The 284,806-nt window shown below is 37.4% G+C and overlaps 1 protein-coding gene across 1 annotated transcript; it reads right to left on the bottom strand.

Moving 5' to 3' along the window:
* Nucleotides 1-53,866: 53,866 nt before the first annotated feature.
* ZCCHC7 (zinc finger CCHC-type containing 7) lies at nt 53,867-275,201 on the bottom strand. Its single transcript, XM_090275923.1, has 9 exons — nt 275,086-275,201; nt 269,321-269,950; nt 95,454-95,497; nt 94,139-94,264; nt 93,045-93,215; nt 82,860-82,895; nt 61,601-61,696; nt 56,849-56,966; nt 53,867-55,172 (listed from the first exon to the last, which is right to left on the bottom strand). Exons 2-9 carry the CDS (start codon nt 269,928-269,930, stop codon nt 54,733-54,735), a joined length of 1,641 nt encoding a protein of 546 aa, XP_090132049.1. The 5' UTR covers nt 269,931-269,950; nt 275,086-275,201; the 3' UTR covers nt 53,867-54,732.
* Nucleotides 275,202-284,806: the final 9,605 nt, after the last annotated feature.

The following is a 284,806-nucleotide window of genomic DNA, read 5'->3' as shown; positions in this document are numbered from 1 at the left end:
CCCAGGCCTGTCGCTCAGCCCTGTTGCCTTTATCTCTGCTGTTCATGTACTTGCTCCCAGGCTTGGGAGCACCCAGAGAGCAAAAGCCCTGCCTAATGGTTTCTCTTCTGCTCATTTTATCTGAATCTATTCTGCCTCCTCCAGACCCAGACAGGAAACAGAGACAGGTATGAAAAGGGACATCTTCAGCTTAGGGCCACACAGCAAATCTCAGGAGAGTCCAGAGCTGGCACCCCATGTCACTTGGATTCCTGGTCCGTGTTCCACCCTGCCATTTCCCTCTCTTAAAGTAACACATTAATAAATGTCTTACCCCCACACGTTATCTCTGCACTGCCAGGCCACCCCAGGGACACTTTTTGAAATACCTCAAACATCGATACAATGAAGTGCTTTTCTGACCCTAGGTCACAGGGACAGCATGGCCCTGTGGCTCTAACCACTGTTAAACAGGGGAGACAACTGAGCCCTGCTCCGCCCACACACCAGAACAGGCCAGGACACTGGGCAGGCTTGTCCACCAGGGGCAGAAGGGGGCATGACACATCAATGGTCCCCTCCCCCAAAGCAAAGCTTCCAGTTGGCACTCAAAAGTGCTGCTGGGTGATGGGTGTGAGTCAGAACGTGGAGCCAGCACGGGGCCCTGGAGGAGGGATCGGGGGAAGTGATTGGGAGAAGGGTCTGATCTGGAGAGCAGTCAGAAGTCTGACCTGGGTTTCACAGGGTAAAACTGATCATGTAATACGTAGCTAAAATTTAGGGAGCTCTTAGCAAGTTCCAGGCACGATCCTAAGAACTATAAAGAATAACTCACTACAATTTAAATGTCTCACTTACTGTTACTGTTCCCACTTCACAGATGAGGAAGTTGAGGACAGGAAAGGTGAAATCATTTGCTTAATTGAAATCACACAGCTATTAAGAGGCAGAGCTTGAATTCAAGCCTAGCACCCTGACTCCAGACCCAAGCTCTTAACCACAGTGCAAGCCTGCGGGAGTGGGGCAGGTGTCTTAGTCCATTCAGGCTCCTATAACAAAATACCATAGACCAGGTGGCTTAAACAACAGACATTTACTTGTCACAGATTTGCTTCCATGTGAGAGCCCTTTTCCTGGCTTGCAGAGGGTCATCTTCTCATTGTGTCCTCAGCTGGTGGAAGGGGCAAGGGAGCTCTCTGAAGCCTCTTTTATTAGAGCATTACTTTCATTCATGAGGGCTCCACCTTCTTGACCCAACCACTTCCAAAAGGCCCCTCACACTAATATCATCACAAACTCAACATCTGAATATTTATGGAGGGAGGAACACAAACATTCAGTCTGTAACAGTAGGTGAAGGGGACAAATGAAGGATGAATTTTAGGCATTGGCTCGGGGGAACTCTTAGAGATGACTGTTACTTTGGTGGATATCCAGGGGGTTGTGCTGGTGTTGCGGGTAGGGGAGAAGGTGGCTGAGTTCAGCTGGGTAGGGGCTGAGTTCCAGGTGTCTGGAGGATGCTCAGGTGGAGGAGCCTAGGAGGGAGGTGGTTTAGGATCTGAAGGTCAGTGAGAGGCGGGTGCTGGAGCTGCTGTGCCAGAGTCATCAGCATGGAAGTGGCAGCCTGGGAGACACCTGAGCCATGACTGAAGGTCAGGGTCACAGCTCCAGCAGGGGCATTGAAATGTAGAACATGCAAAAATTCAACATGACAGTAGGAAAAGAAGGTTTTGTAGGACTTTTCTAATTTCACTTTTACATTTAAATCTTGACTCCATTTGAAACATTTTGTGCATATGGTTTGAGGTGGGGCTGTTCTTAATATTTTTCCAAATGGTTAACTAGTTATTCCTGTACTATTTTTAAAGTGAGTGTTTTCTTTATTTTTCAAATAGATAATAAATGAATGAGATTACCAGAGGTACACAAGGGTACAAGGTGAAAATTGTTTCTCTCCGACCCTGTCTTCCCCCACTCAGGCCTTCTCCCCAGAGGCAGTCACAGTTTTTCAGAGGTATTTAATGCACACGCACTTGCACCTAAATGGTAGCATATACAATTTGCATTACCCAGTTTTCTCACTGAAGTCCACATAGGAGTATGTATCTCTTTGTATCAATTTCACTGTGGGAGTGAACCATAAATAATGAACAGTCTCCTATGAATGAGCACTTGGGTTGTTTCCATTATTTATAATTACCATATAGTGCCACAATGACGTGTCTTTGGCAGATGTCAGTTTGCACACGTGTAAATACATCTGTAAGAGAAATCCCTAGAAGCAGAATTGCTGGGTCAAAAAATATATGGACTATAAATTTTGATAGATACTGATAAAATGCTTCTCAAAGAAATTGTTCAATTTACACTCCTACCAGTAATGTATGAAAGCACTTATTTCTCCAGTAGGTTATTTTTTAAATGGTATGTTTTTGTAATTTTAATTTGCAGTTTTCTTTTGAGGCAAGTTGAGCACTTTTCATTCTTTTAAGGGCCATTTTATTTTTATAAACTATGTTATTATAAACTGGAAACTATGATATCCTTTGCCTATTCAGACGAGCCGAGCCTCTCTGACTTAATAATTTATAGGAACTATTTGTACAATAACAAAATAAACCCTAAATAAATAAATAAATAAATACATAAATAAATAGAAGTTTGAAAGGGTAGATGATCAAAAACAATTTTAATAGGTTTCCTATAGTATTTTAAAATTAGTTTTTCCTTTGATAAAAAATTGCATTTTGTTTTGTAAAAAAGAATTTAAATAAGAAAAAAAAAGAAATAAGCCCTTTGTCTATAGTATAAGTTGTAAATATGGTCTTTCCCATGGTTTGTTGTCTTATGACTTTGATAATTATTTTTAATGCAGAAACTTTTTATTCTTATGACGTCTCAGTTTGCTCACACATATTGATATTTTAGTTATCTGTTACTACATGATGAATGATCCTATAACAGTGGCTTAAAGCAACAATCATTTTATTATCATCTATCTTTTTTTTTAAGGTTTCATTTTTTTTTTAATTTTTAGAGAGAGGGGAAAGGGAGGGAGAAAGAAAGGGAGAGAAACATCAATGTGTGGTTGCCTCTCGCATGCCCCCAACTGGGGGCCTGGCCCATAACCCAGGCATGTGTCCTGACTGGGAATCGAACCTGCGACCCTTTGGTTCACAGGCTGGCACTCAATCCACTGAGCTACACCAGCCAGGTGTATTATCATCATCTCTTACTGTTCTGGAGGTTGGCTGGGTTCAGCTAAAGGTTCTCATTCAGGCTCTTTCATGAGGTGTAGTCGGATGGTGGTTGGGCTGGAGGTGGCTGAAGGCTTCCTCATGCAAAGGTCAATGCTGGCTCTCAGCTGGGCTGTGGCCTGAACACCTTCCTGGGACCTCTGCATGTGACCTGGGCTTCCTCACTGCCTGGGCTATTCCAAGGGACAGAATGGGTAAGCTGTCAGTCTCTTAAGCCCTGAGTCTGGAGATGGGGCTGCATCCCTTCTGCCATATTCTGTTGGTCACACAGTCACAGAGCCAGAGTCCAGGAGGGGCATGGCCACAACTCTTCAGGGGAAGAGTATGGAAGAATTTGGGTCCCATGCTTTAAAATCGCCACACATACAGAGTTTTTTCACATCAGGTTTAACTTAAAAAAAAATCTTCTCATGCTTTCTAGGCCTGGAACTTCTATGGCTTAATTTTATACAGAGATGTTGATCTCTCTGTCTATTTTTTCCCAATAGCCAGCAAGTTGTTCAATGAGTCGGCAGCCGTCTGTCTCGAGAGACGATGGTGTAGCTTCTTAAGAGTCTATCTGCACCGCCGAGAATGGCTGTGCAGTCCGACTCGGGAGTGACACGGTATCTGTCTCCTCCCGTGTTGAATCGACATCTTGCGATGACGCTGGAGTGTCCTCTCCAGTGAAGCTGAAGCTACAGAGCCTGGGCAGGGTGATATGGAGGGTCTGCTGTTGCCCATGCAGCAGACCCCCCTCTCTTCTCAGCTGAAGGGTCCAAGGGAAAGACGGAGTCAATACAGCTTGGCTTCAGGTGCGCCGCAGGAGTTGCCGGTGTTGACTACAACGTCAAACCGCCTTAGGGACTCCGGCTCTGGATTTTCTGTCGGGGTTTACTCCCTTAGCCTTTCCCCTGAAGAGGTATGCCGCAAGGCAGCGGAGGTTTTTTGGAGTCAGAGTTTTCCTTCTCTGATAAGTTGTTCAATACCTTTTATGAAATAATTCATCTTTCCCCCAGTGATTTGAAATTCTGCTATTATCATATACTAAATTTGGGTTTACTTTGGTCTATTTCTGAACTTTATATTCTGTTCTGCTCTGTTGAGCTCTATCTAGTCATATGTAACTAATCATGTAAGAGATAGTAAAGGGCTGTTGTTTTAAGCCACTGAGTTTGGGGTTATTTGTTATGCAGCAATAGTGCACTCATACAGGTGAGGATACATCTCAAGTCCCCTTTAGAAGGTGAAGTTAGGTACTGTGGTTTATGTCACTTCTGAGGCTTTGTGAGAACAAGGTTGGCTCAGAAGCCCTGCCTTGGCCACAAGTGGCCAGGTGACATCAGGCAAAGCGTATCTTCTGTCTGACCCTTGGCTTCCAAATTATAGAATGGGGACAATCTTTTGATGTCATGGTCGGGGAGATGCACTGAGTGCAGGGGTGGGGGGCAATGGGATGAACTTTCAACCTCACTTCTTTGGCCAGAGGAAGAAAATGGGCCTGAGCCATGTCCATGTTGGGCACTGCCCACCTCCCTGCCCCCACTGGCTTTCCCTCCCACTACTGTGGTACTTGTTCCCTGCAGCCCCCTCCCCTGCTCCAGGCCCTGGACCCCTGCTGTCCTTGGTCAGGGGTGTGGCATGTTCAGGGGTCTTGGCGGAGGGCAGCCTGGCTAAGGGGTCTGCTTGGCCCTTGGGCATCTGTTCTGGTCATCTGGCTTCTGCCTGATCCCCACTCCTGACTTCTGACATCAGGAACTTTGAGTGCCTGAGCCAACCCAGTTGCCTTCCTGAGCCCCAACCAGCTGTCCTGGAGACTTGCCCCACTCTCTTCTCCTCTGTCCCCCAGCCCTGGCTAGACTCAAGCCTTGGTCCTCTGGGCTAGGGTCCCACCGCAGCACCTAGGCCTCACCTTGTAACCTAGCACCCTCACCACATCCACTCAGGCATGGAATGACTCAGCCCCGGCATGTGGCCCAGAGTCACCCAAAGATCTAACAGCCAGGAAGCAACTGCAGGATGGGAGACAGGGAGAGTATGGGAAGGGCTGCAAGAGACAACATATAGAAAAGTGCCCACCAGTGCTGGGCACAGTGCAGGTGCTCCTAACTGAACCAGCTTTTATGTGATGCTGATGCTTCTGGTCCACGAACTGTACTTTGTATAGAACTGCACTTTGTATAACAAGGGGCTAGGGAATCTTCCAACTTGGCTAGGCTCTAAGATCCTTCAAGGGATGCTTTGATTATCATTCTTGCGGTTCACTGAAGAAGTGCTCACTTAAAGGTCTGGATGCAATCAGGGCTTAGCGTTTTCTTTTTAAGTATATTTTATTGATTATGCTATTACAGTTGTCCCAATTTCCCCCACTTTGTCCCCCTCTGCCCAGTACGTACCTTCCCTCCAATCATATCCCCCTCCCTTAGTTTGTGTCCATGGGTAAGGTATACAAGTACTTTACTATTCTTAACAACCCCCAGTCTATTTTTTAAGTATATTTTATTGATTATGTTGTTACAGTAGTCCCAATTTTTTCCCCTTTGCTCCCCTCTGCCCAGTACCTCCCTTCCCTCCAGCAATCCCACCCCCCTTACTTCATGTCCACGGGTCATGCATATAAGTTCTTTGGCTTCACCCTTTCCTATATTATTCTTAACATCCCCCTGTCTATTTTGTTCCAACCAATTATGCTTCTTGATCCCTGTACCTTTTCCACCATTCTCCCCCTTCCCTCTCCCCACTGATAATCCTTCATACAGCCCTCACCTGTCTCATGTTTTTCTTGCTTTATTTCCTTAAAGATTTTATTTATTTATTTTTAGAGAAAGGGGAAGGGAGAGAGAGGCTTATTGATCGGTTGTTCTCACATGCCCCCAGCTGGGGACCTGATCTACAACCCAGGCATGTGACCTGACTGGGAATCAAACTGGTGACCCTTGAGATCGAAGGCCAGAGCTCAATCCACTGAGGCGTACCAGTCAGGGCTTTTACATTTTTTGTTTTTGTTTTGTCTGCCCCTGTCTTACCCCCCTTCTCCACAAGAACATAAGCGCCTTGAGACTAGGGACCTTGTGGCTTTGTTTACCACTGATGTGCTACAGTCTTGCTCATGGCAGGTGCTCAGTAAATATTTGAAGAAATGAATGAATGAAGCAAGGGTTGGCCTCCCTTTTTGCTCATCCCCTCTGGGAATATGTCATTTTATCACCACCTAGTGGGCATTTTCCTGTACTGCGGAGCGGGGGAGAAAAATGCTCTACTTGTTTGAGTCTGACCCAGGCCTAAGGTAGAGGAGGCCACTGTGGGTAGAGAGCGGCCCCTTGTGGTGTCCCTGTTATCTGTGTTCTTGTCTAGGGCACAGAGCTCCTTGGAGAAGAGACTTCCTGGAGGAGGTGGCATTTGAGCTGAACAAAGAAGGCAATAAGATAGGAATGGTGGGAATGAGGTGGGGGGAGGCCTTTCTGGCAGAATGAACAGCATAAGCAAAGGTCTGGAGAATGGAAAGCATGGGCATGTGCCAAAAGGGAAGAATAGAAACAGCTGAGACAGGCAGTGGAAGATGAGGCCAGATGACACAGGAGGAGGGGAAGGGGCCCCAAGGAAAGGGAGTGGGTATTAGATCTTAATTGACTGTTTGATCCATGCCAAGCACTTTTCACACAAAGTTCATTTAATTTCTGCAAAGCCCCGTGAGGTAGATTTTAGGGTCCCAATTACAGATGAGGAAACTGATGCAGAGGCAGGTGAAGTGACTTGTCTAAGGTCACACAGCTGATAAGGTTTAGAGGTAGATTTGCTCTAAATCATCTGTTTCTCTCCTCCCTGATGGGAGTGCCTGCCCCAAGTTTGTGCTTGGAGGGTAGGCATGTTGGTGGGTGTATATGGGAAGATAGGGGCTGCTCCCTATAGCTCTGAGGTCCTGGCTCCTCCTCATGGTCTCAGGCCTGACAGCACATTACCAGGCCCTTCCTCTGCTCACCCTAATGGTCCTAGAGTCCCAGCCTGGGTCAGATGCCTGGGCTCCTTTCACCCTTCTGGGCCACAGAGCACACTGGCTATAATGACTTGTAAAGGAACCTCAGACATCTCTTACTCGCCCATTATACAGATGTGGAAACTGAGGCCTAGAAAGGCAAAAGAAGTTTCCTGGTGATTGATGTTCACCAAGCTAGGCTCACTATGGCTTTCATCCTGGCCCTTGCCTGGGCTCCCATCTAGATGCTAGAAGCTAATGTTGCCAAATGAGGGGCCCTAGCCACAGAGAGTAGCAAGGCACCATCTGGGCCCCACTAGCCAGCCTGGGCCTCTGGGAGATGTCTGAGTTGGTTCCCAGTGAGGCATGTCCCCAGGGAGGGGGCGAACGTGTGGAGCCTCAAGTGGAGGGGCAATAGCCTCCCTTCGGAAGGAACGGAGGCCTAGCTGGACTTGCACCACAGGCTTTCTGGAGGCTGGACTCACCAGGGCAGAGGGGGATGTCAGGCCACCTGGTTTCCTCGCTCAGCAGCGGCCCTGTGTAAGGGATAAAGAAGCCAGTGATTCTCAAACCAGTAGGAGATCATTAACAGATGAATCATGGGAAAGGGGCAAGGAAATGACATTCCTCAGTTCCTCACATATATCTCTGGGATCAAAAGGAGGAAAACTGTCATCACCAAACATAGTGAAATGGGAAGATGTAGCAAGATAACTTTGCAAATAAGTTGGAGAGAGACCTAAAACTAGAGTACCTTTAGTTAATCACACCCTGAGTTAGGTAGTTAATTGCGTTAGATTGTGAACCCGAATTAACCAGTAATGGAGAAACAGGGGAGAAGGAGAGGGGAGGGGGAGTTAATCACGTTAGTATAAAACCAGTTTTCTTTGTCTACTTCGCGCACCTGCATGCCCCTGGCTGGCTATGCGCCCAACTCTGCAGACTTGTGAATAAATGCCTTGCTTTGCTGCTGAAGCCCTGTGTCCCTGTGTTTTATTGTGAGTGTTTCTCACAACAGGATCACCCAAACACTTTCGGCCCTTCTACAGCCCTGCATCCAGCCCTGGAAGTCAGCTGCTCCTTTCTCAACTCCTTGGCCTGCTCTTCTAGGGAACGGTGGGCCCAGCCTGGGGGACTCGGGGGTGTGGGGAGCTACCTCTATCCAGACTAAACCCAGCTCTGTGACCTTCACCACCAAATAGAAAAAAACTGAGGCTCAGAGAGGTGGAATGACTTGTCCAAGGTCACCAAGTTTGAGCTGGGCCTCCGACCCAGGTCAGACTGATACCAAAGCACTTGACCACAGTACCCATGACTGCCTGTGACCCAAACCACCAGCCACATCTCCAGCTGCTGGTTCACTCACAGCCTCAGATGTTGGGCAGCTCCTGCTTCTGTCCTAAAGCCTCAGATGCCGGCTGCAAGCCTCAGGCTTTGTGCTATTGTGGCTCCCCCCACAGGCCCCATTTCTCCTCTGACCCCCACCGCTCCCTTTCCCTGCCCATCTTGCCCATGGACCAGCTGCCACACCTGGGCTGCGGCCCCGGCACCCAGCCAGGGTGGACACAAGGTAAACGTGTTCTCTGTGAGTGAACCCCTGCAAAGACAGATACTACCCCAATTTTTCAAATGGGAAAACTGAGATTAAGGGGGACACCAACATGCCTGAGTCACTGGCAGGCTCCAGGCAGAGCAGCAAGGTCTCTTGCTGTCGGGACTCAGGTTCCTTCCACAGGCAAGTGGGCCTAACGAAGCTCCCCCAGCAATGGTGCAGCCCCACGTCCTGAGTTGGGACCGGAAGGCTGCCGCCTCGGGCCCTGGTTCTGCCAGGCGGGCCGGGCAAGTGCCCACGTGCGGGCTGCCCCCGCTGGTGTGCGAACACCCGAATGGGAGGGCCAGGAGAGGTACGGCAGTCAAATTTCCAGGGCTCCCTGTGGTGAGAACACATTATTTCTGCCAGGGATTTTCACAGAGCTGTTTCCTTAGTCCTCCTCAGGGCATCGCTGAAGTTTAGCAATGAGCTGTAACAGCCGGAGTATTTGGTTCTATGAGCAGGGAACAACTGTTCCTTCTTAACCAAGCCAGCTCCTCTTTTCTCAGACACTTCAGGCGGAGCAGGGAGCCAGGACTTGGGACCGGAGCAGCAGGGCTCATGCACCCACCGAGGCCCACGGAGGCTGTGAGGTTGCGGGCAGAGCCAAGATCCAACGGGGCAGCACAATTCCATGTGCAGACTGGACTGTGGCTGCAGCTGCTGGAGTCAGGGAGGGGCTGCCTTCCAAGAAGGCTGGGGGTGGGGAAGGAACGAGGGGTCCTTAGAGGTGAGCGGGGTGAGGGTTACATTTCATCTGGGAACTTCGCTACTTTGCTGCAGAAGGAGAGGTTGTGTGGAGCCTGGCAGGCTTCATTCTGGTGTGTAATGGCGCTGCTGAGGAGGAGGATGAAGACAGGTAATTGCAGAATGAAAGCATGGAAGCTTTGTCCTGATCGGTTCCCCAGAAGCAGGCTCAGATTCTTGTGCGAGTCACTCAGAGGAGGTGCTCCCAGGACAAGCCAGGAAAGAAGTGGAAAGCAGGAGAGAGGAGGGGAGAATAACAAGTGACCCCATTTCTGGCTGAGTCCCACAGAGGGGAGCTTCAGTCTGATTCTGTGGGGCACTCTTGGAAATGACATCTCAGGGTTGTTGAAACCTCAGGCAATGGACTTCCTGCATCCCATTAGATAGGACCATCCAGGGTGGATTCCTGGAGGAGGAGGCATGTCCTTGCTGAGTGATGAGAGATGACTGAGCATGCAGAGCCCAGGGGAGGAGCTCAGGCACACTTCTGGAAGGACACAGTTGGTCTTTCCTACCTGGATGAGGACCAAGGCTCCATCCCTGATTTAGGGCAGGCCACACAGGTGCATGGAGTCAGATGAATGTGTCAGCTCCCTGTAGGCTGCAGGTGAAGTTCACTCAACTATTTCAGCAAAAGTCCCATAAACCACCTCCGGAAATCCCTTTCTCGTGAGCTGTTGTTTGGGGTCAAAACCCTGAACTGTGACGAGGAAGGACAAATAGCTCAGGTGCAAGATAGTACAGTCTTATTCAGCTAAAACCATTCAGAAATGAGTCACTGGGCCCCAAGAGGCTGCACTAACATCAGCTCAGGGCCCTGGGCCAGGCGGCCATCAGACCTGGACGCCAAGGACAGAGCTACAATTGACAAGGCCCAGGTGAATCGGTGTAAGTGGCGACTCCTGTGCCTCTAGTTGACTCTACTTCCTTTCTCCCCTCCCCCTCTCAAGGCCTCACCTGACCCTCTTGGTGTCCAGCCTCCCCTCCTACAATCTAGCCTCCTGCAGTTGACCCTTCTAGTCTCCTGGAATTGCCAGAGGGTCCCTTTTAAAAAGCAAATCTGGTCCTGTCCCTTCCCTCCCTGCCACCTTCCACGGGTCCCCATTGCCTTCCAGAGAAAGCCCCAGCGTTCTCCTGAGTCCTGTTCTAGTGATGAACCCACAGGGACAGAGAGCTCCCTCTCAGGCTTGGCCTCTGTAACTAATTTATGCGAGGCATCCAAATTTGAGCCTAATCTCGTCTAATCCCATTGAATCCCTGCCTCCACCTGAGGGAGAAGCGCCCTGGAGGTGGAGCTTTTCTTACAGTGATTACATTTGGTTTTATTTTTGCAAAAAACAAACAACTAACCCCCCCCCCCCAAAACGAAGCACTTAAGGCCTTGTTTCCCCAATCACCTGCAGAATGAGGAGGCTCCCTGCGGTGCTTGGTGAGGTCACAGGGAACCCTGCAGTCCTGCAGCCCCAGGAGGGCCTGGGGCGGGGAAGGGGGCAGCCTAGTGCATCAATACCTCCTCTGGGCTCTGCCTTTAAGCACACCCAGAATCTGACCTCTTCTCCCCTCCTCTGCCTCCACTCAGTCTAAGCCGCTGTCACCTCTGGAATGACCTCCCGGCTGAGGTTTCCCTGTTTCTGCTTTGGCCTGCTCCATCCTGCCTCTTCTCCAAAAGCTCCTGCCCACAAGATGCCCTCTGACTTCTCTCCCTGCCTTCTCCTGCTTCCCTGGGCCTGGGTCTCTTAAACTCTTGCCAAGTGAGGCTGCAAGGCTCCTGCATTTGTTCTCCTCTGCCTGGAACATTCTTCCCCTCACTTCCTACAGATCTCACTCAAAAATCAGCCCTTCCCAGACTTCCCTGATTGCAGCACCTGTCCCCACCTTCATGCTCTGCTCCTCTCCCCCTGCTTCATTTACCTCCTTAACACTCATACCAACATGATACAGCCTTATTTTTAATTCACTTATTTATTGTGTTTATGGTCTAGTTTCCCTTTAGAATAGAAGCTCTGAGACTTAGAGATTTGTTTTGTTTGTTGACATCTCTAGTATGGAGAGCAATGCCTGGCACATAGCAGATGCTCAAGAAATATTTATCAAATAATGAATGAATGAATGAAACAGATCTGTCCTTTGACAGAGAAGGTGGGCAGAGCTCCCCAAGAGGTTCTGGGGTGTTCTCTCTGGGGGAGTGGAGTCAGCCTAATGTTCTGTCTGCGTGAAATCTGCTGTCCAGGCTCTAAATGGACATTCTGGCAGCAGGCGGTAGCTCTCATCACTCAATGGGGCTGATGTTCCTTGGGTGCAAACACCAGCTCTTCCTGGAAGCCCTCACAGAACCTTTCCCAACCATTAGGAAAAGTTTGTCCTACCCCCTCCTTACCTGCCCCTTTCCCCCTGGGATCTGTCCTGGGTGGCGCTGGGCTCACTGTGGCCCTGAGTCAGGCCCAGAGAGCACCTGGAGAGCCTGCTTCAGCTGCTGTGGCCTCAGTCACACCCTTTTCCTTACTGAAGCCTCACAACCCTCTGAGGTAGTCATTATCATCTCCATTTTACAGATGAGGAAACTGCGGTCTGAGGCCGGAGAAGTGACTTCCCCAGGTCCCATGGCTGGCGTCACCAGGTGAAGTGGAGCCCGGCTCTGCGGCCCCATGGCAGCCCTGCTAGGTTCACAGGTGGTGCTTGGAAGTGTGTGGAGAGTGAACGAAAGGGCACGTTTGAGTTCTGGGGCTCCGCTGTGAGTGAAGAAGACGCTGTTGTCACAGCGTGTGCCAACCGCTGCCAGGGCGATCAGTGTGGCCCGTCCCACGCTCGGCTGACCCTCGGGACTGTGACTTTCCTAGTGCTCTCTGTGTAGAAAGAGAAGACAGTTTGCCTTCCAGGGGACCAAGGGGACCCACCTGTGGGATGTGAAGAAGTCACATGACTATGGCCATCCCTGGTCCTTAGCCTCTCGCTGGGTGAAGACAAGGCCCAGAAGGGTTGAACTATGAGCCAGGAATTAGGAACAGAGCTGGGACCAGGCCCCCTTCCTGCCTCTTTCTTCTCTCCCTGCTTCTTTTTTAATGGCTCTGCCCCTAGGACCTGCGCCTCAGCTTTCTCATCTATAAAGTAGGGCACTTATACCTATCCAAAAGGGTCAGAGAGTAAATGAGAGGGCACAAGGGAAGTGCCTGGCAGAACATAAATTCTGCCTAAATGAAGTATATCATTATTAACTGGTTCCAGAGAGGCATATATATGACATTGCTTCTTCCTTCCCACCTTACAAAGGGATCTCACAGGTTGGAGCCACGAACTTGGTAATTAGAAAAAAAAAAAAAAAAATAGTGCCCAGTGGCGGAGATGGTGTGGCAAAACTAGCACAGCGTGGTAGCATTTTGTGAGCATTTTAAGCCTACCAGGTAAATATTTCATCAAATGTTAAATATTAATAAAGTCTCATTTTGTCTGAATTCTCCCTACTTTTAAAATGTATGTCAAGAAACAAATAATTTCAAAGCTGTCCAGTTAAGTGAGCTGCACACTGGATTTACAATCTTGCCAAATAGGGTGCTTTTAACACTGGGAAGCAAAAATAAATGTCTCCTTCCACCTTTTTTCAGGATTAGTCATGAATTGCCCGTATTCCACAGCAGGACTAGACAGACCTTCCTGGCATGAGAAGCAATATCCCATACACACTTACCTGTCACGGGGGCCAACACTTCGATAGACAGCAATTTGACAGAATACAGTATCAAGAGCTATAGAAACCACTTCTATACTTTGACCAGTTACTTCCTCTGGAATTTGTCCAAGTGAAATAATTTTCAAAATGCAAAGCAAAAATCGGACAATTGCATGAATTACGCCTGAGTCCTTGATGGTTCTTCAGCCAAAAACACAATCACTTTGGCGGGGACAACATGAGTGATGCTTATGTTCACAGGTTTCCAATCAAAAGGAAAACGCAGAACTGCATTGAGACTCTGGCCTCTACTGTCAGGGCAGTTTTCTTTCCTCCTCTGTTTGACCCTCACAACAGCCCTCTGAGGTAGACAAAATAGGGTCGTGATTTAGTTTCTCATGATTCTGGGGGAGAAACTAGACCAGGCAGTGAGAAACCACAAGGACTTGAATCTGGAACCGGGACACCTCCTAGGTCTCCTAATGCAGAGCGCAGTGCTGCCTCTGAGCAGTGAGGAGCCTGTCCCTGATGTGGGGACCCAGCAGCAAGCCCCCAGAGCCAGGAGGCCGGAAGAGAGGCCCTCTCTGCTGCGGTAGCCCCCAGCTGCTGGGTGAGAACAGTGCATGACAAAATCCTGTTCTCACCTCCCCCACCCTGTCTTGTTCAGCAGGGGTGACCCCCTGGACTGGCTCTTCCTCTCTTTCAGCCTGGGGATACCCCCTCGGGAGATCTGGAAGAACCCCCAGCCCAGCCGCACCTTGTTCAGAGCTGGGCTTGTAGGAAGCACCTTCTACACCCTTGACCCATGACATCACATGGGAAAACCCTTACACACTCTGACACCCAATGCAGGTGCTTGTTCTTCCTATTATTTACCAGAAAAGTTGTAATGTAAAAATTCTCCATCATGCAAAAATTGGTAATAATATCACAAATACTTTCGACTCCATTGCCAGCTTAGGAAACAAAACCTTATTGGGGCCCTTGAAGGCTCCTGGGTGTCCCTTCCTGGGCCCACTCCCCACCTCTGTCACAGAGGCCACCCAAGCCAGAAGGGGGTGTGTATCCATAAATGTTAAGTAGTGTTGTTTTGCATGCTTCTAAACTTTCAGTGTCTGGTTTCATATGTGTTGTACTTATTCCACAAATTAACTCAATAAATATTTATTGAGCACCTACTGTGTGTGAGGCACCATTTACGCTCTGGGAATATTGGTGAACAAAACAGACAAGGTCAGTGTTTTTGTGTTGTGTACACTTCTGTGGGGTAAGCCAGATAATAAGCAGAGTTTACGGATTATAGATAAGTCAGGTAATACGTTAGAATGTGAGAGGTGCAAAGGGGAAAAATAAAGTCAGAGAGCTGGAGGTAGAATGTAGCAGTTTTAAGGAGGACCATATCCTTCCATATCTTGCTTCTTTACTCGGCACTTCTCTTTTTTTATGAAAGTACCACCTCATTCCCTTTGTCAGTAAATATCTAAGATTTTTTGGTCATTATAAACAATATTGGCATAGGCATTCGTGCAAATGTGCCTTTACACAGACTCAGGAGAGATTTTCTGGGGCATGTGGAGGCCCCAGTACAGATTTGTGGGGTCCAGGGCATCTTGGACTTCCCTTCACTGCGTGGTACCAGCGGTGCCCCTGGCTGGTTGTACGGGGACACCCCTGCCAGCAGCCTATGAGCCTTCTCATTGGTCTGCCTCCTCTCCCACGCTGGTGCTGCCAGATTTTTAAAAAATAATTGCTAATCTGATGAGTGTAAAATGCTATACCTTTGTTTAAATCTGAACTTCCCAGATGACTGCAAAGGCTGAGCATATTTGCATAAGTTTATCTACCATTTGTGTTTCTTGTTTAATGACTAGAAATTTCATTGACTTTTGTCTATTGATTTCATATCTGCTGCTCTTGCTGACCCATCACTGGTCTGTAGATTTCTTTGGGTTTTCTAAATAAACAATCACATCATCTGCAAATAATAAGCTTACATTTTTCTTTTCAAATGTATGCCATTAATTTATTTTATTATATTACGTAAAAACTTCTGCCATTAAATGTATTTAAGAAAAATAAATTCAAAAATACAATGTTGATTAAAAGTGGGCACCCTAGTTTTTCCTGATTTTAAAGGAAGTGTTCCTATTGTTTACATATCAAGTAATGTTTTGTTTCATTTTTTTATAGATAGCTTTTATTAGGTTCTATTTCCAATCCACTAAGAGGTTTATCATCAATCAGTGTATATGTTATCGAACAGCACTTGGGGACCTGCTGCCCACTGCCACCCTCCAAAGGCAAAGGTTTGGTGATAAAGGAAAGGAGTCTTTATTCAAAAGCGTCACTATTTTGGAATAACGGCCTTCCACGTGCATTAGTCACTTATGCCTATCAATCAAGGCTAGACTCTTTATCTCTTTAGCTACAGCTTTAATCACTTAAGCCTATCGAGAAGGCTAAACTCTGACACCTGGGTTCTCCTAGCATTTCCTCTGTTAGTTTTAATTATCTTATTTCCATGGGGTTAGTTTACAAACTAAAACAACATAAGATACAAAAACTACACGATTTTGGAAGAATGGCAGGCTTCTGCCCCTCTCTAGAGCCTGTCCCTCTACAACACCCAAAGAAGAATAACCCTGCCACCCTCTGCCAGGCCAGCCTGATCCTAGGCTGCGTCCGGAGTTCCTTCCCATCCAAAATACCGTCAGCTGTCCTTCGGGAAATGCAGGCAGCTGCAGCACAATCATCCAGGCATCCTCAAGGAAAAGAGTCTGTGAGCCAGGGCCAGCCTGTGACCCAGTGCCCCTCCGAGAGCCCAAGAGCGCTTCTATTATTTCAAATCTACTTGCCCGAGATTCCTTGTGCTCTGGAGGCACTTAGCTTCCCAGCCAATCCCTTCCTAGGCTGTGGACTCCTCCTATGGCACCTCCCGACTCCTTCCCAGTGATCTGATCAGATCTCTGCAACACATACTTTTTTCAAATACTGTTTCTGCATCTACTTAGGTGATTATATGGTTTTTATTCTTTAATCCATTAATGTCATAAATTACCTTTAGAGATTTTGTAATATTAAGCCAGCTTTGTATTCCTGGGATATACTCCACTTGGTTATGATATCTTTTTTACGCATAGTTGCATTATTTTAATAATATGTTATTTAGGATTCTTACATGTATGTTCTTGAGTGATGTAAGACTGCAATTTTCCACTCTCATGCTTTCATTGTTTAATTTTGGTATGAAGTTACGCTGGCCTCAAGAATGAATTTGGGAGTTATCTTTATTTTTCTATTCCCCAAGAGAATTCATGTAAGATTGGGATTATCTATTCCTTGAAATGTGGGTAGAATTCACCTATAAAACCATCTGGGCCTTGAGTTCCCTTTGTGGGAATATTTTCGATTATTGGTTCAAATTGTTAATAGTTTTAGGACTATGCAGAATATCTACTTTTTTCCAGTTTTGGTAGGAACTTATTTCTACTAAGACTTTGAATCTGTTGGCATAGAGTTTTGGATAGCATTCTCTTACTATTTTTTTTCAATAATCTTTTATTGGCAAATATAGCCACAAGAAAAGATATAATCTCCAGATAGTTGACTGTCTTTATCTGATTATCTTTTAAACCTCTGTTTTAACTATAGTTATGTTACTCTTTTCATATGTGATGTCTTCTTTTTCCTTGCTTAATCTTCCTAGAGATGTGTTTATTTTTATTTATTTTTTCTCCAAAGAATTAACTCTTGGTTTTGTTGGTCTTTTCGATTGCATTTTTGTTTTCTATTTCATTGAATTCCATTTTGTTTATCATCTCCTCTATTGTTTGGGGGTTTATGGTATTAAAAAAAAAAACTTCTTAGATTGGAACACTTAGGTCATTAATTTGTCCTGAGGGTATTTGCCCCCCACCTGAACTGTGCTGAACAAGCCTTTGTGAGTGACCTGCAGGACCGAGGGGGACGGATGAGGGGGCCCAGAACCCAGTGGGGGGATGGGGAGTCTAATCAGAGACCCTCTGCACTAAGCAGGACTCCAGAGGCCTAACCTGGGTGCACTGTTGCCTCCTCTCTAAACTAGAGTAAATGAATTTAAAAAAGCAAACTGTAAGAAGAGAATAATACAGCAGTCATCAGCATTTTGTAAGCTGAAAAGTAGATAGATTTAATAAGCCCAAGAAAGCCAAATCCCAAACTTGAAAAAGAAGCCTGTTTTCTACCAACAGAACCTTGAAGAGACCCCAGAACCAGGCATGTCAAGTATCTCAGAACTGGGGTTAATTGACATGGACAGAGAAAAGATCCTACAGGTTTGTAGAGAAAAAGTAGATTATATTCAAAGGATTGCGACTCAGAACAGCACTGGACTTTCTAAATAGCATCAGTGGAAGCCAGAATACAATGAAATAATATGTTAAAAATTCAGAGAGTTTGTAGTTAAACTGATGATGAAAATTAGCAAACTAAGCCAATGGAAAAAAACAAGTCAATAATTAACTCCAAGGAAAATGAAATGTGCAGGAAAATAAAATAATAGAATCCTATACAGCCCACTTGACAATAGATTTACAGTCAATGTAAGGCAAATAATGTGTATTGATCTAATCAGAATGACAGCTATCTATATCGGGAGGCTGATGACCAGGGTGAAGTACGGGGTGGGGATGTGGAGGGTGGAGTATGTGTTTGTGCTTTGTGCGGGGAAGTGTTTAGGGGGAGGGGTTGGTGAGAAAGTTCATCCTTTCTTTTCATGATGAGATATCATTAGATAATGCCCAAACCTCAAAAATGAAGAAGTAGCAGTATAAGCATGTTATTTAGAGAAAAATACCGTAAATACCAGAGAATTGAAAGCAGTTTTTCTGGAACTGAGAAAGGAGGAGAGGAGGGGCTTCAGGGAATTGCTGATTTTTGCAACAAACCATGTAGAATTTTTCAACTTTTAAAGTTGTGTGCACATGTATGATTTTGGTAAAAATAAAAACTAAAATTTAAAAAACCTCCCTGGCTGCCGTGGCTCAATGGGTTGGGCATCGTCCTGCAAAGTGAAATGTTGCCTGGGATTTGGACCAGGTCCCAGGCTGGGGGCATGCTAGAGGCAACCAGTCAGTGTTTCTCTCCCTCTTCCTCCCTCCCTTCCCTTCTCTCTAAAAATAAATAAACAAAATCTTACAACCACAGTGCTGAATAGTGCACCAATATCATCCCTCCCAGAAGGGTAAAAGTGTCTCATTTCCAGTGCTTGCAAATACCATCATCAATTTTCAGATCTCTACCAGTTTGATGATTTTTTAAAACGGTATCATATTGTGGTTTTAATTTGCATTTCTTTGACTACCAAATAGTTTTACATTGTTAATATATTTAACCATTTTTAGTTCTTCTTTGATTAATTTCCTGTTACAATTCTTTGTCCATTTTTATCTCGGAGTGTTCATCTTTTTTTCTACTGTTGATTTTTGTAAGGCTTCTTAAAATAGCAAGCCTACTAATTCTTCATCTATTATATGTGTTACAAATATTTCCCCCTCAATGGGTCCTTCTGCTTTTAATTTTCTTTTTTGATGTGAGGGATTTTTTATTTTTATGTAGCGAAGTCTGTCTTTTATGCCTTTTGCCTTTGGGATGATGTCTGAAAGCCCTTGCTCATCCACAGGCTTTTATAAACACAGCCTTTGTAGTATTTGTATATAGTATTTTATTGATTTGAAGTGTTTCACACTTACGTCTCTGAAACTGGAATGTGTTTACAAACACTGGTGCTCAGGCAGTAGTCATTGTCTGCCTTCACACGTCAAAATGTGCAGGAAGTGTGGGCACCTTGTGAAAAATCCAGGGGGAATCATGGGGCCCTCATTAAGAAATGCTACATTTTCACCTGTTTCCTTTTCCTCTTGGGCACAAAGCTAGATGGCACTTCCCAGCTCCCCTTGCAGTTAGGGGTGGCCATGTGACTGGGTTCTAGCCATTGGATTGTGGGCCGAAGTGATGTATAGAGCTGCCCTGCTTGACCCATAAAACCTCCCATTTGATCCTTGCTTCTCTTCCGTCAGCTGTCAGAGGATCAAGCAGAGGTTATAGGCACTGGCAAAGCCAGAAGGCGGTGTATATGTCCCTGAAAGGCCACATGGGAAGTGCTTGCTGACCAGGACCCCTCATTGTTCTTTGTGTGTATAGAATAAACCGTTATTGTGTTAAGTCAATGAGCTTTGGGGTTTTGTTACATAGCAGCTAGCATTGCTGATACCTAACTGACACCCTTGTTGTAATTCTGACTCACATGTGAATCCCTCTACACTAGAGCTTAGTGCTTTCTTATCGAGTATGATGTTGGTGCTTGGTTTTATCTTGTGGGGTTTATTGTTTGTTTGTTTGTTTATTTTGTTTTGTTTCTGTAGATCAAGTCTTGGTATTCAAGTTATTCTAAGTGTGTAAATTAATTGGAAAAATTCTAACGTTTTCCTAGTCTCTGGAAAGGTTACATAGCATAGTCATTGACTATCACATGAAGCTTTGACAAGATTCATCCTGAGGACTGCCTGCAACCTTTTGCAAGAGTAGTGCTTGGACAAGCTTTACTTCCTTTCTTTTTAATTAATTTTTAAGTGTTTATATTTTTAGAGCAGTTTAGTTTTACAACAAAATTGAGAAGGTACAGAGATTTCGCATATAGCCCTGGCCAACCCCCGTCCCCAGCACACACGGCCTTCCCCATTATCAACATCCTCACCAGCGTGTTGTGCTTTTAATCAAGGATGAACCTACACCAAGATGTCATTATAATCCAAGTCCATAGTTTACATTAGGGTTCACTTTTGATGTTATGCATTCTATGGGTTTGGACAAATGTATAATGGCATGTATCTTGCTTTATAATATCATACAAAGTATTTTCACAGCTCTAACAATCCTCTGCACTCCACCCACTCATCTCTCCACACTCCCTCTTGCCCAGCCTTTGGCAATCAGTGATCTTTTTACTGACTATAGTTTTGCCTTTTCCAGAATGTCATACTGTTGGAATCATACTGTATGTAGCCTTTTGAGACCGGTTTCTTAGTAATATGCATCTAAGTTTCCTCCATGTCTTTTTATGGCTTGACAGCTCATTTCTTTTTAGTACTGAATAATATCCCATTGTCTTGGATGTACTACAGTTTATTTAGCCATCCACTTACTGAAGGGCCCCTTGGTTACTTTCAAGGTTTGGCAGTTATGAATGAAGCTGCTATAAACATCTGTGTGCACATAGTTTTCAGCTCCTTTGGGTAAGTACCAAGGAATGTAATTGCTACATCCTGTGCTAGGAGTATGTTTAGTTTTCCAAGAAAGCGCCAAACTGGCAAAACCTCCAAACTGGCTGTACAATTTTGCATTCCTGCCAGCAATGCGTGAGAGTTCCTGTTACTCCACATTCTCAGCATGTGTTGTTCTCTGTGTTCTGGATTTTGGCTATTCTAATGAGTGCATAGTGACATCCCATTGTTTTAAGTTACATTTCCCTCATAACATGATGTGGAGCATCTTTTCATATGCTTATTTGCCATCTGTACATCTTCCTTGGTGAGCTATCTGTCTGTTAAAGTCTTTGGCCCATTTCTTAACTGAGTAGCTTGTCTTCCTATTGTTTAGTTTCCAAAGTTCTCTCTATGTTTTGAATAACAATCCTTTATCAGAGTGTCTTTTGAAAATATTTTGTCCCAGTCTGTGTCTTGTCTTCTGACCTGTAATATTATGTTTTGCAGAGCAGAAGTTTTAAATTTTAATGAAGTCCAACCTATCAAATATTTCTTTCATGAATTAGGTCTTTGGTGTAGTAACTGAAAAGGCATCATCATACCTGAGGTCATCTAGGTTTTGTCTTCAAATTAATTTTTTTCCTTAGTGGTAGGATACAAACAATAGAAAAAGAAAGTCACCCACAATTCTACTGCTCAGGGAGGAATATTGAGAGAATTTTGATGCGTATCCTTTCAAATACACACTCACATTCACTTACATAAATTGATGATTCTCTACATATACTAATTTGCAGTCTGCTTTTTATACTTAATATATTATACACATTTTCCATAATAAAATATATATTTATTTTATTTTATTTTTTAAATTTATTTTTAGAGGAGAAGTGAGGGCAAAAGAGAGGGAGAGAAACATCTATGTGTGGTTGCCTCTCGCGCGCCCCAATTGGGGACCTGGCCCACAACCCAGGCATGTGCTCTGACTGCGAATTGAACCAGAGATCCTTTGGTTTGCAGGCTGGCGTTCAATCCACTGAGCCACACCAGCCAGGGCTAAAGTATCTATTCAATTTTTGTATACTTATTTTTCAGATTTCAAAAGGAACGTGTATTATATAGTTCAAATATTACAGACCTATACAACGCAGAAAGTGAAAATTTTCCAATTTCTTCCATGGCCTCTTTATACTTTCTACCTTCTTTTGAGTCAATCTTGTAAATATTTATTTTCATAGAAAGTTACCCATTTTGTAAACTTTCAAATTTATTAGAGTTACAGTATTAAAAAAAAAAAACTCTCTACCACACTGAAGATCTATCACCTTTCTTTGTCTCCATCCAGAGGGAACCATCTGAGGAGTTCTTCACACAGTTCCCTCCACCTTCTCCACCTCCCAACACCTACCTGTTCTTCAAGGTCCTGCGAAAACGCAGTCTTCCCTATTCCTGCTCCTCCGCACTCCCACAGCCCGAGGCCTGTACCTCTCATCACTGTACCTAACGCCACTAGAAGCAGCTTGAGGTGGAAAGAACATGGACAGAGCCGGGCTTGTGTGTTAGCCTTGCCCCTTTCCAGCCGGGGGCCTGGAGCATCAGTGTTCACATCTGCGAAGTGGAATAATGACTATCCTTACACCCCCTGGCTGAGGTGAGGGTTAACTGAGACACTGCCTGAAAGCTCCCTGGCACTTACTGTTCTGTTTGATGTGTGAGGGTGCATCCCCTCAAGGGGCTCGGTAACCACAGAAAACACTGACCTGAAATCCACAGAGGCAGCCCCGAGAGGCCTTGTACGAACCTGTCTGGTGGGCGCAGACCACCCCATGGTTTGGTTTCCCACGATTCCTGGTAAGCCCAGGAACCTCTGGATGAGGGCTGCTTCCTCACACTCTCGTGTGCAGCTGGCTTGGCCTCTGGCCTGAGGAGTGGAGGAAGGACAGAGAGGTGGTAAGTAACAAATGCTTCTGCTAAAAATGTTAAAAATAGGATTACCATATGATCCAGCAATTCCACTTCTGGGTATATACCCAAAAGAATTGAAAGTAGGGAAGCCACCCAAATGTCCCTCAGTGGATGGACAGATAAACAAAATGGGGACTATTGTTCAGCCTTAAAAAGGAAGAAAATTCTATATATGCTTTAACATGGATGAACCTTGAGGACATTATACTAAGTGAAATAAGCCAGTCACAAAAAGACAAGTACTGCATGATTCCACTCATATAAGGTGCTAGGCTAGCGCAGTCAAATTCATAGGGAGAAAGTAGAGTGGGGGTCACCAGGGTTTGGGGGCGAGGGCGACGGAGAGTTAGTGTTTAATGGGCATGGAGTTTCAGTTTTGCAAGAAGAAGAGAGTTCTGGAGAAGGATGGTGGTAGTGATAGCACAATGGTATAAGTACACTTAACGCCACTGAACTGTACGCTTAAAAATGGGTAAGGTGGTAAATGTTATGTGATGTCTTAACCACAATGTAAAAATAATGCTTCTGGGGTGTTGTCGTTGCCCAGGCTGGGGTTTTCCAAGCCACCACTTAGAAAGCTGTGCCCAGTGGGCACCAAAGGCACAGAGCCTCAGATGCCCGGCTCACTCTCCACTGCCTCGCAGGCGGCTTTCCCTGCTGCCTTCTCCACGTGTCCCACGCCGAGAAGGAGGTGGAAGCATGGGATGTCCAAGCTCCCTCCAGGCCTGGCTCTGATGAAGCAAGATGAGAATGAGAGAGAATGGAAACGTGGGCTTTTAAAAAGTAGGAAGAGAATTTAAAATACAATAGAAAATCACGCTTGCCCTCCCAAGATTACAGATATTCTTTAGAAACGGCTTTATTAGACGACATGCTTCCTGCCTTCTGTGGGAGAGAAGGCAGCCAGGTCACCGGCGCTCTTCATAGGGGGCGAGCAGGTGAAATGATTATGAAATATTATCAAATAAATGGTCCCTTTTTTTTTCTCCCTAGGAGATAAGAAAAGGTAATTTGGTCCGTCAGTCGCACACACAGAAGACGTCATGGTCAGCTGCATTAATACTGAATACTTCGCCCAGAGTCACAGAGCTAAAAGAAATGACAGAATCTTTCTCCTGTGAATTCTGGCAGGATTCTCAGCGGACCTTTCCCCACCTGAATTCACAAGAGAGAGTAATAATAAAAGGCAGGGCCCACAGTGGGCCCCAGAGCCTGCAGGGATGTCCTGGGCACGGTGGCCAGAGCCCAGCTGCCCCTGCAGCCCCGCTGATCACTGCCCCTTCCTGTATCTTGATTCAGCCAAACACAATCCTAGCCACCTCCTGTGGGGTGCCTGCACCTCCCTGCCTCTGTCTGTGTTCCTGTCCCACCCTTATCTGCACAGTCAGTGCCCACGGGTCCCAGCCAGGCCCAGGGCATGTTCCCCTCCTCTGCCTGCACCCCAGCCTGCATGCTCGCTTCTGTGTGCAGTTGTTACGGGAATTTTGCATCCATATCTGCGCTCTCCTGACCTCCCAGGCCCGCTAGAGGAGAGACTCACCCGGCTGGCCTCCAAGATCTGCACTCAGTGGTGGAGGCGATGAGTGCATGAGGTCTCTGCAAGTTTTCTCTTTTATAGTCTCAGGACAGGATGTGTATGGTGGGTTTGTTCTTTTCGTTCTTTCTTTTTCTTTTTTGTTTGGTGATGGTGAAAGGGTGCTGTCAGGGCGGGAGTGGACATTGAGATGAACTCTAAATCTATTGTCAAGTTGCTGAAGTTCAAGAGGCTGCCTTGTCTTCAGCTCCACTCGCTCCCGCAGGGAGTCAGGAGAAAACCTCTTTCCTTCTCTGCTTCTGGGGATTCAGTGTCTCTGGAACAATTAAATCTCTTTTGATGCACTTATTTAACAAGTTCCACATTGTTTTTAGACTGTTTTACTCAATTAATTTTATTACCAGTTAATTATGTATTATCATTTAAAGAAAACGAAGGTTTGCCCAGTTACTTAACTTAAATCATTAAATATGTATTTCTTCTTTCTTTTTTTTACATGAATATCTGTTATCTTCTGCCATCAGGGCCCTTGAAAGAGACTCCTGTACAAAAGTGCCTTCTTGGCTCTGTGGGCTGGGCTCTTGGGGGGCTGGGGAGGACCTGGAGTGCAAGGCCCACAGCATGTGGCATAGACCTGGGCCTCGCAGGTGAGTGAGGAAGGCCACTGTCACACTGTCACAGCTTGGCAGCATCTGGGAGCAGGGAAGTCAAACTCATGCGGGTATGTGAACATGAAGCCAGCACCTGGAGTATTATGGCTTAAGAAACAAATTTCCTCTTGCTGCCTCCGGCTGGTTTGGTAAAAGCCTCCCAGAGGATGGGCACCCCGTTTCTGTGGGGCCCAAACTCATCAAGGCGTGAGGCCTTGGGCCAGCTGGCAGGCTTAAGCGACTTCAGTTCCCTGGGCTTATAGTCAGGAGGTTGTGCTGTGTGGCCACCCAAAGCCCTTGCTGCCCTGACACGCTGGGGGCCTGTGTATCACTCAGAAGCTGCCCACACGTCTCCCACCCACATAGTGAGGGCAGACTGAGGCTGGGGCTGCTCGGGGACCCACAACCAGGGGAGGAGTGCCGACTTACCCGGCATTCCTGTGGGTGCAGATGCCCAGTGATCGGCTACACTAAGGGTCAGCAGACGAAGGCGTGGGGGCCAGTTCCTGCCTGCCAGGTGCCTACTTTTGTGTGGTTTGAGAGCTAAGGATGATTTTTACATTTTTAAAAGGCTGAAAAAAATTAAAAGACTAAAATGTTGTGACACATGGAAATTATATGAAATTACAGTGTCTATAAATACAGTTTTTATTGGACAGTGAGGCTCATTAATTTACATTGTCTATGGCTCTTTGGTGCTACCAAGCAGAGTGGAGTAGTTGTGACAGAGACCATGTGGCCGCAAAGAGTAATATATACTATCTGGCCCTTTACAGAATGTCAGCTCCTGATCTACAGTACTTTTCGGTGACAATTACAAGGGGAATTTTCTTTACAATTAACTAGATGGGACATCCCAATTGTATGCCATAGTGAGATTTGATTATAATTCACTTAATAAACACCTAGGCACTTCTTGGTTGGGTCACAGGGAAAAGGAAATTAATCAGACCTAGTCCCTACCCTGAAGGAGTTCCTAGTCTGATGAGGAGATAGGTAGTTGTGTGTTATGTAAGTTACAATATAGAGAGATTAGCTCAATGTTGTATAGTTTTTATAAGGTACTTGGAAACAGAGGCGGGTGTGACTGACTCCTCCTGGAGAGCTCAAGGAGGGCTTCTGAGAGGAGGTGATGATTAAGCAACATATTGCAGTCAGCAGAACAGACTGTGTATTATTTAAATTTAGGGGGGTTACTTCCAGCCAAGATAGAGGCCTAGACAGACACACTGCATCTCCCTCCACAACTAAGAAAGAATACAACTACCTCAAAACTAGAGACAACCAGAAGTTCCAGAAAGACGAGCTGCATGGAAGTCCAACAAACAAAGATATAAAGAAGAAATACTCATCCAGAGAGGTAGGAGGGGCAGAGCTGGGGCAGAAAGGATGTGGTGTGGTGGCAGCAGCAGTGGCAGGCTGGCAGAAAGCACAGACAAACATTTTAAAAAGTCAAGAGGGTGGGGAGCATTCCCAGCACCAGACCAGAATGCACAGCTCATGGTTCCAGTGCCAGGGACAATAAAACCTCATTGCTTCTGACTGTGAAACCAGTGGGGGTTGGGGCGGAGGTAGAAACTGCTGGTCTCAAAGCAGAATCCGCTTGTTTAAATGGCCCTACAGTCCTAGAACATCCGCAGAACCACCAACTCTGGGAACGATGGCCAGAGCAACAGCTAGAGAGGTGCCAGTCCATATGGGAAGTGGGAGAAGTGCCTGGAAAAAGGGTGAGTGCTGAGCAAGCAGCATTGTTCCCTTTCAGACCCCTCTCCCACACACAGTGCCACAACGTGGTGAAATGGGTCACCCTGTACTGACAAATCCCTCAGGCTCCGCCCCTTAAACATAACAGGTGCGACAGCTCTACCTAAAACTCAGAGGCAAACAAACACAGGAGCCTGTCAAGATGAGAAGACAAAGAGGTATAGCCTCAAAGGGGGAATGGATCAAGGTTCTAGTGGGAGAACTAAGCGACGAGGAAATAGCCAACCTAACAAATGAGGAGATAGCCAACCTAACAGGTGAAGAGTTCAAAACACTGGTGATAAAGATGCTCACAGGCTTGACAGATATACTTAAGTATGGCAAATACATAAGGTAAGAAGTGAAGGCTATGCTAAGTGAAATGAAGGAAAATCCACACAAAACCAATGGTGAAGAGAAGAAAACGGGGGTTGAAATCAATGATTTGGAACATAAGGAAGAAAAAACAGTCAAGCAGTACAGGATGAGGAAACAAGATTTGAGAAAAATGAGGAGAGGCTTAAGAACCTCTGGGATAACTTTAAACATGCCAACATAAGAATCATAGGGGTGCCAGAAGAAGAGGAAAAGCAAGAAATTGAAAGCTTATATGAAAAAATGAAAGAAAACTTCCAAAATTTGGTGAAGGAAATAGACATACAAGTTCAAGGAGCACAGAGAGTTCTCAAAGAAACTAGACTCAAAGAGAATCGCACCAAAACACATGATAATTAAAATGCCAAAGGTTCAAGATAAAGAGAGAATCTTAAAAGCAGCAAGACCAAAAGCAGAGTTACCTACAAAGGGGTGCCTATAAGACTATCAGCTGATTTCTCAAAAGAAACTTTGCAGTCAAGAAGGGGCTGACACTTCTGTGGCTCGGTGGATTGAGCGTCGGCCTGCGAGCCAAGTGTCGCTGGTTCGATTCCCAGTCAGGGCACATTACCAGGTTGCATGTCAGGTCCCCAGTTGGGGACATGAGTGAGAGGCAACCACACAGTGATGTTTCTCTTCCTCTCTTTCCCTTTCCCCTCTCTCTAAAAAATAAAATAAATTCTTAAAAAAGAAAAAAAGAAGGGGCTGACAAAGATGAGGAGACAGAGAAGTATGACCCAGAAGCGGGGGCAGATCAAGGTCCCATGGCACAACTAAGCAATGAGGAGATAGCACACCTAATGGATGAGGAGACAGATAACTTAACAGAAGCACAGTTTAAGGCATTGGTGATTAGGATGCTCACAACTCTGACAACAAAGATTAAACAGGATGGGGAAAGAATGAAGACTATCCTGGCTGAAATGAAGGAAAATCCGTATGAAACAAGTGGTGAAGGAAAGGAAACCAGGGTTCAATTCAACAAATTGGAATATAATGAAGAAACAAACAGTCAACCAGTACAGAAGGAGGAGATCAGAATTAGAAAAAATGAGGAGAGGCTTAGAAACCTCTGAGACAGCTATAAACGTGCCAACAACTGAATCATAGGGTTGCCAGAAGGTGAAGAGGGAGAGCAAGAAATTGAAAATTTATGTGAAAAAATAATGAAGGAAAACTTCCCTAATTTTGGAGAGGAAATGGACATACGGGTCCAGGAAGCACAGAGAGTTCCAAACAAACTAGAACCAGGGAGGACCACACCAAGACACATCATAATCAAAATGCCAAAGGTTAAGGATAAAGAGAGAATCTTAAAAGCAGCCAGAGAGAAGAGGAGAATTACTTACAAAGGAGTATCTATGAGACTGTCAGTTGATTTCTCAAAAGAAACTTTGTAGGCAAGAAGGGACTGGCAAGAAATATTCAAAGTGATGAAAAGCAAGGCCCTACAGCCAAGATTGCTCTATCCAGCAAAGATATCATTCATAATGGAAGGGCAGATAAAGTGCTTCCCAGAGAAAGTAAAGCTGAAGGAGTTCATCATCACCAAGCCATTATTATATGAAATGTTAAAGGGACTTATTTAAGGAAAAGTATATCAAAACTATGAGCATTAAAATGAAAACAGTATCACAACTATCAACAACAGAAGCTAGGGAATGGAACAAAGGTAAACTAGCAGACAATTAGAGCTGGAACAGAATCATAGGTATGGGGAGCATGTGGAGGGTTATCAGCTGGGAGGGGAATGGGGGAGAAATGGGGAAATGGTGCAGGGACTAAGAAGCATAATTGGTTGGTACAAAATAAACAGGGGGAAGTTAAGAATAATATAGGAAAAGGTGAAGCCAAATAACTTAATGCACGACCCATGGACATGAACTAAGGGATGTGGGATTGCTGGAGGGAAGTTGGGTACTGGGAAGAGGGGAGCTAAGGGAAAAGAAATTAGGACAACTGTAACTGCATAATCAATAAAATATACTTAAAAAAAGTTTAGGGGACTTTATGTGGTTACAGCTTGCACAACTGTATATGGCAGAGCTGTTGAGTAGGTCTTAAAGGACTCTTGGTTGCAAGTGAGAGTTACCTAACTCACTCAAACCGAGGCAGTTAAGGAATTCATTAGCTCCTGAAAAGAAGATGTCTGAGGGCCACTGGGCATGGGCAGGTGTCAGGGCTCAGGCAGTGTTGTCAGGGCCTTGTCTCTTTCTCCCCATCTCTTGGCTCTACTTGGCTTTCTTCCTTATGTGAGTTAGGCAAGAAGGTGATGGGCAGCCCAGATATGTAACCTTCCCGCAAGGCAAGACTATCCAGAAGGACCTCCCTTTTTCCTAGGGACTATATAACATTCCCAGAAAGGGGTTCCGATTGGCTGTTAGAGTCACATACCCATGGCTAAACCAATCCTGGTGCTGAGGGGTGGGGCACAGTAATCCCTGAGATCATGTCTCTCAGAGGGCCAGAGCTGGAGGGTGGAGCCACGACGATTAACAGCGGCATGGAGCTGGGAAGGAGTGGCTGTCAAAAGGAAACTCACAAACTAAATCATACATTCACCACAAAAAGCCAGAAAGACCTTTTCTGGCAGACTAGGTAGGAAGAGTCTGTAACCAGGACATGGCCAGCTCTGTCCCAAGGGCCTCTGCAATGCATGAGGCCGTCGTGAGCAGTGGTCCTCGAGATGCACCACTGGATAGCCTGCCTATTCTCAGTCAGGGAGAACGGTTGACCTCTGAACCCAGGTGGGGAAGAGAAAGCAGGTACCTGCTCCCTTACCCCAACACATGCCTCTTCTCTAAGCTGTAAGAGCTCAAAGGGTGCTTGGAGTCCACTTATTTGATCCGTGGAGCTCTAGAAAATGGTAACAAGACTAGCTGCTCACTGGGAGAGACTACAGTTTTTGCAAAAGACATATCTGATAAAGGACTGTTATTCCAAAATATACAAAAAGAACATTGAAAACTCAACAATAAGAAAACAAACTACTTAGTTAAAAAATGGCCCAAAACAACAATGAGATACCACTAAACACCAATTTGAATGGCCAAAATCTGGAACGTTGAGAACACCAAATGCTAGCAAGATGTGGAGAAACAGAAACTCATATGTCACTGTGGGACTGCAAAATGATGCAGCCACGTTGGAAGACAGTTTCATGGTTTCCTAGAAAACTAAACATTATCTTACCATAGGATCCAGTAACTGTGCTCCTTGGTATTTACCCAAAGGAGTTGAAAACTTATGTCCACGTGAAAACCTGACAAGATGTCCTTCAGTAGGTGATAAATAAACCGTTGTACAACCAAGACAATGGAATATTACTCAGCACTAAAAAGAAATGAACTATAAAGCCATGAAAAGACATGGAGGAAATTTCAACGCATATTGCTAAGTCAAAGAAGCCAATCTGAAAAGGGCACTTACTGTATGATTTCAAGTATATAGCATTCTGGAAAAGGCAAAACTATGATGACAGTAGACAGATCAGTGGTTGTTGGGGCTGGCAGAGGGCAGGGGTGAATAGGTGGAGCACAGAAGATTTTTAAGACAGTGAAGAGACTCTATGATACTGTAATGATGGAGACATCATCATACATTTGTCTAAATCCATAGAATGTACAACACCAAGAGAAAACCCTAATTTAAGTTACAAACTTTGGGTGATTATGATATGTCAAGGTAGGTTTATCTTTGATTAAAAATGTAGCAGTCTGGTACAGGAGGTGGATAATGAGGGCGGCTATGCATACGTGGGGGGGGTACATGGGAAATTTCTGTACTTCTCTATTTTGTGCAAATCTAAGACTGCTCTAAAAAAAATAAGGTCTTAAAAAATGAGAAGATCTCAGGAGCTAGAATGCATACACCTTTCTTTTCAAAGCTCCTTTGCTCAGCCACAACCCACGAGAGTTAAATTTTGTACTGCATTTAACAGACAATGAACATCGAGCAAGGTCACAAATACATGTTGAGATTACAAGACAAGACACTGAACAGAAACCAGCAATCATTGGCAGCCTTGTGATGGCTGCCTGGCCTGCATACACACATCTAACATCACCCTCACACGTGCCAGCTGGGGCCCCTCTCTCACCCCCTCTGCTCCACACAGGACATCACTTCTTAAAGGTGGGTCACTGCAAGGCAGAAAGAAGGATACAGGTGTGTTCTGTATTACTTACATATTTAAAAACACATGTAAGGATGTCACTGGCATCTTTTTGGCTTTTAGGCCTGAGTGAGATCATTTGAGAAACACTGTTCTATTTCAAAGCTCCCAAGCACTTAGTCCAACTCTCAAGTATTTTTTTAAAAGATTTTACTTATTTTAGTTTTAGAGAGAGGAGAAGGGAGGAGAAAGAGAGGGAGAGAAACATCAATGTGTGATTGCCTCTCATGTGCCCCCAACTGGGGACCTGGCCTACAATGCAGGCATGTGCCCTGACTGGGACTCAAACTGGCAACTCTTTGGTTCACAGGCCGGTGCCCAGTCCACTGAGCCACACCAGCCAGGGCCAACTCTCAAGTTTTATAGATGGAGAAACCGAAGCCCAGGTACAGAAGGAGTCTTGAAAATGATTTCAACAGCCAGGACTTACCTGAGAATCCTTATCAGACACATGTGAATTTGGTCAGATGAGGAACTTAAGGAAGGTCTGGAGATGGTGCTGCTTCTAAGAGCTCAGGAACACTTTGGATCAACCTTCTTGCTTGACCTTGGGTTTTTGATTAAGGGTGGGAGACATTGCTTTTCTTGATTTCAGAAGTAAAGGCTCTATCACGTTGTTATTAGAGGAAAATTTTAAACAAATTAAATGTGGCCTATCATTTAATGGGACATCTATGAAAAGTGGTACACCTATAAAAAACTCTATTGCTATCAAAAATGGCAGCTATGATAACCAGAAGTGTGATGGACTGATGGCAATAGTTGGTGCTGCAATTACTGGGCTTCCAGTATCATGCCCTTTGCCCTGAAGTTTGTGCTCCTTCCCACTCTGACTCTGGGCAGGTTCTTGTGACTTACTTTGATCAACAGAATGTGATGGAGGGAGAGACACGCGGCACAGTCACCCCCATTACCCAGGTGACAGCCAGCCACAAAACATGTGAATGAGGCTGTCTTAGACTACTCAGCTGACCAGCGGTGCGGCTTGGTTGGCTGGAGCATCATCCCATAGACCAAAAGCTCGTGAGCTCATGGGTTTGATTTCTGGTCCGGACACATACGCAGGTTGTGAGTTTGACCCCCCAGTAAGGGTGTGTATGAGAAGGCAACCAATCAATGTTTCTCACATTGATGTCTGTCTGTCTGTCTGTCTCCCTTCCTCTCTATAGAAGCAATGAAAAAAATGTCTTCAGCTGGGGATTAAAAAAGAAGAAGAAGAAAAAAGACTAGCTGAGTTTGCCCATTTGACTCAGACGGGTGAGCAATAATAAATGTTACTTTAAACCATGAATTTTGAGTTGGATTGTTTTTCAGCAACAGCTGATGGATACAGAGGTATTGTTGAGGGGGCTGGGAAGCTTGTGGAAAAAGCAGGAGAAGAACTGCCCGAGCAGCATGATCGCTAGCTTGTGCTATGGAGATAAGATACACAGCAGCAGGCCACACCTCCCTGCACTTACGGACAATACTGGAGAGAAACACACCAGGATCTCAGGGGTGGTGTTAAGGGATGGATTTGGGTAATTTTATTTTTCCTCTATTGCAAATTTCCCGTGATGGTCTTATGCAACTTTTATAAAAATACCTTTCCATAAGACAAAGTGCAGGCTTGTCCCACTCAGGACTCTCACGGTGGAGATGGCAGTGGCCCACCAACTTCTCTGGAGGACTCTGCCCAGGCATGGGAGCCATGGCCAGAACAAGCCCCTACTGAGCCAAAATGCAAAAAGAATCTTTAATCATACTTCGATCTCCCTGACAAATGAGCAGGAAGCCCACCCACATCATCTGTCAAGATTACTCAGCTACATAACAGGGTGGCTGGGGTCAGGGGAGGGTGTCTGGCTGTCTGGAACAGAGGTGAGATCTGCTGACTTGAGGAGGACAGACCAGAGCTCCTTGGGCACCCTGATCCTCAGCACCCAGCCAGCTTGAGGACTCAGGCCATTGTAGGGGGTACTCTCAAAGGGGGCTCCACCCGAGGGTGCCTTTGTATCCCCAGGACTGCTCACATAATATCAGAACCACCACAGAAACAGCACTGGAGCCAAATTCTAATAGCCAGCCTGGCCCGTTAATAGCCTCTTATACATATAAATTGGGTGTGATCCCTTTGGGAACTGTAATTTTATTCATGGAGATTGCGCCATCTAATTTGAATATAGCAAACTGTACTTAAAGAGAGATGGCAGCTCTGCTAGTTTCTCCTTTCCCTCCTCCTGTCCCCTTTGCGGCCCCTGGCCTGGCCAAGGACACATGGCGTGGCACTGGGGCTGACATCAGTTGAAATCAACAAGATGTTAAACCAGCACCTGAATTCTAGTCTCTGTGACTTCAGCACATCACATAACCTCTCTGATCCTCAGTTGTCTTCCGCATCTGTGACAAGAGGGTTAGTTCCGAGGGTTGTAGGAGAGTTGCGTATCAGGGACACATGAGCCCTTCTCAGGGGGCAGTGACAGTTCCTGGCGTGGCCTAGCACCCCTTCCTAATCCTGGGCCATCCAGGGCGGCATTGAGCTCTGAGGAGCGCCGGCTGCTGCGAGAACTGCTCAGGGACAGAAGGGCGTGGTGTTGGGACTGGCAAAGAGCCTGGGTACCCTCTTGGGAACACTGGGGTCTGTGGCTCTCTTGTTCCCCCTCTAAGGTTGTCCTGGTGGGTTTGCCCAAACACTCCACATGGCCATTGCCCCCCATTGCTTCTGCCTGGTGCTGAGTGTGGGGTGGGGGGTGCCCTCTGCCTGCACCCAGCAGGCAGCAAGTTCCCAGCCCTCTTGGCTCTCCCATCCCCCAGCTCATGGGGCTACCCCCACCTCTGGGCCAAGCCCCAGGTGGAGGGGTCAGGGGCAAAGCCCCTTCTCAGGAGCCCCGCCATTCTATACTTTGTTTCCCCCTCATTGCTCTTCCTCCTCCAGCCTGGGGGCACCTTACCAAGTCTCAGAGGTGGGGCGGGGGCTGAGGAGGGGAAAGCTGGCTCTTCTGGACAGCATCCTTCAGATCAACTGCCAATGGCATCAAGCTGATGCTCAGAGGCCTCCAGAGTGCAGGCTTTCTGGGTAGGGGTGGGTGGGTTTCATGTACTCAAAGCTTTGAGTTTTGAATCAGAAAAATTAACGTGTGCGCATGTGTGTTGTTACTGTTATTTTTGTCGTTGTTTTTAGTTTCTTGTATCACCCTACGGAGCACATCCATTTTTGTCTGGTTCCATCTTGATCCTTATTTTCAAAAATGTAAGTAACATGAGGAAGATGGACAGGAAGGTAGTTTTTCCTTTCCCCCAAGGATGGGATTATATGTATTATTATTTTCATTTTCACTTAGCAACATGAACTGTAAACATCTTTCCATGTAAATAAATAGAGAGTAAATAATTCACATCCATTAATATACTGAAAACATTGTCCACCCCTGTATCCCCGCCCCATGCAGACACTGATCTCTTTCCCCAGGGCTGAGTGGTTGTGTAAAAACAGTCAGGCCTGCACACTCAGTTGTGGCTTCCTCACCTTTCTCCCAGATTCCCCCTGGGCCGCCCTCAGTTTCCCCAGGGAAGTGAAGGGAGCAGGAGGCCAGTGGGGGTCCATGGGGTCTGCCACCACCTGCACGGAGCTGGAGCTCCATGGCAGCCACGGCTGGTCCACAGGAGCTTGAGGAAGAGGTTTTTGGGTTCTGTGTTTTGGTTGCTTTTAATAAATATGGTTAGGAGCGTATCCATTTAAAGAAGAGTCTTCAGAGCTTTCTCAGCGCACAGCTATACATGCATCTGCCTTCAGCTTTGTAGTGAAAACAGAACACCAGGAAGAGGGCATTGGTGGGAGATGATTCCAGCAGCTGGATCAGAGGGCAGGGGGTTTCCCCAGAGGCGCCGCAGCAGAGAAGACTGAAGGGAAGGGAAGAAGGCCAGTACGCGCGGGGAATATGACCTCACCACAAAAACATCAGAATTACGGGCCCATGTGACTCTGTGAAGAGATGTACAAGACAATATAGGTGAGTGAAGAAAGGACTTGAAATAAAGTGCACACATTTTGACCATCGCGCACAACACGGGGCATTAGAAGGTGGGGCGAGGGATGGGTCTAGCTGGGTTGTGCGGCCTATACGGCCAAGTGAGCACAGTGATGGCAACTTTAAAGCTAACATCACAGCGTGATTGGGTAGTGGGTGGACGGGAGAGACCATTCAGGAGGACAGGCTTCTCGGGCAGGTTTCCCACGAGGGTTGATGTGGCTGAGGGCCTGCTGGGGAAGAAGTGAGTGTGCTGTTGCCGCTGGTAAGGGAGCACAGGCCCAATGACACCACCTTGGGATTTTGCCCATCTCTGTGATCTTTTAGGAGTCAGTGCTAGTGCTCCAGCTCTTAAAGGCCCCTGGCTGGGAGCTATCTGCTCCTGAACTCATGAGCAGGCTTGAACAAGTTGTTCCTGAATGAGGATCAGAACTCCGTCTGCTGGGGGGGTTGAAGCTCCACCTCAGTGGCACACAGAATACCCAGGAAGTAGGGCTTGGCTGCTGGGCTGGTTCCTCCATAGAAAACCTGGTTTTAGACCAAGGTAACTCTGGGTGACCAGGATAGGCTCACAAACCAGAACATATGGGCTGGAGCCGTCCCGTACAGCTCACCTCACTGCTCCCTGTACGGACGAGCAGCCTGAGGCTCAGAGCGGCGACGGCTTTCCCAGGGACACAGGCCTCCTTCCTGTCTCTGCCCTGCACCTTCTTTGCACCAGCTGCCTTTTCTCGAACCTGGCAGCTGTCAGGAGGCGTTCGCTTCTTAGTTCAAAGCAGAAAAAAGCAGCTGTAGGGCCGGGGCATCAGAGGGCAGACAAGGCCACGGTCCCACCTGGCCCACAGGGTCAGGGGTGCCCCACAGGGGACTCAGCTGGGTCATCTCACCACCTGCACGGAGAGCATGCTAATAGGCCTCATCCTGTCACTGCCTCCCTGCTTCTTGATTAGGATAAACTGTTTGGCCGTTGAACAAGATTATTTTTGCACAGAACAGGATTGTTATCACTTAATTGAAAATAATGATCCAATGCAAATTGAGTTCAACTGTCTAGCGGGAAATAAAGAAGTGAATATTTTGGGTGGTTTCACTGCTGCAAAGACAGGTATTTTAAGTAAATGAAAGTAATGAGAATAGGCTGGTCTCTCAGTGGAAATCAGCGGGGCCTCTTTCGAGTGGGCTCCAGAGCTGGGAAGTCTGGTTCACCCTGTTGTACAAATCAGGGCTTGCCCTAACCCGTCTGTAATGGAGGAGATGTCCTGGCAGAGCCGGGAGCCTGCGGGGGTGCCGAGAGTGGCAGGGACACGTGTCATCCCACTCAGAGGTTCAGCCCCCAAGAGGGTTATCCTGGCAGACGCAGGCCCTAGTCTCTTCCGGAAACAAGGAGAGAGAATGATTGAGGGGAAACTCTACTGTGGGTGGTTACTTCCTGTCCTCCTGCGTTGCTCTCCACCCAAGCACTGCACCTCCCATCTCCTGGGTACCCCAGCCAGCGCCCTGAGCCCTCCAGACTCCCCATCAGTCTCACTCACACACCCGCTGACCACCAGCTCCACCTGCTTTCCTAGATTCTCCTTGGCTTTGTCCACGTCTTCCCAGCCCCACTGTACCAGCTACCCACTGCTGTGGCAATGCCGCCTAACACGCAGCCCGAATCTCAGCCTACAGCAGGCTCCGCTGCTCAGCTGTGCTGGTTCATGGAGTGCGCGTGGGAGGGAAGCTCTGCTCCACATGTCTCATTCTCCAGGATCAGCGGCCGTCCTTCTGGTGATGGCAGACACGTAAGAGGGCAAGAGGAAATCTGTGAGACCTCTTAAGGTCAAGTCTCAGATCTGGTATCCAGTTGCTTCTGCTCCATTCCATTGACCAAAGTCAGACACAAGACCAAGCCCAGAGTCCAGGGCTGGGAGAGTACACCTGTCCTCGATGAGGCTGTAGCCAGAGTGCAGGTACAGTTCTGACCATACCCTGAGTCCCCATCTCTGGTCTCACCCCCCTCCCATCTATTCTTCACAGCATAGTTACTTTGCTCCTTCTACATGCAAACCTGACCGGGCCATGTTTCAGCTTAAAATTCTTGCTTTGCTTGGTGGTCTTATTCCCTTTTCTGAGAATAACTGGAATTCAATGGTAAAAGCTGTCTTTAACAATATCCTAAGGGTCCTATGAAATGTGCCAACAGAATATGTGTCATGGTGGCCCCCCTGGGTTGAGTTGCCCTGGCTGCCCCCCTTCCCGGGGCAACCCTGGCTGTTCGTGCCTGTACATGGCAGTGCATGGAGCTCTGCCACCTGCACACAGAGCGAAACCTCAGGAGCCTGGGAGAGCAGGGCCACGCTGTGGGAGGGGGTGCTTTACACGTCACTGCACAGGAAGGCCAAGCACAGCACTGAGCCCTGGGAGGGACTGATATGCTCCTCCAAAGCCCAACCACAAATCTACCCAGATGTCACCTTGCCCGCAATAGACCACTTATACTTAATGGGGTTGTATAGACAAGTACTAGTCAGAGTGTGACCTGCAGACTACTGCCAGTCTGCACAGGCTTGGTTATATGTTCATGAAGGAATAAGGGGCTGCATCAGAACGTACATCACTATCCACCACTAAGCACACAGTTCAGTTCAGCTGACGTTTTTTCACAGTAAGACTTTCTCGGAAGGAAGCAGTGTGCTGGTTTATTCTGGTGCAAGCTCCTTATCGCCCGTGCACTGGTAACTAACTTTGAGGCTGCTCATATCTCCTCTGCTCCTGTGGACATGGACCTGGGGTGCCCAAGCATCTCTGAGTGGTACCCCAGAGTAAAATTATGAGGGCAGGGAGAAGACAGATGCAAACCCAGGAAACCTCTCTTCTTCAGAAAAATTGGTTAGAAGCTTAAAAACATAATACATACTTGTAAAAAATTAAAATTAAAATAATTAAAAATAAAATAAAAAATAAAAAATTAAAATAATACTTTCTTTGACAGCAAACCCACTTAGAGATAGCAAGAGGAACAGTTTGGTATGTCTCCTTCAGTTATCTTTCAATGAATATACGAAGACATATTGCTTTATAAATAGGCACAAATTCCCAAACATCTATAGGCACGACCATATAAATCATAACTTTATTTTTATTAAAGAATGGATCTTAGAATGCATTAGTTCTGCAACTTCAATGCTCATTGTTCTGAAACAAAGCATAAAAATGTGCAGAGTTCTGGGGGACCACAGAGGATGAGGGACTGGTGCCAGAAGAGGCCTCCCTGACGGTGGCTGTGCATGTGGATTCTTGGCAGCAGTCCTGAGGGGTCTGTGCTGCCTGCTCACCCAGTCAAGGCTTCGCTGAGCTGGCCGCTGACCACATGGGAGAAGGCGATGTCTGGGGTAGGGAATGACAGAGGTAAATGACTAGAGGGGGGAGATGAGGCCAACCCCTCTATGGCTCACCACCCCCCAGTGACTGCCAAGCTGAGGCACATATCCACGTCTTGACTTACGATACATCTTTCTTCCCTGTCTTCTCTCCAGTTTCCTCTGCCCCCGCCAGTGGTCCCACCTTTGTTCTTGAGGCCCTTCAGCGCTGGGAACCAGAGTGTGGCCTCCCTGGGAGAAGAAGACCAGTTTGCATTTCAGAAGTGGTTATTGGGGTCCCAGCTCACTATGAAAACAAATTCTGTACTTAAACATTAAGGAGAGGGTTGCATTATGAAGCCTGTGTTGTTTACGTAGTGAGGAGAAATTAGTTCACAAGAAGGTGAAAGGCGGAGTTTGGGGAGCTCCACTGTCCCCTTCCTATTCAACACACTGGCTAGTGGGCAAACCCAACAGGTTCCTCTTCCACTTTGACAGCTGGTCTCATAAAATGGGAACCCTTTAATCATGGAAATTCACCTAGTCCTAATCCGGATAATTAAAAAAAAAAATCAAAATACCCTACAGATTCAGAAAGAACTGTTGCTGAATACAGGTGCCTTTCTGCATCTTATTCCAGTCACACTTCTGATATGACTGGCTCAGGCCTCTTTCTGGGTGCTATGGGCAAGGCCCCTCTGAATCCTCCTGGTCCAGGCTGCTCTACTGTGAGCCTGAATGGGTGTGCTGACCCTCTGCCAAACTCGGGACGCCCACCAGGCCCCTTACATGCTTGGTTCCCATCACCTAACCCACCCACATTGCTCTTCCCTCTCAACTCTCTCTTCCCTGGGTCTCTGTGTTGCCCTCTGTAAACTGGGGTGAGGGTTGGTGGTGGTGCGGACAACAGAAGTCCATTCCAAAATGAACTCTAAGAAACCTTCCCAATCTGATCTTATAAAAACAAATAAGAAGAAAACAGATTAGCTAAGATCCCCTGAGCCAGCCTGGGTTCAAGGTTGCAACCCAAGATGTTGTTCTGAGATCTTATCACCCCATCCCAGGACATTGTGTCTACCTTCTTTGGTCTCCCAAATTTAAATTACCTGTTGGTACCCCCTTCCCTATACACACACACACACGAACCCATAGAGAGTCTAGCTCTCTAGTCTGTGCCTGGCCTTCCCACCTGTATGCTAAACGACAGTGACCTGGGACCTCAGCCACACTGTCTGGACTCTTGAGCAGCCCAGCTGCTCTCCACTGCACCCCACAGCTGGCATGACTGCCTGAGCCCCTCCGACGTCATTGCCAACACAGGCCACCCTTAAGTCGCTGTGCTTGGATTTTCCTGGAATCAGCACATCAGACAACTCTACCTGCAGCCCAGTGGTCCTCGTCCTGTCCCTCCACCTCTCCCACCACATGCCAGGCCCAGTCTCCAACCAAACATATCCTCCACTGGCCTGGAATGCATCCTCTGAGCCTTTGAGCAAGCATGTCTGAGATGTTCTTTCTTCCCCATTTATTCTGCCTTCACCTTTGATCTTAGGGCAAGAGCCAGCTTTCAGGGGAAGCCATCCCAGATTCCATGCTTCCAACCCAGGTCAGAACCGAGCCTCCTGTCCTAACCCTCCCAGCTCCACAGACCTTGTCCCATTTATCGTGTATGGACCACATTAACTTACAGCTTTTTTACACTGTATTTGAAAATACTTCTTAAAAAACCGACATATGATTTACATAGTCAAATTACAGCTTAATAGATTTTGTCATGTTTATACATCCATATAAGGGTTTGGGATACAGATGGGTAGTCTGAGGCATGAGCTGAAAAGCTAAAAGACTCTTGTTGGTCCACATGCCTTGGGGAGATGGGGCTACCTGTAGGTAACTTAGAAATTGGAGGCCAAAGTAGACACATGCTCAGCATCCTGAGTGGGGTTAGGAGATCTTAGGATAAAGTTCTTGATCAAGATCAAGATCAAGGTCAATGCATTTCGCATAGGTGAGCGACCATGTTGAATGTGCAACTTTAAAAATCTTGATAATTTAATGGCTTCTGCATGTTTAGTTGAATTAATTGCTATCGTTGACTTTTTCATTTTCTCACTGTCAAACATTTCTAATATCTACAATTATAAAGAATATTCAATGGACATCTCTGTAGGTAATTCTTTAAGGATATATCCTGGTTAGATTTTAGGGTAAAGTGCTAGAAGATACTGGGCCAGAGGAATTATCCTTGTAAGACTCTTTATACATAAGGCCAAAGAGCTGAATGGAACTCACATTAGTCTGCTAGGCTGCCATAACGAAATGCCACAGACTGGGTGGCTTAAACAACAGAAAAATTTTTTTGTCATAATTTTGGAGGCTGGAAGCCCCCAGTGAAGGTGCTGGCAGGGTTGGAGTCCTCTGGGGCCCCTCTCCTTGTCTTACAGATGGCCACCCTCTTGCTGCCTCTTCACAGAGTCCGTTCCTCTGTGCCTGTACCCCCTGATGTCTCTTTGTCTGATTCTCCTCTATGAGGGCACCAGTTGGATTGGATTAAGACACATCCTAATAGCCTCATTTTAACCTAATTTCCTCTGTGAAGGCCTGACCTTCAAATACAGTCACATTTGGAGGTACTGAGGGTTAGAACTGAAACATGTGAATTTCCGGGGGATATGGTTCAGCCTATAACAGAACTCTTCCTTAGAGGCTGGAAATGTTCCTTGGTGTCCCTTGATGTCATTGCGGTCCCCTTGGCTCTTTCTAAAGCTGGGTTGTATTTTGGTGTGAAGACCTCAATGGTCTCTCAGCCTCACCTATTTCCCTTTTTTCCCATCTCTTATCCCATTACTGTTGATGGCTGTCAATCAATCAAAATCAGAGATTCTCAACCTTCAATGCTCATTGTAATCACCTGAGAGCTTAAAACACTACCCTGGTGCTTGGGTCCTAACCCAACAGATTCTGATGTCATTGGCCTGGGGGTACAGCCTGGGCAAGAGAAACCTTAAAACTCTTCAGGTAGTTCCAGTGCTTGCCAAAGTGTGAACTTTCAGTCTCTGATCCCTCTTCTTTGCCTTTGCAAAGCAGGAGACAGGGCATAGGGGCTGTTTAATTACCATCTTCCAAAGTTAATTAAAGCCCCATACTCTAAAGCCTGAGTTCAACTCCTCTAAACAAGTTCATTTTAAAGTGTGGCAGTAATTTGGCTCTTTTGTTAAAATTAAAGTCCTTAGAATAAAAATTAAAAGACAAATGGAAAACCACTGGGCATAGAAAATCCACCCTGGCTTTAATAGTCTCTTAAATCAGGGACTGGAGTGTGGATGGGGGAGCTCACTATACATTGTCATCTTTGAAGCTTATGTTTTGTATAAGCTTTTAAAAGAAGGATAAAAGCTAATTTTCATGAGAGCCCTGCTTCTGTGGTGGGGTGATTAGGAAACTGTTGTGTTAAGTTTGGGCTCCTCCAAATTTAGTGCCCCAACTTTCAATGTTCGAAACAAAACTTTAAAAGATTCTACCCATGGGTGTATCTCACAGACACACTGAGCTAAAGAAGTCAGAGATGATCCAATTTACATGAAGTTCAAGCCCAGGTGAAACGAACCTGCAGTGACAGCCATTAGAAAATGGTTGCCTCTGATGTGTGTTTATTTGTTGGAGAGTTAGGTCCTGAATAAATACTTCTCTTGAGGCCTTGATGATGGACAGAGGGACACATGGCTCAAACAGTTCTGGGGAAGATGTCTGCACTTCTTCAAACCACAGCTTTCTAAAGGGGCCCATTGTGGGCAGGACGGAGCCACGGCCCTTGTCCCTGGGCCCCGGTGCAGTCTGGCCTCTGCTTGTTCCCCCCACTCCTTCACCCTCAGCCCTACTCCTGGCACAAAATGTCACCTGTGCATGTGCTGTCCTTCCTGTGAGATAACCTTTCCAATCTTGTCTACCTGGAATTGGGTCATCCTTCATATCACAGCAGGGGAGTCGCTTCTTTGCCTCCAGGGATGGCATCAGCCACGCCCTTCACTTATCGCTATTTGCTTAGGTGTTTGTTTTTGCCATTAGGCTGAGTGTTCTTTTGGGGACAGTACTGTCTTTATTTGTAATACTGGATGCAGTGCTGGGCACTGGGTAGGGACTTAAAAATGGTGTTTGCCATTGAATGGTTAGTTTAGGATGGAAATGGAGAGCTGTAGAGAACAGACTTCATTTACCCATCACACTACTTGAAACAAGATGGAGAAGCAGGCGTTTCTAATGACTCTTTGACAAAGACTATTTGGCGGGTTGAGACCTATAGACGGTATGGGCTGTCCCCAGCTCCAGAGTAGGCAGGCAAATGGCTCTACAAAACAGAGGGACAAAAAACTGACACTGAGGTGGGGCAGTGCTGGAGGAATAGAGGGGAGAGATGGAGAGAAGGCAGAGAGGGTGGGCAGAGGGAACAATAAGACAGTGGGAAGCTCTGTTCTGTGAAAGTAACACCTCCCCTAGCCCTGCAACCCTCACTGAGGTTCCCAAACTCATGAACTTTTTAATAGAAATATATTAGTGTGTGTGAATGTGTGAACATGTATACATGTGTGTGGGTATGTATAAGTGTGCATGTGTGTGCATGTGTGAATGTGTGTGTAATGAGAAAGGGTCTGTGTTTCTCGCCTGGATGGTTTCAGGAGGGAGGCTGAGGCAGCATGAGGAAGTTAGCCTTGGGTCTCTCAGCAATTACAGAAAGCACAGGTGTTGAGGAGTGAAGTCTCAGAGACTCCAAGGGGAAGGTGATTGTAACTGATGAACGATGTCTGCCCTGGGCTCTGACTGGGACGGTGGCAGAATGCATGCGACATGTTTGCCACCCTGTCCTCCCAATGGGGGCCAAGCAGTGTGCTCGCTTTTGGGTTACAAAGATGGACCCAACATGGTCCCTGCCTCTCAGGGGCTCCCAGTCTTCTGTGGGAGACTGAGTGTAAATAAGACAACTGAAGGTAGACATGGGCCACACGAGGAAGACCGCGGAGGTTGAGAGGCACAGCTGAGCAGCGCTGGTGGTGCCTGGAGCAGAAGGGAAGGTTTCCCCTCATGGAATCTCAGACCAGGCTGACGGGGTGGGGGAGCCAAGGAAGAAGGGAGTTTCCAGCAGGAGACACAGGATGAGCAAATTTTCACAGGAGTGACAGTGTGAGGCAAAGTGGGAGGGGTGGGACAAGAGGCAGTGACAAGACATAAGCAAGACAGGCAGTGGGGAGCTGAAGGGGAGGGCCTGGAGCGCTGTTCCTAGGAGAGTCATCCCAGACAGGGTCCCCTCAGCCAGGAAGAAGGTGGCCGCTCCCAGCCGGCAGACACCTGCAGATGGAGCTTGGGCATCACAGCGTGACCCTCCCAGACTGAGGGGGGCTTTCTTTGCTTTCTCTCCTGAGCGCAGACTGTGGGAACCTGAGTGTTCCTGGTGTTGTGTATGTTGTGAACTGCTGCAGGTGTAGGATGAAAGGCCCCAGATAATTTGCATGGATGGAGAACACATTTTCAGTTTCCCCCCGTCACAAATTGCAAATTTCACTTTTATAGTCCTTCTTTCCCCATCAAAACCACACGGGTTTCTCCACAGCACCTCAGAAGTCTGTTGTCACAGAGCCACGACAGCTTTGTCTGCCTTACCAGCCCCTAGAGCTCTGAAAAGCTCAGCACCCCAGCATCAATGGGCCCTGCCCTGTGTCCCCTCCAAACCCTGCCTGTGTGCCATTCCCCACTTGTGGGACAAGTCCCACACTGGGAGGCCACGGTGTGGGTGTCAGTCCTGGCTCTGCCCCTCAGTGTGAGAAATGAGCCTCTCTCTGGGCCTCAGTTTCCCCAAATGTACCACAGAGGCTTCTAGACTTGATAAATTCTGAAAGTCCCCAAGTTATAGATTTTCTCATCTTTGACAGTTTCGTTGTCCTAGGAACTGTCGCTGCCTCAGTTTGCCATTCTCTGCCTCAGTTTCTTTTATAGCAAGTGTTGGGGCTTGTGTTGGTCGCTGAGGTCTTTCAGGTGTTTCCTCCTGTTCCTTGGATCTGCTACTGCTCCCACTTTCTTCCCCACTCCCTCCCTGTCCCGAGGTCTGGGCCCACTTGCTCCCTGGCTCCTGTGCTACCTCTGTGGGGCGGGGTTACTTCTAAGGTGCTCCCATAAAAAGAGCTCCTGGCTGGGAGGGAGGTCTACAGCTTCCCGCAAACAGCTGCCATCTGAGCGGAGGGTACAAGGCTGTTGAGACTCAATATTTAAACACTAAATGAATTCTTCACTCACTCTTAACACGTTGCGTACCGGGGAATTTAAATGCCTTTTAGAAATGACGAGAATTCTTGCCACCCGTACGCAATGTGTTAATGTACTAAAGCTTTCAGAGAAGCTATTTTCTTTTGACAAAGTGTGGCAGAGGGAGAAGGGGGGGCTCCAAAGCCTAGACCTAGCTCTGCATCCGACCATGGTATGACTTCGGCAAGCCTTTACCTCATTCTGACTTCAGTTTCACCATCTGTGAAACGGGGGTGAAATAGGGTGATCCAGAGGGGACTAGACAGTCTGTTAGGCCCTCTGCAGTCCTGACGTCCACCAGAACTCCAAGCGTCCTTCCATGGCCTAGAGCCTCCAGCACTTTGCACGATGGGGCTGTGAGCAGCGCCTGCCTCGCTGACAGAAGGGGAGGCGCGTGAGAGGACGCCTATAGCACAGACCGGCAGGCTTCAGAGGCCAGGTTGGGGCGGGGGTGGATGGTGGCAGGGGAATCCAGACTGACCCCAAAGGTCAAGGTTAAGTAAGGCAATGAAACCAGAAAACTCCCCTGATAGCCAAGTGCAGGAGGGTTGCCATGCAAATCACCAGGAAGAGATGATTAATTGGGTGTAGGTAAAAACAGAAGAGAGGTGGCTGGTGACCCATGACTTGTGGATAGTGCATCCCCTGGGCCCCCCAAGGCCCTGTTGGCGGTAAGTGTGGAGGAAGAGGTGGGGTGTGAAAGGAGGCTGAGGCAGAGCAGAGCTAACAAGCTCCCCTCCCAGAAAGGCTAACGAGGCGAAGCTGGCTGGGGGGTGGCGGGGTGCTGATGGAGACAGGGTGAGAAAGGCAGTTTCCAGTTCAGAGGTTCCATGTTCTGCCCCAACCTCTGATGCCTAACTTGGGGTGGGGGAGGGGTGCAGAGGAAGCAGGGACTTTTCTGAGTAACATTTCTAGTTACCCAGAGCTATCAGAATTCAGGGACCCTCTGCGGGGCTTCCTCCCAGTCCCTGGTCCCACTCTCAGGAGATGCCTGAATCTCTTCTGCAGCTCTGGGTGCTCACCTCCCGGGACCAGGAGCCCACTGCATCCAAGGCCTGGCCCACAGTTGGGATCTCTAGTCAGCAAGGGCTTCTTGCCGCCAAGCCGAAGTCTGCACCCCAGCTGTGTGCGCATTCGGCACAGCACACCCTAGAGGTGTTCAGCTTGGTACTGGTCTGTGTAGGATTTTATGCAGGAAGCAGGAATGAATGATGTAAATTACCAGGGTACAAAAATTACGTGGCAGGACTGGTACCTTGTTCTAGGAATTAAGATTTTGTCAAGTTTCTGCCTCAGTTTCCACTTTCGAGATAAAGACCACTATGATGGTTAATTTTATGTGTCAACTTAGCTAGGCTATGTATGGCACCTGGCTGTTTAGCTAAACGCTAGTCTAGGCGTTGCTGGAGAGGTATTTTGTAGATGTGATTAAATCAGTTGACTTTAAATAAAGGAGATTACCGTCCCTCATATGGAACTCGTCTAATTAGTCGAAGGCCTTAAACACAAAAACTGAGTTTCCTGAAGTTCTTCAAAACTGTAAGATAAAAATCCTGCCCAAGTTTGCAGCCTGCCCTAAGTATTTTGTTTTAACCTCACCAGCCCCACAATTATGAGTGTAAATAAATCTTTGTTGCAGAGCTGACTGTGGCTGGCATCTGTCCTGCCCACCAGAGAGAAAGATAGCTTCTCAAGGGGAGGGTGCCCTTGATGTCAGCACAGGACCAGGGTGTGGGGTGGGGTTGCAAACCAAGGGTTCCTTACGGGTTGGTTCCCATCTGGCTGTTATGGGAACTGTTGGTTCTTACTTTCTTAGGTAACTAACCTCTTTTCCTTACTTGTGACTTAAGAGATTGAACTATTAATGGCTCGGAAGCTAAAAACAGAGATCTGTCTCCTTGAGGCTGCGACAGAACAGCCAGTTCTGAGCACTTGCGGCTAGCTGTATGCTCAAAAAGGCCCTGCAAACGGACATGACCCACGCTGAAACTGGGCTTCCCATTGAAACACTATCAAATGGAGGAATTATGTTCATTATCAGAGGATTGATACTGAACATTTCCTAGAAATGGCCACAGGTGTGACATTTAACCAACGGTCACAGCACACTTATATAAGGTTCTACACTACAGACAAGCCACGTCTGAGTGATCGTTGGTGAGGCATAAAGGAGGGATCTGCAGGAAGACTCTCCTGGGGGAGGGGGTGGACCTGACATGAGCAGCTGGAAAGATGGATGGAGAAAGGGAGTGATTAGAGCAAGAAGGTCTCAGACGATGGGTCACAGAAGGGCCCGAGTTGCTAACCTGGACATGACTGGCAGAGCTGAGCACTGGTCGATAGGGACTGTTCTTGCGCCAGCAGGGACTCTGACCTGGTTAAGCCCAGGGCTACCAGTGACCATTAGGCCACAGAACACCAGTGGAAGGATTGAGAACTCATCCACAATCACCCCACTATTTTTAATTTTATAATGAGGAAACTGGGGCCCAGAGAGGCAGCCAGAGGTTTTCAGAGCTCAAATGGCACATGTCCTTATGACAGCATCTGATTAGCTGTGTTTATAGTGGTCTGTTACGTTTAAGAGGCTAAGTAACTTTTGGCAGACATACTTAGGGACATAAGTGGAAATTTTTAAGACTGTTCACTAGTGTATATAGGACTGAACTCTTTGACTGAAAAGTTATGCAGGTAACAGTGCTGGTCTGGTTTTTCCACAGGAAATCTTTCCTTTGCATGTGTACCCACCTTCTCCCCTCACAGGAGCAGCCACAGGGTATTCCAGAGAGAACCTTTCCTCATGTGAATACAAGATATGAGACTCTTGGTCTCCTACCTGCCCTGGGTCCCCAGCACCATTCTAGTGATCCCCAGAGACTTCCCCATCCCCCTTCCCTTTGGTGGCCCTTCCATACCTCCCACTCCTCTCACCCGGTTCCCCTTTCCTTGGAAGAGCTTCTCCATCCAAAGGGAGGCACTGAGGATACCATTTCCTCATTTTGCTCACCCGTCTGCATCCCTCTGATCCATCCATTTCCTCCTCGAGAGCCATCAATTGAGTTTTCTTCAGTTCTCCATCACCCTCTTCTCTTTCATCACCTGCCTGTCAATGGCAACCTGACTCCAGCCAGTCCTCTGTCCTGCTGACCTTCCATAGCCAGGGGTTTAAAGAGACATACATTTTCTCCTCTTCCCTGTTTAGAAAGAGACATACACTCTCTCCTCTCCTTGGCCACTCAATTTGCTCCTCAGTGCACCGAAGGCTGGCTTCTTGGCCCCCCACTACCCTGACCCTCCTTTGGTAAAGGTCTCCGAGGAGCTGCACACCCCCAGGTCTGACAGAAGCTTTCAGTTCAGATGTCCCTTTGCTGAACATATATTTCACAAAGAAATGAGGTATAAGGATATATACAAGATCGGAAATTATAATTACAATAGTCTTAAGCAAAGTGTAAACCAGAATTGAAAGTCAAAGAAAAATAACAGAGAAAATACTGCACTCCCCAATAAAAGCTCAGGGAATAAAAACAAAGAGCAACTTGGTAGAAGCAATTCTCCCTACAGCTTTTGGGGTATGTAGTGGGTTGCACACTGTTACCCCCAAAGTTATATCCAAGACTTAATCCCTAATACCCGTGAATGTGAACTTACTGGGAGTAAGGTCTTTGCAGATGTAAATGAGGATCTTGGGATGAGTCCAACCTTGGCCCTAAAGCCAAGACACAGACAGAGAGGAAAAGACAGAGGCAGAGATTGGAGTTATGTACCTACAGCCCCAAAGGCCAAGAACTGCCAACAGACACAGAATCTAGGAGAGGCATGAATGAATTCTCCCTTAGAATATCAAGAAGGAAGCAACTCTGTTGCCATTCTGACTTTGGACTTCTGGCCTCCAGAACTGTAAAAACAAATTTCTGTTGTTTTAAGCCAACTAGTTTGTAGTGATTTGTTACCATTGCCACAGGAAACAAGCATGGGGTACATCCTTGCTGTTTCATATCCCCATGCTTTTACCAAGATGGTTCCTTCTCCTTGAAGGGCTGCTCCACTTTTGTTAACTTGGAAAAAAATCTGTTTGAAAGACCCATTGAGATCCTGCCCAGCCCTCTCAGCTCTTCCTGCCGCCCCTCACCTGTATGACAAGGATTTAATTTTTGTGTGTTTCTTCAATTGCTTCCTAACCCCTGAAGCTTTAGGTTTCCCTTAATAAAGCCAACCTCAAGCAAGAAGACTACTGGCATAAAAAGGTCCATGGCAAAGTTTGTTGACTAAATAACTCAGAAGGCAATAGAAATATCAGAGAGGGAAGAATTAATGTTGGCTGGGGTGGTCAAAAAAGTGGAACAGCACAGTCTGGCAGAGGCAACAACGCAGGGATCGAGATAGCTATGAAGGAATAACGGACTGTCTTATTTTGCATACCATCTTTTGTTGGCAGAAGAATTTTCAGTTGTTTCTTATGAGAAGCTTCTCTCCATATCTTTTATCAACAGATTATGTTAACCTTGTCCCTCCTTATGCAGACACAGCCCGTATCAATCTTTTTACCGCAGCACTAACATATAATGCTTCTTTGCCCATTAGAGTGGCAAACAGAAGAAGGAATGAAAATATTCTATATTATTGGAATAGGGAGATGGACACTTGTACACTGTGAGGAATGTAATTTGGCAAAACGTATTAAAACTTTCATGAAATAGATGCATGCTTTTTTGATGCATAAGTTCTATCACAATGAAATAATTGGAAAAGATATATGTAGAGAGGATTTTCTAAATACGATAAAAATTAGAAACAACCAAAAAGTTCAACAACAGGAAGTTGATTAAACAAGTTACGGTATAGCTATATAATAGGATATCATATAGCCATGAAAATAAAAATGTAAATATATATTTGATTGAAAATATTTTCCCTATTAAGTATAAAAGCATGACACAAACAATGTATACATGTATAAAATAACATCTGGGAGGATAGATGGTAAGAATGTTAATCTTCTCTTTGGGTAGAAGAATCAGGCACAACTTTTATATTAAAAAAAAAATTTCCCCCTTAAAATAAATATGTAGTCCTTGTAAAACATAAAAATAAACAGCTTGACAATAGGCACTGTTAATAGCATGATTCTTATATAATAGGCACAACATGGTCCATGAAAGCCAGGCTTTCCATGGAGAGAATGGGAGTTGGTTTCTTTCTGCTTTATTCTAAAAATGTCAAATGTGAGCCAAGGTAGAACCCAGGAAAGGAGCCACTCAGGCTGCTTCTAATCAAAGTGAGGCCAGAGGCAGAAGACTTTCAGTCTTCCCAGTCCTAGCAAGACAGAGATCCTCATTGTTTGGCACATCTGTTTTCCTTCTCTTAATTGTATTTATTCACTTAAAGTCTCACTTGAGCCCTGGCTGGTGTGGCTCAGTGGACTGAGCACTGTCCTGAAAACCGAGAGGCTGCTGGTTCAATTCCCAGTCAGGGCACATGCCTGGGTTGCAGGCCAGTGTGTGACGCAACTGATCCATGTCTCACATATTGATATTTCTCTCCCTCTCTATCTCCCTTCTCCCCTCTCTAAAAATATATAAAATGAATTATGTCTTATTTATTGCCAAATCTCTCCATATTTTAAACTCCCTATTCTTGTATAGAATGTTAGTGTGTGAGTAGACTGACTAACTTGAATACTTGCTGTAAGCAGGCACCAAGGGCCATGAAGAGGAAATGGAGCAGAGGCTCCTCCATGTTTGCTCTTTTCTTACCATCCTCATGCCCAGAAGTAAAGCAGCTCAGCCACCTTTCCTATCCGCATATAAACGACATGTCCCTGAAGGGTAAATTATGCCCCAGAACAAAATGTTTGTCTTAATAAAAAAATGAAATTGCAGAGGAAAAGTAAGAGAATGTGCAGAAACAAACAGAAAAAAGTTTCCTTTCTTTCCTCCTCCAAACATCATCTCTGTGTGGAATATGCTAGAATAGCAATCCCTTTTTGGTCCTCAAATCGAAAGGAATGCCAGTCACACCACATCAATAATAAGCCACGCTTGTCCCAGTTCCTACTGGTGAATAATGTCTATTATCTCAAGGTGTACCACTCTATGAAGCCTGCTGACACTTATTTTTTAAAGTATATTTTATTGATTATGCCGTTTCAGTTGTCCCAATTCCCCTCCTTGCCTCCCTCCACCCAGTATTCCCCCTTCCCTCCAGCGATCCCCCACCTTAGATCATGTCCATGGGTCATGCGAGTAAGTTCTTTGGCTTCTCCCTTTCCTACACTATTCTTAACTTTCCTTGTTTATTTTGTGCCTACCAGTTACACTTCTTAATTCCTGCACCTTTCCCCTCATTCTCCCTCTTCCCACTCCTAGATGATAACCCTCCAATGATCTCCATATCTGATTCTGTTCCTGTCCCTGTTCTGGTTGTTTGCTTAGTTTGTTTTTGTTTTTTAGATCCAGCTCTTGATAGTTGTGAGTTTGTTGTCATTTTAATGTTCATATTTTCAATCTTCTCCTTTTTCTTAAATAAGTTCCTTTAACATTTCATGTAATAATGGCTTGGTGATGATGAATTCCTTCAGCTTTACCTGGTCTGGGAAGTACTCTACCTGCCCTTCCATTCTAAATCATAACTTTATTGGATAGAGTAATCTTGGTTGTAAATCCGTGCTTTTCATCACTTTGAATACTTCTTGCTAATCCCTTCTTGCCTGCAGAGTTTCTTTTGAGATATCAGCTGAGAGTCTTATAGGGATCCCTTTGTAGGTAACTCTCTTCTTTCCTCTTGCTGCTTTTAAGATTCTCTCTTTATCTTTAACTTTTGGCATTTTAATTATGATGTGTCTTGGTGTCGTCCTCTTTGGTGCTTGTTTGGGACTCTGTGCTTCTAGGACTTGTATGTCTATTTCCTTTGCAAAAAGTTTTCTTTATTTTTTCAAATAGGTTTTTGATTTCTTGCTCTTCCTCTTTTCCTTCTGGCACTCCTATGATTCGTATGTTGGCACATTTAAACTTGTCCCAGAGGTCCCCAAGCCTCTCCTTGTCTTCTTGCACTCTTGTTTTGTCTCTCTGTTCCAGGTGAATGTTTCTTTCTTTCTTTTGGTCCAAACTGTTGATTTGAATCCTGGCTTCCTTCCCATCACTGTTGGTTCCCTGTATATTTTTATTTCACTTTGTATAACCTTCACTTCTTTCTTTATTTTGTGGCTGTATTCAATCATTTCTCTGAGATCCTGATCATCAGTGTTTTGAATTCTGCATCTGACAGGCTGGCTATCTCTGTTTCGTGTACTGTAGTTCTTTTTCTGGGGTTTGTTCTATTCTTTCATTTGGGACACATATCTGTGCCTCTTCAATTTGGCAGCCTCCCTGTGTTTGTTTCTGTGTATTGGGTAGAGCTGCTCTGACTCCATGTCTTGGCAGTACAGCCTAATGTAGTAGGTGTCCTGTAGGGTCCAGTAGCACAGCCTCTGCTATCCCCCAAGCTGGGTACTGGAGGTGTGCCCTTCATGTGGGCTGAGTACACCCTCCTCTTGTAGTTGAGCCTTGGTTGCTGTTGGAAGATCAATGGGAAGGATACACCCAGGCCAGTCAGCTGCAAGGACTGACTGTGACCATTGAGCACCAACAACCACCCTCTGTGGAGGATCAGCTGTGCAAGGGCAGGGTGATGGTGCTCTGATGTAGTCTGTAGCTGTCCACTGGGTGTGCTGGCCCTGGGGTTTGCTGGGTGGTGCAGGGCAAGGCCAGCCCCCACCTGTTTTGCCCGGGACACCCTGCCTGAGCTATAAGGCAATCTGAGGTTGCTGCTACTTGTGCTGGGCTTGGAGATTCCCAGGTGAAGCCAAGCTGTGAATCTAAGCTGGCTGCTGCTAGTGCCAGGCCTGGAGCTCACTGAAGCCGGCTGTTGTTTGTTTGAGAGGATTTAGGAAGTTGTGCAGCATGAGCCAAGACCAACCATTCGTATGGAAAGGCAGCTTGAGTGAGCCCATAAATTGGGTGGGGTGGAGTCTCTGGGGATCTTCAAGGCAGGTCAAATAGTGTTAGCCAGGTTGATGGAGTCTCAGATATGGCACCAGTTTGCCAGCTGGGGGGGGGGGGGAGGGTTTAGAAAAGAGACAAAGGCCTCTGCTCGCCTCGATGCCAGACACTTCAGTTTCTCCCTATATACTACTGGTACCTTTCAAGCTGCTGCCTTGGTGCTGGAACTCAGAGGGTGAGTCTGTGTGTGGGTTAAGAGGAACTGCTTGGGGCTCCAGCAGTTTCTCCCACCCACTTGACCCCCACTGGTATTTGCAGCCAGAAGTTGTGGGAAGTTATCTTCCTGGCACTGGAACACTGGGATAGGCGACCTGGTATGGGCTGGGACCCCTCGCTCCTGAGATAACCCTCCCGAATTTTTTATCCTCCACACTTGGGTGAGAGATCAGTCTGTTCGCATCTGCGGCCCTCCTACCATCTGGATGGATGTGGTTTCTTTAATTCCATAGTTGTCAGACTTCCATTCAACTCGATTTTTGATGGCTCTGGTTGATGGTTGTTCTATATTTTAGCTGCAATTTTGATGTGGATGTGCAGAGGTGAGCCATATCTGCCTGTGCTGCCCTCTTCAGTATCCCTCCCGATTTTTAACCACCACACATGAATGTGGGACTGTCTGTTCCACCACCCCCACTTGTCTGAGCGACACCGGCCCTCTGCCCCGTCTCTGCGACTCCACCCCTACTACCTGTCTAAATGAGTGTGGCTTCTTTATATCCTTGGTTGTGGGACTTCCATATAGCTCAATTTTCTGACAGTTCTGGTTATTATCTGTTTTTGAGATCTGGTTGTAATTCTTTCTATGGTTGCACAAGGAGGCCTCCCTCTTCACCTGCTGGCACTTTTAGCAGGTTGTTAAGACTCTGGTCACTTACCTTAGGGTCAAAACAATCCCACCTGATGTTAGGGAGCCATGCATCAGCACATGATGAACACCTACACTTAGCTGAGAGCTGGGCAGCCATAGGGAAGGTATGGGCTAAACACGGTGGAACTACAGTTTACATGAACGCTGACTTGGGAGGAGAGATCCTTTCCCCGAAGAAGACAAGAGAGCTGGTCCTACCAGGTATATGGCAATCTGTGTATTTTACAAAGAGTAAAACACCAATTTAAGAGTCTGATGTTATAAAACTGTCCTAGTTAACTGATTCTACCTCATTTTATTAGGGCGCAGAACTAGTACTTGGGCAACAGAGAGTTTTAACTCCAGTTAATGACAATTTTATAACTTTAGTCGCTTGTCCAACCCAAGTATGACCTTTGTCACCCAAACTCTCATTGTGTTTTTACCCAACAGACACATTTATTTACTCCATTTCAGACATTTTATTTTTCTATTAATAATGCTAACATTATACTTTAAAGTACAAAAGGTTCACAAATACAAAAATTTCTGTGGCAGTTAAAAAACCTCTGAAAACAGAACAATTTTTGAAGTTGGGCAATATTCATTTCTGCATAGCTGATAGCCTACGGTAAAAATGATTTCATTGTGATGATGTAAAACTTTTTGATGACTCTTTTTCACTTGTTTCAGGAACTCTGTCTCGTGACATTCATGCTGGATGGATCCCTTGCTTGTATTTTGCAATAGCCCAATTCCCTGCCTCTTCAGGGCTTCAACGATGACACCTTCATTTTTCAGCCTGTGCTGTTCTGACCAAAAAAAGATTCTCACACCAGCTTCAGAAGCATGAAAAACTTAAACTTATAGCTATTACCTTTCCAATGTTAAAAAAAGAGTAATAATGAAAAGGATTGATGAATTTTTCATATTAGTGTTAATTTTTCTTCCTGTAAGGATTTAACTTACATATACTGCAGATGAATTACATTTGATGAGCTTTTATTTGTTCAAATCATTTTTTAATATTCTCTTGAAAAGATTAATTCTTCTACCTGCAGGATTCTGAGTAAAAATGACCGACTGGAACAAGGGAAGAAGTCCAAGTTTATCTTTCTGTTTTCTTACCTAATAACCTGTTGGATACAAAGAACAGATCTCTAAGGTGTTTGTTCAGCAGTGCTAGGTATGGCTGAGATTACAAAAACAAAAACAAAAACAAAAATCAAAACAAAAACCCCAAGAACCTGACATTTAATTTTAGACAATAAAAATATTGCCGGCATGTTATAGACACGAGGATCAGAGAAACACTGGAAAGCCAAATCAGAAGCTGTGTCACAGTTTAGACTTTTTTTTCCTCTGCTTAATGAGAAATAAATTATCATTGTCATCCTCCTCCTGGCAGCTCCCCTTCTTCCAATGCTTGCCCCGCTTGCCCTCTCTGGGCAGCCTGTCTTTTCTTGACTTGTGGTGATGTGAGCGGTGAAAGGATTTGTGAGGCTTCTGGGTTTTTAAAGGGCCAGGGGAAGAGTGTGCTTTTGGGCCCCTGGGAAAGTCCTCATCCACGTCATGACACCTGTCAGCCCTCCTGTGCTTCTCATGTTCTCTGTTGTTTCTGCTCGGTGTTTCTCTTTGGGTTTCCTTCTTTTCTTGGGGCCACCTGTTGCTTTTCCATGAGGCCTGGCTCTTCCTCGTATCATGGTGGGATCTCTGACTTGCTGCTTTCATATGCGGTCTCTTGAACTGCCTTGGAAAATCCCCATTTTTCTGGAGTTCTGGAAAACATAAAAGTATTTTTGCTTATTCTGCAGCTAGGCAGTCCATGTAGAGCTTTCACAGGTCTGTAAATAACTTAGCAAAGAGGGAAGCCAGACATTTAAATGCATTAATGATACGGCATTCTAAAGAGCCTTTACTAAGGTAAAAATCACTCACTAAAAACTGTGTGGCTGTATTTCTATATTTGATTGCTAACAATGAAAATCATGCAGAAATCCATTGACATTTATTCTGTTCAATACAATTTAATTAAGTTAAACAATGCAGACGAGGACCAGTGAGAGAGGTAATCATTTTAGCTTTGTGAAGAAAAGTCACGTCTGACCAATTCAACGGGCAGCCCTTGATAAGGTAAAGCAAGATGCATAAATGTCCTATTGACAGTCTCATATGACATTTCAGTTACACTCTGAAGATAAAGTTTGACTACAGTACTTAGAGGAGGATGCCAAACTGAACAGGTTAATCCTCCAGAGCAGAGATCACTGCCTTGGAGAGTGAGTGTGTACATGTGCACACACGTGTATCTCAGGGGTTTTAGTGCAGATCTGATGTTATGTTTTATTAGGAACTGTAAGTGTCTGATGGTAGTGACAGATAGGGTATGTGGGAGATGTTGTTTTCAGTGAGAGATGAAAATTAATATGTCAATAAACCTTCGAAGACTAAGAAGAGCCCCCCCCAATGAAATGAAGTGCAAAGCAGTATATTTAGCAGACAAAAACAATTAATTTTGAATACAGAAAAAGTAAGTAATAGACTTATAGACTTCAGCATAGAATAAAAATGTCAATGAATCACAGCAAACCTCAAAGTGGATCTGTGCCATAGCTGTCAATATAGATAGAAAGGAAAACAAGTGGGTTTTCTCTGATCATAAGACTTAGAAACACCCATTATACAAAATTTGGGAAACAGAGAAAAGTATAAAGAAAAATAAAACAGAAGCACCCATAGTCCTTTAAGCAGAGATGACATTTTCATGCATTTTTAAAAAATCTTTTAAAGAGAGTCAGTAAAATAACAAAAAAGGCCAAGAGCGTCACAATGTATAGGTCAATTTGAAAAACATAGAACTGCTTTGTCCCCAAAGCAAGGAAAATAACTTGATAAACCGCCTTGAAGTATAATGCAAGAAAGAACAGAGGTAGAGAAAATGGGCTTATGTTATAGAATAATTTGGTGAGAAAGAACCTTATGTTACAGCAACAGAAAATAAAGTAACCACAGAGGGTGGCTGTGAACCTGGAGCTATGCTTGTAATCATGGCTGATAAGAAATGACTCCCTTGGGGAAGCCCCAGGAATTCACCTAGCAGGGAAAGACTTTCTTCTGAAAAATACTAGAGATACACATAGGGAAAAAAATAATAAAGGAGCTGTTAAAAAACTGCACATATATATGGATAGAAATATTTTCTGGACATTTTCTAAATGATCATTATGTTAGAAAAATGTTTATCGTGAACAGATTACAATACAAGATTTTTGAAGTGGGTACTTGATTTCTGGAGGTCAAGAAAGTTCCAGTTTCTATGGTAATTATTAAAACCATTTTCTGTGTTAACCAAGGACCCCTAAACCAGATAAAGACAGTGCAAAAAAAAAAAAAAAAAAAAAAGAAATTAAGGAACTGTTGCAATGTTGGTCTAGCTAGAAGTCTAATAACATACCTTTTACTTTTCGTTTTATTCTGTGTTCTCTCTCCCGAATTTCATATTTGTCATCATAGTAGTAGATGAATGGAGATGTTGGAAAGGTCTGGTTAAACATCCGCCTTTCTGTACATTCCTGCAAGTTGTATTTGAAATTTGGATGTCACAAGGGTACACTGTTCACATAAACTTTTTGCAAGATTATGGACCACTGTCACTACAGATGAGTGCCATGTCACTGATACTCATTCTTGGCTGTAGGCTGTGTGGTCTCGCTGGGACACTGGGAGGACCACCCAGCCTGACACCCAATCATGCTTACATGCTAATTTTTTCTGGACATGAATTTTCTTCTCTTACTTCTTTACCTATGAAACCCTTATCTTTTTTTCAATCTTCCCTGCCAACACCCCCGTCTGAGTTAACAGCAATGGCTGGGGGCGGGAGGGTTCCTACTACATGCCTCATTCCTATTAAGGGTTTATTTTACTTGGCCTCATGTTGTATTAGATTTGTGCTTGTCTGTCTCTTCAACAGCCTTCCATCAAGAGCTTTTCCCTGCCCGTTTGCACCCTAAATGTGGGTATAGCTTCTTAGCTCTGTACTCTTTCCCCACCACACATGTGGCTTGTAAGCTCATTTTAACTCAACACTCGCTGCTCATGTGGGCAGTTGATTCTCATGGTGGGAGCAGGGTGGTGGTGGGTTGTGTCTACTTTGAAAATGCTCCAAGGTGATCTGGAAACACTCCACAGGAACGCTCTCTTCTTTGTGCTCTCTCCACTCAAGATAAAATCACTCCTCTCATTCAGTACACTAGGACATCTCCCTACTTTCATGACTCCAGCTTTCCCTTGGCTGATAGTTCCCAAATCCACATCCTTGGCCTGAACACACCCCATAGAGTAGGCTTTGTTTATCATGACCTGTGACACATGTCCATTCAGCACGTCTGAAACCAAATATGTTTTTTTTGAAGAAGTTTTCCCTTTGGAACTTTCCCATTTCTGTTTTTTTGCCATCTTGAAGAAAAATTAGAATACCTCTTAAGAAGAAAGTATGTGAAATATTCATATGAAGTTTAGCTAATTTATCATAATTTTGGCATTATATATGTGATTTGTAATTTTAAGACACCTGAGCAAACTGGTACATACACTTCGGAACATAATTTGCAGAGATTAAAAAATTATGAGTCACTTAAAATAAATACTTAAGTATAGGAAATAAAATAATGGAAATCTGTACCTACCATTCAGCTTTATTAAATCATAACAATGACTTTAATTTATTTATTTTCCCCCCTATGAACTGAAGCATTACCATTATAATTGAAATCATCTGTGTAACTCTTTCCCATTTTTCATTTATAACATTCCTTTTCCAGGAGGTGCCACTGTATTAAAGTTGGTGTCTACCATTCTCATGGTTTTACACTCTTACTACTAATGAATACTCCAATAAATAATAATGTAAACTTGAAGTGTTCAGATTGCATAAAAATGATATTCTGTAAATATTTTGCAATGGGTTTAGGTTATATCTATTTCACAGAATAAGCTGAGTAATGTTCACTTGGATTATGTTTTTGAATAAAGTTTTGGTAAAACTTGACTATAAAATGATTGGGTCTGGTATATTTCAATGGGGAAAATTGATTACTAACTCAATTTCTTTAGTGGTACTGATTCATGTAGGATTGTTCTTCGGTCATTTTGATTAATTTATATTTTTCTAGATAATTATCAGATTTCATTTTGAACTTCACAAAGTTTATACAGTATTCTCTTATAATTAAAAATTATACTGTATTTTAAGCTATTTATACTTTAACTCATTTATATCTGTACCTTTCCTTTTTCCTTTGAGTAGCTTTTCCAGAAGTCTCTTTCCTTTTGAAAAGAAAATGTTTTCGAAGAACCAGCTACTGTTGATGTTACTAATTTTGTTTTTTATTTCAATAACTTTGGTTATCTTTATTATTTCCTTCTTTCAACTATATTTAGATTTATTCTCTTATTGACTTACTAGAACTTTTTGGGTTCTGAAAGTTATAAGGCAAACCTACATGGATACATAAATAATTTTTATAAACCACCATCCATGGTGGCTCCTAGTTCCTCAAAGAAAGAATACCCATGAAAGACTGGGTCTAAGATTCTTCTATGGGCTGAATGTTTACATCCCGTCAAAAGTCATATGTTGAAACCCAAACCCTCAATGTAATGATATTAAGAGGTGGAGCCTTTGGGAGGTGATTAGGTCATGAGGGTGAAACGCCGATAAACAGGATTAATGTTCTCTTATAAAAGAGACCCTACAAAGCTCCCTGGATCCTTCCACCATGTGAGGACACAGTAAGAAAGTGCCACCCATGAGGAAGCGGGCCCCCACCAGACAAAGAATCTGCTGGTACAATGATCTTGGGCATCCCAGACTTGAGAACACTAAAATATACACATCTGTTGTTTATAAGTCACTTAGTCTATGGTTAGTTTGTTTAGAGCAGCCTGAATAGACTAAGACAGATTTTAACCATAATATATTAAGAGCACATTACAACTACAGAAGGTACTAGAGATCTTGATATATTCCCAGCACCCCACATCCTTTCACACCCTCCTGGAGCAGTCTCTTTGTACACTGACCACTGTTCCTTAGTGCAATTTGCCTCATATGGAGCTGCTTGAGATTGTCCTGCCTCCCAAACTAGAGAGTGAGTGAAATTAGGGAAGGGTGATGCCATATTCACTTTACAAATATCCTTCACATGAAGAAGCTACTCAATAACATCTGTAGAAGTGAATTTCTGAAATTAAAGAGGGGGGCGGTCCTCAGACACCTTTAACCACTTGTATAGTATAGTTGGATCCTCTATAGTCTAGAATGATTTGACTATAGAGCTATATAGTACTTTAAATATTTTCAAAGCTACATGTAGACTGTACTTTGATTATCCACATTGCTAGTCCCCACAATTAGCACAGACAACCGATAGTGGCTATATAATTTATCTACTTTTCTGGATTAGCCACACCACTGGATAATCTGGAGTTCTTCATCTATGGCAGTGATAAGGCTGCCAAATTTGCTTTATTGTAAGTTAAAAATGATATAATTCTAGATTTCAGAGATAAATTCCAAATGCTTTTAATATATTGCTATTTCTTATCTGCATTAACAGGGGTGACTAATAAGCAGCATGTGTCTGAATGTAATTGTTTTTAACTGAACAAACATAAATGCTAAAATCATAATCCTCTGCTTTAAAGAAGCAAGCAAGCATAAACTGTACATCTATGTGATTCACGTGGCAGTGGACTGCTTATGCGAATATATTCCCTAAACAGTGTTGGCAACATCTGCATTTTGGCAATAAGGAGGAATCCACAGAGCAGTAAAACATCTACAGATGATAATTGTGTAAACAAACAAAAAAATTCCCTAAGTTTTCAGTGTGAGTTCTACAGAATTAAGTACATTGAAAGGTCTTTTCATCTTTTATCATTAAATTATATTATTTGATCACACTGGAAGTATTAATAGTATCCAAATATCACTGCTGAGAGATCTTCCTATACAACATCTTTGCTTTGGAGATAAAGAAGTTGGAGGCCAGAAAGAAAAAGTTCCAGTTGTGTGGTTAAATCAGTAGCAGAGCAAAAATTAGAACCAAGAATCAAAACCTCATTCTAGCTTTCATTTACTACCCATTCACTCCATGGTCTTGCTACCACCATGTAGAAGATAAGCTTGGTCTGTGGATGGACTTTGTCCAGCACTTTTTCTTTGGCTAACTTTTTGTCTCTTCCTATAGCATACAGTTCTAGTCTCAAGGTCTGCACGAGTGAAATGCCAGTCAGAATTCAAGATGTGACTTGCAATACTATCCCCCCATCCTACTGCTCACACCCCTACCCATTTTGAGGAGCTTTCCACCTCCTGTCACCAGATCTGATTTGATATTAGTTTATTTTGGCTCCAAGGCTGTTAGAAACCTACCTGAAGATTGGGGCTGCAGTTCTCTGTACAAATTTTCTACTTCTGCTGCCACTGCCTTTCCTCCTCTGCCTCAGGAGTCCCAGAATATATGGGCTCTGAGTCTAGTCTTAGTGCAGTCTGTCTCTGAGACAAGTTGCTGCTGTTTCATACTTAATGAGACACTGGCTAGGAGACTCAGTCCCACCTTCGGCTTTTACATTTCAGCATCTAGGAGATATAGAGTTTGGCCGCTGCAGTTGGGGTTAGGGAATATGCAGGCCAGACAGGGATTCTGGGCATTTGTGGGTAGGAGGCTAGTCAATGGTGAAGCACCTCTGTCTTTTCACTAGTGACTGTCAGCATTCACTTGTCAATGATGAAGATTTAATTGAACACGGTGCCAGGGAAAACTGGAGAGACTGGAGAACTATGTAGAAACCTAAAACCATAATTTGGCTGCTTTAAAATACTAGTGATCATAAGAATGCATGAGAACAGCTCCCATTCTGTTGACTACTATTATTTCTTGGATTGATTTTACGAGCTCTATTTGTTTCAGCCTAACCTGTTCACATATATTTAAATCAATAAGGAATAAGCTATGATAGATCTGTTACTCTGGCAGGGATGGGAGAAATAAACGAGTTGAAACTATATTAAATCTCACTTCAAGATATTACTTTATAAAAAAGCAAGCATTTAAAATTACATTTGTTTTGAGTGCATCTTCCATCAACCACTTCTTGAATGACAAAATAATTTTTATGTCCACATGCCACTCAGACTTACGTGTCCATAATGGCCTTCCTGACCACAGTTGTAGCAATACACTAAGGCTGATTGTCCAGAAGGGGTCTTCGGCTTTTTGGGTGGTCCAGGTTTAGTCTGCAACATGAATATTTGTAAAGGGTTATTAAATTTTAGGAGAATATTAAAACCTCATTCTTTCTAGAAAAGTTCTTTTTAGGTAAGGGAGTCCTTAAGAAATATTGCCTCCTGGAGCTTAGTATGGAAAACCCATTCAGGTGACATGAGTGTATAACATGATCACAATTCTTTTATTTTTAACATCACTGTGTGCTTTCCTCTCCTTTCCACTCCTCATTCCATTCAGCATTGTACCCATACCGTACCTCAGATAGAAAAGAATAACATTCTAGTAGAACACGGCAGTATAATGATAGATGATGACAGGACAATGTAAGCACAGTGATAGAAGCATTATTAATGGAGTGGCAAGGGAGATCCACCATTAGATGGGGTAAGGCAGTCAGGGAAAGTTTTCCTGGAAGTATAAAATTTAAATTTACTCAGGGAAATAGGTGTAAGTCAAATGGAGAATCCTTGGAAGAGGGGACAGCATGAACAATGGCATGAAATTAAGAAAGGGTATACCACGTGTAAGAAAAATTGATGCTGGAGAAAGCATGGCAGAAAACTGGAAGGCCTTATAAGTCATGTTAAGGAGCTTGAACTTTATCTCGTGTTATGGGTAAGGTTTTAACTATAGGAGCAGAGAGCTGGAATTGTATTTTGGAAAAACCATTTTGGCTTGTAGCTATAAGGAGGATGAATATGAGCAGGAGAAGGTTAGATGGAGGAGAGAGACCAGTGAGGTGGCTGTTAGCAATTCCAGGTGAGGTGATGAGAGCCAAAACTACAACAGTAACAAGAATAAGGAAAAGGGAATAGATTTGGAAATTACATTAGGAAATAATACTGGTATTACTTGAACACTGAAAAGGTAAGAGGGAATGAGTGAAAGGAGAAATTAGAATGTTTTCCAGGTTTCTATCTTGAATGAATTGGTGGTGAACAGTGGTGCGAACAATTGATTCAGAAAAGATAGGAAATGAAGAAGGAGCCAATATAGAGGGAAAGATGATGAAATCTGTCTTGGATGTTGAGTATCTAGGTGGAGATGTCCATCAGGCAGTTGTCTATGTAAGGTTAAAGCTTAGGGAACATGTCTGAACTGAAGATTAGATCTGAAAGTAATCTATTCAACAGTGGAGGCTGGAATGAATAGAGTGAACAGGATCGCCGCAGCCAGTATGAACAGCAGTGAGCTAAAGCTGGAATCCTGGGCATAACAATATTTGAGGAGGAGAGAAGGAAAAGTTCAAGGATGCAGAACCACTGGAAAATAAAGTCACAGAACTCAGAGAGCAGATTCAAAAAGAATGAACTGGTCTACAAAGTCAAATATAGCAGAGGCCTAGTGGGATTAGAACTGAGAAACATCTGTTAGATCTGACAATTGTACATGGATAACCTTATTGTTATATTTCTGGAATCAAACGGAAGGTATAAAGTAGAAGGCAACAGGTTGAATAGTAAAGAGATGCAAACAAAAGTGGTAAAACTATGAAGAAGAGCAAAAAATGATCACCCACAAGGCCAGGAAGATGGGTATTTCTAGGAGGGGAGAGAATGGTGTGTAGAGGGTTTCCAGGTAACTGTGATTTTCTATTTCTTGAAGATAGTGGTGTTATATAATTTGAGTGTTCATTACATAACTAATTTATTAACTTGTACATGTTTTATGCACTTTGCAGCATGTATATTACATTTCACAATAAAAATTTTTTAAAAATGAAATAAAAGTGGATGAAAAGGACAGTAAGTACATACGATTTTGAGAAACATGAATAAGACGACGCAGAATAAGACAAGGCAGTAACTGGGGTGGGGGTTGTTGGGGAAGTTAGTTATTAGAATGGGAGAGACATGAACCCTTGTGAAAGCTAGCAGAGATGAAGAAGTTGAAAACAGAAGAAACATGAAATGGTTTGAGCAAAACTTCTACGGCAGCAGCAGCTTTAAACAGAAGGAGAGAAATCTAATCTCCCTACTCCCCTTCCTGTTTTTCTTTTTCTCTTTTAAGCATATTTTATTGATTATACTTTTACAGTTGTCCTATTTTTTTCTCCCTTTGTTCCCTTCCACCCAGTATCCCCCTTCCCTCCAGCAGTCCCACCCTCCTTAGTTCATGTCCATGGGTTGTGCATATAAGTTCTTTGGCTTCACCCTTTCCTATACTATTCTTAACTTCCCCGTGTCTATTTTGTACCAACCAGTTATGCTTCTTAGTCCCTACACCATTTCCCCATTTCTCCCCCTTCCCCCTGCCAGCTGATAACCCTCCAAATGATCCCTATACCTATGATTCTGTTCTTATTCTGGTTTGCATAGTTGGATTTTGTTTTTATTTTTTAGATTTAGTTGTTGATAGTTGTGAGTTTGTTGTCATGTTAGTGTTCATAGTTTTGATCTTCTTTTTCTTAAGTAAGTCCCTTTGACATTTCATATAATAATGGCTTGGTGATAATGAACTCCTTTAGCTTCACCTTGTCTGGGAAGCACTTCATCTGCCCTTCCATTCTAAATGATAGCTTTGCTGGATAGAGTGATCTTGGTTGCAGGTTGCCTTTCATCACATTGAATACTGCTTGCCAGTCCCTTCCTGCCTGCAAAGTGTCCTCCGAGAAATCAGCTGATAGTCCTATAGACATCCCCCTGGAGGCAACTCTCCACCTCTCTCTTGCTGCCCCCAAGACTCTGTCTTTATATTTCCCCTTTGGCACCTCAATCATGATGAGTCCTGGTGTGGTCCTCTCTGGGTCCAGCTTGCCTGGGACCCTTCGTGCTTCCCGGACCTGTATGTCCATCTCCTTCACAAAATTTGGGAAGTTTTCCTCATTTTTTTTCAATTCTTACTTCCTCATTCTGCACTGGTTGACTGTTTTTTTCTTCCTTATGTTCCAAATCATTGTTTTGAACCCCAGTTTCCTTCCCTTCACCATTGGTTCCATGTGGATTTTCCTTTGTTTCATTTAGTATAGCCTTCACTTCTTCTCTTATGCGTTTGCCATACTCAATCATGTCTGTAAAGTCTGTGAGCATCTTTATCACCAGTGTTTTGAATTCTGCATCTGTCAGGTTGGCTATCTCCTTCACTCTTAGTTCTCCCACTGGAGTCTTGATCTGCTCCCTCTTTGGGGCAATACTTCTCTGTCTCCTCAACTTCACAGGTTCCTGTGTTGGCCTCTGTGTCTTAGGTAGAGCTGTTGCATCTATTACATTGTAAGGGGCCGAGATTTAGGTATTCACAGTACAGGGTGACTCGTTCCACCATGTTGTGGCTCTGTATGTGGAGAAGGGGTCTGAGAGGCAACCATGCCACTTGCTCAGCACTTGCCTCTTTTCCAGGCACTTCTGCTTCCTGTATGGGACAAGCACCCTTCTAGCTGTTTCCCTGGTTGTGGTTCCTAGAGTGGGTGGTTTTTCGGGTGTTCTGGGACCATGGGGGCCCTCTAAACAAATGGAATCTACTGAGAGATCGGCAGTTTCTTCCGCCCCAACCCCTACTGATTTTCAGAGTAGGAAGCAATGGGGCTTTATTTTCCCCACCAATGGAACCATGAGCTGCACAGTCTGGTTTGGGGCTGTGATTGCTCCCCAGGTGTCCCTCCTGACTTTTATAATGTGTGACTGGGCTTTCTACTGGCCAGCTGGCCACAGCCAGTGCCACCGCCACCAAACTGCATACACACTGCGTCCTCTCTGCCCTGGCTCTGTCCCTCTTACTCGTCTGGATGAGTATTTCTTCTTTATATCTTTGTTTGTTGGACTTCCACATAGTCCAATTTTCTGGTAGTTCTGGTTGTATTTTTTAGTTTTGAGGTAGTTGTATTTCTTCTTGTGGTTGTGGAGGGTGGCGAAGCGTTGTCTACCCATACCTCCATCTTGGCCGGAAGTCTCTCTTTCTTTTTTGAGATTGAAAGGATGAGAATAAACTTGGCTAAATTTATTTCTCATGTTCTTTATTGGGGTCCTATAACAAAGAGTGCTGGTCTGCCGACTATTGTTCAGTGTGGCAGGTTTTATTTTCTTGACATAGGAAAATACAGGATATAAAAATCTTCAAACAACTTTACTTTTAGCGCCTATTTCCTAAAATGGAATACTGGAGGATGACAAAAGCCTGAAAGGTCTTTCCTACTGGGAATGACTACAAATGCTATATACCACAGAAATGTAAACCTCAGCTATTATCAATCAGGATATAATAAAAAACATAACCAACGAACATCTTATATTCTCCAATAAAAAATGTGGTTCATAAATTAAGAGTAGCTAAAACAGTTTTAACAACTATGAACATAATCATGTACCATTTATTATTGTAGTTTATAAATTAGTTCAGGTAGTAGAGCACCAGGAAGACAGGAAATTATTAAGCAGAAATAACAAGGTAAGTATGTTACTTGACTGTGACACAAAATGGCAACTGTGAGCATATGTTGTTTAAGAGAAAGAAATAAAATCAAAAGAGATGGTGTCATAAATGTGAAGGTAGAACAGATAATGTTTCAAGGAAGAAGATGTCAAAAGCTACTGATGGGTCAAGTAAGATGAAGACAAGTGAAATCCACTGGACTTAGCAATTTGGAAGTTGCTTGTAAGTGGAAACTTGTGAGCAGTTTCATTTGAGGGGTGGGGGCACAAGTCAGATTGTAACGAGTTCATTACAAGTAGAAAGATACTGAAGAAGAGAACATAGGTGACTTTTTCAAGAAACTAGACTGTGCATGGGAGAAGGGAATGAGACAAGCAGAGCAGTATGTAAGCCCAAGGATGCCTCCACCAGTGCTGGGCACAGGACATGAGCACATGCATCCATGCTTTCATTAATTAATTAAAAAACAAAACAAAACTGAGTGCCTAATACATGCCAGTTAGTGTTCTAAGATTAGGTAACTGAGATGTGAGCGAAACAAAAACCATTGCTCACATTTCCATGGTGGAAGACAGATAAATAAAACCAACAAAACACACACACACACACACACACACCCCTATCATAGTAATAAATGGTATGCAAGCAATTAAAATAGATTTATGTGAATGAGAGTCATTGGTGGTGACTTAGATGAGTTTTAGGGAAACTCAATGGGATGGCATTCTAGGCACAAGGCATGGAGAAATTTATTTTATTGCCAAAGTCTGAGGAAATTACAGGCAGTCTTACTGCTGTTCCATCTGCCGATATCACTCTTTCCCCAGATAAACATGGAGAATTCCCTCATCTCTTGGCTCAAATGCCATCTTCTTAGTAAGGCCTTCCTGACAACCCTATTTAAAGTATCTAGCTCTCTCCCAATGGTGCTTCCTGTCCTGCTTCACTGCCCTTTTCCCTTAAACTCCATGGCACTTACCACAGCTGATATACTATATACTGTATCTGTTTTGTCTATACCCCCATCATAGGGATTTGTTTGTTTTTTAGTTCACTGCTGTACCCCAGATCCTAGAACAGGGTCAGGTATGTAGTAGTTCAGGGTCAGGCATATAATAGTTCAGTAAATGCTAATAAGTGAATAATGAGGTTATGCATATGTAAAGTGCATGGCCCATAGTGAGCATCCAATACATTTTAGTCACTGAAGACAATCTATAAAATTATGCTTTTATGTATTAAAATGCTTGAATAAATTAACGCAAGTTCCTAAGTGTCTCCCCTACTTCACATCGAAAGTGTGGTACCTACTCTGGCAGAATCAGGAAGAAGTTAGTAATACAGAGAACAGGAATTCAGCCTTACAATACTAGGGATAAAGAGATCCTTTTTAATCAAGATTTTGAAAGCATGTTTCATGTTGACACTTCTCTTATTTGGAAAGTAATCTCATTCAAAAAGCCTCAAATTTAGCCCCTCTGTTCATTTATGCCCATGGATGAAGTGCAGATATTTGGATGTTCATTCATCTGAATAATGTCACTAGTTAAAAACTTCCATTATTACTAATAAAAATAGCAACTGTACTTTTATTGTGCTATAAAATTCTAAACTGTTTCACAATAATTAATTAGTAAATGACATGACAAACGCTATCTATATACTCTCATTTTAATAAACTATCATGTCTTAGGACTTAATAGGAATGAAATCAGCTTAGATCTTAGCTAATTAGAGAACATTTCTATATTAGAATACAGTACTGAAAACTCAGTAACGATTTCCAGTGGACAAGTTTTCATACTATAATCTAACAAAAATCTTACAGCTATTTAAAGTGTTACAAATATAAAATTGTGACTCAATACTTCTGCTTTGGAGCATGTCTTTATTTTTTAATTAACAGTAAAGGTCCAATTTAAAGCAGAATGTGTCAGCTGATTAGTTCTAAGTTCAGGGTTCTGTCATACATGTCTGTACTGCAAACAAAGTTAAATGCAGGGAACAAATGCAGTTCTTTAGAACTTTTTTTAAGTTAAAATATTTAAAGATTTTGACCTAATGGATAACAAATGAACTATTTATGAAAGCAGCTCTTTTTCTTTCTTTTCTTTTTGTTACAAACATTTAAATAATCTATACTTGTAGGGTGATATCTTGGAGATTACTTTACTATCAATATATAGAAGTAATAACTTGGTAGATAGCATTACCTATGAAAGGTCCATCCCATCTGCTATTCTTGCTGAAAGCTTTTCATGCACCAGTAAACTCAGTAAATATCAGAAGATAAAGCATAAGCCTACCACGCCATGGATTTACTCCTAATGTCTCCTCAAAGTGCAGCCCGATGCAACGATTACAAATGATTTTCTTCTAATGTCATTTTACATAACCCTTTTTTCTGCATGAGTAGTTAGTGCAGAATGAATGAATGAATGCCATTAAAACAGTTAATCATTATCTGGGACACTGGCCTTACTCCCTTCACTACTAGGAATCTCCATGACAAAGGCCAAGAGATCAAACCGCCAGAGCTGCCTCAGTGTCCTGTTTCTAACAGTAATTTTTTATGCAAATGAACCTGCTGGGCATCTCCCTCTATGACCTTGAGCTGCCCTTATCTAAACTGACTTTGATCCAATGAGGTCTTGCATCTTGTTAAAGTTCTTTACTATAAAAGATACATAATCAATTTCACTAACTAAAGGGAATTTTCTACTCTTGTGACCACAAAATGGACTTATTTTTATAATCATACATATATGCTTAAAGACTAGACCATACGTTTTTATTTGTTAATCCAATGTGTTCTATGAACATATATTAAAAAGTAAGTATATCAAGGACTTGATGTAAATATATTCATGACCAAACATAACACTGAGTAAAGTACCGAGCTTAGCTCCATTCTTTCTGAACAAGTCACATTTGTACTTACACCTCTAAATCTACACTTTTCATGCTTGACAACCTTATTCTTTCAACTTATCAATCAACCTATTCTTTCAATAAACTCACTAAAAGCACAAGCCTCCCATCAATATCCATGCACTTAAAGAAATCTAACCCAAGTAATCAAATAGAATTTCTCAAGGAAATATTACCCTGAACCAAAAACTTGCCATCATAGTCTAAGTCCATTAGTTGAAGAATGGGACCTAATGGTATGAATCTGACATTTGAACAGAACAAAGGTTTAAATTAAAAATACTCCCCCCCCCCGTGTAAACAAATATTTTTCTGCTTAACCTAGAGATTAGATATAGTTTCCTATGCATTTTATTTACTTTTATAAAGAGTAGGCAGGGAAGAAGAATGGGTACCCTCCCTTTTCTTTGGTGTTGTCTGTGAAATAAATGCCAGTAGAAATGTAACTGGTTTTCAGTCAAGGAAAATCACATCTGAGGCCTAAAGAAATTTAAAAGTTGGACAGTTTTGCAGTGAAATGAACCAAAGCTGAGTCTGTGAGAAGGCAAAAACAATGATCCCATATGATCAAAGATATAAATGATGCCCTGTCCCCCTTTTCAGTGTTGTTCTGGGGTAGGTCCTCCTCACACCTGGGAATCTGAACTTCATATCTTATTCCAACCAACATTTTGAACAAAGCCATCCATTTGCACAGTATTCTGGCAAATATTCACACTATTACTGCCCTTTGAGGAATATTGCAAGAAATTTTCTCTAAGGTAAGGCTTTGAAATTATTTTAAAACAAAGTTTCCTTTATGAATTCTTAAGCTTTTTTTTTTTTTTCCTCAGTGAAAAAAAGAATTCAACTGTATTTCAGTGGACACTGCTACTAATTTTCCCTATATCCTAAAAATGCCATTAAAAGCACCATATATAATGATATACCTATTTTTTTTTATGTTTAAAAAACGATGTCATGTACTCAATAGACTCCCAATCCATTGGGTAATTCCTTAATTAGGCAGATTTCTGAGACATGTATTATGTACACAACAGACCGGAACGTCTCCTTCGGAGCATTTTCTAGTCTATCGGGTGATTACATCATTAAGTCACACATGCTACGTAGAAAAAAATCCTTATGAAAATTCATGAAAAAATGTACAGCACATCATTAGCATGCAGCCGAAGTGTATGCTTTTGATATTTTCTGTTAAAAAAAAAACAAAAAAAAAACCAAACTACATGAAGCAATTAGCCCGGGTCATGAAAACATAAGAATGGTACCAGACTCTGGTGAAAATGAAAACTGCAAAAAATTACATCTCTCATGGTTTCAATGATAGCAATTTACTTTATTGGAAAATGAATTCTAAAACAGTGTCCATTTGAATTGCAGCAGAATAAAGAGTGCTGCTTCACTGATTTGGTTGGTACTTCCTATATACACGTAACTTCCTCCCTACCCCTCTTTTGGATATTCATAAGTTTTACAAACCAATGGGCTGAAGGTTGCAAATGACCAGTGGTAAGAACTATTCAAGGCCTTACAGTATGTCTGTATACTTGTATCTTTATTTTATGTAAACAAGAGTGTAAGGGACTGCGTGAGTATGTTTTTTTTTAGTAAGTCAAAACTACACTAAAGTAGTATGAATGGAAGTAAACTGTTGGTGTAACTCCCAATAGTGAAAAGATTATATATTGACAACATTAAGCATTACGCAACCTTTAAGAGACAATATATTTGAAGACTAAAAGAAACACAAGTTCTATAAAAAGAAGTTATTAAACGTATTAATTTGTGTGATTTTTGTAAATGAAATTCCTCCCCCCCCCAAAAAAATCCACCACCAACAAAAAGAAAACCTCCGTAAGCAGAGAACAATGAATGTATGCAAGACAGTAAGGATCACAGCAATTCACTCCCTAAATGCTCCAAATCTTCATGGCTTAAAAAGCATCCCAATTTTCTCCAAAGGTAGTACATTTATTCACTGGGCCATAGCTAATTTTACATGGAATGCAAAAATGTTAGTTTAAGTTTAATTTACCACCCTATTTAAATATTTCCAATGTAGCTCTCAAACTGCAGAGCTATCCCTCAGTCTATTTTAATTTTAAAGTAAGTTAGCAAAGGCTTCCTTCTTAATCCCCAGAGACTACCTACATAGTGACACAAATGCACAAATTTATGACAGCAACATAAATGCTCTTCTGAAGTAATGTGCAACATTAAGTGAAAATCGTTTCCTGGAAAGATATTATAGGTATCTATATTTTATTTGCCATCTTAAACATATCTGGGTCTTTATGGCCTTATTTTAAAAATGTATTTCCTTTTTATATTTCCTGGTGCAAATGGACTGCATAAATAAGCAATGTGCTATGAGGCTTCAGACCAGCCGATAAAACCTTTCAATTTTCATGCCAGCTTCTTCTTTTGTAATTCAAATCCGCCTGGAAACTGGCAGCTCTGAAAACTGAAACAAGCACTGCCACAAATACCTTGTAATGCTATCGACCTTGTCTGCCCATGCAGTGAGAAAGGGGGATGCGTATGTGTCTGCAGCCATCCAGATAATACAACTCATTTTGGGGGGGGAGGGGGGTGCAGGGTGGGGATAACAGAAGCCAGCCCCAGACTGTGCACCAAAAGCAGTCATTACCAGGCACACTGGAGAATAAGTCTCTTCAAAATACACAGTGCATTTAGAAACCATATATGAGGCTGAGCCACCGCTGTCATTACCAATTTTAATTTAGCTCCTTCAGTTTGCCAGCTAGATAAACTCTTTAGTGCTGTTTTTTAATCTATTTGCCACATTTTATGTTTAAGATTATAGTAATATGGACAGGGGAAGGAATCACTTTTAGGGGAAATAAAAGAAATATATCCGCTTATCAGCGCCCATCAGAAAGTTCATTAATCAGCCAGGCTTTGTGCCCTCTAAATTGAAAGGTTAAATAATCCTCTCAGGAATATTTCTCGGTACCTCTGCCAATTGTCCGGAGAGGAGCTGCCATTCATAGCACGCGGGATCGGTGACAGGGTATCTTACCACTGTTCGGACCCCAAACAATGATGGACAAATGGCCTGGTTTACAAAAAACCTTTTAGTACATGGATGGAAAAGGACCACAAGCTTTGATGCAGGGTGGAGGGATGAGGGGGGCAAGGAGACAGGATGTAGGAGGAAGGGACAGAAAAGAACACATACATGTGTGAACCCAAGGATATTTTATCTGTTTACTGAGATGGACTATAAAACATAGAATCCACATTAATAAACATCTTCCAACAATATGAAGTCTTTAACATATTCAAATCTGCTTACATATATTGCACACAACTGTACATAAATCATCATTGAAAAAATTGTAAACTAATAGAACTGTAGCTTTATTGTATTTATTATCTAATACAAAAGGAGATCCAAATAAACCCCAAGATTTTCACTTTTACCATGACTCTGCATGACTTACAACACACAGAACTCCCCCTGCCCACACCCCAACCCTGATTATTCTACTGAAAACTGCTCTTAACCCTCAGTCACAAACGCAGGGAATTCCACAGCTGTAAGGATCTTTTTAAAGGGGGGAGGTAATGCTTTTCTGCTTTTACAATATGCTCCATCTTAGCTCCTGCTTGTCTTAAAATACAGAACAAACAAAATAGGAATGCTCTTTGAAAGAATACAAATCCCATGCACAGAGAAAGTGCTTAATTTTGTGTTGCCTTTTTTGCTGGACTTAGAGGAGAATATGGGTGAGAATCTGCAAAACAACTGACCAAGCTCTTATTTTTTTTTTAAATATATTTTATTGATTATATTGTTACAATAGTTCCAATGACGAAGGTCTTATCCCTCAACATTCTGTTGTGAAATCAGGCTGGTTTCTGGCATCAGTCATGTGAAGGCATGATGCAGTTTTACCTGAAGTGTAAAAACCTGATAAGCTATTTGTTTCATTCCTCATCTGATTAACATAAACCCTCTATCCCTAGCAGAAAGTGTTATAATTGGTGTTTTTGTGTGAGAATTATTCAATTTCATATTATTCTCATTATTTACAAAGGAAGCAAAGATTTATGTAATTTCATCTGCTTGTGATAGAGAACTATGTTCAAATGAAACTGAAGTTACCATTTAAGAATTATATATTTATTAACTTAAAATTTTTTCAAAATGATATGGTTGTATCTTTATACGGTACATATTTTATACAGTCATTTTCATTAGGAAAGGAAATAACCTAAAGATTTTTTTGTGATCTATACTCCTAAAATGTCTTTATGATTTGTTAAGCAAATCAAATTAAGAAAATAATCTTTGCTATATTTGATTAAAAGTTACTTATCTGCATTCCTAGAACAGAAGGCAAGCATAAATAATTAGAAAATAAAACTGAGGTAAATAATTTTGTTAACAAAAGAGACTGCTGTGGGTATTTTAATTTCAATAACTATAAGAAGGAAACAGTTTTAGGAGACAGAGTAAAGAGGTCATTATGTATCTGCTCATCTTTGGCAAACAACAGTCTTCTCAAAGATATCACAGTTACTTGAGTTTGGGCTGCTAGTCGAAAGGCCATCTCTACAGGTGTGAAAAGTCTCTGGATGTGCTGGATTGGGGCTCCCATGGTGTTGAACACCGGCTCTGTGCTACTTATTGTGCTAAGTACTTTTCATTTGTCATCCCATTGCCTACTTACGACAACCCTAGAAGGCCCTACTGTATCCCCATTTTATAGATGAAGAGGCCAAGGATTTAGAAGATAAATATTTAACTAGATTTGCACATCTAGTCAACGAAAGAGCCAGAATTTGAACCAATGTCTGATTCCAAAGCTGGCATTCTTTTCCCTATATTATGATTAAACAAAACAAAACAAAACACATTCCCTAGTGATTTCCTCAGAAATAAGCCCGCCCTTCCAACCCAATTTTATGGAATATTTTTCTAAAGACTTTGGTAAAATGAGAAGAAAATGCAGTATAACTATAAAATAAGAAAATGTGAGAGATCCAAAAAGATAAAATTGAGATTTTATTGTATAAACAAACTTAAGGAACAATCCAAAATGAGTTCCCCTAATTGAAAAGGCATGTGGGGTAATCCACAAATACAATAAAGGAAAAATATTTATGTAAAATGGATATTTATAGACATGGGCATATTAAGATGACTTTATAAAATATATCTAATAGATTCAGTTTTACATGATTTTTGAAAAAAGTAATGAAAATAATGGGATAGTTTTATTACAAATTAATTCACACATGTGAATTCTTTTTATAACCATGAAATAATTCTTGTTTTAAAAATGACCTACCAGTGTATTGATACACCAATTAAGGTGAAGGCTATTTTAATTGTAAAGCTATTAAATTTTTTTTTTCAGTTACATGCTCTCTAAAATTGGAGCATTTTCTCCTTATAATATTTTTTGACGTATCTAAAAAAACCAAGTTGTTGGTCTTGGAGGGCCATGGCTGAGCTCAAAATAGCTAGAAGAAAATACAAATGTACAAAAACATAATTTCCATGACTTATGGGTATGTAGGAATCAAATGGCAAATGAATCAAGTATAAAATCTGATGGCTTTTATCAATTCATTAACTTTTCTTCACTTACGAGATTTAGGTTTTAAAACCATAAACTTAATTCAGTAGTAACTGCAGTTTGTACCAAAACAGGAAATATAACACACTAGTTCAGAGATTGTTCATGCCAACAAGTCAAGGGGTTCTTTCAGGAGTCTTTTCCTGCAGATTATTCAAATGATTAACCAAAACCCTTAAAGGTTATGGTTGGTTATGACTGTCAGTATGTGATTCCTAAATGCCTAAAACCTGTTAGGAATTACTGTAATCTACCATGTCTTTCACATACATGACTACTAAAAGAAATGTTTTAAAACAAATATCATTGGTCCAGTATACTTTATACTTTTATTATTTCCACTGAAATGTCCAGAGAAGATTATGACAAGGTCAATCTCTTGGAAGATATTCGTTTAAGGAATAGCATGAATCACCTGTTCAAATTACATATGAAAAAATTCACTCAAATATGCTAAAATTATTCTACATAATACTTCTATGCTCATATGTGTAGTTAACATGACCCAGGACAGGCACCATTTCAGATTTTTAAACTACAGTTTATTACATATTCAGATACTGTGCGGTGTTAAACTGCATGAATCTGGAAAATTCTCAGACTACCTGTTTATATTCATTTTGTCATAATAGGAGCACTTTTTTAAGTGCAGAGTCTTGAATAAAAAATGTAGTTTCCACTGAGATTATATGAATAGTATATTTTTTAACAGAAAAGATTTTAAAAAGTTATGCATACTAAATTATAAATACTTAGAAATGGAATTTAATAACCACAAAATTTATTTACCAGGAAGAAACTACCCCTATAATGACTATAATTGCTTTGTAAGTAAAGGTAAACAGAGAAAAGGATAGTGAAGAGTTCAAAAGTAATTTTCTTTTATCCTCCTCAGGAGAAACACTTGTTAATAGATAAGAAAATGAAGTCCACACAAAAGTTTCTTAAAAATTTTAAAACAGATGTAAACTTGAAGCCCATACAGTAATATAAGTCCTAAATATAATAGTGTTTGCCCCAAGCCTCTAAAGGGCTGACAAAAAAGAATAGGAACATTTTTATTTATTTATTTACTTATTTACTTATTGCCAAATAAAGAAAAGTTACTGTTTACTGTAGAGCCTCAGATTCAATCAGTTATTATTGAGCAAATGTACTACATAAAAAATGAACAGAAATCACAATGATGGGTGATTAGAACATTAATGATATTTAGAAGGTGGCAAAAACACAGCTGCATCTAGGACAAACATTTATGATGAATATTTTCTAATTGTGCAAGCATATTTTTCATTTCTTGATTATCTGAAACATTTAAATCTACATTAAAATTGTCATAAAGCAGCGATATAATTTAAATATATTAACACAAGAAAAAAAACCCTGCTCGGAATGTGCCATATTGATTTCCCATTTAAAATAAATTAATTTCTTCATTAATATATTGAAAATCAATTAACTTGGGAATTTCTCTGAAATGGATGACATGTCAATATTTGTTTGAAAGAAGAAAATATGAAGTTCTCTTATGTACTTCAATAAATAGAAATAAATTATATATAAATCAAAATAATTTTATTCTACTCCCATTCAAAAATAAGTTTGTATACAAATTGTTTAAATGTCTGAGGAAACACTGTGAAAAGAAAAATAACATATGCATTTATAATTCACAACATTTGCTTTCTTCCCCTTCCTTTTACAGAAGCTTTAGAAAATTGCTTTTTGATGATTTGGCAAATTGTATTTATTTTTAAATGAATCTCATTTATTGAGATTGATAATTCCAGGTTTCATTTGCTTTGAAATTGCATTTTCCAATTGCTTCGAATGATAAGTTCTGGCAAGATGTGGTCCAACATGCCAGCGAAAATAAGGATTAAAAAAAAAAAATCAGTTGACCTACTCTGTAAATGTAGTAATTACCTTTTACACTAAATTCAAAACATGTAAGATTGAAGTAAAAAACCTGCCAGCAAAATATTCACACTAAATTCTTTAAGAACAAGTAAATAAACTGAAAGTATTGATACACAATTTCCATTCAAAAAATCTTTAAAAATTTTAGTCACTGTCCAAATGTATTTTCTATCTCTTATCACAGAAAATAAGTTATCAATGCTTATTCAGAAAAAATTCTTTTTATTCAGATTACCCTGAGGTACAACAAAATAGATACATGCCTGCTAAATTATCAGAGCACAATTACATTCAGCTCAATAATGTTTTAGTACTATGGGTATTTTTAATGAAAACTAAATCTTTGAAAATTTGATAGAGATGTAATATCTCAATAGCAACACCTAACTAATCCACACATTGATATAGTGATGCCCGATATAGAGAAAAAAACACTACAATTAAAAAAAAAGTAATCCTGGGTCTTGAAGAAGTTGCTAATGAAGTGAACTACCAAAACAAATGAATTTATAAAAGTGTTATTTTAGGATAATCTGTATGCCAGGCTTCAAAAAAACTGTACAAAGAAAAAGTTGATTTAGCCCTGGCTGGTGTGGCTCAGTGGATTGAATGCTGGCCTGTGAACCAAAGGTCATAGGTTTGATTCCCAGTCAGGGCACATGCCTGGGTTGCAGGCCAGGTCCCTGGTTGGGAATGTGAGAGAGGCAACTGGTGGATGTATCTCTCATACATTAATGTTTCTTTCCCTCTTTCTCCCTTCCTTCCCATCTCTAAAAATAAATAAGTGAAATCTTAAAAATAAATAAATAAAAAGAATTTAAAAAGAAAAGGTTGACTACTTCTGGTCAAGATGGAGGCATAGGTAGACGTGCTTCACCTCTTCGCACAGCCACAGAGAGAATTACAACTTTATTTCAAAACAAATAACAACGAGAAGTGTCAGAAAAATCGAGCTGTTTGGAAGTCCTACAACCAAGGATTTAAAGAAGGCACATTCATCCAGACAGGTGCTTTTTCTAAGACAGAAAGTCAAAACAGCTCTACCTAATACACAGAAACAAACACAGGGAGGCTGCCAAATTGAAGAGACAAAGAAATATGGCCAAAGTGAAAGAACCGAACAAAATTCCAGAAAAAGAACTAAACAAAACAGTAGTAATCAACCTATCTGATGCAGAGTTCAAAACACTGGTGATCAGGATGCTCAAAGACCTCATTTTTGAGTACTGCAAAAACAAAAAGAGAAGAAATGAAGGTTACACTACGTGAGATAAAGAACAATCTACAGGGAACCACAGTGGACAGAATGAAGCTGAGAATTAAATCAATGATTTGGAACACAAAGAAGGAAAAGCATTCAATCAGAACAACAGGAGAGAAAAAGAATTTAAAAAAACAAGGAGAAGCTTAGGAACCTCCGGGACAACATTAAATGTACCACCAACTGAATCATAGGGGTACCAGAAGGAGAAGAGGAAAAGCAAGAAATTTAAAACTTATTTGAAAAAATAATGAAAGAAAACTTCCCTAACGTGGCAAAGGAAATAGACATACAAATCCAGGAAGCACAGAGGGTCCCAAACAAGTTGGACCTAAAAAGGACCACACCAAGACACAACATATTTAAAATAAAGAGAACCTTAAAAGCAGAGAAAAGCAGAGAGTTACCTACAAAGGGGTTCCTATAAGACTATAAGCCGATTTCTCAAAAGAAACTTTGCAGGCAAGAAGGGGCTGGCAAGAAGTATTCAAAGCGATGAAAAGCAAGGACCTATAACCTACATTACTCTATCCAGCAAAGCTATCATTTAGAATGAAAGAGCAGATAAAGTGCTTCCCAGACAAGGAAAAGCTAAGGAGTTCATCATCATCAAGCCATTATTACATGAAATGTTAAAGGGGCTTATTTAAGAAAAAGAAGATCAAAACTATGAACATTAAAAAGACAACAAATTCACAACTATCAACAACTGAATCTAAAAAAAACAAACCAAGCAAACAACAGAACAGGAACAGAATCATAGATATGGAGATCACTTGGAGGGTTATCAGCTGGGACGGGGAAGGGGGAGAATGGGGGAAAACATGCAGGGATTAAGAAGCATAACTGGTAGGTACAAAATAGACAGGGGGATGTCAAGAATAGTGTAGAAAATGGAGAAGACAAAGAACTTATGTGCATGACCCATGGACATGAACTAAGGAGGGGTGATTACTGGAGGAAAGGGGAGCACCGGGCAGAGGGGGGCAAGGGAGGAAAAATCGTGACAACTGCAATAGCATAATCAATAAAATATATATTTAAAAAAAGAAAAAGTTGATTTAAATAATTCCAAAATAGAATAAGACCTACTTCTCTCTATTTTGGAGTTATTTAACATTTTAAAATACAATATGTAACCAAGTCTATTTTCTCACACACACACACACACACATCACTTGATATTTACCATGTGATGGAGTTCTGGTGGGTTTTGCAATTCTGCTTATGTAGCCAAGAATCTCTAAGAAAGAGACTTAGGATTCCTAACATATATCCAATTATGAGAGGGTTTTCTTTTTTACATGAAAAGAAAATATTCTGGCTTGAGGATGACTTTATTTCACATTTTAACTTATTAAAAAGCTTCATTTTAGTATTAGGCAACAAGAAAATTGTTACCCACCCTATCTTCCATCACAATTGCAGGATAAAGACTTTTGTACAGCTATAGCCTCACAATCAAATTTCATTTTCTTATTCCCTTTTTTTGGTCCATAAGATACACTCTGGCATTCAATTAATTCAGGTAAGACTACTATTAACCCCTGGTTACAAGCCTTTCATAGGCTAGAAGGGAAAGCAAGGAAACTTTACTCCCCATTTTCCTGACAGCAAGTATTTTACTTTTTGAAGTATGAATTCTAAGCATTCCAAAGGTTTAAAATAAAAAATATATATATCTAAAAAGTAATTCTTCCTAAAAGGTTACATTTGTCTTCTGTTTACACTTTTAAGTTAAAATAAAAAGTAGCAGGTTGTAACACATTTTAATAGTGTACACAAAGAAATCCAGGGGCAAAATTAAACATAAAAGATGCATTGTCCTCTTTGGTTCTTAACACTTACAGCCCCCAAACAGCAAACTCCTCATTACTTTTTAAAGTAGATTAAAGTCAAGATTACCAGAATGTCCAAAACAAGTTAAAAATTCTCTGGGTTGTAAAACGTCATTGGTGGCCATTTTGACCTAGGATTTTTAACATAAATGAGACTAGAAATGACAGAGAGTGGGGGAAGGGACTTTCCTTCTTGAATAGTTAAAGAGGGAAATTTTTAATCTAGAATAAGTTATTTGAAAGATGAAAGATGAAAAAAAATATTCAAACTCAGGCGTTACGAAAATTTGAAAATATAACAGAAATTACAATACAAGAACAGTGCTATATTATTGAAGATTTTTAAAAGTTCCTGAACATTTTGAAGGAGACAAATATATAAACTATTTGGGAAAACTATTTAATTGCTAAACAAAAATCTTATTTTCTTCTTTTTCGCATCCAGGTCTCTAAAGCAATAATCTAAAGTCCTTAATTATATGACAATTTTATAGCTATTAAGATATATCAAGAAAAATGACATAGCCAAATAGCATATATGTACTATATCTATATAAACATATAGGCAGTGTTTTAGAGTTTCATTAGCATGTACCCTTTAGAATGATGGTTTAAATTTTTATTAATGTAGTGAAGTCTAGTCAAGTTGGTTAAAAAGCTATTCTATTCATATATAAATTGTTAAGGAGGTTTTATTTGATCCCTCACAAAATTGCTGAGAATAGTGAACATGTCTCTTTTAGAATGTGTTTTAAAAATTTTTTAATTTGAAACATTTCACAAGTCCACCTGTACCAATCAACTTCATCACCATTCTTATGTGTTTGAGAAACAATATTCTCTTTAACATATAGGCTTTTTTATCTTTTTATTTTTAAAGAAAGTGATTCCTGGGTAGACCTTAAATTTTATTTTCTATACTTTGGTTGTGTAAATGTCCTTCTAGTCTTCCTGATTGGAAGGCAGATACAAGCAACCGAGAAGTTCCCAAATGTATTGTAAATAAACATTTCCAAACTGAATACACTAATCAATTTCTCCCCTCCAGAAGCACAGTTCATTTGGGGTAAGAAATGGACACTTTTTGGTTAGAAAAAGAAATTAACCAATGATTAAATGTAAAATTTCCAGAGTTTTAAGAAGACTGGTTTAAATCAAGACACAGTAGCAATTCTAACCTATGCTTCATCACTCGGTCATTGCGCTGATTGATGCAACTTCACGTGTGAGGGCTACTATGAGTCAATAGATGGCAGTCCATCGCCTAGCAAAAGAGCTGAGGATGACTAAACTCACCATGCATTCTGCTTTTATTCAAAAGTAAATATTGCCTAATTGTACACACTTGGATATTGCCTATATACATAATTATTTAAATATTTTATTTTAGATGAATTAATGTATAAGTACATATATTTATAAATATACAAATTTTGCATTTATACTTATATAGTAAATTATTCCTAATTATTAATTTAAACTTGATAATTATGAACTGTGATAGTTGCTACAATATTATTTTGAAAATAAATCAGGATTCTAGATTGAGACAAATGGATTTTTCAAAATGATTTTGTTATACCTACAGATAGAAGATATTGTAATTCCCTCCAAGTTAATTCATTTTGTTTCATTAATTTTTCCTATTCTTTTTACAATTTATGTTTTTTAAAAGCTACAATATTAAACAAACATTCAAATATTTCTGTTATACTAGATACCAATTTTTAATCTTCTATGAGAGTTATATAAAAGAACACTGGTGCAAATAATGAAAGGAGTGGCTTTAAAACAGTACTGCCGACACTTCAAGCTTTCAAGACTGGAATTCTCTAAGTTAGGATAAAGGGAAAAGAAATGCAATGTCAAACCCATAAGGCTATTTATTACTTAATGTACTTACACACTGATAAAAAATGCTATACAAAGAGTGACTGTTATCTTTTAAGTATAATATACGACTGGACTCCAATCAAGTTTAGGCTATAAGAATTTCACCACAGCACGTTAAGATAAAAAAAATTTACACATAAGCACAGATATAATGTAGCCATATAAGTTACATCTTTAAAATATATTTGTAGCATATTTGGGTATGTGCATGTATATTTATATATATTTTGGTTTTACACTAAAGATTTTATGAAAACCCATTTGGAATTGAGAGATGGTTGAGGAATTACAACTTTCTATTAAGAATCTTTAAATAAATTAAACAGTGATAATAGAATGTAGAAACAAACCACCTGATATTATTCCTTGCTTCTCAGACCTGTGGTAGACATATTAGTAGCATGAGTCTACCTATTGGTTTACCTTTTATTTCCCCAAAAGGAGAGTAATAAGAAGATATGTTTTGTAAAAAACTTTGCCCTTTCTAGTTTTACTACCTGTTTTCCATAAAGAAAACTTCTTAATACATTAAAGTTTAAGAAATAGCTTTTAAGTACATTTTCTAACTGTATAATTACAAGAGTAATTTTTATTGTCTCTTGCTCAGCACAATGTATTTAATACATTAAAAGAAATGACTAGTTGGGCTATGGTGAATTATCAAAATTATTTAAGCTGAATATTAGAAATAAACTGTCTTCAGAATATTGAGCATTAGTCAATTTATTCCATAACAAACTATGTTTTCTGTTTCTACTTAGCCTAAAACCACAATAAAAGGAAAGCAGAGAACTGAATAACCTGAATGGTATTAAGAAGATATACATTGAATAAGTCAAGAAGGGCTCAAGGAAATGACAGTTGAATTGTTCTATATGAAACATAGACTAAGCTTCATCTAGCTTTATTGAAAATATATGTACATATTTTTGTAAAGCTAGAAAATTGATAATCGAAGATATCGTGGACTGTATGCTTATGGACTGTTGATATAAACACAACATATTAGACACTGGATTATTATTATTTTTTATGGCTCCTATCATACTTTTCCCTCTTTGATTTAATGAATATCATTTGGGAAGACTTGAGGGATACCATGATGTAATCATTAAATGGTGCGAGTAATAAAAAAACAATCAAAATCTTTTAAGAACGGGAGATTAAAGGATAGAGTAGTGGGCAGGGGAGGAGAGAAAAAGTATATTATTGCTGTCTCAGTGCAAAAACTCTTCAGATGTTTATTATCTTCCAGTAGAAGATGCTTGTCTATATTTTATGGTCAGCAGTTCAGAGAAGGGTAAATAGGCTAGGTCTTGGGGAAAATAAAAAAGGTGTTTCTACTCACCGTTAGGTGATACTGCCTCCAGATTTCTGGGCAAGCCTGGAAAATAAAAATATTGATCAGCTGGGAGCATGAAACAAGGTACTTTACAGCCTGTTGGTTTTGGCATAACCCAGCATCCACCGGTGTCGGTCACAGGAAAATAAGAAGCTTAACAGAAAGGGTCTGCATTTCAGCTTCAAAAACCTGGCTAGACAGTTTAATTGAATTTTACACTGGTTTAACACACTCCCTGCCATTGTCAGAAAGCCAGTAACAAAGTTTTCTCTTTTTTTCTTTTTGGGTTAGAAGTTTTGGGCACTAAGATGTGATTAAGAGCCATAACTCAGTTAAACTGATAAATGAACAGCAGTGGTCAAAATCAATAAGACTCACTAAGTACACCTTTTAAAAGAACATTTTGACCTTGGTAGTATAACAGAAAACAATTTAATAGCAACTGCTTTTAAGAAGACTTCACTATGGTTATAAATTTCTGATGTCTGTTGCCACCTTTTACCTAATCACTTTCTAACTTTCACTCCTCTATGAAATAAGAGAATTAAAACCTCAAGAATCTAAAGTCCTTGTCTTTTCCCTTAAAAGTTGAGTCTCCTCCATCTTTACATTTATGGATATAACTTACAAAACCCAATAAAACTTCAATAGTTTAGCAAAAGATGGATTTACTGGAACCAGAATAGGTAACAAAACAAATGGCAGGAGCAATAGCAAAACCATTTAGGAAATATTTTCTTATGGATACATACATAAATCTTCTTTCCTTGTACCTGAATTATGATTCTGTTAAGGAGAGACACTTTTCCTAACCAGGGTCTTTATGAATAGTTGATCACAGAACATATTTTTAAAATAATAACTATATATTATAGCAATGATTTTAATAAATTAAAACACCAAGTGGCAATTCTTAAAAAATGTGAATTGATAGTTTTTGTTTAAAAATGTGTATGTACATACATATATGCATGCCTAAAATTAGAATGACTTAAATCTTTTAATAATCCTTATAATCTTTTGACATTCACTTTGAAATAATTCTTTACATGGTCAATCATTCCTGTCTCATTTATTTTTCAGGGTAGTGATAAAACTAACAGAGATAATTCATACCACCTAAAAATATTATAGGCGTGGTAATAATTCAGAAAATAATTTTTAATGGCAAATTTTTGATTATACCATTCATAAGTGATTGCAGAAGAGTAGATATGACCCAACTATGCTGGATAGTTTATCCATTATGCTTTTTAAGTTTAACTATCTTATGCAATTGTCTGAAGAAAGGTATGGAAATTAGACTATTTAGTGGTCAGCTTTCCAATTTAAATGTTATATTCATGTAAACTAAATGACTAAATAAACTCACTTATACACAGTGATTTATGGATGAACAACACTGATCAAAAGAAAACTAGTTTTAAAAAATAGAAAATAGCTTCCAAAGGCAAAGATCATGGTAGGTAGTAAATAATAGTCATAAACCTGTATGTTACAAAAGTTCTTAAGAATATATAAAAATAACTATTTTTATAAACATATTTCCATACAAATATCTAAGGTACAATATTGCTTTAAATATTCTCTTCCTACCTTCTATCATAAGCATTTTCTGTGTATATATAATTTCAGTTGGATTACTGTAGAGATAAGCAAGCAGTTATTTATACATTAGTTATGGATAGTTCTTGATTACCACAGTATCCTCAGAATAATACGGTTGAAAAATCGCAATCACTGAGTTGTCATACACTGGCAGAATGCCACTCTACCATGTGACCTTTACTTGGGTGGCAGCAATTTAGTAATAAAAGAAAGAATTACTTGGTTTTTGAACAATCATCTGATTGCTCTGTACATGAAGATGAAGGCTAACATAAAAAACTAGTGAGAGACATGAAACTTCTTTACTCTTATTAGACAATAGTATTACAATTAAAAAGAAATCCTACTTGACTAACACATAAGTGCTTTTTTACTCAACATTCCCATGCATAGTTTCATTTTACTATTTTCTATATAATGTATTTCTATGTAAGGTTAAAAACAAGAAATACTTCCCACTTCAAAATAGGTGCCAATATAAAGTACACATCTTTATTTCTAAATATATGACATATAACTCCATCAGTAATAAATTTTTAAAATGTTAATTTTTTTTGCTTGTATGGCTTCTACTTTTTATTGTTCCTTGGTCTTTGCACATGTTTTTCTTTTTTTATCAAATAGAAAGCCATAGTATCCATATTTAAATATCTATTGCACGGAAAATTTAGACATAGTAATTTCTATAGCAAGAGGATTACTATTACAACTGAAACTTTAAAAATTACTTTAAAATATTTACAACGAATAACTAGTCTGCTGTGGAACTCACCTAAGAGGAAAATGTAACAAGCTATTAAAATAGAACTGTGTTACTTGTTGTCCTGGTGACCTCGCCTTACTGGCACTTAGATGGATGGCAATCCAAAGGGCTGCCTCAAGTCTCACCACTGAAAACACACAGAGTGTACTTGTACATCTGTTTTAGCAATGTGCTACACTGTTTGCCAACTTTTGCCCAACTCGTTTTCCCCTCTATTGTATTTTGTATAATAAACCATACACGAATAACTGAGTGTTATTATTCATAAAATTCAAAGACGAATCAACACCGTTTGCCACACCAGATGAATTGAGAGTTTATACTGTGCATTTTGACCCATATTGAATTTTATCAGGTGCTAATTATTGTTTTACCAGAACAACGGCTTAGTGCATCTGTTGTTTAATTCCCACTTCCCTATTCTCAAATGTGAACATCAAAGAAAATAAAACACTCAATCTTAAACAGCTCCTGACAGCAGACCAAGACTCAAGTGCTCAATAGACAAGGCCCTTGCCACCAGTTCTCATATTTCCACAACAATGAACAAACACAAAAACAGCACTAAGCGGTCTTTCCTCCTCCTCAGCTCCCCTTGGCCAGTTGTCTGCCTTGTACTAGAGAGAGCCCTTGAACGCAGCCCTGCTGGGAACACAGCACAGGAGAAAGGATTAGCCTTACTAACATGCTAGCATTTGCAAAAGGGAAGGAAAAAAACAACCCAGTACGGTATTTCGTATATGAATAACCAAAATGCATGAGCTGACAAGAGACCAGGACAGGCCTGTGGCTCCCCGGGAGAAAATGTAGCTGTGATGAGTGACAGGGCTTTCAGGAAATATGTTCACAATCACAGACAGTGAAGGCCATGACCTAGATCGTTTAAGAGCTTGTCTTGTCAAATTATCAAAAGCTTCTTCCTCTCTGAATAAAGAGTGACATAAGTGAGTGTCAGAAAGCTGCAGGCTGACAAGCCAAGCATACAATAACAGAATGCACGTCACATACATGCTGAACACCGCCACTGCTAGCGGCAAATCTTAATGAGAGCGCGGCCAGCCCAGGAGACTTGGGTCCCTGCTGGCACAGCTACTCATCTCACAAAAATCCTTCAGCTCCAAGTCAGTTAGGCTCTGACACGACAACTACAATTACGAAACACAACTTTTTAACAGAATCCTCTGGTGCTTTGTCAAAGCCTCTGTTGTTAGGAGCTGGCCCCCTCAAGTCACTGTAGCAAAACAAAAGATTTAATAAAACAAGCAATTCATTGATTGTGAATAACATAAATAAAAGAGAATAAAGAGAATAATTTAGTTTAAAATTTGTCAAAAGAAAAGATGGGGAGAAAAACATTCTAGCCTCTGAACTCAACCATCTTAACTTCCCCATATGCACATTAATGTAATTTAGGTGCTTTCATTAAAGAGAATGCCTCTGATCTGGTCAGCAGGCTCTTCATAAATTACAGCCATCAAGTCATCTGATTGTCCAGTTACTTGGGTAGCCACTGTGTATATACACTACTCCTCAGAGACACAAAATACTCATATAGGCTATGATACATGTACACTGAATATATGTGAAATAAAATTTCTCCTATAAGGAATATTTTGAAGAGAACATCCTGGGCATTAGCCTTCAATAGAAATTCCATAAAGACTACTGTAAGGTCTGAAATCATAGATATATACAATTAAAATTCAAGATAACATTACTGTTTTAATAGTGCTTGTTATATTTCTATTACATAAACATGTGTCATTCATGATAAAGAGGAGTCATAAACATACAGATGTATGTCGCAGTGTGTACAGAATCCACCCAATTTTTTTTTTCACCAATCAGTATGGAAAGCCATACGTTGCTCTATCTCTAAGCTGCCTCCAAAATGAATCAGACTTCATAAAATCATCTTTCCATCCAAGGTCAAATTTTAATCAATCCCTATACTCTTAATCCACTGTAATCAGGGAAGTTGACAAGCCTAATTTTTTCTGCTTAAACATAAATATTTCTCTTTGATATTCTCTTAAGTGCAGTTATGAGGGCATAAAGTTTGTCAGCTTTATTTGAACATTTAACAATTCACATTTTATAGGAAGTTATATCAAAAGCATCAACCAAAAAAAAAATGTTTTATCGTACACATATTATACTGGGTTACCTTAAGCAACCATATTTCCATTAAAAAAATTTTTTTTCACACCAGAGAATCACAAATCTTTCTGGAGACATCTCGATTGTGCCTCTAGACATCTTAATTATAATTCTAGACTACTAACAAATTAATTTTGCAAATAGTTGCTAATGCTTGTAGTACACCTGCTAGTTTTTAGCTAAAGGTATAATAAAGTAAAGCAATGAGAACCAATAAAGTGAAGCATGATAATGTAGCAGGTAACTTCAAAGCCAAATCCTTGGCTCTACTATTTACTATCTTGGGCAAATTAAACATCTCTGTTTTCTCATCGATAAAATGGGGATAAAAGTATCTTTTCAAAGAGCTAATGTGATGGTTAGAGTTGGTAAGTATGAAGTCCTTAGAACAACACCTGACACATAAGCAAGCACTTAGTTGTATTAATTATTGTTGTGATAATGTCAATTTGGCACTCTCCATACTTCTGATGCAAAATTTGATCATAGGGAAACTGGAATCAATAAAAGTAGCTGAAATAAGTGAAATCTACTGTACAAGGTCAACTCTTAGATGTGGCCAAACTTAAGAGAAAACAAAAACTCACAGTTTAAGTGAGCTGTTGATAAGAGAGTAAGGAAAAACCCCAAAAGGAAAGGACACATCAAAAATATAGATTTTGTTAGGATTTAGCCGCCTTCTTTGTATAAAAAAAAAAATTTTAGAAACAACATTGAGCATCCACTATATGCAATGTATCTATTTTTATATTTAAGGTCTACTCAGTAATGCTTTGAGTTGTTCAAAAATACATAGAAAATATTTGATCAGCTAAATTTGATCTCATATTTTATAGTTCAATTTGTAATTAAAAAACCTAAAATATCTTGATTACTGATAAAAAAACAAAAGCATTCCACACCATTCTCCAAGTATATATATACCCTCCTTCAGTTTACTTAATTCTTCAAGCTTACTTAATTCTTTTTTCCACAATGTTTAAATAATAACAATCCCGGCTTCCTTACTCGCCTTTCCTCTTTCTTTCTTATAGTAACCGTCGGCAGCTGTCCGTCTCGAGAGACGATGGTGTAGCTTCTTAAGAGTCTATCTGCACCGCCGAGAATGGCTGTGCAGTCCGACTCGGGAGTGACATGGTATCTGTCTCCTCCCGTGTTGAATCGACATCTTGTGATGACGCTGAAGCTACAGAGCCTGGGCAGGGTGATATGGAGGGTCTGCTGTTGCCCATGCAGCAGACCCCCCCTCTCTTTGCAGCTGAAGGGTCCAAGGGAAAGACGGAGTCAATACAGCTTGGCTTCAGGTGCGCCGCAGGAGTTGCCGGTGTTGACTACAACGTCAAACCGCCTTAGGGACTCCGGCTCCGGATTTTCTGTCGGGGTTTACTCCCTTAGCCTTTCCCCTGAAGAGGTATGCCGCAAGGCAGCGGAGGTTTTTTGGAGTCAGAGTTTTCCTTCTCTGTCTTATAGTAACCATAACTACAGTAAACATAAAGAGTATTTCATTCCAAACTTTTTTTCTATGCAAACTTATATACATATATAAATATATAAATTTATATAGAAACAGGATTACACTTCATATGTTGTTTTGCAATTTATGCATTTCTCATTTAATAGGCTAGTAACTTCTTCATATTCAATAATCACTTCTACATCATTTTTTAAATGGCTGAAGAGTATTCCATTATATGGGACATATTGTAAATCACTTAAGTCAGCTGCAATGTTAAATATTTGGGTTGCTTCTAATTTCCATTATTATAAACAACTCTCAGAGGAACATTCTTGCAGCTATATCTTTGCAAAAATCCATTAACTGAACTCCAGAAAAGTTATCCAAATGTACTTTCCCAGCACAACTTCCCTAATATTAAATATTCTTATTGAGGCATCTTTCTTTCTTTCTTTTAACTTGTAAGGGCTTTTTACATATTACAGATAATTATCCTATCATATATTTTATAAAAATCTTTCCCATGTTGTGGTTTATCATTTAATTAATGTTCTCTGGATGAAGAGACTTTTTTTAAAGTTAAATTTATTCTCCCTTTTCCTTTATGGTTTCGGACAATGGTGTCATAGCATTAATAAGAGCATTTAATCCAACGCTTTTATTTATTGTGATACTTAATATATTTGGGCCTATTTTTGTCCTCATTCTTTTTGTTTTTTACACATTCTTCTATTATTTTTTCCCTATCATTTGTGATATTGTTTAAGTTTCCTTTGCCTCATTTGAAATTAGAAATCTAAAAGTTAGATGGCTTTTTTCTTCTTGTAATTAAAACAAATTTAATTTTATTGGAATTACCTATGGTCCACATTATTATACTTTAAAATTATATTTGTTTTTTAAAGATTTTTTTCCTAAATTTTAATTCTAAAAAGATTAACAGGAAGTACTCAGGCATGTACTCTATGTTTTCCTGGTTTCACTGCTCACTGCTGCTTATTTTATTCTCTGACTTTTCCCATAAATTCACAAATGAACAACAGCTTGGCTATGTCATTTATTTTACTCAGAATACTCTAGCCTCTAGAGATTTCTTCACTGCCTTCTGGCCTTTAGTACTGCACAGGAGAAATCTGATGCAAACTTGATGTGTGTGTGTGATGTGTTTTTTTCTGTGTGGATGTATGATTTATGTTGGACACTCAGAAATTTCATCTATGTCTAGATGTGGATCTTTTTTCTCCCTCATATTGAACGTATACTTTTTTTGATCAGAATTTCTTTTGATCATTTCATTTTGGATTCTCCTCTATCTTCTCTATTCACACTGAGGAATGAATTAGGATTTTCTCGATTTTCCTCCTACTTCCTATAGTGAGTTTATTTCATTTGGAGTCATCTCCGATTCCTTTTCTTAAACTACCAGTTCTTCATATATGCCTTCCCTTCCTTTGGAAGGTACCAGTGATGCAGATTGGGCTTCAGTAGCCCTTGAGCCATCTTTCTATCCTTCGTATTGTAAAATTCTGGAATTTCAACCAAATACTTTTATACAGTAGTTAACAAATGAGACACTTTTCAAGCAGAGCTCACGAAAGAGAAAATTCATATTTTTCATTATAGCAAGGATATGAGTATGACTCTTCAGTTTTCATTACAAATCCTCTTTGCACATATAACTGGTACTCCGGCATTATAGAGATCTGAGGTGTGACTGTAAGGATATATACAGTAAAAGCTGAAGTTTCTTGTTCTCCTTAATTTATAAGAGGTTAGGGCATCTATAGTTATCTAGGGCTTCAGAAATCCTCTGTGAGTGAGTAGGAAGTCCAGTAAGTGTAAAGATAAAAATGATGCAGGGAAGACAGTATTGTCAGAGGGTATGAGCCTTAAATAAGCCAAAGGTATCTACATAAAGAGGGAGGAATAATGATTTAGAAGCAGCCAGGGCAAGTAAGAAAGAGGTTGACAAGCATTTGAGGGAGTTGGAGGGGAAACAATGTTTTCTGTGGAGGGCCAGGTTTCAAGACAGATTTAAAACATGGATGGGACTGGCTGAATAGTTCCAGCAACCTGGGGCCAGAATGCCTCTGCTTCCAAGTAATCCTCATGGAAGAGCTTCTGGGACAGTGGAAAGACTCGAAGCTTTTTCAGAAGGGGTCAGTGGAGCCCAGGTGTGAGCTGGCTCCAGGGGAATGTTATATCAGGTGGGCATCCTGGGGAAAGATCAATTAGTGTCTAGAATCTCCACCATGTAACTATTTAAAAAACAAAATCCAAAAACACGATCTTGGCAGATTTAGGGGGAAGAGTTCTGCCATCTCTGAAGTCGGTCACAGCCTAACCCTATTTTAAAAACTTGTATTCGTTGGGGTTATTAATCCTCAAGGCCATTTTAGATAAAGAGTTTAACATATATTAGAGGCCAAAATTAAGACGTTAAGCTGAATGGGCTACAGATTTAATTCACAGCTGATTATATAGCCTATTATGAATCATTCTTAACTGTTCTGTACTAAAATACTTATAAAAAAACCCTGCTCATGATAATATCTGAGCCCTTTCTGTTATCATAGGCAAATAAGACCATATTTGTAAGAGCTCTTTGGAAAAAAAGGAGTACAAAAAAAAATGCTATTAAACATATCTGTCAAGCTAGAAAATCTTACTAAGAAAGTTATAATTGACAACTGAATGCAGAGAACAACAATATAAAACTAAGACAACTTAAAATTTATTATTTTTAAGACTTAGCAAATATTGAAAAATAAGTTTAAACTACTTTGAGATGAAATGACAACTTCTATCTTAATGCTCTATATATTCTCTAGTCTTGAAAATCATATTCAACATCATTAGTGGCCCAGTAAACACAAATTAAAACAGTAAGATACCATTTTCTCCTTATCTGACTGGACACAAATTTTAAACGTCTATTATAGTGACTGTTGAGAGCACTCAACACTGCTGGCAGGTGGATATATTGGTACAATCTTTTAGAAGAGCAATTTGACAATCTTTATTCAGACATAAATGAATATATCCTTTAATTACACAGTTGTATTTAGAATTTGACTTACCAAATTACTCTTACATGTATGCATACATATAAAGGAGCATTGTTTGTTTGAAAATATATTTAAAAATAATAATATAAATCTAAATGTACTGGCAGAGAAATGGCTGTGCCAGTTGGCATATACATACAATGTAATAAAAGACAGCCATTAGAAAGGTACATCTTTATGAGCTGATACAGAGATACATTCACAAATTTTCCAAAGTGGAAAATAAATATATATGTCATTGTGTAAAACAGTGATCTTATTTTTATTCGTTTAAAAATTACAATCAATCATTGTTATATTACTTACATAAGAAACACAGACATTACCCATTCACATTCTAGTTTGTTTTAATGTGAAATTCATCTCAACAGAAAGCCACATTAATTTATTGAGCAAAAGGCTATCAAGTACACTTTAATTATAAATAAACTAAGAAAAATGTTTGTGCTTTGTATCATGTCTTTGGGAACTACAAATTAAAGGGAGAAGATTCTTACTTCTACAGCCTTTCTGGTATTTAAAAATAAATAAAATAAAATTGTGACTAAATCCCACATTTATAATATGATGCAAAATGATGTCCAAAATAACAATGTGCTAAAACTTAATGTGCTACAAATAAGTGAAATGTCTCCTAATTTACCTTAAAAAAAAAAAAAAAAAACTAAAGAGAGAACTAAAATGAGCAGATCCAAAGTACTGGTTGTTTGTCCTTGGATAAGACTATTCCACCAGCAAGAGCCATCAATAAGCAGCATCAAACCAGGCTTCATATAGACCTGTACACACAACTGGTAAGTGTATATATTTCATATGACTATGCATGAATACATACATAGATTTGATGTTATTTATTACATATTTCTTTAACCGCAAGTTTCATTGAGCAAGCACAGTAAGCAAAAGGGGCTAGCAGGGCTTTCCAATATTTGTTGATGCTGCCTTCTCAGGAACCATTCTGCAGCATCCCTACCTTGATATATGAGAGCACTGCTTTACGTATCAGTGGCCAAAGTGACATGACTATTATTATACACAGTACAGAATAAACATTCTTTTAGGTAGGCTGACAGATAGTTACAAATTAGCACATTGCCCCTAAAGCCTGACAAATTAGTTATACACAGGATACTCACATCAGCATAGTGGCCTATCATACCACATCGGTCACATTGTTTTCTCCAGGAAGATCTTTCAAGACATCTGTGAGTAGAAGACATAGGCAAAGAACAGTCTAAGCAAAAGCGGGCTGGACAGGCATACTGGAGGTGTCCTCTCTCAGAGCAGAGGCAGCACGCGCGAACTTTCTATGTGGCAGACAAACAGAAAATCTCTTTAGTAGAAGATTAATTTTTCTTTTTCCATATAATTCCATAAAAAGTTATTTCTAACTTGAGACCCCAATGAAGGTCGAATCTGGAGCCTAATTATACAATAAAACAAAATGTCTGAATTCAGAGCTGTAACATAAACTATCTGTATCCTGTGGTTGCCAAAAAAGGCTTATTAGTCTGTATGTACTGTCAGCTGGCATCTATTTTATTTCTTATATCTTGTCTTGTAGGAACACTGGCAAAGTGGAATGTGTCTGAGAGGGAAAGTGTCAATAGGATGATGAGAATCTGGAACCTAAGTCATAGGAAGAACAGAAAGAGACTGCTTTGCCTAGAGAAGCAAGACAATGAAGAAATAGGAGCACTGTCTCACAAATATGAAAGAAAATCATTTGGAAGGGGGACTAGGTAATATAAATGTTTGTTAAGGGAAAAATCTAAGAGCTTTAGTTTCATGCTGTTCCAAAGGTTTAATATGTTTAATATGACTTACATCAGTAAACCATTATAAATGTCTAAAACTGTAATTTTCTAATAATGAAAATTATCTTATGATGAAATAAGCTGTCTGATTGAGAAAGTTTAGAAGTGAAAGGGGTCTCAGAAATCATCTGATTCAATCTTCTCATTTTATAGATAAGAAAACTGTGCACAGAGAATGAAATTTGCCTAAAGTTTTCTAACTACTGATAGGAAGCTGAAATGGATTCCAGGTTTTTTTACTCTAAATTTATTGTTCTTTCTCTACTACTACTCTAGGATATAACCTACATGAAAAATTAACAAGAAATTTAACACATACATTACATAAGATTTGAATTCTAAGGTTACAGGATTTCAATCCTAAGATTTTTTATCTTAACACGATAGAAAGAAACAGTACATATTTCACGTACTTGTGGAAAGGGGCAGTTTTTTGACAAATGGCCACATTTGTCACAATTTCTACAGGTAACATTTTTGTTTGCTGTATAGTATCGGTGGGTCCGTCTTCCAGATGATCTACTATTACCTATCTGGGCCTAAGGAAAAAAAATTCAAGAATAAAAACATTATTTCACTCTGTTCAAGCAAATTAGCAGTTACAGTCAATTCAATTTAGAACCCAGCAATGTGGAACTTTGTGTTCTTAAAAGGAGTTAGAAAAGCCTAAAAGGGGTGCTATAAAGACAGCTCTACTTTTTGCCTGTCCCCCCCCCTCCATTCTTTTACACTGTCCATATGGTTCCATTTCTTTTGAACCCTTCTCTTCTTACAGTTCAGGTTTAGCAAGGGCACTGATATGCATCAGACATACTGGTGACATTCAGAGTAAAAGATATTGCTGACTTCTATGTCTGAACGTATACCATATTTTTCTGAATGAGAAGCCTGCCTGAGCTTTTAGAAAATGGTGTTTTTAAAATGAATTTCTCTTTTATAAAATTATAAAACTACATAGCTACTGAATATATTCCTTCTACTGAATAGCCTAAGGTTATTGCCTATATACTGGATTATGATTTCTAAGAGAATGAGATTAATTTCCTTCCAGAGTCCTTTTAAAAATCTATTCTGCCTACAATGACCCAATTCTAGCTGTCTCATATTCTAGCCAAAAGCCAGTATCTTGCAAGAAAATATGAGCAAAGCATATCATATGGATATCTAGAGAGGAATATATAAATGTCAAACATGCTTTTATCTTTTTGGTAGAATTCCATCTTTGAAAAACTTGCATCTTTTACTTGTTCATTTGCTGAATTGGCCAAGTAGGCCCCAAGATGTCTTAAACGAATTATCCCTTTAAACTTCTCTTGTACCAACATGTAAAATTATTATGTTTTTCTAGTCATCTGCCACAATTAAGGTTAATAAACACCTGCCACATCCTAAATATAGCCTAACCATTTCCTTACACTGAAGAAGCAGTTATTTCCGGCCTTGATCTTCAGTGGTACTGGGCAATAGAGTTGAGAATATTCACCACCACAGAGAAGAAACAGGAGGGAAAGGGGACTAACTCATTATGGCAATTAATTGACTGACAAAAATCAAGGCTGAACTACACTTCTGAAAAATTCAATTATCCATATACTGAAATCAAACTTGTTCTTACAAGATACTCAGGCTGTCACTATTTTTAAAAGGTTTATCATAATGAAATGAAATAAAACTACAAATTAAAAAATGTATTTATTATTCATAACTTTAAAAACAATTTGATTTTACCTCAATGTCTTTGTCACTGATGAACCAGCTTACACCATCTTCTCCTACAAAATAAATAAAATGTTACTCAATCTCGACACCTTTAAAGCACTTATAGATTGACAATAAATTATGCAATTTCTTAGTACTGAAATTGGACCTCAAAGGTGTTATAAGGGATGTGAGTACCTTAACCTCTTGCCTTGGTTCCATTATTTCTTGTGTGGCTCTAAACAAATACTTAACCTCAGTTTCCTTACATATAAAAAGGGAATAGTATTTGTCTTGTCTACCTAAAAACAGAATCCTATGAGATATGCGAGAATGTTTTGAAAACTATCAAATTATAAACACATATAAGAAAATCAGCAAAGGAACCAAAAACCTAACAGCAGAGGCAGAAAGAAATGTTGATCTGAACTCCCCTTATTGGATTACAGCAGAGCTTTGAGTCAAGTGACCACAGCCACCCTGCACCGCGCCACTCCAGACATTTGCCGTCAGGGAAGTCACTGACCTTGGGTACCAGGACATTCAAAAAAAAAAAAAAATTGTGTGAATAAGCATCATCATAACCTTCCCCTCTTCTGAAGCCCTAAATCCTCCCCTTTGTTAAGTTGGTATACAAACCCTTACCTTTGGCTATTCAGTGAGTTGCTCATTACTGAGTGCTCCCACACTTTGTCATTTCTCATTAATCTTTTTATTGTCAGTTAACTTGCAACCCCCCACCCACCCATTTCAGATTCAAGTAGTTACAGGAAAGGTTTTCCATTCCATTATCAGTTTTAACTGTGTCCACTAGCTTCCCTTTGTAGTTGATTTTCATTATAACATTTACAAAAAAGTTAAACCTTGAACACTATCTCACAATTAGAGCTAGAAATTCAGTACTATTTTTTAAAAAATTTATTTTAGAGACAGAGAGAGGAAGGGAGAAAGAGAGAGAGACATCAACTCATTATTACAACCATTTATGCATTCATTGGTCGATTTTTCTATGTGCCCTGACGGGAGATCAAATCTGCAACCTTGTTGTATCTGGAAGACACTTTAACCAACTTAGTTACCTGGCCAAGGCCTACCGTTGTATTTTTAGATCAATCAATGGTTTCATGATATTTGGCCTCCTTTTTTGCTTTTTTATTTCACTATTTTTTTTGGGGGGGGGAATCGAACCAACGACACTTGGCTCGCAGGCCGATGCTCAATCCACTGAACCACAGCAGCCAGGGCTTATTATTTCACTATTTTTGATGTTATTTAAAAAACAGTACTGCCCTGGCCAGGTAGCTCGGTTGGTTGGAGCATCATCCTGATGCACCAAGATTGTGGGTTCGACCCCTGGTCAGGGCTACAAGAACCATCTAATGAATACATAAATAAGTGGAACAACAAATTGATGTTTTTTCCCCTCTCTCTCTAAAAATCAATAAAAAAAAAAAAACTGTAAAAATGTAGGGAGATGGGGAGCTCTATATTTTTCTTTATCAGCTGTTTTCTTCTCTTTGCATTGTTCCTTTATAAAACAGCATATGGCTGCTATTCCTCTGGTCCACCCATGGCCCATGAGGAAGGGACATATGACTAATGCGGAAGCTAAGGTGTCAACAAAGGACTGAAAGATTTTTTTCTTCCCCCAAAGCAAAGTTAAGATTTTTTCCTTCCTCCTATCTACTTCCCTTCTCTATCTCAAAAACACAAATTGAGCTCGACTCTTTGAAAGGAATTTTGAAGAGACATGAAGTAATCTACATTTTCCCAGGCCTACCAGAAGTAAGTGTCTAGAGATATATTTTAAAATAAAATACTTTTACTGAGAAAACCAAGAGGCTGCTTTACAAAAAGACCAATCCATAGGAGAGCAGAGATGCTGTGCTGATGATTATTTCCTTTGTAAAATTTGGAGGCTGCATCCATATATTGAGAGTGGAGAATACATTAAATAGCAGCAGCTCCTATTCCTTCATCATCACCATCCACGCTATTATTCTTTCATTCAAAGGATTCATCTAAGGAGCAAGCTTTGCTGTAGCTTTCAAAGCTGCCTTTTGTATCTCAATGTCCTTCATCATTAAAATTCAAAATGACAGCTTAAACTCACTTTAATTATAAAACTGACTTAATATTGTCCTTAAAAAATGAAATTCAAAACCAGTGAAATGCAAAATAGCAACTGTTGCCACTAAATTCCCAATAAATTTATATACAACAGGGAACAGTGTAAAAAGGCAAGGGTTTGAGAGAGGGAGATCCACTCCACTTAGATTGTTTTAACATGCCTGTGGAATTCACCAATATCCCGGGTTATATACTGACTCCTCTTCAACAAGCTACAGTATATTCTTACTGTAGAAAAAATCTATTGACAAAGTATATAAGATAGGCTTCAAATGCAGATGAAATCAGATTGCCTAGTGGAAAATGAACAAAGACATAATCAGGAACACATAGATCAACTCTTGGCCCTACCCATGGTTCCAGCTGTAGTTCCAATTTGGAAATGACAGTTGACTCCTGCCCTTGCCCTTTTATCTATTTTATTTGCTTAACTCCAAGTCCCAACCTAATGAGACCTTTTGTCCAATGGGCAACTCATTAGAACTTCCACAGGCAACCAGTTCTTTACTTTGTTAAATACCTGGTATGAGACTGTGGAAACCTGGGTTCCAGTTTTAACCTTATCTCTTATTTGCTGTGTGGCTCTGGGCAGGTTATTTATCCTTTCTGGATCTGTATAATAATGGATCGGACTAAACGGTATCCATGGTAACTTCCAGCACAAAAATTATGTGATTTATCAGATTTTCCTTCAAATCAAATACATTGTCATTTAGTCTAGTTACCTACATCCTCCTGGCCTTTGCAACCAGCACAGGGTGTTTTGCTTTATTTTAATTAATTCATTCATTCATTCAGGTGTCTTGCTTTAAAGACAACTTCTCACAGGGCACAGGAGTACTCATCTTTAATGTATTCACCACCCAGTGAGATTGAATATAAAATGGGACTGCCCTAAAGATGCTTACTATCAATTCTTAGCTGCTTTACAGCATTGTCTTGCTAATTTCCAGGCAGGTGATGTGATTCTTTTTAGACTTCAGAACTGTAATCAAAGCAATAGCTGATAACCCCATCTTTGCATGTATTGAACAGTTACAATGAACAAGGCGCTATAGTGTAAACAAAGATGAGTAAGAGCTTATAACCTATTAAAACACAAGGAGACAAATAAAAAAAGCAAGGAGTAAGAAAAGAATAAAAAATACTATGGTAAACTGAGAAAGAAGAGATGTCTGAATTTAAGGGAGAAAGGGGAAAGAAGTCACAGAAGGCTGTGCCATAAAGGAAATGTTATTGAAGTGTAAGTTACATATTAAAAAATATGTAACTTAAATATAGCCATGTAAAAAATAAGTATGATGCATTCTGACAAATGTATATACCTTTATATTAATCACAAAATCAAATGTAGAACATTTCCATCATCCAAAAATGTTACCTGTGCCTATTTGTAGTCAATCCCCTACCTCAGGCAACTGCTGATTTACTGTCATGATGGGCTCATTTAGCCAGTTCTAGGTCCACATATAACTAGAATCATATAAAATATATCATTTTGTGTCTGGTTTCTTTTACTTTGCACTACTTGTGAGACTCACCCATGCTGCTGGGTAGTAGTAGTTTGCTCCTTTCTTACTGCTAAACAGTATTCTATTGTGTGAATATAATAGTTTAGCTGTCCATCTCCTGATGAACATTTAGGTTGTTTCCAATTTGGGGCAGTTATAAATAAAGCAGTAACAAACATTCTAGCAAGCCTTCCTTTTAATTGACATACATTTTCATTTCTCTTGGGAAAATATCTAGGAATAAAAATACTAAATATGGTAAGCATATCTTTACTTTTATATAAAACTGGCAAATTTTTCCCAGTGGTTGTGGCATTGTACACCCCATCAGCAATGTGTAAGTGTTCTAGTAGCTCCATGATCTCATCAACACTTGGAATTGTCAGTCTTTAAAATTTTTGCCTTAAATTGGGTGTGAAGTAGTATTGCATTAGGATTTTAATGGATATTACTCTGATGACTAATGATGTTGAGCATCTTCTATGTACTTTCGTGCCATTCATATGTCTTCTTTCAAAAACTGTTCAAATTTTGGGCCCATTTTTAAATTGTTTTTTTCTTTTTTTGAGGGGTGGTTGTCTTTCTTGTTTTATTAAATCATAAGAGTTTCTTATATATTTTAAATACAAGATTTTTGTTTTTTTTGTTTTTAAATCGGACATGATCTGCAAATATTTTCTCCTAGTGTGGCTTGCTTTTTCTTTTATTTTTTTAAAGTGTTATTAGGAAAGCAAAAATTGTAATAAATTTGACAACTTTTCCCTTGACAATTAATGTTTTCTGTGCCCAAAGAAAATTGTCTATGCAAGGTTACAAGCACTTTCTATATTTTCATCTATACTTTTATAGTTTTAGAAATTTGTTTAGTTAGTACCTACTTTTGCCCATGTGAATATCCAGTTGTTCTAGCTGGATATTGATTACCTTAGCAGCTTTGTTGAAAGTCAATTAACTATATACATTTGGGTCAAATTCTGGAACTTCTGTTATGTTATATTGAGCTACATGTCTATCATTATACTGCATTACAGTCTTTATTACTAAAGCTTTATTTAAAAATCTTGAAATCATGTAAAGTAAGCCTTGCAACTTTTTTGTTCCTTTTCAAGAGTGCTTTGGCTATTCTAGACCCTTTTAATTTCTGTATACATTTTAAAATAAATATCAATTTCTAAAAAAAAGCCTGCTGGAATTTTGATTGATATTGTGCTCTATCTATAGATCAGCTTGGAAAGATATTTTAACAATATCAAGTCTTCCAAAACATTAATATTTTATATCGCTTCATCTATTTTGATCTAATTTTTCTAAGCAATCTTTTACAGATTTCAGTGAACATGTCTTACGTATATTTTATTAAATTTATTCCTGAGTATTTCATGTTTCTTTCTGTTACTGTAAATGGCTTATTTTTAAGTTCCATTTTTCAATTTTATAGAAATACAATTGATTTTTGTTTACTCATCTTGCATCCTATAAGTTTCTTTCACTTTCTGTTAATATGGTGCATTACAGTGATATTAAACCAACCTGTATTCTACAATTAACACACTTAGTTAATGTCTTATTCTTTATAATATATTGTAGAATTCAACTTGCTGGTATTTTATTAAGAATTTTTGCATCTGTGTTCATGATGGATATTGACTTATACTCTTCTTATAATGTCTTTGTCTGGTCTTGATATTGGGGTAAAACTGGCCTCATAAGAGTTGGGAAGTGTTGGAAAGAGTTTGTTTGTGTAGAACTGGTGCTATTTCATTCCTAAATATCTGATAGAATTCACTACAAGTCATCTAGGCTGGAGTTTTTTTTTGTTTGCAGGTCAGGAATTTTACTTGTAGAAAGAATTTAAAATAGCAATTCTCTTTCTTTAGTAATGGAGCTATTTACATTTTCTATTTCTTCTTAGGCCAGTTTGAGTAATTTGTGATTTTCAAAGAATTTGTCTATTACTTCTAAATTGTCAGAATTATTGGTATAACACTGTCCATAACAGACTCTTATGCTTTTTCCTTCTATTTTTCTAATTTGTTCTTAAGCCCATCCAGTAGTAACTTTTTAATCTTAAATATTATATATTTCAGTTCTAGAAGTTCCATTTGGCTCTTTTTTAATATCCATTTCTCTTCTTATTATATTCATCTCTCCATCAAACCTCCGTGTATATTCATAACAGCTGTTTTAATTTTAAAGTCCTTGTCTACGAATTTCATTCTCTCTTATCGAGGGCAAGTGTGGAGTAAGTTAACACAACATGGCTGGAAGCAGAAGTCTTGTATAGGATTTTAATAGGGAAGATGGAAAGTACTAGTGAAAAGGAAAGGCACAAGTAACACACTGGAAGAGGTAAAAGAGTACAGTAAACAGTACAGTTTGACTGAAAATGAGGGTATAATGACTCCTTTACTAGGAATTTCCGCAGACCTTTTAATATGTAAAGAACACTGAGAATTAAAACTTGAACATTTCCCCCCCACCACCTTTTCTCCTATTTGTGGAACTATTCTATTTTCCTCTCTCTTACTGCATGGTAATAAAGATAAACATCTTTCACAGTTACATGGTGACTCAGAGTCTATAAATTGTTTTAAATTTACATTTTATCCTCAACAATCCTGTATATTATGGTTACACAAATGCTCGATTTTTTATTGTGTACTATCTACAAAAAATGACAACTGGTGCTTTCTGTGAAATATACAGCAGTCCCTCTCTATATCGTGGTTCACTTATCGCGGCCTCACTGTATTGCCAGATTTTTAAAAATGTTATATTTAATTATTTATCACAGATTTTTCGCTATATCGCGGGATTTTGCAGTACTGTATACACGTTGTTAAAGTTACGTAGGTTTAAGAGTGTAGAATATGTTTAAGAACATAAGTAGTGTTTATAAAAGCGTGGAAAGGGTTAATAAGGGAGTGGGAACAGTTTATAAGTGTGTGGGAAGGGTTTATAAAGCCTTAAAATATGTATAAATACTAAAATAAATGTAAGGTTCCTACTTTGCGGATTTTCACCTATCGCAGGGGGTGGGGGGGTAATCTAGAATGTAATACCCGCGATAAGTGAGGGAATACTATAGTGCTAATGTAGTTATTTACCCATAAGACAGCATTCAATTTTCAAAGGATCTAAAGGAAATTTGAACTAGATTTCTTAAGATCAAAGCCAGTTCATACTCTGCTTCAGTTATTCTTAGCCTATCTGCATTCTGGTGCATGAGAATAGCTAAAGATCATCCTTTGCTGAAAAAGCAGCTATCATAGACAATCAGAGAGTTAGTTCTCTCTGCCTTTGTAATAATTTGACAGAAAATAAGAGTTAGTAAAATGTTTTCCCAAAGATCAGAAGAGATTACAGAAGGACTGATTTCAGCATATCCTGCTGGTCATTTGCAGTACTGGTGCCAGGAACTAAGAAGAATCTTTTCCTGAGCCTAACACCTAATAACTCCTTATAAGGATGCCATAGATGCCTTGCATTTTCTAGATATCCTAATTTGTAACTTCTAAAACTGTAAATCTCAATAAATTTAGTGAGAAAGTATGTATTTATGATTTTATAGACTCGTCGGCAGCCGTCCGTCTCGAGAGACGATGGTGTAGCTTCTCAAGAGTCTATCTGCACCGCCGAGAATGGCTGTGCAGTCCGACTCGGGAGTGACACGGTATCTGTCTCCTCCCGTGTTGAATCGACATCTTGCGATGACGCTGGAGTGTCCTCTCCAGTGAAGCTGAAGCTACAGAGCCTGGGCAGGGTGATATGGAGGGTCTGCTGTTGCCCATGCAGCAGACCCCCCCTCTCTTCGCAGCTGAAGGGTCCAAGGGAAAGACGGAGTCAATACAGCTTGGGTTCAGGTGCGCCGCAGGAGTTGCCGGTGTTGACTACAATGTCAAACCGCCTTAGGGACTCCGGCTCCGGATTTTCTGTCAGGGTTTACTCCCTTAGCCTTTCCCCTGAAGAGGTATGCCGCAAGGCAGCGGAGGTTTTTTGGAGTCAGAGTTTTCCTTCTCTGATGTGCCCTGACTGGAAGATCGAACCAGCGACACTTAGCCCGCAGGCCGACGCTCAATCCACTGAGTCAAACCAGCCAGGGCCAATATATATATATATATAGATATAGATATAGATATAGATATAGATAGATATAGATATATAAATGTAGAAGGGGAGAGAGAGAAAGTACCAACCATGAAGAAAAAGACTGACAAATATGACTCCCCTTTTGGCTTCATTGTTTTGTCTATTCCTATGCGAAAACCACTATATATAAGGGAAGATAGCCTAAATTAAAAATTATGTTTAAACCACAAGGTGGGAGAAAATATTTTCAAAGTAGAAAACTGTAAAAGATTGATATTCGGATTACATAAAAGCTTCAGTCTAATAAAGTAAAGGCAAACATCCAGCAGAAAAGTGGACAAAGGATGTGAACAGCTAAGATACAGAGGAGAAAATGCAATTTCCCATAAAAATGAAAAGATACTTCACTAATAATTGGGGAAACAAAAAAGATCAACAGTAAGTTATCATAGCACTTCAGTTGAATGGATGAATATTTAAAAGTCTGGGTGTACCAATGTTAGTAAGGATGTGGGGAAATGACTCTTGCACACTGCTGGTGGGGGAGTAAATTAGTGCAACACTTTAGAGATCAATTTGGAAATACAACTTGACAATGTACACAGCCCAGACCCAGCCATTCCACTCCTTGGTATGTGCACCAGAGACATTTTGCTCTTATGCACAAGAATGCTCATTGCAGGATCATTTTGCAATTGCAACAACATCAGGAAACAATTTATATTGATTTTATAGACTAGATTTATGATTTTCTGGACTAGAATTTAATATTCAACAAATCAGACATAAATACTTATTTGCCACTACTCATTATTTAAGAATGTAAATACAATTTCCCTCAAATTGTAAAATGTTTTTATTTAATGTGGTGTCAAGTTAATTTTCACCAAATATTTACTGAATATCTCCCATGTAAAAGACAGTGCAGGAAACAGAAAGATGACTAAAACACGGTGCTTGCCACAGAGTAATTTGTGCTATCACTGAGTTAAAGAACCTAAAATGCATTACTGTGTTAAGTGAATAACCAAGATAATTTTATTTTTTTAAAACAGAAGGATGATTTAATTAATAAAGTTTAAAAAAAGGCAAAATGTCCACTATTATTTGGGAAAAATGGGCTATTTAACAAGAAATGCTGAATACAGTCTACTAATGAGCAATTAACTTATGATAATGACTATATTGCCTAACCAGTCTTTCTTACAATATATTAGTCCTTTAGTAACAGTTTTCTCCCCCCAAAATCTGAGCCTATCTCTGGGCAGTTTACTGTTGGGGATCGGGGGGAAAAATAGACATTGCTTGGTGTATACATGCAACCACTAAGGCACCTAGATGGTGGGCCTTCTCAATATCCAGTCTCACTTGCAGTATACAGCCCAAATTGACTCCTATGAGATGCCACTCTTCCATTCCTCTAAAACACAGTGAAATGATCAAGAAAACAAAGAGATAAAAGCAGAGAAGATCGTGAATAACCCTCCTACCACATAACTCGAGGTTAAATAATTTGGCAGTTATAGCATAAAAGACCAATTAACAATATCACATTTTTAAGTTTAATGCCCACACTCCCTTTTTATATACCTGTATTCTAAAGCAAAAGGTCCTACTGTTGGTAATATAATACTCTCAATACCTTCTCATCTCTGTATTTCTCGTTTTATGCCCTTAACTCCACCCAACATTGTCTCCCTCTTTGACCAATTTTCCACGATTACAAATTCTGAATATCCGTTAAGGCTTAGCTCCTCATAGTCAATGCAAATGGATTAGCCAGTACGTTTCTCATTAGACCTCTGAAAGCACTTATAAATGCTTTCCTAGTTCTTGTCTCACTTCGTGGTTTCTTCTTCTTCCATTGTTTACTACCAAGTAACCAATGTTCCACTCTTTGCCTTTCTTCTCATCCTACATTCTTCGTCCCAGGTTATGTTATACATACCCACAGAGGAAACCAGATTTCTAGGCCAAGTCTTTTCTTGAGTTCCTGATCTATGGGACATCTGGATTAGACATCTTATAGGTTAACTCAATAACTAAAAATGAATTCTTCATTTTCTCCCCATTCCTTGTGTTTCCCTCTTAAAAACAAACATCCCTCGTATCTTAGTTTATTTTCCAAATCAAAAGCTCAACGCCCCCCTCTCACTTTTCATATAATTATTTACCACATCCTGAGAATTCTCTATACATAACAACCTCAATGTTATTACACTGGCCCAGACTTTTAACTTCTCACCTAGATTTTTAAAATAAGTTCTAATACCACAACCCCTTTTTTATTCCACTATTACTAGAGTAATGTTTCTAAAGTGGGAATATAATACATTCTGACTTGAAGAGTCCCTTAATACCTACTGGATAAATATGAAACTCTCCTGTATGCCATATAATACCTTCTATGCTTTGGCCTTTATCTATTTCTCTAGCTTCATCTTCCTGCTCCCAATACTCCAGATATTTCCCCAATAGGTACTGCTGTTCTCTGCACTTTGCTTATGCATGTATTGCCTGGAACACAAACCACCCCTAATTTCAAACACATGGAACTAAGACTTGGGTCTTCAACTACCTAATCATGTGTTACCTCCTTCATTTGAAGACTTCCCTGATAACCCTTCAAAAGCAAGATGATCACTTTCAACTATATAACTTCCTGGACTTTAACCATGTCACTTTTATCTTTTTATCTTCCAAACACCAAAGCACAATTGCTTAGTTAGCACAGGTACTCAAGTTTACTGAATGAATTACTTAAATAACATTTATTCTTTTGATTTCTCTCTGGTAGAAGTATTTTCTACCTCACTTATATTCAAAAAGCATGTTATTTGTATGTCTTAGGCTAGCAATAAATTCTAAAACTTATATTAATAAATATTTTATTTCCCTCACTACACCGTAAGTTCTCTATGGACTGAGACCCATCTATTTTGTATATTATCTAGTTATCAGCACACCTTGCATACTTCAAATTACATTAGGAAAAACTTAAAAATAAAAGGAAACATTCATAAGCACTCTTATGTGACGGTTCTAAACTGGGGTACATAAGCCAACTAGATAATTTAAAAGTTCAATAAGACTTTGAAAACCTGAACTTTTAAAACTTTTAAAGTTTTAAGACTTAAAACTTGGAATTTCTGTAGCCAGCAACCCTAAGAATTAAAAAAGAACTTGAAAAAAATCACTGTTATTGAGGAACATCACTTGGCAGACACAGAATGCACATGAAATATGAGATAATTGGATATATATAGATAATCATGCCTGTACCTAGCCAGTGTTTATGGGTTAAAGATCACAAGGATGAAGCTGTCATATTATTTATGTCATATTCTTTCCTGAGCCTACTTCTACTCTACCAGATGTCCCCCTGGGATCTTCTCACTTCTAATAAGCAACCAAGCCAGCCACAAATGAAGTTACTATTCCCAACTTCATCAGCAGCATCTGTTATTTCAACGGAAACTTTTGAAATACACACAATGCCACATGCAAATCCCCTGGGGGTTGAGCCACTTTATTCAGCTTGCACTCTTCTCAAACTGCTCTTTTCTCTCTTGGTTTTCTCTTATTTATATATTTCCATTTAAACCTGGTAACAAAACCACTTCAGTCATTATATTTTGTAAAGGCAATAATTTAAATAAAGCAAAATTTACTAGAAGAATTTGCAAGTTAGGCATCAAATTGTTCATCTTATTTTAAATAACATTAAATTTACCAGAAACAATTCATATTTTTAAATGTATGTAAACGATAAATGGGGATTTAGCTTTTCTTTTTTTAGTGGTACAGGAGGAAGAAGAAAGAGGAAATAAACACAGGTGCTTAGCACAGGGTTATACAGAGCTCTTGCAAAGTTATTGGTCATATAAAGGCGGTTGTGTATCACCAAAGAAACAGACAAACCGACACAGACACACAGTTTTCTCTCATCCCTTATTTCTTTTACTCCAAGGATTTAGTCAATAAACCACCTGACTACTATTTATTTAGAAATAAAACTCTAAATATTTATTTAGAAATAACAGACTCCTCATATGATACTAAGTAACAAGACTAGAGAGGAAAATTTATCAACAGAAATAGTCAAGACAGTGGGATTATGGGAGTTGTGTCTTCTTTATCTTCTTTTTTTTTAAGTCATAGTCTTTTAATAGAGATGTTACACAACTTTTTCCATCCCATCTGGAAGAATAGGTCTTGCTAAATGTACATTATCAAAGGTGTTACTGTTAAAAGCAGTTATTAGAAAAGGGAAAATAATACAAACATAAATGTTCACTTTTAGTTATGGGTGAATTTATTTAATCTCAAAGTCAGAATGAGCTTTATGTTGACAGATTTTAACTTTGGTGGAAGGTCCAATACATACTTGCTTTCTTTATGTTATATTTTTTGAAATTAAGATACAATTCATATACCATAAAATCCACCCTTTTAACACATAAAATTCAATGCTTTTATTGTATCTTCTCAAGGTTGTAAAACCATCACAACTATTTAATTCCAGAATATTTTTATCACCTCCATATAAGACCCACACCAATTAGTAACGACTCCCCATTCTGCTTCTTTCCAGCCCCATGGAAACTACTAATCTACTTTCTATCTCTATGGATTTGTTTATTCAGGACATTTTGTATAAATAAAACAAACAACATGTAGCTCTCTGTGACTGGCTTCTTTCACTTAGCATAACGTTTTTAAGGTTCATCTATGTTGTAGCGTGTATCAGTACGTCATCCCTTTATATGGCCAAATAATATTCCATTGTGTGGACATACCACCATGAAATTTTATTTTATCTATCCATTCATCATTTAATGAATATATGGCTTGTTTTCACTTTTCTACTACTAGGAATAATGTTACAATAAACACTTGTTTACAAATTTTTGTATAGATGTTATTTTCGCTTCTTGGGTGTATATCTAGAAGTGGATTTGCTGGGTTATATGGTAACTCTGTGTTTAACTTTTTGTGGAACTGCCAAACTGTTATCTAAAGTGGCTGCACCATGTTTTTTCTTCTTTTAAAGATATCTGTTGGGTTGGTCAAAACTTCTATTGGATATTTTGAGTATGTCTGCTATCTCCTGCATGGCAGAACATTGATTGTTCTCAATTAATGTCTTGATTTGATCCCTATCAACTTCAACTGGTCTACCCAACCATGGAGCATCACCCAGTGAGTAATCTCCAGCATGAAACTTCGCAAAATCACTTTTGACGTGTTCAATCAGTCACAACACCTTCTCCATCCACTGCATGCACAAACCTTTCTTTGAGTTCCAGTTGCATTTTTATCTTTCTTGAAATAATAAAGCATAATATGCTGAAAATGTTGTGTATTTTCTTCCATCCTTAATATTAAAATGGCTATACAAAAATTCACCAATTTTGTTAAGTTTTTTAAAGATACAATCTAACAAAATTGTTCTGAATGAAGTTAAAGACAACTAAGTGTTACCAGAGCCATCTTACAAAATAAAACAAACTAAACTAACTTTTAGGCCAACCCAATACTATGGTGCCTGGTCCCCACCTCCACCCCCACCCCAAAAGGCAAAAAGGCAAATATACCAAACAGACACTTGAAATATTTATAAAATGACAAGTACATATATAAAACACATTTAAATTTAATCAAGAGGCTACTTTAAAAAATATGTTGTAGGTTTCCAGAGATGATTTAAAGGCTATATAAAACTTGGTTATCTACCTGCTGGTAAAAATACCAAATTGGAAGCTATATTCTTTCAGTTGCCCTTCTATTTAACACTTCCTTACCCCTTCCTGAATCTTTTTTCTTTTTCTGTACCTATCATTAACTTTTTGTGTTAGCACATGTATTTTCTTCAATGTCTCATTCTCTGTTCACATCCCTTAGGAAACAAGTCACTCCCCAATAGTTTACTTTTAATATAATTTATTATGGTAAAATTTTCTTCAAATCACTCTCTAGACCTTAAGGCCAAATATGTCTAGGCTCACATTTATAATTGCTTATAGGATATATCACAAATGTCTATATTATAGCTACTGCAAACATAACCTTCAAAGCAAAACTCACCTTTACAATCCCACTTGAAACTGGCTTAACCACTTTCTTCCCTGTCATCTGTTATTAATGACTCAAAATGTACATTTACTTTTATCTTAACCAAATGCTTTACCCTCTTTATCCAATTGGGCCAGGTCTTAAAATTACACAGTATCCTCCTTTGAAATGTCTTTCCAAGCCAATACTTAGGCTTCCTTCTAGTGAACACCACTTGATCATCACCTTGGGTCTAGGATCGTTGCAGTGTCCCTGTGCCTTCAACTGCATTTGATACATACAAGCCAAATTTTCTCTTTAAATTCATAATTTCATATTTAATTTTTTTCAAAGTAATACATGCAAATGGTTTTAAAAACTCTAATAATACTAAAAAAGTATATAAGAAATAAACAGCAGTTATTTCCTTCCTACTCCAGCTCCTAGTCCCTAGAGGCACACACTTTCAACACTCTACCTATTTCTTTTGGTATTTATCTACATACTCCTAAATCAGGATCATTCTGATACCATAACATTAATATCTAAATTCCTAATAAATATAAAGAGGATTTAGTATTCTTATAACATCCTATCTGAATTTCTTCTCCCTCCATCCCTCCCCCTCCGCCTTTACAGGTTAATATTCAATTTATGACTAAGTAGTAATAGCACAATGTTTCCCTTCTCACATAGCTCTTGAATTTTCCTGTATTTCATACCAATCTAGTTGTTTAATTTACTTGGCCTGAAAGTCTATGTATTACCATGCCAGTCACAAGCAACTCATCTCTCTAAAAGGCTAAGTTTAGTCATCCTCACATCTCCAGTATTAGGTCACTGCCTCTTCGTTACATATGCATTATACTAGAAAAAATAATTATCATCATTAATCATTTAGGTTCGGTGAACCCTTTTAATTATTTAAGTCATTTCACAAATAATTTACAGAAAAGTAGAGATAATGAAAAAAAATTTAAAAAACCTTAAAAATGGCAAACCCAAATTATTATTTCATATATTTACTGTTTTTGAAGCTATACTTGAAATGGGCAAAATCTCAAAATACAACTAACTGCTCAATTCTCACATATCAAATTGGAACTTGAAAAGTGCAACATCCCAGAATACAACTAACTGCTCAATTCTCGTGCATTAACTAGGATAAGTATTTTGTAAACACTTATCCCGGATTTCAAATAAATTTCTCCTTTGCTCCATAGTTCCAAGCATTTTCACTTTTAGATTTATAAACACCAATTAGAATAATCAATTCATTAATTTTTTCACTTCTATATTATCTGTTTCCTTCTAATCACCCCTGCATAAACATCTGCCTTCAGGATTTGTCCACTTGAAACGAACTATATCAAGTAAACCCAGTACAAAAATATTAAAAAATATGAAAGAATAGTCACTACTCCTTTTATCAAGCAGGATGGTTTGGATTACTGTCATAAAATATGTGGTAAAAAACTTCCTGTTGAATGACTGACCGGATGAGGACAGTCTATATTTTTTTGTACTTAGAAATATGTTCTTCACTCATTAATTCTTGAATTTGAGAAAATTCATCTATAACATTCTCTGAAAAATCAGTCTGAGACTTTGCTTAAAAGAGCAAGTTCATCACATCATTAAAGCCTAGATACCACTATCTATCTTTTGCATTCATGTTCTGATTAATCTAATAATTATAAAGTATCTTCCTCTGTCAATTTTCTTCTATTTGCCATTTTGAGCAGAAAGTGTAAAATTTCGAAGTCTCAACTTTGTTCAACAAAAACTAAAAGAGATGGCATCTCCAGACTTCTTTTATACATTTTGGAAAGATAATGCAATACTTCGGGCAACACAATAAGAACACTAGCCGTGGCCAGGTGGCTCTGTTGGTTGTAGTGTCATTCCATAAACCAAAAGGTTGCGGGCTTGATCCCTGGTCAGGGACATACTTAGGTTGCAGTTTCGATCCCCAGTTGGAATGCATAAGGGAGGCAAGTGACTGATGTTGCTCTCTCTGTGTCTCTCCCCTTCTTCCTCTCTCTCTAAAAATCAATAAACATATCCTCAGGTGAGGATAAAAAAAAAAAAAAAAAGAACAACAAAGGATGATGCAACAGTGATGACTTATTTCATCATTGTATCATCCTTCTAGGCAATTCTATCATTCTTCTATTTTCTTATTAGTTTAGTCTTTTTTAACATAGTTGGGAATAACTGGTAATAAAACTATTCTTACAATGATGAAACAGTAAAATGTTTCAAAATATGGCAAAAATAAGGTCAATAGGATCTAAAATTTATAGGATGATTCAGTGGACCCACATAGTAATTCTGAGATAGAATTATTCTGAGATAGGTTTTATTCTAAGAAAAGTACATTTTCTCACTGGTCTTTTGGAAGACCTCTAAAACAGAATAAAAACCATGAAATATAAAATGTTAGAAATAATTAGAAATGCTTTAAAAAAATTAACTAAAATTGTGTTTAGACTTCTGGTCAAGATGGTGGCATAGGTTACATAGTTCACCTCCTCACACAACCACATCAAAATTACAACTAAAATATAGAACAACCATCATTCAGAACCATCAGAAATATGAGTGGAATGGAAGTGTGACAACTATGGAATTAAGAAAAACCACATTCATCCAGATGGTAGGAGGGGTGGAGACTTGGAATGGGCTGGTCCCATATCTATGTGTAACAGAAAAAACTTTAGGAGAAATATCTCGTGAGCAAGGAGTCCCAGTCGCACAACAGGGCCTCCAGCCCTGGATTTCAGTGCAAGGAAAATAAGACCCCATAACTTCTGGCTGCAAAAACCAGCAAGGATTAAGTCAGTGGAAGAAACTGCTAGAGTCTCAAGCACTTCCTTTTAAAGAACCCAGACTCGGACTCACTCCCTCTGAGCTCCAGCACTGCAGTAGCAGCTTGAAAGGCACCAGTGGCATACAGGGAGGAACTGAAGTGTCTGGCGTTAAGGTGAGAGCTGGGGGTCAGCTTTCTGCCAGACAGAAAGGTGGGAAAAGCTATTGTCCCTTTTCTGAACCCTCCCCACACAGAGCTGGCAGGCTGGTGCTATACCTGAGTATCCATCAACCTGGCTAACACTGTTTACCCTGCCCTGGTGATCTCCAGAGACTCCATACTACCAAATTATGGACCCACCCAAGCTGCTTTTCCATATAAATTGCTGGTCTTGGTTTATGCTTTGCAACTTCCTAAATCCTCTCAAACAAGCAACAGCTGGCCTCAGTGAGCCCCCAGGCTATACCTCCTGCTATGGGGCCCCAGGCCCAGCACTAGGAACAGCCAGCCTAGATTCACAGCTTGGCTTTGCCAGGGAATCTCCAAGCCCAGCACAAGTAGCAGCCATTTCAGATCGCATTATAGCTCAGGAAGGGTGGCCCCCAGCAGAACACAGGTAGAGGATAACCTTGGCCTGCACCACCTGGGAAACCCCAGAGCCTGTGCACCCAGTGGACAGCTACAGACCACATCAGAGCACCACCATCCTGCCGCTGCACAGCTGAACCTTCACCGAGGGCAGAGGTTGGTGGTCAGTGGTCACAGGCAGTCCTTGCAGCTGACTGGCCTGGGTAAATTGCTCCCATTGACCTGCCAACAGCAATCAAGGCTCAACTACAAGAGGAGGGTGTACTCAGCCCACACGAAGGGCACACCTCCAGTACCCAGCTTGGGTGATAGGGGAGGCTGTGCCACTGGACCCTACAAGACACATACAAATTAGGCCACACTACCAAGACAGGGAGTCATAGCAGCTCTATTCAATACACAGAAACAAACACAGGGTGGCTGCCAAAACGAGGAGATAAAGAAACGTGGCCCAAATGAAAAAATAGATCAAAACTTCAGAAAAAGAACAAAAGAAAATGGAGATAAACAATCTATCAGATGCAGAGGTCAAAACACTGGTTATAAGGATGCTCAAGGAACTTAGTGAGAACCTCAACAGCATAAAAAAGATCCAGTCAGAAACAAAACATACACTAATTGAAATAAAGAACAATTTACAGGGAAACAACAGTAGAGTGGATGAAGCTGAAAATCAAATCAAAGATCTGGAATATAAGGAAGCAAAAAACAATCAATCTGAGTAACAAGAAGAAAAAATAATCCAAAAAGGTGAGAACAGTATAAACAGCCTCTGGGACAACTTCAAGAGGTCCCAAATTTGTATCATAGGGGTGCTAGAAGGAGAAGAGAAGGAACAAGAAACTGGAAATATCTGAAAAAATAATGAAAGAGAACTTCCCTAATTTGGTGAAGGAAATAGACATGCAAGTCCAGGAAGCACAGAGAGTCCCAAACAAGATGAATGCCAAGAAGCCCACTCCAAGACACATCATAATTAAAATGCCAAAGATTAATGATAATGAGGGAATCTTAAAAGCAGCAAGAGAAAAGCAGTTAGTTACCTATAGGGGAATTCCCATAAGACTGTCAGCTGATTTCTCAAAAGAAACTTTTCAGGCTAGAAGGGATTTGCAAGAAATATTCAAAGTCATGAAAAGCAAGGACCTACAGCCAAGATTGCTCTACCCAGCAAAGTTATAATTTAGAATCGAAAGGCAGATAAGGAGCTTCCCAGACAAGAAAGAACTAAAGGAGTTCATCATCACCAAGCCATTATATGAAATGTTAAAGGGGTTTATTTAAGAAAAAAGATCAAAACTATGAACAATAAAATAGCAATAAACACATATCTATCAATAATTGAATCTAACAAACAAACTAAGCAAACAAGAAGAACAGAGACAGAATCATGGATACGGAGTGTTTTGATGTTTCCCAGATGGGAGGGGGCTATGGGGAAATAGGGAGGGGCTTAGTAAGTACAAATATGCAGTTATAGAATAGCCATGGGGATGTCAAGCACAGTATAGAAAATGGAGTAGCCAAAGAACCTAATATGACCCACAGACATGAACAATGGTTTCGGGGTTGCCTGAGGGATTGGGGGGTGCTGGGTGGAGGAGCACAAAGGGAGAAAAATTGGGACAACTCTATAATCAATAAAATATAACTAAAAAAATAAAATAGGATGTAATGAACCTGATAATATACCAACGGTAAAACTAAACATCATGATATTCTCAACTGTTACCATTCATTCAGTCAACAAATATGCAATGAGCTATTGCCACATCAGTGAACAAAATAAGAGTGCTGACCTTGTAGAACTTACATTCTAGTGGGAGAAAGAGTTAATAAACAACAAATAAATAAGTAAATGATGTATGTTAGATAGAGATACTTGGAATAAAGAAAATGAGAAAAAGGTAATAGAAATTAGGAATGTTGGATATGAGTTACAATTTTACATAGTATGAACAAAGTAGACCTCATTGACATTTAAGCAAAAACTTAAAGGATATCAGGGAATTGGCCAAGCAATTCTAGGGTAAAAGCATCCCAGGCAGTAGGAACTAAAGCAAAGTCCTTAAGGTAGGAATAATCCTGGTGTGTTCGATGAACAGCAGATAGGCTAGTGTGGTAACAGCAGAGTGAATGATGGGTAGGTGAAGTCAAAGAAGTACAGGGCAGGGGGTCCTGGCTGGGTAGCTCAGTTGGTTAGAGCATGTTCCTGATATGCCAAGGTTGCAGGCTCAACTCCCAGTCAGGGCACATACAAGAATCAACCAATGAATAAATAAATAAGTTGAACAACAAACTGATGTTTCTCTCTATCACTCAAAATTTTAAAGAAAGTACAGGGTTATCAGTTTGTGAAGGGTATTGTAGGACATTATAAGGATTCTCTCTTTTATTCTGAGTGAAATGGGAAATCAGTGGAGGGTTTTGAGCAGACAAGTGATATGATCTGAATGACAATTTAAAGTATCACTCTGTTGAGAATAAAAAATGGAGGGGAGAGGTAAGTACAAAAGCTGGGAGATCAGTTGGGGGCTATTGCAATAATTTGGTCAACAAACAATTAATGCCTCCCACCAGGATGGTAGCAGCAGATGTGCTGAGAAATGGAGAAATTCTGAATATATCCTAAAGGAAGATCCAACAAGATTTCCTGATGAATTGGATATTAATGTAAGAGAGAACAGACTCCTAGGTTTATTGTAACCAAACACTGCAGACGAACATATTTTTGGGGAAAGAAAAATTTAGTTTTGGATGGATGGATTTGTAACATCTAGTAGAAATCCAAATAAAAATGCTGAGTAGGCTGCTGGATATACTAGTCTTAAGTTTAGAAGACAGATTTGAACTGGAAAAATAAATTTGTCAATTGTGGTACAGAGATGGTATTAGAATGGGACTGGGTACCTGGCTGGTGTGGCTCAGTTGTTTGGAGCATTGTCCCGTACACAAAAAGGTTGCAGGTTCGATCCCTGGTCAGGATACATACCTAATACCCAGTCAGGGAACATATGGGGGCAAGTAACTGATGTTTCTCTCTCACATCAATGTTTTTCTCTCTCCCTTCAACTCTTTCTAAAATCAATAAACATATTTTAAAAAGTAGAACGGGACTGGGTGATGGTGCCGAGGGAAAATGTAGGCAAAGAAGAGAAGAGGACTAAGGACTAAGGAGTAAGGATGCGTTGGGAGGAAAACCAGTAGCGGGAAGGGCAAGGCTCCTATAAACCAACCAGAGAAAATGTATCAAAAAAGAGGTGTCAATCAGTTATAGGGAATGCCACTGAGAGGCCAGGGTGAGATAAAGGCCCAGGACTGATTATTAAATTTATTAGGAAAGTCACTGGTGATCCAGATAAGAGAAGTCTGGATGAAGTAGTGAGGCAAATACTAGACTGAACTGAAGAAAAATGAAGGAGAAAGTCTGGAGGCAGTAAATATAGACAAGTGTTTGAGTAGTCTGACCACAAAAGAAATACTTATCACCTATAACTTGGTATCCAATACCTTAAAACTTCTAATATGGCACCAGATGACTCAGTCTGTAGCCAGGGGAAGGGAGGGATTTGGATGTGACATGGAAAACAAGCCCCATAAACTACTCAGGTTTCAATTTAGCTCCAGAAAGATGACTGATGAAATTGTCTTTAATTCCAAAACACAAATATTTACCAATGTTTCTATGAGAACCATTACTAAAATTTGGGATTGCCAGACAACAAAAAGTTATGAGGGATTAGAAATTATGACATAAAACATTGTGATCAAAGGAAAGCAAAAGTTAAAAAGCCCAGCCTAGTTGATAGTATATTTTTGTACAAATGTTCACCTTGATTTTTGAGGAAATTTAAGTGTGCAATACTATTAGATAAAGAGAATATGCCTAGTACATAAAGACTGTTCCTTTTCAAATCCCCACTAACAAACCCTTCCAGAAGAAGAAAATCAAGATTGTTTTAAAGACTACAGAATGTAAGAACAGCTCATATATATCATAGACAGAGCACTTTTTGCAGTGGTACTATATCAAGCATTTTGGCTACTTTCCTAACTTAACCCTCACAACAATCCTATAGAGACAAACATTACTACTTTTATTTTGATGGAAAAAAATGGTCTATACAAAATTTTAAATTATTTGCTTAATGCCACGAAGCTTGTAAGTGGCAGGCTGGAGGCTCACTTCCAAACCATACTCTTAACCAATATGCTATATTATCTTTCTAAATTATTTTTATCAATACTCTTCTAGCTTTGTCTAATAAAAATATTGCTTCTCTTCTCCACAATATGTATTATCATTTTATCATGTAACACATGGCAACTACTAACGTGAAAACAACTTGTTGAATTTCAAATTGCACTTTCCCACCTTTAATATAAGACTATATTCTGATATTGATGAATATGGTATCATCTGAAGTGCAATGTCGGTCTTTGAGAATCCTGAACCTCAGTTTTATAAAAACAATGTCCTAACTTTCTCGTTGTGGTTAACTTTAGTCTATAAGGGGATAGGAACCATTTCCATGTTACTCTCCAATGTATATCACCTTGTATAGTGTCTGGAACAAAGTAAGTGCTCAATAAACATTACTTCATGAATGAATTTGGAAGAACCAAGTGATTTCCTAAAAGAGGTGTCAATTGTTTTTATTGATCTTTAAAAATCAACTGCATCTATCCATCCAAGTCATTGGTTAGCTCTTCTATTTACCTAAGCAACAACTAAAGTATTTGACCCAGTCATAGCTTCCTCAACTAGAAAGGTAAGTACAATTTTGGTTTTTAAAAAATAACATCCAAAAGAACAATGTAGCCTTATATAGGCCATATGGAATATTTAGACAGATCCACTCCCTCAAATCCTGCTCTTAATTTACAATGCTACATTCTATTTGCAGTAGGACCAATACTGAAAAGTAAGAGAGGAAGGAGAAAGACAAGGGACAGAAAGAATGAGTGACAAGATACAGTCAGGAAATAACAGGAGAAAAGAGAAACAGAAAGATTATTTTTTCAGCTTTGCTGAGGTATATTTGACAAATAAGAGAGAAATGATTTTTAAAATATCATCATGGAATAAAAGAGAAACAGTTTATTTGTGCAAGTAAACACCAGATAGGAACTGAGTCCTAGGTTCTTCTAAAATATACTGTATAATTTTGTACTAATAATTTAATCTCTTGGAACTCAAGTTCTCATTTGTGAGCATGAATCTAGCCTTACATAATCTCTAAGATAAATTCTTACATTTTTTTCCCTCAGGAAACAACTCAAACAGTACATGTTGTTTTAAAATCCCTGGACAGAAACCAATCACGCTGTATTATTTTCTGTATGAATTCTATTGTCTTACAAAATTTCTATAAGTTCCTGGACACACTAGAGAGGATATACTTCAGAAACTTTTAATAACAAAAGCTTCAAATAATAAAGGTTTTTAAAAAAATTAAATCCTAAATTTGTAAACAGAAATATGAATTATCAATGTATGGGAAATATTTGTTAGAAACGTAAACAGTTCATGTCCCCTGGGAATACATACTAACCTCCACCTCAGAAAAAGACTATTTATAATCCCTATGCAGTATGCACTATTGAGGCCTACTAGGCAGTGTTAAAGCTGGATTTTCAACAAGGCTCACAAGTCCTGAGGTTAAATACACATGAATTAAGGATGTTTAATCCAACTCAAGATACCATCTTTTCATATTTAAAGCAGCTTCCCTTAAACAGGAAAAATACAAAATACATGAGCTGCCCCAACAGTAAAGCTCCAGCAGAGGTAATATAAAGGTCCATCTTTTTAACCATTTAAACTCCTGCTGTGTTTACTCTCATTTCCAATACATATAATATGTCCTGCAAGAACCAGAATATTTTATGGATCAAAAAAGCTGTAAGAACAAAAAATTTAACAAATTTAAAAAATGGAACAAACATATTGGCTAAATATAATTAGAACTAGCTACATTAAATGAGAAAAAGGTATAGGTTTTTGGGGTGTGTGTATAAACACACATAAATCTGTATACACACAGAGAAATAAAATAGTTAAACAGTTTCTACCTGTTTTTGTGTATTCCCTTTCAGATATTGTTCCCTTAGAGTCTCGGCCTCTGTTGCTGTCTAACTTGAATTCACAAAGCTCAATGGCTCGTGGTTTTCAAAGCTTAGGGCTGCGATTGTAGAACAAAGTCGCTTTCTCTCTCTCTCTCTCTCTTTTTTTTTTTTTGGTGGGTACAAGTATGGGGACCACAGGAACAGTTAAATTCATGGCATGGCTGGTCTACCACACAGTTGGGGGAATTCTTTAAATAGAGCCTGTCACTCTCTTGGACCATCAATGGGATTTCCTTCTCAAACTGCTGATTCGTTCAGGTACACAAGAGAGGAAATTTCAGTTAACCTTTGTTTCACCCCAGGGAAAAATCTGTCTGAAAGTATAAAATGAATAGATTAAAAAAAAAAAAAAACAGCTCAGCCACAGGGCCATTCTCCCAGTGTTCACTGCAGCTTAAGTTAAACAGTAAAAAGGGACAGTGGAATGTTTCATTCCCAATGGAAAATTCAAGCACAATATAGAACTTGGGAATCTAGTAGATCACAGTTTATAGTGAGGACTAAACCAAACCAGCTGTTCTTTCTGTTTAGTGCACTTTAAAAAAAAGTTCCCCTTCTGATAATTTTCTGGGAGTCAGAATTGTTTTTCTCTAACTTCACCATTACTACTATAGCCTGACTGAAGTGTTTGTAACAAAATTGTATCCTCTAATTCTGTTAAAACATAGTAAAAAAATATTTCCAAAGAAAGCAAAATATTAAAGTAGTAATGGAGAGAGGGGAAGAGAGGGATAAGCTAAATCAGAGCCCTGTTAATTTCTCCCTATTATTCACCTTAAAATAAAAAATCAAGTGGGGAGGGACAAAAGAAGGAGCCCACTTTTCCATTACAGAGTTCTCTGTTTTCAAGCAATGGGAATATTTGGAGAAGCTGTAGTTACATAGACACATGTGATATCCTGGTATGAGAAGTAAAAACAAGAAAAACAATTTCAAATTTGTTCCCCCTGAAATTAAGGTAATTTGGATTACATACATTTTTTTTTAAAGAACAATGATTATAAATTTTAGGATATGGTGGATACACTTTGGCTACCCAGTCATACTTCTCTCAAATGATTTCTGAATCCTATGAAACAGAAAAAGCACTGTGCTATTTGTACTTTGTATACATATTATACTACAATTCCCATATATTGACTTCAAGCAGCTAGGACAGCTCTTAAAAACCTAGGACCAATGTCATTTCCATAAGAGAAAGAAATGATTCAAAGCCCTCTTGCTTAAATTTTCCTACCAACTTTTAAAAAGCTTTTTTTGTGGTAAAGTACACATAATGTAATATTTACCACTGTAACCACATGTAAGTATACAGTTCAGTGACATTAAGTAAATTCATATTGTTGTGCAACCCTCACCATCACCCATCTCCAGAACTTTTTACATTTTGCAAAACTTAAACTCTATATCTACTAAATAATATTTTATCAGCTTTTTAAAAAGATTTTATTTATTTATCAATAAAGATTTTATTTATTTTATCAATGTGTAAGAGATACATTGACTGGCTACCTCTCGCAACCAACCAGGGACCTGGCCCGCAACCCAGGCAAGTGCCCTGACTGGGAATAGAACCGGTGACCATTCTTGTTTACTGGCCAGATCTGAATCCACTGAGCCACACCAGCCAGGGCTATTTTACTAGCTTTTGAGGTAGAACTCAGAAAGTATGTTCTTGTTCTGACAATGTCTCAAAGTCCTGAGAGAGTAGCTGTTGCTGGCAGTACCACACTTTATTCTGAAGAGACTGGAAATGAGATGCCTATTACATAGCTTAAGACAGAGAAAAGGCTTAGGGTTAAGACAGAGAAAAAAGGTTTGAAAGCTGGAAGCTGGAACCCTGTGACCTTAAGAACCATACACCAGAATAGGAACGAAGTGCATGTCCTTATTTAAAAAAGAAGGCTTTAAATGCAGAATATTAAAAAACATTTACCAATATTTGCATATTTAATAACCCAAAGAGGCCACAATTCAGCTCTTTTGTGATTGAGTTCTGAGGACATCCTTAGCTTAGAAAATGGAACCTGCCAGGTAAATAGGTTGGTTACTGGGACCTGAGGGTATTAAATTATTAAACGTATACATGCAAAGGTAAACCCCGACAGAAAATCCGGAGCCGGAGTCCCTAAGGCGGTTTGACGTTGTAGTCAACACCGGCAACTCCTGCGGCGCACCTGAAGCCAAGCTGTATCGACTCCGTCTTTCCCTTGGACCCTTCAGCTGCGAAGAGAGGGGGGGTCTGCTGCATGGGCAACAGCAGACCCTCCATATCACCCTGCCCAGGCTCTGTAGCTTCAGCTCCACTGGAGAGGACACTCCAGCGTCATCGCAAGATGTCAATTCAACATGGGAGGAGACAGATGCCGTGTCACTCCCGAGTCGGACTGCACAGCCATTCTCGGCGGTGCAGATAGACACTTAAGAAGCTACACCATCGTCTCTCGAGACGGACGGCTGCCGACGACATGCAAAGGTTAGTGTTTATATTCAACTTCAATATTTCTTTCCCTTGGCAAATTCTAGTCCCAAAAACATTTCCATACTGCAAAACCCCATACCAAATAGTGTGAAAAGAAGTATGGTGCTCACAATGAGACTAAGTACAATTACATGTGGAAATGAGACTAAGTATAATTACATGTGGTAAAGGATGTATTTAAAGACCTGGGGAATATTTTCCAAAAACCTGTTTTCCGTACAAGCCTGACACCATATACAAAGTAGAGACAGCCACCTCATCCTCCTATATGTTCTGATTCTAGTTACTGTTCTAAAGAAACAAAAATATAATCTGCTGATTTTTGTTTGTAGGACAGGATTACTCATTGGAATTCTAAAATGAACCCATCAGAAACACTGAAAACATATCAAATAATATGGAAAAATTATTAAAAGAAACACCAACGTAAAAAGTATGTGGGTTAAAATTGGCAAGAACCCATAGAAGACAGCTAACAGTGATAAAAGATCCCGTAATTATCCATAGAGAAGACCAAATGGATAACAGAACCATATACAGGAGTAACAACACTTTGAGCACTCTAGATTGTAAAGTCCAACCAAATAAACAAATGATAAAAATTCAAGAGAGGACTCAAAATAAATAGATTCCTGAGCCGGTGGAATGAGCCTGCGGATGGAGGAGATGGAGGTGGCTATGGCTGTGGGCAGTGATGACGGTGGTGCTATAGAGACAGAGCTCAGCAAAAGGAAGAGCCTGAAGGATTTCTAAGAATACTCCACAAAGACCATAAATACTTATGCCAAGTTCTTAGATGAAAACAAGAATACTAACTGCTGACCCTATCCCTCCAAAAAGAAAGAGATAATTTTAAAAGGTTAGAAATAAAATGCTTTATAACCCCATATTTCATACTAAATATGGCAGAAGAAAAAGACTCGAGAAAACCTATGCAAAACTAAGAGAAAGGAATTTCATCTTTTTTCTCCTTTATAATAAAATGGTGAATACCAAGAGATGCTAGATAACCAATTGCAGCAATTAGTTAATCAAGCAGTAATAAAAATTTGAAAACTTTTAATTTCCAAATATCCTGTGGGAATTTTTCAGATATCCTTTTGATTTCTAATTTAATTCTACTGTGATCAGAAAATATACTTTGTAAGATTTCAGTCATTTGAAATTTATTGAAGCTTACTCTATGGTTCAGCATATGGTTTATCTTGTTGAATATTTCATGTATGTTGGTAAAGAATGTATATTTTGCAGTTATTAGGTTTTGTGTTCTACAAATGCCAACTGAGTTAAGGTGAGAGATAGTATTATTTTGATAGTATCATGTCCTTACTGATATCTAGTATTTCTATCAATTACTAACAAAGGGGTAGGTATTAAAATCTCTAATTATAATTGTGGACTTCTCTATTTCTTCCCTTAATCCCACCAAATTTTGCTTTATCTAAGGTCTGTTTGATTCCTGTGTGCCTTTCCAGATAATTTGATCCTTTAATTTTTCTGAAATGCCCTTATTTACCTCTGGTACAGTACATTTTAACCAAAGGTGGCCAGACTAAGATGTAAGTCATGTCGAAGGAGCAGCAGTATCACATTCTTGAGGAATTATAGTAGTCCCTTTCCCCTTACCTGTGGGCGATATGCTCCAAGACCCCCAGTGATGCCCCAAACTGAGTAGTAACAAATTCTATATATATTGAATACTATGTTTTTCTTATATGTACACACCTATGATAAAATTTAACTTATAAATTAGGCACAAGAAGAAATTAATAACAATAAATAATAATAAAAGAAAAATTACAATAATACACTCGAATAAAAGTTATGTGAATGTGGTTTCTCTCAATAAATGATCTGATATCTGGAAACAGCTACTAAGTGACTAACAGGATCATAGAACATACACTATGAATACACTGAACAAAGGGATGATTCACGTGCTAGGTGGGACAAAGCGGGGTAGCACAAAATTTCATCACACTGCTCAGAACGGCACGCAATTTCAAAATTATAAATTGTTTATTTCTGGAATTTTCCATTTAATATTTTCTGGCCCTGAGTGACTATAGTAACTGAAACTGCTTAAAGCAAAGTCATGGATGAGGGGGGTAGTAGTGCAGATTATTGTACTATTCTTTGTCTCAAAGTCTACTTACCTGGTATTAGTATGACTACTCTAGTTTTCACATGCTTACTCTTAGCATGTTACATCTTTTTCCATCCTTTAAAAAATTCTTCTCATCTTTGGTTTTCATCAGTTTGACTGAGTCTCTTGAATATGTACAATTATATCTTTCACTAAACCTGGAAAGATCTTGCCCATATTCTTAAAAAATATATTTTCTTTCTCCTCTCCTCTGGAATATTAATGACACATAGTAGGTCTTTAAATTTTGTTCAATGAGTCACTGTGGCTCTTTTCTTTTTCTTTTTTTTTTTTTTTTAAAGATTTTATTTATTTTTAGAGAGAGGTGAAGGGAGAGAGAAAGAGAGAGAGAGAAACATCAATATGTGGTTGCCTCCCGCGCATCCCCAACTGGGGACCTGGCCTGGAACCCAGGCATGCGCCCCGACCGGGAACCAAACCCGTGACCCCCTGGCTCTCAGGCCGGCACTCAATCCACTGAGCCACACCAGCCAGGGCTGTGGCTCTTTTCTTTTAATTTATTTTTAGAGTATTTTTTCTAAACAGGAGACAGCTCTACCTAAGACACAGGCAAACACAGGAGGTGGTCAAGTTGAGTAGGCAGAGAAGTATGGTCCAAAAGAGGGAGCAGATTAAGGGTCCAGTGGGAGAACTAAAAGTCAAGGAGATAGACAACCTAAAAGATGCAGAGTTCAAAACACTGGTGATAATGATGCAGAAGGAAAACGCAGAAGGGAAGACGTGAAGGCTATACTAAGTGAAACAAAGGAAAATCAGCATGAAACCAATGGGGAAGGGAAGGAAGCTGGGGTTTAAGTCAATAATTTGGAATACAAGGAAGAAATAAAGTCATCCAGTACAGAACAAAGAAACAAGAATTAAAAAAAACAAGGAGAGGTTTAGGAACCTCTGGGATAACTTTAAATGTGTCAATATCTAAATCATAGGGTGCCAGAAAGAGAAGAGAAAGAGCAAGAAATTGAACATTTATGTGACAAAATGATGAAGGAAAACTTCCCTAATTTGGTGAAGGAAATAGACATACAAGTCCAGGAAGCACAAAGGGTCTCAAACAAGCTAGACCCAAAGAGGACCACACCAAGACAGATCTTAATTAAAATGCCAAAGGCTAAAGATAAAGAGAGAATCTTAAAAGCAGCAAGAGAAGAGAGTTACTTACAAAGGAGTTCCCATAAGACTGTCAGCTGATTTCTCAAAAGAAACTTTGCAGGCAAGAAGGGGCTGACAAGAAGTATTCAAAGTGATGAAAAGCAAGGACCTACAACCAAGATTATTCTATCCAGCAAAGCTACCACTACCACTTAGAATGGAAAGGCACATAAAGTGCTTCCCATCAAGGTAAAGCTAAAGAAGTTCATCACCACCAAGCCCTTATTATATGAAATGTTAAAGGGACTTATTTAAGTAAAAGAAGATTAACACTATGAACATTAAAACGACAACTCAGACCTATAAACAACAGAATCTAAAAAGTAAAAACAAAAACAAACTAAGCAAGCAACCAGAATAGGAACAGAATCATAGGTATGTGGATCACTTGGAGAGTTACCAGCTGGGAGGGGGAAGGGTGAGAAGAGGGGAAATGGTCCAGGGATTAAGAAGCATAATTGGTAGGTACAAAATAAGGGGATGTTAAGAATAGTATAGGAAAAGGAGAAGCCAAAGAACATACAGGCAAGACCCATGGACATGAACTAAGGGGCGTTGGATTGCTGGAGGAAAGTAGGGTACTGGGTGGAGGGGAACAAAGGGAAAAAAACTGGGACAATGGTAACAGCATAATCAATAAAATATACTTAAAAACTATTTTTCCTATGTTCTTCAGATTGTATAATTTTGGTCTTCAAGCTCATTGCAATTTTTAATCTGCTATTAAGCTCATTCAGTTAACTTTTATTTCAGATGTTGTATTTTTCATTTCTAGAATTTCCATTTACTTCTCTTTTATAGTTTCATTGATCTACTGAGATTTCATATGTATTATTTTATTATATGCATGAATATAGTCAAATTAACTGCTTCAAAATTCTTGTCTGCTCTGACTGGCCTGGGTAGATCCCTCCCATTGACCTGCCAACAGCAATCAAGACTCAACTACAAGAGGAGGGTGTACTCAGCCCACACGAAGGGCATGCCTCCAGTACCCAGCTTGGGTGATAGGGGAGGCTGTGCCACTGGACCCTACAGGACACCTAATATATTAGGCCATGCTTCCAAGGCACGCAGTCAAAGGAGCTCTCCCTGATACATATAAACAAACACAGGGAGGCTGCCAAATGAGGAGACAAAGAAACATGGACCAAATGAAAGAATAAATCAAAACTCCAGAAAAACAGCTAAATGAAATAGGAGTTAAGCAATTTATAAGATGCAGAGTTCAAAACACTGGTTATAAGGATGCTCAAGGAACTTAGTGAGAACCTCAGCAGCATAAAAAAACATCCAGTCAGAAACGAAGGATACACTGACTGAAATAAAGAACAATTTACAGGGAAACAACAGTAGAGTGGATGAAGCCAAGAATCAAATCAATGATATGGAATATAAGGAAGCAAGAAACAACCAATCAGAACAACAAGAAGAAAAAATTATCCAAAAAAAATAAGGATAGTATAAGCAGCCTCTGGGACAATTTTAAGAGGTACACATTTGCATCATAAGGGTGCCAGAAGTTAAAGAGTAAGAGCAAAAAATTGGAAATCTGTTTGAAAAAATAATAAAAGAAAACTTCCCTAATTTGGTGAAGGAAATAGACATGCAAGTCCAGGAAGCACAGAGAGTCCCAAACAAGATGAATGCCAAGAAGCCCACTCCAAGACACATCATAATTAAAATGCCAAAGGTTAATGATAATGAGGGAATATTAAAAGCAGCAAGAGAAAAGCAGTTAGTTACCTATAGGGGAATTCCCATAAGACTGTCAGCTGATTTCTCAAAAGTAACTTTTCAGGCTAAAAGGGATTGGCAAGGAATATTCAAAGTCATGAAAAGCAAGGACCTACAAGCCAAGATTGCTCTACCCAGCAAAGCTATCATTTAGAATCAAAGATCAGATAAGGAGCTTCCCAGACAAAAAATAAATAAATAAATAAAGGAGTTCATCATCACCAAACCATTGTTATTTGAAATGTTCAAAGGACTTATTTAAGAAAAAAGATCAAAACTATGAACAATAAAATGGCAATAAATATATATCTATAAACAGTTGAATCTAAAAAACAAACTAAAAATACAAGAAGAACAGATGGCATACAGAGAGCCTTTTGATGGTTGCCAGATGGGAGAGGGGTGTGGGAAATGAGTGAAGAGGTGAGGGGATTAACGAATACAAATTGGTAGTTCTAGAATAGCCACAGTGATGTCAAGTACAATACAGGAAATGAAGTAGCCAAAGAACTTATACATATAACCCATGGACATGAAAAATGGTGTGGGGATTGCATGAGAGAGTGGGGCTGCTGGATGGAGGGGGGCAAAGGGGGAAAATTCAAGACAACTGTAATAGCATAATCAATAAAATATAATTTAAGAAAATAAAATTGTCTGCCAATTCCAATATCTGGGTCATCCCAGAGTGTTTCCATGGACTGCCTTTTCTTGAGTGTACATCAAAATTTCCAGTTTCCGTCATATGTGTGGTAATTTTGAACCTTGTGAATGATACTTTGAAGACTATGGATTCTGTTATGTTCCTTTAAAGACTGTTGATGTTTTGTTCAAAAACCAAAACTCTGGAAAATACTTAGATGCATAATTTGGGCTTCCTCCTCTGTGAATTGCCTTTCACTTTCCAGATACAGTAGTAGCCTCTCTCTTCTGATTACCAAGGCCAGCAGACTGGAAACCTCTGAGTTCTAACCATCCCTATGCTCTACCAATTAGGGACTGCTCTCAGTCGAAGAGCTGCAAAAACAGGAAACTCATCCAATGATGTTCCTTTATTCCAAGTATCGACTCCCTATCAATTTCTACCTGCTTTTGCTTAGACTCTAATACATTCAGGTGTTGTTTTATGTTTTTACGTGTTAAAGTACATTTACAGTATTTTGTCCAGAGTATAATTATCTGCATGGAGGCTGGTGCATTATGAACATTTCTGCCACTACCAGAAGCAAAACTCTGAGAACACTTTTTAAACATGGTATCAAAACCATAAAAAATACCTTTCACTCCTCTTTCTGAGCTCCATTCAGGCAAAGACTGAATCTATTCTATTCAACTGCTTTGTCCCTTTTGCCTGGCATACGGCTTGATACATAAGAGGAATTCTATAAATATTTCTTTCTTTCTTTCTTTTTTTAATCCTCACCCAAAGACATGCTTATTGCTTTTAGAGAGAGGGGAAGGGAGTGAGAGAGGGAGGGATAGAAACATCAATATGAGAGACAAACATTGATTGATTGCCTCTCATCTACACCCACAACCTAGGCATGTGCCTTGACCATGAATCGAACCTTCAACCTTTGAGTTTACTGGATGATTCTCCAACCGACTCAGCCACACCAGCAAGGACTCTATAAATATTTCTTGAATGAATGAATGAAAGATGGAACAGGGCAACATGAAAATCATCAGTAAGCATCAGAAAGCTCTAAGGAGGAGGAAGGTACTTTGAACTGCAGTAATGAGAAATTTCTCATTTAAGAAACCTTGTTTACTTCTTAGAGGCAAAGAGATCTACCTTTAGTTTCAATATATGATGTATTATATATAGAGTTAAGATTTTTTAAAACTATAGCTTCTCATTTTCTGCTTAAGAAACCCCAGTCATGAGTTCTATTATTCAAGGGTCCCATATTGTGTATACATGCTTTTCAGCAAAGAAAACATTATATTTTTGTTCTCTGGGTAAATTAATTAGGTTTACTATTTTAGTCCACCTTCTAAATTCCTGGGATAATTATATGAGATTCTAATTTCCAAAATATTCATTTGCAAATAGCTCATGAATACTACCTATTTCCAAAAGACAGTATGAAAATGAGCACCCTAAATGATGGGGAAGGCAATTAGCATCTAGTGAGGACTGCTGGGTGAAAAGCTGTATAATAAGTACTTTATCTCATTTAATCTTCTCAATTACCCTGTTATGGATATTATTACCAACTGCTTACACATAAGTAAACTAAAGTTCAAAGCTGGCCAAGGTCACAAAGTAGGTAAATGGTAGCGCATAAATTCAAATTTGGTAACTCTTGACTACACTGAAATCAAGCACTTCCATTCATCTAAAAACAAAACAACAAAACAGAACACCCTATTAAATAGAGTAAAATGGCAAAAACCAGAGTAGGAGGAGATATTTTCCCAACATATAAAGTCTTCATGCCCTGAAGATATAACTCTCTACAAGTTATTAAGACAATAAAACAAAACAAAAAACAAAAAAACTAGCAAAAGACTTAAAATAGGCCCTTTATAAAAGAGGATATCTAAATGACTAATAAACTAAACATGAAACATGAAAGGTACTTCAGTCATTTAGTTATCAAGTAAATACATATTAAAGCCATAATAAAATACTACTACCCACCTACCAAATTAGATAGAATTATAGAACACTTAAGTGTTGGTAAAGATGTAGACAATGAGAACTTTCATATAATGCTGTTAGAATATACACTGGTACAACCACTTTGGAAAAAAAGTCTGCTATTAACTATTAAAGTGCAGGATATGCATACCATACATAGGACAAAGCAATTCCAGTCTTAGGTATATACCTGAAAGAAATGCAAAACATAATATTAAAAACAACACTGTTATCCAACAGTCAAAATGGTCATTAATGGATAAACTCTGGTAGAGTCATACAATAAAGTATCCTACATCAATTCAAAAACAAACAAAATGAAACAAAGCTACATACTGTTATAAAAAGGCAGACACATACAAAAATATATACCCTATACCAGTCCATGAATATAACTGTAAAAAACAGGCTAAATAGATAATAGTTTAGGGCATATATCAGTGATAAAGCTATAAACAAAATCAAGAAAAGTATTATCACAAAAGTCAGGCCACCTCTTGGGAGAAGGTAAAGATTATGACTAGGGAGGGGGATACCGAAGGCTTTGTTGTGCTGGTAACATCCTATATTTTCACCAGGTGGTGATTACATGAATTGTTTGCTGTACAATCATTCATCAAAGTAGATGTTAAATTGGAGAAGAACATGCTGAAGAGGTTTGTCTCACCAGATACCAATAATTAGTATAAAGTGCTAATACTTAACACAGTGGGTCCAAGTACATGAAGAGACATGTCGCACAAGGAAAGACTTCCATTCATAAACTTGATATATTATATTATGAGGTAGGTACCACCATTCCATAGAAAAAGGGTGGTTTATTCAATAAACAGTGTTGGAATAATAGGGAAAACCATATCAGAACTAATTTCTCACCATATACAAAAAAGAATTCCAGTTTAAGGATTAAAGTTCTAAATATGATAGGTGAAATTTTTAAAATTATATAAAGAAATACATAATATTTTAAAATCTCAGAGATGGGAAGAATTTTTTAAGACACAGACTATCAAGGAAAAGATGGAAAAAACAACATTAAAATGTAAAACTTTTACACATCAAAAGATATTAAGAAATTAGTATAGCCCTGACTGATGTGGCTCAGTGGGCTGGATGTCATCCACAAACCAAAAAGGCTGGTGGTTCAGTTTCTGGTCAGGGCACATGCCCAGGTTGTGGGCCAGGTCCCCAGTTGGGGATGTGCAAGAGGCAACCAATCGATGTTTCTCTTGCATATCGATGTTCCTCTCCCTGTCTTTCTCCCTCTCTTCCCTTCTCTCTAAAAATAAATAAAATCTTAAAAAAAAAAAAAAGAAATTATAGTCAGTAGCTGAGAAAAAACTGTCATTATAAATTTATGAAGCGGACAGTTGTACTATAGTTACATAACAGAATATCTCTAATGTTAGGAAATATACACTGAAGCATTTAGGAGTTAAAAGGACAGGCATGATGTATTTAACTTAATTTCATATGGTTTAGAACCATGTATGCATTTGCATATACACATACATACATATCGAGAGCACACAAATAGAATAATAAAGCAAATGAAGTAAAATGTAAATAATAAGTGAATATGGATAAAGGGTATACAGCTATTCATTGTACTAGTTTTATTTTTTGACTTTTAAAAAGTATGTTCAAATAAAGTTTTTTAAGACACCATGAAAAATTAAAAGATAAGCCACAGACTGGGCAGGAATATTGTTAATTCATATAATAAACAGAGGGTCCATATCCAGAAGATATAAAATAGTCCCCAAAAATATTAAGGGGAAAAAAAGACAAATAGCAAATAGGAAAAATGGGTAAAAGATATGAATAGGCAATTAACAGCAAAAGATAGAAGAATGATGCAAGATTCAATAAACACATGAAATAAGCAATGTAAGCAATGAGATGCAAATGCAAAACAGAAAACTTTGACAATACTAAATACTGACTAGGAGGTAGGTGAACAAGAACTCATATGATCATGCCTGCAGGATGCTCTGCAAAATTTAGTAAAGCTGAAGATTACTCCAGTACCCAGTAATTCTATTCCTAGCTACATACTCTAAGATCAGGCATCAGTGAACTTTTTTGTAAAAGGAAAGATTGTGAATATTTTAGACTCGTGGGTCATAAGGCCTCTCAATTAGTCAACTCTGCCATTGTAGGCTGGGAGCAGTCACAGACAATACATACACCAATGGACATGGCTGTTTTATTAAAGCTTAATTTATAAAAACAGGCAACTGGCCTGTGGATTATAGTTCGCCAACCCTGCTCTAGAGAAACCCTCATACATATGCGCCAAGAGACATACATAAAAATAGCCATAGGAGCTTTATTTGTAAATGCAAAGAATTCCAAAAATCCAACTGTCAATTAGAGAAGGGAGATACAGCAGTTAAAAATGAATGAACTAAAGCTACAAATATCAACATGAATGAATCTTACAAATGTAATGCTGACTAAAGAAAAATTCAGAAATACATTTATAAAGGATATTGCCAATTATATAAAGTTTGAACACATGCAAAGTAGTATTATACATATGTAAATATACAAATATAAAGAATGCATGGGTCAAGGATAAACTATATTGTTAAAAGATTAAAAAAACAAAAGCAGGCAAGTGATTACTGTCAATATCCAGGTAATGGGATATATGTGGGGGTGGGGAGGGATGCAATATGATAAGAGAATGACATGTTTCAGGGGTACCTTTTTTCTAAATCCTCACTTGATTGCGTGCTGTAAGTGCCCTGACCAAGGATCGAATCTGCAACATTTTAGTATACAGGGTAACACTCCAACCAAGTCACCGGGGAGCCAGGGCTCAGCACCCTCTTTCTTAGAGCTAGGTGATGGTTATTCATCTTTTGGATTCCAGCTTAAATATTGCCCATGAAAGCCTTCCTTGGCCTCCATACTTGTTTGGGGTCTCCACTGTACAGTCTCAAAGCACTGTTGGGTTCATTTTGCATTCCCAGACTAGCACACAGTAGTATTCAATACATTTGTTGAAATACCAAATGAATAGGATAATCAAGGTGATGCCAAAATTGACAACTATAGAGTTCCATGGTTAAGAGAACAAGATTAGTCCTCTGAAGCATTAGAAATTCTGTTTATTTTTTGATGCGAGGAAAAGAGGACTTAGGAAGGCATTCATTTCTGATTCTTCTCTTTTCTTTGAATTTACTGGGGTGATATTGATTAATTATGTAATTTCAAGTGTACCATTCTATAATACATCATCTATATATTATATTGTGTGTTTACCACCCAAAGTCAATTCTCCTTCAATCACATCACCATTTATTCCCCCTTTATGCGTTTCTATCTCCTGTCACCCCTTTCCCCTCTGGTAATCACCACACTATTGCCTGTCCATGAGTCTTTTTTGTTTGTCTGTTTTAGCTTCATACCTTCACCTTTTTCACATAGCCCCCAAACATCTCTAACAGCTGTCAGTCTGTTTTCTGCATCTATGAGTCTATTTCTATTTTGTTTATTTTGTTCATTAGATTCCAGATATAAGTGAAATCTACTGATGGGCACTTGCGATGCTTCCAAACCTTGGCTATTGTAAACAATGCTGCTATGAAGATGGGGGTACATATATTCTTTTAAATTAGTGTTTCGGGTTTCTTTGGATATAGTCCCAAAAGTGGTATTGCTGGGTCATAAGGCAGTTCCATTTTTAATTTTTTGAGGAAACTCCATACTGTTTTCCACAGTGGCTGCACCAGTCAGCATTCCTACCAACAGTGCACGAAGGGTTTCCTTTTCTCTGCATTCTCGCCAACACTTTTTGTTGATTTATTGATGATAGCCATTCTGACAGGTGTGAGATGATATCTGACGTGGTTTTAATTTGCATTTCTCTGAAGACTAGTGATGTTGAGCATCTTTTCATATGTCTACTTGCCATCTGTATGTCCTTTTTAGAGAAGTGTCTATTCAGGTACTTTGTCTATTTTCTAAATTGGATTGTTTGTTTCTGGGGGTGTTGAGTTGTATAAGTTCTTTATAAGTTTTGGATACTAACCTCTTATCAGATGTATCATTGGAGAATTTGTTCTCCCATTCAGTGGGTTGTCTTTTCATTTTGCTGACGTTTTCCTTTGCTGTGCAAAAAGTTTTTAGATTGATATAGTCCCATTTGCTTATTTTTTTCTTTTGTTCCTCTTGCCCTACTTCCTGTTTCTTTGCAAATAAATACTTGAGATAGGTCTGGAAGTTATGTATACCTTTTGATCAGGCAAAGAAATATGGGTAGTACGTAAACTCTTATTATTTTATAACAGTAAAGTTTATTTTATAAAGTCTCAAGTTACCTTCCAAATATAACTGACTAAACATCAAGAACACCATAAAGAGATTCACGAAAGTAACAGGAAGGTAAAGTTCCATTTTGCAATTTTTACCCTAAAGCATTAACTACCTCTCCTCAATGATTTATCAAAATGTTCCCATTTAGAAGGCAGTTGTACTATTAGCTTGTCTGTATTTCACAGTCTGTCTGAAATAATCTTCCTCTTCTTTGCACATTTTGGCTATACCATCACTCCTTTTAACAGCTGAAGCTGGCTAATTCAACATTCCTCTCCTTAACTTTCTTCAAGCTCCACCTCATTTACTAAGTGAAAATTCATTGCAGAAAGTTTCTTTGTTTTTTCACAGCAAACTTTTATTTGTATTTTTTCTAACAAATTTATTTATTGCTGTGTGATCTGATGTATGTATTGTGAAAATAATATCTATGGTGGTATGAAAAGCAAGTTGTACATGGCATTTGTTAACGCTTTATGATCAGGATGCCCATTTTTGCATTTTATTTCCTATAATGATTTCATAGTTACAGGTATTTTACTGTGTTTTAGTTACATTTTAGGAAATTGAGGGCTTTTGGTGGGTGTGCTAAGCATTACAATTTTTTCCTATTTAGGATTAGAAATGCTTATATTTAGTACAATCTAGGCAAACTAAAGATTAAAATCCTTCTCTAAAGAAATTAGTAGAGCCCTGGCTGGTGTGGTTCAGTGGACTGAATACCAGCCTGTGAACCAAAAGGTTGCTGGTTCAATTCCCAGTCAGGGCACATGCCTGGGTTGCAGGCCAGGTCCTCAGCTGGGGGCACACAAGAGACAACCACACATTGATGCTTCTCTCCCGCTCTTTCTCCCTCCTTTCCCCTTCTCTAAAAATAAAGAAAAAAAAATTAGTAGAAATAAGGGTTCTTTTCTTCGAATGTGGTATAATTCCTTTTCTAAATCTGATCTGAACTGGGAATTAAAATATGTTGTCCATCCATTTTACATGTTAGGTAAAAGGAACAAATGAACAGTCATTTTATGAAGACAAAATAATTTTTCCTTTTTTTTTTAAACCAGATACTCCTAGAGGAACTATCAGTAATTGATTTGCCAGTTCATATAGCTTCAAAAGCTAACGAAACCTTTTTTTAATGAGTTGAAGTCCTTCTCAAGACATTAGTTTTTACTGATTAATTACGAATCTTATTTTTCCAATATATTCCTATCATATCTACTAAATAACAAATGAGAAAAATCCCAGTCCCTATGCTATGGAAAAAAAATGGTAGGTAACTTTTTTATGAACAGAAAGCAGTAAAATCAAATATATTTCCTGTATAAAAATCTGATCTCAGAAACATAATTATATATTCTTAGAATTTTCAGAATATACTTTTATCTACTTAAGGCTTACTAATTTTTAAGCCTTTTGTTTCTTGATATTAAAAAAAAATTTTTTTCTGTAGTAAGGCCCTAAATATCCTATGGCAAAATAGCACAGCTGGAATTTAATCATGAAGAAACCAAGACAAACCTTAACTGAAAGACATTCTACAAAATTACTGGCTAGTAGTATTCTTTAAAAGAGTCAAGGTTATTAAAGACAAAGAAAGACTAAGAAATTGTCCTAAATTTAAAAAGACTATGAAGTTATAACAACTAAATGTAATGTATTATTCTAGTTAGGTCCTGGCCCAGAAAGAGAATAAATAATTGATGAAATCTGAATAAATTCTGATATATTAGTTAATGGTATTATATCATTATTAATTTCCTGATTATGAAAATTGTATTATAGGGGTAAGATGGTAACAATTGGGGAAGCTGGGTGAATGGCATATAGGAATTCTTTCTAAGTCTTAAACAATACAAAGTAATACTGAATGTAAACTGTAATTGAGAAAGAAAATTTAAAAATAAAAATAAATAATAAAATAAATTAAAATAAATATATAATTCAGGCCACAAAATGTGAAAGTGTTGGGCTGGTTTTTTTGAAATAAAATGTAAGCACCTAAGGGAGAAAGAAGGTAGTATTGGAATCCCAATTTCCCAATGCCAAATTGCTATGTGAAGGTTTTTGAAGGAGAGTTTTCTCCTCTCAGTTGAGAGTTATAAATATCTGCCCTTGCATGTATGTGTTTGGCTAGTTATTCTTTTTTACCCCGGTTTGAGACTGGTAGTCCTGTCAAGAAACTCAATGGTTCCTATGGTTGGTGGTGTCATTAAAAATGTGTGTAGATGCATGGGAAACTTAAAGTTTGCATACAGTTCAGAATCATCTTTGTTCTTAATCTGAAAAGTTTACCAAATTAAAGAACCCATAACATAGGTCTTTATTAGTTCACAGACTCTAATCTGAGCTGAAAAAGTTTTCTGTTTAAACAAGGTATATGCTGCTCTATGGATATTTACATAAACTACAAGGTAATAGTGCCTCCTAGAGTTGTGCAATAGTACAGCCTTAGTTGGCTTTGAATTTTGCTTTGAATATAAGCTATTGGCATTCACTAAGCTTGGTAGGCAGAATCAGCCTTTAGAAAATGAATACATTAATTAATAGTTTTATTTCATTCCATGTAGAGCAGTCCCCTTTAGCAATGGGGGATATGTTTCCAGAAACCCAGTAGATGTCTGATACTATGGATAGTAATGAACCCTAGACATACACTATGTTTTTTCATAGTACAGTATATATGAACATGCATAAACTTTATGGCTTCTCTTTGGCATATCCAATTGCCAGTGTCACCACTCTTACTCTTTGGTGTTATTATTAATTAAAATAAGGGTTACTTGAATACAAGCATTGCAATACCACAACAGTTGATCTGATAACCGAGACGGTTACTATGTAACTAACAGGCAGGTAACATATACGGACGGCATGGATAAGTTGGACAAAGGGATGATTCACGTCCTGGGTGGGACGAAGCATGATGGTGTGAAATATCACCATGCTACTCAGAACAGTGTGCAATTTAAAATTTATGATGCATTATAGAATTGTATGCCTGAAATCTGTTAAGTTTATTAACCAAAGTCACCCCAATAAATTCAATAAAAATTTTTAAAAATAAAGCTTATAAATTGTTTATTTCTAGAGTTTTCCATTTAGTATTTTTGGACTATGGCTGATCATGGTAACTAAAACCATAAAAGCAAAACCATGGATAAGGGAAATATGACTGTAATAGGAAAGATAATCTACCCATATCATACTTAAAGTTTTCTAATTTTATTATTTGGAATCTACAAATTCTCTGAGGTGGAAAATTTAACTTACTCAATGTTAATCATCGCTTGGGGGATATAATTTCTAATATATGCTTTACTTAACAACTGTAAACCTGTGGTTTTGTACTTTTTCTGTCACTCTATAATTAAATAATATGAAAACACTGATTTTACTTCATTAAAATAAAGGTTTATTCTGCCATGCCCCCACCACCACCACCAAAAGATCTTCCTAACTATGGTAACAGAACTTTACATATTAGGCATTTGCATTAGGAAAGGTCATGCCTACTTCCTTAGGTGAACTGTATGAATAAAGTAGGTTAAATCATTTTAGTTCAGAAAAGGAATTAAGTGTTATTTTTACAATATTGCTATAGAAAGTACAGTTCCTACTCTCTTCTTCCAGTCTGACCTTAAGAAGGAAATGTGGTTTTATGGCAGGATCTTGAGAGAGGTAGAATTTTAACACACAAGGATCTAGGCAGAAGATGAAGGAAGAGAAGGATAGGCACCCCAGAAAGAGCCTGATCTGAGGATGGGCAAAGAGGCAGGGAAGTATGGAAGACGGAATCATTCAGTAAAGAGTGCTATGGCAAACAGGCTGGAAAAACGGATTAGGGCCAGACCACCAAGGGGTTTAAATTCTAGGCTGAATAGGCTATGCTTAATTTTACAGGCAAAGGGGAGCCACTAAAGATCTTTGAAAAAGGGAAAGCTATGATGAAATCTCTATTTTAGGAAGACCAGTCCAACACCAATGCCAAAGAACTGAAGGAAAGACAGTGAAAGCAACAAAGTGAACTTCCGGCCAAGATGGAGGCTTAGATGGACGCGCTAGGTCTCCCTCTACAACTAGAGAGGAATACAACTACTTCAAAACAAAGGATAACTAGAAATTCCAGAAAATAAAACTACACGGAAGCCCAACATATGAAGTTATAAACCAGCGGCGCCCTTTGGGCAGGTAAGAGCGAAAGGGGGCGGCGCTGTTTGCGGTCGCACCTGGGACAGCGGCGGGGAGAACAACCCCGGCTGCAGTCGAACACCCGCAGCTCGCGACCCCAACGCTGGGGAAAGCAGCCACATCGCCTTGAACAGTGAGGCCCAGGGGGGCGGGAGGACGGATCCCGGTCTCCTAGCGGAATAACTGTGTGAATCCATCTTGGACCCCCGCCCCCAAAGAAAGCGCCACAGAGCTGCGAAATAGGTCGCGGACAGGCAGGCGCCGGTCTCTGGATTGTGACGCGTACACAGGCACTGCCCCTTACAGCCGGCCCAAGGAAACAAAACGCATCTGTCAAAATGAGGCAGACAACTATAGAAATCCCGGTGGCACAGCTCACCAGGCAACTGATGGAGAACCTGACAGATGAACAGATAAGAAACCTGTCAGATGCTCAGTTCTGGGCCATTGTTATCAGGTGGCTTACAGAATTCACAAAAGATCTGGAAAAAGATGAGAAAGAAGCGAAAAACACTCATAACGAAAGGAACAAAACCACATACGAGACAGATGATGAGGAAAAAAAATCCAGAGTTCATTTCAACAAACTGGAATATGGAGAAGGAACAAGCAGTCAACCAATGCAGGGAGAGGAAATGGGAAGCAACGATGAGAGGATCAGAAACCTCTGGGACAGCTATAAAAGGCCCAACATAAGAATCATTGGTTTGCCAGAGAGCGAGGAAGATGAACTAGAACTTGAAAAATTGAGTGAAAATATAATAAAGGAGAACTTCCCAGACTTGGGGAAGGAAATAGACTTACAGGTACAGGAAGCACAGAGAGTTCCAAAAAAACTGGACCCAGGGAGAACCACTCCAAGACACATTATAATCAAAATGTCAAAAATTAAAGATAAAGAGAGAATCTTAAAAGCAGCAAGAGAGAAGAAAAGAATTATGTACAAAGGGGTCCCAATTAGACTATCAGCTGACTTCTCAAGGGAGACCCTGCAGGCAAGAAGGGACTGGCAAGAAATATTCAAAGTAATGAAAATCCAAAACCTACAACCACGAATACTCTATCCAGCGAAATTGTCATTCAGAATAGAAGGACAGAGAAAGTGTTTCCAGGACAAAATAAAACTGAAAGAGTTCATTAGATCCAAACCACTGTTATATGAGATGTTAAAGGGACTGGTTTAGAAAAAGGAGGATCAAGACAATGAAATCTAAAATGAAAACTGCATCACAAGAAACAACAGAAGCTAGGGAATTGAAACAAAGGCAAACTAAACAGGCAACGAGAGTGGAAAAAGAACTATAGATACGGGGAACATATTGGGGGGAGGTCAACAGGGAGGGGGAATGGGGAGAGGGAGGGAGATGATATAGGAATTAAGGATCATGGTAGGAGGGAATGGAATAGACAGAGAGAGGTTGAGAAGAACTGTATGCACAACTAATGGACATGATCTAAAAGGGGGGGACAACTGGAGGGAGGGGGGCCACCGGGTGGAGGGGAGCAGAGGGAAGGGAAATTGGCACAAATGTAATATTATAATCAATAAAACACATTAAAAAAAAATAGAAAGCAACAAAGTGACAGATTATTATAATAATGGTCTAGGTAAGAGATAAAGGTTTTAACCACTGTAGTGGCATGGGGAAGGAAAAAGATGAAGAGCATTATCTAAGTAGAATCAAGATTATTTGGCCTTTGCCAGAGAAACACAAACAAGACTTGGATACCACTTCAATCAAAACAATTCAAAATCAAAAGATGGTAAAAACAAACCAACCACATCTAGAAACAACTGACTGAACTGATTTGGGGATGAGATGAAGGGGTTGGAGAAGGAGGAACTTTCTAATGCCTTCTATGCACTGATCCTAGGAAATGAATATTTCAGTCCTGTAAGGTCTTCACGTGATTCAAATTGGACACTTTACCTACTTTAAAAAAAAAAACAACAAAAAAACTGAAGCATGAAGAAGGCAAATGCAATAAGATTTGGTCCCATACAGCAAAAAATGTCATATGCGTCTTGATCCTGTCTGCTGAAAGACTCCTTTCTCAAGAGTATTATCTAGGGAAAAGATTCATAATTGCTAAATGGATAGCTGCAGTTCTTTATCAGGAGGGAGAACATCTGTTTTCTCTCCTGATGGGATACGGGTTTCCTAGGCTACCAAATTTATCCTATACTCTACACTGTCAAACACATACAAAAATTCAGAAATACAAACTCAAATGCAAATCAAAGCTTGTTTAATTACAAGTTAACTACTAAACATTAGGAGAGCCTGGTCTTGTACCTCAAACATAGGCTTTTAACAACTCTTTTCATAAGCAATTTATTCTTCTCTGATGAGAGTTCAAGTCTAACCGCCATGAAGAGGTCTAGAGAAAGAGCATATTGAAAAGGTTCCTAAGCGATAGAAAATGAGACAAAGATCTAGTTGCTGCTTGAAATTTACATTGCTAGCTCTGCACCTTTATGAGGAAACACATCCAAAAACTATCATTTGAATCTCAGGAAAAACAAACAAACAAACAAAAAACCCTAATAAAATAAAGACTGATATATAAAATGTCTACTTCTAGTTCTTAGTAGCAGTCTGGAGGTAAGACTTAATGAGGAAAAAATATTTAAATATGGAAATCCTGTTTTGATCTGCATGCAACACAATAGAAAATGCAGTGAGTTGCACTGAAGTTACACAATTCACTGCCCTCCACACATATACACAAAAAAGTTGAAAATCTTTATCACTGCACAAGTTTGACATAGAAACGTAATTAAGTAATTATTAGAAGAAAAATTAAGTCCTCCATTAAGTCTAGGTTAGCAGGCACTATAATATCTTTTATTCCCTTTGGTAATGTGGGTCAGAATTTTTTATGTGCCTTTTCATTTTATAAGTAATACCACTTTACATTTGTGTGCCATTTAACAGTTTACCAAATTCTCTTAAAAACTTCTGTTTCACAGGAATCCATTATGGGAATTAATATTTCCATTTTATAAAGGAGGAAACTAGGCAAGTTTGTCATACAAATAGTAAGTGACATAGTAGGAGCTCAAAATCAGATGTTAAAACCTTTAAATAATGTCATCAATGATAAGCAGAGGCCTGATAAGTTTTAAGATTTTATAAGAGTAAGGCATTTTTCAAATTAAAGAATCCTGTTCACTTATTTATCCATGGTCAACAAATTGAGGTCAGGTCTTAGCTATCTATAAATCTTTACTAAGGCAAAACAGACTGGGTAGGGAATAAAGTGGCACTTGATCTGCTCCAGTTGTAACTAATTACTTCCCACAATTTTTACTTTATTTTCAGGTTTTCAATATTTAATATTTTACTTTAAAAAATAGTTTGTAAGTATTGATAAGATCTTAAAATCTTTCAGATCTGAACTAATTAATTGGCTGGGATTTTTGTTCTTACTTGAAAAGGAAAATAAATTCTAGCTAATTTTAGAAGTAACCTTCAACTATCCAAATTAGTCTTTGCAACTATAATCTTCTCCAAATGTATATACTATACAATGAAATTGGTTGAATAAAAAATTACATGAAATGGTCTGAAAAGTAAAATGATTGCTACATGGAAAGGTTTAAAGACTTCCATCTCTAGTCTTTTGATCTCAACAATAAGATTCTTAGGCGTATATATGATATTAGTATCTTTCCTTAGTTAACGAATGAGTTATTAAAATATATGTTAACCTTAGAAATAACATCATAAAAAGTCTTACATGTATCTTTAACAGACATATCAAGTAGTAGCAAGCTGTATATTTAACTGGGGAATATAATAAAAACCAGAGGGGATTTTTTTCCTTTCCATTTTTAAAATACAAGAGTACATAGAATGATCTTCTGGTTAAAGAGAAAAGGTGGGGGGCAGGTATAAATCACTATGTTTCAACAAGCAAGTGAAATTCTAAAATGTATTCTTTTCAGTAATCTGGCTTCATAATTCTGGCAAGCACCAAGGTTAACGCTAATCCCACAGGTCCACAAGAAGAAAGTGTAAAATAAGAACAGGCTATAAGAAATAAGACACAAAGAATATAGAATTAAAAACTAAAAACAGAAGCACTGGTTTTAATAATAATCATTAGTAAACTCATCTCCAACATGAAATTATTAAGTAGAACAGAAATAATCTGATGCCCATCTTTAAGAAAATATATAACAAATATCTTTCATGAAAAGAAATATCTTTGTTAATCCACTTATTTAAGTAGTTTTGAAATTTATTTTTCCCATGGGGGATGAACATACACTAAGAAACATCTTCAAAGTAAATCATAAGAATTTAGTAAACAAAGGAACAGCACAGATTGTTCTCCTTTAGACTGAAGTAATGCACAAAAATCTCAGGTGGGAAGAATGCCTCTCAGGTGAGAGAGAAGATAATCCCATCTTTTCTCTCAACAATGTTGCTTTCTAAAAAGTGAAAAGTAAGAAACTACAACAGAGCTTTACATTGCATAGTCACAGAATAGGATAAGTTGGTATCAAAGACAATTGAAGCATCTATTTATCTGGCAAAAAATGATTTTCCTTAGGACCCACTGGGAGTTCTAGACGGCGCAGATGACCAGGAGAGGGCAGCTCACCACTGCAGCTCTGAGTAAAGATGTGAATTCCTTTATTTGCCATCACGGGGATACTCTACCTTACTTACACTTTCCATATTCAAGTAATTAAGAAATAAACATACTGCCACTAAAAATTCTAAACAGATAAAGTATAATAGCTCTTAAACAAGAAGCTAGTAAAAAGGATTTCTGAGATGCAAATTGGAGCTCATAAAATAAGGTTAAAGTTCCAGATCCTCTCAGGTGAACAGAATACACAAACAGCTGGCAGTTAGTCATCATGACTACTAATGTAGATTTACTATCTTTTTATATACCAATGCGCTTTTGTAGATAACTACTTTCTTACAATTTATCTAAATTTTCAGTATCCAAACTTTTGCCAAAATAAATTCACAAAAAACAATGAATATAATTAAATGTAATATCTAATACATCAAAGGATTTGAAAAAATATTACCTCCTTGTACTAATAGTACTTCTTGGATTACACATATCTTTGAAATAGGTTCTGTTTACAATCTCCAAGTTACTAATGTAAACATGAAGATCTCTGTTGTCCAAAAAAGAAAAAAAAAGCGGACCACAATCATCATTTTGACCTGCCTGGTTTTCCATCAAAAGTATAATAAACAGTTGAAACTTTTGTCACATTAGAAGACTGTGTAAAGTAGCATACTTCCACTCAAAGAGCATGAGGCTGAAACAATCTGAGAACACAGAGCACAGTAATTTCTTTATCAAGAGTTGTAACTCTCATTTACTAAAAAAAAAAACTCTGGTTCCTATTAACATAATAATTAGAAGACAAGTAGACTATAAATCTTTTAATATTTATTTTTATCAGTATCTTACTTGCTGCTAAGATGTCTACCTTAAATAAAATTAGGAGAAATAATGAAAAGAACAAAGACAATATTGATTACATAAATGGTTAAAAAGTAATTGTTTAAATATGAAATTCTATTTCCTTGCGAGTTTCTAATATGAGGTTTAAAGGCATTATTTCCAAGCCTTTTTCATGTCATGGTGTCCAAAGAAAATGCTGTTTATACAGCACATCAGGGTAAATGGAGGAAGGTACTTTTAGTCAGTGACAACCTGCCCCAAAATTACAAATGTCCCAGGCCCTGCCAGGCTACCCTGTGTATCACCCTGAGAAGAGAAGGATTCAACATACGTATAGGAAGTGCATCATGGAAAGCAAAGAAGCAACAGAGTATAATGGGGCCTGTGTGTTGACTTTGACTTCTTCACCTTTCATAAACACTGTTTCAACTGCTGTCCATTTTAACAAATTTTAAAAGCATTTAGTTAGAGACACTTCCTCTAAAAACATAATTGCTGTTTTAAAAAAGAAAAAACAATAATAAATGAGGTTACAGGGGACCTTTTTCTTAATTTTCTTCTTTAAGAATCTCTCTCAGATGGGTACAAGATTAAGGGGGAAAACTACAGTTTCAACAACTGCCAAAATTTTTGTTTTCTAGCATTGAGGACCAGTAGGCTATGTATGAACACATAATTAATCAAGTCACCAGGAGTTGGAACTAAATAATAATCCATAGTCCCCTTCTCTTTAACCAGAAAAGAAAGGAGATCAACAAAAATAAAATTCAAGTGGTAATTAAAAGAAAGATAAATAATAAAATGCAGCAAACTAAATGACGGTGTAATTTGTCTGAACTCTACTGCAAAAGCCTGCCTCCTAAAACCCCAGCATGATTTATAGTTACAGTCTGGCTGCTGGGAAGTTCAGCTTCCAGAAGGCCCCTAGAGAAGTAAGTCTCTACTAAGAACTCTTAAATTTTTAAAATAAACTCAGCAAACACGTGCATGGAAACTACCATGTCACTGTCCCTAAAGACTATAGAGGCCCCAAATAGTTCATCTTAGGGAAATCCTGAACAGTTCAACTTAAGGCAGTTAGGCAGCAAACTTTTTCAAAGAACTAGACAGGGACAGTTTACTGGGTATGCAACTTGACAGTCACACAAGGGCATGGTCTCAAAAGGAGCAGGAGCTAGTGCTTGATTTAATACTCTGTTGTTGCCGTCATGAATTTCTTAATTTTATTTCTGAACTTGTGATAAGTGAAGACCAATGGAAAAAGGGAACACCAGCAAAGGAAATATGCCAAGGGTCAGCATATGCACCAAGCAGTTGGCCTTGGCTGCCCAACTGAAATGTGTACACTTGGGACAGTCTGGGATACCACAAGGCACTCAAGGGTCAGCCAGGACTGAGCCCACACAGGTGGTGGCAATAGCGGCAGTGGCTGCAGGAAAAAGGAGCTCTCTGGATGGGAGTATGTAGTGGAAAGCCAGCTTATCCATATGTCCCTGGAACCTGTCCCAGTGGAATATGCACAAATATTAACCCCTCAGCCTGAGACTCAGGACAGGGTGTGCCAGTGCTCAGACAGTAAAGTTGTTGATAAATTATTGCAAAGTAAAAGCATACACATGACATTAGCATGTTAAGGTGTTATTAGAAATTTTACAAAAATTTAGAATTTTTTTCAACAGTTTAAAAACTGTTGTAATACTGCAGAGCAATACCCACAGGCTTAGAAAGAGAATTAAACATTGTCACATTTGATGAAAAAGAATACTTATTTTCATATGAAGCTTTGGATGAACCTATTATTAACGAAAAAGACAACTTTAAAAGTAATTTTTCCTTATAATTGGAGATGTAGCAATAAAATGCATAACCAGGCATTCTAAATTATATACAAGCCATGAAGCCACTTTTGGTTTCCTGTACAGCTGCCATAAGTTAAAAGAAATTGCAGAGGAAATACCTAAATGCCACTGTATAAATTTGCATTCAAAATTCACACAAAATTGATTCATATAAAGTTACATATTTTTTTAAAAATCATTCTATAAAAATTATCAGCTCTAGATGTTGTCAAGTTTATATTCTGAAATAATTTATCAGAAATTTATCTAACATTGTAAAAGCTTAGCTCATAAAAAGTTCATAACAGATCCAGTAAAACTGGATCCAAAAGACCCTTCTTAAAATGAAATTGTCAAAAATTATTTATAATCTGGCATTTGCCAAGAGTGACTAATATTATTTTCAATTATATCCATTAAAAATGAAGTTGCTATGGAACAACTATAATAGAAAAACAATAAATAAATCAAAATTAAAAAACAGAATGTAGTTGCTGGAAGTATAAATTTTGACCTAAGAAATGGCAGAAAATCAAATCAGAAAAATCAAATGATGAATCAAGATGTCACACTGATAAAGTATTATAATTTCTAGTATTGTATAAAATCATAAACCCAATATTATTTTTTTGTAATCTGTAGCTTTATGTTGTTACTCATGCATTGCTATTACCTCTATTATGTTTTATAAGAACATATTTTTAAAGGAAAAAGTGTTAAAAGTTACTACCTTTAACTGTACTTCCTGCTCTTTAAACAAGAACACTGCATTTCCATTTTGTACTGAGTCCCACAAAATAGGTAACCAGTTCTGCCCAGGGCTATTCCAATAGTTCTTCTCAATGCTTGGCTATTGTCTTGCAAAACTCGTCTCCTTCCAGAGTGCAACCTTAAACAGATACAATCAATGTCTTTCTCTAACCTGTTTTGTCATGACTATATCTCTTTCCACCTTGCTCTACCCTGCCTTTTGTGGGGTGATTCCCAAGCCTGTAATCCTGATTTTAAAGGCCCAGATTTTACCTATTTTATATATTTTTCCCTAATCCCTCTAATCTGTTACCCTCATAATATTGAACAATAATTGTCTTTTATTATCTAACTTCAATCAGTCATTAAGTCTTATGAGATCTCCCTTGATTTGACTCTTGAATCTGTGACTTAATCCTAACTTACTAGGAAGAGAAATCTTACTCCACACAGTATCTTTATCATCTGAACGTCATAAACCCCTGAATGACCAGTAGGGAAGGTTGTGAGGTACAAGTTATCCTATTCTGCAACCGTAGAAATTAAGGAATAGAGAAATAAAGCACACCAGTCAATGTCATGCATGATGAAGGCAAACTGTTCAAACTATGGAGTGGGGGCTCTGATCGGATGATATCCTTCATTGCATCATGATATCTGGTCTTCTGGGTACTCCAATTTGCAACAAAACCTTTATCGGATCAGTTTCTCATCCAAGACCCTTTGTACCTAACTGCTGCCTAAAAGATAAATAAAGCTCCTAAGCTTAAAGTTTTAGGACCACCAACCCAACCTCCTCAAATTAGGTTTTAATTTGTACTTTAAACGGCTATCTCCTACTTTCCCAGCACTGCCCTACACTTCAGTCTTCCATCTGCTTTGCTAATCTAACAAATTTCTGTCCATGCCTTAAGGTCAAACTCAGTTAAATGAGACCTCCCTCATCATCCTTTCCTTAATTTTCCCCAAGAAATAGACTTTTATTACTTTGACTTTCTACTGAAGTTTATGTGTATGCATACAGCACATCCTACCTTGACAGGAGGTTCCACAAAGACTCATATCTATAGCACCACGGGGTTTAGCAATGAATCAGTATCTCTCTTAGACTTCAGGACACAGTTAATCTCACCATTTATTCAAACATTTATTACCTACCATGTGCTGGTACCATGCTCAATGTTGCAGAGGCACATATATGAAGCCCAAGGACTCCAGATAAAGAAGTAGGACTAACAAATACATAAACAGCTCCTACTTCCCCAAACCCTCCTAAATGACAGTAAAGGGGTTTAAAGAATCAAATGTCATCCAAATTCCTCTCCCTACTCCTTGCAACTACCTTATCTGCACCTCAGCAAATGACTAAACATTTATTTTCTGGAGATAATAAGTAAAAAAAAAAAAAAGGTGTCTGGATCAGGGCAGGGATAACAAACAGAAAAAAAGATTAAGTGAACATATACTCAATGGATTATGAGACCCCCAGTACATTCTTTCCCAGCTTGGCTCTTAGAACACTGTCAGTCAGGCCTTTACTCTTGAGACAGATGACCCAATACTTTTTCTCTTCTCCAAGAATTCTGGCTAGCCTAGAAGAAAGTCCCACAGATGTACACATAAGGGGTTTTTCCAAAAAATGAGTCAGCTAAATTTCCCTAGATGAAGGTTATGCTGACAAACACCCAACACAAACTCTGAGGATTCAATCAGTTAAGTTTCCCACTTTTAATCATGAATAAATAACTAAGAATTATCAGATATTTGATAAACACCTGAAATGAAAGCTAAGACCAACAGAAACAAAACCCAGAAAAGACAACTTGGAAGAAACATACTATTCAGAAATAATATATATATATATATATATATATATATGTATGTGTGTGTGTGTATATATATGTATATATATATAAAAAATTATAAAAAGTATTCTCCAATATAGATTATTGTATCCATAAGTTATAAGTCCCCCAAGTTGTTTTTTTAACATAGTTTTCTATATACTTATCACTAAATCAACCCAAAATCTTTTTCATTAAATTCTCTCCCAACATACAGACACACGCACACACACACATCCTTTAAAGAACATTCAGATAACAGAGAGACAGATAAACAAGAAGACACATAAACATAACCAGTCATCCTTGGAAAGTGAAAAACAATAGAAAAAATAAGAAACTCAATAGATGTATGGGAAAATAAAATTGAGGAAATCTCCGAAAGTAGAGCAAGAAGACAGAGATGTATAATAGGATAAAAAAAAGAAAGTTAGAGCACCAATTCCAATATATGAAAACCAAGTGTTCTAGAGAGAGAGAGAACAAAAACAAAAAACAAAAACAAAAAAAGGGGGGGGGAAGGAGGGGAAGACATAAAAAAAAATAAAAGATTAGAAACCATTTCTCAGAAAGGAAGGACATGCATTTCCAGATTCAAAGGGTCTACCAAGTAACCTGCATAGTAGATGAAAAGAAATCCAAACCAAGGAACAAAGAGAATCTTATATACTTCTAGATATTAAAAAAAGAAAAAAGTACATCACATTCAAAGGATCAGGAATCAGAATAGCTTCAGACATCTCAGCAAGACTGAAAATTAGCCAGCAATGGAGCAACACCATCATTTTCAGTGTAGGAGTTCTACCTCTATTCGTCCTTCCCCAGGTCCTCATTAGAGACGAACTCTTTCCCAATGAGTACACAAACCAAGGAAGATGAAATGGGACGTAGGCAACAGAAGCTCTGCCTCAGGAGAAAAGCCAAAGGAATTCCCAGGATGATAGTGAAGGGACATCCTAGAATGACAGTGGTCACCAGTTGGTATATAGGGCAACCAGACCAGGGTGAAGCAGTCAGAATTTCTCCAAAAAGATGAAAACTGATGGGAACCTCGAAGTGTCTGAGCACACTGCAAGAAGATTTAGATAATTCTAAAAGAATTTTGAGCTGATTTAGGGACAAGCACGTGGAAAACTAAGTAAACAACAAACAACAAAACAAGACAACGATGTGGGGAGGGGGGAAGGTAGGAACAGTAAGGAAAATTTATGATTTTTATCTAGTGATTTTGCTATTCAACAACATTTATGTAATCATAATACTATAAAACACTGAATACTGATCTAACAAAAAGAACAATGTAATAATATAGAGAAGATAGAAAGAGTGAGAATAGAAAAAGGTAAAATGAATCTTATCTTTTATAATGGGAAGTCTATAGAAAATTCTAAAACTGAAAAATCAACAATTACAAGAATGTAACTAAAAGGCACAGAGAGGTAAAAACCAAAGAACCAGCTAAAATAATTGATCATATTGACTTTGGGAAAGGATGAAATGGCAGTGGTGATTGTGGTGGGTGATGACAGAACACTATCTTTCATAACAAAATCTGGAAACTACTGACTTTTTAAAACTATATCCAAATATAACTTGATAATCATTAAAAAATAAGCCACCGAAGGCTTAAACAACAGTGGGAGAGATACACATATAAACTGATAATTATAAGACAGGAGTTAGCAGAAAATAGCTGGATTCTCATATCTAGTTCTGTATTCAATCTTGTGATATGTTGTTTTGGTTGAAGAAAAGGAAGATAATCTGGCCTCACACAGGTAAGAAGTTTGGGAAAGGGAATTGCATTTCAACAGTTATTTAAGATAACTGTGGATATTGTTCTTTAATATTACACCAAACTTAACAAATTATAATTTCTTAAAGGTTAGTTACAATGTGAAATCTGAAATTTGCACCTTGGATGGATTTTTCATCCATGTATAATTTTATAACATCATGCATGGGTTACATGGAAAATATTGGTTCACTGAGTTATACTTTGTGCATGCACTTCTCATTTCATCATACAGAATATTTAGAAGACATGTACTAAAGCATTCAAATTTAATAAAATTAACTCTTTTTATTCATTCATCAAGAACATTCTTGAGTGAAACTAGCCTTAAAAAAAAAAAAAAGCTATGGGTGAGTAGAAATGAAGAATATAATATATTATGATTTGGTGCAATTGCCTTGATTTGTGCTAAGGAGCTAGCTAGCAATTTTACTCATCACTGCTTTTGTACCATCAGTGCAAATGTCAACTTAGTAAAAAATGCAAATAACTTCTTAGTATTATTATGAAGATAGATTTCACCTCAAAGATCCTCTGAAAAGACTCAAGGACACCCAGAGGCCCACAGACCACACTTTAAGAACCACTGCTGTACATCACTGGCTGATATAAAGAAGAATCTATAAAGCCAATAAGTACTTGATGTTTTTAAAATTTGGGAAGAAAAACAAAGATCTATGAACTATAATAATTTATAAATTCTGTAGACTCATGGATCTGAATGGCATGTTTGACAAGGCTGCTGTTCGAAAGCAACTGAGTAAACTTAATCAGTATTCACACTTTATCATGGTTTTATCATATAAATATCGCTTCTTTGTAAAAAACATATCTTTATTAAAAAGTTACCTGCTAGAGTAGATCTGAACAGGTCAACTGAAATTTGATGGAAGAAAATGTGTCATATAGAATGAAACAAGATTATATAAGAAAAAAATTTTTAATGTTATAGTGAAGTATATTAACAGGATTTTACAAAGATCTCAGGATCTTTCCCTTTGTCACCGTTAAGAATATTTGGTTAAGCAAAGAAGCTCACTCATTTAGTCTTCTATTACTTGCATTATACTGAACAGAACCTACCATTTTGATGAAATAAACCAAGTCAAATAGTTAAATCCACATGATATGTAGCCAATATGGATTCCCAAAGAGTTAAAGAGTACTACCAAGCTCATCTATTAATATCTATTCAATTATTTATCATCTTGTTTCCCCGACATGGCCAAATTCAAATGCCCACTGTTGGCAAATTTCAAACTATAAACATACCAGCAGATTGTTTGGACACTAGTCACAGGGCAGCAGCAGTAGCAGCAATGTGAGTACAGAAATCATCAATATTAGAGCCGTCATTCATTTGCATACCATTGTTTACAGTTTCAGAAGTACTTTCATGTCCTTTATCTAATTTCAAGTATATAATAATTCTTGAAATAGGCAGAGATATTACCTATTTTATGGATAAGTAATAAATGCACATATTAATGGGCTTAACCCCAAACCTTTGACTCCTTTTAGTGCTTTTTCCTAGATTCTATCATTTAAAACTCTCTAGTCATGATCATTCTTCCTTCCCTTCCCCTTTTTATAAAAAACAATTGATATTCATAGTAATGAGCCTGGGATCCTCAAAATTCCAAACAGTCTTCTGAATTTTACCAAATAACATTAAAACAAGCAAAAGGTTAACAGCATTTTAAAATTGCACAATCATTTTAACTTGATCACAAAAGCAGTAATTTCCCATTAAAGACAACTCTTTTTCTAAACTATGTCAGCCAACTTTCAAAATCATTCTATTAGACCAAAGTTATTTTTCCCTTTTTTCTTTTCTTTTTTAGAAAGGAAGGGAGGGAGGTACAAACGTCAATTAGTTGCCTTTTTGTATGTGCCCTGACCAGGGCTAGAACCCATAACCTGGGTATGTGTCCTCACCAGAAATTGAACCCACACCCTTTAGGTCTATGGGACGATGCTCCAACAAATTGAACGACAATGGCCAGGGCAAACCAAAATTATTCATTCAGCAAGCATTTAAGTACCTACTATGTATAGTAGTTGGTATGAAACTGTTCAGCTTGAATAAACTTGGCAGTTTTTGATACAATGACATTCACTGTAACAAATAAGCCGTAATTATTTTGGTTCTACTTTCTCTTCATAATTCCCATATAACTAAAATATAGAGATAGACGTTCTATTAACACCAACATTATTAATGAATTCTGCTATACATTTCAATCATTAATAACACTCATATACAAGGTGGGGCAAAAGTAGGTTTACAGTTGTTTGTATGGAAAATATACAGTAATTAATAAATAATAATATAAGATTAAACTCTGTTGTACTCACAACTGTAAACTTACTTTTGCCACACCCTATATTACTATTACCAACATAATAAAAAATAAATAAAAAAGACACTTTGATGAATATTTTAGCAAAATTTTAAAAATCAGCAAAATCTAAATGTTTTCTGGCTCCTGATTTCCAGTCAAAAAATATAAGTGGACATAGAATAACTCAATTTACACTTTAAAAAAATTTATGTTGATAAATAGTTTAACTTCATAAAAAGTCTGCCTTTAAAAAGCCAACTTCAAACTGTATAAAGGAAGTATTTATAGCTATACCTGTGAATCTTAAAAGCAATTTTGTTTTTTAATCTTTGTAGAATCATTACCAAAAGACAGTTATTTTATAGTTCTTTTCATATCATGTCACCTGCCATGACTCATGATTCAAAGACCAAAGTAATAAATCTCTGCTGGCATTTAATGTAAATCTTTGATGTCAATTTTGCTCATCCCACTATATAGATGTTCACATCACATGGTCAATTTAAAATGATAGTACAGTACATAAAATGTAAATTTAGAATTTGTTCTTTTTTATTCTTCAAGCTCATCCAGTTTACCACATTTAGACAAATCTATATCATCAATAGAATAAAACCAATGAATGACCATAAACTGCAATAACACTGTCTTTGACTCACCAAGGTTCATTAAAGAAGCAATGTAATTAAAATTTGCTTCGACATTGCCATATTTATTCATAAATCCTGGAAAACCATCATCCAACATAGGTGATAGAAACTAACAGACATTTTTTCATTAGACTCAAGTTGTCATTCTTTAAAAAAGGAACTGTGATAACAAAAAGACAGCACAAACTAGTTGCTAATCTTCACTTGTTTTTCAGGAAATAAAGGGAAATCACATTGCCTGTTGATTTTTAAGAATTAAAAGTTGAATTTACCAGTGAAGTGCTTTGTCACCCAACTGTAGATAGACTTCCTGGAATACTATAATTTGTACATTAGTATGCCTGTTCTAAATTTCACCAGATTCACTCATTTTTTTTTTGTGGCAAATGCTTTTACAAATAAAAGTGACTATAAATTGTCTAAAATAAAAATGACTCAGCTATATTTTAAGATTAAAAAGGAAACTAGCTCACATTAATATCAATTTGAGATTTTTCTATAAGTCTGACTCTACTTGTAACAAACTAATTAAAAACAATGTTACCTTTTATACAAAATAATTCTATTGATGATTATTAGCTCTCAAACACCAATGCTCATATTACAATATGGTATTAGGTTTGTCTCACTCAATGTTATACCAACAGGTGGGTAAGAGATATTAAGCCAAAATCAGCTCTGGCTAGCATAAGGCTAACTTAATTTGGGTTGACTAGTAATTTAAATTAAAATAATTCTTTGCAAGACTATTATCACTTTATTTAAATTTTAGGTACACTTCAAATTTCACTTTTACACTAAATAGAAATCTATGTATTTCTCTCTAGTGAATGCAGAAGACTATTGGTTTTACACTTTTTATATGACTATAAGTAAATTCTTAAAACTATTCAAATGACAAGAAAAGGTAAAACTTAAAAATTCCAAAATTGACTATTAAAATCATATTCAGGGTATATTAAATTAAGACCAATGATTGTTTCACTACTTGGCTCTGGCTCATTTGGGACGCATATTTTAACTTTTGCCTTTGGCAAAAAATTAAAGATAGATTTCATAAGTATTTGGGAACCCTTGTTTACAACTTTTCACTCAAGATTATAGCTCTGGTTTTTAGATAAATAACTCAACATATTTTTTTATAAGTTACTTAAAATGACATAGAGAAAAAGAAGCCAAACCTATCCACCTTGGATATAGTGGAGTAGTTTGAAAGCAGTAGAAAATCAACTTAAAGCTCTTCAAATGAAAAACATTAGATCTATTTCAGTAAATCCAATATATTTGCAAAATTTTAAACTATTTGGTGTAGTTTATAACAAATTATAATAGATGTATTATTAGAAGATTTGTTAAAATTACAAATATAAATATATCTGTGTTTTATGTGCTAAAAAAAGGCAAGGCAAGAACAAAGAGAGGAAAGAGAAAAATTAAATTAAAAACTCTAATGTAAGCTAATACTGCTTACATATGAGCATCAAGATGCCAAGGGACCCAGTACAATCCTCAGTCTAAGATTTTCAATGGCACAGACTAGTGATCACACGATACTGGTGATACTCTCTAGTTACCCCTGGCAACCTTTCTCAACTGTAACGATGCTACCCTACAATAGCTTTCACTGGGCAGCTTTCTCTTCACTTAGCTGAATGCTCTGGGACCATCTGCGTCGGCAAGCATAAAAGGCCAGCCTGCCTGTGGGCCCGTCACTCTGAACACCACCTCTCTGACCCTGATTAAATACAACTTTCAATCCTTTTTGTCCTCCCTGTTGACTTCTCCTATTAAGGGAGCCCTTTGACAAAGAAAGCGGAAGAGTGGACTAACTGCCCCCAAGAAAGGTGATGTCTGATACTGCTCAACACAAGGATTAGCAAGCCAATACATAACAAAAGCAAGTTTGGGGGCAGGGGAGAGGTAAAGAAAAAAATAGTTTTAGCTAGAGCTTTGACTAATTCAGTAGGTACACAATTCAACAAATAGCTATACAAGAGGCCTTCTTTGAAAGAAGTAACTATAGCAGAACAATAATTTGGAGAGATACCTTTCAACATCTTGACATAAGGCCATGACATTGACAAAAACACCAGATATTTGTTTTCTATTTGATTTTTTTAATTAAAAAAAAACCTTAAGAGTTGAAGACAGGAAAGACGGAACAAAAATTAGAAACAGAAAATGTAAATAAATCATAATTATAATTTATTGTCTCAGAAAACAAGGTAGCTTCATTTGTTAAATGCATTAAACTAACATCAGAATAGTTATTCAAATATTTAAGTAAGTATTTAAATAAAGGTGGAAAATTACAACAGTCTACCAAGAATAATTTTGTAAATTATCATCTCTAGACTGAGAAAACTTCAATCTAAAAGGACTGGTTTTACATGATGAAATACTTTAATATGAAGAAATCATTCTAAAATTTCTAGGCAGATGGAGGCTTGTGAATATGATCTATAATTCCTTAAAGTTATCAGAACCCATCCATAGGGGTGCAGATCAAAATCACCCCTTTCAATCTTTACCAAGTAACTCATAAGCCTCCCTACCCCCAGGTTAGGCCATCCAATAAGTAAAGGGTCTGGTTGGCTCGATCAGCAAAGCAACTGAATAATGCAAACTCATAACACCATGAAACAAACCAACCAATCAACAAACACATACCACCTAAGGAACTTTATTCAGATCTACTTTAAAGTCTAACCTATAAAGTAAAACTTGACCACACTTATTCAGAGAATGGCCAATAAGCATAGAAAAGTCAAATGGGTATGAGAGAGATGGGAGGTGGTGTGGGGGTGGGGGTGAGGGAAGGCTCCTAGGACATGTGAGGCTTTCACTGCTAAAACTGGGAAAGTCCTGGACAAACAGGGACAAGTTGTTCACCCTAAGGAAGCCACATATACTGGCAAACTATTAGGTACTAAGCACTGTACCAGATTCTTTCACAGAACTGATTTAATCTTCACAATAACCCTATGAGGAATGAATTTTTTAAATGAAGAATCTAGTTAAACTACAAGGATAAGTAATCTCAACAAGGCTGCACTGTTAGAAGAGTAGGAATTTGAATCTGTCTGCTTGTATCCAGAGCCCATGACTCTGCGATAACACCATGTTGTCTCCAGGAATTAAGTAGAAGGATGGGGGGAACTATTATTTTCTTTCAGAAGGCACAGGACTTGGAAAACCCAGCAAGCCCATATTCTATAAATCCTTGACTATATTGTAGTCAGAGAGCTACAAAAAAAAAATGTTTGGTCAATCATATGAATAAAGGATGGTATATGAGCTGATAAATCGAAAACCTACAGACAAAAACATTCCTACTCTGCTGGAAATAATTCCTTATTGCTAGACTCTGGTTTAATGGGCATGGGAACTGGTTACTATTGAGAACAAAGTAAATTGTATGCTTGGTACAGAGGGGAAGGGTCATGGGTAGAGAATGATCAGCAATGTGTTCCAGAGCAGGATTCAGATACAATACTGGAAAGGAGGGTACCACTTCCCCTTTCTAAGGATCTTTGACATCCCCAATAGTTTCCACTACCAAGATACCCAACATACCATCAGTACAATCAATGGGATCATAGTACCACCTTGGCTCAAAGGTCCACAGATTGCTCTACTCTCTTAGAAGCGACCCTATCACATTTGTCAGGGTAGTTTTCTGGTAATGAGTAGAAGAAAAACAAGCCGTTCAGGTAGTCCAATATCTAGGTCAAGTTTCAAGTGTTCAGACAGGCAAAAGAAAGCAAATCCACAATCCTTCTCCTCATTACTGTAGTTCGTTCTTAACAAGCACTTCCTTTCTATGTGCCATGTAACAGGCCTCAGAGAGTTAGAGTAAAATATGGTTCTATATTTGAAGCTTTGTTACTATAGGGGGATCATTAGGTTTTAGAAACATAAAAAGTCATGAAGAATTTTTTTTTTAAGCACATTATTTATAACATAACAGTTACATGAGCTCAGTGAACAGAAAAATTGGGAGTGGAAGCTGGGGTGTTCAGGAGAACTTGAAAGAAGAATAGAACTCAGGTAACTAGAGAAGGAATGGGAAGAACAATCTAGATCGGTGGCAAGTCAACTAGTGAATAGTCTAACTAGAGTACAAGGAAGTACTGAGAGATTAAACAAATGAAGAGCTAAAATTTATTCTTTAGGCAACAGTGAGTCACTGAAGATTTTTAGAGTAGGGGAAAATGCAGGCAGGCAGTGTTTTAAAAAATTAACTTGGCCTTGATAAATGTAGAAACAGAGCAAAAGGACAGATAGTAGACTACAAAGTTGTTTCTCAAAAATCTTTAATATAAATTTCTTTTTGAACCTCTGATTCTCATATTCTATCTGAAACACTCATAGAATTAATCCATGTAAACAATGAAGGTAAAATGGCTCCAGTACTTATTAGGTATATAATCCAAAGTTCAGAAAATAATTTGGCTAAAATCAAATAGTCAGGACCTTGCCATAATTCCAATATAAGTCTGACCAAAGAAAAAGAGGCCATGTCATAGAACACTGACATTAACCAAAGCCCACAAGAAGCAGAAATTTTGTTGGTGTAATAATCTCCCTGCTTCTCTACCAACATCGTCCCCACCAAAAAGCAGATTTTTATAAGAGATTGGGGGCAGGGACTTGAGTGTAAGGAACTGACCAAGAGACCCAAAGGAAAGGATAATATACAAAGTTCTGGGTAGATTATGTTCTTTAACAAAGAGGCCAAAGAAGGTATGATGTATCCACAAATAACTATAATAAAGTTACAAGTGTCATCTGCATTAAGAATATTACAAATTGCTATAAAAATTTAGATAATTACTAGTTGAAGTAGAGAAAGCATTTATCAGTTGAGCTAGTTTTGAAGGCTGGTTGAATTCTGGCAGATTGCAATGAGACAAAGCATTCCAGGTAGAGAAATATAAAGAGCCAAAGTAGTAAAATTTTAAAAGTATTCAGTACACGGTTATACATAACCACAAGGTTTTACTTGAATTACGACAACCCTGTTGATTCCATCGTGGTGTCTTTGTGGAGTCACATGAAGGCACCTGACAGTGTATGACTACGATGCAGCAGGTATCCACTAAAGGGTTGTTTCTTCCTTTCATTGAACATTCTCTCCATGTGGCTTAAGCCCTTAAAAAGGTTCAGAGAGCCCTGGCTCATAGACACCGTTATTGGGAAGGAAATCTGGATTAACTGCAGTTGCAAAGTCTGAAAGAGTATAAAAAAGACATTTGGTTTCACTTCCCAAACAACATAGGAATCTTTACTGAAACACTCCAGGTAGGAAAATGAAAAAGCTCCAGGAACGTTACTTTAATTTGCAAAGTAACTGCACACCCTGAGACTATAGTAGGATAGGGACAGCTCTAGACCTGAAACTTCACCTTGTGGAACTTATGTCCTCAAACATGAAGCTGGGTAAACACCAGGTCTGACTACCTCTTTTAAGAACTGTGAGGATTATATGAAAAAAAAAATATGTGAACGTACTTATATCTTAAGATTTAAAACTGTACAAATATATTCTACTATCATTTATGTTGGCTTATGTACATCAGAACACTAAAGACTAATTTTTAATAGATTCATACCTAGAGAAAAATAGTTCAGAAACAAGTTTTTGTTTTCTCATAAAATTGCAGTATTCCTCAGTTCTATGACTTACTGTCAAGTGAAGTAATGAAGAAAATATATTAAATGTCTTTTTTCAACCTTATTTTTTAATCAAAATTGGGCCAATGGCTTTGAAGTCTTAGTGCCCTTAACTGCTACACTGGACATAATTTTCAGAAATAAAACAATATATTGGTATAGATACTACCTAGAACAGAGTCAGGCACATAACAGACATTCAAGTCTCCAATAAATTGAATAATTTTGAAATGTTTTAATTCTCAAGTATACTTAAATGTAGGAACATCACCTCTCCTTCATGGAAATGTTTTTCTGCTCATTTCTCTTTATGCTGGTCCCTTTCCAAAGTTTTAATTTGATACTCAACAGTGAGCAATAAGACTTTGAGAAAGTTACCTGACATCACTAGTTTTCTTAATTGGAAAACAGCCATAAAAATACCTACCTACCGTCACAAGATTGTGAAGAGAGGTGTAAAGAATTAAGTGAACTAAAAACATATCATAGATTAAGTACATATAAATATATAAAATATATATAAAATACAGTGTCTGGTAGGTCTTTTTCCTACCTGATTTTTAAATCACCAACAAAGGAATTAGATCCAATTTTATTATAAAAAGTAGCATTACAGCAAAAGGGTCACTGTAACAAATTACTTTCCTGCCTGATATGATGGTCCACACTAATCCATAGTTTACTACATTAGTTTTATAACACCATGACAATGTACTTAATAAATGTACTATCCATTACATTAAATAATATTCTATATTTGTATAGCATGGTAAATATTTCATCATATATTCACATCTGTCTTCTACATGGCCACAGAAATGCAATAACTTGGGCAAGAGAACGTTACATGTTGATGCCAAAGATGAAGAAACTAGGTACTGAATGAGAAAATGATTTGCCTTACATTATCATATGTCTCATGAGCAAAAGAGCCAAAGTAACATTTTACAGCGCCTGATTCTATATGAAACACAATTTCTACCACTGTACTTTTATTCTTCCCTTCCTCCTCTAGGATTCATTATCTAGAAGAATGGTATCATTACCTCTCACCTATTCTCAAAAGCAATCAGTCTCTTTACATCTTACTCTCACCTGCCCTACTCTGTTATTCTCCACTCTTCTGCCAAACCGACTTTCCTCATGGCAAATTGACCATGTCACCGTCTTACTAAAAATCCCTTCTAGAAATCCTTGAATTTTCTGACCGTACTTACAAGGCCCTTTCTAATCTGGTCCTTATTTACCACTCTAGTCTAAGCACTCACTATTTTCCATCATCTTCACAACCTATGTTCCAGCTACACTTAATTATATGTAAATCTTTGACAAGCCAATAGCAGTCAGGCTATATACTTGTTATTCCCTAAACCTGCTCTCTCCCCACCCCACACCCACCTCTGTTTAGCTTAGTTTTTATTTATTTATCAGATCTTGCTAGTTCTCTTCTAAGAAGTTTTATTTCATCTCCTCAAACTGAATTAGGAATTCTTCCTTTGTGCCCCCAAGATGCCCTATATTTACATCTATCAAGGCACTTATTTCTTTATATTGTGAATATCCATTTATGTGTTTAACTCCCTGTCAAGATATATGAGCTAGCTACTTGAAAGCAATATCACAGCCTAATAGTTCCACTGCACTGGTAGATGCTCAACAATAATTTGTTCAACTGAATTAAAATTATTTTCTTATGTAATAATTTACTATTATATTTTAAAATATTGTTTCAACTATTTACATGTCAAATCCTCTCTTTTGCTAATTTTACCCTAACTTCTAAAAAATATTAGAATGTAAAATACTGAACATGAAACAAAAGAAATGCATTCTTTTGGAGCACCTCAAGGAGAGGATGAGAATCTGAAAACCAGATTTATTTGTGCTGCTTATATTTACATTTAAATTACTGTGCTAAATATAAAACAAACTTTTCTACCTTGCATTCATACTTAGTATTGTTATGTCTGGAAGTGATTCTTCTACAAAGATTTTAAATTTGATGTTTTTTTTTTTGGTTTTAAAAACCACTTTGTTTGGTGAAATAATACCTCCCCAATTTTATAATGTAAAATAATTGCAAAAATAGGGTTTGATATATGAAGGACCTGATATACCTATTTGATGTATCAAAATATTTGATTCACTTTATAGACAACTTTTTCCTGAGTGAGATATATCTATCATGTTTTTGGTGAGTTCTTACAAGGAAATTAGCTATTAGAAATTATTCAATGGAACAAATGTTTTACCTCCATTCTTCACTATTCACTAACAGGAAAACAGAAAAATCCAACTGTGGATTCTATTCCATAGTGAATATATATGAAAAAAACATAGTGGCCTCCACTGATCAATCATGGCAGAACCCTAATGGCAGTCACAGCTAAGAAGCCAAGGAAAACTTCTGCTACACTTTTTTAAAGAAAAAATAAAAGTGAAAATGATAAAATTAGTTAGGTTTTACAGAGGAAAAAATTCTTGGCAAAAATAATTCACTATCATTCATTACTTATTAATACATAAAGATTAAACGTCTTCTTCACTCTTCAATAAGTTTATTATAAATCAAATTGGGTTTATCTACATTGAGACAATGTATTTAAAGAACTCATGGATAAACTTTTTAAAAAGTAATCTTTTATTCAATACTCATTTATAAATTGAGCTATTTTTTAAAAAGCCACTCTGCCTAAAATAAAATGAGGGTTCTAAATAAATGCATCTCTTGAAAATCTATGGGCAGGAGTAGTTTTTTCTTTTACGAAGACATTCCAGCACAATGGAATTTGCTTTCTTATAGTTCACTCCACAAGTACTTGACCTGTACCACAAGAAGTTCAGGCTATCTTTGCAAAATGGCTAGTATAAGAAGCAAAAAGACTATGATTTTAAGTCAAGCTGAGCAGCAACCATATGGCACTACAAAGCACCACTGGGAGACGATAGGCATACCTAAAAATGCTAAATTTAAGGTAAATTCTTATTGGTTAATGGATTACAAAATGAATACAGTGACAGTCAAGATGTGCAGGACAGAAAGTTTAGAGACACAACAAACTCTATAGTCATGTCCTTATGTCAGACAATTTTATTATGGCAAATGTTCATACTACAAGGAAATCCAGTCTATTGTGCAATTCTCTTTACGCATTAACTAATGAAAACACTAGACTTGTTAATGTTTCCATTTCAACTTTGATCAACACTTTGCTGATATAGTTGTACAGTAAAGACTGAAAAGCATTTCAGTAGCCAGTCGGGACTATTTTGTTGTTGTTGTTGTTTTCCAATCAACCATGTCTGCAAAGAAAGCAAGCTAACTCCTCCAGCAAAGTCCACAATGCAGTCTGAATAGTTGTTCCATGGCTTTAAAAGTAGATAGTATGTTTGTATATAAAGTAAGTTTTAACCCTGAAAGCATGATCTTGAACACTGCACACTGCTTTCTATGGCACCTATAATTTATGTACCAATGAACTACAAAAGGGTACAGTTTTAAAAACTGAGCAACGGAGGAAGCAATGCTGACATCCCCTCTAAAATGAGCTATTTTTAAAAAGTGATACTTTGCCAAAAAAGAATTAGCAGGATTAAAGAGTTTCCAAAGCACTTATAGCCAGCAACACACAATGCTGAAATAATTTCATACGGTGAGACTGGTCAGATGATCTGCCAGTCTTACACAAAGGTTTAAAAATGTCTAATGAAGGCCATATTAAAACCTCAAAATCTGTTCTCATATTTAAATCCTTTAAGGTAAACCTATGACATCAAGATGAAAACAAATATATATAAGTTTCAAATGGATTACTCATCAATTCCTTTAAAAGCTATATTATTTGTATGTAATGAACATCACTCAGAAATAACCCCAAATTTCCCATCATAATTCTCCCATGTTTGGCTGAAAAGCTTAAATGTTAATCACAATAATTTGAGCATTTTAGCTTTTTATAAATATGCTTTTTATAAAATAGATAACTACACACATACGACTCCCATGATTTTCCTTCATGGTATTTTCAAGTGTGAGGGCCAAATATGTCACTGAATATGGCTTTCCTTAATGCAAAATCACTTAGTGTGCTGACACAATGAATTGATTTCTGGAGCTCAAATCTAATTTTATGCCTTTGTTTAAGCATATGTAAATCTTTTAATTTGAAAGCAATTCTTAATAGATAAAATTAATATGTAAATGTAAACTGTAAATATAAAATACACAATCTGAAATAACTCGAGGCTGCAAGCTCTACATTTCCATTAATGTCTCTGCAACAATTAGAACATGTTTTTAATAAGAGCCTCACTATGTCATACTGTCATTTTGGCTTTATTGCATTAATAAAAGAGAAGGTGCTATCAGGAAGAAGTTTAAAAGCACTGTCTATATAGAACACAAAATTTAATATAAGTATTTTGTATAACAGAGTATTAACAGTCAAATAGCAAGAAAAATATATATTGTGTCTATGATAAAATAAGCATGCATTTGCTCCTTTAAGAGCACTGTCAAGTACTGTGGGAAGCAAGAAAATGTTCCCAATATATACAGTACAGAAACTGTATACCTGAAACACAATGTATCTTTTATAACTCTAGTAAAAAGTAAAAACATAACATATATATTTCCATTTAACATAGATGCTAAAGAAAAACTCAGTCTGCTTTTAGCATCATTTGGCAGAAATCCAACCAATACAGAAATTGACCTTTGTTTGGAAATTTTAATGAATTATATATACATTACACTGGAAGATATTTTTAAATGCTAGTCATTTTGTTTAATACTAATTTAAACAAAAAGCAGTTTAAGCTTGCCTTATTTTGGCTGCCAAATATTTGGAATGCAGTTGGATACCCTATGCACTTATCCTACAACAAAAGCAAGTTCATTATTATTTATTCAGATTTCGAGCATATCTTGATACATGGGAGAAAAATTTTTTAATAGAGAAATACTAGAAAATATCAGAATCAGTAAGATAATAATCCAACATCTATTTTAACAGAAAAAAAAAGGAAAAACAGTGCAATGTTTCAAAACTGGAATTATATATTCTGAATGATCCTAAGCTGATGAGCCAGTGGCTTAGGGGAGACTCTATTGATATTAACCACCTTCATTAGGTAGTCAGCATCTTATTTATCTAACCCTGGGGTTAAATATTTTATTGCAGTAGTCAATTTGGAAGTTATAAAATTCTTCTGTTGGGGTTGTTATTTGGGGGGTGGGAGTAGGGATGTAGCTAAAAAAAAAATCAGTGAAATCTCCAGAATGAACAGCCTGGCACTTTAGTATCTCACTGAGCACCCAGGAAAGCAATACTATAGAAAGCAGGTTACCGTTTATGATAGTTGTATTTTCTGTGTTATCTAGAGAAAAACAGGTTCATCCATGCAAAATGGACTGTTTTAGAAGATATTGCTGCTAAAATGAAAGACTTTTCAAAAGGAAAAAGTGATTATTCCAGATGAAGTGAGAAGCTCCAATGTCAACCTTACTTCCTGAATCAGCAAAAATCAAAGCTTTACTCAGAATAGGAAATTGGAGATTTTCTTTTAATTTACATACCTTTTTTGCTGAGTATGTTTTAGCTGAAATATGAGAGAACTTCTAAGAGACAGCACTTCTCATTTCCAACCATGCTTTTGCTATGGGATTATAAAATACCACTACATGGAACTAAGAATACATCAATTTTACTAGCACTAATGTAGAAGAATTAAGAGTTTAAGTCAGAAATAGCTTTCCATTTATAGCATTTTGTTATACGCTCATTAACCAGGCCAATACCACACCAAACACTCAGTTATACCATAAAAATTTTAGCTATCATTGGAACATAACTAAATAGCTAAATGTTTGATATATTTACAAGCAAAATTCCTAAATGAGCCTTAAAATAAAAAACAAGAAAAACATCTTTAATCTAGATTCCTTACTGTCATGTACATACAGTTATTACATGTATGAATTCTTTAATAAAATGAATGAGAAGTCTAAGTGTGTTAAGAAGCTTAGATAAATTTCAGAAATTATTCTGGTAAATAAACTGGTTGTTCTTAAAATGTGAAATTTTATATAACACTTTATAACTGCAATATTTCTATAATAGTATCAATATTAAAAATCTGAAAATGTATCTAAATTGTTGACAAACATATATCTCTTGGCTATTTTCTTTGCATTAACATTTCATTTTATATTAAATGTGTTTAGTCCTAGTTGGATTGTTTTTTCTTAAAAATATTAAACAAAAAAAAATGATAGCCTGTTAACAAGAAGAACCAATTTTGTTCAATTCCATTTAAATAGAAGACATTATATTGTCTGCCCATCCTAATCCCTCCCTACCTTTGCTACTCCTACACTGGTTCTTGTCCTTTATTTTAGGGTCGTGAACACAGATGTAGTTTTGTTTTTCTCCCAGTGTAAAGACTGTTTTAAATGTATTTATTCAGTGAATGTAAAAAAATTATCCTTTGGTTTATTCTTAAATGACATAAAAATAATTTAAAATATTTCTCTCATTCACAAACATTTTTAACATCAGTACTTTATTTTATCTGACCTTTAAAGACCACTTTAAAGAATTTTGCTGTAAACCATTATTTATGCAATATTACTTATCTGCCTTTTAACACAACTAACATAAAAATAAGGTTAACATAGTTAGAATTTGGGTAATTGCCCAAATTTAACCTGTATGACACAAATTCCCTAACAATACTTAAATGGCACATATATCTTTAAATATAGAAATTTAATATTCTTGGAAACTAGATTAAATTTGTAACAATCTGAAGCAAAAAATATACTGAATTATTTTATTATGAGAAAGCAAACAGGACCTGAACTAGCCTTCAAAAACAAAAAACAAAAAAAACAAAAACCAATCATGGAAAAAGGTAGGTAAGAAGAGTTTTAAAAGATTTTTCTACATTTGTATTTTTTACATAATGAGTCACTTATATACAACAAGTAACATTCACAGACTCACATGTATACTGAAGGCATATTAATGATCTTCAGACACCATAACCTTACCAGCAACTTATTGTCTTCAAATGATACAAAAATTAAAATCTAGGGATAATGTTGACTATTATTCTAATAGTTGGCTTTCAATATATCCTTTCGCCATATAAATATCTGAACAGTGTATATATTTAAGCAATTATTAGTTTAAACCTGCTAGTTCCTGCAATCTTAAAATAGAACTGAAAAACTCACTATTACCATTCCATAATTCCAGTAATGTATTTAAATACAGTGTACACCTCTACTTTGACACTTAAGGAAATTATCAAATGTTTTCTTCTTTATTTTAATGTCTACTGATCATATCTTAAAGGTTCTCATACATTTTCTTCAATATTGATATTAAAAGAAAAAACAACAAAAAAAGTAAAAATAACAAGTCTTTGCTTAAAAGCTTTATGAATAAATCACACCCTGAACTAAATGTACAGATGAAGCACAATGCAGTTAAAAGGCAGGCTGCCCCCATTATGGTTATATAATGTAGAAAACCAACTTCCCCCAACTTAATAGGGTTCAAACAGGCCAATTCTGCCAAACCTTTCTGTGATGAAATATAACTTTTCAACAGTGTACAGAGGCTAATGCATGGCCAATAATAAAAACAGGAGTGCAGTGGCCTAGCCTTACAAAGCTGGTTTTCATAGACCGAGCTGAAATACATTTGCTGTTTTCTATGGCAGTATCCCATGCTTAAAACCCTCCCTTCTGCCTTTGTTCAGCTCTTTTGCTAGCAACCAAGTGCTTTCTTTTGGTTCAGCCTAGTAAAAAGCCAAAGGATAGAACATGAGGGTCATCAGGGTCTACAAGGTAGATGAACAAACCAACAAAGCAACATCACAGGGCAAAGAGCAAAGGCATTACAATAAGAATCTAATTATAACAGAAAAGTCTTTATAAAATAGTCATAATTACAAAAAGTAATAAACACTGATGATTGTCAAGAATGGCTGCTTTGGTTTATGTAAGTACTCAGATAATGTTAATTTTTAATAAGAATTGAAACCCAGGACATTAAATAATTATTTTTAAATTCAAATGAAATAAGTCCTGCAGTGCATGCAATAACACAGTGATCTATTAACTAGAAAACATTATGCCTACATCTGTATGTGAGTGAGGGTGGACTCTTTAAGGTCTTTGGCCTTTTCTAATTAATAATGAATTTCTTTTAATCTATATAGAACACTGACTTCTCCAATTTGTTGTTGTTCCTAAAGTTTAAAAGCTAAATTAACCGCAACTATAAAGAATCTTGTCGCAACTATAAAGAATCCTGAAACAATGGAAAATAACCATAAAATTTCCTTATTTTTCAATGTGATAAGGAACAAATAAAAATAATTTAATAATTAGTAATAAAAAGGAGCTTTTCCTGCTTTTGTTTTCCCAATTACAACTTCTTATTAATGCTATAACTGGGGGTGGAGGGGGCGCTAGATATGAATGAAGCAACTATTTCATTTTCAAGTCTTCAATGCAGTCATAATGTTGATTGCTTCCATCACAGTCATTCTTATGCCAACCCAGCAGTGGGGCAAATGGGATTCTGACGATTTGAGGCACTGAGTGAAAGAGTTGGAATGATCAATCGGGTGAGACACAGGCTTCTGAATAACAGCAAAAGAATGAAATTTGAATAATAGCAAAAGAATGAAATTTGATTTGGGTAAAATCAAAACCAAATTTTGCTTTTAATAAAGGCCATTTAAAAAAAGGGTAGATATCAGGTGGATAGGGAAAAGTTTATCATTAAGTAGTTTTCTGGTACCAAAAAAAAAACCCAACCCAAAACGAACTTATTTCTCTCAGCTAAAGCTTCTTCTTCTATTTTCCGTACTCCTCAAAGACCATATGAGCACAAAGGAAAAAGGAGCCAAATAGTTAAAATATTCTTCTGTGAAAGGGGAGGAAAATTATTTAGCAAGGTACAGTATAGCACAATCTAAACATTTCACATAATCTTATTAGCAGGTATGTTGTCCAGAAACACCTCATAGAAATATATGAACAGATAAGAGATACATAAAAAATTCAAGAATGCTTCATACTAACAGGCAAAAGTTTCTGTTAGAATAGTATTATAAGGTCACAGAGAAATCTGATCAAGCAGGACAGGATCAGTACTGATTTTTCAGTGCAGATGCTAAAACAAGAAATAACCCCTTTCTTCTAGAGGGCTAATCTCAAGGACAAAAGACCATGGCAGAAGTAGTCAAGAATAATAATTCTGTTTTCTGATCATCAAGGCAACCAGAAAGCAAAATAAACTCTGAAAGTTAAATAAAAATTGTACATTAATAACAAATATAACCTCTTTAAACTCATAGGGTTTTAGGAAGCACAAATGAGAATTTAATGTGAAAAAGCTTTTGCCGACCTTCAAGAATTATACACATGATGGGTGATGATCACTATTATTTCCCTTTAAACATCTTTTCTAGAAAGCTATGATCTAGCAAATTGGTTGATGCTGGCTCAAATACCAACTCCTTCATGAAACTTGCCCTGATTTCCTGAGGAGAAATTGATTGCTCATGCCTTCATGATTCTTTTATATTAAACTGGTATGCATATCCTATCTCTTCTATAAGGTTAAAAAGTTCCTTGAAGGCAGGAGCTATGTCTTATTTATCTTTGTGTCTGTCATGATACCTGGATGCTAAAAATTTATGAATTATTTAACTAAGTATCATATTTCCAAATAATATGTATTTTATCTTTGTGTGAAAATACAAAATTACAGGGCACAGAGTTCCTGACTGAGAGGTTCAGCATGGTTAAGGAGATAGAAATTAAATAAAAAGCAATACAACAGTAACTTTAAAGAGTAACTTTTTAAGTGATATAGTCAAGGGGAAAGAAGTTGGGGGAAAGAAAGGAGAATATAGATGGAAAATAGAACCCTAAACATATGGATAGAATTACTACCTATTCATGAAAACTTAAATCTTGCTAGAAAAACAGCACAGAAAGTAATTCCAATTAGGCTTGTGAATCTGAAAGGAATATGACCTCATTCCAGCGGGATACATTCATTCACATTCAAATCTGAAAGCAGGGGCGTGTGAAGCTCATTTGGAAGGACTAAAGCGTATCCTGGACATTCTTATTGGTTTTGTCTTCGTTATCTTCTTTTTAAGGATCTCCAGGTTGGATGCTCAGTCTTCAAAAAGCTGCTGTATGACTTGCCCTAGCACTGGTTTCCTGTTAGAAATGCCCTTGGTAAAAGAACTTTCTTCAACATGCTAGGTGGGAGGAGCTGAAATAACAGCTGTAAACTAGTCCCTGGAGGCAACTTCTAGGAGATAGGCACCCCTCTTGAAGAAGTTCAAATTGAAGGCATTTGAGTGAAAGCATGTCTATGAAACAACCTCAAAGGCAAGAGATTATGAGACTCAGGAGATGAAGGATGTTTCTGAAGCAAATGTGTAACAACTGAAGTGGAACTGATAAATGATTTTTCAACTTAGCCTTTCATCCTTCTAAGGTAGATAAATTGAGTAGCTGCACCGTGCTGTGCATGGGTCTTCCAGACGAGGCTTACTGTATGCTTTGCGTAGGCATTAAAAATCCCATTGCACTTTAGATAAATAAAAGGTAAGGAGATAGCCTGTGATCCTTGATTAAAATATATTTTAAAATAGGACGTGGCGTTCCTTGGCTTGTATAAATCTTTAGCCTGGTTAGTTGACAAACTGAGATAAAATATGAAAAAAAAAAAACATTTTAAAATTGCCTCCAAAACTAGTTCTATATATAAAAGTTATTTTGAAAATTATACATAACTTTTGAAAAGATTAAATGACCCTGCAAGTAAAATAATGTGGAAGACATTCAATAAATAATTGTTGGAAGAAATGTTGAAATATTTCCATCTACTTACCCCAAGAAACTTAAATGACAGAAGAGTTCTGAAAGAATCACTAGTTTTCAAAAGGACTATTTAAACATACTTTACTTAAAAATTATTGAGTGTACAATGCATATAGAATTCTGCATCAGATGCCACACGTGCTAGATTCTGGCCTTGTAATAGATACTATTTTACCTCTTTATTCATTCCCTTTCTCTGGTAACAAAACAGTGTTCCCTACTGGAAAATCATTCTTTATGGTTTGGATGGTGATGAGTGATGATCACTCCTCCCCACTTCACCCCTCTTTACACTCCTATTAGAGGCCTAAGTACATGATTCAATATGACCAATTCAAAGCTGACCAACTCAAGCATCAGATCCCACTGATTAGATCAGGAATAACCTAATCTAAGCCAATAAAAGAATTTTGCAGAGTTTTTACCGGAATTATGGTAAAAGAGTCACTGTCTCTGTAGGTGTTAAGGACTACGTAAGACTGAAGCTGCCAAAAGCCATTTTTCTCCAACCAGAGCTAACCTAGGAATGAAGTCAGCACAGAGGAAAGCGGAAATGAGAAAAAGGACAGTGTTAATGCTTGGGTCTGTAGAATGGATCTAGAATGATCCAGCTATGCTAATGCCAAATATATACATTCCTCCCCTTCTCCTCTCCGTGCTTCCCTTCCTTTATTTTCTTCCTTTCCTTTGGATCTGATTTCTATTATTTGCAACCAAGGGCCCAGATTATGAAAAGCCCATGTCACCTACTCTTAATCCTGTCAGTTCCATGTCATTCTTTTACATACTATCACTCTGCTACTCTCAATAATTCCCCTCCTCCACTGCAGTACCAAAAGATGGTGGATGAATACCTGAGTTGGGGATGTTTCTAATTTATTGTTACTTGACCTGGCCACTAAACAAGGTGAGTAATGCAGAATGTATAGACATAAACTAAAGAATCAGTCCTTAGGAGATCATAATCTCTAAAAATTCAGTCATCATTTCCCACTTGACACTTACATACAATTAAGAAAAAAACTTTTGCATTAAGTCCCCTTAGTAAGAAGCCCAAGCATAATTGATGAAAAGTAACCTTTATAAGCATATTATACCACTCAATCAAACAGGAAGTCCAAAAGCAAAAAAAAAAAAAAAAAAAAAGGAGAAAGTACTGGTAGGGTCTACATTTATCTCAGAATATCGGTTTAAAATAAGTTGAGGACATTGACAGCATTCAAAATTATTTTAATTCCTATCAGAGGTTAGAGTAAAATGAGATAATCTAAACAAAAACAAAAACAAAAACTTAAAGAGCTTTTAGGGTTGCAATAGGGGAAATCTAGCATTTGGAAGAAATAACATAAATAAGTGCAATTACATGTATCATTATAAGAGCAAGGCTGAGGGAGATTTGAGACAGAAGAGAAGTCAGAACAGAGAGATTCTGACAATGCTACACTTGAAGATTAAAGAGATGGAATCAAAAGCCAAGGAATACTAACAGCCACTAGAACTGAAAGAGGCAAGGAACAGATTCTCCTCTAGAGCATCCAGAAGGAGTGCAGTCCCACTAATACCTTGATTTTTGCCTAGTAACTGATTTTGAACTTCTGGCATCCAGAACTATGATAGAATAAATTTCTGTTGTTTTAAGCCACGACGTTTGTGGTCACTTGTTAGAGCAGCAGCAGGAAACTTAGTACACATACCATGTTACAGATATTCCTAAATGTAAAAGTATTTGATTGTGATATTTACACACACATATAGTGTGTGTTTGTTTTTCTTAAGTCCTTAAGAATTGTGCATGCAAAATTTGATGAATTAAACCACAACAGCATTAACTGATTCAGGCACAATCATCAATGCACGTTAAAACCACTAAATTACAGTTAAGTTGGAAAATAGAATATTCACACCATATCAAAATCTGAAATGATGTGAAAATCCTGTTTTCCACAGACTGCTTACAGTGGAAAAAGCATACACTTATGTGGGGAAATGTGGTAAAGATCACCTTAATCAAATGATACACCAATAATAGGGTAAACCGAGCCCTGGATGGTGCGGCTCAGTGGATTGAGCACCAGCCTGAGAACCACAGGGTCACTGGTTCAATTCCCAATCATGGCACATGCCTGGGTTTCAGGCCAGGTCCCTGGAGGGGGGGCATGCGAGAGGCAACTGGTCAATGTATCTCATACACATTGATGTTTCTCCACCTTTCTTTCTCCCTCCCTTCCCATCTCTCTAAAACTAAATAAAATCTTTTTTTTTAAAGGGCCAACTGAGACATGAACTCCCTGATGTTCAGAACACACTATCACTTATATAGTATCACTGTCAAAAAATATGTAATCTGAATCTACTCATGAGAAGCCCAAATTAAAGGACACTGTACAAAACAACTTACCATAAAAATGCCAACAGCATCAATAACATGAAAACAAAAACTGACAAACTGTTCAAGATTAAAAAAGACTCAAGAGACAACTAAATGTAATACCTGATCCTGGAACAGATAATGGTTTGAAAGGAGGTGGAGGGCTGGGAACAGACTGTAGTAAAAGATATAATTGGTGAAATTTTAATTTGGAATTTACATTAGATAAAATAACTTTATCAATTTGGAATTTACATTAGATAAAATAACTTTATCAATATTAAATTTCTTGAATTTGCTAACTATACTATGGGTATGTAACACAGGATACAAGTTCTAAAATACTTAAGGATAAACGAGCATATTTACCAGTTATTCTCAACTAATCAATCCCAAAAATGTAGTAATAATATTGTGTGTGTGTGTGTGTGTGTGTGTGTGTGTGTTTGTGTAGAAAAGAAGGGAGGCAAGAGAGAAAGCAATTGTGACAAAAAAATGTTAATTACTAAATATCTAGGTGAAGGGTATAATGGGGTCCATTGTATCATTACTCTAAGTTTCTGTAGATTTAAAATATTTCATAATACCTCAACCCATTCTGATTACTAGTCCCTGAAAATTTCCCGATTTATATAGAATGTAATACTTGTTCATATGCTTTAATTTTTCCCCCCATTCTACGCTTATATATAAGATTCTAATATATGAATACATTTCTGGTCATAAAAAAATTTTTCATAATAAAACATTAAAAAAAAAAAAAAACCTAGGTAGATTAAATATTTCATGTTATGGGGGACCAAGGCATAGAACAATCTACCTTCAACTATAATATATGTCATTAATACTACATACTCAGTAATGGATAAAAAACAAAAAAACTACCAATGTGAGAAAATGTCATTTCTAAACACGGCTTAGAATATCCATAATAGATAATAAAGATATTATTTATTTGTGCATGCCTATTTTTGTGACAACATAGAATATGTTAATATATTTAATAATAAAAATGAACTCATTTAAAATTTATTTCTAAAAGCATGAAATATATTAATTATATAAATGTCAAAAATTAAAATAAACTTGATTAAATAAGTAATGAAATCTGATTCAAATTACAAAAATATCCATTTGATATAATTTTAAAATACCACCATTTTCTATAATATAAATTTGAAGACAGATTGATATCAAACCCAATTACTTGAACTGAAGTCTTTCACAGAAGTTAATTTACCTTGAATAGGTAAACATAGTACTCTCAAGTGGCTTTTTTTTACTTTACTACAACAGAACAAGACAAAGGCAGCAAAATAAAATAAAAAGCGAGGACTGCAAGGAAATAGTTTGAGTAAAAACACTCTCCACAAATATACAATGGTCTAAATATATCCAAAAATTGTATAAACTCACTTCTGAAAGATCTACATATATATTCTAAACATTAGGCTGCAATGGTAAAAAGCTCTGCCTTCACAGATTTAACAAATTATAATAAAAGAAACATTTTAAAATATGGATTTCATTTAAGTATGAAAAGAACTTGATTTGTTAGTCTTCGTCTCCCTGTTAAGAATGCTGAATCACTATTATACTTATGGTTTATCAGTTTTATAAAACATTATATAGCTTTGAACAATATAGGTGCCTATATACCTAAATCAATTTCTTCTCAAGTACCATGAGGTCAAGGAGGTCTCTGAAGGCCAGCTGGGCAGAATCAGGATATACTTCTTGGTCAGCTGAACTCTGTCCATATCTCATAACCAAGAACACCAGAATAAAATACAATCAAGTGAACCTTGCAGGATGGACAACACAATATCGTAAGTTAACCATAAAGCTCTCAAAAAGAGGCAGTCTTTGTGGGCTAGTTTCGTATCTCCCACTACACCTGGAGAAATCCTGTGTACACAGTGAGAACTTCATTGCCTAATTTACTAATAGGTAGTAGGTTACAGAAATCAAACTCTTCTCTCAAGAATAAAGTCTCATGAAATAATAAATTAAAAAATACCCTTCAATTTTAAAATGATTCACGTAGCACTGTACTTTTAACATCTGATATGACATTGTTTTTAAGGCAGGAATTTCCTTGAGAAAGCTTATCATAGCAATCCACATACATTTAATTAAGAAATCGAACAGAAATGGAGATGTACTTTTTAAAAAAAGATTTATTTATTTTTAGAGAAAGGAAAGGAGGGAGAAAGAGAGGGAAAGAAACATCAGTGTGTGGTTGCCTCTCACGAGACCCCAGTTGAGGACCTGGCCTGTAACCCAGGCATGTGCCCTGACTGGGAATTGAACCGGCAACCCTTTGATTCGCAGGCTGGAGCTTAATCCACTGCGCCACATTAGTCAGTATGAGATGTACTTTAAACCCCTAAACTAACATCACAGAGTTGAGAATACCATCTTATGTAAATTAATACTGGTCAGTATAAAATGTGAAGCACAAATTAGTAGTACCTCACACTATCAACAAATGATTACTGAACTTGACCTAGCAATTCTCCTCTCATAATCTTAACAGTTAAAGCAATATGAATATAATATACTTATGTCATTTCAGTTCTTTAAAGTATCTTTTAAAGAGTATTTTAAATTTTGATGAAGCCTAATTTTTCTATTTTTTAAATAGTTTGTGCTTATGCTTATTTTAAAAGTATTTGGTTAACCCAGGCTTACTCAGATTGCCTCCTGTTTTCTTTTAGACCGTTCATAGATTTAGTTCTTACATTTACACCTATGATATATAAGTTAACTGTTATATATTATGTGATATAAGAATTATAGTTAATTTTGACACATGGGAAGCCAGTTAGTACATCAGTTTTTTAAAAAGCCTATCCCTTCCCCTAATGAATTGTTTGGTGTCTTTATGTGAGTCTACTTCCAGACTCTATTCTGTCCTATCTATCTACATGTCTACTTTACAACAATAATTGTACTGCCTTGATAACCAGGGCATTTTTAAATCAATTTAGAAAATTTCACCTAAAATAAAAAGTCTCTTGTGATTTTGATTGATACTGAATTGAATCTATGGATAAATTTAGGAACTGACACTTTAAACATATTGAATTTTCTGACCATGAACATGGTGCAGCTTTCCATTTATTTAATCTTCTATAATTTTTTTCTTTGCTTTATAGTTTTCAGTGTAAAGGTCTTATACATTTTTGTTATAATTATCACTATGCATTTCACATTTTTCGATACATTAAAAAAATTCAAGTTCTAGTTGTTGGTTGCTAGTATATAAATATAATACAACTGTTTCTAGCAACTTTGCTAAGCTTATTAGTTCCAGTAACTACTTTATGGATCCCTTATGATTTTCTAAGTAAATTCTCATGTCAGCTGAAGTTGGAGACAATGCTTTTCAATCCGAATGCATTTTGTTTCTTTTTCTTGCTTATGGCACATATTCCAGCACAATGTTGAACAGAACTGCTGAGAAGAGACAATCTTGTCTTGTTCCTAATTGTAGAGTGAAAGCATTCAGTCTTTAGTTGTAGGTATTTTTTTTTAAACACCCTCCATGGGATTGAGAAAACTCCCATTTATTCCTAGGGGGCCAAGTTTTTAAAAAAATCTGTCATGAATGGATTTTCAATTTTGTAAAATGCTTTATCCACTTTACTGAGATGACCATATGTTTTTTTTCCCATTAGTTTGCTAATATACTGAATAACACTGATTAATTTTCACATGTTAAACCAACCTTATGATCCTAAAATAAATCTCACTTGGTCATAATATACTAAGCTTTTTATATATTACAGAATTCACTTCCTAATATTTTGTGAAGGATTTTGAGTCTATGTGCATGAAGGATATTATGTCTTGTCAAGTTTTTGTGTCATGGTAATGCAAGCCTTATAAAATGAGTTGGGAATTAAAAATTCAACTTCTGTAAGAAGGTTTTTAGGTTATCATTTCTTCTTAACTAAACTTAGCCTGTGTCTTTCAAGAAATTTGTTCTTTTCATCTAAGTTGTTGAATTTTATTAATATCCTTCATAAGAAGCCCTTTACCTTTTAACATCTGTAGGATCTGTGTGACGTCCCTTTTTTCCTTACTGATAATGGTACTTTACGTCTTCTCTTGCTTCTCCCCCTCCCCGATCAGTGCCCAGTTGTTTTGCACCTTGGCATTTTTGCAAAGGATTCACTTTTGATCTCACAAATTTTCTTTATGATTTTTCTGTTTTCTAATTGTTTACTCTGGATTTAATTTACTTTTATTTTTTTCTTGTTTCTTCAGATGGAAGCTTAGATCACTGATTTGTGATATTTCTTTCTACAATTAGTATATAATGCTATATATTTCCCTCTTAAGATTACCAATGATGATGTCAGAAAGTGGTGGAGCAGAAAACTCCAAAAGTTTATACCTCCAAAAAGTAACCAAGCTGACAAAACTGTCAGAATTAACTTATCCAAAACTACAGAATCAAATAAAAAATAAATTAAAAAACAACAACTAATAACCACCAGGGGAATGCTTAATGGGGGGGAAAAAAAAGCTGAAATTTGGTAAGAGAGCTTTGAAGTCATTTTGACTTAACATGATAACATTCGCTACTCCCCAGCTCAACAACTACACCTTGCAAGACAACAGCCCATATTCTCTTTTTTAATCTTCACCTGAGTACATGTTTACTGATTTTAGAGAGAGAAGAAGAGGGGTAGTGAGAGAGAAACAGAGATCTGTTGCCTCCCATATGTGCCCCAACTGGGGATCAAACCCACAACTGAGGTATGTGTCCTGACCAGGAATCGAACCCACAACCTTTTTGGTGTATAGGATGATGCTCCACCCAACTGAACCACCCAGCCAGGGCAACAGCCCATATTCTTGATTTTGATTACAAGTACCAGAGGGAGCAATGCAAACCTTTTCTCAAACAATTGTAGTTTTTCATTCTCAGATGTCTGGTGGCTTGCCTTTATTTCACCTAATCCAGAACTTTCCCACATCTGAAGTGGTGAGGAATGTGTGTGTGTTGGGAGTAGAGAGAAGGTGCTCATAAAAAATATTTAAAGGCAAATGTAGTAGCTGCTGCCATGCTGGGACAGAGATAATAGTTGGGGCAAACTATATACAAATCAAAAAGGCTAGAGAATTAGATGTTTTGGGGATAACAGCTTTGAAAACTCCTGCATATTTCAGACCATCCAGAAAGCCACACACATGCCCAGTACTAGGCACATGCCCAAAAAGATCTGCGAAGACCCTAAGTTTTCACCTCTGGCTAACCTTCGTGCCCCACACAAGCAGGAAGTAAAGGCTAAAGAAGAGCTATAAATTGCCTGGCTGAATGTTAAAGGTATGCACAACATACATACTGAGTCCATCTGTGAAGACCAGGAAAGGCAGGGTTTACTGGTGGTGGTGGTGGTAAGAGGAGGTTTCCAGGTATTTAAGGATATACCTGTCAAATCACTACTTGATAAATAAGTTAACAGAACAGAAGCTTTAGTGGCCACATATGACAATGTATACAGACTTGAGAAAATTAATTCAGAAAGTTCACTGAAGAAGCAAGCAGCGACTACAAGCAGCAACAACAAATCCTGGTGAAGAGAAAAATCTGAATTTCAGAGTTGTCACATCAAATGTCCAGTTCCCAGTAAAAAGATTATGAGGAATGCAAAGAAACAAGAAAGTATGGTCCATATGCAGGAAAAAGAAATGAACAGAATCAGAGCATTCAGCAATAATGGCTGGAGACCTTTCAATCCTCCACTTTCAGTAATGGGCAGAATAACCAGATGCAAGAGCAACAAGGATACAGAGCACCTGAAGAAACCTAAAAACCAACAAGAGCTAACAGACATAAAGGCAGGAGATTCTATCAAATGACAGCAGAACACACAAACCTCAAATGCACATGGGACTGTTCTCCAGAATAGACCCACAAACTACATGTTAGGCCACAAAACATGTTTCAATGAATTTTTAAAAACTGACTCATACAAGGTATCTTCTTTGACCATAATGGAAACCAGAAATCAATGACAAAAGAAAATCTGAAAAATATCAACATTAGCGGAAATTAAACTTTTAAACAACCAACAAACCAAAGAAATTAGTGAGGAATTTTAGAAAATACTCTGAGAATAATAAAAACACAACATACCAAAACTCATGAGATGCAGCAAAAGTAGGACTGAGAGGGAAATTTATAGCTGTAAATGCTTTGCATGACTCTTTAGTCAGTCTTTCTCCAGCCTCAAGTAATTTCCCCCCAACACATGCACAGCTCAGCGGACAGCAAAAAATTCATCCTTCTGTAATTATGCTCTAAGGTTGTTATAATTATAGATGGATTTGTGGATAACTGGCATCTTAATAAGGTCTTTCATCCAGAAATTAGATGTGCTTCTCCATTACTTAACATCTCTCAGTTAATTTTTATAATATTTTTCGTAGATTCCATAAATTTCCTCCTAAATTTATTCTGAGGTCCTATTTGTTTATTTGCTTTGCTATTAAAAATGATACATATTTTGTAGGGAAATGTTCACATTTGATTCACTTTTGAATCCTCCACAGAATTTAGTACAATGGCTTACACTGAGCAAACTCATCATATTTATTAATGAGTACATGAATGACTATTGCTCGTCGGCAGCCGTCCGTCTCGAGAGACGATGGTGTAGCTTCTTAAGAGTCTATCTGCACCGCCGAGAATGGCTGTGCAGTCCGACTCGGGAGTGACATGGTATCTGTCTCCTCCCGTGTTGAATCGACATCTTGTGATGACGCTGAAGCTACAGAGCCTGGGCAGGGTAATATGGAGGGCCTGCTGTTGCCCATGCAGCAGACCCCCCGACCTCTCTTCGCAGCTGAAGGGTCCAAGGGAAAGACGGAGTCGATACAGCTTGGCTTCAGGTGCGCCGCAGGAGTTGCCGGTGTTGACTACAACGTCAAACCGCCTTAGGGACTCCGGCTCCGGATTTTCTGTCGGGGTTTACTCCCTTAGCCTTTCCCCTGAAGAGGTATGCCGCAAGGCAGCGGAGGTTTTTTGGAGTCAGAGTTTTCCTTCTCTGATGTACCCTGACTGGAAGATCGAACCAGCGACACTTAGCTCGCAGGCCGACGCTCAATCCACTGAGCTAAACCAGCCAGGGCAATGACTATTGCTACATATTTACATTTTATGCTAATTTCTAAACTTGTAGTTTACAATTCACCAGGTTTTTAAAAAAATCCCACTAAGATCATTTTCAGGAGTCATGTTTCACTCTCCTTCCACTCATTTCCTTTCCCATTTTTTCTTGCACTTTTTCTTCAGTTTACTCTGTTCTTCTCTTACCCATGTTAATCTAGTTACTTATTATCATGATCTCTATTCACAGAAACTACATTTTCATATTTTTAAGAACTATGTGCTCACCAACCAATGACTCACTTCAAAATTAGTTTCCATGTTCTTTGTAGAATCCAATATTAACTATTCTTGCCTTAAAGTGGTCCATACTTTGTCTCTATTTGATCCTTTCCTGTTTATATATGCTTTGCTATTTTCTCTCCTTTCAGTATCCCAATGACTTTCCTCAGCCGTTCCCTATTCATACACTTGACCTTGGTGATCTCATTCATAATCGTAACTGCCACACTATAGATGAATTTAGCTGTGAAAATCTTATTCCTGTTCTCTCCCTTAATATTCTAACTACCACCATCTTTGCTCAGGTTTTTAAATCTCTAGTAAAATGATTATTTTCCTATTTCAGGTTTCCCCCACTCTATCCTGCACACCAGTGGGTTAATCGCGTTGTCAACATTTTACTAGGCCCACTCAAAATTATTTAACAGCTTTGCAAGGCTTAGAACACTATTTTTCAAATTGTGTTCCACAGAGCAATAAGGGTTCATTGATGTGCCCTTTGGCTACTTTGGTGGGACTTGGTGAGTCTCCATGTTCTTCAGCCCAAGTCAATCAACACAACTCTGCTTTAATCTCTTTTACACATTGAGGTTATTAGCAACGCTCTGCTTAAAGAGAAGGTTCCACTGCTTGTGTAGGGAGAAAAGCCTGAAAAAGTTTCAGAGAAAAAAAATTCAACTTGTTCAACTTGCATTCACAGTCTTCACAAAATCATGCCCAGAATTAGTTATTTTCCCAACTTTATTACTTTATCTTATAATCAGATTTCAATGTAATTCAGATTTCTCTCCTTATTGTTCTTCATACAAAACATTGTTTATTTCCACATCATTGCTCACTTCCTTTTCTCTCCCAGCAATAACCTTCACTCTATCTATATGAATTCTACCTATCCAAGTACTCCTTACCCTTCAAGGCCCAGCACAAATGCTAGCCATACAATTGTAATTTTTCCCTTCTTCAAACTCCCATACTACTCAGTAACTCACCCTGGACCCAACTATGTGATACCCATCCCCAAGAGATGATCAATCATCTAACCAGAACATAAGTTCCTTAAGAATATGTGATCATATTGTAAATCCTACATAGTTTCTTGAAGCACTTAGCCCCGCTCTCTGATCAATATAGCTGCCTAACTGGTCTCACTGATTACTTTTACATATAATGATTTCACTATATTTTATATTCCTTACTTAGGAATGTAACATGATTTTAAAGTGTCTACCACATCATCTGCCATCTAGTAATCTATCATTACTAACACAGCCTCATTTCCACTGCTCCAATGAGCCTAACGGCCTTAACTGCCCATAGGTTCATTCCATTCTTTTTTCCTTCCTCACCCAAAGTATATCCTTGACTTCCCTGATATTTATTCAAATTCTGTCCAGCCTTTAGGGACCGTTTTCCAAGTCACATTTCCTCAAAAAAAAAAAACCAAAAATACCTTAATGGACAATTTCTGTCATGTTGATTGTCCCCAAATTCTATTAACCTTTTTAGACTCATGTAATCTGAAATTTTACCAGATTATGTCATAAATATCCTATAATCATTTCAGATTTATTAACAATGCCTACTCGATTACATTGGGGCCATGAAGCATTTTCCTATAACAATATTTCCTTTTATACACTTAGGAAAAATAATAAGCACAAAATAATTGGTCTTCACAGAGAGCTATGAAATACAGAGCCTGAATGGTTAGGCATAGTTTCATAAAAATTAGTCCCAAAATAATGCTTTAAAACAAGAGGAATTAGCCAGGAACCGGTGCACAGTCTGGGAAGGGCAACTTCACATAGTAGAAGTGAAGCCATCTCTAGGAATGAATTCTCAGATATATAAGATTGGTGAGTACCTAGCCCAGGAGTCAGCAAACTTATTTTTGTCAAGTGTCAGATAAATATTGTGAGCTTAATGTGCTATACAGCCTCTGTTATAACTACTCCACTATGCCACAGAAGCATAGATAGTATGTAAATGAACACGTGTGATTGTGTTCCAAAAAAAACTTTTTTCACAAAAACTGGTGTTAAGCCAGATTTGGACAATGGGTCATAGTTTGCCAATCTCTGCCCTAAGCTAGAGTGGTTTTAAAACTTTGTTTTCTGTTTGGTTTTTGGTTTTCAAGAAGTGCCTCTATGGTATGGAAGGGAAATGGCAATAAAAAATACAATTAAAAAAAAGAAAGAAGTACCTTTTTCTCAGTCAAACTTTAAGCAGAGTCTCAATCTATAAAACAAACTAGCAAACAAAAAACTAGGGTCCCTCTGGTTAGCAGATATGGTGGGAAAGCGGGGTGGGGGTGTTGAGTACGGAGCGACACACCATACTGTCACCTCTCTGATGTCCACTCTTCCTCCCTCTAAAACTCTGTACAATGTAATTTGATTGTGTCTAAACCCCTCATTTATACAAGGGGAAGAAATACCCTCATTTATTCAGGGGGAAGAAATAGACTTACAGAGGGGGAGAGAACTTACGTATAATCGCAAAGGAAGCTAGAGCTAGAGCTAAGCTTAAAATCTAGATTTCGATTCCTGACTGTATGCCCTAGCCATTAAAGCATGACAGTTAATTTGGGGAGTAGGTTACCAATAAAGAAGGAAGGTAAAGGATATTATTATGATTTGTGACTTCTGATAGGGCCTTATTATTCTGATTGGATTTGAGTGTTTAAATCCACAGTGATTTCTTTTTTGCCCTGTTAAGACTCTTTATACTTAGATCCATCTGTTACCTATCACAAACAGATCCAAACAAAATTCCAGAATTTTGATGGAGGTATAACAGTAACTAGCCTGTGATCCTTGCTATGAAACTATGATCTGCAATTCAATGGTCCTAAAATTTGTCCCTTTTCCATATGATTTTTATGGTTCACTGCTACACTGCAATATCAAAATCTGTCATAAAAAAACTAGAAGAGGGTTAAGTCTAAAGAATCAATGACTTGCTTCAGAACAGAATTTTCAAAGTGCACATCAAAGGAATAAATGTTGAGAGCCCATAAGCAGAGATTTTCCAAATAGAATATTCATTCAAAATCATCATTGGATGCAAAAACATGCATATTTAGAAAAATGACATTTTCATATCCATAGTAAGATTACTGTTGACTCTAAAATATAACCCTGAAAATTTCTTACATTTTCTTTGTTGCATGTAAACATCTTTAGAATGAAGCCATCTGTATTGAAGAAGGCTAGTTGGAAATTTTTTAAAAACAGCAATAATTGGGAAAAATGAGATAGAGGCATAAACAATATTATTAATGCTTTAAAATATTTCAGTGTATATTATTATAATAATTACAAGGTATTTTTTAAAATTTAAGCATAAGAACCACATAGAGAGTACACACTACATATATTCTAAGGATCCATTTAACCAGTTAAATTTTGTAAAAAACAAGTTTTATAATGTGTCACAGTACTGTGGAGTTCCTGTCTTTATATTACTGTGATGAACAGTTCCATGCTTAATTGAAAGTGTTGGAATTAATTAAAATTTTTATATTTTCAAATGATTGAGAAAGAGTAAATGAGGAAACCCTCAAATAATCATTGTGAAATAACACACAAGTTTATAGCATACATTGCTTGCCACACTGAAAATGATTTAAGAGAATCTAAATGATGAATTGCTAAAATTTTTCATATGCAAGAAATATACTTAATTCCTTTCATACTTGTCAATATTATTTTTAAGAATCATAAGTAAGATCATTTTGTAAGAAAATGATTTCAATATTAAGAAAAAATTCCTGTTTTCACAGTGGGATTATCTGTCTATAATAACTTACAGAATTTTATCAATTTGTCTCCCAAAGTCACTGTAAGATGGACACACCTATAGTAAATAAAGAATAAAGAAGCCTAGAAGGAATATTATTGTAAATTTCAAATAAATAGTAATAATTAAGTACTAATACTAAGACAGAGGATTAGATGTAAAGTACAATTTTTAGTGTTTTCCCTCAGTTTTTAGTTGATATGGCTAAGTTATATCAGTCAGTAATTTAAAATTGTTTCTTAGAAATTATCCCAACTACAGAGCCAAAACTATTTTAAAAGAATACTTTAAAAATAAAGAGTCATTTTATAAGTTAACATAAAATCAAATATATACTGCAATTATAATTACATAGAATTCCTTTCTTAACTTTTCTAAAGAAATAACAGGAAATATGTCAAGATAATGCTATGCACTATTAGTACACTGTTGTCACTATAAGATAAAATATGTCTTCTAACTATTTAGAGCCAATAAAATGGCAAAGGAGTAAAATAGTATCTCAGAATAATATACTGAAATTTCTCTCAGGTGCAAGAAACACTTATTTCTGAGACACAAATATTTTTCTGTGGCTCAGAAATATGATCAACATATAGGCAAATCATGTATTATTTAAGAGACAAGAATGAAAATTATAGAAAATGCTATATGCACTTGTTAGTAAAGAAATAATAGTTACATTAGCTAGAGCATAAGACAGCAGTTTAGGATGTCAGGAACAGTTTAAAGCCTCTATGATCAAGTAATATTCTCTGAGTCACTACTTTGTTACTTGTGTGGGAGTGTAGCAAAAGGATTATTGCTAATCCTTTAACTGTGAATAATGATTTATTGAACAATTCCTACATAAATTCCAACTGTGACCACAACACCCTCACAGGCCAAGGTATTTTCCTCTCACTTAGATAAAAAATTAAAGTGTTTAAAAATATACTTATGTATATATACACATGAGCAATTAAATCAAATTACAAATTGATTTATATGTGTTTAGTAAAGGTTTTGTGCATTTACTGATTTCATTTTAAACAAGTCCAAGTGTGGGCCTTCCACTTAGGTATTCATTAAGAGCGGTAACAAATTTGAAAATAGTTTCTCAAATAGTTGAGTTTCATTCAGAGAAATAAAAAAGCAAGATATTACAATGAGGTTAAGTGGATCTTTTGTCAGTAACGTATGTTGCTCCCTCTGGCCTCATAAACAAGCTGCTCCTTTTTGAATACAGCAGACCTTCAATTTAAATTTATGGGAAGACTAAAGCAGGAGAGCCTGCACTCAAACAATTTTAATAACCTATTAAGTTGCGACTTCAGATTCATTTTATAACCATGCTCCTCAGGGAGCTATGCTATCTGGATAAAGATAAAATTTTTTTCCTTTAAAGATAAATAGCATCATTAATCTGCAACATTTCTTTTCTATTATCTTTCGAAATGAGGAGTTATTTTGTTCTGATCTTGAGGTAATTAGCCTTCATTCACTGGCCTGAAAATGCCTGTGTTCTGAAAATTAAAAATGTGTCATTAAGTGGAATTTACCATAATGTCATTTATCTTTATATAGTTCATCAGTGACAGCAATGGGCCTGGGAATCCATCAGCTTTTACCAAGGAAGCATTAAAACAAATTGAAAAACAGAATAATCCCAGGCACTCTTTAACACAGTCAAAGCCATTTGGGTAATTAAATAGTGGTATTTAAAGTTTTAATTTAGATTTTTCCCTCTGTTCATCAGTAGTCAAATGAGATGTTCATATTCATAACTGTTTGTAATAAAAGGTTTCATAAAGTAAGCAGAATATCAATGTTATTAAAATTTAATATAACATAGGGAGAGTTTTAATCTACAAAATAAAGTTTTTATTTTCCTGCACCATATTTTCTAAGTTTATATCAGAAATAAACTCTGTCTTGAACTGCCTAGGTTGCAATACTAGCTTCATGACGTCTTTGATGATTCAAACTCCCAAGTAAACACAAAAGAGTATATGACATGAAATTCAACTTCATTATTACTAATGTTGGAGAAGAAAAATATCTTCACCACCTTAAATTTGTTTTCACTAACTATATCCCTCTAGCAATGACTGTATACAATTATCAGATATAATTATGAAAACAAATGTTGACTTGAAAAACTAATGCCAGAAGTTAAAATTAGAATTTTGGGTGGTAGGGAAACACAGAGGCATTCTACTACCAGATAATTAATTCCATTCATATATTGATCAGGGAAACAGCACATGACACAGAAATATAGCTCAAAAACTGTATTCTCTTAGTTAAGACAAAAAATATTTTGAACAGACTTAGAATAGATACAGCATAATGAAATCAGTTGAAAGGCTAAACTGTTGAAAGAATATTTCATATGAATAGCAGTTTCAAAATGCACAGCTCATGAAACATAATAAAACGTTTCTATTTCCCTTTCTAGATATCTCAAAACAGTATTTTCTTTGAAAATTTGTTGACATAAAAACAATCTTACAACATAAAGATTAACTTAATGCAGCATTGCTCACTACTTAAATAATTCATATTCTGAACTTTGTTGTACTCTATTGTGTTAATGAATAGTTCAGTAAGATTTTTATATTACACTACTAGATAATTTTAAGTTTAGAGAGTTGCCACTTAATATGCAAATAGAGGTTTTAAATGTCTTTGGGAGGCAAAAATAATAAATGATTCTTTATAAGACATCTAATAATAAATGATTCTTTATAAAATATCTATTTCATTGGCTGATGGATTCTAACACATACACACAAATACTATGGAGCAAATCTCATACCAAATATTGGTTAAAGACCTAAAAACTTTAAAAATACTTTGATGTAAAAATGCTGATCATCTCTAATTCTCACCTGGCTTTTCAAAGCCACTGATTTAGTCTCTACTGAGTCAGAAAAACATTAAGTCTGAAGACAGAGTGTTACTAAATAAATTTATGATTGTATTATATACTTCTTTAAAAGGATGTCCAAGAAAATAAATCAAAACATTTTGAACTGAAAAAACTTTAGAAACAATCAAGTTTCCAATAGGGAAAGGAAAATATATACCAGGAGGTGAAAACTTGGCACGTTCGTCAACAACAACACAGCTAGGATTGAAATCTATGCATCCAGCCTATCCTTACACCATCCTGCCAGCCTAGATTCACAGCGTGGCCTTGCTTGGGAATCTCCAAGCCCAGCACAAGTAGCAACCAACTCAGACTGCTTTATGGCTCAGGCAGGGGGGCACTGAGCACAACACAGGTAGGGGCTGACCTTGGCCTGCACCACCCAGGAAACCCCAGGATCAGTGCATTCAGTGGACAGCTAATGACCACGTCGGAGCACGACCACCCTGCCCCTGCACAGCTGATCCTCCACAGAGGGCAGAGGTTTGGGGTCAGGGGTCACAGCCAATCCTTTCAGGTAAATCCCTCCCATTTACCTGCCAACAGTCACAGGGCTCAACTACAGGAGGAAGGTGTACTCAACCCACACAAAGGGCACACCTTGAGTACCCAGCTTGGGTGATAGGGAGGTTATGCCAATGGACTCTAAGGCCATGCTACAAAGACAGGGAGTCATAGCAGCTCTCCCTAATATTATATACAGAAACAAACACAGGGAGGCTGCCAAAATGAGGAGACAAAAAAAAAAAAAAAAAAAAAAAAAAAAGGCCCGAATGAAAGAATAAATCAAAACTTCAGAAAAAGAATTAAACGAAATGGAGATAAGCAATCTATCAGATGCAGAGGTCAAAACACCAGTTATAAGGATGCTCAAGGACCTTAGTGGGGACCTCAACAGCATAAAAAAGATCCAGTCAGAAATGAAGGATACACTAATAGAAATAAAGAACAATTTACAGGGAAGCAATAACAGAGTGGATGAAGCTGAAAATCAAATCAATGATTTGGTAAATAAGGAAGCAAAAAATAATCAATCAGAATAAGAAAGAAAAAGAATTCAAAAAAAATGAAGATAGTGTAAGCAGCCTTTGGGACAACTTCAAGCGTTCCAACATTTGCATCACAGGGGTGTCAGAAGGAGAAGAGAAAGAGCAAGGAAATGGAAATCTATTTCAAAAAATAACAAAAGAAAACTTCCCTAATTTGGTGAAGGAAATACACATGCAAGTCCAGGAAGCACAGAGAGTCCCAAACAAGATGAATGCCAAGAGGTCCACTCCAAGACACGTCATAATTAAAATGCCAAAGGTTAATGATAATGAGGGAATCTTAAAAGCAGTAAGGTAAAAGAAGTTAGTTACTTACAGGGGAGTTCCCTAAAGCTGTCAGCTGATGTCTCAAAAGAAACTTTTCAGGCTAGAAGGAATTGGCAAGATATATTCAAAGTCATGAAAAGCAGGGACTTAGAGCCAAGATTGCTCTACCCAGCAGAGCTATCATTTAGAATCAAAGGACAGATAAAGAGCTTCCCAGTCCAAAAAATAGATTTCATCATTACCAAGCCATTATTATACGAAATGTTAAAGGGACTTATTTAAGCAAAAGAAGATCAAAACTGTGTACAATAAAATGGCAATAAATACATATCTATCAACAATTAATCTAAAAAACAAAATAAGCAAACAAGAAGAAAAGAGACAGAATTATGGATATGGAGAGCCTTTTGATGTTGCCAGATGACATGGGGTGTGGGGGAATGGGTGAAGAGGTGGGGGATTATTAGATACAAATAGGCAGTTACAGAATAGCCATGGGGATGTAAAGTACAGCATAGGAAATGGAGCAGACTAAGAACGTATACACATGACCCACAGACATGAGCAATGGTGTAGGTTTGCCTGAGGGAGTAGGGGTGCTGAGTAGAGGGGGGCAAAGGGGGAAAAACTGGGACAATTTGTAATAGCATAATCAATATAATATAATTTTAAAAAATTTTTATAGAGCATGGAGGAAGGTATAGAAGAATATAGAAGTAGTTAATACTGGTGTAGTGTTAAAATATAGAAACTAACACTGTGTTTGAGGGAGAAGGTAGTATGGAGAGGGCAAAAATTAGTAACATTTTCTTTAGTAATCAATAGGGGAAAGCGATTCTTCCAATCGGTGACCTGCCCTATTTCTGTTAGATGGGGACCCTGATATAAGGCTGAGCTGCCTTAAACTCACAGTTAGGCCTTAGCATTCCATTGTTGGCAGGAATATTTCCAACATATTTCTAATTTTCATTTTATCACCACCAACTTCAAAAAAAGAAAAAAAGGAAAAGGAAAAAAAAAGACAACGCTACTTCAAAATTATAGCTTTCTTTTAAGAAAAAAACACAATTTTTTGAAAGATCTGCTCTTCTCTAAAGTAAGATTATACTAACCATTTTTAAGGTAATGGCTGACTAAATCTGTATGCCTGTAAGGAAAGATAAAAATAAAAGTATTTCTCATATAATTAAAATAAACATGTTTTAGGTGAAGTGGAAGATTGATTGATATTTATCTTTAGTTCAGGTCTTCTCAATCTTGGTACTACTGACATTTTGAGCTAGAAAATTCTTTGTTGTAGGAGGCTATCTTGTGCATTTTAGAATGTTTAGCAGTTTGCTTGGCCTCCATCCTCTGGATGCCAAAAGTATCTCCCCTCATTTGTGACAATCAAAATTGTCTCCAGATATTATCACAATGACTCCTGGGGGCAAAAGCACCCCTAACTGAGAACCACTGCTTTGGCTACAGGTTTTCTGGGAGAAATTATTTTAACTGATTTACAATGGCAACAACTATCCTTTACAGACTGTTAAGTAACAACTACACATTAACATTCTACAGTTAAAATTTTAAGTATAAAACAATTACTATCACATCATTAACATCATATTTCCAAGACATAAAATTCAAAGTTTGAAAGTATGTGAAAATGAAAGAACTGCCATTACACAATATACTTCTTACCTATTAGGTTAAGGCAAACAAAATATGTCTAGTGTGAATTAAAGCAGCTTTAGAGAATTCAGTATATTATGACTAAGATGGAAGGAAAATACTATATATTTTTAAAAACTATCATAAAACCAAAAGTTTTCAGTAACTACTAAGAAAAGGAAATTCTAAGTCACCATTTCATCAAGGAGTTAAAGAAGGAAAGGCTAGGATTACAAAAAAGCATTTGAATTAAAAACATAAAACTGCTCTGTGAAATTTAGAATAATAAAACCAGGAAAAAAAGCTTTCAAAGGCAAAAGCAATATGTCTTAGCTTTCTATACAGTGTGCATTAAAACAATAACAATAAAACCTGCAGGTAAAACAACCATACATATGCCAAAATCACACTCTCACACTAAACTGCAGCAATATTTTAATTGCACATGTTTATTGAAAAAAATTTGATCAAGATTCAATATTTAATATTTCTAACATTTAGGAGAAGTATCTTTTCCATCATGCATACAATGGCATAAGTTAACAAAACATGTATTAATCCTTAAGATTTTGATCTTATAAATACAGTAGTCCCTTTCTATATCGCAGTTCACTTATTGAGGTCTCACTGTATTGCCAGATTTTTAAAAATATTATATTTATTTATGGCGGATTTTTTGCTATATCGCAGGATTTTGCAGTACTGTATACATATGTTGTTAAAGTTATGTAGGTTTAAGGGTGTAGAATATGTTTAAGGACGTAAGCAGTGTTTATAAAAGTGTGGAAAAGGTTAATAAGGGAGTGGGGAAGGTTAATAAGGGACAGAACGGTTTATAAGTGTGTGGAAAGGGTTTATAAAGCCTTAAAATATATATAAATACTAAAATAAATGTAAGTTTCCTACTTCGCGGATTTTCACCTATCGCTGGGGGGGGGGGGCCCGGGGGGGGGGAGTCTAGAACATAATACCCGCAATAAGTGAGGGAATACTGTAGTTATTTCCCAGTTCTCTAGAAGTTCTTTAAACTAAAATGCTTAAAACTGTCATAGTGCTCCAAGTAACCAGTAAAAATGAACTGTAGATGTTAGCATTCCAGGCAGAGAGGGAACTACAGAAAAGATAGGAAAGCCATAACAAAGTGTGAGTACAAGACTTTGAGGTGTGTGTGTGTGTGTGTGTGTGTGTGTGTGTGTGTGTGTGTGTGTGTGTGTGACATGAGACACACAGACTAAAAATGGAGTGACTTTCAAACATTCTTTTAGTTACAAAACTATTTTAAAGAAAATTAAACGTGCAGAAGAAAAGGAACCCTAAAGGCTCTGGTCAAAAAGAAACAGAATCCTGCCAACTAGACCCCCATCTGTCCAAGGGAATCCTTTGGAGGTTGTGAAGAACACTTTGAAAACCATGGACTAGAATGTAGGGAATATAAGAGTAAGCTAAGAAATAAAAAAAGGTTGGTTAGGAAGTATATTATGAACTACCTTAAATGCTGGTTTTAAGAGTTACATTTTAGTGACTATTATGATCCACTGCAAGTCAAGTGTGAAAACAGAGGAGGGAGATAAATCATGTGATATACAGAATAAACAAATAAAATATCTAGTTCATTATTAGGCACTAGTCTTCAAAACTCTTGGTGTTTTCTATATTCTCTTGTGTATCCTATGAAAAAGATCTATGATATAAGACTAACACAGTATGAGGGAAAAATGTCTAAGTTTATAGAAAAGAAACATTTTAATATCATAAATACTAAATGTTTATCAACATGGTTATTTCTACTTGATAAAGTACAGCCTCTTAAATTGAGTCTCTTGAAAGCCCATGGCTTCAAATGCAGACTTAGATGTCGCCCTCCATGTCAAGTGGCAACCAGTAGTCACCCCATCTGTCAGTTTGACAAGTACTCTCTCAGCATTCAGGGATAAAGTACACATATAAAACGCCCTCCCCGACTAAAAAGAAGCCGTGGAGATGAAGTCCAGCCACCAGAGGGAAGACAAAGTGGCAGGAAAGGACTGGAAACTGGCCACAACAAGAAACCAGAGAACCAGGAAAGGGTAAAAGGAAGCATACTCATGCTGTAAGGCAAAAATAAAAAATAAAATAAATCGCCAATAACATACATGTGTATGCACAAAAGAACTACTTATACACCATGGGGTGCAATAGGGAAATAGAAATAACTATCCCTGGTGGATAAAACAATCGACAATTCAGAAAACCTCCTGACTTCATGTATTACTATCTGCCTAAGTAATCAGCCCACTTCGGTATAAACATGTCCACTCCAGTCCCTTCTCACCTGAGGCCATCCCATCTAACCAGATTTCACACCTCTACAGAGTTCTAAATGCTGTTTGTTATATGCCCATTAGTTTCCCTTATAAACACAATTGTTTCTTGTTCATTCTATCTGATATATTCAATCATGCATTCAAAGAAGTATTTATTAAGTGTCTAGCAAGGTACTCTTCCATGGGCAAAGGCACTCCTAAATTGAGAACCAAAATCAAAAGATTTCTGCTTTAGCAGGCAAGGTAAAACCAAATACATGCATACATATATATATACATTCATATATATGTGTATTATATATATGGTGGCAGTATAATCTATCAGGAAAAATAAATTTGGGAAATGGGATAGAGAATAATGGGGTAAAGAGCAGATGTTATTTTATATGATAATCAAAGAAATCCTTTCTGATAAGATGATATTTGAGCAAGTATCTAAAAGAAGTCTGCTGCTGGGAATGCAGATTGGTGCAGCCACTGTGGAAAGCAGTATGGGTTTAACAATTAAAAATGGAACTGCCTTATGACCCAGTGATTCCACTTCTGGGAATTCATCCAAAGAAACTTGAAACAATAATCAAAGGAATATATGCATCCCTATGTTCACTGCAGCACAAGTGTACATCAGTGGATATGTGGATAAAACAACTAACTGGAGTACATTTACACAATGGAATACTACTCAACTGTAAAAAAACTATTTTTTTTTTTACCCTTTGCAAAAGCGTGGATGGACCTAGAGAACATTATGCTAAGTGAAATAGGCCAGTCAGAGAAAGATAGTTACCATATAATTTCACTCATATGTGGAATCTAATGAACGTAGTGCACTAAGAAGAAAAATAGAAACAGACTCATAGAGAGAGAGCAAGCTGATAACTCTGGGGGTGAGGGTATCAAGCAAAAAATAAAAAATAAAAAAGAGAAAGAATTCATAGACATGGACAAAAGTGTGGTGATTGCCAGGGGGAGGGAGGTAAGTGGAGGCGGAAGAGAGTATAAGGGGAATAAATGGTAATAGAAAAAATGCAATAAAACAAAAAATAAATTTAAAAAAATAAAAAATAAAAGTGAGGGAGACATCATGCAAATATTGAGGAAATAGTCTAGCCAGGAGAGGGCGTATTAAGTGCAAAAGCCCTAAGTCAGGAATGTGCTTGGCACTTTCAAGAAACAGTAGTGTGGCTGAAAAAGAGTAATGATAGATGACAGTGACAGGAGATAAGATCAGAGAGGTAACAGAAAACCAGATCATATATGGCCTTTCATACCAGGTAATGGACATTGGGTATTACTCTCAGTAAAATAATCACTGAAGAGCTTTGTGCAAAGAAATGACATCATCTGACTTATGTTTAAGGCTTACTCTAAGCTGCTGGGTAGGAAAAGGTAGAGGAGAAAATATCTTAAGAATTACACTCAAGTCTTGTTAGTGACAGCAGTCATGTACTATAAAGCTGCCACGAACAATGAATTAGCGAATATTGAACCACTGCTCCGAAGGGAAATATATATATGTATGTGTACATGCACACACATTACATAAATTATAATCTTATATCCAAAACAACTTATCCTGGTAGACTATATATTCTTTATTTTACAAAAGAGAAAACAAGGTTCAGAGGTGTTAAGTGACTTGACTGAAGCTGCTCCAGTAACAGGTGTCAAAATTGGGTTTCAAATTCTGTCCAACTGGCCCCAGAGCTGAAGTTTCTGCACTGTGCCCCACCCTCTCCAACCTCTGTCACCACTCTATGAAAGCTGAAACAAGAAGGCAGAGCATCATCGCCCATTTGTCTGACCTCAGCTGGGAGCATGTGTGTCCTAGTCCAAAATTCTATGAATAAAATCTGCCCAGAAGTATGACTAACCACTGACCTATGCATACGTGGAACACACTCCACACAGCCCAGTTAAGGCAAAAGTGACTGAAGAGATGCCACCTGTGGTCAACTGTAAGAAAAATAAAGTGTGAAATTTAAAGAGTCAAAGTAGTGTTAGCTCTGAGAAACTTGTTTAAATGAAAGAAAAAAAGAAAACAGCACTCTTCAAAGAAACATAACAGAATGCAAAATCTCTATAATGCATCATTCACAAAACAGCTCCCAACTACTAGAGGCATGAGAAACAAAAATGTTACCTACACTCGAGATAAAGGGCAATCAATGGAGACTGATTCTGGATGATCAAGATGTTGCAATTAGCAGATAAGAATTCTACAAGTAGCTATTCTTACTATACTCAAGCTAAACAAAAAATTAACAATTCTTTCTAGATCCATCAAAGGAGTAAAGGGCAAACTATTGGCCCAGAAGGTGCATGAGGGTTTTGGTGGGTGACAACAATTTTCTTCATCTTGATTGCAGTAGTGGCTACAAAACAATACACACTTGTCAACACTCATCAAACTGTCTACCTAAAAGAGTGAATTTTACAGTACATTAAGTGTACCTCAATAAACATCCCCCCCAAAATAAAATGAAGGCAAAATAAAGACCTTTTCAGATAAATGAAAACTAAGATAATTCACCACAAGCAGATCCTCACTTCAAGAATGATTTTTAAAAAATAATTCATCAGGATGAGGGGAAATGATACCAAGTGGATACTTCATATTTTCAGGAAGCAATGAAAAGCAATATATATAATAAATAAACAGGTTAGAAATATATATATTTCCCTCCTAAATCTTAAAAAATACATATAACTATTTATACTAAAATTTTCAACATTTTATTGTGGGCTTTGTAGTGAAAATATTATATATGTTCTATATATAATGTATTATATACATATATAATGTATTACAATAGATATGTATTATATATGACAACTATGGCATTAAGGACTGAGGAAAAGGAAGAAATAACAGAACTGTATGGCTGCCCCAACTCATGCTCAGCTCAGAATATTATTTCATTGAAATAGAACTTGGATGACTTCATTTAATTAACCCAAAATCCCTTTGAGTATTAATAGCCCTATTTTACAAATGAAGAAACTAAAGCTCAGCAATGTTTTACACAGCTTGTCCAAGGTCACAGAGCCCAAAGGAGTAGATCTGGAACTAAACTGTGTCCACCTGATTCTGAAGCTGATTTGTTCAAGACACCACCCTGTTCTTTCCAGTTATCTCCTACGTAGAGATGGGAGAGGTGTTTCAAAAATGCAAGGGCTATATGAAGAACTGTTTTTGCACCCTTGCCTGATATTTGTCTATAATTTATATTACCCAGTGTTCCATCATAAGAATTCAAACGACAAATTTTCTCTTAGATTTCAGTGCCAAAACAAGTACTTTCTTCAAAAGAAATCATATTTAACCACTTGTTCACTCATGCTTAACACTGTCATGAGTAGAAACATGGATCCATACAGTCCCTACTCTAAAGCAACTTATCGGCATAATACATCGTCGTCGTCGGCAGCCGTCCGTCTCGAGAGACGATGGCGTAGCTTCCTGAGAGTCTATCTGCACCGCCGAGAATGACTGTGCAGTCCGATTCGGGAGTGACAATCCCTGCCACACATGTTACAGGTGAAGGCAGATGGCTGTTGTTGCTGCTGCTGACGCTGCTTCCGCCTCGATCTTTTCTGGACCGCCTCCTCGTTGCGCGCAGCCTCCGCGCGTGACGTACCTTGCCTGACCGCGAGCCTCCAGGCTAGGCGGTCGTCTGCTTGTACTTCCCATGTGTTGAGATTGATGGAGCATTGTGTCATGTCCTTTTTGCAGATGTCTTTGAACCGCAGTTTTGGGCGCCCTGTCATCCTCTTGCCTTCTGCTAGCTCGCCGTAGAGGAGGTCTTTGGGGATACGGCCTGCATCCATTCTTTTGACATGGCCGAGCCACCTGAGGCGTCTCTCGCTAAGAACTGCATGCAAACTGCACATATTGGCTCGCTTCAGCACCTCGGTGTTGGGGACCTTATCCTGCCAGGCGACATGCAGGACGCGTCGCAGGCACCTCATGTGGAAGCTGTTGAGTTTCCTTTCGTGCCTTGCGTAGGTGGTCCACGTCTCGCTGCCATAGAGGAGAGTGCTGAGTACGCAGGCTTGGTAGATGCGCAGTCTGGTTTTCTCAGTGAGGCTGGAATTGTTCCACGCTCGCCGGTTCAGTCTGGCCATAACTGTGGCTGCCCTGGCGATTCTCCGGTTGACCTCCAAGTCGACTGACAGAGAGCTCGAGATGGTGGACCCGAGGTAAGTGAAGTCGTTGACAACCTCCAGGGTGTATCCGTCGATGGTGATGCATGGGGGAGTCCCCGTGCCTTGAGCCATAACATTCGTCTTCGTCAGGCTGATGGCTAGTCCGAACTCCTTGCATGCATGGGAAAGGCAAGTGACTAGCTGTTGGAGTCCCTCTTCGGAGTGTGATGTCAAAGCTGCGTCGTCGGCGAAGAGCATCTCACGGACGAGCACCTCTTTGACTTTGGTCTTGGCTCGTAGACGGGCCAGGTTGTAGAGCTTGCCATCGGATCTGGTGTGAATGAAGACACCCTCGCTGCAGTCCTTAAAGGCGTATTGGAGGAGCATGGAGAAGAAGATTCCGAACAGCGTAGGCGCGAGGACGCAGCCCTGCTTTACTCCGCTGCTGACTGGGAAGGCCTCAGAGGTTGCGCCGTTGTAGGACACCGTGCTGTGCATGTTGTCGTGAAAGGACATGACCACAGCAAGCAGATGTGGTGGACAGCCAATCTTCCGTAGCAAGCTGAAGAGTCCGCTTCGACTGACCAGATCAAACGCCTTCGTGAGGTCAATAAAGGCGAGGTAGAGTGGTTTATGCTGCTCGTGACACTTCTCCTGCAGCTGGCGTAGGGAGAAGATCATGTCCACTGTTGAGCGGCCAGCTCTGAAGCCACACTGGGACTCTGGGTAGACGCGGGAAGCAAGGGTCTGCAGGCGGGCAAGAGCGACCCGGGCGAATACTTTGCCAACGACGCTGAGGAGAGAGATGCCCCGGTAGTTGTTGCAGTCGCTGCGGTCTCCTTTGTTCTTGTACATGGTGATAATGTTGGCGTCTCTCATATCCTGGGGGATGTAACCCTCCTTCCAGCAGAGACAGAGTAGATGGTGGAGCGGCTGTAGCAGGACTGGTTTCCCGCTCTTTAGGATTTCTGGAGGGATTCCGTCGCTTCCTGGTGCTTTCCCGCAAGCGAGGCGGTCGATGGCTTTGCCGAGCTCTGCCGCAGTAGGTGGGGTGTCTAGCTCCTCCATGACTGGTAGGTCTGGGATGGCGTTAAGAGCAGTGTCTGTTACGGTGTTCCTCGTTGCGTACAGCTCGAGGTAGTGCTCGGTCCACCGCCGCATTTGCTGTTCCTGGTCAGTGATGACCTCACCTGTCTTGGACTTAAGGGGGGCGATCTTGGAGGGGATTGGGCCTGTTGCCTTCTTGATACCCTCATACATTCCTCGTGCATTGCCTATATCGGCGGCTTCCTGAATGCTTCTGCACAGGTTTAGCCAATAGGTGTTGGCACAGTGGCGGGCGGTCTTCTGGACTTTATTCCTGGCAGCCCGTAGAGCTTGAAGTGTACTGGGAGTGGGCGTGACCTTGTAAGCCAGCAGGGCCCTCCTCTTAGCCTCGATCACGGGTTCCATTTCTTCCCAGTGAGCCTCGTACCAGTCAGCGTTCTTCCGCTCTTTCTTCCCGTAAGCAATAATGGCGGAGTTGTATATGGCATCGCGGAGACGTGGCCAATTGGATTCGATAATGTCATCTGCCGCCACTCCCTCGCCGAGTGCATCTTCCATCTTGTTGATGAATTGCTGGGTCTTAACTGGGTTGCTGGCACAACTGGTGTTGATGCGTGGGCGACCCTTCATCTTGGAGTGGTGCAACCTCTTCGGCATTATGCGCACCTTGCTTACCACGAGGGCATGGTCCGTGTCGCAGTCTGCACTGTGGTAGCTGCGGGTGAGGAGGGTGCTGCCAATATCCGTTCTTCTGGTGATGACGAGGTCAAGCTGGTGCCAGTGGCGGGAGCGGGGGTGCCTCCATGACACCTGGTGGATCTCTTTGCACTTGAAGAATGTGTTTGTCACGCACAGGCCGTGGTGACACAAAAGCTCAAGCAGTCGCTGACCATTCTCATTGATCTTTCCTCTCCCAAAGTTTCCGAGGCAGGTGGGCCAGGCCATGTGGTCGGCTCCTACTCTTGCGTTGAAGTCTCCAAGGAGATAGAGAGCGTTACTTCTGGGAATCTTGGATAACGCTTCGTCCAGTGCATGGTAGAACTGTTCTTTCTCTTCGGTGGTGGCGCAGAGGGTTGGGGCATACGCGCTAAGAATGCTGACTGGGCCGAAAGTTGTTGACAATCGGAGGGTAAGTAATCTCTCTGTGCCTCCTGTGGGTGGCTCTATGGAGTTAACAAGCGTGTTCTTCACAGCGAACCCAACACCGTGCTGTCTTGGTTGGTCCGGAGACTTCCCTTGCCAGTAGAAGGTGTAGTTGGTTTCTCTGATAGTTCCGTTGTCGGCCAACCGGGTCTCCTGTAGAGCCGCAATGTCGATGTTTAGTCGTGCCAGTTCCCTATCGATGACAGCGGTTTTCCTGGCACCCTTGATCCACGGAAGGTCTGCAGTAAGTCCGGGGCACATGGTCCTGATGTTCCAGCTAGCGAGGCGAAGAGCCGGAGGCTTCTTTCTTGTTGTTTGCTTGGAATTAACTGGTGCGGGTGTTTTGTGGCCCACTTTTCGAGAGGCGCCTCTCTGATCCCCACGCACCCAGTGGGGCAGGCGAGCCATGGCGAGACGGTAGCTGTCCAGTGAGGTGCGATGACCTCTCCCACCGTCAGAGGAGACCCCTGGCGCTCGTTTCCTTCGCCAATCGGATGAGCTTATAACCGGTATCTGTCTCCTCCCGTGTTGAGTCGACATCTTGCGATGACGCTGGAGTGTCCTCTCAAGTGAAACTGAAGCTACAGAGCCTGGGCAGGGTGATATGGAGGGTCTGCTGTTGCCCATGCAGCAGACCCCCCCTCTCTTCGCAGCTGAAGGGTCCAAGGGAAAGACAAAGTCAATACAGCTTGGCTTCAGGTGCGCCGCAGGAGTTGCCGGTGTTGACTACAATGTCAAACCGCCTTAGGGACTCCGGCTCCGGATTTTCTGTCGGGGTTTACTCCCTTAGCCTTTCCCCTGAAGAGGTATGCCGCAAGGCAGCGGAGGTTTTTTGGGGTCAGAGTTTTCCTTCTCTGATTTTAGAGATGTCCTTCCTCTTTCCTCCTTTACAGTCTTGAGGGCAGCATTTACAGGCTAAAATAGAAAACTGGCAGTGTAACCTTCTAAGCAGATACTACCAATACCCTGCTTGGGTATACTCACCCAACAATAAACATCTCTTAAATGTCCTCCAAGTGCCATGCCTCGAATTATTAAATGGCAGTGCAATGGCAGCCAAACATTTGGATCAGTTTCACTAAGTAAACCACCAACACAAGTAGGTTTTTAAAACAATAGAATAGTGTCTCATTTTATTAAAAATAATAACTATTTTTAAGCAACTTACCAGCAACACTGAATAAAAACCTGGCTGTGTTTCCCACTGTTTCAACTGCTCCTCAGCTGGCTTTAACACAGTGGCGTCGGTTGGTCCCGCGCCCCACGCTTGCAAGTCCACACGCCACCGCCCACTGATGCCGAAAGCGGCTTCTAGGAACGCGCCATGTTCTGACTCGCAGCTCTAAACGATGCGGACGCTAGAATATCGCGTCACAGACATCCACAGCAATAAAAAAGATCAAAATACTGATACACAAAACAACACAAATGAATCTCAAAAAGCATTACGCTAAGTGAAAGAAGCAAAGCATAAAAGTCTACATGAAGTTCTAGAAAATGCAAAATTATAGAGACAGAAAGTAGATCACTGGTTGCCTTGGGCTATGGGGCTAGAGAAAGGATGATACAACAAGACACAGGGTAATTTTTAGGGAGATGGAAATGCTTTAATCTTGATTCAATAGTAGTTATGCTACCGAAAAGCAATTTGGGGTCCTGCTGCCTGCCGCCACCCTCTAGGCATAATACAATGTGTACATCAATAACTATAAAATAGGCAGACTTCTGGACAAGATGAAGATGTAGGTAGACACACTTTGCCTCCTTCCACAACCATAAGAGAGATTACATCTCCCTCAAAACAAAAAACAACCAGAACTACCAGAAAATCAAACTGCAAGGAAGTCCAACAAAGATATAAAGAAGCAATACTCATCCAGACAGACAGGAGTGGTGGAGCCAGGGAGGAGAGCACATGGTGCGGTGGCTGTGGTGGTGACAGCAGTGACAGCAAGGCAGTGGCTGTGGCCAGCCTTCGGAAAGAGCAGTCAGACATTATAAAAGCTAGAGGGACACCTGGGGAGCGATCCCAGTCCTAGGCCAGACCACACAGCACACGTTTCCAGCACCGGGAAAATAAAGCCTCATTGCCTCTGACTGTGTAAACCAGTGGGTGCTGGGACAGTAGAAGAAACTGCCTGTCTCTCATGAGAGTCTGTTTAGAACGCCCCCCACGCCCCTACCATCCTAGAACGTCTACAAACCAACTCACTCTGGGAACCATCATCAGGGCAACAGCTAGAAGGGCACCAGTCGCATACGGGAAGCGGGTGAAGTGACGGAAAAGGGGCGAGTGCTGAGCAAGTGGCACTGTTCCCTCTCTGACCCCTCTCCCCCATACTGTGCCACAAAGTGGTGAAATGGGTCACCCCACACTGACAAATACCTAAGACTCTGCTCCTTACAACATAACAGGTGCAAAAGCTCTACCTAAAACACAGAGGCAAACACAGGAGGCTGTCAAGTTGAGGAGACAAGGAAGTATGGCCCCAAAGAGGGAGCAGATCAAGGATCCAGTGGGGGAACTAAGTGACGAGGAGATAGCAAACCAACAGACGCAGAGTCCAAAACACTGGTGATTAAGATGCTCACAGACTTAACAGACATGATTAAGTATGGCAAGTACATAAGGGATGAAATGAAGGCTATACTAAGTGAAATGAAGAAAAATCCACATGAAACCAATGGTGAAGGGAAGGAAGGGGAGTTCAAATAAATAATTTGGAACATAAGGAAGAAATAAACAGTCAACAACTACAGAACGAAGAAACAGAAATTGAGAAAAATGAGGAGAGGCTTAGGCACCTCTGGGGCAACTTTAAATGTACCAACATCTGAACCATATGGTTACCAGAAGGAGAAGAGGAAGAGCAAGAAACTGACAACTTATGTGAAAAAATAATGAAGGAAAACTTTCTTAATTTGGTGAAGGAAATAGACATGTAAGTCCAGGAAGCAAAGAGTCCCAAACAAGCTAGACTCAAAGAGGACCACACCAAGACACATCATCATTAAAATGCCAAAGGCTAAAGATAAAGAGAGAATCTTAAAAGCAGAAAAAGAAAAGCAGAGAGATACATACAAAGGGGTGCCTACAAGACTATCAGCTGATTTCACAAAAGAAACTTTGCAGGCAAGAAGAGACTGGCAAGAAGTATTCAAAGTGATGAAAAGCAAGGGCCTACAACCAAGATTACTCTATCCAGCAAAGGTATCATTTAGAATGGAAGGGCAGATAAAGTGCTTTCCAGACAAGAAAAAGCTAAAGGAGTTCATCATCACCAGGCCCTTATGATATGAAATGTTAAAGGGACACATTTAAGAAAAATAAGATCAAAACTATGAACAGTAAAATGACAACAGAGTCAGAACTATCAACAAATGAATCTAAAAAACAAACAAACACTAAGCAAACAACTAGAACAGGAACAGAACCATAGATATGGAGATCATATGAAGAGTTGTCAGTGGGGAGGGGAAAGGTGGAGAATGGGAGAAAAGGTGCAGGAATCAGGAAGCATAATTGGTAGGTACAAAATAGACAGGGGGATGTTAAGAACAGTACAGGAAATGGAGAAACCAAAGAACTTATACGCACAACCCATGGACATGAACTAAGGGGGAAGAGGGGTTGCTGGAGGGAAGGGAGGTACCAGGCAGAGAGGGGAAAAGCGGAAATAATTTGGACCATTGTAATAGCATAATCAATAAAATATACTTAAAAATTAACCATGAAATTACTACAGGGTAATGTTCATACCTGTAAACAAAAAAACATGTAACTCATTATATTTCCCTTTGCTTTGGTTGCCAAAGCTGAAAGCCAAATTAGTACTCATTTCATTCTGGATTCCTAGAAGAGAGAAATTTATCAGATCTTTTATTCTGACTTTATATTTAACTGTCCTAGTGTATATGCATCTTATCTTAATCTATTTCAAATCTTTTTGTGGAAGCAGGAAGAATACATAGTATAAAAATAAACAAGAAGGTCTGGATTAATAATAACAAATGGAATCCAATAAATGCAAGCCTTTCTTCATCTTTACACAGTACACCAGAAACATTCTGGGTTGGCTGGAGGATGGAATGAGGCAATCTGTTAAAACCCTGAAAACTGAAATTCTGGAGACTCTAGAGAATGGAAGCACTATTTTTCCATTGACATATATGAGCTCTTAAAACCCATACTGGATTTATATTTAGAATTTGTAAGTTGAGTAAATGATAAATGAAAATGGAGTACTGTTGGATAAATGGTGTTTTCAAGGGCCAATGCAATGCAAATAATGTGAGTTTTGTATGGCTTCTCTGTTTCTATAGCTTTAGGGGAGGTGAAGAGCACTACCTTAACAAAAGTAGTGGTTTAGAAGGACTACCATTACTCTGCCTTTTTCACCTCCTGTGAATGGTAATTGGCTGGTGCCTCTGCAATGATATGTTAAATCTTTAAGTGCCCTGTGATGCATGTCATTGGGACCTGCTGACTTAAACATATTCTTTTTCAAATAATGCTGGACTCATTCAGAATTTGTAGACAAACAGTGACCTTATTATCTCAGAAGTTGTGTTTCTGATGAATATCAATAAATAGCAGAGAGTTTTAAATATATCTATTATTAGTTTTTCTCTTTAATAAAGATTTAATTTTTTGTTTGTTTTCTTTTATTGGCAATACAACAGATCCTTAGTTATTCATGTGTGATCTGTTCTCCAAATCAGAAATCAAGAATATTACAATATGATGATTATGACAGAAGAAAGGAGGAGATGGTAGGGCTCATATACACATTACCTTTTGTCCCTTTTTCTCTTTGATCCTGTTCCTCCCACTTCAAGTCAAAGAAGGGCTAGAAATCCACTGTAGCACAAAAATAATATGCTATAACAAGAACAACAGCCAGAATTATCCTTTTTTTTGTCACTAAGAAGCTAGAAGACCTAAACAAGTTAACCTTCCTCTGGAACTTTTTTTCTAACCTATAAAATAAATTAAGTTAAAGCTTCAGTAATAATTCCTTCAGTTTAAAAATGCAATGAATTGAAAACAAAACTTAACAAAAGAATGCAGTGATACTCTCATCCCCCATAGTCCTTTCTAATACCCATTAGAGCTTGCCCTCCTTCCACTGGCCTTCTTGCACACTCAATAAAATTAACACTCCTATTCACAATCTGATTAGGAGTAATTCACACAAGGTCTAAATGAGACTTAATATCATAAGACATTTGCATTTTTAAAAAGACCAGTTAAACCACATGCATTTCTAATGAACAGAACTTGGTGGTAGGTATAGTCAGAGACAGCAGGAAGAAAATATATGTGTATCTTTGAGCAGAGAGTCTCCTAATGGTCTACTTTTGATCAATGTCTACTTTTGGTTGAGTTATCCTATCTTCTTGCTCCTCAGTTACACTTCCAACTCCATTTCCCACCAAGCATAATTTACAAAAACAGCAATAAACATCCATCCGTTTCTTTATTAAACTTTTTTTATTGACTGATTTTAGAGAAGGGAGGGAGAGAGAAAGAAATATCAATTTGTTGTTCCACTCACCCATGCATTCACTGGTTGCCTCTTATATGTACCCTAACCAGGGATCGAACCCACAGCTCTGGCACATCATGATGATGCTCTAACCAACTGAGCTACAGGGCCAGGATGACCCTCCAATTTCTTATTTAACTCTCTGTTCTCTCCTTTTGATCTGGCTCCTGCTTCTGCTCTCACCACCAAGGCTTCTAAGAGAGAAAATAGCATTGCAGGACTCAGTATTATAGCTGTGCATTAGCCATACCTTCCTCATCTTAGGGCCTACAAACACACGTATACACACACATCACTGGAAAAATAATGGAAAGAGGGAGCACATGGAGTGGGAAACTGAAATAATTGAGAAGACAGAATTATTGCTCTTTAAGATTTATTATGGGGAGCCCTGGCTGATGTGGCTCAGTGGATTGAGCACCGGCCTGTGAAGAGAAAGGCTACGGGTTCGATTCCTGGTCAGGGCACATGACTGGGTTGCAGGCCAGGTCCCCAGTTGGGGGTGTGCGAGAGGCAACTGATCCACGTTACTCTCCCACTCTTTCTCCCTCCCATCCCCTCTCTGAAAATAAAATCTTTTAAAAAACTTTTATTTTTAAAAAGATTTATGGGGAAAAGTATGGAAAACTGAATGAGAAATAATAAATGAACAGAAAGCATGGAGTCAGCTTTAAAGAAAGCAATAGGGAATATGGAAATGAAATATGAAATGAGGCCTGGATACAGACAGAGAGTTAAAGGTTTTGTTTTGAGGTTTGTTTGGGGGGTTTTCTTTGTTTACTTTTTAAAATGATAATAGAGTGAAAAAATGGAAAAAGGAGTAGAGTTGAGGATAATAAAGGCAGGAGTGGCAATGAAGAAGTAAACAGAGAAAAGAAGATGAACAGATATGGAATTAGAAACAGTAAACAGAAAAGGAGAAGATTTGGAATAGGAAGCAAGAATAAGAGAATGTATAATGCAAACTAGTAGTTACACAATAGTCATGAGGATGTAATTACAGCACAGGGAATATAGCCCACAATATTATAATAACTATGTATAGTGTCAGATGGGTACGAGATTTATTGGGGTGATCATTACTAAGTTATATAAAGTCCAATTGCTGGGTTATACACCTGAAACAAATACATGTCAACTGTAATTGAGAAAAAAAGAAAGCATGCATGATACAGTCAGAGAGGGAGAATATAAAGGATTTCATAATGCTGGCATACAAACAGGAAAGCAGATACTGGAGCAGAGTGAAGTAACAAAAAGAGTAAAAACCAAGAATGAGAGAGAACAGCAAAGGCAAGAATAAGAAAAACTGGGGCCAGCTGGGTTACAAACCAGCAGCATGTGTCTTTTTGTTCTGCTTTTTGTTTGTTCTTTTAAATAGGAACACAAAGTGGTGAGAGATCATGATAAAGAACAGCACCATCTGGGGCATGTTTTCATTGGCCTTTTAATGTACTGCAGGAAATACAACCCCAAAGAGAATGTGGGTGGGAAGGGGGGAGTGAGGCAAATGTGACAGCAACAGGAAGCAATAGGAAATGAGCTCAGTGTGTAGACCATGAAAGAATACAGGTGGTAAGCAGGACATTTCAGACTACTCTTGCACAAGGTAGGCAAAAGAATTTCATAAATCAAATATATGATAAACACATCAAGAGTTGATCAACTAATCCAATGTAAAAACTTTATTGAACATGGGTCTTTGATGCTTATTCCTTCACCCTATCACCTGTCTTACCTAGTAACCCAAGCTCAGGTTTTACTCCATTCTTTCTCACTAATCTTTCTAATTTATTTATTCTCTTCCTCCTCCCTGAGATACCATGCTAGACACTGTAGAATATGCAAAGTTTGAATGAAACAGAATAATACAAATTACTTAAAGTATGCCTTTTGTGAGTACTCCAGTTGAAAGCTATCTTTCCTGTAACTGAATGCTTTTTCTCTTACGCACCTAATCCTTTCTAGCTTGTATAATAGTCATCTCTTTTAAACTATATACTCTTTAAGAATCAGGATTTTTCTTTTTTGACTACAGTTCATACTCAAACAAATCTAGCATGTCTTACACATAATATGTGTTCAAAAATGCTGTGATTTCCAACTTGGAATGTGGGAGCCTCATGGACAGAGCAATATTTGGCAAGATCTTAAAATACGAGAAAGATTAAAACAGACACATAGGGGCACTACACTGCAAAGAGGGAGCATAAAGTAGGCTCAGGGGGAGAAATAACAGTAAGTAATTTTGTGTCAGGGCAGTAGCCAAGAAGAAAGAGAAGATGAGACTGATTAAAATGAACCATAAAAAAGAAGACAGAGACACCTAGGCCGATAACACTGGTTTAGATATAAAATGCAATTATAAACTTTTTTGAGATAATCAAATTGGTATTTTAGAAAGATTACTCCTGCTGTAACACTATGGGAGAAAGGAAAATGAAATGACTCAATGTGCAGAAGATTCCCTGAAGAAGTGGTATTTGAACTGGGTCTCACAGGATGACTAGAAGCTCCTCTGAGGAAGGGGATCTGAGGAAGGGGAAGGGTTTTTAGGAAGATGAAATTAAACGAGAAATAATGAGGTAACAAGAAAGGGCGAAACAGATTCTGGGACTAGTCTGAGAGGTCTGGACTTTCTGAGAGGTCCAATGTTGCTAGAGAACAGAGTATTTAGAGGAAAGGAATATAAGATTTGAAAGACAGGCTAAGGTTAGGGACATTATAGTTTCTCATTTGATTACAAATTTTGTAATTTTTAGAGAAAAAGCCCCCACATAGCCATATCGTCAAATGATGGTTAATTTGACATTATTCATGATGACATCCCTGTCCAACATATTCAATGATACACTGCCTGGAGTAGATAGTCTCTACAACCCCACTTCAGAACATTTGGTTGCTATGCTAGAGGCAACCATTCTTAGTTGTCACAGACCTAGATCTCACAGATAAGATTCCTGGAATTTTTTTCAACAAAACAGTAAATCCAAAATAGTGCAGTCGTTATTTTGACTTTCAAAACAAAGAGGGCTGACTAGTGAATGGTAAATAAAAGCCAGAATATTCATTTATAAAATGAATTGTTTTAAGTTGCGAGAACAAATCACATAACGGTGAATTCTTTTGGTTATTACACAATGACAACTCTACATCTGATTTCATGATTTTGGGAAAAGTGGCATAAAAATGTTCACCGTCTTTCTTCCCAAACCACACTCCATCACTCATCACAACTTAGCATCAAGTGCTTTTAAATAACAACACTTTCAATAATATGAACTCTGTTCTTGCTGTACTTTACTATAACTTCCTGTGTCTTTGACATATTCAAGAAGTGAAACTCATGCATAGCATGTTATATTATTCCCTCCTTAGCAAAAGCTCACAGACAATGTCAGGTCTGAAGAGATAAGAGCTGCTTCCAGGACATGAATTCTCATGAGGATTAGGCAACCACCATCTGGGGCTCTAGAGTTTATCTGTAGCAGCTGCCTTCAAAGTATCACACAGAAGGGGGAACATATCTAATTCTGAAGTGTTTAACAAATTGCTCCACCTTGGCTTTGATTATTCTTCTGGATTGCTTTTACTTCCCTTAGAATAAAATACAACAAAGTGACCTTCTCTTAATAAAACACAACCAATTTAAAAGTGTTATGTATTCAGATAACAAACACATCATGCACTGAAATTTTCTTAACACATACTATCACCAATATGAATTTTAATAATTAGAGTTATTTCAACAATTACCCAGCAACTATCTGATATCATTAATAAAAGCTTAATCCTTAAAAAAAGTGGGTACTACAAATTAAAATTTTTTCACTTAGACAAAAAAGCTACAGATTTTGTATTAACCATTTAATAATCCCAGATTATTTTGGGAGAATTTTTAATGTCCTCAAATGACATTAAAATAATCATAACACTGAATTTTATTAAACAAAAAGCAAATACAATATTTATTAATTAAATATTTATCTAAAGCATAGGGAGCTCAAAAATGAACACACTGGGGGAGAATTTACTTTTAAAAACTAGGTAAACAGTATTCTGCTAAAACTGATTACTATATTTAACTTGTGTAGTGTTAAAATTGATCACAATGAAATAGAGCTATTAAAAGAAAACTATAAAAGGAAATGAGAAACAAATATCTAAAATGTATGAATTCTATCTAAGTCATCTCAAAACTACTACACCACTAAAAATATGCTTATTTCTTGATATTGGGTCTCTTTCAATCAAATATTCTTTTCACCTGCTGTAGAATCTTTTTTTTTTAAATGCTATCAATTATTGGTAAGAATCATAGTAACTATATTAATTAATTCAATTTGTCAATCTCTCAAATTAAGATGAATATATCTGCGACAGAATCTTAAGTTACATTTGTTCATTTCTATATCCTTTGCAAAAGACTTGTCAAATTAGACAATATTATTGTTAGTCCCATCAGAGATCTAACAAAGAGGCAGCATCTACAGATAAAATCCCACTGCTAATTCAAAATACATAACAAAGATATTTCTGTAGTGGACAGTGTGACCCACAGACACGAAAGGCAGAAGGGTTTGGGTGGGCCAAAATCATAGAATTGGTGGATTACATAACTTTTGAGATAACTTCCATGTCCAAAAATGTACACATGCTTATATTGCCAGGCCCAACACGAACACTCTAGTCTTGTTTTTTGAAGTGCCTTCATAATTTCTTCACTTGAATCAAATAAAGATAATTCAAATTCAACATGTCTAAAACTAACCTCACAATCTTATTTCTAAAATGGCTCTTCCTCCCAACTTCTCTACAGTGGTAAAATCATTTTTAAAAATCCTCCAACCCTGCAGTCTCAAAAATTTTACTCCTCTCATCATTAATCCTTATAAGTCATCAAGCCCCATTGACTTTCCTTTCAAAATTATGTTCGTAATATTTTATTTACTTCAATACTACTATTACCAACCTAGAATAAGCTACCCCTCCTCAAACTCTGTACTAAATTAACATTTTGTAGGTAGTGTCTCTCCTATCTACTCACAGTACACATCAACACTTCCCCTGGTTTAAAATGCCTTTGCCTTTTTTGCACATGCTCGAGTATGAATATCCAGGATTCAAACTCAGTTGCCTTTATCCATGCAACACTCCATATTTACCCCAGAACAGAGTCATCTTCCCCTATGCTGAACATTAGACATAAACACACTGGTTTGCATGGCTGCATTACAACTGTCACTTCTTGGTGGTATTTTTCATCAATCTGAAGGAGATGGGAAGAGAATAAACAACAAAAACTGTATTATATAATTTTTTCTGTTGTGTCTATAGTGGCTTATAAAATAACAGATATACGTTGACTGGATTTTTCAACAAAACCATATAGGCATTTAGATGTGGAATGCAGTATGCTTTATAAGGCCTTTGCCTTTGTGAAAAAGAACAAAATCCTAGAAATCTGAGTTGTAATTCTGCAATGCCTAAGTGAAAATATGCAATGACAATGATGCAATGACATACAAAGGTATCCTTTGGATACAGAACCTGTATATATAATAACCACTTGTAATATAATATTGGGTATTCTTTTGCTTTTTTCAAATTATGTTTTATTGATTATGCCATTACAGTTGTCCTGACTTTTCCCCCTTCGTCCCCCTCTACCCAGCAATCCCTCAGGCAATCCCCACACCATTGTACATATCCATGGGTCATGCAAATAAGTTCTTTAGCTACTCTATTTCCTATACTGTATTTTATATTCCCATGGCTATTCTGTAACTGCCTATTTGTACTTATTAATCCACTCACCTCCTCAGCCAGTCCCTGACAACCCTCCCATCTGGCAACCATAAAAAGGCTCTCTGTATCCATGATTCCGTCTTTGTTCTTGTTTGCTTAGTTTTAGATTAAATTTTTATAGATATGTATTTATTGCCATTTTAATGTTTATAGTTTGATCTTCTTTTTCTTAAATAACTCCCTTTAACATTTCATATAATAATGGTTTGATGATGATGAACTCCTTTAGTTTTTTCTAGTCTGTGAAGCTCCTTATCTGTCCTTCGATTCTAAATGATAGCTTTGCTGGGTAGAGCAATCTTGGCTATAGGTCCCTGCTTTTCATGACTTTTAATATTTCTTGCAAATCCCTTCTAGCCTGAAAAGTTTCTTTTGAGAAATCAGCTGACAGTCTTATAGGAACTCCTTTGTAGGTAATTATCTGCTTTTCGCTTGCTGCTTTTAAAATTCTCTCTTTATCTTTAACCTTTGGCATTTTAATTGTGATATGTCTTGGAGTGGGCCTCTTTGCATTCATCTTGTTTGGGACTCTCTGTGCTTCCTGGACTTGCATGTCTATTTCCTTCACCAAATTAGGGAAGTTTTCTTTCATTATTTCTTCAAACAGATTTCCAATTTCTCGCACTCTCTGACTTCTGGTACTCCTTAGATGTAAATGACAGATCTACTGAAGTTGTCCCAGAGGTTGCTTGTACTATCCTTATTTTTTTGGTTTTTTCTTCTTCCTGTTCTAATAGGTTGTTTTTTCCTTCCTTGTGTTCCATAACATTGATTTGATCCTTGGCTTCATCCATTCTACTGTTCTTTCCCTTTAAATTGTTCTTTATTTCAATTAGTGTATCCTTCGTTTCTGACTGGATCTTTTTTATGCTGCTGAGGTCTTCAATAAGTTCCTTGAGCATCCTTACAAGCGGAGTTTTGACCTCTGCATCTGATAGATTCTTTATCTCCATTTCGTTTAGCTCTTTTTCTGGAGTTTTGATCTGCTCTTTCATTTGGGCCATGCTCCTTTGTCTCCTCATTTTGGCAGCCTCCCTCTGTTTGCTTCTGTGTATTAGGTAGAGCTGCTTTGACTCTGTGTCTTGGTAGTTTGGCCTAATGTAGTAGGTGTCCTGTAGGGTCCAGTGGCACAGCCTCCCCTATTACCCACGCTGGGTACTTGAGGTGCACCTTTTGTGTAGGCTGGGTATACCCACCTTCCTCTTGTAGTTGAGCCTCAGTTGCTGTTGGCAGATCAAGGGGAGGGATGGACTCAAGGCAGTCAGTGGCAAGGACTGGCTGTGACCACTGACTGCCAACCTTCACCCTCCCTGGAGGATCAGCTGTGCAGGGGCAGGGTAGTGGTGCTCCAGCGTGGTCTGTAGCTGTCCTCTGGGTGCTCTGGCCACTGGGTTTCCAGGTGGTGCAGGCCAGGGTCAGCCCCCACCTGTGTTTTGCCCAGGGCCATCTTGCCTGAGCTGTAAAGCAATCTGAAATGGATGCTACTTGAGCTGGACTTGGAGTTTCCCCATACAAAGCCAAGCTGTGAATCTAGGCTGGCTACTGCTAGTGCTGAGCCTGGGGCTCACTGAGGCCAGCTGTTGCTTGTTTGAGAGGATTTAGGAAGTTGTGCAGGATGAGCCAAGACCAGCCATTCATATGGAGAAGCAGCTTGGGTGGGCCCGTAAATTGGGTGGGGCACTCTTTGGGAATATCCAAGGTGATCAAACAGTGTTAGCCAGGTTGATGGATTCTCGGATATGGTACCAGCTCACCAGCCCATGGCTATGTGGAGGGAGGACTCAGAAAAGGGACAATGGTCTCTGCTCACCTTGATGCCAGACTCCCAGCATGCCACTGGTGCCTTCCACGCTGTCATCCCAGAGCAGGAGCTCAGAGGGAGTGAGTCTGAGTAAGAAAGTCTGTTTATGGGTTCTTCAAGAGGAACTGCTTGAGGCTCCAGCAGCTTCTTCCAGACTAAATCCCCACTGGTGTTTGCAGCCAGAAGTTGTGGGGTCTTATCCTCCTGGCACTGGAATCCTAGGCTGGGGGTGCCTGGTGTGGGGCTGGGACTCCTCACTCTCGAATTATCCCTCCCAAATTTTATCCACCACACGTGGATCTGGGACCAGCCCATTCTGCATCTGCATCTCTCCTACCAGTCTGGAAGGATGTGGTTTCTTTAATTCCACAGTTGTCACATTCCCATTCAACTCAATTTCTGATGGTTCTGAATGATGGTTGTTCCATATTTTAGTTGTAATTTTGATGTGGTTGTGCAAAGAGATGAGCCATATCTGCCTATGCCGCCAGCTTGTCCGGAAGTCCTAGGTATTCTTTTATAAGTAGGATTTTCCCCTTAAATTTCTTATATTTGTTAAGAGATTCAATTTGTTACTCAAGCTGTGGTTTTATGGGATTTACATCCTTAAAACCAATTCCAGCATAATTTCACACAGAAGCCTTCTTGAAGTTAACCAGGACAACACCCAAAATAAATCTTCCCTTTGAGAAGAATAAATGCTCCATGAAAATAATGAATACATCATTTAAACTTAAAGCATGATTTACAAACCCAGGCTCCATCCTATCCTCCAAATGCCTCTAGCGTCTGTATTAAGCTAACTGTACACATTCTCTATTACTTATTCAGATGTGTCTCCCGAGTACCATTATTCCAAATAATTCAATTCCCTATACAAAATTCCCAGTTTTTACTCTGCTTACTTCCCTACTTGTATAATCTAAGATTCTTGCTCTTGAGTTGCCAGGCTCTATTTAACTCTACCCTACCCACTTACTAAGTAGGCTCTAAAGTCTCTGATAGGACCTCTGTATTATTTCTTAAATCACAGTGAAACCAAGTACTCCAGTCTACATTCCAACCATCATCCGATTTTCCATTAAAAAATACTGACCCAACAAAATTAGAATAACATTCCTCCATATATTCAAATGTCTCTATGGTATAAGTGATAAATACAGAAAGAATAGCATTTGTCCAAATTTTAGATCCTGTCTTCAATATATCCACATTCATATGAAAACTTAATACCAAGTACATGATCAATCAGTGTACTAACTGTAATTGTGTAGTATAGGTAAGTGTCAGAGGAGTTCAAAGAGCAATATCAATATCTGAGTCTGATTCTAAGAATCATAATGAAGACAATTCAATTTGTGTATTTTAAAGATGAAGAAAATCAGGTCACAAAAGTCACACAGGAAAAACTTCAATAAAGATGAAATTTCAAATGACTGACTAAGAAAGAGGGAGAAATTCTTGAAAGCAGAGAAAAGCAAAAGAATAGAAGCAATTTGATTCAATAAACATTCACAGAAAAAAAGAATTAATATCTATATGTAGCTACTATGTGTAGGTACTGTGCTCAGTGCATTTCACAGGTCCTCATTCACTAATAAGTAAGCTTTTATTATCATTTCCATTTTTTATAGCAGAGAAACTCTGAGGCTCATGGTGTCAAAACTGAAACAGAAACCCCTGGTCTATCTGAATCCAAAGCTTATATATTTTCTACATTCTTTCACCACAGTATATTTCTCTATCTATTTTTTACACAACACTCAGTATCTCTTCCATCTTTAAAACTTTGTTAAGCTACCTTTGCCCTGTTAGAAAATAATTCGATTCTAATGCCTCAGCACCATCATTCTTCTAGAACTGGGCTATCAAAAATAAATAGAAGCTATCAACCGAGATACTTCTGACATAGATTTAAATGAAACTACCACCCTCTTTTTAAAAACTGGTTTTAGTATCACACTGTCATCTATTTAACCTAGCTAATACTGCTTCTATCAATCCAAAATAAAATGTACCTTTATTTTTTTTAATTGATTTTGAGAGTGAGAAACACTGATTTGTTGTTCCCCTCATTTCTGCATTCATTGGTTGCTGCTTGTATGTGCCCTGACAAGGGATCGAACCCGCAACCTTGGCATATTGGGATGACACTCTTAACCAACTGAGCAACCTAGCCAGGGCTAAAATGTACTTTTAAACTGCCATAAATATATAACCCCCAGAAAAATAGATATCCATTACAACATGCCAAGAAAACTTTTGGCACTAAAAGGTACTGAGTTATCTAGGTACCTCTCTGGCAAACATATAGTTATTCAGATGAGAGCCTTCAATGAAAGAACTCATCCATGGCCTATCCTCAGCAAAGAATGAGGTAGTTACCCTGTCCTATTCTTACCAAAAAGGCTGGGTATATACCTACCAAAGAAAAAGAAGGGCATCTTAACAGGAATAAAAAAGAAAAGCAGCACAGGGGAATAGAAAGGAGGGAAGAATTGTTTTGGGTGGCTAGGGTATGGAGTTACACATACAGGTGTTGGTGGTCTTTCATTTGTACCTAATTTGTAAAATAGGCTTTGAAAACTAGAGACTGCCTAAATGTATATTCTGTTTCTTGGCCTAAAGCTAAGAAAACAAGATAAATGCATATATAGATGCTAAAGTTTAGGCTGACCATAGGAATATAAGTGAGCATTCTTAAATGTCACTTAGGAATACATCTCTGATGACCTGACTCACAAAATAGGCTTGAAAGGTAAGAAGGCTATTAAAAGGTGAAGACATGATAGAAAGGAACATTCTGCACAGGGGCAAAACAGGAAGACATGAGAAAGCTAGAAAACAAGAAAATGTGGCAAAACAATGACTACTTTGATTGGAATCAGAAATCTTGAATGCCAGTGTGATAAATAGGAAAATCAGTAGTGTGTAAGATGGACTTATATCATGGAGAAACTGGGCAAGAAGACTCTAAGGGTTAATTCAACAACCCTTACTAAGTGCTATGTGCCAGGCATTTTGCTATATACCAAAACAAACCAACAAACAAAAAACATCCCACACAAGAATTCCTGGCAATCCCTGTACTCAAGAATTCAAACTCTAGTGAGTCATATGCATAATCACATTATGTAACAATCACAAAATTTAATACAACAATAATATGAGTCAAGTGCTAAAGATGTATACAAAAATAATTATTTGATAGGTAGGGTTGGAAATTATCTTACAAAGGAGATACATTTGAGCCATGCATTTAAAGATAAATACAATTTCCTGAGGTAGAGACAGATGGCCAAAGAAGTAACCACGGACTGATTTGGAGACCCTTTGAGGTTGGAAGAGAGGAAAGAGACATTCAGATAACAGTAAGTTATACATTCTAAGAGAAAATGAGTAAGAGCCAGCAATTCCATTCCTAGGCATACATCAACAGCATTAAAAAGATGTTTCCGTGGAAAACTTGTACACAGATGGTCACAGCAACATATTTTTTCTAGTAGCCATTACGGAAAACAACCCAAATATCCATCAACTGATGAATAAATGAAATGTAGTAAATCCATACAATGGAATATCATTCAGTCATAAAAAGGCATTAAGTTTTGATGCATGCTATATAGTAAGAATGAACCTTGAAAATATTATAAGTTAGAGAAGCCAGCCACAAAAAACACATATTGTAGGACTCTATTTGTATAAAATGTTCAGAATAGGCAAATCTACAGAAACAGGATTTACATTAGTGGTTGCCTTGGGCTGTGAGTTTTGGGAATAATAGAGGAATGATGACAATGGACATGGATTCCTTTATGGAGTAATGAAAATGTTTTAATATTAATATGATATTGGTTGCACAACTCTGAATAAGCTAAAAGAACATTGTGTTGGATACTTTAAATTGGGTAAATTATATGGTATGTGAATCATATCTCACTAAAGCATTTGTTGAAAAAGGAAAACTCTACTGCAGTGTAAAAAGTTCAGTGCCGCTCCCCACACACATGTACACACATAAAAACATACAGGGCTAATTCTTTTGTGGAAGCTTATAAAGAGGTTTGGAGGTGAGCTAAACAGCCTTAAAACAATCCTGCTTTGAAGGTTTGGGCTGAAATTAGACCTTGTTTCTTGTTACTATGTATCCATCCATCTCAGTACAGTTCAACTCTGTACTAGGCAGATCGTGAACACCCAATAAATATTTAATAGGTAGTGCATATGAAATGTAGTAAGAAATAACGGAAAAAAATCCAACAGCATAAGCAGGCTACGATAAGCACAAAGTTTTTTTAAAAGTTATCTGATTTTTCTTCAGGCTGCAGATCTTGGCAGACTACAGTCCAGGTGCACACAGGCTTGTATCAGTAGGGAAACTCCCTTTTACCCAATCACTTAAACTAACAATTTAAAAAACTGTTTTACATAACATGAAACAATTAGTATTCTGAGATGAAAAGAACTTTCTGAAAACCCTTTTTTCAGCCTGTTATATATCAAAATTCAGTTTCTATTTTAAAAGAATAATTACAGTTGATAAAATTAATCTTATTTGAATGCCTGATTGACAAAAGTGTAGTAGTAATTAACCATCAGAAAATTTTAAGGCCACTCTGTCTGTTAGAATGTACTTAACTGACTCAAGATCTTGGTTGTTCTTTTTATTTTTTCCCTTTAATTTGGGCAATACAAAGATGTAGCTTTCAATTCATGATTAAACATAAAATAACTGCAAATTAAAAAACAATTTCACTTTCATTGAAATCAATTCAAAGGCTCGTTATTCAAAAGCATATGTTCATCAATACAAATAAACTTCCATTCCTAAAAGTTTCTATCTGAGGCTAAAATCCTAAAATAGCGCCTAAGTTGCACCACAATTCAGATGCTAAGGAAAAGCTAAGTAATGCTGCCCATGACTAAATGGATTAATTCTTTAGCCCAAACACAATTACTGTTCTCCACACTGTTCCATTGAACATCTAAATAAGCATCCCAAAGCTTATTTCATTCAAAGAAAAGATCCGGACCAAAGAATAATCCCAATGTATGAAGTTTACATTTTGTGTAAAGTGTTTTTTTTTTTTTTTTTTTTTTTAAGGGAAAAATCTATAAGTGGTAATCAGGAAAAGAAATGAGTCACTTTAGACAGGTGTAGGGGATGACATCTATTGACTAATAGATATCTTTGTTGAAGGAGTGCTGTGCAGATTCCAGTAAATGTCTTTTTCTCAAACCAACTAATTTTTCTTACTCAGTTTCTGAATCTAGACTTTTCCACAGTTGGCACACACATTAGCAGTGAAAAAACTTTGAGAAATAGCCTGTTGCATGGAAAGATATAAAGATTTCATCTGATTGCTCCTATTCTTGCTTTAAAAATTTTCAACCTCAACCATGTATAAAGAATGTCTCTTATGGCCATTCTTATTAAACATCTTATTATTCAATATATTTTTAAATCTCAAAAATACACACCTGATCTAGTGGTGGGAGTCAGAGATGCAAGAGTGGGGAAAATAGGCAAACATGCAGCTGTGGTCAAATAATGTTCTATGAGTAAAGGAGTTAAATGAAAAGAAAAAAAACAAACAGTTATTAATTTCAGATCAGGATTCTCTGACACTAACACGTCACCTTACTGCAAGATAGGCTATCTTTTTAGTACTTGCTGTATAGACTAGGTGACTGTGTACACTCATGTTGGAGAAAGAACACCTATTTGGGGGAGTCTGAACTAGATAACCTATAGGGTTTCTTCTTCCCCTTCTCCCCCCTCACCTTCCTCTTCACCAACAGGGTTTCTTCTGACCCTTAAGACTGGTCATTCAATTTCCATTCCTTTTTATCAAATGTTTTAAAATTAAAGGTGTTTTTTTCCACCTTCTTAGTGTCCCTTGGAATACTTCTGTTGTCAAATTACTGTTGCAACATGAGTTGCTAAGCAAATTTTTAGCTTTTTATAATATTTTTGTCTTTAACTAAAGGATTATTTACTGTTAGGAGGTTTTCAACAGCTCTGCCCCAAAGGACTTTCACAAACAATGAAAATGTATTTTGACAAGATCAAGCAATTTAGCTTCTGTCTCCTAATGAAGGCTGAAATAATGGCAGGGCTTCCTTAGAAACTACTGGAAACTAGATTGCTGCAAGTGAGCAGGTGTGTAGTGGACTATATAACCTTTAAGTCATGGAGTTTTTATATTTTCTTCCATAGAGCAGAAATAAAAATAAAATGCTGAATTCCTACCCAGTTTTGACTGGTGTTTAAATTCGTCAATAGGGGGTTAAACAGCCTGAACCTCAACTTTAGTACCTGCAGGTATAATCTGATTAATTTAAATGGTTATTAATGCCCTTTGGAATTATAATCAGCCAGGGGAACAGCTGAGGCAGACAGCATTTGGGGGAGGCGGGGAAGGTTTAAACTTTCAGAAGCACCCCTATATAATTCCAATCCACCCCTTTCAGCATTAAGATGGGAGATGGAGAAGCCTGATTAAATAGAGTAGTAAAAAAGGACATAAAGGACAGAAAAGAAAGGTAAGAAGAAACAGATGAAAAAAGGGAGAGGAGAAAAAACCTATGAGAAAGAAAAATTTTAAATATATATATTTTTTAATGCACTGGTGATTTAAAAAAAAAAAGCAAAACCTAATGCACATCTAATAAGTCAACAAAAAGGACATTTGCTAGAAAACAGCTGTTAGGTATCTGGACTAGAATCTTATGATAATTTAGAAAGATGAAAATAAGATAAAACTACTTTTTACATAGAAAAAGATTTATTTATCATGCTTCTCTGAAAAAGCAGAAATCCCAATGACTTCCAACACCCAAAATATCTTTCAAATTTATACTTTTAACGTACCCACAAATAAGCTAGTTTCCGCATGTGGGCTCTAATACATGTACTCTCTTGTTTTTTAATTTTTAAATTTATTTATTTTTAGAGAGAGGGGAAGGAAGGGAGAAAGAGAAGGAGAGAAACATTGATCAGTACCCTCTCACACAAACTGGCCCACAACCCAGGCACGTGCCCTGATGGGGAACTGAACCAGCAACTTTTTGGTTCACAGGTGGCTCTCCATCTACTGACCCACACCAGCCAGGGTTAACACATATACTTTTTAATGACATGAGGCATGAAATCAGAGTGAGGGAAAACTCATACCCTAGAGTTACAACTGCGTCACATGTTCTATATTTTGGGGGGATTTCAAAAACATATCAGGAGTTCCAGTCCCAGATAAGATGGAATACGCACTCTCTACCCTGTATTTCCCACTGAATGCTGCTATAAAACCTGGACAGAATTCATAAAGCAGTTATTTAAGGGCTCTGAAGAGTAAACATTAACAGGCAGATTGGGGAAGATCAGCATTGTAATTATCACCAAACGGGTGGTAAATTGACTATTTCCTCCCTTTGGCATCCTCTGGCCTATACTCAACACAGCAGAAACTTACAAGTGGGCACTTGGGCACACAGAGGGAAGTCCAGGGACAAGCCTTGTAGTTGTAGTTTGAGAATCAGGAAAGGAGTCTCCTAGCACTCCGAGTAGAGGAAATTCCTCAGATTTGTGTTCTTTTCAACATTCTTTTGTGCAGACCCCAAGCAACCTTGTGATGCAGTGGAGGCAGGGACAGCAGCAGCAATAGGGTCCACAGTCTAAACTTCGGGAAAGGAAACCTTCTTCGGAAGATGGCATAAACTCCTGTTGCTTACTTTTTTCTCTGCATCTACCTGTTACTTAACCCAACATGTAGGCACAGTTGTGAGAAGTATACAGCAGAATGGGGTAATTAATGCCCCAACTCTGAGGTTGGAGGACCAAGAAGGGAGGTTCAGGTAACCAAAAAGTACCAGGGAGACTACAATGAAAAAGCTCAGCAAAACGATCATATTAAGTCATTCATGAACTTCTGGGTTCACCTGTAGCTGTGCATGCATGGAGCTGATACTTAAGTAGGATACCACAGACTTTGAGAAATACTCCATGGGACAGACAACCACCTAGTTCCTAGACTGGCCATTCTTTGGCATACATGCAGGCCAGATTCAAATTGTACTGAAAAGGTCTTGTAATAGGAACTGATATTAAAACATGATGCACAGGAGGCTGGTTGGAACTTGCAGCCTGCACCCAACCACACTGATTGCCAACTAAAACAAAAATATCAACATTTACCATAGGATTTAAACAAGACAGCCTCACAATGTAATACTTAAATTGTCCAGGATATAGTCTAAAATAATTGGACACATGAATAAGGAAAACTTCAACTTAGAAGACGACAGATGCCAACACTGAAATAACACAAATGATGAATTTATCTGACAAGGACTTTCAAAAGAAGCTACTATGAAAACATTCCAACAAGAGCAAACACTCACAGAATGAATGGGAAGATGAAAAATCTTTTCAAAGAAATGAAAGATATAAAGAAGAACCAAAAGGAAAATTTAGAAACTGAAAAACAAAACAACCAAAATAAAAATCCAATAAAGATCCAATTAGGCAAGCTCAAAAGCCAAATAAATATAATAAAAGAAATAGCCAATAACCTTGAAGATAGATTAAAAGAGAATAACTATTTTGAACAGAGAGAAAAAAAATATATTAAAAAAAACTAACCCTCAGGGACCTGTGAGAAAATAAAAGACTTAATATTCATTTTATTGGAGTCCAATCAGGAAAAGAGAGAATGTGATACAGAAAGAAATATCTGAGGAAATAATGGCTGAAAACTCAAATTCTCAGCTTCACTCAAATTCTCAGCTTTACTTGCATACTTATAAGGGCAACAAAATTGACATGACTGAGAGTTTCTCATGAGAAACCACTAAGGCCAGAAGAAAGTGGAACAACAGTTTTAAACACTAACAGAGAAGAACGTTAATCCAGAATTCTATATTCAAGGAAAACATCCTTTGGGAATAAAGGTGGAATTAAGATATTTTCAGATGAAGGAAAACTAAGAGAATTCACTGCCAGCAGATCTGCTGTAAAATAACTTCTAAAAAGTTCTTCAGAGAGAAGTATAACATCAAAACGAAACTTGAACATCAGTAGAGAGAGAGGAGCAACAGAAATGGTAATAGTCCTTCTCTTAAGATCTTTAAAATGTATTTCAAAACATAAACAAAAGAAATAACAATGTTTGATGGGGTTTTCAAAGTATTTAGATATAACTCATAAGACAAAAATTATATCAAGCAACCCCCAACTCAAAATAGGGCAAAAAGATAGTAAAATTACTACTTGCATCTTTTAAAGAAGGACAACTCTGTGAAAAAATCTGATTTCCATACGTCTTTAACACGACAGCCATTTTTCTCACTTCTTCCCATTGATCCTCTCTTTTTCCAAAGTAGAAACAATAACATCAAACAGCTTGTCAGTACCTACTTATGCATTGTCAAACCCACAAGCTGAAAAGAGACTCTTTGCTTTATCTAAACTATTTAAATCCAACATAAAAGAAATGATAAACAACTGAGTAAAAAACTGGGCAATGATTTAAAGACTCAAATAAAATTTCCATGTATTTGTTGTACACAAAGAAAAAGCATTGAGGAAGGTTCGGTGGGCCACTGTTTTTGCTTACCTTATATTTTAGAATGGTAAGCTATTCCTGACAGAAAAATACACTTCTTTTGTAAGTCAGAGCTGCTTTTAAGTTTCAAATTGGAGAAAAGAGATCATTCCATTTTATAAACCCCAGTTAGCTTACTGAGCAGGCGCAAATTCAGACAAATAGAAACAAATACTTTGAAGAAATGCCATAACCCTAACCCATATTGTAATTAAAATCTAACCTTAGAAATAAATTTCATCTTTAACTCCTCTTCTTAGTTCCTAAAGATTTCATTTTCGGCCTGCAGAAGAAAAATTCTTTTGAATCTATAAGTAGTCTAAGAGTATAAACTTTGTTTAGTGTTAAGGAAAACTCTTGATATTCTGTAATACTAATACATCCTTAAAATTCAGGCAAACTTCAGTTACTGCCAACTGTCCTTGATATGTTAGTAACAACCTTAAGATTAAACAGTATAATGTCATAAATCCTATTACAGTATATAATCTCTAAATTACATTCAAGGGGATAAAAATATACAGCATATTAATGAACTTTACATTTTCATAACACCCTTTATAGTGAATGTGTGACTCTAGTTACTTTGAATAAAAGTTTATGAAAATCCATCTCTCATAGCTATTAAATAAAATATATTCTGCTGCTCATCCTTAGAATCACTTTGAAAATTATGTCAGCCTTAGAAGTGGATTAAGTTTTTCCACTTCTCCTGCCCCAAATTTCAACATTTATTTACATATTATCCACAAGAGATGGGACTGAAAGAGAAAGTAAAGGGAGTAAATATTTAAAAATAAACAAACAATATTAAACTAAGTATATATCATACAATATGTTTGGAATACATTTTTAATACCCTGAAAAAAATGACAGCAAAGTGGGTTTAACAAAAAAGGTTCTTCCCCATCCAAAAATCCAACCATGAAAGCAAAGGAGTTCATTTTTCTGAGTAACGCAGGGGCAGGGCAGGGGAGGGAAGGCAGAGTAATACAACCTCCAAAAATATTATGTCAGAAAAAACATGCAATAGGTTTACTGTATGAAATGTTAACCAAGTTGAGTGAAATGATGAAAAATTACTCCCTGTAGTGCATGAATGGTGTCTCCTCCAGAAATGATATGTAGAACTCCTAACTCCCAGTACCTGTGAATATGACCTGATTTGGAAATACCTAATCTAAAGAACACACGCACTTACCGAACCAGTTTAAAACTCTTCATGCATAGGTCACTTAACTTCAGTTTTCACTAAGTTTACCCCCCTTTATTACTTCTCCATCATTATTTCATCATTATTACATCATGATGGAAAATTTTTAGGTATATTTATTCATAATTAACTTCTCTAAGATTTATTGAGCTATATGTAGTAAAAACATCTAATGGCAACAATAAACAATAATAAAATCAGCACTAAATTTATATATAAGATAGCTGCTTCCTTAGGCTCTGGCATACCAAAAATAACATGAGAATTTCCCTTCCAACCTATTACTACTTTAATCTATCTATAATATAAAATTACTGATAATCTAAAACTAGACAAATTAGTTTTATATGCTAAAAAGTCATCACAATAGTAATTTTTAAAAAACAATAATTTCATTCTCAAATTCAAATATTGCTCAATCTGGCCTCATCATTTTCATATTTTGGAATAAACCCTTCAGCTTTAGTTTATTTCCATAAGGCAGAATTTCAGGCTGTTTTGGCCTAAGAGGTCTAGTGTCCAAGGTCATTCTATTCAACGTAAGAAACCCACAAAACAACCCAAATATTTATCAGTCCAAGAATCGGTCACTTGTATAGGCAGTATATACAAATTAAGCTTTAGCAAACCAGATTCATATACCACTACAACAAACTACAATTTTAAATAAATCTGAATATACCATGGTGATTTAATGTTAAATTTAACTGCCTTCTTTAGAGTATTGATGTTATTTCCCTTCTAACACCAAGTACAAAAGAGAATTGCAGATAGAGAGGTGTCAGGGGATTCTGGATGTGTAAGAAACCAGGAGAGCTGGAACAGAATCCTGCCAAGCCCTACTAGTAAAAAAATGAAATATTTCTTGTTCTCTTAGTTTTGGCATATTTTTTTAAAATGCTTGTTCTCTTGATGGACATGAGTAATGGAAAGCTGGAAAATTGCTGTTAAGGATTGAGTAAAACAAGAAACAACTTACTTTATCAGTGATCCAAAACAAGGTCTGAATCTTCAGATGACAAAGACTAAACTGATTCCTAGATTTATCAATTCAGTTAACAACATTACCACACACATTAAGTTGCTACATAAGATCTGACACAAAAGCACTCAGTGTTAGGTAAACTGAAGTGAACTACAGAAGGCTTCTGAAATTTACAAAATAGCATGTACAACACAGGTGCGAATGTCAGTATAGTACATTCTGCTGAAAGACTCATTTAAGTATCTATTCCTGTAGTTACAAAATACATCTGGAGTAATGTACAATTATAACACAAATACAATGCAATAAAAGCCTAACATCTATCTTACATTGGGTAGGGAACAAGAAGCTCTCAAAGCAAGAGAAAGAATTCAGCTTAAATTTATAAAACACACAGAGACTGAAGAAGGGGCCAGGTCAAGAAAAGAAGGCAACTCAGCACTGTTGGTTAAGTGTGTGGGCTCTGGAGCAAGACTGCCTGTGATGAAATCATAAGTCTCCCACTTACTTTGCGACACTACCTCTATAGATCTATTTCCTCATCTATATAAATGAGATGGTAACAGTATCAATTCATTGGGTTGTTAGGAGAGTGAGATAAATTAATCCATGTAAAGTGCTCAGAAAAGTACAATGAATATTACTAGTACTGAAATATTACTCATACTTGCCCATTAACCTGAAGTAAATTATTGGTGGGTTGAACCATATAAAATTGCTGTTTTTGTAGGTAAAAACAATTTGAATATCAACAATTTTTTTAATGGTTCAAATGAATATCAAGGAAAAAGGGGTGTGAAAACAAGTTGCGAAGAATATCTAGGGAATTCAATCCCTAAAAAACTAGACAACCCAGCAACATATTCACATAGCGGTTCTAAATTATAACAGAAGGAAAGGGACTTCTGCAGCAGAGTTAAAACAAACCACATTTCAAATAATAAAGTATACAATTTAGTATGATGACTCCTAAAGCAACCAGTATTTTACAGTGGATGGATTTTGAAAGCTGAACTATTATTTTATATCCAAGATTCTAGTCTCTTTCCTCTAAGTTACAAAATGAATGTTTTCACAATTTCAAAAGGAACATGTTGTACTATTATTATTTTTTTTAATGCCTAATTTTAATTATGTGAACATTTACAAAATTAATGCTGATTTGTAAGGTTTTTTGATGCAAAAACTGCTAAAAGTTTTAAATGAACATAATTTATTATTAGGATATCTTATAATTCATAAATATCTACATCGATTTTAAAATAAAATTATTTATTTCCTAAATATTTCCAGCAGGATAAATTTCTGCAATTTATTATACTATCTATAATTTATCTTAAGGCTTTTGTCAGTCTCTCAAACTGAAACAAGTACACTAAAGTCTCAAAAAATGACAGCACAATTTCAAGATATCTTGAAACTGCACAAGGCTATCTTATGTTCCCATCCATAGTCAATTTCTACAATCTAACTATGTATCTTTAAATGATATGTAAAAACATATGAGTAAAAGTAATGCTAATATAAAGGCAAAGCATATAGATAAAATATACCTCTGTGATTACTACATCAGATTATAGTTTCATATATCAAAGAATGAAAAAAGGTTACCTCTTCTGGTAATAACTTCTATAAACTAGCAATTTATATATATAAATATAAATACATATAAAGACATATATTTCACCCCACCCTTTTTTAACTGCAATATAATTCATATACCATAAAAATAGCCCTTTTAAAGTATACAGTTCAGTGGTTTTTAATATACCCTGGTCATTATCTAATTCCAGCACATCCTTCATAATCCCCATACCAAAAAGAGTCACTCCCCATTCCTATCTCCTCCCAGCCCCGGGTAACTAATATATATTTTCTGTCTCTATGGATTTGCCTCTTTTGGATTTTTCACATAAATGGAATCATAGATCTTTTGTACTTGGCTCCTCTCACTTAGCATAATGTTTTGAAGGTTTATGCATGCTATAGCAAATATTAGTACTTCATGCTTTTTTATCACTAAATACTATTCTACTATAAGGAAATTCAGTATTCCCCCCCTTTACACATGGGGGATATATCCCAAGACCCCCAGATTATGACTGAAACCACAAATAGTACCAAACCCTATACAAAAACCCTATGTTTTTTCTATGCATATATACCTATGGTTATGTTTAATTTATAAATTAGGCACATTAAGAGCAACAATAACTACTAATAAAATAGAACAATTATAACAATATACTATAATAAAAGTTACATGAATGTGGTCTCCCTCAGTCTCTCTCTGATAATCAAGATGGCTACTAAGTGACTAGCCAGCCGGTAGTATATACAGCCTAGATATGCTGGACAAAGGGATGATTCATGTCCCAGGCAGAATGGTCAGTACAACTTTCATCATGCTACTCAGAACAGTACCAATTTAAAACGTATTAATTGCTTATTTCTGAAATTTTCCATTTAGTATTTTTGGAATGTGGTTGACTGTGGATGGCAGTAACTGCAGAAAACAAAACCATGGATAAGGGGGGATTACTGTACTATATTTTATTTATCCATTCATTGATTGTTGGACATTTGCATTATTTCCCTATTTTGGCTATCATAAATAATGCTGCTATGAACATTCACTATCATTTCACCCCCTTTTTAAGATATATAACAAAGTTTTAAGTTAAAGCAAGTTACAATGGCACTAGCAGGTCTCTGAAGACCCTAAAGATCTTGATACAATTTCAAGTAGTAGCATCTTCTTTATTTATAGACTGCTCTTTTGAGTTCATTCTTTTTCATTAAATATCATCTGAACAAGTGATACAGAAAACACCTCACCTACTTTTTGCAAACCATAAATAAAACAGGAAAAACAAATAACAAAAAAACTTACAACATAAAATAGCCTAAGTTTCCTCTGTTGACCTTATCTGATTAAAAAAAAAAACCTATATATCTCCCATGTGACTTAAATATTTAAATAAGATTGAAGTTGTTATAATGATAAAATTACAAATTTGTAATCAAAGAACATACCAAATATATATGATTATATTTATCTGTACATTTTTATAGTTTGAGTTATTGTCTTAAAGCATTATAGCAAAAATTTCTGCTTAATATTCAGGTTAATATTATTATTTAAAAACATTCAACCTCCAAATATTTATTTTTGTAAACAGAACAACCAAATCAACCAAAATGTCAAAACTGGCAAAACTGATTGGAGACTAAAGTCTACCATATATCTTTGGGAGCAATGAACGATGAATTTTCTTAATTAGTTGATTAAAATTATTTGATACAGACCTCATCAAATATCTGCCTGAAAAATACAGATTATAAAGTTTTGATTTAAATTATATAAGATGTGGCCAAGAACTTCTAAATGTTATAAATTGGAAATAAGAGTTTACAACACAACAATTCAGTAACATTCAAGTCAATATTTTTGTTTGCTCTAGGAAAAACAAAAAATTATCAAAATAATGCAAAATTATTCCCCTACAAATAAGTGACATGTTCAGAATACTCTACCAAAATAAATACAGCATTCAATAAAAAATTTTAAAGGCAGTTATTTTTTGAGATTATGGAGCTATACTAATTTTTAAAAACAAATACTGTTTTACTATATACTAAGTATACTAAAAACTAGTGGATTGTAATGCTGTTTTACTAGTATTAATTTTTTTTTACATGTAATTTTTAAATTCAGTTTTACTTACTAGTTAGGAAAATTAACAGCGAATAATGGCTTTCTTTTTTCTAGAGGACATTTATAGAAGAACTCCACATTTAAAAACATACTTCTAATAAACTACTAAAGGGAAATTTTTATTTAAAAAAAGAGACAAAATAATATTCTATTATCTCTCTTTGCTACAGTTTTAACTACATATTTAAACCAATTAAACCTAATTTGTTGCATTTGTGGAATATCAAATAGACCCCGTGTCTAATATTTCATTCAAATTCCATAAATATTTATTGAGTGATCTACTACATGCCTAACATTATGCTAAATGCTGGGGGAATCTTTCTCTGCCATTATCCTTACGGCCTACACATAAAATCACTAGATGAAAGATGCCAGCAGAGTACTACCTACACTCATTTACTACATACTTGACTTAAAATTTATACTCATGGACTCTAAACTCAGAATTCAAATAAATATCAACTCTAAAAAAAGAATTCTTAAAAATCTGTATGTTTGGTATTTTTGTTTTTGGTTTTTTTTTTGGTAGGGCACTCATCACTGAGGGGTAAAATTTTTCTCGTATGCATCATGAAGAAAGATCGTTTTTCCATATTGTTGGCAAAACTGTCAATCATCTTGATGAGCAGCAAATAAATGAATGCCCAATGATGGGATTCTGTATTATCCTTAAAAAAGAAATCCATCAACTAAACATCAACAGGTAAATGTTTATACTCGACAGCCATCAATTTCAACTATCCATGCAAAGAAACAGGTGAGCTGGACTGGTAAACCTCGAAATTAGAGAAGTATTAATCGTCTGCTTCCAGCCAATATAAACAGATGTTATTTTTAAACAGGCAAAATCACCTCTTCCACTGAAATTTATTTGCAGCAGATAATGTTCTGTTACATTTTTAATCAAGCAGATGAAGTTACATTTAAATTGAAAATCTGCTTCACTCAACTAATCAGGCAAGTAAAATTCAGAGATGATTGAATGGCATTACACGGCACACTATTACGGCAGGTAAATTGGGAAATTTACCTGTCACACCACACGGCATATTGTTCAACCACTGCATCTGCAACTTAGAAGCAAAGCGCTAAGACAAAAAGGGAAAGGCATGTTAAACAGACTTATGAATCCATCATATTTTATGAAAACATTATTTAGGCTGCCAGCAAAAAAAAAATATTATAAATAAATATTTTTTAAAAAGGAAAAAAACACACACTGCCTCTCAGGGAATCAATGAAGATTTACAGTTATGCTTATCTGTTGCATGTAAATAGCATGCCTGGTTATTTTGAATATCAAGATACATCCAGGCTAAAAAAAAAGCAAACATTACAGCACACCAAAAAGCAAAGAAACAATGATCACATACTATCAAGAATATGATGGTCAAACACAAGACAGGTTAAAAAAAACACTTCACCAAAAAATAGCAGATAAAACAAGCAATATTACACTGCTTTGCAAAATAAAATGACCAGGACTTCACACATCAGTACAGATCATTAATTTCATACACAACAAAAATACCACATATAAAAATTGTCATTATACTCCATTTATAAAAAGCTCCGTCCATTTTAGTCACTTGTAGTCCCTATACAATTGGAATGTTAACATTTCTAACATGTCTTCAAAATCTACTTTCATAGATGTCCAAGAAATTCTAATGGCTATTTCCGTTGTTTCCACTGAAACCCAACATTCACTTTCGCTGCTTAATATCTATAAACTCAAATAGTTTTGCTTTAACAGCTGAACTCAGTATCACTGCTTATAACATTGTGTATTATTTCAACATCATGTACCAATACCAAGTAATATCTTTTACATCTTATTTATAATATAGTTTCATTCTCACTTTTTTTTTTTTTTTTTAATCCTCACCAGAGGATCTGTTCACTAATTTTATAGAGAGGAAGGGAGAAAGAGAAACAGCAATGTGAGAAACACTGATCAGTTGCCTCCCAAACACGCCCCAACCAGATATCAAACCTACAACCTAAGTATGTGCCCGGTCGGGAATTGAACCCCCAATCTTTTGCTGTATGAGATGAGGCTCCAACCAACTGAGCCACACAGGCGGGGCTCATTCTCACAACTTTAGAAATACAAGGGTGGGGCTACAGAGGTTTATAGCTGTGAGTATGCAAAAGTTTCTTTTTGTATTGTTATTTATTAATTATTGTATTATTTTCCATATGAACTTACATTAGTAAGATACATTTGTCAGCATTAATGAACCATTATTAACTCTTTATTAATAACTAAAATGCATACTTTATTCATACTTCTTTATTTTCACCTAATGTTCTTTTTCCCTGTTTCCGGACCCCATCCAGGATAACACATTACATTTAGTTGTCAGGTCTCCTTAGGCCCTCTTGGCTCTAACAGTTTTTCAGACTTTCCTTGTTTTTGATGACAATGCTAGCTTTGAGGAGTATTGATCAAGTAATTTTGTAGAATGTTCCACTATTGGGGTTTGTCTGCTTTTCTTGTGGTTAGGCTGAAGTTCTGTGTTTGGGGGAGGAAGACCAGAGATAAAGTGATATTCTCATCACATTATCTCAAGTGTAAATGCTAGCAACTTATCAATGATGATGATAGCCTTGATTACCTGTCTTATCACTGTGTTTTAATTTAGCCTCAGTCTTCACAAAAACTGCATTTATACTTTTCTAAACTCCATAATTATATTCTACTATTCTTCACTGATAAAGATGACTATTTTAACTACTCTCTTCAGATATGACTCATAGGGAGAAAAAAAACAGCTGTGCTTCCCATACTGCACAAGGATGAGTCTTTGAATCATTACAGTGACTTTTTCCAAGTCTGTAGATATTTCTGGCCTGACTCTTTGCTTTCAAAGTTGGTCTAAAACAGCGACACTCAACCTATGCTGACCATAAGAATATGGAGGAGCTTTCAAAACTACTACTACTACCTGGTCCCATTTTAATCAAAATTCTTGGGCACTCAATATAGAGCCAGGGTAGAAAACTACTGGTCTAAGGCCTTAGCTCTGTACTGACTGTAGCAATGCAAGCTGATGTGTCTTCCCAGTTACAGCATTCATAGCTATGCTATACTGTTTGGGGTTTACATTTCTTATGTCTCTTCAATTTTTCCTATAAAATGAATTGGGCTTAAAAGGACTCTATATTAAACTCAAGGACACTGCAATGCTAAACACTGGTACATTAAAGACAGTCAGAGGCGGAAGGCAGTGACTAACACTTAGAAATACTACTGATGATATGCATACTCCAAGGTGAAAACTTCAAAAGGCTACATACTAATCCAACATAAAAACCTTCTAAATTCCACCATGACCAGCGTGTCTCACTTGGTTGAGTGTGGGCCTGCAAAGTGAAAGGTGGTGGGTTCAATTCCTGGTCAGAGCATGTGCCTAGGTTGCAGACCTGGTACCCAGTTGGGGTATGTGTGAGAGAAGCAACCAATTGATGTTCTCTCCCTTTCTCCATCTCTTCCCCTATCTCTATAAATAAGTAAATAAATAAATAAATAAATAAAATCTTTAAAAGAAAACTAAATTCCCCAAAACACAGTGATAGAGAATTGTTTAAAACCTGGTGCTCATTTCTCACTGAAGAAACAACCTAGGGGATGACTGAATTCTCAGGCTAACTTAATAAAATGGTACTTAACCCATAAGGCTAAGTAATATTCATCTGAAGAACATGAAATTGCCATTTTCAACCAATACATCAATTTCATGTGATTCAACCTAATACTTAACATTTTCAATAGAAAACAGAAAAAGTGATTACTACAACAGTATTTAAATAGAAAGACATTTTTAAATTTTAATATCAAATATTAGCAACTGGTGGAAGGGCTGGCCAGACCATATGGTCTGTCAAGACAGGCAATTCCATTTACCCATAACAAAAAAGAGCAAAGTTTTGTGAGAAATAAGGGCAGAATAACTTCTAGGAAAGGGGCCGAACTATCAGAAGTTGGGAAACACAGGTAATGAAAGCTAGAGCTGTCGAAAAAGAAATGAAAAAAAGAGTCCTTAGTTCAAAGATGTAGTTCCACATCAGATATGAATATGTACATTGAAGGAGAGAATTTTAAAGAATTAGGACATTTATATATCCTCCCCATGGTGGAATGATAAGAAAAACAGGTAGGGTCAGGTACTCTGGCTATATCAACTTAACTACAAGATAAGGCATTCTTTTTTTTTTTTTAAGTATATTTTATGAATTATATTGTTACAGTTGTCCCATTTCTTTTCCCTTTTCTCCCCTCCGCCCAGTATCCCCCTTCCCTCCAGAAATCTCACCCCCATTAGTTCATGTCATGGGTCATGCGTAAGTTCTTTGGTTTTACCCTTTCCTGTACTATTCTTAACATCCCCCTGTCTATTTTGTACCTACCAATTATGCTTCTTAATCCCTGCACCATTTCCCCATTTCTCCCCTTCCCCCTCCCAGCTGATAACCCTCTAAAATGATCCCCATACCTATGACTGTTCCTATTCTGGTTGTTTAATTTGTTTTTGTTTTTATTTCTTAGATTCTGTTGTGAGTCTGTTATTTTAATGTTCATAGCTTTGAATTTTTCTTAAGTAAATCCCTTTAACATTTCATATAATAATGGCTTGGTGATGATGAACTCCTTTAGCTTTACCTTGTCTGGGGAACATTTTATCTGCCCTTTCATTCTAAATGACAGCTTTGCTGGATAGAGTAGTCTTGGTTGTAGGCCCTTGCTTTTTATCACTTTGAATACTTCTAGCCAGTCCCTTCTTGCCTGCAAAGTTTCTTTAGAGAAATCAGCTGAGTCTTATAGGGACCCCTTTGTAGGTAACTGTCTTCTTTTCTCTGCTGCTTTTAAGATTCTCTCTTTATCAGCTTTTAACATTTTAATTATGATGCGTCTTGAGGTGGTCCTCTTTGGGTCTAGCTTGTTTGGGATTCTCTGTGCTTGCTGGACTTGCATATCTATTTCATTCACCAAATTAGGAAATTTTCCTTCATTTTTTTTCACATAAGATTTCAATTTTGTGCTCTTCCTCTTCTCCTTCTGGTACCTCTACGATTCAGATGTTGGCACATTTATTTTTGCTTGAGAAAAAAAGTGGTAGGAACCTCTTAGCTTTAATTTTTTTAAAGGTGCACACACCTCTGTCAAAGACATGTTTATAAGACAACAGATAAAAACACATGCTTGGCTCTTGGCAAAGGTGATTGGCCAGATTAAACTTCTCACTTCAGGTAAAAATAGACCCTAATCAAAAAGGACTGGCAAAGTTATACATACACTTAATATGATTTAATTTGGACAATTCAATTAAAATTTTTTAATTTATAGTCTTCATTATTTGGCTAATAATTTAAATTAACTCTTAATTTACCAATTGCTCAACATTACAAATTTATGTATCAGGCTGACAAACAAACACCAAAGGATAAACTGCTACCACCAATAAATTTATTGAAGTTGGCAAGAAAGCTAAAGTTAACAGGGTACCAAGAAGGCAAAACAAGACAAAATGACAGGATCGGGGCCACAATGACTTGTGCCATATTCTATTGCCTCAAAGTTTTTCAAAAATAATATAGCAATAATTAAAATTAATAAGAAATAGGATTCAGAATCTAGACATTTTCTTTATAGTCTATTTTGTATCCAAAGGAACGCTAGTACATACACACAATAAAAACATATTCTTTGGAAACAATAACCCTATGTTACAAAAATCATTAGACCGTGATAAACAAAATACCAAATTTATATTAAAGAATTTCTGGAAGACTATTAAATTACAGAGCCAGCAATGTTGGACTACCACAGGAGTGAGAGTTAAGATCAAGCATCCACAAATTCACAATTGGAGCTCCATCTAGGTCAGAGGCAAAAACAGGTAAGAGTCTCTCAGTCTTCCAGGCATCTCTCAGTATGACTATTCACCCCAGCAGGTAGGTCCTCTAGTGAAATAGCTGATCCCATTCTCATAACAAAGTATTTGTGTATTTTTAAAAAAAACTTATGACAGAATTTTAGTCAACAAATAACTGCCACCCTGACATTAATGGGATGGTTCCCTTGAATTGGTATCAAATCTCAAAAGAAGATAAGAAACATTATACTTTAGTAGACCCAGACATTTTTAAGTCTACCTTAGGCAGGATCCTGACTATAACCCCTGTGTTTTGTTTCCTGATGAATAGAGGAACTATAGTTAGACTTTCCAGTTCATTTACTATTAAGATGACTGCTTAACACAACTACATGAACTTAAATCAGGAGATCTTTCAACAGTTCAAAGAATTACTACATAAAGTGCACAGGATTAGAATGTTGTCTCAGGATAGAGGAAGGACCCTGGCCCTTTAAAATTAATTTATTAACTGAGTCCACAAATACATACCAAGTACTTTGTTTATGCAATTCATTTTATTAGGTAGGCATCGTGGAGGACATACTAAACATGCTAGAATATGCCAAAATATAAGGAAATTCCAAATGTAGTGAACTCATTTTCACAATAAGCAGATTTAAAACTAAGCTTTTTAGCATCCAAATACATAAACTTTTAGGAATACAGGCAATAAGTCTAATGTGCTCTGTAGCATAAAGTCAAACCTCAAAAACTTATTACACACAAATCAAGGGTATCAGACTTCTACTTCCAACGAAGATCAAGTAACAGGGATCTGATTTACCAGCCTACCTAAAACCACTGAAATCGCCCCCCCCCCCCACAAAAAAGAAAAAAACAGAAAAAATATACTAAATGGTGTTTAAGGCACTGGATATCTGGCAATAAAGGACAATAAAATCCCTGAGAGACCAGTAGGGGAGCCCTAGTACTGCCCCAGCTTACTGCCAGTTTCCAGACCACAGCACAGGGAGTAGGAACCCAGGTAGAACTTGAGAAATGTCAACAGTTTAAAAGAGCTGAGAGCCCAGGGATACCAAAGCAGATAAATATGGAAGACACCAAAGCAGATAAATATGGAAAACATAATAACAAAAGGGATAGAAACAGTCACATGGTTCTTCAGAGGGTCCACCCACTGAATATGTAGCAGAGTATTCACCACATGTGTAAGAAAACTACCTTAGGCCAGCGAAAGAATCATCTGAAAGCATTAGCTAGAATCACCCAGAAATAGGAATAGTGCTGTTTCCACCAGTCAAGCTGCAAAATCTCATATTTCATGGGGTATTAGGTAGGGCACTCAGAAGGGTCTTGCCTGTCGTGGAGAACATCAGCTCCAAACAAAACACTCTGCTGTTCCCACCTAACAAATCTTAAAAGCAATACCCAAAAGGATCAAACAACTGCTAATTTAATTTTGTCCTAGAATAAAGATCAAGAATATTTATAGGAATATAAAAATAATCAGCACCAAACAAATTAAAATTAATGTCTGGAATCTAATCAAAGACTGGAAGGTATGCAAAGAGGCAGGAAAATATTACTAAAAATGAGAAAAATCAGTCAACTGAAACCAACCCAGACTTGACAGAGAAGTTAAAATTAGAAGACAAGAACATTAAGACAAATGTAATCATTGTATTCCCTACCTGCAAAAAATTAAGTACGGACATAAAAGATATTTCTTTAAAATATTGAAATCAAATCAAACTTCTACAGATGAAAGCTACCACATCTCAGATTAAAAATATACTGGATAGAATTAATGGCAGATTAGATGTTGCAGAAGAAAAGATCATTGAACCTGAAGAGACAGCAGTAAGAACTATCTAAAAACATAAAAAGTAGAAGAGAAAAGTAACAAAAACAGCATCAGTGAACTGTGGGATAATTTCAAGTAATTTAACACATGTAATTAGAGTATCCAAAGAGAGGAGAGAGACCAAAACAACAGAGTAATGGCTGAAATGTTTCTTAATTTGATCTAAATGACCATTTTTTAAAGAATATTTACCAAGAGAGATCATATTCTGGGCTATAAAACAAGTTTCAACAAACTTAAAAGGATTCAAGTCATACACGCTATATTATTTGAACACATGCATTAAATTATAAGGTTGGTGCAAAAATAACGTCTGATTTCAAGGTCTATTTTAAAAATAAAAAAGCCCATGATTATAAAAATATTTATTCATTAACATAACCTCCTTTGCTTTCTAGAACCTCATTCCATCTGTCAACTAGCTTATAAATGCCACGCTTGTAAAATTCTTTAGGTTTTGAAGTAAAATATGAATCCAATTCATTTTCAACCTCTTCTTTTGATGTCAACCTAAGACCATCAATATGGTTCTGTAGTCCCCAAAACAAGTGACAATCAGAAGGAGCAAGGTCAGGAGAATATGGAGGATGAAGCAATATTTCCCAACCAAGCTCTTTCAAGAAATTTTTGGTGAGTCAAGCTGTGTGAGGATGAGCATTATCGTGATGGAAGATGACACCCTTTCTGTTAACTAAGGAGGGTCGCTTTTGGTTCAAAGCTGCTTTCAAATGACGAAGTTGTTCACAGTAAAGATTAGCAGTAATTGTTTGATTGTCGTCTAACAGTTTGTAATGGACAATTCCCTCCATATCCCACCATACACTCAACATGATCTTCTTTGGATGAAGTCCTCCTCTTGGTTGTTGAACTCTTCTTCCTCTTTGACTGATCCACAATCGGCGGCATTTAACGTTATGGTAAAGGATCCACTTCTCATCACCTGTGACAAGCCTACCTAAAAATGGTGCCTGAAGGTGTCGCAAAAGCAATGATTCACAACAAGCAACACGCTGTTGCAGATGCTCTGGAGACAGTTCGTGTGGGACCCATTTTCCAACTACTGAAACCTTTCCGATCCTTTTCAGTTGGTGTAGCATGGTTGTACGGGCTACGTTAAATTGTTCTGCAAGTTACCTAGAGGTAATAGTGGGGTTTTCTGTGACAATAGCTTCCAACGCTTTGGAATCAAGTTTTTTGGATGAGCCTCTTTTGGCTCATTTTTCAAACTGAAATCCCCACTTCGGAAATGGGAAAAACACCTCCTGCTCTGAATAGACTTTGCTGCTGTACGCATTGGCACCTTTATGAAACTCATAGGACAAAACATTTCTAATGTGGTCTTTAGATGGGATGAACATGGGTGCAAATATTGTGGACGATTATGAACAATACTTTGATAATCTGAAAAAATAAGGTATAAGTTAGTCACTGTGACACCAAAAAATTATGAGGAGGCACAAATTTAATAAATGCTATCTAAAACTTTCTTTTAAAAAAGTCGGACATTATTTTTGCACCAATCGGATAGAAATCAACAACAGAGAGCTCTCTGGAGAACTCAAAATGTATGGAAAGTAAATAACACACTTCTAAATAACCCATGGGTCAAAGAAGAAATCACAAGTAAATTAGAATATATTTTGAACAACAGAGCAAATGAAGACACAACGTACCAAAATCGATGGGATGTTGCTAAAACAGTATTCGGGGGGTGGGGATGGGCGTAATTTTTAGCACTAAAAGAAGTTTTAAATTAACAACCTTACTTTCCACCTTAAGAAACTAGATAAGTAAAAGCAAATAATGTCCACTGTAACAGAAAAAAGAAAATAATAAAGACCACAGCTAAAAAAAAAAAAAAAAATAGACCAAAAAAAAAAAAAAAAAAAAAAAAAATCAGCTCTGGCTGGTGTGGCTCAGTGGATTTGGCCTGCAAATGAACAGAAAGGTGCTGGTTCGATTTGCGGTCTGGGCACATGCCTAAGTTGCGGGCCAGGTCCCCAGTTGGGGGCGTGCAAGAGGCAACCAGTCTCAACCAGTCTCAATGTTTCTCTCACACATCAATGTTTCTTCTCTCCCTCTTTCCCCTTTTCCCTTCCCCTCTCTAAAAATACACAAATAAAAATCTTTTAAAAAAATCAAAATATCAAAAAGCAAGCAGATTTTTTGAGAAGATTAATAAAACTGACTAACTTTAGAAAATGCAAAACTAACCTACTGTGACAGAAGGCAATGGCTCCTTGGGGATGAAGGAGGAAGGGTACAGATAGGCAGGAGACAGGACAACAAAGCAGTATGAGGAAACTTCCAAAGGTTTTGGATATGCTCACTATCTTCGTTATACTGATATCTTCCTTTGTGTAAACTAATATAAGAATTTATCAAATTGTAAGTGTCAATTATACTTTAATAAAGTTTTTTTAAACAAAAATACCACTTTGCTAACAGTCATCTACATGATACTTCACTTTTAAGTTTTTATTGAGAGCCACTTTCTGAAGATATCTCTGTAACTCTCCAAAGTATCTAGCTGTACTCACTCAAAGGATGTTAATGTGAAGGAGATTCTTGGATCACCCACCTGCAAAGGATTTGTCTGTCTGTCTGCTACGGCTAGAGACATATTGTGTGCCATAACAATGTCTTCAAGAGTCACATGCAGAAATGCTAGTCTTAACAAGTTTTTGAGCACTGTCCACAAACTAAGAGTTCTATAGTTACCATGATTTGACTCAAAAAAAAAAAAAAAAAAAAAAAACTCTGTAAGTTGTGGCTGCCATGCAGAGAAGAGGGCCAAACTGAATATAGATTGACATGTCACTTTTCTCCTCTAGGTCTGAGATTCTTCATCTAGAAAATGAGAGCAATGGCCTTGAAGCAGTGATTTCCAATCAAACTTTGCCAGCCTACCACAGGAGGACTTGTTAAAATACAGAATCCTGGGTCTCACCGACACAGATTCTAATTCAGTAAGCCTGGAGTAGAGCCTGAGGACGTATTGTTGAATCCTGATATAACACCAGATTAGGAAAATTCTGGCCTTATCTTTTAGGTCCTTCAAGCTGCAACATTCTGTAAGCATTATTTTCAAAGGTTGCAATGAAATCTTTCAAGTAAGGGTCAAAGCAAAGGATGTGCAAAGGAATCTCTTCAAATTCTACTGATTTGGAAGAAATAAGTGTAAATTTTTTGAAGATTAGTATCAAGCCTGAGCCATGTTATAAAAAAGTTATTGCTAATTAATCACTGCATTCTTGATCTTTACTCCTTTTCATACTTGCTAGAGACAGTAAGGGAAGTTCTCCAGTGTATTTCTACTTATTCTAGAGCAATTCTCTTCCCCTAATTCTTGGGATATTTTACATCAGAAATTCTACAGAGCCAAGGATGTTGTCCCACACTCCTGCAGCTTCATAGCAATGATAGGAACAGAGAGGGAAAATTTTCTGCAAGACCTTCAGAGCTTGGGAATGAAAAATTAAAACAAGTTTTCCAAAAATTTCATGAAACTATAGCAATACAGTACTAATGTCATCTATAATGGATGACCAAATTCCACCCAAACACAATCAGCAAGTTCTCATATTATCACCTCATCTCAGTTTTTACCATTTTGAGTACAAAAAAATAAAATAAAATAATTTTTTTAAGTACTAAAGTTCAAATAAAATTGCCTTTTCTCCTTCTTCCAAACTGGTTTCTTATATTACTTGACACAATACATTAAAAAATCCTTCAAAAATTTTTATACTGCATAGTCATCTGTTAATACAATGTTTTTAATCTTTGCTTGAACAGTCTGAAGACAGAAAGAAATATTTTCATAGCCAATAGCATCAAGTTATTATAGTTGAATCCTGAATTTAGTCTTCATCCTAAAACTTTATTAAAATTCTATACCTCTGGACATAACTGCAATTGAAAATCTATTTCAAAAAGGATTATATGAATCAGACAGAATAGAAAAATATACCTGGTAAAGAATTAATAAATGTGAACAATATGCAAATCAGCTTTGATTTCTAAACTTTATTTTTGATTGTGTCCCAAATAGACAAGCCAATGATTTAATACTTTGGGTATGTTTTGTGCCGCCAGGCAAAGTAACTTAATTCTCTTAATTCCTGGAATTGGCTGCTGTTCTAAGACTAGGAGGATTGCACTGGAAATAGCTGTGGCATACTATAATACAATTAACACTCTACAGAAAGAAAAATAAACTCGATCTTATTCAGCAAACGAATATAATTTGTTGCCATTTGCAAGCCAAATTGTAAACAACCATTAGTTGCCCCATGTTCCTTGATCTTTCACACATTCTATACAAAATCATTCTTCTAACAACAGATTTTAATGAGAATTATAAAATAAGAAGGCTACCACTGTAATTCTCTAATTTATTTGTTTGTAATAAACATGTTAGTCAATCTACTCCAGAAAGAGAAACATTTGTTTGCCCATTAGCTGAATATATGCACTTATTATGTTCATTAATATAAAATTCATGATAAAAGGTACAAGTCTCAAGGGAGGAATGTCATATAAATAACTTTCAAATCTGTTAGACACACTTACTCTCCTCCATATTCCCTCCAGACACTCCTTACACACCTTTCCCACATCCTCTTTTTCCTTGACCACCACCTCCCCTAATCAAAATCCTTTTTGGCATTTGTTTCTTTCCTTTTGTCTCACTCATCAAATCTGTCCTGCCTACATGTTCTTGTTCAATGTGGGGCTAAATGCTTAAAGCCAAAGAATTTCCTTGGGATTATAGCAGCCCTATGGAAAACAGAAAGGGGAAAAGAAAGTATATATTTATTCACTCCTTTGAACATTTTAATTAAGTTCCTGAACAGGAACATTGCTTGGACTCAAAATGTTAGCAAATCTTTATTTAACCCTTTAACTAAAATAACCAATGCTCTCGATTTGTTTTGTAAAATGTGGTGATGCTATAGGATACCAAATGCTCATGAGTAGTTGGCCACTCTCAAGTTCCACCACTCACTTCTGCTTCAATCAGTTGAAGTATATACTACATATATTCCAAAGCTAATTTTGCCAATTGTACTTCCTATTCTGATATTTAATGTCACTAAGTAAACCAATGAAGCAATTTAAAAAGACAGAGCTGTGGCTTAAGTGAGTTGCAAAAAGTTGTTGCCAAATTAGGTGTGGACAAGCCAACTGTATAAGACTAACACCAGGGACAAGGGGAAGGATTCTACAATTCATGTTGTTCCAAAACCTTGGCTTATGAAAGAAAGATACAATACTACAATCAGCAGAATTATAATAATACTCAAAAAAGGGTCCCAATCTTCTACCAAAATATTGGCAAATGAGTATATGTATATATTAACTTAAAACATATATTACATTAAAATGTTTAATGTTCATATACATCACTTTTCATGATTCTCCAATTTTAATGAGGTAAATGGCTACAGGTCCTAAAGCACCAGACAAAAGGGAGTTGCTACTAAATCAAGAAAGCGGTGCCTGTATTTTTTTAACTGTTTTATTGATTATGCTGTTACAGTTCTGATTCTTCTCCAATTACTCCCTTCTCCACCCAACACCCTCCCCATTCCCTCAGGCAATTCCCCCCACCATTGTTCATGTCCATAGGTCATGCAAATAAATTCTTTGGCTACCTCATTTCCTATCCTGTAGTTTACATCCCCATGGCTATTCTGTAACTACCTATTTGTACTTATTAATCCACTCATCTCTTCACCCATTTTCCCCAACACCATCAAAATGCTCTATGTATCCACGATTCTGTCTCTGTTCTTGATTGTTTAGTTTGTTTCTCAGATTCAATTGTTGATAGATATGTATTTATTGCCATTTTATTGTTCATAGTTTTGATCTTCCTTTGCTTAAATAAGTCCCTTTAACATTTCATACAATAATGGTTTGGTGATCATGAACTCCATTAGTTATTTCTTGTCTTGGAAGCTATCTGCCCTTCGATCCTAAATGATAGCTTTGCTGGGTAGAGCAATCTTGGCTGTAGGTCCCTGATTTTCATGACTTTGAATCTTTCTTGCCAATCCCTTCTAGCCTGAAAAGTTTCTTTTGAGAAATCAGCTGACAGTCTTATTGGAATCCCTTTGTAGGTAATTATCTGCTTTTCTTTTGCTGCTTTTAAGATTCTCTCTTAATCATTAAACTTTGGCATTTTAATTATGATGTGTCTTGGAGTGAACCTCTTTGCACCCATATTGTTTAGGACTCTGCTTCCTGGACTTGCATGTCTATTTCCTTCACCAAATTAGGGAAGTTTTCTTTCATTATTTTTTCAAATAGATTTCTAATTACTTGCTCTTTCCCTTCTCCTTCTGTGGCGCCCCTATGATGTGAATGTTGGAATGACTGAAGTTATCCCAGAGGCTGCTTCTACTATCCTCATTTTTTTTTTGGATTCTTTTTCTTTCTTGTTGTTCTGATTGGCTTTTTGCTTCCTTATGTTTCTCATATCAAAGATTTGATTCTCAGCTTCAACCATTCTACTGCTGTTCCCCTGTAAATTGTCTTTATTTCAATTAGTGTACCCTTCATTTCTGACTGGGTCTTTTTTATGCTGTTGAGGCCCTCACTAAGTTCCTTGAAGCATCCTTATAACCAGTATTTCAAACTCTGCATCTGATAGCTTACTCATCTCCATTTCGTTTAGCTCTTTTTCTAGAGTTTTGATCTGTTCTTTCATTTGGGCCATGTTTCTTTGTCTCCTCATTTGGCAGTCTTCCTGTGTTTGTTTCTATGTATTAGATAAGAGCTTCTTTGACTCCATGTCTTGGTAGTGTGGCCTAATGTAATAGGTGTCCTGTAGGTTCCAGTGGCACAGACTCCCCTATCATCCACGCTGGTCAAACAGTGTTAGCCATGTTGATAAAATCTCAGATATGGCACCAGCTTGCTGGTCCTGTATGTGTGTGTGTTGGGGGGGGGGGCTTAGAAAAGGGACAATGGCCTCTGCTTGCCTTGATGCCAGATACTTTAGATTCTCCCTATACACCACTGGTGCCTATCAGGCTCCAACCCCGGAGCTGGAGCTCAGAGGGAGTGAGTCCGAGTAGGTGGCTTTGCATATATGTTCTTTAAGAGGAACTGCTTGGGGCTCTAGAAGTTTCTTCCACTGACTGATTTGCAGCCAGAAGCTGTGGGGACTTATCTTCTTGGCACTGGAACTCTGGGCTGGGGGGCCTGGTATAGGGCTGGGACTCCTTGCTCCTCAGATATCCCTCCTGAATTTTTATCCACCACACTTGGGTGAGGGACCAGCTCATTATATGTCTGAGTCTCTCCTACCAGTCTAGATGGATGTGGTCTCTTTAATTCCAAAGTAGTAAGAGTAGCAGTGTTTTACAAAACTCTTTAATAATTGGCCTATTAAAATGCAGTTGATTCTCATATCTGCTTCTACATTCAATCTGTTGTGATATGCTTTTCTGGTTGAAATATTATGAAGAAAATCAGGTTTGATAGATATGTAGTTGAAAAGGAGAATATTTTAATAGCCTATTCAGATAATTATGAATGTTCTTCTTTGATCCGCTAACAAAACTTAGTTGCAATACAGAATATGAAACTATAGCAATGAACTTTCATGTACTCTGTTAACATTAAAATCTATTGGTCTATCTTACACCTTGAAAGGATTTTTTAACCCAAGTATAATTTTGTAGCATCATGAATTAGTCATATGAAAATGCTGGTTCACTGATTTATAAAATCTACCAAATGCTCACATATATTTCATTATATAATAATAAAAAAAATTGACATTTGTTAATATCACAACTGATCTCATTTCAAAAGTCTCTAAGAATTGGGAAGCTTTGTCAAATTCACCATGACAGATATAAGTTTTTCAAAATTTTAATTTTTACTTGAAAGCTCACATTTTATCATCAGAAACAAATGTTGGCAGTTATTTTCCTTGACATGACATGTTTACTTCATTCATTTTCAAGAAAAGGTCTGCAAAATACCCAATTCTGATAGCTGCAGCTTTTTAGTTGCTCTTTGTAATAAAAATGTTCCATGCAAAAGAGGTTAGTTCAGCTCACAAAAGTGAACAAATGCTTTTCCTTGAGACAACAATTATACTTCAGAAAATAACACAAGTGCTTTTATGTGTATTTCCCATTCTGTCATACAGAACATTGGCAAACGTGAATATAAGGGTAGAGCTTTAATAAACAATTTTCACTGCTTCATCAAGGATATTAAGCAAAACTAGCTTCATTTTTTTAAATTGGGTATATAGTGGTGAAGAATACAATGACTACTAGTATAGGCTGTTGCCATAGCACAGATTCATGATGAGGTATCAGCAGTTTTACCTACCATTACTTCTGCACTATCAAAGCAAATACTAACACGACGAAAAAGGAAAATATGAGCATTTAAGAAGTAAAAAGAGTTCTGACTTTGCAGGAACCACAGGGCTCCACACCCCACATTTTGAGAAACACTGCACTGATTACAAACTTCTTGGACCAGGAAATTCATTTACTTATCACAATGCCTTGCCACAATAAAGCTGTTAAAACTGAACGAACGAATGAATGAACAGATGTTTTAATGAAAGAATATTGGTAAGTTTTGGCTGGTGTGGCTCAGTGGACTGAATGTGGCCTGCAAATGAAAGGTTGTTGGTTCAATTCCTGGTCAGGGCACATGCCTGGGTTGCAGGCCAGGTTCCTGGTTGGGGTTGTGGGAGAGGCAACCTATCAATGTTTTTCTCATGCCCCAATGTTTCTCTCCCTCTGTTTCTCCCTCTGTTCCCCTCTCTCAAAAAATAAATAAATAAAACCCTAAAAAAATAAAAAAGAAAGAAAGAATAATGGTGACATGGGTAAATAAATATCAACTAATTTGGAAACTGAAGAAAGTAATAGTATTGCCATTTAAAAAATCACAGAGAGTAAAGAAGACAATGAAGGCATATCTAAACATTCTCATTAAGTAACTAAAGAACTAAAACTTTCAGTTACCAGAGTAACAGAACTTGAACTTGGCTTACTTTAACTGTGGTCATCTTTTTAACAATGATCTCTTTTTATAAGAAATTTAACAGATTGAGGAAACGTCAAAAATGTTTAACCAAAATATTTTTAACTTTTTAATGGTTATTTGGATTATCCATTCTATGAAAAAGAATTTCAAAAATTTTTTTACTTTATTTAGAGAATGCATTCAACATTTATTGAACCTGTCATATACTAGGCACTCTATTATATGCCTTGGGGTTCCTAAGGAGAGAAAAAATGTGATCTCCTTCTTTGGGAACTACTACGTAGGTCATGAAAGAAGGTCAAGAAAACCTAAAATAGCCTTTTTATAGCCAAAATATATTGAACCACAATGGCCTTTAAGAAAGGAAATGAGATATCTAATGTTAAAGTATGAATTAGGGGAAAATTAATTTAAATGGCTTCAACCAAAAGAAAAAGAAAATTTATTTCAAGTAAATATTCAGAAAAATATAGCTCTACTATGGAAGCAAGGGAGAAAGACAATAAGAAAGGTAAATCATGGCTTAGAGCAAAGAAACCCATCAAGAGATCTAAAGATGAAGCCTACCTGATCCTAGCGTTTTGCTACCTGAGATATTTAATATTAGCAGGTACCCGACCAAAATAAAACAATTGCTAATACTAACATGTCCAACCTGCCAATAAAGAAGAGTCTGAATTTAGCAAAGTCCGGTCACCTCGCTATAGATGGATGGTAGATCAGATGGTAATACAGGTCACAAACTAGTCTTATTCACCTTTATAAATACCATTAGTGCTTATTAACAAAGGACTCCATCAATAAATACAAGCTCATGGAGCACCTATACTGCACTACAGACAGTGCCAAAATGGAATATTCCTTGTATTTACATCTTTAACTATTATTAGTTGGTAAGATTATTTGGAAGAACTTAAAAAAGAGAACAAAGACAACATATTTGAGGCAATTAGAACTCTGAACAAAGACTTTTTAAAATTAAAGCACTCTAATATCCAGCTTCTCAGAACACCAATGACTACTAGTTTATAAGAACTGAAAGTTCTTAACTGATAACATGAGATACCTAATCAGTAAACCTGAATTTGTAAGCATTTATATGAAAAAATTTTCAAAGAATTAAAAATTATTTACTAGAATATATTCAATAATAAAATATTACTATTAAAACTAATAAAACTATAAAAGTATTATTGCATAGTAATAAATCAGTTTGGTTGACTTCATTAATGCTAAGTGAACTACATTCATCTTAATTGTCATTTTTATACATCTTCCTACATCCAGTATAGTTAGAACACTCACAAATGTGGATCCTCAGAATATTAAATACCACCTGATAATGTCATAAATTATATAAATTTCATTTCCTCCCTAAAGCCATTCAACCATATTATACTATGTTTTAATTCTAAATTCTCTATACTTCAATAAAATTTGAAAAGGTTAAACAGAACTAAAAATTCATTAAGATTATTTTATAAAATATTATAATCTTCATTTTAACTTTTAAAAACATCAACTAAGTTTTTATAGATCATGCAGTTAAAGATATATGACTCTAAAAATCTTTATGTTTATACCATATTCTTGCCTACATGGCACCCTAACACTTAAAAGTGTTCTCTCAAAGTGGATTAGTGATATGGTCAATCCAGTTACTAACATTTACTTAGTTCTTACAATGTTCCAAGGACTGTGTTATGTGTTCCACATGCATTATTGCATTTAATCATCAAAACAAACCCAAAAAGTAATTTCCATTACAGGTGAGGAAAAGGAAGACTTTAAAATTTTAAGAAATATGCCCAAAATTAGACAGCTAGTAGTAAGTGTCAAAATCAAAGCTGGATCTCGGGACTTCCGGTCAAGATGAAGTCCTAGATGGACACATGGCATCTCCCTCCACAACCAAGAAGGAATACAACTACCTAAAAACTAGAGACAACCAAAAGTTCCAGAAAATCAAGCTGCATAGAAGTCCAACCAACAAAGATATAAAGAAGAAACACTAATCCAGACAGCACCACAACGTGGTGAAACGGTCACCGGTACTGACAAATACCTAAGGCTCTTCCCCTTACAACGTAACAGGTACAACAGCTCTACCTAAGACACAGAGGCAAACAAACACAGGAGCCTGTCAAGATGAGAAGACAGAGAATAATGGCCCAAAAAAGGGAATGGATCAAGGTTCCACTGGGAGAACTAAGCGACAAGGGGATAGCCAACCTAACAGATGCAGAGTTAAAAACACTGGTGATAAAGATGCTCACAGGCTTGACAGATATGCTTGAGTATGGCACATGCATAAGGGAAAAAGTGAAGGCTATGCTAAATGAAATGAAAGAAAATCCACACAAAACCAATGGTGAAGGGAAGGAAACCAGGGTTCAGATCAATGATTTGGAACATAAGGAAGAAAAAAAGTCAAGCAGTACAGAATGAGGAAACAAGAATTGAAAAAAATGAGGAGAGGCTTAGGAACCTCTGGGACAACTTTACACGTCCCAACATCCAAATCACAGGGGTGGCAGAAGAAGAAGAGGAAGAGCAAGAAATTGAAAGCTTATGTGAAAAAATAATAAAGGAAAACTTCCCAAATCTGGGAAAGGAAATAGACATACAAGTCCAGGAAGCACAGAGAGTCCCAAAGAAGCTAGGCCCAAAGAGGATCACACCAAGACACATCATAATTAAAATGCCAAAGGTTCAAGATAAAGAGAGAATCTTAAAAGCAGAAAGAGAAAAGCAGAGAATTACCTACAAAGGGGTGCCTATAAGACTACCAGCTGATTTCTCAAAAGAAACTTTGCAGGCAAGAAGTACTCAATGTGATGAAAAGCAAGGACTTACAACTAAAATTACTCTATTCAGCAAAGCTATCATTTAGAATGGAAGGGCAGTTGAAGTGCTTCCTAGACAAGGGAAAGCTAAAGGAGTTCATCATCACCAAACCATTATTATATGAAATGTTAAAGAGACTTACTTAAGAAAAAGATCAAAACTATGAACATTAAATGACAACAAACTCACAACTATCAACAACTTAATCTAAAAAATAAAAACAAAATCCAACTAAGCAAACCAGAATAGACACAGAACCATATGTATGAGGATCATTTGGAGGGTTATCAGCTGGGAGGGGGAAGGGGGAGAAATGGGGAAATGGTGCAGGGATTAAGAAGCATAATTGGTAGGTACGAAATAGACGAAGAATTTAAGAATAATATAGGAAAGGGTGAAGCCAAAGAACTTATATGCACGGCCCATGTATATGAACTAAGGGGGCGGGATTGCTGGAGGAAAGTGGACGGAGGAGAGCAAAGGGAAAAAAATTAGGACTACTGTAACAACATAATCAATAAAATATACTTTAAAAAGAAGTTTGATCTCAATTTCAAAACCTGCACTCTTAACCACTACAAACTGGGCTGCCATGGTGATTGGCAGGTGGAGTTGGGAAGAGGAACAGAGAAATCCTATCTGGCCACAAAATAGGAAAAAACACCAAGAAGGAAGGGGTGGGGGAAGGAGAGACTAGTACTAAAAAGTAAAGAAATCTGAGTTGTCCGCCCCCTCCTGCCACTCTCAAAAGTAATCAAGGTTCTTATGACAAGTCAGCAATATTACCTACCTAGTTACCACACAGGACTTATTTTCTTACTATCACCCTACCCTAAAAAAGCTTAGCTACTAACAACTTTTCTTTTTATGGCAGTTTATCTTAAAAAGTAAGTTCAATAAAGTCCATTAACACATTCCATATAATCCTACTACACAATGCATATTGCATATACTATGCTTAAGAACCTGGCGATAATTAAGGAAGGAATCATTCCAAAGCTCTGGGTAACCTGCCTATTAAAAACCATTCAGAGTCCAAGAGAACTCAAAGGTGAAAAACATATATCTCAAGTTCTTAGAAGTGATACCTGAATTACAAAAGGGGCTTATAAAAACATTAATATGAGTTTTATAAAGATACAAAGACAATAAACTTAGGGAATAAGTCTCCTTGGCACCAAAATATAAGAAGTTTGAAGGACCTTTTGAAAGAACCAATACAAACCAACCAAATAAATGAACAGTCTTACATTGGTATCACAGCAATATAAATATCTAGGTTAACTTCTAAATAAACCAAGTTTCTTGTGAACCATTGAAGACATGGTTACAGAACGAATCAGCCACTTAATTTAAGATAGTATTATCAAGGAGTAGATATTCAAATATGTCTGATTTGACTCAGTCCATTATAACTTACATTAAAAGTATAAACACTGAATGCTCAAATATCGGTTTCTAATATCCTTCTCCAACAAAAGGAATGAGGGCTCCTTTGAGAAATAGCTGATTCTAAGTCTGCTAAAAGAAATATACAAGACAAACCTGTGGCATCTTATATAGTGCCAGAAAGTAAGGCAGTGCTAAAAAAAAATAATAATAGTAATATAACAAAAAATAAACATGGGATTAAGTAAAAAAGATATAGGAACCAAGTAAAAGAGCTCTCAAAGGCCAAGCTGAAACTATTGAAACAACAAAATATAGTAGTACTGAGTTATAATCCGAAGTATAAAAATATCCATGCGTCCATGCTGATATAAATGAATGAATGACAAATAATAAATAAATCTCCCATGCAGAAGAAATCCAAATAATTTATGTATATACTCTGCCATCAAAGAGGTAGAACATTAACTTCCTGCTACTTAAGTGTAGGCCACATGGTGACTGCCTTCCCAAAAGCACAATACTGTATGGAAAAGTGGGTGTTACTTTAGAGTGGAGAAACCAAATAAACACTACATTGGCCAGGCGATCAAGGCTAACATCATTAATGACAAGTCATGTTGATGGCATTCACATTTGATGTGATGAGAATGGCACTTTATCCCTGTGATCTTCCTCCCAAAAGCCATAATCCCAGCCTAACCATGAGAAAAACAGACAAACCCCAATTGTGTGACATTCTACAAAATACCTTACGAGTACTTCCCAAAGCTGACAAGGTCATCAAAAACAAGGAAAGTTTGAGAAACTGTCACAGCCAAGAGGAACCTAAGGAGATATGACAACTAAATGTAATATACTACTCTGGATGGGATCCTAGAACAGAAAAAGAACATTAGGTAAAAATAAAGAAATATGAATAAAGACTTCAATTAATAAGGAATTAATTATGACAAATGTAGCATATTAATATAACATGGTGCCCTGGCTGGTGTGGCTCAGTGGATTTAGCGCTGGTCTGCAAGCCAGAGAATGACTGGTTCGGTTCCTAGTCAGGGCATGTGCCTGAGTTGCAGGCCAGGTCCCCACTTGGGGGCATGCAAGAGGCAACCTATTGATTTATCTCTCCCACATGGATGTTTCTCTCCCTCCTCTTCCTCTCTCTCTAAAAATAAATCGACAAAATCTTTAAATATATATATATTATGGTACTAATAAGGGGAAACTAGGTGTTGGACATATGAGAATTCTCTGAACTATCTTTGCAATTTTTCTCTAAACCTAAAACTGTTCTAAAATAAAAAGTTTATTTTTCAAAAAAACAGTCAAGGCAAATAGGACCAAGAAGCAAGGGAGAAGTTCAGATCTAACTACTTTCCTACATAGTAGTACATACTTCCTATATAATTCAAGGCAAGTTATTTAATCTCAGGTAGATATTTGGAAATCCATCTTTAACACTCTCAATGGAAATAATTTCTCAAATATTTCCTAGTATATACTACCATCACTGCTAGCATGCTTTAAATTAAGCCTAGGTTTTCAGAAGAAATTGTAATCAGTTGTTTTAAAGAAGGGAGGCCCTGGCTGGTGTGGCCCAGTTGGTTTGGCATCATTCCGCAAACTGAAAAGTCACGGTTTCAATTCCTGGTTAGGGCACATGTCTGGGTTGAGGGTTCGGTCCCCTGTTGGGGCTCGTGCAGGAGACAACCAATCGATATTTCTGTCTCACATTGATATTTCTCTCCCTTACTTCCCCTCTCTCTGGAATTAAGGGGACGAAAAAGAGGAAGTTCATGAGGGTTATTATTTTGTGTGAGGATAAACATTACCAAAATAAAGAATTGCTAATGTAGCACTGAGCTGCTAGGAACCCAATGTAGAAATAACCCACATGAGTTAAATTTATATTCAGAAATCAAAAAAAGCCCAACATTATCCAAGTGTCAAAGGAAAAAGAATTCTTTAAAAAATTTAACATATGGAGATTATTTTACAATTTCTCATAAAACCTAAGTAGCTAAGACAGAAAAATAAAAGCTACCTTTTCCAATATCAGCTTTAATGTAAAAAAATCCAAAGTAAAATTAAGGACAAAACGATCATTTTAGGTAGAAAAAAGATTTACTGAGAACCACACTTGAGGTATTCTAGAAATTTCTTTATCACTTCAGCTGAAGAAAAGGTGAAGAGGTAAATAATCATGTCTTTCTAAATTCTAAGGCTACAGTGATTCACAAAAAACAAAAACACTTGCTCAGAAACACTATGTTAAGGCTTATTAAATAGAAAAAAATAACATTTCCAGCCCTGTATACATACTGTAATACTAAAAAATCATCCGAGTGACCATAGATGTTAAATATTATGTACTAAATATGAGGTTTATTATGTTTGTTAAGAAACCTAAAGGGGAAAATTATGGCTGACACCCAAAAGTAACTCCTCTTTTCACACTACATTCCACTAAAAAAATCTGTACACATATACGACGCAGTGCCTTCTAGATGTTATTCCAATGTCTGGTGCAAAGCCATGCTTTTCTGTTCTTGTGCTGAGACATAGCTCTTTCTAGCACACAGTTATTATTTGCCTCTTTTGTGATACAATCTGATTGACCCATAGACTATATCAAGGGCAATTACTGTCATCATACAAAAGAACAATGGGTTAAAACAATATCCTTAGAGCAGAAGTGGAATTACAATTTAAATGAAATTTCAGATTTAATATATCCAAACAGTTTAAGTTAAATGCAAAGAAGAATTATGTGCTTCTAAATATAAACAGTTACTGGCTGATTATATTTATTGGCCCTCAAAATATTTAGAATCTGGTTTACCTTTCTACAGCAGACCCTACAAATTCAACATTAAAAGAGATCAATGAGCAAGTAAAATGCTTTGGTATACAGGTGTTCCAAAGCTCCTGTCTATTCCCATTCCCCTCCTCTGCATTCCCCTTCTCCAACCTGATTAAAAACCTAAAAAGAGCCCAACTGAGAATCCCACGGCCACATACTGGGCATCATTGTAGTCCTAGTGATCCTCCTTTCCTCAGGAGCATTCACTTCTAAAACCTTAATGACACTCTGTCACATTCTCCTGAAAAGGAGAGAAAAAACTGCCATTAAAGGCTGTGTTCATTCTAATCAGTGACTTCTTAAAAATGTTTGCAGTCAAGCAGTGATGTATCTTTGGGACTTCTTTAAGAGCTTGTCTTTTAGCAGTTTTTTTTATGTTTCAGGGAATTTCTGTGCACAGGAAATTTTGAGAAATGCTTACAATTGTTCCAGGTTTAAAAAAAATAAGAAAGGCAAAAACAAAAGAGAACATGGCAATGTTAAATTCATGTGTTTTTCATTTGCTGTTTAAAGTAGCTGTCAAAGCAACTTAAATATATTTTATTATAAAGGCAATCTGACATATTAACTATTAAAAACCTCAAATGGTAATAAAATATCCTCAATGTAGCATATATTACATGCAAAACATTGTAAGAAAATAATCTACAGATGAACCAAAATTATTCTATGTATAATGTGAGCAAATAATGTCACCCTAGCTTCCTTTCCCTATCAGAACAGTCCTCCTAGGAATTCCCCATTCTAAAAGCCTGGAGAAATTTCAGAAAAATATAAGAAACTGAAAGCCTTCATGTAATTCTTATTTTGGTCAATTTTGTTTGTTTGGTAGAGGGGTGCAGGGCAGTTATTTTTATCCCTAAAAAAGTTTAAGAAGGATAAAAGGGAGAAAATAATGAAAAATATTTTTCAGTCGTTTTTCTCAAAATTTTGTAATTTTGAAATATTGGTATAGCTTTCTTAAATTCACCATGTTCAATTTACCAGTTGTGAACTCAAATTTCTTTAGACATTATGAACTGTAAATTAAAGTGCTTGTTTATTCCTTATAAGTTTCCCCTAATTTATGAAACAAAATCCTAGATCACACTCTGCAAAATAATCTAGGTTTAATTAACTTCAATAAAACTAAACTGTTCATTTATTGTTATAATCAATTACATAAAGGCTTTGACTATCGTATAGTATGCTATTTAGAACTAGAGTAGAAGGCTTATAACAGAAACCATTTTAACAGGTCTAGTTTATGTTCAGAACATATTTAGGAATTTTACCCTCCATTTAATAAATTCACTGTTCATTACTGTATAAAACCACACAAGCTGTGCTCATACATCAGCACTGCCACCAATTTAAATCCTAAATGGTAATGGCTTACCAAAAACCCAAAGAATTTTGGGATTTACGGTGAACTCTCAGCTACCTTTCTGAATTGCCTTGTCTCCCCTCTAAAACTTTAATCCCCAAATAGATCCCATTCTGGACCACCTACTGTCTGCCATCGATTTGAATATGGTCCAGAAAATACAAAATATTAACCTAAGCCTTTGTTTTTCAATCTTAAGAAATGTATGAACCTCTTTAAAAAAGAAAACTTTTCTTGAACATCAAATCAGTATACAAATCCCAAAATGAGAAACAATAACTTAAGAAACAGATCTCATTCTATAACGAATGTCTTTCAATTGTGAATTATCACTGTGAAGTGTTGTCTTTATTTCTGGTACAATACCTTTTGTAAACATCAAAATGAAAATACAAATGTTAACAGTTCTTATAGAAATCAAAGACCATTCCCTCAAAATTGACCCTAAGAGTCTGAGGACCAGTTTAAGAAACAGTGCTCTATTCAAAACCGAAATAAGATACGTGTTATATATGAAAGCAGTCTTTCCTCTTCTGCACCCCAACAGCTTTCTTATACCACTGATCTCTGTCTTTCTTTTAAACTATAGGATCTTTGAGGTCAGGGTCTATGCCTGTTTCATCTCTGTACAAAGCAGCATACTGCACAGAGTGAATCATAATAGGCCCTGGTTATTTACTGGCTGGATGAATACACATAGAATATATTTCTTTGGCTATCATTTACTGTCTCAGATTATTTATGTCTTTGTTCCAAACCAGTATCATAGATAGTCAAAAGTTTACAGACTTTTCAATTCAATTTCTACAACATGTCTTATAAAGTATAAAACAAACAAACAAAAAAAACCAGAGGCAAGTCTGGTCTTCTTTTTTCCTACTTAATAAACAAAACAATTACTGATAGTTTAAGATACCAGGTAAAGGTCACCAAAAGATATAGAAAGAAACATCATTACCATCAGTGCTTTTATAAAACAGAGGCAAAATTCCTTTATAATCAAACAGTGACATATTAAAATGTATTTAAAATTAGGAGATGAAAGAGTAGTGATTTTAAAACCTAAATGTTTTTAAGTGGTCAGTGGGCCTGGCTGAACCAATGAAATAATGGTATATAAATGACTTTGTAGTTAGGATCTATAGTACCTTTCAGGTAAAATGAAGCATTATTCATCAAATACAATAAGTTAAAATAAAATAATGCTTGCTTTCTTTCCTTTTTTTCCCCAAAAGCCACAAAGGTTTGGTCTGCATTACAAAGTCATAAGAAAATCAATTCTAAGTTACTATATACTCAAATACAGATGGTTCCTTAGATGTTAATAAAAAACACTATTTGAGCTATAACTTTTAACCCTAGCATGATTGTCATGCCTTTTACAAAAGAAAGTGATTTGCATTGTAGGAAATGTAAAAGTCCAAAAGGATAAAGCTTTGGATATAAAATTTGGCTAGTAGACTCAAAAACTAGATCTATGTTCTATTCTTCACTCAGCTTTCATTCACCTTCTTGAGATTTAGCTATTTGAGGGGTTTTTTTCCTTATAACTGTGCATTTTAATTTTATAAAATAAATAGGGTAACACACTCATATCTCTACATTTAACAATATTAAACACTTTTTAAAGGGTTGGGTTTTTGTTTTGTTTTGCATATTTGTTAGGACTCACCCGGTTAGACAGAAAAACAAAGTATAAAATAAAAGTTTTTATGGGACAAAACATTTTTCAATTACATTGCAACATCAATTATCTCTAGAACTTTAGGAAGAAAAGAATATTCTGTAGTGGTCTTACAATGAAATAGTATTACTCTAGGTTCCCAAACTTCCACTGTACTGTTTGTAAAATAGCATAGTTTCAAGGTGTTTGGGTAGCAATTATAAGGAATGTGGCTGAATGTTATTAAGAGTGTGATTACTTACTAAGTTATTGATATATATATTCCATTGTTTATAGCAGTCACTATTTAAGATGCTAAAGAAACAGAAGCCCTAATGAATTATCTTTAAAATAGCCTGTCCTTCACGTTACACTTCTAATAGTTATTTGAATGTTATTTCTGGACCAACTCTCTTACACGCCTAAAACTAATTCAACTTTAAGATAGGCCATCATACTAAAGACTTCCCTCTTACTTCCAAAAGATGTTATGGAAATGTTGAGTAGCAAAAACTACATTTATCTTTCAAAAAAACTACTTTCCCATTAAATAAACAACAAATCACAAGAGAAAGTTACTACGAATTTACATCCTGTTAATTAAAAATCTTCCAGCAACTTAATACAGCCACCACACATTTTTAGGTTTCAAAACGGGTGGGGAGAGAGAGAGAGAAATCAATTGCTAAACAATAATAAAGCAGGTGTAATTTGGTAAGGTAATAAGATCAGAAATAAGGTTTATCATTTAGAGGATCTAAATTCTTTCCAAATTATAATTAAAGAGAAAAGTAAGAAAAATAACATACATCTATGTGTTTCTCAGAAATTAGATACATAAATACTAAAAAGCAAACGCTATAAATTCACTATGCCTGAAACTAATTTGAAAAACAAAACAAAACCCTGTATGTCAGACTTTATATGCTTCATAATTATCTGGATTATAAAATCTTCAATAACCAACTCCATAATGAAGTAATCTAGGTACTTGAAAAACTTTGGCAGTAAGCAAAGGACTTAGTACAGGGTATAGTATTTAAATATGGTACATCAAACAATGTGAGATAAATCAAGCAACTTCTAAAAGAATAAGTCAAAATAGTAACTGCACTTAAGTTAGTATTTATCACTTTTAATGTATCAAAAGGAACTTAATATTAAGCCTGAATCAGCCCACTGGCATTTTCATTTCACCTTGAAATGAAAATGTGTGTTGTATACTTTAACAACAGGATATAAGACCTACTTGGAAGTTCCAGACAATTATCTGCTAACAAAATAATTCTTCTCTTTTAATTCTGGGTTATAGTTCCTGCTTTTAATTGAAAGTAAGATCTCTGATCCAATTTGTAAGAACAATTTTTATCCAGAAATATACTGAAATAGCTCAATGTTTTAAATGAGAAATGTTAGCGACTGAAACACTTAAATAAGAATTTTTTAAGTCAAAGATAAAAAAAACCCCACCAATTTAATAAGCATTTTTACTTATTTATAATAGCATAAAGAATCAATTTTCGGCTGCTTCCCTTTAAATTAAGGCTTGTTTACACTTGATAATTATCTTTATTCTAGAATTCTTATGTTCTGTTTTTAATAGCACAATCTGTGTTTCTAACCCAGAAGCTGGAAAGAGATTTTTAATTCTGGAGTTTTTTGGTCTGTATACCTCCCAAACAATAAACATATTCACAGCAAACTGAACATTATTTTTAAAAGTATGCATAAGACTATGAAGCAGACTTCTAAAAATATAAAAGTATTATATGATGTAATAAAGTATATTTTTAAGACTAAAGAAAATACACATGAAAAGGAAAACTTTAAATAATTAACTTTATCTTCCATGCCAATTTTCAATGTGGTCCATTTTACAATCAAGGTCTGCATATCTGAAAAGTTGACTATGTATTGAAATTTTCGATGAATTTAAAAGCACTACTATAAAACTTTTCTTTAATCCATTCAGCCCCTTAACTAATCAAACAATGAAACAAATATTACAAGACGAAGGCTGACAAAAAATCATAATGAACCTCTCAGATGAGAAACTAATTTGTACTAAGTACACAATGGCTTACATTTAATCCTGTTAATAACCACACAAAAAAAGAAATAAAAGACTCACTTTTCAGTCATCTCTCTGGACCACTGGGCTAAAATAACAGCATGACTAAATCTGACATTGACCCCGTGGCCCTGCTAGGAGTTAAAAGAATTCCTTTGAGTCTTCTGAGGCCTGTTCTCAACTGCTCCAGAAGGGGTGGGCTAGTCATATACACTTGTTAGCCTTCTTTACAGTAATAGGTCAAATTAGAAATGGTTACATATATTGTAATATACACTAGCTCTTACTTTAGACACAAAGTCTGTACCTTACAACAACACTAAAAGAACAATAAAATAATGATAGCTGACTGATAAAATGTCACAGATGGATGAGATGTAATTAGAACAGTAAGACTGTATCCCAGCAATAACATATTACTGTAAATAAATTTAAATAAATAAATAAAAATGTCTAAATTAACAAGAATGACTGAAATTGAGACAAAGCACCAAAATGATTTCTCATCTATTTGTCACCTAAAATCATTAAATTTTAAAATAGAAAAATTCCACATATAAAATTTTCTGGATGTATCACAAAAGTTTTCAGCAAGCCTACTGAATTAAAATACACCTAATACTTTTGTGAAGTTCTACAAGCTTTGTGACATGAGCCCATCAACAACATACAATGTCAAAATAATGTCTACCTGAAATCAGATTACTTTTCCCCTTTCATCCTTTTTAAAACAGTTTATGACTTCCAACAAAGATGATGTTAGCATCTCATACCTTCCTCTCTAGTGATTTAAAATAATTATGGATATAGATTTACTACACTTGACAAGATTTCTCTAGTTGTAGTGTTAATATTTTTAAATTATGTTTTCTTAAACAAAATAAAGCCCCGGTTCTTATTCCTACTTTACAGAGTCTAATTGCTGAAAACCGAAATAAACCAACACTAGCCTATTTTATGCATTTGCTTCAGGTTTTTGCATTTTTAAAGAAGTATGACTCCAGTTAATTTACAACAATATTTAAAATTAAGAGGTCTAAATTTTCTATAAACCTGAAGCCAACAGATGTCCTTCCAACACCAAAAAATAACTATATACTAAAACATACTTTAATTTGTCTCCACAGCAAAACACAAAAATTTTACATAATTCAATTTCTGAATTCTTATAGACCTTTTATAATTTTAGCTTATCATATTAATAAAATGAAGGGGAAAAAACCATAGCTGGAGAACTATTACTTAACCGAGCACAATAACTTAATTATCAGTGATTACCATCAGAAATTGTTCAGTTAATTTTGTAAAAGCTTAAATTAATTTAGGATGAAGGCCAGAGTCAAAATTTTAAATCTTATCACAAACTTTGTGAAGTATGTCAAGTTTAAGTGAACTCTGAGAAGGAAAAAAAAAAAAAGAGTTCAAGCACTCTTTTTGAAAATCTATAATGGCATACAAATCTCTACCTGTCAACTGGCAACATCTGGGGAATGAATTTTTCTTTCCCTCAAGTTCTTATGTTCTCACTCACCTTCTCTCATACACAGTTTAGTATTTTTCAGGAATGCCAACAATCGACTAGAGTACTGAAACATAAAAACACCTCAAACTTACCAAGCAATAAAAGAATTGTAAAATATTTCACAAACAACCCCTATATAAAGCTCTAACGCAGAGCCTACTTTTTAAAATGGAAAACTACAAGGTTTTCCCACCACACAATGAATTTTACCATCATTACCTTACCTTCAAGGCATTTTCTGATCTAAAAAGGATCAAGAATAAAATTATTTCCATTACACTTTAATAATTACTATATGTGCTTAGCCATTCAGTTTTAGAGAATCTTCCACCCACTGCCAAACGAGACACAGAACAAAAAAACAAATCCTACAAAATGAGAGTTTCAAATAAAGACTGGAAAAGGAATCAAGCAATCATGACCATTAAAAAAAAAAAAAAAAAAGGTTATCTGACGATTGTGAAGTTTTTTCATGGCACGAAAGCACCTCATCAGTTTGTGCTTTCCTTAATAAACTTCAAGTTCGGCTCTACAGTACTCTCCTACTATAGCCACACACAACAAATCTATGCCATAAGCTTTAAGAACTAACAATATTTTACACAAACATTTAATAAAATGGGCTAACAGAAAACATTTGTTATTTAAAGCTGTATACTTTCATAGTTCAATCAGTTTTCATATCACAGATTATACACTGATTTAATGTGAATACTAGACATAAATATATTTTAGAGTTTAGTGTTTCTCAATAATTACATATGAATATCAAATGTAAACATAAAATACCTTTAAAAATACTAATCAGAATTAGGGAGAACAATTTTACAAATTTATGAAACCTCTATAATAATGAAGAAAAGTAAAAATTCTTAAGATTATTTTAACTGCCATGGATAATACAATAGCTAATTAGACTACTGGGATACATTTTCTCCTTTGAAACTCACTGATTTTAAGAGAAATTGCTTCTTAAGACAACATTGGATAGAAATCAAAATGTGAAATACATAATAACTAGAAAATAGTTAAAGAAGACAAGAATTCAATAATTACATTTGTTTCTTGGCAATAACATAGTCTATAAATCAGTTTCACAGTCTAAGAGCACTAAAATCTAAGAGCACTGAAATCCACAAGAAAAAACACTACAATTAGCGCGCACACACACACACACACACACACACACACACACACACAAAAGGCTTGCCCTTACTCCAATTCCCAATGTATTTAACAGACATCCAGAAAGAGAATTTTAGATAACTCATTGCCATGGTGTATAATTAATTAAACAAACAAAAAAAACCCTAAAATTATGCATATCAAAATTGATCCTTTCTCATCCTATTTATCAACATTATAAAATTCTTAGCCTATTAGTTAATAGTATATCACAATATCACTTTTCATAGTATAATTGCAAGTTATTACAATTTTTAAATGCTAAAAAACCTTTTATTATTTTATATTAATTTAATAAATACAAAATTCACTTATTGCTATTGAATGATGGCATCCTCACAAAAGAAATGTAAGACAGAAGTAGCTTTAATCACAGTAATTTGATATTTTAAAGTCTTTATATATTAATTAAAAATATTTTGAGATGTTAGATTAGAGGACTCTACTTTTCCTTTACAACAGTAACAAATTACTCAATATTTAAATTGCCATACCACATCTCCAATGACAACATTTAGCAGCACGAAGTTGTTCCATAAAACAAAATTCTTCACATTTGAAAAATTAAGCATATTTTGCAGGAATAGGCAAATTTTAAAGATCTGGTCAAGCTAAAAATGACCATCTTAAATTAAATGTATATTCATATGTCTATCTAAATAATATACAAACCATGATAAGAAAAATTGAATGTAAGAGATATCACATATCAGATTATAACTGATTCCCTACAAATATCTTTTGAATATACAGTAATATTTAAATTAAAAACTTACAACAGTACTACTTACTGCTAATTAGTATTTCTGGTATTTACTTAATTCAACTATAACATAAAATTTTTACTCGAACAATACAGCAACTATGAATAGAAAATTTGGGGATTAATAATTTTCTATCAATTTCATGCATAAAGCTAACATATCTTTTGAACTTCTCAACGGCTCAAATATTAAATTGCTACCGTTATTAAGAAAACAAAACCAAGGACAAAATTAGTTTAGTTCTTCTCTGCTAGTCCCCATGGATCTAACCACACAATAATTCTTCCCAATCTGCAAAACAAAACAACACACAAATAGATGGGCTAAGGAAGAAAGATCAAAACAAAGAAACAAGTGTAAAAAAAAAAAATCCTCTTTCTCTTTAGCAATCAACAAAATAACAAAAAAGAAAAAGTAGAAAAGTCACCCAGAATATATGACCATGTAAGCATGGGCACTCTTGCAGAAAACCAAGTCTGCAACCCAAAGCCATGGGAAATTTAAATTAGAGCAAACAGTCACAATAGGCAGGGAAATCTGTAAAGATAAAAAAGGACTGCTGAGGTTGCAGGTATACTACTAAAGATCTTTTGAGATTTCCAAACAAACTTATTTAGTTTGATTAATTTTTTAAAATAATAACTATTCACTTACTACCATAAAGACTGTTTCCCCTTAAATCAAAATATACATATGTATGTGATATATCTAAAGGAAGAGAAAGGATTCCTATTGTTTTATACTAAAAATCAGCAAATCAGAAACTTGCTTCACAACTCTCTTTCCATACTTAAATAATGTTAAAGTAATCAAAAATTTTAAAAGAAATAAAAGTCAGAGATCAGATCCTTCACTCCTGATGTTAACCCAAGTGGCGGCACAATCACATAGCTCCTCTTTGACTATCCCATAAAGAACTTTATACCAAAGTTAGTTTAACTAACCAAAACGTCTCAAAAATTAGATGATTAATGGCACAACCATTACATTTCATCTGTTAAATCTGATAAAGGAAATCTGCCAAAGTAGAGCATCTCAAACAAAAGAATAAAGGAACTTACACAACAACCAAAACAGTCATGGTGTTAAAAACCAATACAAATATTCACAACTTAGGACCTGATAAATTGTTACCAGTAATTCACCTATCTAAAAACATCTTGAATATTATGAACCTTTTTTAGTAAAATATTTCATACACATAAATCATACTAAAGGAAGAACACATTTACAGCAATTATTTCTTCTATTTATTCTCCCACAAAATTTCTATTATTTTTAAAACAAACCAAAATAGCTGAAGTAGGTATAGGATATTGAACGAAAAGCAAAATACCAATTATATGGAAGTGAGGTCATTTTCAAGTACACAGAACAATAATGAAATTTTACTGGCAACTAAAAATCTTCCTTAAAAGTGGAAAGTAATACTAACTGTAAGTAAAACCACTGACAAAAGTTCACTTTTGTTTAAATCAGATCATTTCACACTAAAAAAAAAAATGACTAGAGAAATATACGGAGTAACTAACAGAATTAATGTAATTGCATCTTGTCTTTAAATAAAACCTCCTTTCTTTAGTTAAATGTATTTGCCATTTTCCTCTATATCTTCAATTCCCCTCACCTGACTTTTCAAAGCATAATTTTTCAATTACTTAGTAATCTTACTTATCAGCTATAAGCAGTCTATTCCCTACAACTTTAAAAATTCTCATAAACTATAAATATGGAAAGAGTACTGAAAAGGTTTCTAGAAATTAGGGCTTTCCTTTCCTAAATAGTTCTGTTAGAGGCTCTATTCAGTTACAAAGCAAAATCAAATGAGACCTACACACTTCAAGGGAATTGCCAATAAAAACACTTTCAATAAGTAGCTCTAAACAGCCAGACTTTCATATTGAGATAATTATAAATTAACTATATACTTGTGCAAAAGCTGGGGAGGAGAGCACAAATTATTTTCCCATTACAGAACTGTGCTGTCTTCCCTTAAAATGAACTTGTAAAAAAAGTAAGAGCAGATGCTCTCAAGTCCACAATTTTCAAAACTTAACAAAAGCTGAAATCCTAAGGTAAAAATGTCATAGAAATAAAAGCTATAATTTAGCAGACAAGATCCACTTTAAAATAATCTATTATTAGTATTACATTTCAGTTACACTTTAATCCAAATCTGTTTTACGAAAATAATGTTCACCCCCAAATTATTTCTGATATCTCATGCTATAAGATCAAGATTTAAAAACTTAAAAACAAGTCCAATCTATTCCTTTTGATATTCTTAAGTACAGTTTATCTGTATAATTTTTTTAAATGTGACTGTACACATGGTGAATGCTTAATTAAAATATTTATGTATTATAAGCAAAACCGACAACAATCTGGCAAATAACTCAAAATGCCAAAAACTTAACCATGACAATGAATAACTTTAATTTATAACAAAACAAAGATAAACAATGATTGAGAGTTTAAAACTTTTGGTTAGATAACTTCCCTTAAGTCAACACTTTTACTTTATTAAGTGTTAACCACCAGGGGAGTGTTAGCAAGAGATCAGTAAACCGCTTGAAAATTAAATATAAATTTCGCAAAGTCTTAAAAACAGAGCCTCCTGCTTAAAGACAAAAATCATCTGAATAGCCTTTACTGTTGCAAGGACAAAAAGGGTAACTGTTCTCCATTCTGTACTTCTTGTAAAAAATGTTTTAATATGTAGTTCACATCAAATTTACCTTCTGACCATAAAAATATACTGTCTATAAAATATACTTATCTTCTTAAACAAATGATCACTATATGCAATACATTACTTTTACAGCAAACAACTATAAGAAAATTACACTTAAACACTCTTTACCCAGACATCAGCATTCAATTTCCTATGACAAAGAGATAAAAATGAAAATGTTGTCCACCCAATTTTATGCTTCTTCATTCCAAAAAAAAAAAAAAAAAGCCTGTAGACGAGTAAATAATTTGTGATGGGAACTAAACTAAACTGCCATTAGTTCAATAAATATATATCATGGTATTTTTTTTATTAAGAAGTTTTCAACAAATATATTACGTGAAAACCAACACAGTTTCTAAAATAAGTATTTTTTAAAAAAGTAAAATTTAATCCTCTCCGTAGGTACTTACACTGTTGAAAAGCTACTGTAAATGAATTTAGACTAAAAGTCACAAACTGACTTTGTAAGAATACATACCTAACTTGCTGATCAACAGAGAAATCACAAAAATTAGCAACATACAATATCAACATTCCAAAATGTTATTAAAATCCAACCCAAAACTGCCTTAGCATTTCTGGGACTTCTAATGAGATTTTCAGTCTGCTGAACAATGGCCATAAAAGGCTTTCAAACTTCACTCAATTCACAAGTAAAGTTGAAATTGAACATTTTTATTTCTTCTCTCTCTATGACTTCACCATGGAACAGTGAATAAAACAGCTCAAGTCATTATGCTAATTAGAAATTAAATAAAAAGATGCCCTTACAATAGTTAAGTGCAAGGTGACATGCTACAACTAGAGAGACAGTTCAAAAGCAGCTTTAGGAATTGTGTAGTACAGGCTTACAAAAGCTGAAAACATCAGGGAGGGAGCTCCTTGATGTTCTTGGTCACTGAAACTCTAGCATATGGCTATTTTTCAATTATAAGGCAGAAATTAAACTATGTCAATAAGAAGAATGTCAAACAGAAACCCACTCTTATGACCTGTTAGGCCATTAAATCTCTCAAGAAACTATATTTATTGACATTAAGCTGACTACTTAGTCAATAAATGGAAAAAAGGGAGGCGGGGACTATTAAAAGCAAAATTTAATTAACAAAAATTAATATGTAAAAGAAAATGAAGAACACAGCTATGAAATGCCAAAATTATATTTTAAGACATGCTCTACTTGGAATAGCCTGGTATAAAATACACACTTTAAAAAGCACTCCTTTGACTAACTTACAGCACCTGGCCCCTCTGAGAGAATTTTTCTATCTGCGACAAAGTTACATAAAATATCCAATTTTTTTAAGGAAAAGAAAAGGATATATAAGCAAGAAGCAGGTAGGAAACACTGAAACAGAAAATTACTAAGAAATCTTAGTCAACATTCTGAACATATACAAAATATAAATGCTTTCTCATTTACATTTAGGCTGAGGTGATGTCTAAAAAAACATACTATTAAATGTTTAATCATATTGATCACATATTGAACTATTAATTAAACATTAATGATACCACATCATCTTAAGTTTCTGTTATGGTTTTCAGCTTCTATTCTTCCTCTTTGCATTTAACCTGCACTTTAAATCCTATCCACTCTTTTTTTTTTAATTCTCACCCAAGGATATGTTTATTGATATGAGAGAGAGAGAGAGAGAGAGAGAGAGAGAGAGAGACACATCAACTGGATGCTGACCAGGGACTGAACCCACAACCTAGGTATGTGCCCTGACTGAGAGTGGAATCCACAAACCTTTTGGTGTATGGGACAATGTTCCAACCAACTGAGCCACTTGGCCAGGGCTAAATGCTATCCATTCTCTAAGACTAAGTTCAGTCTTATACTTTGCCTATCTACAGTAATCTTTTTTTTTTTAAGTCTATTACATTCATCTGAAAATGATTATGTACTGTGCTAGGGCATCTCTTATATTTGTAGAAATATATTTAACTCTGGTATTAAAGTGAAGTTTCCATATAATCATGCATCTTAAGATTTCTAAAGGCAGGAATTATATATATAGCAATTCTTGAATCCCAACATCTTAATGGTAATAGTGTCTTGTACATTGGAAACATCCAGTAAGTGTTGAAATGACTTTAACACTTCAGATTTAGTTTTAATTAGATCATAAAATGTCACCAAATCAAATAAAATTTCGTTATGGAAAGGACTTTACTAAAGACATGTTGTCCAAAAGCAACTTGAGTTCACAAAAAGACCTGAGAACTTTTAACTAAAAAAAAGGTGAAAGTATATGCCTGTGCTTGCCACAGTGATCGTGAACCCATTTTGTAGTTATGAGGTTTGTCAGAATACTTCCCTATTACATTAATTTAGTCTATCCATGTCTCATTTTAGTTTTAGAACCTTAACAAAATAGTTTATTATTTTACCAATAAAGAAATTAAGTTACCCAAAGTCACAGCTAGGCAACTGTGGAGCTGTGACATAATAACTACCACTAACTGAGTGCCTATGTCTGTTACCTCACTTAGAAGTAACACTTTAAACTGAGACCTGAATGGGGGTCAGCCAAGTAACGTAGAAACTGATCCAGGTTAAAACAAATAAACAAACAAACAAACACGGTATACATAAAGATCCAGATCAAATAAAACATGGCATATTTTTAAAAACTGAAATTCAAATAGGTAACCCCCTCTACAAATTTTAATTAGTTATCAAGTCTTGGATGAATGCCTAATAAATGCCAGGGATACAGCGATTGCCTCTAAATGAGTTCTTCATCCTCTGAAATTGTATCCAAAACTCTTACGTGCATTTTTAGGGCAGAAAAGGATTTGACACAAAAACAGTTAAAAGACTTACTTCCCTAAATTGTTAAAAGCATAGTTCCATTTCAATTTCAAAAGCTGTGCTTTTACTTCAATCAAGCCATAATTTCACTTCAACTGCATGTACTATGTAAAGAGCACTATTCTATACACAAAGGTGGAAAGAACTTCAGCTAAATTCACTGAAGACTTGCCAATGTGCCAAACTGTACATACTACATTAATGTCAAATTCTGCACCATAACAGTTACATACTAGAAACTACTATGGCTTCTTCTACTCTTAAAAAGGCTATTTTCTCCATTTTTCAAAAGGTATTTTCTTTTTAATATCTGAACCTATTTAATTTTTTGCTAAACCTAAGTCTTTCAAAATTATTAAATGAAAAGGAAACATTAAGACCAAGAATAAGTATTAAAGCATGCTCCTGAAGTAGAATTAAGACTATTATACATTTGTTTAAAATATATTTTAAGACTAAAGTATATGAATCATCAACTATTTTAAATTACTATTCATTCACTTCCAAAAAGTATTTCTTACATTCCTAATGTATCCAGCTCAGATTAGTGTAGAAGACACAAAAATAGTCCGTAGTCCTAGAAATGAGAAATATCTTTACATAGTACTATGGATTAATTACCAGAATATACTGTTAACAGAAAAAAAACACCGTAGAGCAAAGTGTGGATAATATGCTATTGTTTATTTTAAGAATGGGAAGATAGGGTGCAAAGATATAAACATTATTTGCTTTTATTTTTTTAAATGTAACGGCAAACCATCAATTTTGTCTTAACCCATAAGGGGAAGGACAGGAACAGAGTGAAGAATGGAGAGAAGGTAGATTTCCCCTAATATAGTATATCTTGTCTTGTTCATGTGAATTTGGAGCCTTATAAACATTTTATATGCTTATAAAACCAAATAAATGTTCATAAGGTAATACTGAAAAATAAACATATCAAAAGCAAAATTAAACAAGTGAACCTATCTATGTATCTAATTGATAGCTTAATCACAGGAAGAGAAACCTGAATTTAATCAAGCTTCTAGAGCTAACTACCAGTTCACAGGAAATATAGGGGACAGTATGTTAAAAAAGTATCACAAAATTCAGACTACATGAAATTCTAGAGGACAAACAATCCAGTTAGTTCAACAATCAAATTACAGGAAAGAAAGAAAGAAAAACACACACATACACACACACACAAGAAACAGATAAAAGAGGAACCTAGAAAGGATAAAAGTTATTAACCGCTACAGTTAACAAAATTAATTCAAATAAACTCTTAAGAAAAAAAGGTAAGAACAAAATGGGGAAATCTGAACACTGACTGGTTATTTAATGATCAAAGAATTATTGGTAATTTGTTTAGGTGTGATAATATGATTATGTTTCTCAAGAAGAATCTTTACCTTTCATAAATACATATTAAAATGCATATGTGTGTGTATATTAATATATGAATAAATGAAATGAATGTCTGTGATTAGCTTCAAAATCACACAAGGGCATGGAGATAAAGATGAAAAGATTGGTCACAAGTTGATAATTTGTTAAAGCTGGTTTATGGGATACTTGAGTCCATCATAACATTCAATTCATATAAACTTTATAATTTCCAAAATTAAAAATTAAAAAGAGTTAGTAATTACTCCTAGAGCTAATTAATATACATTCCCTATGCAGGAAAAAAAGTTGCTGATTCTTACAGCATTTATTGTCTCTCCCCATATATGGCTGTCTTATAATCCTTCTCAAACTTGGTATCAACCTCACAAATACAATAAATCATGATGATTTTCTCTGGCACATCTAGTCTTCAACCAGGAGACCTGTCTTTCTAACATATGATAATTGCAAGTTAATCCCATTGGAGATAATAAAAGAAAATAAAAGGTAAGAATTTAAAAAAGAAAACAAATGATAAAGTAGACATTGTTTATATAAAGAAGTCTTAAGAAAGAGCAAAGAAAGTGAAGGAAATGAAGCCTAGCTAGACCTTAAAAATAAACTCCTACATCCCTCAGTAGAGAAAGCTGAGAGCCAGATGTAACGGGCACTGAAGGCTTATGTTTTGGCATGAATTTATTATAAGCAAAGCCTTCATCATAAAACTGTATATACTGAGGAAGACTAGGCTGAACACATTGCATAAATGTTACATTCCCAAGGCCTCAATGGACCCTCCGGAAACTATTCAACAAATTCAAATTAGAAAATCAGAAAAGTACTAAACACTGGAGGAAGAACAGAAAGGGGGCAAAAAATGCCTCCTAATTGTGTATTACCAGCCTGATTGTGTATTATCTGTAACTGTGTATTAAAATAAAACAAGTGTAAACATCTCACTGAAACTGAAGTATTAGTTAAGAGCTTAAATTTTCCACAGATTAAGAGTGGAGCTGCACTCATTACTACAAATTTAACAATAATAAATAGGAAATATGTAAGTACTTATATAGTCCTTCACACATTCATGTACTACCTCAAATTCACTAATCCTGTTTTTTGTAAAGTTAAGTTTTCACCCGCATCTCTCACCAGGATTTTGGGAGACTTAATGCCCGAGACTTCCATAAATTACTTAGCTTATTATATTTTGTCTCTTCAGTGAAACACAAGGCAGTTAAGGCTAAAACTATCGTTTTTTACCACTTTAAATCCCCTCTATGTATTCTACATAGAGTAGAGCTCAATAAATGTTTGTTCATTTAGCAATTAAAGAAAAACAAAGTAATTTATAATACCAAGGAAATATTCTAAATATAATAAGAAGCTTCTGAATATGGAAAAGACATTCCCTCAAGGAGTTTATAATGCCTTCTCTTATATCTTATTAATATCTTTAAAATGCCATAGTTTGGGGGTGGGATTGACAATAGTGCTGTACGCAAAATAGCTATTGCTGTTGTTTAAGAACCATTTCAAAAATATGCCAGAATTTCCACAAACTTCCAGACATGAAAAAAGAAAAGTTTTTCTCTAAAGACTATTGTATAAACTGAACCAGACCTATCCCTAGATCTATTTATGAGTGAAGTAATGATTAGAGAGTAACAATACACTCAAACAGGCTTCAGTAGTGAATATATTGCTTATTAATTGGAAAGAAATAGGATTATGGCATTAACAGATCAAGGAAACAAAATAGGGATATATATTTGAATATCTGTAGGAGTTTACAAGAACCAAGCAAGTTAATTTGAAGAATTGCAAAATTTGTTTCGATTTGGCTGGAACAATAACAACAACAACAACAAATCCTAGAAGCAAAGAGTAGGGATAAATTTCAATATGGATAATAGGAGCACACACCGACTGTCCAGAATCAAGAATTACTTGGGGAGAGGGGGAAGCGGGGTAAGAAGGGGAAGGATCTAGTCAAGGAACTAGTATAAATGACCCAAGGACATGGACAATGGGGTGGGGACTGACTGGGGGAGAAGGGGTGGGTGAGGTGGGGGGGAGCAATGGGGGAAAACGTGGGACAACTGTAATAGAAAAACAATAAATAACTCAAAATTTAAAAAAAGAAAAAAGAATTACTTGGAATTACTTGGGTCTTATATCAAACATTTTTACTAAGGCACACACACTAAACTTTAAAGGAATACATACCTATAAGAATATGTTTCTTTGAAAACTATAAATAAATGAAAATATAAGGAAAACTTATGCAAAAAGAAAGCTATTCTAGAAAAAACATATGCCAACATAAGCAAGAGTTATAAAAAACAGAATAGTAGGAGAAAAAAACTAAGAAATAACAAAGAGCCTACTGAATAGAAATATGTAACACAAGTTATCATAAAAACAATGCAGCTAAGTGGAATCCTCATACATTAGTGGTAGAAATGCATAATGGTGCAGCCACTGTGAGAAACAGTTTGGCAATTCCTCACAAAATGAAACATAGAAATACCAGTAATTCCATTCCTAGGTATATAACCAAAAGAATACCCAAAACAGGTGTTTAAATAAATACTTATATATGAATGTTCACAGCAGCACTGTTCACAACAGCCAAAAAATGAAAATAATCCATATGTCCATCAATAAATGAATGGGTAAACAAAATATGGTATAGTCATAGAATGAAACATTATTCAAGCCTTAAAAAAGAATGAAGTACTGGTACATGTTATAGTACACATAAATCTCCAAAACATGCCATGTGAAAGCCAGACACAAAAGGTCACATACTGTATGATTCTATTTACATAAAATATCCACAATAGGTGAATCTATAGATACAGAAAACAGATTAGTGGTTACCAGGGTCCAGAGGAGGAAAGAATGAAAATGACTCTGATGCATACAGGGTTTCCTTTGGATGTGGTGACAATGTTTTGGAACTACATAGAGGTAATGGTTCTATAACATTTCAAATGAGTTAAGTTCCACTGAATTGAACACCTTAAAATGGTTCATTTTACGTTATGTTAATTTCACCTCAATAAGAAGCTACACCATCGTCTCTTGAGACGGACGGCTGCCAACGACCTCAATAAAAATACAAATATCCCCCCAGAACAATGCAGTTCTTCTTTACTCAACAAATATTTGATAATTTAGCAATTAACAATGTGTCTTTTCCCTTTTAAGACTAATTTAGACAGACACACCTGACCCCATCTCTTACTTTGCCCCTCACCCTAATCTACCAGAAGTTTTTTCCTTCCACCTAAAAACATTATCAGATCTCCCTTATTCTGACAAAACTTTACTTGATTTTGTTCTATGTTCTATTCTATTTCTTTTCTAGGTACTATTCTATTTCTTTTCTTCCTTTTGCTGTCAAATTCTGAGGGCTGGCCTACTAAAGCCTGAGGCAGCCACCTGTTTTAATAAATAAGATTTTTTTGAAATAACTATCCCATTTACTAGATATTAGGCCCATAATAAGGACAAAGTTAAGTAGTTAGGAGATCTTGTGGCCTGGAAAACTAAAATATTTCCTATCTGGCTCCTTATTAAAAAGGTTTATCAATCTCTGGAGCTCCAAAGCATGATCTACAATATCATCATTTCATCTGAGGACAGGTGAGTACCATGAAAGGTTTTGGAGCAGCAGTAAAGTACCGTGAGTAAAAGGACATTTCAGGACCACTAGTTTAACAACAGTGTGCAGGGAAGATACATAAAAAAACAAAATCATTTAGGAAACTATTGCAGGAGACTAGGCATTAGGCACAGAAGGTAAGAAATAAAAGGGACTTTAAGCATCAATACTAGATGACTACATGTGACAGACGAGACAAAACAACCAAAATTTCAGTCCTCAGTAATGTGGCTCTCAAAATTGACATTCTCTCCTACAGTCGACTTTAGACTTACAGCTTTTCAGTTTCCTACCTTACTGATTGTGGAGTTCCCAAAATCTTCGTATTAATTCCATATCCTCTGTGTACCAGTCATTCCCCATGCTTGCTACCTGGCTACCTCCTGGGTAAGCAAATCACTTAGGAAGAAGCAGTCTCAACAGAGCTGGCTGAATAAGAGCACAGGACCAATGTCAGAAGTGAATGAAGTACTCACTTGTGGTACCAAGCAGAGAGAGGGGGGGAACTAAGATTTCAGGTCCAGAACTGGCTCTAGCCAAACAGGAAGAAGCAGCTATGAAACTGCTTACAGCAGAAGAAGAGTGTCTTTGATATTCTGACATACTCTTTCTGATGTTCAGACAGACCACCATTAGAGTAGCCATTAATACGTCTTGTGAGAAACAAGACAAAAAACAAGACCGAACAGTGAGGAATTAAATGGAGCAGACTCCTTTTGTCTAGAAAAGCAGTCTTCTAAAGACGATACTACTTTTCAAAATGGCCAATATGATACTAACCTTCATTAAGAGAGTTATCACATCCCACAAGATTGAGAAGGATATCATCATCTTTATCATCATCTTCACATCCCAGCAGCATCCAGCTTTCCACATTGTCACTTTCTGAAATGGTGCTCTCTTCCTCTTCACTTGAACTGACCTCTATAATCATAACCTCTCGGATCTTACCAGATCTCTTTTCAGGTTTAAGTTTTTCAATATCTCTCTTGTATTTCTTATCATCCAACTCATTAGAATGAAGAGAAGCAGGAGAACCTTGGGACTTCTCTTTTGCTTGGACTCTAAAATTCTTTCTTCTACATCTATAAATACTATCTTCATCAGACAAAGTGATAACCTCTGACCCATCAGATAGCTGGATGACCTCACTATCTGAAAGGATAATTAAGTTCTTCTGATTTGGCTTACTATTAGATGATGCAGAATCCTCAGAGTTCTTTTCTTCATGTTCTTCCTCCCTGATGACATTATTAAGATCTTGGGCATAATGAACTTGGCTGTAGAGCTGAAATTCCACTTCACTATCAACACTGAGGTCACTAGATGACTCTTCACGATAAAGGTCATCTTCATATGCTTCTATAGTCTCATAACCACCAAACATCATGAAGGTTGGTAACTGTGATGCTGTAAAAGAGAAAGTCATACAAAACATGTATTTTAAAAGCTCAGATCATGCCTGTTTAGTGTGAACTTTTATACAAAGGTCATCACTTTTCTCAATGACATATTAAAATAACTTTTTCTCTTATAGCAACTTTCTTTCAAGGATTTCTAAATCTAATTATGACCTATTCTAATAATGCCCACCTCCTCTAAATGAAAATTACTACCAACAAATTGAGTTAGTTTTTAAAGACAATGTTGGAAAGGAAAAACAGGTTGTGATCCACTGCCTCAGACACCAAATACCTTTTCAGCAAAATGTTAAAAATCACAAATACATTTTAGCTAATTCTCACTATTCAATCCATTCTTCCATCTTCTCTTTGGTTCTAGATCTCACCTTTTCAGGTATACATTCTCATACAGGCATACTACTTCAACTTTGACTAAAATCTACAATGGGTAATGATTATATTTACTGTTTTTGTGTAGGCTTTTTTTCTCAATTTAAAATTTTAATGTCATGGCTTTCTAATCCTTGACCCCCAAAAAACACATAAAAATATCTATTAAACCTGGTTTACTTCTGTGCCGGTTATAAAGATATGTATAAAATATAAATTTACCAGAGACCCAAAACTGAGGCAAAACTCTTAGCTTTGGAAAAACTTTATAAGGAGGGACCCAAAAAACCTGGAATTTATTAAAAATTGTGTACGTATTCTTACATGTTTAAACTTCAGTCACCTTCCAAGAACCCTGCATTTGATGCAATACACCTATCGAGACTTTTACTGCTCAAAACAGTTTTTGATTTCATCAATTTTGATGCCATTTAGTGCCTCTGCTGTTTTTTGTTCCACCTTATCCACATCGACAAAACATTTCCCTTTGAGGACATTTTTCATCCAGGGAAACCAAAAAAAAAGTCACTCAGGGCGAGATTGGGTGAAGAGTGAGAGTGGGGAACAGGGGTCATGCCATTTTGATCAAAAACTGCTGAACACTCAGCGCAGTGTGGGCAGGTGCACTCGTAAATCACCCATCATGTAACAGGCAAATGCACTGAAAGTTTTCAAAAAAATTCACTGAAGCCAAACACAGCCTCTCATGACAGTGCCACCTGGTACAGTGAACACTCACCTAGTGGGGAAAGCCTGTACTACAGGAGGCCCACCCTCCAGAAGATAATTCCAGGGTTTTTTTGGGGGGGGGGGTTCCCCCTCTTCCTTTCCAACTGTGCATATTAAATCCTGTCATCCTTCAACTCAACTTAAACATCACTTTGTCAGGGAAGCTATCCTTGACCCACCAGACTAAATGAAGTGTCCCCTTTCATAGGCTTCCATAGTACTTTCAAAATACTCACCATATTTCTAATTGTTAATTTAAAGTAAATTTCCCACAAGCACTATATGCATTTGGTTAAACACTGGATCCCCAAAACCCAGAAGAGTAACTGCTATTTAGCAGGACCTCTATAAATGTCTGTTGAATAAAGAATAAGTAAATAAAGAATCAGGCATTTGTTCTTCAGCCCTGATAAATCTAACATGTGCCTAAAATATGGAAATTATGATGGGACAGATTTTGCAGTTGTCTTCAACTATTTCAACTATTCTCATAACATCAACCAAAAATCTATACAGATGTTTCAATTAGGTACTGATGGAATATTGATCAAAATGAGAGCTCTGGAAAAATAACTCATGTTTGTTCAAAAACCAGGGACAGCCAACACAATAATAGTAACTATTTATTCATTCTACTCCCTTTTTAGTTATACAGATATAATCTTAGAAAGACTACTCATTTTCTCAGTTTACCAGGTCTCTGCCCAAAATATCAGGGTGTTATGATGGTAGTTTTGGTGGTAAAACCAGCTACAAAAATCAAATAAGTAAGAGCTAATAATGGTATTATTGGAATTAATGGAATTTTTTTTACAAAAATAAAGCAACTTTTGTTGTATACCTTAAACTTACACAAAGTTGTGTGTCAATTATAACTCAATAAACCTAGATTTAAAAATCAAGATGGTTAAGTTCTGATTAACAATATTGTATACTTGAAATCTGCTAAAAGAGTAGACCTTAAATTTTCTTACTGAAAAAATAAAAGGAAATATGTGAAGTGATGGATGTATTAACTAAATGTGGTAATCATGTAAACGTATATCAAATCATGTTGTACACCTTAAACTTACACAATGTTATCTGTCAATTACAGGTCAATAAAGATGGGGGGGACAAACTTTTAAAGCCCTTTTTCTTCAAAAGGTACATTTTTATCTGTTTCCTTCTTGCACTGTCCTTCAGGTTGCTATCCTGTTGTCATACTAGTTGAATGTGGCTGTCTGAATAATAATGCTCATAGCATTTATCAGTTTATATTGAAACGTTAGCTTAGAGGAATTCAAATAAAAGATGGATCCTTTCCTTTTTATTTAATAGGTAAATTAATTCTAAAAGAAGTCAAAGGAATTATGCTTCCTTCAAGATGCTCACTGGATCCATCCTGAGGATCCAGTGTGGACTTAAGATAAAACCTAATTCCGGTGCAGCACAGAAAAAATTAAAGAGCTAAATTACAGAGTTGCAAATGTGTACTACTCTTGGAGTCATCCCAAAGGAAAGGGATTAAGAATAGAGCCACAGGCACACCTGTGAATGTATGCCAAAAATAAACTACATAAATATAATAAAAACTGAATTCCTTGGGTCTAAGGGTTTATCTCTTTCCCTGAAATGTAGAAAAATGAATTTAACAATTTAGCCCCTATGGCCTTTAAGAGGATTTTGTATCTTCTGTACTTGAAAATTGTGCTCAGCATAACTTGCTCTTCTATTCATGTAGTTTATGTATTGCCAGGGTTAAGGTTGCCTGAGGCTATGCTGGTTTATGTTACTACTTTAATTACATTCAAATGCATTTACTTTTTTTTTTATGTATACTCAGAAGATGAATATGAAATATGTCTTGATTCAGAAGACTTCCACAGCTTTTTGATGTCAAGCAAACTTAACTAAATTTTAAATCTATTAGAGACTTTTCATATCATCTCACACAACATCCTCAATTTACATATAAGGAAAGTGAGGTCCAAAGAGATAAGGAGGCGTACCCAAGGTTTTGTAGCTAGTTAAGGACTAGGACGAGCTCCCATTTCCGACGCAGCAGAGTGTTCACTAAGATTTTTTAAATTAATTTCAAGTAAAGATTTTTAAAAAAGAAAGAAAAAACTTTCTCCAAAGCTACATCTGAATTGGTTCTAACACCTAAATTTACTTCACGAATATCCACTTTACTTCCTGGGAAAGTATAAAAACCATGAAGGAAGCATTTTAAGTGGAGGGCAAAGCATACATGTGAGTTTGTCAGTTTACCATCCAGGAGCCTCCCAAGTTGGGACTCAAAGAACCTAGCAGTTTCATGACCAAAAAAGACTTAGGTTATTTTAAGAAGCCAAAACATTAGTTTGGGAAGGAAACTTACCTAAACAATGAAAACGGCTTAACAAATATAAAACAGTCAGAGAATAACAGTAAAGGCTCTCAACATTCAAAAGTGGGAGCAGGATTCATTCACTGAATTTTCAAACTAGACAACTGAAGATTTATTTAAGCTTTCGAATGTTACTATACAATCTTTAAAACCAATACTTGTAACAATCTACTAACTGATCATTCTGCTCTTATTTCCTTTCAAATAACTTTGAGCCTAGATACTTCTTGATAGCAGAGGTACCTATCTCAAGATTTAAATTTGCAGCTTGATTTTTAAACCCAGTTTTCATTGGGAAGTGACTAGTAATAGTTTATTTTCAACTTCAAAATGTGACTGACTTTCAGTGAGCTATCCTGACAGTGACAGTACTAATGAAAAACCACTAAGTTGACTCTAGTGTTAAAATGTCTGTCCATTCTGCAAATGTAACTTTCACTTGAAACAAATCTGACTGGAGTAGAGAATACATGTTGAAACAAGAGTTACAAAGGAGGGCGAACACAAGACCCGTTGGTGGGAGAAAATTATGCTAAATTTATTCAGACAAATCCAGCTGCTCTTGGATACATGAAGTTCTCTTATAATACAACTAATCCTATCTCAAAGCATTTCCCTGACCTTTCCCTCATCTTTTTCCTTTTGCTACGGAGTATCTTATCCGTGTACCTTAACAATCCTCACTTCCACTTCTTCCTCAGTTCATTCCCCATCCTCAAGATTCTCTAGAGAACAGTAATACTGCAAGTGCCAAAAGCATAACACTGCCGGAAATATACACATAGGCCACTTACAAGTCTTTGGATGTGATGACCTAAGTATTCAAAACACAAAGCGGAGTTTTAGAAGGGAGCTGAAAGGGTCACTAAATTGAACTCTCTCGTTTTCTACAGAGAGAAACGGGGTCTGAGAAACGTATCCTTTGAGCCTACAAGATTTAATTCAACCCTGTAACCTGAAATAGAGTAAATTCAGCCCAAAGATGAGATTTCTAGTCACTCGCTGAACTGCGGTAGAGCCGCGGCTACACTTCTTGCCTGCGGACTCCCAGCCAACTGCACCAGCAGCTCTTCTTCAAGTTGAAGTTAACTAGACTCACAAGATGTGAGGGATAAAGGGAACCTTAGCGAACACAGGACACATCTCCCCGTTTTACATGAGGGAAGGGGCACCTCTCCCGAAATGTGTCCGGCCCTGCAGCTACTGCTTCTGCTAACACAGGCTGAGAGTGGCCCAGAACTGTTAGGTCTCCCGAGGCCAGGCCCCATCAAGGTGCGGCGGAAGCTCTTGTGTTAAACTGACTGACCGGCTACCCAGGGGTAGCGGAGGTAAAACAGGCAAAACGGCCACCCGCGCCGAGGCCACGGGCGCCCAGCCCTTTCCGAACAACGACCTCAGCCTCAGGCCCGGCAGGGAAAGGCAGACCGCACGCCCCCCCCCCCCGCCCCCCAACAGCTGGTCAGCTGAGCCGGGTGGGGCAGAGCAGCACTAAGGGGCCACGAATCGCACGCCCACCAGGACTGAGGGACAGACAGGGAATGTGGAGGCCGGCGAGGGAACACACGCTGGTTCCACAGCCCGGCGGGCGAGGAGGAGGGCGGGCAGGGGTCCCCCGGTCACGGCGGCTCGGGGTCCGTCACACACATACTCACTGCCGCGGCTGCGACCAAGAAGCACCAACCAGGAACCAAAACTCGTAAACGGATGGGGAGGGGCGAGGACAAATGAGGTAAGGAAACCACATCCACACAGACCCAGGAGGAGGGAAGGCACTTCCGGGGAAAACACAGCTCCCCAAGTTGCCTTCCCTCCCAGCCCACCCTGCGGGCTCTCATCACGCATGCGTAACATCTATTAACCCTTTCCTTCCTCGCTAATAATATTTTGGTTTGCTTTCCTTGCTTTTTCCCTTTTTCCTTCACTGCCTCTTTCAAAGATACGTAGGCTGCATCTATAATAGGGGACATTTTGTTTGAATTACTTGCACGTAAAAGATGCTACTTATCTGGCCAAATCAGGGCGGAGCTTGCACCCTTATGAGCCCGCGAGAAAAACTACATCTCCTGTGATGCCCCTGGACGGATTTCAGAACGGGCTCCGCCTCCTCTTCCATCTCTTGGGTCACGCTCCCTGCTCCCTATACCACGTGGCATGGGATCCCAGCCAAGGCCGGCTGGGGACTGGAGCCTGAAGCCTGGGCGGCTTGCCCGGGTGAGCCAGGGACACCTCAGTGAGGGAGAAACCTCTGGGGAGCCTTGTGTTTAACTTCTGTGCGTTAGGTGACCTTAGATAGGTACCTTCCACTCTAGTTCGAAGTTGAATTTAGTTCATGCTGGGGTGTTTCAGGCTGTTTTTCTTACAAGGCCACAGGTTTAACTCTTAGTGAACCTTGAAGAGCTGTACTCTTGCTAAAGAATGAAGTGACTACTGGTACTTTTTAAAAAGCTTCCAGAGGCTACACGATGGTGTATTGGTTCCTCTTCTCATACTCTATTTTAATACTTATAATAAACCCACCTGTACAACTTTACAAATAATGAAGCACTTTTATCTATTCCTGGGCCCTTGACAAGAGTCTTGAAAGACAAGCTTGACACTGGTTCTTTAGGCCAACATTTATTGAACATCTTTTAAGAGGCAGGCAGTGGTAGCAACTACGGATATAGGGGTAAATTTTTAAAAGTCTGATCTCATAGACCAAGAATCTAGCTGGGAACACAAAATACAGATAATTTGGTTATAAGTCTTAAGAGTTTGGCCAGGAAAATGATTAGAAATTTTAATTAAAAATTATGGCAGATGCTAGGAACAAGGACAGGGTAAAATGAAAAGGTAAAATTGAAAAACATTTTGCAGAGGAGGAAACAACTAAGAAATGGGTCACAGATTACTAGATTGTTTACGTAATGTGTATTGTGTAGAACAAATGTTATCTTAACAATTTATCAAGTGGCAGGTTGATTTTTTTAGATTCCTATTTCTCAAGAAAAGGAAATTGATTCAGAGAAGTTAAGTTACACAAAGCCACAAGGTTAGAAAATGCTCCAAATTACTGTGCCCAATCCTCGCACTTACTCGTGCATTCAACCAAGGTTTACTGCATTCCCATGTTCAGAATGCTTTAGTCATCCCCCTTTAGATTATTTCATAAAACCTAGAGTCCTCTGGATGGCATATATAGGTTGATTCATGGGCTGAATCTGCCTACCTATTCACCACCATGCTAAATCATGGGCAGTTGCCAGCACACAGTGCTCTCCCACTTCTGGACCTTTGCAGGGGGCATTCCCACTGCCTGTAAAGTCCTTCTCCCTGGCCATCTAACATATTCCTATTCACACCACTCTGCCCAAGCCCTGGGTCTTCAGGGATACCTTCCAACAGAGTAGACATTCCTTCTCCTAGGCTCTCCTACACTTTGGACAAACCTCCATTAAAGCAATTATATTGTGGGTTATGGACTCCCTGATGGCAGAGATTTTGGCATTTTATTTTTGTATCTACCCCAGCTAACATAGTGCTTGGTAGCCAGTGTGCACTCAATAAAGGTATTAAAGGAATGAAGTCCCTCTTAACTCCACGTAGGCTCTAGGAAACTAAGAACCAGATGTGAGTTCAGTGTGCAAACCATGTCATAACCCCCAATGACTGGAATGCAGTGTAGTGCTCCATGACATAAAGGTGGGCATAAAGAGTGGTAAGGGTACCAAGGATAAAGAGATTTCCTAAGAAAGTAGTGTATACACACACACACACACCCTGCCTTTACATGGTGAATTCTCGTTTAGGTGGCTTTTAGAATCATAAGATCCAGTCTCCTATTGCAGTGATGGGGAAACTGAAGCCCAGAAGGAAAGACACTCTGCCACCAGAGGATCCAGTCACCTAGCAGATGCAGAAATGTGTCTGCAATCCAGGCCTCTGGATTATGATACAGATACATTACCTCCCTTTGAGGCTGCCACACACACACTTTCTCTTTCCACCTCGTGCTGTCTCTGGCCCACACTTCTTGAGATCATGGGTGGCAGCAAGCACAACTATCTTGAATCCTCTCTTACAGAGAATGTTCTAAAGAGCTTATCTATTTGAGGAAGGAAGCACCTGCTTTCCCCAGGGCAGCAGCAGTACTAAATCAACAGGGAGCAGCTGAATTGGGGTAAAGGCCAGGACAAAGGGGCTTGTCTTATACAGAGGGCAGGCAATATGAGGGATGTACAGTAGGAGGGCCTAGGCAAGTGGCACATTAGTACTCGTTCCTTATCTTTCCGTTGTACAAAGAGGAGCTACCTCCTTTCTTTTATTCCAGTTTATTAGTAGTACCTAGAACTAATCATTCTGACTTCTTAACAGTTGCTTTTCAGTCACTATTCATTCACTGAGGGGCCATATGTAACAGACCCTTGCTAGCCACTTGAGATATATTGTCTCTTTCCTGTCATCAAAATGACTGTAAGGGAGACACTAACCCATTCCACTAGTATAGAAATTGTAACTTGGCAAAATCATGTGACTTGCTCTGAATCACATGGATTCAACTCCAAATATTGTCTGAATCCAAAACCCATGCTCTTTTCTACGCCCAAAGCTGCCATCAAAACTAAATTCCTTGAACCCTAGCCAATTGGTTCGGTTGGTTGGAGTGTTGTCCCATACACCAGAGGATGCGGGTTCCATCCCCAGTCAGAGTGCTTCCATGAGGGTGGAAACTATGATGACCTGCTCCTATCTCTACACCCAGCACCTAGCTCAAGGCCAAGCACATAGTGAACTCACTGAGAATGCTGTGGAATGAGTGGATCCAGTGTGAAATGTCTGTCAAGTGAAGGCCTGCATACTGGTGAACAGTATTGCGGGACAGCAGAGGAGGGAGCTACTGGCTGCATAGGGAAAGTGGAAAAACTCCCTGTTGTCAAGGCGGAGGCCAAATAGTCAGAAAGAAAAAAACCAAGAAGCCAGCATTCTAACAGCAAAGAACACCAACAGGCAATTCACAGAAGAAACTCAAAACGCTGTGAACTATGATAAAGAGGTGTTCAACATCACTAATGATCATAAAAGTACAAATGATCTCATATGTGGTGATCACAGGAATACAAATTGGAAAAGCCTTTTAGGGGAGCTTTTCAATAGCATCTATCAAAATTGTAAATGAGCTATGTTTTTAAGTGTATATGCAAAGATAGTTTGTGAAAGACAAATGGAAACATAAATATTGATCAGGAATAAAATAAATAAAGATACAGCTATACTATTCTTTTAAAACTATGCTGCTTTTAAAGAATGACATGAATCTGTATGTACTGATATAGAACAAACTCCAAGACATATAGTTGAGTGAAAAATTGCAGATCTTTACGCTTATCGTGTATTCATTTTTGTTATAATTTTAAAGGACATATATGTGTGTATATATAAATTCATGGAGAAAATACTGGCTGGATACCAATTGATAACCTCTGAGGAAGGGAGTGGAATTGGAGGGGAATGAAGAGGGACTTTCACTTAAAAAAAAAAAAAAGTGAGATGTGATTCATTGAGAAGAATACCACATCACTTAGGTGATAGTTCTCCCAAAAGCTCTAAACCTGAGGAAACTACCAGACTAACACAAATTGAAGGACTCTACCTCTTCAAAAATGCCAGTGTCATAAAACACAAAGGAAGACGGTGGAACTGTTCCCCACTAAAGGACAACAGTAAAAGAGACATGAAGCATAATAAATGCAATGCATGATCTGGGATTTTCTTTTGTCATAAAGGATATTATTGGGACAACTGGCAAAATCCAAATCTCGTGCCGTATTGATAGTATTTTCTTGACTTTTATATTACAGTAAGTAAGAGAATGCACTGTTTTAGGCTATACACACTGAAGTATTTGGAGTAAAATGGCATCATTTGAAACTTACTCTCAGTGGGTTCAGGGAAAATGTGTGTTGGGGGAAGGAGAGAAAGAGGATAACACAAATGCGGTTAAAAAGTGAATGTTTGGGTAATCTGGGTAAAGGTATATGAGAATTCTTTACACCAGTTTTGCAATTTTCTCTAAGTCTGAAATTATGTCAAAATATAAAATTCAAAGGAAAAAATTTTTAAGTAAGAGTTTTCCAGATAGAAAAAGCAGAGGAATCTTCTTCAAAAGAACAAGAGAAGCAAAGGAAACTGACAACAATCAATGGCTCTGAGTGTCCAGAACAGAGCATAGTGTGGGGAGAACAGAAATGATGAGCAACCCAATTCACAAATGGGGTAGCATTTCCCTGCAACCTATTATTGGAAATGAAGATTTAAAGCCTTCTTTATACCCAGCCTCAAGCCCTACAAGAAAACACTTGAGCTCTGGCTGCCCAATGATTTCATTGGCAATTTCTCTTCATCAGTGACTATAGAATGACAGAAAGGGATAGTTGGTACAACTCCTCATTTTGCAGAAGGGAAAAAACTAAGGCCCAAAATAGAGAAGGATTTGCCATGCCCCAGCAAAAGTTAGCATTAACACTGGCTTCCAGTTCACCACCCATCATTCCTTCTGTGACACCAAAGTCTTAAAGGTTGAGGAAGAATTAGAGGCTGGCAAGTGAAATGATCAAATGTTACCCTTTTATAGTTTGGATCTTTTTCATTTGCCACAAATATGGGCTTAATATCTGTATCATTAAAAATGTAATTATAGAATCGGTTGTCACTTAAAGCCCATATGTTGCAACTGATAAGTGCTGTTTAATTCAGGCTCCTAGTCTGAAGCAGCAATCAAGGTGATTCTCAGGAATTCTCAATGACATGGGTACCCATCTGGATTTCTTGAAAAGTTTAACATCCTTTTTTATTATTCATGATTCTGTGGTTCTTCAAATTGCAAGGTGACAGAGAGAGCACGCAATTTTCATCCAGGCTATAAAATCATTCTTGAAAATGTGGACATTCGTATAGATCACTTTTAATTTTTCTTAGGGACAGCTTTTCCTTATAAAATTATGAAATTTAAAATATATATACTATAAATTAAACTGTATAATATTCTCATTACAATAAAATCCAAGGAATAAGAAGTTAGTATTTCAAGTACTCTTCTCATTTGTTATCATTACTAGTTGGAATTGTATTCCTCAAAGCTAACATCTAAGTGACTATATAATGAATATTGACTAGGAAAACTAGTGAGATTCTAATGTACTTAAGAATCATCAGACTCCATACAGGAAATCTTGAAGCATGTCATCAGTAATGTGTTGACATAATATGCAAACTCCAAAAGGCATGTCTTTATTTTCCATGTCTATGGACCTTGGGTCCCACAGATTCTTAATGCATGAAGGGACACATCTGCTTAAACAAGGACAGAACTTATCCAGGTCTCATTCTATAAAGGGGGCAACTTAATTCACTTGCCTGCCTCAGACTCCAGAATCATACAATTTTCAATCCAGCCATGTCTTTATAATGACATTCACATCAATTATTTTGAGGACTATAGATTGACAACAAATAAAAATTGAGAATAATCAAGATCACCTGACCAAGTGAGTTTTGTATACAGTTTACAAACATCGACTTAAGCACAATTATACACAATAAATTATAGGTGTTATGCTTTGTGTTTCAGTCATGAATATCCATTATTTTTTACTAAATTGATGAAACCATTAGCAAAGTGGGGCTTCAAAGGTCTGCCTCTATTCTGGATCTAAAATTCTTCTATAACTGATACCAGTCTGAATTTGTGTGGTGAATTTCTTGTATCAGAACTAGTAATTGCAGAAGATTCTCTCTTCCCTCCTGCCATACTCAAACTTCACACTTCCTGTACAGTCCTCAACAACTACTTTTGCATGGCCCTAGCAATCCCTGTTCTTGCTTTGCTACTAGACAGATATATTAAAGTCCTGAACTGCTGCACATTTTCTTGAGAATGTTCAATGTTTCTCCCTCAAGAATGGATTTTTTTTTTTTTTCTCTGCTGTGCTGTTGCTCTCAGAACTTACTTTCTACTTTTTCTCTTCTGTGCCTGTGCCTGACAGTACAGGAGCAATGAGAGGTTTAACGGTCTGCATTGGTCTCTTGGCAAGAGAGGGAGTCTATCTATCTGACTGAACGTTACCCAAAGAAAGCTCCAGGCTGCTTAGAGGACACAAATTCTGGTTCTGAATAGGTAGCATTATCAAAGGTTCCTGTTTCCTATTTTCAAAGACCATCTGGGCAAACCTGGACCAGATTAGACAGGATAGAACTGTGTGAAATGAGACCAGGAAAGCAATGGGAAGAAATTGCTAGGAGCTGCACTGGGTGGCAGAAAGTAAATGGCATGTATCTATGAAAATAAGAAAGTAGTGGTAGGCCACCAGGTGACCAGCAGGGTAGCCACTGACTATCAGGACTGAAAGGGATCTCATGTGGCACTGCAACAGGAAAAAACACCAAAAAGTCAGAAACAACAGACTTGGGCATTTTAGTGTAAAATAAAGACAGCACTTCAAATTGATAGAGAAAAGATGAAATATTTGATAAATGGAGCTGAAAGAACTTCAAATAGGCAGTTAGAACCTACCTCATACCATTCAAAAATAAATTATTAATAAGTCAGATTATAGATAAATTACAAAAATTTAAGATAGTACTTTAAGGAGAAAGATACTATAAACAAAATTACAAGACAAGCCATGGAGGGGAGGGGAGAATATGTCCCCCACATACACCATAATATATAAAGAGTTTTCATAGTTAATTAGAAAGCTAAATGCCACCACAGAAAAAGAGACAAAGGTTTGAACAGGAAGTGATAGAGAACTAAAAACAGCTGAATAACACAAGATGATCAATCTTCTTAATATTCAGATAAATGGAAATTGAAACAATACCATTTTTTATCAATCAGACTGATAGATTTTTAAAGATTGATGATAACCATCATGAGTTCATTCATTCAAATATTTATTGTCTACTATGTGTCATGCATGGAAAATGATGAGTGTAACAGACCCAATCCCTGCATTTATGTTTTGGGGCCAAAAATGAGTCTCTTGTAAACAGCATACAATTGGATTACATTTTTACCCATTCTGCCAATCTGTTCTCTTAATTGGTGCATTTAATCCATTTATATTTAACTTGATCATTGATAACATAGGAACTATGTCTGTCATTTTGCTATTTGTTTTCTATATGTCTGATACCTTTCTTGTTCCTTAATTTCTCCACTGTCTTCTTTTGTTTTTTATTTATTCTAGTGTACCATTTTGATTCTCTGTTTATTTTCTTTCCTGCATATATTTTGGTTATTTTCTTATTGGTTTCTGTGGGTATGACAAATAACATGCTAAATTTATATGAATCTAATTTAAATTGATAGCAACTGAGTTTCAGTAGCATGCCTTCATTCTGCTGCTATCCAGCAGAAACCCCTCTGCTCCCCATTTCTGTTGCTATTGTCATTAATTACATCTTTATACATTGCATGCACACTAACATAAATTTATAATTATTGTTTTCTGCATCTGTCTTTTAAATCATAAAGGAACAAAAAGAGGATTTACAAACAAGAAATACAGTAATACTAGCTTTGTATTTTCTTTTGTAGTTATCTCTGCCAGAGATCTTTATTTCCCCATATGGTTTGAGTTACCATGTAGTGTCCTTTCATTTCAGTCTGAAGGATTTTCTTCAGCATTTTCTGAAGGGCAGTTCTGCTATAGACAAACCCCATTAGCTTATGTTAATCTGGGAGTATCTTAATTTCTCCTTTATTTTTGAAGCATTGTTTTGTCAGGTATACAATTCTTGGGTGACAGGGTTGTTTCTCTTTCAGCACTTAGAATATATTATCCCATTTCCTTTTTGCTTCCATGACTTATAATGAGAAATTGGCTGAGAACCATACTGAGGACTTTTTGTATGTGACAAGTTGCTCCTCTTTTTGACTTCAAGATTTTCTCTTTGTCTTTGGCTTTCAACAGTTTCATTATAATCTGTCTCAGTGTAAATATCTTTAAAAGTATTTTGCTTGTAATTTGTTAGGCTTCTTAGGTATGTATGTCCATGTATTTCATAAGATTTGGGAAGTTCTCAGCTATTATTCTTTAAATATTTTTTCTGCCCCTTTCTCCCTCTTCTCTTTCTGTGATTCCTGTATATGTACATTGATATGCTTGCTAGTATCCCATAGGTCCCCTAGGTTCTCTTCAATTTTTTTAATCCTCTTTAATTTCCACTCCTCAGAATGGATAATTTCAACTGACTTATCTTCAAGTTCACTAATTGTTTCTTCTGCCTAATAAAAATCAGTTGGGCCTCTGTAGTGGGTCTCTTTTTTCAGATTTTGCATTTTTAAGTTCTAGAATTTACATTTGGTTCTTTTTGTAGTTTTTATCTTTTTATCTATTGCACATGCATTTTTCTCCTGATTGCTTTTAGTTCTTTGTGATGGTTTCCTTTAGCTCTCTGGGTATTTAAGGCAGTTAATTGAAAGTCTTTGGTATTATGGGTTGAATTGTGTCCTCCAAAAATTCACATATTAAATTCCTAACCTTAGTACCCCAGAATGTGACCTTATCTGGAAATAGTGTTGTTGAAGCTATACTTAGTAAGATGAAGTGCTTGAGGAAACCTCATCCAATATGACTGGTGTTCTCATAAAAAGGGAAAATTTGGACACAGAGACATGTACACAGGGAAAACACTTTCAAAAATAAAGGCAGAGATTGGGGTGATGCTTCTACCCTAATCATTGCCAACAAACCACCAGAAACTAGGTGATAGACCTCGACTATATTCTCTAAAAATTCATAGAAGGAAAGAAGCCTGCTTACTCCTGGATCTCATATATACATATGTTATAGTGAGAGAAAATATCTGGAAAGGTACTTCACTTACAAAGTAGGTTGAAGGGGAGAGAAAAGATAGTGAAAAGTTGGATTTTCACTTTTTCACTTAATACACACTTGACTTGTTATATCTTGTTAGAAATGTGTATTCATGTTGTAACTGAAATATCATTGTAACTTTAAAAAATCAATAAGTATTTTAAAATTAACTTGATATTTTTAAGCCCTTATATGGAGTAAAAAAAAATCACCATTACTACTATTTTTGTTTTCTGGAGTTTCACAATGCATGGTAAAATATCAGAAACCTTGGATTTGAATCCTAGATTGTGTATCTTCTCTACTTCTTCAGATTTAGTCCTCTCTACCTGGCTTCTCTACCCCTGAGAGGGCTGATCTCCATAGACTGCCTCAATAAGTTCCTTGTTTTCAGGACTTTGTTTGGGTTTGAACAATAGGAGGCATGTGCAGGATTTGGGAAGCAGAAGAGAAGTGAGGTCAGGTTCTTAGTCCACTAGCTGAATCTCTGTGAGTTGGCTACTTTCTTCTTCAA

This window comes from Furipterus horrens, unplaced genomic scaffold, assembly GCF_987537825.1.
Source record: "Furipterus horrens unplaced genomic scaffold, mFurHor1.1.pri manual_scaffold_4, whole genome shotgun sequence".
Taxonomy (NCBI): domain Eukaryota; kingdom Metazoa; phylum Chordata; class Mammalia; order Chiroptera; family Furipteridae; genus Furipterus; species Furipterus horrens.
The sequence above is the reverse complement of the archived record's forward strand: the minus strand, read 5'-3'. Positions and strand labels throughout refer to the sequence as shown.

Bases quoted from the DNA above. Each gene is read 5' to 3' on its own strand.
- ZCCHC7 (XM_090275923.1), bottom strand. From the start codon at position 269,930: ATGATGTTTGGTGGTTATGAGACTATAGAAGCATATGAAGATGACCTT. The intron at 95,498-269,320 runs GTTAGTATCATA...TTTATTTTGTAG, and splicing joins TGATAACTCTCTTAATGAAG to GAGAAGATGGTGTAAGCTGG. The intron at 93,216-94,138 runs GTACGTGAAATA...TCTGCCACATAG, and splicing joins AAAACTGCCCCTTTCCACAA to AAAGTTCGCGCGTGCTGCCT.